At 40.3% G+C, this 225,997-nt stretch overlaps 5 protein-coding genes and 1 long non-coding RNA gene across 7 annotated transcripts; 2 read left to right on the forward strand and 4 right to left on the reverse strand.

Annotated features, from left to right (window-relative positions):
• Positions 1-8,754: 8,754 nt before the first annotated feature.
• On the reverse strand, positions 8,755-34,514 carry TMEM64 (transmembrane protein 64). The gene is made up of 4 exons (XM_054295528.1): positions 33,747-34,514; positions 28,016-28,171; positions 23,256-25,283; positions 8,755-8,770 (listed from the first exon to the last, which is right to left on the reverse strand). The coding sequence occupies exons 1-3, from the start codon at positions 34,512-34,514 to the stop codon at positions 25,089-25,091; spliced, it is 1,119 nt and encodes a 372-aa protein (XP_054151503.1). The 3' UTR covers positions 8,755-8,770; positions 23,256-25,088.
• Positions 34,515-39,014: 4,500 nt separating this feature from the next.
• Positions 39,015-66,016, reverse strand: LOC128945438 (uncharacterized). Of its 2 annotated transcripts, XR_008483876.1 has the most exons (4): positions 65,858-66,016; positions 65,270-65,330; positions 65,070-65,121; positions 39,015-40,852 (listed from the first exon to the last, which is right to left on the reverse strand). It is a non-coding gene; the product is annotated as an uncharacterized LOC128945438 (long non-coding RNA). The 2 variants fall into 2 exon arrangements; XR_008483875.1 differs by lacking the exon at positions 65,858-66,016 and having other exon boundaries at positions 65,270-65,415.
• Positions 66,017-79,975: 13,959 nt separating this feature from the next.
• On the forward strand, positions 79,976-130,441 carry NECAB1 (N-terminal EF-hand calcium binding protein 1). Its single transcript, XM_054295590.1, is given in 14 exon segments — positions 79,976-79,991; positions 88,861-88,918; positions 88,920-88,955; positions 102,656-102,681; positions 105,023-105,120; positions 115,185-115,275; positions 115,278-115,320; positions 116,553-116,665; positions 118,990-119,066; positions 122,835-122,888; positions 124,312-124,424; positions 126,386-126,463; positions 127,452-127,543; positions 130,413-130,441. Coding segments are annotated over 14 exon segments (924 nt in total).
• Positions 130,442-134,512: 4,071 nt separating this feature from the next.
• CUNH8orf88 (chromosome unknown C8orf88 homolog) lies at positions 134,513-142,250 on the reverse strand. Its single transcript, XM_054270069.1, has 5 exons — positions 142,163-142,250; positions 141,263-141,339; positions 139,810-139,894; positions 136,247-136,353; positions 134,513-134,586 (listed from the first exon to the last, which is right to left on the reverse strand). Exons 1-5 carry the CDS (start codon positions 142,248-142,250, stop codon positions 134,548-134,550), a joined length of 396 nt encoding a protein of 131 aa, XP_054126044.1. The 3' UTR covers positions 134,513-134,547.
• A 13,745-nt stretch (positions 142,251-155,995) lies between these two features.
• Positions 155,996-179,428, reverse strand: PIP4P2 (phosphatidylinositol-4,5-bisphosphate 4-phosphatase 2). Its single transcript, XM_054286547.1, has 7 exons — positions 179,290-179,428; positions 173,385-173,533; positions 172,262-172,368; positions 170,412-170,535; positions 164,683-164,735; positions 158,726-158,816; positions 155,996-157,591 (listed from the first exon to the last, which is right to left on the reverse strand). The coding sequence occupies exons 1-7, from the start codon at positions 179,393-179,395 to the stop codon at positions 157,448-157,450; spliced, it is 774 nt and encodes a 257-aa protein (XP_054142522.1). The 5' UTR covers positions 179,396-179,428; the 3' UTR covers positions 155,996-157,447.
• Positions 179,429-198,540: 19,112 nt separating this feature from the next.
• OTUD6B (OTU deubiquitinase 6B) lies at positions 198,541-208,615 on the forward strand. The gene is made up of 7 exons (XM_054285464.1): positions 198,541-198,669; positions 201,101-201,255; positions 202,338-202,433; positions 203,841-204,153; positions 205,623-205,684; positions 206,274-206,380; positions 206,883-208,615. The coding sequence occupies exons 1-7, from the start codon at positions 198,579-198,581 to the stop codon at positions 206,965-206,967; spliced, it is 909 nt and encodes a 302-aa protein (XP_054141439.1). The 5' UTR covers positions 198,541-198,578; the 3' UTR covers positions 206,968-208,615.
• The last annotated feature ends 17,382 nt before the right edge of the window (positions 208,616-225,997 follow it).

Here is a 225,997-nt window from a genome sequence, read left to right on the forward strand (position 1 = left end):
GGAACAAAAACCATTTGACCTTTGTGGAGGAAAACACCAAACTTTTTGATACTAGCATCACTCTCTGTTTCTCTGCAACGGCTTGAACAATGGTATTCCTACTCTCTGACCTGCTGTCTAAGTCTTACTTGGTTTTCTGCTGGCTCTGTTATTTTTCTGTTCTATGTTAATAGGAAGTTTAAGGTATTTGTTTCTGGAACCATATTTAAATGTGGTTTTGTTGGCACTCTTGCTTGAGGCTGATGTATGCTGACTGCTACTCTTTGTTGTTTCAATCCTCACAGTAGTTCATATTGCTTTAGTTTGTGGGGTGGTTTGACCCTTGCTGGATTGCTGGGTGCCCACCAAGCTATCCTATCACTGTCCTCCTCATGGGCAGGGAGGAGAATACACAACAAAAGGTTTGTGAGTTGAGAAAAGGGCAGGGAGAGATCACTCACCAGTTACTATCATGGGCAGAACACACCTGACTTAGGGAAATTGGTCTAATTTATTACTAATCAAAATCAGAATGCAGTAATGAGAAGTAAAACAGATCTTAAAAGACCTTCCCCATATCCCTTTGTCTTTCCTGGGCTAAACTTTATTCCCAATATTTTACTTGCTCCCTACCAACAGTGCAAGGAGAGAGGGAATGGGTGTTACAGTCAGTTCATCACATTTTGGTTTTGCCACTGGTTCCTCCTCAGGGAGAGGACTCCTTTGCCTGCTCCAGTATGAGGTTTCTCTAATGGGAGACAGGTTCTCTACAAACTTCTCCACTGTCAGTCCTTCCTACAGGCTACAGTTCTTCACAAACTGCCCCCATGTGGGTCCCTTTCCATGGTGTGTAGTCCTTTGAGAACAGCCTGCTCCAAGCATGGGTCCTGTGGGATCACAAGTCCTGCCAGCAAACCTGCTCCACATGGACTCTCTCTCAAGGGGTCCACAGACCCTGCCAGAAGCCTGTTCCAGCACAGGCTTCCCACAGGGTCACAGCCACCTTCAGGAATCCACCTGCTGTGGCGTGGGGTCCTCCACAGTCTGCATCTTTGCTCTGTTGCGGACCCCCTTGGTTTGAGTACAACCCACATTTGAGACCTAGCACACTGAAAGGCAGAGAGGGAGGGCAATATTTGCACAGTCTGAAATCTGGACAACCAAAGAGAGTTGTACCAGATGCCCACAAGCTGTAAAGCCAGAAGCCTTCTTGGTGACAGAGTGGTTACTCCCTGGAGCTACGTTCACTTGAAACTCAAGAAGAGAAGAGGCACATTTGAAGGAATACTGTGATATATGACTTTTTACTCATATTCACTGAAAGAAGATGAATCTAAAGGGAATTCAGAACTCTCTGTGGAGGCCACAAACCATTGGCAAACAATAAAAACTGCTGAAATCCTAGGCTTATGTATGTCAGGCAAAACTACATGATAAAACTGGCCTATCATTGCATATACGGATCTGCAAGAAATAAGAGAAACCAACTCTTCTGATTTATTCAGATAAATTTTTTTTGGCTGAAAGACTGAATAATGTACTACAAATAATTCAAAATCAAACCCAGTTAATGAGTCCACCACACTGCACACTTGAATACATTGAGCAAGACATGCACAGCAGTACTGAGGAACATGACCTGTGGCAGCATCAGTGTCCTACAAACTTTTATTACCATGGCATCTCTGGTACGCGGAGTATAGCACAGATAACGTGCAAAACTTCCACGCATATTAAGGAAATAAGGATAGAAATTATTGATTTTGTGAAAACACCATTTCCCAGACACTCTATAAGAATTACTGCAAGTGTAGCTTTTCTTGTTGCTGGGATCATTTCTGCCATAGTATTTGACATAAAGAATAATTTATGAGAGTTCTAATATGCATACATGAGTGCAGTTGTATAATAGCATTTGCTGAGCATTTTCCTTTGTTGTGCTAATGGAGTTTTTGGCTTTCTTCTATTTTCATTGTCAAGTCACTCAGCGAAGACAGTCACAGCAGTCATTCACAGGGACTAAGTTTACACAGCAGTATGTGTCATGATGCAAGGGATCCTATCTAGTGAGAGCTGCAAGGGGAATTTCTGCAAGCAGAATGCAATCAGTGAAGAGAAACATGCCCAGCAATTTGAGCAATGATGGTTATGGTTTCCCTGTGATTTACAGTGACCTATTTTATTTCTGATTATAGCTGCTTAGAGCAGCAGTTTCAATGATACAAGGCACTGATGCTGTCACCTGGTGCTTCTCGGCCTCAGGGTGCTCCTAGAGCACTCCTCACACCAGCACAGAACAGGTCTGCAGAACTCTGTGCGGGTTTGGGGCACATCTCTTGCTTTGTCCTTTGTGGCAAAAAAAGCCAGTTTCAACACTAATGCTTCCAGGATAAACTATGCAAAGATTTGGTGACCATCACAAGAGCAGTCTGTCTGTGCCTGTGTGAGAGGTGATGACCAGGACATGCTGTCCTGGATGACTGCTGATGCTCCTGGCTTCTCTCTCCAAAGTTACTTTGTGTAGACCTCCAGACTCTGCAGTCAGTGGTTCTGTTGTGCCAGTAGGAAAATTACTGCGCAGTACTTAGACTGCTGCACAGTCCAGCAGTGCCAAGGGCCCCACAGCCCTTCTGCCAGGCTGATGGATAATGACAATGCAAGTGAGAGGGAGCCTTGGCACTGCTCAGCTTCAGGTAACTCAGAACCTACTGCCTGCTCCAGGAGGCTGGTCTTCTCCTGATGTTAGTAAAGAGAGGGGCAAATCTTTACAAAAGGCAATCTGGAAGAGGAGCCAAAATGAAATACATGAATTGCTTATGTCCCTGCCAGCTGTTCACTTTGGAGAGAAGTCTACAGTATTTTACCTTCACCAGCACCTTTGTGTCTGAGGTAACACCGAGTCATTCTGAGGGAATGATGATGGCATTTTGGGGGATGAAATGAAGCCCTTGCTTTAGCAAGCCTTGTTATAACAACATGGTGCAATTGCATTTCCTTCCAAAACCAGCCTAATCTGCATCCAAATATCCAAGTCTCCAGATGTAATGCTTCCACTCATATTCTCCAGTACTCATAACTATATATATACATGTGGGATGAATATTCAACACTGTAATCTTGGCATTCCCCAGACTAGTTTAGGGATGACAAATATAACTTTTGATCACACTCTGTTCATGTGGAAAAGTTAGAACAGCTGCTGCTATTTCAGTTCTCACAGGCATGGGGTTAAATTACCTGCAAATAGACACAGCAAGTATGACCCAGAAGGCAGAGAGCCCTGGGAACTGTGCTGTGCCACCTGCCTCCCCACAGACACAAGGGCTTGCAAGGGAATACCTGGAAGACAAGCTACAAAGCTGCCCTCTGTGGTGCTCACATTAGGGAAAACACCTCCCTCTCACCCCTTTAGAGTTGGAACAAAGGCTTCTGGAGCTCCTTCATGCTTTTTGTTTGTTGTTTTGTTTTATGCATCTTTAAGGACTAAAGAAGTAGAGATGAAAATCTTATCCAAGAAAATTATTTGACCATATAAAGAACTCAAGGTCAAAATGGGGTGAAATAGATAAACCTTGCTGTGACAATTTTGAAATATTATTCATATGGGTTAAAGAATGGGAGAGCAAAACACATTCATCTTGGCATTTAGAGTTTTATTCTGTTCCCCACATTTCCTTGACAGATCTCCTGGTCCTACCTCATAAACTGTAAATATTCATCTGCATAACAATAGTAGCTAAACTCCAGCAGCTGGGCAAAGAAATAAAAATTCTTCCACAGAGTCAGTGAGCTCATTTTTAATGGTATGTGGAATATTTTATTTCTGAAAAAGTAATTTATTTTCTTAGCAAAAATATGAAGATAAGGTCCTAGAAATACCTGCACAAAGCTACCTTCTCACTTCTGCCCTTTTCCATTTTCCTACTGGCTTCTCTCCTGGCAGTCAGCAAAAATATCACAGTATTTATACAGCCAGCAGCACTATAGGCAATGCAAAATGAATTGCAATAGAGGAACAGAGAAAAACCTTAAAAAGGAACTATAGATGACCATTGGGAAAAAAATTAAAGCAGACAACAATTTTAGAAAAGAGCACATTATTAAATAAATAATACTATTCTGTAAGACAAAAAAGGACAAGACTTTTTGGAGAATTGAAAAAAATTATTCGCTCAACAATAATTTGTGTCTTGAAGAAATAATTAATCATTAATAGAGAGTTGGAAAATAAAGATGGAAGAAATTTAGGAGGTCATCTTGCTCAGTTTCTTTATTCCCTAGTATTTTGAACTGTCTGAGCTCTTTCAGCACAAGAATTGCCTTTGAGATGTACTTCTAAGATTTTCTCTGCCAGAGATATTCATGTAACACATCTGAACAGAATTAAAGAGATATGCAAAACTAAGCTGAAGATTTCATCCCTGGTGAGATTTAATTTAGAGTTGCATGTGCTCTATCAAGCAGGTCAGAATAAATATAACAATTAAGCCAAACAATATTTAGTCCAGTTTTACACCCCAACTGTAATATTATTGCTCTAATTACTGTCAATTTGTATCATCCTACATGGATTGCTAAAGAGTGACCTTCAGTTTGTCATTTTTTGCAGAAAGAGCTTGATTGCAAAGGTAAGAAGATGTGTTTCTCACTACACAGCTCCCATTTTCCCATATTTCTTTGAGATGACAGCAGGTAACTCAATCTGCAAAAATGAATAGGAATACAATTCATACAAATGTCAACCAGGTATTGCTTCAGCACATTTCTGCAGCATCAGTGTTAAAAGCCATTCATTGTAAATGTTCTGCAACTCACTGGACTGTGAAACTACTTGGAAAGCAAGTCTTGAAATTTTGCTTATGAAACATTTACACTGATAAATTTAATTTAGTATGTCTTTCAGGTAACAAGAAATGTACATTAAAGTTTTGAAACAATGGCGATTGCAGCAGAAATGACAAAATCAACAACATAAATCTTATTGATAGTTTCCTATCCATCCTAGTTTTCTGCTCATTTTAGGTCTATTTTTCCATTTTGTGGAGATTGATATTTAGAAAATAACTTCAAGTTTTAATTCCATAAAATATATAGACAGCACAAACTTTTCTCAGGGATGCAGTTATTCTGTCAGGGAAGATATCAGTGGTTGGTTTAAAGTGTTTCAACGCTGCCCATATTTATTCTTGCAGCAGAGAAGAAAATGCAGTAACATAAATACTTGCATAAACATAAATTAGTGGAGACATGATTTTTTTTAAAAAAGCAATCTTTAGAGGCAGGTAGTCTTTTGCTTTACCTGTTATTTTCCACTCTTTAATCAAAGAATGCATTCCAGAAATCTATATTAGATTCTGATCCTGCAAGTACGTGCAATATGTTTAAGGTCAAGCATCTTGTTGCACTGATTAGTCAATTTAGTTCTGTGCAGAATGAAATTGCACGATGGGAATCCTTCCCAGAGCTCATCTTGCTGTTCTCTCAGGCTTTGATACAGAGATGAGACACAACCAAGTGCAATACAGCTCTAAGTCAGCATGTTCCCCCTAGAGGTCAAGAAAGAAAAGAATTTTTGTTCTTATAAGTAAAAGCAAAATTACTCTAAAAGTACTCTTAAATCATACTACTATTTTAGACCTCCCAAAGACCAACTGCAGAAGATGAGAAAAGAAGCTTTTGGGTTTCCCCTTTATCTTGGCGTTCTAAATTAATCACTATCCCAAAAACCATGGAGAAAATTGATGAGAACCTAAAATGTTCTCTTATAGACTGGAAGTGCTCTTAAAAGTTGCATTCTGTAGTTTAAAGAAACTGGACCAGACTGATCAGATAAAAAAGACATCTATACTAACACCCTGATTCCCGAGGCACCAGAAGGCAATGAGCTGGAGCAACATTTTTGACTCTGTGACATCCAAGTACCATTCTAAAAATGCATGACCTTTAATTAAGAGAAGGCAAATGTGTTTAAACTTACTACATAATGATCCAGAAGTTCTCAGTCTGAAAATCAAAAAATTGAAAATCACTACTCTGAAAATGTCCAGGCAGAAATATATCAAACATATATTCCAAGTTTGACAGAAACACTGTCTCTGTGAATCACTACGTGAAAAACAGTTAATGTTTTGACTTAGACCTCACTCCAAAAGTCAATCCAGTGTCCAGATATGAAAACTTCTTTCTCCTAACTTGCCCAACTTACATAGGTACAAATATATTTGTCACTGCCTAATTCCCTGCCTGCTTAAATCTACCACAGTTTCCTCTTGAGCCTCCTTGGTTCAGACTTTCAAAGGATTATTCTAAGAGGTAATAAAAGAAGATGTCATAAAAAAGATGTCATACTCTCTATCCTTATTTGTTCCCTAGATGATGACCATTACATTATGGCATTGAGAAAACTGTGCAACACCAGAATGCCTTGATCCATAGGCAGAGCTAAAAACTCACTTGAACAATCTTTGCTCGGCATTACTGCTAAGGTATAGAATGCATCATGAGCGTTCATGCTATTACTTGTGCAGAATATTAAGAAATATTTTACTGGGTTTGGTTTCCCTAGGATGGAAAAGCAGCTGATCTTGGGGCTATGTTTTGGATTTGTGGTAACAGTGTTGACATCACGCCAGTGCTTTGGCTGTGGCTGTGTGGTGCTTATACAGTGCTGAGGTTTTTCTGCTTCTCATGCTGCCCTGACAGCAAGTAGGCTGGTGGTGGGCACAATTCTGAGAGAGGACACAGACAGTTCCACTGAGCCTGAGTGGCCAAAGGGATATCCCACACCATACGGGATGCTGTGTGTTTGTCTTCCCAAGTCACTGCTACACATGATGGAGCCCTGTGCTCCTGGGGATGGATGAACATCTGAGGGCCCATGGGAAGTGGGAAATGAATTCCTTGCTTTGCTTTGCTTTTGGGCATAACTTTAGCTTTACCTCTTATTCTGCCCTTATCTGAATTCACACTTTTATCTCATCTTGAATACTGTGTGTAGTTTTGGTCAACACAATATAAGAAGGACATTAAGTTACTAGAGAGTGTCCAAAGGAGGGAATAAAGATGGCCTTGAGGGGAGGCTGAATGAAGAGCAGCTGAGGGTCACTTGGTCTGTTCAGCCTGGAGAAGACAAGACTCAGGGGAGACCTCATTGCATTCTGCAGCTTCTGTGTGAGGGGAAAAGGAGGGACAGACACTGACCTTCTCTGGGATGACCAGTGACAGGACCCAGGAAAATGGCCTGAAGTTGTCTCAGAGGAGGTTTAGATTGGGTATTATGGGGTGGGTTGGGTGCTGGAACAGCTCCCCAGGGAAGTGGTGACAGCACCAAGCCCGGCAGAGTAAGAGAGGAATTTGGACAATGCTCTCAGGCACCTGGTGTGACTCTTGGGGTGGTCCTGTGCAGAACCAGAAGCTGGACTCAATGATCCTTGTGGTCCCTTCCAACTCAGCTTATACTGTGGGGGGAGCATATGAGCTCCTGGACGGGACTTGGCTGCCTGCTGGCATCAAACCATGACAAATATTCATGCTGCAGTGATGCTTGAGCTTTTTCTTCCTCATCCTGGTAAAGATCCATACACTCACAGATATTCCAGCTCCTGACTCACAGCACAGTTGAGTCATATATTGAAAACTAGACACCATTTAAAATCTGACCCTTGGGCTCTTACTATTTTATATAAAAACCAAGAAAATCTACTGTGGACATTAGATACTTTGTTAATTGCAATTTTGGTTTCAAAACTTTTAAACTTAATATGAGAAAGATGGAAACACTTGTTTTGATCTCCAGGTCAAGTAATTTTTAAAAACCTATTTTTTCTCCCAAGCATTTGGCATATCCATACTGTAAAATACTCACAGATATTCTGACTTTAAAAGCCGCCCAAAGACAGAAACAGTACTTTGTTTTGCTGCTCCCTGCAAGAAAATCTTTGACATTTATCCTAACAGGGCTGTAACAGCCTTGCTGAAATCATGCTGACTGGAGAATGCAAACAGTGAAGCTGTACTGGCAGGAGATTCACATGAGCTGAACAGAAAAAAGATAACTTTTGAGCTGTATCCTGAAGTAAAATACCAATGTTACATACTTAAAAACTAAACTTGAGAAAAAAGTAAAATTACTGACATGGAGAACATATGAAATGGACAAATCAGGCCACTGGATTCCTACAGTGTGTAAAATATTAATGGGTAAGGTTTTTCAGAGAGTAAGCATCATGAGTTTGAAATTAAGTTCTGATATGTTGTTTTAATCCACAGTGAAAGTTATCTTATGCTTTTCAAAGCCACAAACATAAGTCATATATGTAAAAAAGAAGATAATGAAGAGGCATGATATTGGTTTGACCTACATCACTTTGAATCAGAAGTGCTACAAGTGATCTAAAAAACCAACCAAACAAATAACAAAAAAATCAGACAACAAGTAAAACAAAAAAACCCAACAACTAACAAAACAAAAGCAAAAAATCCCCACCCAAACAAAAATCCAAAATAAACCAAACAAAAAAATCAAAACAAACAAGGAAACACCACAAAAAAAACCCAAAACCACCAAACAAAACCACAAAAACAAAACCAAGAAGAAACAAAAACAACCTAAAGCCAGAAATATTTCCAGATGAGAGCTGGGAAAGGCTCTCACAATACTATCCAAAACAGTATCGAATATATGGCTGAGTTTAAAAAAAAAAAACATAAAACAACAAAATCCAGCCCAAATCTAGATACCACCTTGCTAGTGGAAAAAAAGTGCTGTAGTTTGAGAAAAAACCCAACAAAACTCATAGTGATAAAAGTTATATGTCTACTGGCAATTATTAAACAGGATCAAGAAAAATTTCAATGTGAAGGAATTCAATTTTTTGAATGCTTAAACATTAGGAAAGTTGCAAGCATTATTTTGACTCGGACCAACTAGCACCTTCACAAACAATTTACAGGCACATCTCAGAAGTTAGCTCCTACCATGATTATTCCCTGCAGGCAGATTGCATGCAATCATCCCTTTTTTGGAGATTAAACTAGTGTAACAGTTGGACAAGGGCTATTCTGTTCTAGTTGGTCTCAGTGTTGGAGAACATTCCCAGACATGTTTATTTTATGAATACCAACATAGCCAAATATTGCAAGTTATGGGTAGCTGAAGCTGAAATTATTACAAGAATGTGACCTGCAGAGATTTAAAAGCAATTGATAAACAACAGGAGCATATGAGCTGATAAGCAGTCCAAGTGATGGAAGAGACCCAAGGGAATCTACAAAATGTTTTCTCCTGCAAGAGCAACTTCTTGGCAAACCATATATTTAGCTACAACATTGATTTTGTCACTGCAGCTAAAAGGCAACAGATTAGGCTGTATTTGTGAAAATAGAAGGGGAAAATTAAGTCTCCTAATGACCAAAAAACAAACTTCATATTTATCACATGGAAGGAAGGCATTACAATCTCTTGAAAATGCTTAGAAAAATACTTTTTTGTTGCTGTTGTTGTTAAATTTTTGTATTATTCCTACTCTCCTTTTTACATATGAGAGCTTTTTTTCCACATGTGCTTAATTCCTGGGTAATTTCTATCCAGAGGGACTAGGAAATCTGTGTCTATGAGATTGCACAAACTGCCAAGCAATATATCTGCTTAGTAAAGTTTCAGGACAGCTTGCTCGCTTAGAGACATTGGTTCTGTTTAGAGGGGACTAGTGAAACATAAACAGCACAACATATTTACTTAGAACATCAAAGAGTTCCTGCTTATGATGATGGCAGTCTAACCTTGTCTTTCAGATTGCTGAAAGCTATTGGCAGAAAAGACAGGGTTCAGGAATGTAGGTAGGAATTAGTCTGAATCAGTCAGATTAAAGTGGAGACAGGACTGGTTCCATTTCCAGTGGCACATTTACTCTGTGTTGTCAGCAGGTGAGCCCAGAAACAGGATCTCACATCTTTGATGTTGATTAAAAAGTTTACTCTACAGATCTCAAAGTTCCAGACAGCAAATGATGGGATTCACTGAATCAGGTGTGAGTTATGTCTAGCACACATCTGGGCCAAGTCACACAAGGATCCTTCCACAGTCTTGCAGAGAGCAGGGAGCTAGGCAGGAACAGCAAGAACAGGTCAGGGACTGCCTCATTACCTCCTCAAGGAAACCCCTTTCCTATGATCAGGTGAACTGTACTTGAATTTCCACTGCTGGGACTCTGCCGGGAACCAAAACAACCAGACAATTAAAGCTGGGTGAGCTCAACCACAGTGGTGTTTTGGAGGGTCCCTGCAGTGCCAGCTGAGCCCAGGGCAACAAGTCAGACCCTAGACCATGCTTCATGCTGCCCAGAAACAGCATAAGGGTTAGGCACACCTTTTCTTAGCACAGCTCAGTTTAACTAGGACTAACCTACAGCCCCTAACCTGCAGCCAGAAAAGCAGACAAATGGACTGATAATCCTGATCAGTGAGAGCAGTGGAAGTTTCAAGCACCTCAAGCAGTTTCAGACATTTGGAAAACAAAAATATTCCTGGCTTTATGAAGGGTATGTGTTTTACATAAGAAATTTCTCATCTATAAGCACAAAGAGACCCTGTTTCTTCAGGCACTGGAGTTTGCAGTGTCTGTACACAACATGCTCAGGTAATACTGTAACTGTGGATCTGACCTCCCAAAGTGGTTGCTTCACCTGCATTAAGTCTAGAGACATTTGACACCAACCAGCATCTTACAGGAACAATTAGTACCATGGCATGTGCAGAAAGGTCAGAACAGGGCTGGAGAGATAATACTGAACTAGGCCTGCAGAGAGTACCACAGAGCACACACCGTGAGCTTTGACAGCAGGAAATGCACCCTGTGCCACAGAGCACACACCGTGAGCTTTGACAGCAGGAAATGCACCCTGTGCCACAGAGCACACACCGTGAGCTTTGACAGCAGGAAATGCACCCTGTGCCACAGAGCACACACCGTGAGCTTTGACAGCAGGAAATGTACCCTGTGCCACAGAGCACACACCGTGAGCTTTGACAGCAGGAAATGCACCCTGTGCCACAGAGCACACACCGTGAGCTTTGACAGCAGGAAATGTACCCTGTGCCACAGAGCACACACCGTGAGCTTTGACAGCAGGAAATGTACCCTGTGCCACAGAGCACACACCGTGAGCTTTGACAGCAGGAAATGCACCCTGTGCCACAGAGCACACACCGTGAGCTTTGACAGCAGGAAATGCACCCTGTGCCACAGAGCACACACCGTGAGCTTTGACAGCAGGAAACCAGGCAGGCTGGGACAGCTGTTTGCATTTTCCCTTCATATTCCTGTGACTATTTAAAACAATGTGAGATGTGCTAGTACCATCGATGTGCATTCTGCTATACACATGGCTGACACTGTTCATTATGTGGTTTTTGTGTCACAGCCAAAACTCAAAATACTTTTGTTTGTAAAAAGTCAACAAAACGTGGAACTGTGAAGCTTCATCATCTGAATCACACAGCACTTATTAAATCTGTTTGTGGGTTGTCACACAGGAAGACTGCACAATACTGCAAGGAAAAACAAGCTAGAGAGAGCAGATGCCTTAACAGCTACTAATTAGAATCTAATTACTCTTTCAATTACCTTTACTCAGCGCTCTAGGTCCCCAAGCCAGTCCTGACAGACATCAGCTGTCCATGTGGCATCCTCATCTGGCACAAACCATATTGAGTGCAAAATCAAACGAGGCACTGTAACCCCAGCGTTAGCAGCGAGCCTTTCAAACTCCCTGCAGCAGCAAGGCATGCTGAATATTTCATAGCACACATTTAGAGCTGGTATCTCCTTCCTGAGGCAGTGCAAATACCATATTTCTGCAGGATTGCAGAGCTGCAGAGCTGTAAGCCAGTGATTATATTCTATGTACAGAGACCAAATCATAGTCGTGCTGGAATAAACGTGGATTCCCCCCTCCTTTCATGTGAATGTTGCAAGGGACAATGTCACACTTGCCCTCCCTGCTGTTACAATTGATTTTGTCACAGGTTAATATCTAGTATTAATCCCTTCCTTAAAAACAGAGAAGGTTCCTTGCACACTGAAGGAATGAAACATAAATACAATCCTTATTCTCCAGAGTTTTTTTTTCTATATATTCTAAGGAATAGAAAATCACCAAATCCCTGTCATCTAGAGGTCTCTGTGTACCTGTTATTATTTTTCATAATTCATACAGCGCCTGGAGTCCTCCCACAGCTACAGAATCCCTCCACAGTGGGGCTGTAGATGTTTATGCTGTGAACAAGACCACACTGCCACAAGCACACAGCACAAGGGCACAAGAGAACAGAAATAATCTCTATTTATAGATGAGGAACAAAAGCTGAGAGACACTTCTCCCCAAACACAAGAGACTCAACCTCAGATTTCCTCTTTTCAGCACAGCATTTATTGTGGGTCTACCGTTCTTTCCCCAAAAGGATGAGCCAGCCTCCTTTCTTGTAGATAACCCCATCTTAATTTTGTGAGAATGTGAATTTTTGAAGCCCCCTGAGCAGTAAGACCTTTTTAGACATAAAGAATTAGTCAGCATTAAAAAGAGTATCTGAGTGTGCTTTATCATGAGAATTATCATGGGAGTGTGTCAGAGGCTAAATGTTATAATTTAAACATCTTCATGAAGGATATTTGCTTATTATATCAAAGCTGTATAAAAGCTGCAGAGAAGACCACCACACCTGAATAGGCCCTGACTGAGGCCCTGAACTCTGAAGATAACAAAAAGCCTCAGGTCTGGGCGGGGGGAAGAAGAAAGCATTCTCAGAGGTATGGAGCTCAGCACCTTCGGGTGAGACCAGAGCCGCAGGGCTATGAGCTGCCAGGCTGGAACAGACCCTGGTGGGAGGAGGAGAGGTTTTGGGTGTGTGGTGAAAAAGCCTCTGCTCAGAGGCAGTGAACACCCACCCTCTGCTCTGTGCAGAGCTCAGCTGTGGGTCTCCTTCACCCTGGGACAAGCTGCCTCCACATCAAGGAGGGACAGAGGGACATCATGGCCCATCCAAGGCTCCCCCAAAGGGGTCCCCAGACCCTGCACCAGAACCCTGTGATGGATCCACAGTGTTGCAAGGGACAACGTCACACTTGCCCTCTCCAGGGAAGGCAGGTGGGCATTCCCACCTGGCCAAAACATTCATTAACCCCTGGGATTCTATATTTTTTGGTGTGGGACTCAGCACCAAGAAGACCAGATGGAGGGCAGCTGTGAGTTGTCATTAGGACCCCCGGAAAGGTGCTATGTTTCCACCTAACCCCTGTCACTCTCCCCCTGTGCCCCCACCCTGCCATTCACAATCCTTCCTTCCTTCCTTCCTTCCTTCCTTCCTTCCTTCCTTCCGCCCCTTCCTTCCTTCCTTCCTTCCTTCCGCCCCTTCCTTCCGCCCCTTCCTTCCTTCCGCCCCTTCCTTCCTACCTACCTACCTACCTACCTCAAGATCAAGAATTATTTATTTTCCTGCACAAATGCCTCTTTGGGAAGAGGCAGCCAGGGAGACTACAAACTGTGCACTCTAACTCTTCATTCTGACCACACTAATCAATCTCTCCTGTTAAGTAGCAAACTCAGTTATCAATATAAGGAAGCTCCTAACAAGACATAGAGTTTTCTTTTTAATTCTAAAGAGAAATGATTAGTGATGTGCACACAAATAGGTCAAGCTAATATAAAGAATACAGATGAAATATAAAGCAGTTTTCTATCCCAAAGCCACCCCTTTAATAAACCCCCACTGTCAGACTTGAATCAGGTTGTTTTCTTGTTACAGGCAAATGTGCATGTGGCAGCAAAACAGATCTTTGCCTTTTCTCCTGCTTCAAGTGAAAAGGTAGGCAAACAGCATTACAAAAGGAAAACAAACTGCCAGAGGAGAAGATCCACTGAAGAGATGGGAACAACTCCTTCTGTCATGGGAGTTTTTAAAGATTCCTAACCCTCAGAAATCACTATCCCTTAAAAAAAAAAAAAAAAAAAAAAAAAAAAAAAAAAAAAAAACCCCACACGTAAAACCAGATATTGACCTTGCCAATACAAAGAATCCATTTTGAGAATAGGAAAAGGGGAAAGAGAAAAATGTGCCAAAATAAGTGCTGTACAAAAAGCTGCCTGTCTGCTTCCATGCCACCTAAAAACTTCCTTATATTTTCAGTGAACATTTTTCTTTTATTTATTCTGATCTAGACTATAACATACTGTTCTTCAAGAGGTTGACAGAGGGATTCACTTTCTGTAACCTACAATGTAACACCATATGTTTTTATAATTTTGTAAAGAGTTTTCTCCAGTGAATATTATTCTAATAGTAAAAATGAGTAAAAATGTTTAATTTAATGTACCATTTAAGAAAAGACTTTTCTTAGGGGGATACTGCACTATTTTATTTAGCCACTGCTCTGTGACAATGCAGAAACTTACCTTGCTCTACAGACCTCTCTGCAGAGTTCAGACCCCAATTATTTTTAAGTGAGACTTTAAAATTTTCCAGAAATTACCAGGAATTTTCTCCATGTATTCAAAGGGAGGATAGATGAAGGAAGAGACAGAGGATTATTTTCTATTACTATTTTTTATTAATTATTAATATTGACTAAATATGTTTTAATTTTATTTGCCACCTATGAAGATGATTGTAAAGGGAAACTTTTAAGCAGTTTTTCTGCATTCTATTGGAATTTTGAGATCTAAAACCCTTAAAAATATGAATACACTTGGAAAATTAGGGGTTTTTTTTGGTTTACCAGAGCAAGGGGAGGATGTCAAATACAGTGGGGGAGTTCTCTCCCATCCCTCCAGTCTGAAATATTTAGCACACTGATTTTTTCATCTAAGTATATTCTTAAGCCTTTAAGAAAGTTGGAGATTACTTAAGTAAGAGCTAGAGATTTAATGCATATGATTATGCATATTTAATGCATATATATGAACATACTAATATAAAACCTTAAATTTATATAATATTAAATTATACTGAAATTATAAAATACAAGTAGTTTTGCTTTTATCTTCTCCAGTTCCAGTATCTTACAATGAGATAATCCATCTAGTTCCAGAGTGGGTGCCATCTGTATTTTAATTTATTATTAAATCCTGAAACTGTTAAGTATACGTAAGAGGATACACATCTAAATATAACACAGAGTTCTTGGAATCAATGAGAAGCTAATATTTTAATAATAATGACACAAGATAATAAACCTTCCTTATTGATACTAATTTGTTATTGCAAAATTTCAGCCTTTCCAAATGGCAGCAGAAGAATATTCATGCAAGCAGCAGACTTCTGAATTAGCAGCATGGCTTCTTGGTGTTCCTCCCTGCAACAAACTAGTGCAGCATCTCAGAGTTAGCTTCACAAAATGACTCTCTGAGACCAGACTTCAAGGCTGATTTGGCAAGAACAAGATTTTGAGAAGTGGTTTTTAACCTGCAAGCACACAGACACAGCGTCCCACAAAACCCTGTGTGCAAAATTGTTTTATAGATTGAAACAGCACTATTGCTGAGGTACTTTGTTCAGGTTACGAAGAAATGGACTCTGAAGTCCAGAATGTCTGTGTGCCTGAAATCACAAAGCTGTGAGCCTATTTAATCTGCAGTCATATATGTATTTATATGAATATATATATGAATATATATAGTCATATAGATGTGTGTGTATATATATTTGTATATATATATATATATATATATAGATATATATATATATGAGAGCAACCAGTTTCCTGACCTCTTTGTTCCACGCCTCCTCTCTCTTCCTGTATGTAGTACAAAGAGTACAAGCAAAATGTGTCAGCACTACTTTCTTCAGGATCATCTCAGACATATGCTGAGGGATCTCTAGAGCAAAGTGAAACCATATATAGCAAGCAGTGCTTTTGCTTTGAATTGCATTGCAGCTCCAGCTACCAACCTACACATGATTTAGGTTGAGGAATTTAAGGTGATGGTAGGGAGCAGGTCTGGTTCACTCTCCAATATTTCAATGCAGCCACAGCCTTCATTTGTGATTTATTTTAATGTACTTCTGAGCTTGTTCTGCAGTCTGCATTTATATGACAACATCTAGGTAGATTAGGGTTCAGCAAGATTTCAAGAAAAGTACATAAAATTCTAATTCCTTTGTTCCAAACCAGAGGGAAGCAAGCCTGAGGCAACTTAACAAGAGACTGTACCTCTCCAAGAGGCATGACACATTTATCACAGTATCTTGATTCATCACGAGTGAAGATCTCCTAAAGCTGACAAGTTCAGAAATCAGTGGGAATCAGGATCAGGGAATTGCTGCTTTGCAGAAGACACCACAGCACTCCCATTCTGATCTTCTTGTGCCTCTCCAAACTCTGGACTGAGTAATACAGATGCAGCAGGTCACAAAAGGCCCCTTAAAAGCACTGGAAAACATCAGAAGTGTTCAGTGGAATTGGTGCTGAAATGCTTTGGAGACCCTTAGCACATGGCTTCAGGCATCTTTTAGGCACAAAGCTACTTTAGAGAAACTGCTTTCTGGGTATCTAATACTTATATATAACAGGACTTCTTGGAGAAATTCAGACAAATTATTTCCTTCTCTTGTATTGACAGCATTACTGTTGCCCTGCTACTGTTAAATACCCACTACCAGTACAAAATAGGAAAAATAAAACAGTTGCCAAGACAGCATGAATCTGAAAATGACTCACAGTAATTTCACTGTACTTAAAACATTTATTTGCAAGTGTTTGGACATTTATCTTAATTGTCATTATTGTAGATACCTCTGGGAAGAAAAATACCCTGCTCTGAATAGCTGATATGATGGTATCATTTTTACCAATATTACTGTAAGCTGACACTTTGAAGAGTACACTTTAATAATTACCATGGTATTTAAGAGAAAAACTTGGAATTAAACCATGTACGATATAGATACTTAATTTAAGCACTTAAATGCAACAATTCAAAAAAATACAAGTTTTGAGGATGTGTCTAGGAAGCTATTGCATGAAATGGCAAAAATGCATATTCAGCAACAGAATAAAACAAAATTAGTCTGAGATGTCACTTGGGATTTCATATTCTCTTTGTTCTCTAGCCATAACTTAGCCAGGTCAGCATTTGGATATGCCTTTCTCCTCATCCGTGATCTTCATGCACAAATAACTCTTTTGCAACATAAATATTCAAGTGCATGCATGTCATTACAATCACAGAGAAACAACAAATCCAAGGAATTGTGCATTTCTTCGACCTGCAGGGCTGAATGTAAGAACATGACCTTTTGCACCTCTGCTCTTTCCACATTGCTGTACCCAAGCCCCCAGCACCAGCCCCCCACCAGCATCTCCTGCTCATTCCTGCTGGGCTCCTACATAGCAGAAGTGCCTCTGAGGGAGTTGTAGCCCCCAGCTTCCACTCAGCTGCTGTCCTTGACTACCTAATGGGCAGCAAGAGAAGACAGAGCCATAATCTTCCCAGAGGTGTTCAGTAACAGAAGCAATGGACACAAACTGCAACACAAGAAAGTCCAACCAAGCATGAGGGAAAATTCTTTCACCATAAGGTTGGTCAAAGATTGGACCAGGTCACCCAGGCCTCTGGATCCTCCACCCTTGGAGACATTTAAGCCTCAACCATATATTGCCATCAGGAGAGCAGATCTATCTCAGCAAGGGCTAGACTGGATATCCTTTCCAATCTTCATTACTTTAAAATGCTAAAACCTGGAAGCAAACTGCTCTTCTGGAGCTTCAGATGGTCAAAATGATCTCATTTGTTCAAGGCAGAAGTTCCCAGCTTGGTTATGTTAATTCTTAAATATAGGGGAAGATTAGAGGTAGTTCTGTTTTGTTTGGGTTTTGTTTCATTTTTTAGGAGAAAACTCATCTCTTATTTAGGTAAATGTAATCACACAGTACACCTGTAAAGGGCTTCCATCAGAGGTACCTCAGCCATTGGAAATATCATTATGGCCAATGATATCATTACCAGAAAGTGCAGGTGCATCTCCTTTATCAAGTTCTAAGCTGGTTAGACTTGCTGCTGAGGGGGAGGGATTATTTGCTCAGGCTTATGCCACATTATCACAGCTACACATTTGGCCAGTTCTGGGACACTGCAGTGGCTCACATACAATGTGGAGCATAGGAAGAGAACACCACCAGATACTTCTGCTCTGCAATAACTCCAAAGACTGAATAATCAAGGACTTCTCCCCAAGAGAATACAATCCATGTGATACAAATCTACCCATGCTTCACTACATGGTTACTTTTTAACCTCTGTTTATCAGAGCAGATATAATGTAGAAAAGTAGATTTGTACCAACATATTTGCCACTTAAAAAAGCAAATACCAGCCTTGTCTCAAGGTTAATATTCAGTAATCTGTACAAGTCAGTATTTTCTGCATTGTTAATACATTCTTCTGTGACTCCCTTTCCTTTTCCTATTCGGGTTTTAACAAGTAAAAAGGATTAAAAAATACATTTAATCCATTCTTTCTGGAATGACTCACTGAAAAGGAGAGAATAAAGTCCTCTAATTATAGCTGCCAGGGTTTTTACCTCTTGCTAAGTATACTAATATTCTTTTCATTAATTGCAACTTTCCCCTTCCTCCTCTAAATTTTAAATTCCCAAAATGCTTCTTTATGGAAACATTTTTGAAACTCATTACTACAAGACTTTTCTCCATTTCAAATGCCAGGGCTCTGAAGAGTCCAGAGTTATTTCTCCAGACCCTGCCATTTTCCCACCTCCAAGCTTGTTTGAAAGAACACTACCATGCCCAACTTAATTAAAGGAAGCATCCATTGCAAGACGAATGTCTGTCATTAGACTGAGTGAAGTAGGTGGAAAAAAGATGGATAGATTCCTCAGCTGAAAGGAGACAGCCACCAAAAAAAAAATCTGCTTAATGATGGACCAGCATGTATGCATAGCAGAGTCCTCTATTTGCCTGCAAACCAAATGATAACCATACAGCATCTGAGAAACTGCTGTGGCTGCCATGGGGGCAGGGGGAAAGAGGCATGCTGTAGTCAGAGAAATACATTTCAACTCACTGCACAAAAATCAACTGCGCTGTAGCTAAAACCTGGAAAGACACACATCGTGTTACAAGCACTGCAGCCTTCCCACAGAACACACCACAAATGCAACACAAAATGCTTGTAAAGCACCAATCTATATGAGCTTGGAGCTGCACATGTCCATAAGGCTATGGTTTCCACAGCTGTAAAACCCTGAAATTCAGCACCACAAGAGAATGGGTGGAAATCAGTGATTTTGTCCAATGTCAGCTGCAAGGAAATCCCCGCATAGCTACACAGCACTGGTCCCTCTAAGCTCACTGACTGCAGAACCTCACACAGGAGCTGCTGAAAGTTCAAGGGATTACTACAGCTTTCTGAACAAAAAAAGCATAATTTTGTACCTCAATTTACATCCATGGGAGAATATATAGAATATTAATTTACTGGTATGAATTTTACCAGTTCTGAAGCTTTCTTGAGTGGCAATGTTTGGGGTTTTTTTTTAATTATAATTTATTTTGGTTTGCTTTTGTAACCTCTTCCTTTTTTTTAAGATCACAGGGAAAGGAAGTTACTTGTAGTGGTTTGGGGATGAAAGACAGAGCAACCTCTGGCTTCAGCTCAGCAATCTCTGCCTCCCCAGCTGGTGGAAAAGCAAATGGCAAGTGCACAGCTCTTCCTCCCCCAGCCACCACCTGTGCCAGCCAAAGCAGAGCAAGGCGAAAAGGAAGCTTTTCAGGCAGGCAAACCATCTGCCATGTGCTGCTGCTGCTGCCGAAGACATCAAAAGGGCAGCAATAAATGTTCCACTTTTGATGAGATCTAGCCATTACTTCTGGTTTGCACCTCTCTAGCTCAAATTAGAAAAGCAGGTCCTGGAGGCAGAGGTGTGCATCCAGCAGCTCTCCAGAATCTGAGAAACTCTCTTTGAGTGTTTACCCCAGCTTCCTCTGAGGCTCTATCCCCCATAACTAAAAGACACCTGGAACAGTCAAAAAAGTCAAGGTTTAAAGCTTCATACTGGTGCCATTTCAGTGTTATTTACTTCCAGTAGTACCACCCCCATCCCTCTCCACCCCCAAAAAGTCCAACCAAAAACAACCCTCTATCATCTGGGTACTTCATAATATATTCAAGCAAATTCCTACTCCCTCACAAAAATCAGAGAATTCATTAGTCTATTCCCCTCACCACCTACCATTTCTCACATTAAATGGAGAATATTTGTGATCTTAAGCAATCAAGTTTCTAAAGCACAGTGAAAATTTGTTATTAGAACAGTTCATCACTGCAGGCCTTTCCGTCCTTCCTCCCACCCACCCACCCACAGACTTTAAGGGAAACAGTTGCAGCTTACAGGGAACAGAGAGAAACACCTCAAATTCAGCGAAGGGAGCTCACACACATGCAGGAACACCACTTGGTACACACAGATTTTTATCCCAGGTAATCTTACCCTGTTATTAGGACAAACTAAGCCTTTCTAATTTACAGAAAAGTCAGCAGAAGATTATTTCAGAAGTTAAGAGGTCTAAAAGTCAAAGCATGCCAAAATTCTCTAGAAGGGAAAATGTTGACCTGCCCCTAGGCCAGGCTACCCCAGCTGGTAAGAGGCAGAAGTTGCCGAAGGATGTGGCAATTACAAAACCAAGGCACTTAGGTGTATTCAAAGGTCTGGCAACATTATGGTTAATTTAACTCTTCAAACAGTGTCCACAGCATCCAGATGATAACTTCCCCTTCAGTTTGAACAACTTGCAGCTCTCTAAATTCCTCCTCCTGCAGAGGAGGGATGGGAAGCAATGCACTACACTCACCAATGCCAAACTGTGCTGGGCTGGAGATTGCATGATGTAAAAAGACTTGTCACACTAACTGAATACCCAAGTTTTACAGCCCTTTATTACCACGACTGACATAAGCTTATGGGGCTACATCTTGGAAACACTGTCTTCCAAAAAGGACGGCACCTAATATTCAAGTCTCAGAACCAGGCAGAACAAACCCTTCCACTACCTTGTTAATGACTTTTGTTCTAAAACAAAGCAAAACCTCCAGTACATTAAGCCTGTTCTGTCAATTTCTTTAGCAATGCATCTGAAGCTCTAAATAATTAGAAGGAAAATTAGAGGACTTTTCACCCTCACAACAGCAAATCGGGCCCAGCTAATTTCCCAAATGAATCAAGAATCCAGAGCCAACCAAATACATATTAGTCACTTGGCTAGCAAGGAGGACTTTACTTACACTAATGAACTTAGGACTTCATTAAAATGTAATTTTAAGTTTAGCAATACACCAGGATAATATATTGTAGTAGGAAAGGGACAGGATTGACACCGCAGACTCAGCTTCTTGCTACTTATCACTAATAAATGAATATAAATTAAAAATCAATACAGCAGGGTAGTGCAAGACAAACGCTAATGTCCATGAAGAGAGAATTTGTTAGACTGATTGCCCCTGTGCTGCCAGGCACATCACTAATTCTGCAGGACTGGAGAGGATTGAGACAAGCTGCTTTGCACAGCAGAGCCAGAATTTGCATCACCTCCCCTTCTGCAATCGATTCGTATCCCCTCATGCCCAAACCATCATCTTACACAGAGAGGACTAGTGCCAGCTTTGAATTATTGTGAGGAAGCCTGTCACAGAGCTACCCAAGTTCTTTACTTGCACCATTAAAAATGATCACAGTGTGAATGGGAACTCTTCCATATTTCATCTTAAGCATCCTATCCTAGATTATTTGCGAGACAACTGATTATCTCAGTCAGTCAAAATCCAAACTGTATCAGCCTCCGGTGGAAAGCTGAAAATGAACACAAAGGATCCGGTATGGGACAAAAGCCACACACAATGTAAGAGCAGTTTTCCATTCTTCAAACTTGGCCTCAGCAATGCTTGCCCAAGTTGTTGTGCAAAAATCAGTATGAGAATAGTATATAAAGCTCTGGAACTAAAAAAAGGATTTTCACACAGATGCTTAGTCTAAAGTTAAATTTTGACAAATTTACTGCACAATTGCACTTACCACAAGGCAGAAGAAAAAACGGTGCCATGCAGCTGAGAGTCTTTCTTTATGACCTGCTCTTTAGGTATCTTTCATATACAAAAAGCAGAAATGTCACCATCATGACAACCCAGAAAATATTCTTGAAGGTGACTTGCCACATACTGTTTAAACTAGATTCATACCTTTGTGGGTTTTAACTAGACTAGGTAGGGAGCCTATCTTAAAAAAATAATAATTACATCACTTTTACTACTATTATGTTCAGAAATATCAATCCTCTTGCAGTTTTGTAGCATGTTTCTCATAAGCACATATATGCTTATTCTTCTATTAAAAAGGCAGCTGCAAATACCAAACCTTTAAAGTACCTAATAGAATTAAGCATGTATTTATTTAAATGAAAGTAAAAATGGAGTCTATTTCCCTTGTCAATAACTCCCCACCCAAGGAGTTCATCCTTATGGTTTCTCCTTTGATGCAGACAATTATCTTTGTATGACTGCATGAAGATGAGATTCCACTGCACCTTCTTTTCAACTATGTCATAGCAATTTAAACATTTAATACATATTCCTTTAAAGAAATTTAAGTGAATTTATTGTATAAAATTATGATTGGCATGGTACAGAAAAGTTCCTTTTAATGCACATTTCCCATTAACTTGTACACAAATATTACAAGTATCAAGCAAAATGCAAAAGTCTTAAGAACTAATTCCATACTACAAAAGTGTTCACATAGTGAAGTTACTCTGGTTACAAAATGTCATGGAAATAAAAGCACTTCAAAATACATATTTGGGAAATGTTTCAAATAATCAACGCAACCTTAAGTTAGTTACAAAATGCAAAGAAAGAGCTACCCTCTTCAAAACACTATTGTTCATTTGGCAAGATAGAGCAAAGTTCAGATCAGTTCACTGAAGGACTGTTCTTCACAAGAAACAAACAAACAAAAAAAAACCCTTTAATTAAAAAAGGACTCAATTATACTATGATGACAAATAACGCCATCAAAAAGTTATCTGGCTCTCTTGTTTTCACACAGGAGCTGTCAGAGGCAGAGATGTGTAAATGAACACTTCCAGGTAGATACAGATTGCCTTTTCAAAAACCAACCAATCAAAACTAAATCCAAAACCAAATGAAACCAAAACAAAAAACAAACAAACCCACAAAAAAACCCAACAAAAACAAACAAAAAAACCAAAACAAAACCCAACCAAAAGAGAAACCAAAACCAAGCCCCTAAACAACAGAAAGGAGACAATCTGAACTTTGTTGCTTTCACTGGACTAGCTCAGTTCTTTAGGCCGCAGACCCAAGAACAGCAATCAGCAAAGGACTCGTATTTGAGGAACAAAATGGAACTCCCGCTATGAAGGAGCGCACAGGTGTTGGGTTGCACGAGTGCTGCACGTCCTCTCGGTAAGGCTGTCAGAGGCTCTCACATCTCTGCTTCCCAATGGCCCTGAAGACCCACTGTTCCTAAGACAAAAATGCTTGGACCCTACAACCAACCTTACAAAAAGGAGGCACAGTCATACAGTTAGGAAATAACACAAAATTGTGAAGACTGAAAGCATCCTTAAAAACTCACACAAAAGAACTACAAAAGAAGCCGTACTTTACATTATGGTTGTATCAGATGACTTGCGTGTGTTTGAGCCACTGAACATTGGTATGTATATCTACATGAAACTCACGCATACAGAACATTGTGTTCAGGCATTATTGTTGTTTTTCTTTTAGACACACAAACAAGTTACTGCCAGGTTATCCAGTCTATTTAATGCAGTGAAAAACAGTCCACAGCAGGCGTAAAAGGAGCAGTATCCAATATAGTTTTGTCTTGCAAAAATGGAGTCAGAATTCCTGAGTCTCAGAGACATTGCTGTCCTCTCCATTACTGGATTATTTCTTTTTTCCAAGGAGAACCTCTAGTTTTTGTTTCTTCACTCTAATGAAATTTGTAATAGATTGCATCTTTTAAAAAATGTAAAACTAGTACAAAAGATGTGCCAACCAAAGTGAATTTTTAAAGCTTTTTAAAGGGAGAGGGGATTCACTTACAAAATAAAGGCCACCTTCTTGTAAAGTTAGTACCACTAATATCCCACCATTCTGTTTAGAGCAGAGATTTAACTCCCTGTTCTAGAAGCCTTACAACATGCAGTCACGTGAGCTGAAAAACTTCATCCTTTAAACAATTAAAAATATCATATATAGGACTAATGTGGAACAGCCCTTTGTTACAATCACCAAGGTGGCAAAACCAATTAAGTGTCATTCAAATAGTCATTGCAATCTAACTTCTGTATTTTCCCTTGTACTTTGCATATTACACAGTGTAACTTAAAATGTAATTTAAGAGCACTTCAGTCCCACAATGTAGGATTTAAGCTTGTATGAATACATTTGCATGGCTCTGCAACATTTGTAATGACTTAGAAAAATACATTCAACCAAAACTTTATATAGGGTTCCATTTTTTTAAATAAAAAAATGAAGAAAAAGCCAAATGGTCCCATCATTAGCTAAATAATACACTCCAAGTTCTGGAAGCAATTCCTAAGCAAAAGCACATTCAAGAATAACATACATTGAATTGTATACTTTCTCATTCACCTTTATCAGTAATAAAATTCTACTGTATATAATTATTTAGCTTTATAAATAATGCTAAGCAGAAAAATATTTACCTCTGTGCTACTTTTTTGTTTATAGAAGCATTTCTCAGTTTATAGGAGCAAAGGAAAAAAAAACTACTTAAAGTGCAGATTACAGGCCATGACAGGCATAATAAATGACCAAAGGTGCAGCCAAATTTTCATTTACATCTTAAGTTACTTTGCCATCTTCCTTATGTTGCTAGAAGTCACCCCATGTGCAATTAAAGAGCTGGTCAGTTGGTTTGTGCCACAGTACAACCTGTAATCACTTGTAATTTTTTAAAAATCCATTTCAATTGTCCATAGATATTTCTAGGCAAGGTTCAAGATATTTCTAGCTCAGGTTCACAAAACCTTACTTAGTCATTAACACTTGAAATCACACAATATTGACACCCCCTCCAGAGAATGCTACTGTCCTCTTGTTGCAGTATGTGGTTGAGCCATTGATGCTTGGCTGAGTGTCTTTAACAAGCAATGTCTTCATTTCCATTTCACACGCTACAATCGCTGCATTGAGTTCCACTTGAGCCCGGTGAACGACATAAAACGAGAGTCCTATGCTTATGACAATCTGCAAATAAAACAAGAGTGTTGTAGGCTCCACAGGCTGTGGGAAACAAAGCAACTGATCTGAATGAAAAAAAAAGCTGTCAATGTAAAGATTCATGAAGGCATCTGTTGACTCAAAGCTTCACATGCAAGAGACCAGAAAGGAGATGAACTCAGCCCCTGAGTAGCTCTAAACCTGCATATGCCAACAATGTAACCAGCATGTCAGAACACAGACATCACACAGAGCTTAAACTATTCATATGTCAGAACACAGACATCACACAGAGCTTAAACTATTCATATACATTGAAAAGATAAGTTTCTTTCTTTCTGTTGAACTCCATATACATGTTATAAAGCAATCCTTACACCTTCTCTCTTCAATACAAGACCAGTCAAGTTTTTAGCTGAGATCCTCCTTAGAGAAAAAAACAAACATAAAATCTTCAACTAAAAAGCAAGGTGTCTCATAGTGAGAATCCCTTTGAAAGAAGCAAGTTCCTCTGCCTTTTTAAAAGAACATTAACTAGCTGGAATCTGCAGCTTCCTTTCAAAAAGGCAAAGAAGTTATATTACTTACAACAAAACCTAGAGTTCTGAGTCTAAAACCTGAACTTCATTACTAACTGTGGGGCTGCTTCCTTTAACACTGAGCACTATTGCTTAAAACACCTGTCAGCATGGCAGACAGTGCTGGAATATCACTAAGACAACTGACAAGTATGAGCACAGGACAACTGCAGCTGGAAGGAACCCTGGCAGTCTCTAACCAAACCAGCTGCTCAGAGCAGGGCTGGCTGTAAGATCAGAACAGAACTTTTGTCCAGTCAGGTCTTGAAAACTTTTGTAAAAGAATAGAGATTTCACCACTTCTTTGGGCACTCTGCTCCAGTGCTTGACTACCCTTGGGGTTTAAATGATGTTCCTCATCAATTTATGCTACACATTTCAAAAGCTGGCTAATGTAAGATTCACAATGATATTATACACACTGATTTTTGAATAGATAGGAAAATTTCTATTCTAGAAGCTTACCCAAATATTTAAATTTGCTTTGGTTTAGAAATATTGCTACCAGTAACCTAGTTCCCTAGATAAATAATTTAAAAATATATTTATATACATAGACAACCATGAAATGAAGGATTTTCAGAGCTATTTACTAAATCAAAGTCCCATCAAAGCTCACCCAGGCAAAGCACTTAGCAGAAGCCTGAGAGACAGAGGGAGAATGTAAATAATTTCTCCACTAAAGGCCTCCCCTTCAATTATTCAGTCATGTCCCAAGGACTGGTCTCAAGGAGGTCAGTAGTCCTTTTAAAACATTCAGGCTACCCAGCTACCACTTACCTGAGCACCATTTATGTTACAACCTATATAATCTGCAAAGGAGAGTCAATGTCAATTAAAAAAAATAAATATATATATGGGGGAAAAAAAAAAGGAAAAGGCCACTAAAAACTTCTACCCTGAAATAACATTTCATGACTAAAATAATACCTGACCAAGAAATCATTTCTTTTCTCTTTGATTTATCAAACTATCTATGCCACACTTACAAAGGCATTTTAACCATGTTTCATGAAAACCATAAATTATATAGCTTCTATTTCTATTCAGTAGAAATAGTTCTATTTAAGAGTGCACAAATTTCAGGGCAAGGGAGGAAGGTATGTCCTAGACTTAATTTTCTATGTTAGCATTGTTAAACATCAGCTTTATGACTGTAAAAACTGAGAAACTGAAATTACTGCAGTACCTACTGAAAGCCTGCAAACCATGGTAATTATTAGTCAAACACAGCCTGAAGTACTGTCACTGTCAGAGGAGGTTTTAATAGATAGTATAATTCAGAAATACCCATAACCTCTATACGCATAATGGTCTCACACTTAAGGCTTATACCCAAAATTTACTGATAAATTATTTCTAGAGCTAAGGTTATGTAAAGGTACTTAACATACTTCTCATTCATTTACTCACTGGTAAAATTAGGATATTCTAATTTAGGCATTAGGAAAATAGTACTCTACAGCATTTTTAATATCTTTAATATTTATGCAAAATGGGTATGCTGAGCGCTAACAGTGAACAGTGCACAAGTCCTGGGTCTACACACACATATACTTTTGTGTAGAGGTGGTTGACAAGTCTAAAATTCAGCAGGTTACCCTAGAAGGCAAGTGTTTTTCTGGATTTTCAGTCCAGAACAGGGCCAATCAGTTCCAAGAAAAAGAAAAGCCATAATCTGGGGAAGTTCTTTACTTAGCTAGCTAAAAAAAACCTAACTAAAAGCAAAGGAGAGCTCTTTCCTGCTGTCTGTGCTGCAAACAACACAGTCCATGAGAGGGAATTGCGGGGAGCAAGTGCAGTCTCTGAAAACAAACTGCGTGCTTCTTTCCCCCCCCCTCCCCCTTTGCTCTCAGAATCAGTCTTTAATGTGCAGAACTTAATATCCAGCATAAACAGAACAGAATACTGGGGATACAAGCATCATAAAGTCACCCTAGGACAGCAAGAGAAGAAAATTTACTGAAAACCTTACTGAAAAAAGAAAAAGAGAACACTAAGTTCTGCTTTGTGTTATGGTGAGGTGTGAGAGAATTACACTTTTCCCAGAGCATAAAACTAAACCTAAAGAAATCAGTACACTGGGAACTCATTTTTCTGGGTATCTAGCAATCAACAGAAATCACAGAGAGACAGACAGCACTGTTACCAAGGTCTATGAAAGCAGTTATTTTAACTGACCTGTAAACCAAATACAAAATAGCCACTAACACTTTGTTCTGCAATCACGTCCTCCATGGTGCGCAAGGTAGTGCCCAGGTACGAGTTCAGGAGCTGAGTAGGAAGCAGCCCAAGTGAAGAAGCCATCAGGTAGTTGGGTAGTGATAGATCTGTAATCTGAATTTAAAAAAAAAGATTAAGAAATCAAAAGCAGCTTCAACACAATCTATGTGGACAAACAACCAGACTACCACTTTCCACAACCATCCCTGCAAAAACATTAGAGAATATCCTACATTCCTTCACTGAAACTTTGATTCATGCAGAGGGGAAGATAACAGAATGATATAGTATGCATCTAGTTTTCATCTGGCCTTTTTAAAGTTACTAGGTTTGATTTCACCTTACATTATGCAACATCTCTGTGCAACAGTCAGTAACTAGGGGTGCAATTACCCTCTTCACTGAAGATACTTATTTCTACCTGGTGAACAGAGTCCTTGGACTTATGAGAATTGTGAGAAGAAATTATTTTATTGAATGTGAAAGTCTAACAAAAAAATCTATCGCTTTTGCATTTATGCATATGGCAAATAATACAAGAGGTAATTGCTCAAAATGTCACTTTTAAATAGGATCCAGGTGAACAGAATGGCAGATACAATTTGTCTATGCAGGGCAAGCTATGAGTTTATTAAGATACACATCTCTTTTAGTGATCCCTGAATGATGAGCAATACCCGTCTACATCTATATTGATATATAGGAGTATCATTAAGATTGTCTACCAAAGGTGTCTTGCATCTCACTTCAATTAGTGAACAAACAGTATGCATAGCTACAGGTTTTATTAATTATCTGGAGAAAACACTAAGAATACTTTGGTATCTTCTTCTCTTTGCTGTGAGGTTCCTGTTCTGTGTCAATAGGTGGACGTAGAAGCTTACACAGGAACAAAGTACACAGTATCAGCTAAATTAGCATCAGCAGCCATTGGGAAATATTAAAGGCAAGTGTCATGAGATCAAAAGATATTTACACAAGAAAAAAGAAAAGAGGAAACTGGATTAAAAATGAGTATGAAAACAATGATTTTGAAAACAAGCAGTCGAAAAAAATTTCCAGATTAATTCAGTTGATAATAACAGAGATCTAATTAAGAACAGCTCTAACACTGAGAGCCTACATGGAAATTATTGACCTTGCCAGTTTTGTACAATGTTGAAGACCAAAGAATAGCAGCAACGTTACTCATTTCATCATGCTATTCTTAAAATAAACTTCAGTTACTGTGAAAGTCACAGTGCTGAATTCTCAGAGCTCTAACTACCATCAGTGGAAAGTTTTTGGGAGGAAGGGCAATGGAGGAGCAGAATGCAATGAAGCATAAAGATTAAAAATAATTCACTGGAACAAGATCCAATAAGCCATTTCCAAACTTCACACTGCATATTATACTTCCCACAGACTGAAATATATACCAGCAACACAAATATTATATTTCCTTCTCTAGATAAGGTTAATTTGGATTTATAATGAAAAAGGATTACATAATTATGTCAGAACTTCACATTTGACCAATACTTTCAAAAGACTTTTTTAAGCATTGTTGTAATCTGGGCCATGTAATAAGAATGCATAGTCCAAAGCTCCCATATTGCCAAGGGAATGAAGGAACTGCTATTAAAAGTTTCTGAAATACAAACTCAGAGGCAAGCTTTGCTAAGTAGGACACTATCATTACATCTAATGGAGCTGGGAACGTTCCCAAAGATTGCTTTAACACTCTTGGTACCTCTCTCATTTCTGTAGAAGTATTAAGGACACTTCAGTTGCAGAGCAACATGGCTGCACACCTGGATGAGTCCCGAAACAACTGGACCTCCTGAGTCATGAGAGAGATTGTTTCCAAATGAAGGGGAGACTGCCCCAGTGGATACACTTAATTGCAGCTTGTGCTTTCCACTGCAATGAGAGCTAAGGAGAGGGTGGAAAAATTTTTGAGATGTCATTTTAACTGAACTGTACGTTTAGAGCTACAGTTGTATCCCTTTCCCCAGAATGCACAGGAAGTGGGCAGCATCCCTGCCTAAGAAACTTGAGAAATCATCAATAAAACTTACAGCTTTCCATACTTTTCTTTCTCGGAACTTTACTTGTTCTATGAACCTGCCAAATTGGTATCTGCATGGCCAGGCTGCCCAACAGAGCCTACCAGGGCTCTGTTTCTGGTGAAAGCTCAAGCCAGCAAAAATTAACCCTGCAATCCCAAACTAAGGACAGATGCACTTGTGTTATGGGCCATAACAGAAGCACATTTAAATTGTACTCAAATACAATTAAGAACTACCTAATTACACTGATAACAATAGTCAGAACCCCCCCACACACCCTCATGAAGCCTTGGATGGGCTTTGTCCCATGGAACACTTGTGCATTCTTTGCAGCTGACACCTTTAGTCAAGGAATATGCTTCTGTCAAGATTTTGCTGGAGGCTCCCATGCCTTTAAGGATTGCAGCACAATATTTCTTCCCTCACTTTACAAATTCCTGTGTTTCAGATCAGGTAGGCTTAGTGACCAGGGGCAAAGGATAACTGGTGCTTTTTTCCTCAAAAAAAAAGCCCAAAACAAAACCCCCCAGAAACACCTCTTCCTGCTCCAAAAAAAAAAAAAGCCAACACCACCCCCTAAAAAAAATCCCAGTAATACAAAAGAAAAAAACAGCTGCCAACTTTCCAACAAGCAGAGGAAGTAGTTTGTATGTTCTTGCAAAGCAGGTACCATTTCTTCAACTCTGACTTCATTGTGTGCATTTCTGAACCCAGAGGTGCACACTTGAACATTCAGATTTTTTAAGTCAGATTATTTCTTTCATGTAATATTCCCCTTAAAGAGGAGAGGGGAAGTATGAAATCCCATCTAACCTACATCTAGCACTGCAAATAACCAGGCTGCACAAATCTCACTCCAAGAACAAACTCGTGGGAAGGAGATGATAACCTGCATACCAGGCCTCCTTACAGACCTGCCTTCAAAACACTCCAGAGCTGGCAAGGTGAGAGAGCTGTGCATGGGCAAACACATCAGTAAGAGCTTTCAAACCCACCCCAGCAGCCCAGGCCACTCTGGCATCAGGAGTGACAATTAAGCAAAACTTAAAAGAGAAATACAAACATACTTTCAGTTAGCAAGTGCTATATTCCAGAGAGGCAAGCAAATGCATTGCCTCACTCCTCTACCAGCAGAACAATCTTTTAAGAAGCAAGATGCTCATGTTGGGCTGGTGAGACACTAAGAAATTTGCGTTAACTTTCTTTTTATGCTGTTTCAATTGATATTGATATTGATTCCCTCACTAATCAAATCCTAAGATGCTCTTCCATCTTTCTCTACACCCCCTACAAACCAACATCCCAAAAGCCCTCAGCAGATGGTACATGCCACCGAACAAGTGCTTGTAGAAATCATTTAATCCCAGCCCTGCAGATGACCCTGCTCACATCAAGGTTATGCCTTTCCCCAAACCTCATGTGTCACTTCCTTCCTTCTCTCTCATTTAAGTATTCTCGGTATCTCCAGTTTACTTTAAAATATCCACATAGAAAACATGCATAGACCACTGGAAAGTTAAAGATGTGTACTTTTTCTTAAGTTCACTGTTGTTTAAAAATTAATGCTTTTAAAATTCATTGCTGAAGTTGCTAGCATGGGGAAATGTATTTTAAACTTAAAACGAGTGTAAAGTTTTCAAATAAGTGAGATTTCAAGGGAATGACAGCTTGGTCTGTGTAGGCAGAAAACTGTACTTTTTACATAACTTAAATTTGACTCAAAATAAGAAAATTTCTTGAATTCTCAGATGTGTATGCATCACTTTTTGGTGATCTAGTGGCTCATATTAAATGTTCTGAGTGAAAAACTGAGTATACACTATGCATTATTTGACTATGCTATAAAGCAGTCAGGAGTAATAAACAGAACCAAACTAAAATTAGCCAAAAAAATCCAAGTTACTTAGCATAACTCAAGCATCTGGTTTCAACTCATTTCCTATCTATTATTTTAACACTGAAACCATCCACTTGGAAAGAAAATTATTTAGCCTGCAGAATATGGAGAATACCAACCACAATGATTTAAAGCATCATTTTAATATTGAACTGGCCTGAATACTCTGCTGAATCGTGTTTCCAACAGAAGGGTTATGCCAGAAAGAAAATAATTTTAACTTGGTAATTCTCTGGTCTGTTGTTTAGATCCAATACTACTCTATATCATCTGCTGACTACTGCAAGTGACTTCCCAAAGCTGTGAACAAGCAGAGCACAACAGCTCTCCCCACTTTAGGAGGGTCACAGCAGAGCAGAATCTTCATCTGCACCTGGACCTTGGGCTCCAGGAGGGACTCTGCTCTCCCTGCTGGACAGGTCTAAGCCCCTTCAGTAATACAGGTTAACAAATAAAATAGCAAAGTTCAGCTGTTCAGTTTCTCATTCTTAACAAGAAAATGGTTAAAGGATTTCTTAAAAAGAAATTACAAGTTGCTACAGTTCTTATGGATAGAGATTACAGCTCTGGAGATGAATGCTCCAGTTCACAGTTTTATATACAGCAATTTAATATATTTGGTGTGGATGTTACAGCCCAAAACTGAATGGATTAAATTTTACTTAATAAACAAACTTGGTATTTGGTGACCTACTAATTGCAGCCAGATGATTTTGTCAAAATTAAGCAAATGCTTTGGAAGGGTACAGGATCAGGACTGCAGACAGGGTGGGCTATAACAAAGTGTTAGACCCAAACATGTGCTTACATAGTCACTTGTATTAAAGAATATACAAAGAATATACAAATTACTGATAACATTTGAAGTATTTCACAATCCGGTTTGCTTTGTTTTGGCTTCGCTCAGTTAGCAGATACAACTGAGGCATAACACAGCCAAAACCAGATCCTTCAGACAAAGTACTCAGGAAGAAAGGAGGGTCTGAAATTGTCATCAGCAGCACAATACTCAAACAAACCACCATCCATGTTCTTTGCTTTTTTCCTTTAAGATGATCAGATACCAAATGAATGTACCAATCTGCACCTGAAAATAGAAAGTCTTGCTGACTAACCCTCTTCCAGACTCAAGCTTAAACTAACTTTCAGTGCCACTCCAGAATACAGTCCCTTTCCGGGTCTGAGGCTACATGCTGCTCTGCCCAAAACCTGCAACCTATCTTGTGTGCATGGACTTAACATCCTGTATGGATTTGCCAGATGCATGGTACAAACACCAACCACACCGAGAAAGAATTTTAATCTGTCTACTTCTTTTTTTTCCAATATGATTACTTATATTAAGTAGTTTAGGAAGACTTGGCAAGAGTTTTCCTCAACTCTTGCTATGTTTTAAAGTTGATCACTTTAAAAGCAGAAACACATCATGTCTGTTGAGTTCTCCACAGATTTTGCTATGCGGCACCTTGGTGATTCTAACACTAGGATACAGTTTTGAAGGACAAGAGAGCAACTCTTAACACAACGCCAGTGAGCAAGGCACCTCAAAAATCTGCCTGTGTCCCTCTGCATGCACAGAAGAGCAGGCAGAGAGGGTTGTTTTTACTGTTGTTAAAAGAGAGAGAAACCACGGCTTGTTCCCAGGGAAGGAGGCAACCTCTACCAGTAGGAGCAGCCACTGTGCCCAAAGACATCCTTCCAGCACCTGTCTTCCTTCCGCACAGCCCAGGCAGGGACTCACCGCGAAGACGGCGTTCTGCAGCCCGAAGGGGATCAGCGTCAGCCGCGACAGAAACACCACCTTGAGGCCGCTGCCGCCCTCCACGACACGGACGATGGCACTGAGCGTCCCGCTGCCCTGGATCCTGGCCCGTGCCCAGCGGGCCAACAGCCGCCTGCAGGCCACGTGGGCGACAAAGGTGCCGACGAGGACGCCGAACACCATCAGCCCCATGCCCAGCACGAAGCCGTAGAGGTAGCCGGCGGCCACGTTGAGCAGGATGTAGCCCCAGCCGCACGGGAAGGACACGACGATGAAGCCCACGGTGAAGAGCAGTACGCCGGCCAGGCTGTCCAGGCTCTCGGCCCAGAGCAGCAGGTCCCGCAGGTACTGGCGCACCAGGGCCAGCGAGGCGAAGCAGACGGCGGCCAGGACGCACAGGCTGAGGCAGCTCTTGCACCAGCAGGTGCCCAGCAGGCAGCAGGAGCAGCGCCAGCCCCGGGCCTCGGCCAGCCCATGCCCGCCGCCGCCCGGTTCGGGCAGCTGGCAGAGCAGCAGCTCCGCGGGCGGCAGCCCGTCCTGGTCTGCGCAGGGCCCCAGCAGCAGCCCGCCGGCCCCCGCCGCCTCCGCCGGGACGAAGCCGATGGTGTCTCCGCTGCCGCCGCCTCCCGCTGCCGTCCCGGCGGCTCGGGACAGCCAGCGGCCCAGGTCCTGCCGGGCGCCCTGCGCCGCCGCCTGCTTCACGGCCCGGGAGAGGAGCTGCAGCGCCGCGGCCCCCGCGCCCAGCATCCCCCCGCCCCGCCGCCCGGCTCCAGCGCCGCCGAGCCGCGCAGCCCCTTCGCTCCCCGCCTCCCAACGCAGCCTGCGGGCAGGGGCGGCCGTTCCCTCATCGCCCCGCCATGGCCCGGCTGCCGAGCCCGGCCAAGGGCCGGGCGGGGGCGGGGAAGCGGCGGCGGGGAGGGCGGGGAGGAGGGGGCCGCGCTTCACCGCCGCCCGGCGCGCGGAGGGGCCGGAGGGGCCGGAGAGGCCTCCGCGCCGCCTCCCGCCTCGGCCGCGCCGCCGGGGCTACGGCGTTAGACGGCGGCGGGGCCACTCTCTCCGTCCCGGCAGTGGCAGCAGCGGCCCTGGCGGAGCGCGAGTCCCGGGGGGCGGCGGCGGCGGCAGCACCGCGGCTCCATCTCCCCGCGCTGGGCTCCCGCTCCGCTCCGGGAAGCGCCTTCTCGGAACGGCGGTGCCGATGTGGCAAGCCCGGGAGGGAGGAGGCCAGGCGAAGCTCCGGCGGCGGCAGCGCCCGGCCCCGCTGCGGGGCTCGGCCGCGGCGCCAAGGCTCCGCCTCCGGCCCCGCCCCGGGAGCGCCCCGCCGGCCGGGTGTGCCCCAGCGGGGCCCCGCCGCCCGCCTCGCCCGAGCCGCCCCGGGCCGCACACCCCCTCGGCCCCGGTGCCAGCCGCCCGCATTCCCGGCACAGCCGTGACCTGCGGGGTTTGGAGGGAGCCGTGCTGGAAAGCGGGCTGTTTTCCGTCAGGGGAGCGCGGGGTTCAAGCATCGCTGACTGTACTGGTACTCTTGCGCTCCCTTGACACGTCTCCCTCTCTTACGTGAGGGCTTTGTACCGCAAACACCCCGGCTTGCCGTCTCTGTCAGGGGAACGAGCCTTCCCCGACCAGCACCGGGCTTTGAGCCGGGGGGCGGCAGCCGGTGCGCCCGGGCTCCGCGGCACCTCCGCGCCAGGTCAGCGTGGCTCGCACGCCTCAAGGCTCGGACCCACTTTGGCACGGTTTGGGGTTGAGTTTTGAGGCATTGCCAGAAAGAAAGAAACAGCCTGGACATGGAGTGAGGGCTCCATTTAGAGGGGTGTTTTCTCGGGAGCCTCGCTGAGGCTCGATGGCTTCGTAGGTCGCTTTTGCTCTGGTGTTACTAATGGCAAGGTGCAGAAAGGGTTTGTTTTCTCTACAACGCTTATATATATATACAACGTGTTCCAGGGGAGTTATACTCCCCTGCTGGGGAATTTGCAAGCGTGTATTAAACGAGAATACGTGTAGGTTGTAAGGTTAAAGGGGGATTGGAAACAAACAAACAGATATCAAAATTAAGAACATATCTTTAAGTACTGCGATTATGCACTTGCAAAATGCAATGGTAGAAACAATATAATCTGGGCAAACCAGCAAATCAGCCTAAGAAAATGACAGATGTCTTTGAGAGCCAACAGCAGAATAAAACCTCTGTACAGCAGGGAAATTGCAGGTAAATGTCTCCAGCATAACCTGCTTTCTTTGCTGTTACCTGTATCTGAGTGAGAGCATTTGATTTTGTCTTCACTCTTTCCTTGCATGCAAACACAGGCAAGGCATACATCCGGAATTGTAATAATAAAATAATGTCAACAAAACCCTGCACTAGAGCTTGTAAAGGATGATGGGCATGCTTGTACATTCAGTAAGGCATTTCAGCAAACGGGGCAGCTGGAAGGTCAGTAGAACAGGAAGACAAAATACTAATTTCTGGTTTTATACTAAGAGCACATATGTCTTTGATGTGGATTCAGCTTGTATATATTTTTGTTCAAGATATTATACTTTCATAAAACAGGAAAAAGTCTGTGTGGAAGTGTCTAACAGAGTTACAGCTTTTCACTGCCCCTCCCTTGCTGTATTTAAAGTGCCGAACCTTGTACTCTGAGCTGGAATGAATTTCTGGCTGTCACTCTAGAAGCTACAGGGTTCTGTATTTATAATTGCAGCAAATGTACTTGAAAAGTGACCACAAGAGAGTATGAAGAACATAATGGTCTATCTAAGTGACAGTTTTGATATTACACTCTAACCTATAAAAAAAAAGTTAACTGGTTAGTGGATATGCTTTTCCAGTCCCTAGGAATATACAGGCTGAATCTCCTTGACCTTATCCATCACCTGGGCTCCCAAAAATAGCTAATCCTGGCATCCTTCTGTTCCCTGGAGCAATAGCTCAGGAAGGAAAGGCAACAAACAGTCTGATTTTGAGTGACACAGACCATGGTCATGGAGCATCTTTGGATAAACATCCAAGTGAGGCCACAGGAATTCATCAAGACTTGGGTGGAGCTGGCAGCTGCTCCCTCATGCACAGAGGATACAGCTACAGAGATGAGAGGCAGTGTCAGCTGGCTCCTCTGAGCCTTCCCGGCACGCTCTTACCATCCGAAGGGAAAAGCAGCATCCTCACACACCCTTGAAAATGTGCCAAATTGGCACATTGCTAGACAAAATGCCGGACAAAATGGTCTGCCTTTCAGACTTACTAGCCAGTGAATCATAGGATATTCCTGTACCATGGATGATGCAGTTGCAATGATACAAGCAAGGCAAGATCTCTAGGGAAAAGCAGTTATCTTTCCAATCACTACACTTAAAAAACCAGGCAAACTCTTGAGCACACAGTTCCTGGACAAACACTTTGTTCTCCAAAAAAAGATAGGGCTTTTGTTTGTTTTTCCTTTTTCCCCAAGTAGATAGTTGATTTAGTGAATAATTTGCAGCAAATGCTGTCTAACCTGTTCTTCTAAAAAGCACAGTTGTTACTTTTGGAAATTATTTGAAGTAATCAGAATAAGAATTATAGGTTTAGTTCATATGGGTTTAAATTATTGCATTATGTCAACTAATACTGCTCCTATACTTCCTTAGATGGATCTAATTACTTAGATTTTCATTATCTCATCTATCATGTGAGCTGTTTTCTTACCTATCTTAATATTTAATTTTGGTCTTTCTCAATGAATACATGTAAAACATGAGAGGCACAGGGTAACAGCTGGAGTAGTGTTCTGCTTCAAGAAAAGGTGTTTCTGTAGAAAGATGCTCTCACAATTATATAGATGGTAGGGGATATTAAAGAATTTTTGCCATAGAAGAGTTTTTTCCAGGCCTGCAGTGTAGGCTGAGGATATTTCCTTGTCCTGGCACAAGCAACTGAGAAATGCTATTTTGTGTTTTGAAACTATGATTCTTCTGTCTCATTTTTTATTTGAAGGGTTATTATCATGCAAACACACCCAACTAAACATCTGAGTCAATTTGAAAGGAAAGGCATGACTCATTTAGGTCCATGCAACTGGTCCACAGTGAATAGGGATGCTGAAGATCGGAAGTAGGATACAGTAAACCACAAATCAGGACCTAAATTAATTCTGAAGTTCCTGAAAACTTGCCATAGTTATTTCTGAATTGCTCTTTGGGAGGGAGAAGCAGGACTTTTTTGAGAAAATGATATTAAGAACCGTAATGCCAGTGTACTCCTAAATGTCTGTTAGTCTGCCAGCATTATTGTGAAGATCCTTTGGTGGCAAGTGCAGCCTTGACTAATCTATGTTTATCTATCTATGTCAGGACTAATGTTTCTTAGGCCACAGCAGGCTCATTCATAGTGCCTCCATCTGGCCTGCAGTCTTCCTTGCTATGGATTCCTTTACATCCACTTGAAGGAAGGGGGATATAAACTCATGCAGGGAATACACTTTTTGCTGTTAAACAGAGGATAAGTTGCAAAGATATGAGGGACAGTATTAGCAAGGAGCAAGCGATGACCAGAGAAATTATTCTGGTAGACCAAGGTAGGTCTGCAAACCGTAGCTTGGGCCCCACTGATTTGGATTGTTATGTTTCAAATACATGTGCATTCACAGTTTTGTCAAAGTGAATGACAGTTGTGCTGAAGGAAAATAAGGTATCATGTAGCACTTTATGACTGCTTGAATTCCCTGTGAAAGGTGATAGCTCTGAAGTTACTGCATCAGAACAGGAGATGTAAGAAGAGAAAGGTCACTATTTGCAGCTTGGGATCATCTAATAGTATAATTTTTTGGACCAATATCTATCAAGATAGATAATAAATTTTGTGTTACTTTCACCAGGAGCTACCTAGTTTAGAAAAAATCTTTATATAAAATATACAAACATAAAAAATTAAAGAGCATAAACCTTATTTATCCCTGAAAGAGATTTCAAGTCCTGGGGTGAGAATCCAGATTGTGTTATTTTGCAGCTTGATTTATTAGGTGTCTACAGAAACTTTATTACTTGATATATAATCCCAATTTCCCACCTAAGTGTCATATAATCATGTTAAAAACACTGAAGGATTTGTTATACTATCATAAACTCATATAATTCAGAAAATGAATCTGTTTATTTTCAGACATGCTTCTACTTAAGAAATATGGTTTATACAATGATTTTACAAGAAACATTTCAAGCCCATTTGATTTCAACTCTGTGTAAGGCATGAATAAAAATTTACTGCTTTATTGCCCAAAAAATGCCTTAGTCAGGGGCTATTGGTGTAATGCAGAATAGCCTGAAGTTTGGAAGTTGCAAAATTCCTCTTGAGGATTAGACTAACATTGGTTGCCCTAGGAAATGGCATGCTATGGAAAAAGTCCAAGTATTAAATTAATTGTGTCCTCCTTAGTTGCATAGTGCAATCATTAGATGCACCTCAAAATGTTAGCCAAGTAGTTACGTACTTCTACCAGGACCACAAACTAGGAATCCTCATTTTCATGCAAGAGAATGCTTGAGGCAGTTCTTGAGAGCACTAAGATCTAGAAAGTGTATTTTCAAAAGGAATTTTGGGTATCATGAAACAAAATGCAGTGAGAAAAGCATATCTGAGAAACAGGAAATTCTCTTGGTGAAGTCGTTTTTTGAGGCTGTTTACACCCAGATTCTCCTCCACTTTGAAGTGACTGAAAGAGGAACTGTAGCTAAATATATACCATGCTCAGGGCACTTTTAATGGGAGGGCTGTAAGTAAATGGAAATGCTAGCACATCCTTAATGTCATGTTTTCATCAGTTCCCACACATCTGTGTCTTTTAATATAGTTTGATATTCAACAAGTTATCATATTCCCTTTGATACATCTGCAATCCCATATGTAAAAGATATATCTATCTCTTTCATATATTTGCTTTTAAGGTATATTTCAGTAAGTTGCAAAGCACAGAAAAGTAGCCTGCATTTTCACTTTTTCCTCAGCAAGGGTACAGTCCTAGCAGGTTATGGATTGGCGGTCAGTTTCACCTAATATTTTTGGTTCAATGATTTTGTAAAAGTATTTAGCATGAAAGGATAACTCAAGATGCAGAGACTGTTTTAATAACACAGTAACATTTGACTGAGTTTTATTACTAAGCTTTATTAAGCAGCTTTAAGGTTAGCTTCAAGTCAGCTCTGAAGCAGACAATCAAGTTTGTAGCTTGGATAAACAAATGTATATAAGTTTGAGGGTATAAATCAGGCCATCAGTTACAGCAGTCTTAGATCAGAAGAAATAAAAAGCTTATGGATTAATTTCTTTGTGTTTTCTTGGTTTACAATTGGTTTTTACTGAGCAAAGCTTCAGCAATCCTTCTTCATCTTTGTTGTTATTTCTTTATTTAAGAAACCACAGTATGGTACTGGCAGACATTGAACATAGCAGGGGTTTATGCCTTTGTAGAAGCATGAGCATTTAAAAAAATCTCAGCTTCCAAAATCAAAGGCAGAGCTCATCTGAGTGTTTCCCTTTATCAGACACTGTTAATATCACTTTGCATGTTTATAATCCTTGTTGTAGCATATCTACTAAATTATTTATCATTCATAGTTTCAAGCTAGGCTAACTGATGAGTTACAAACATCCTCTGAGAGAACATTCACATTTTTTATTAAACACTGGTGAAAACATGATTTTAAGCCTAATTTGCCTCCCATTCTGACTCTTATGACCCTAGCCCCAGGCAAAAGAGCATTTTAACTAGAAGCCCCCAAAATCAGAGTTCAGTAGACAGCCTGGCTCTTCTCTACAGTGTAGTTTAAAGGAGAATGACTGGGCTTGGCAAAGTCTCTTCTTAATGGTCTCACCTCCTGAACTGGAAACTCCACTTCTTGTCTGTTTTTTCTTGGCTTTGGTGTCTGCACCCCTACTCCAGCAGCTGAGATTGGAGACACAATGTAGTTGCAATAACAGCCATCCATTAAATTTGCAGCAAAGATTTTGCCCAAGGCTTGGAGTGTCCTATCTTTCTTTTGAAGCATTCAGTAGTCCTCAGCAGGCTTGGTGGGCACACAGGAACGTGTAAGAGGTGCTCAGTATCAAGCATCTGGGGAGAGAGACGTACAATACAAATAAATGATGAGATGGAGAGGGCTGAAAGTACTTAAAGGATGTTAGTCTTGATAGGGAATCACATGAAGAAGGGCTGTGTGTTCTTTTTAGTCCTGCTCCTCCTCTCCTCCAGTCACGAGAGATGCTGTAAACATAAAAATGCTTTCTAGTCATACTTGAGGGGAGTTATACAGAAGAAGGATGAGAAACAGGGTAGAGGAACTAGGTCTGTGCATGAAGGAGCCTGCTCCCTCTGACCCCAAACCTGTTCCATTCATGGCAACTTCTGTGCACCCTTTCCTGCACTCGAGGGCAGCTTTTCCATAACAGGAAGAAGGAACCTGTGATGCTGGAAGAGACAGCCTTGCACACAGTAATTAAGATTAGGGTGTTTGCTAAATATAAGGCCTGTGTAGAGAGCAGATCTCTATTATAGGGCACACAACTTAGGCAAGTAGGAGTCCAGGTGCATGGTATTTTGGACTTTTGAAAACAAATATTTCCAAATGGTACCTCTTAGCGGGTTCAACAGAGACAAAAATTGCTGTGTTGAAAATATTTAGATGTGTTGAAACTATTTATTGACTTTGAGACTGACTAAAAATGCTCATATATTGATACCCAAAAGCATGTGTTTAAACTGAAGTTATTTAGTAAACCTGGTTCAAATGATATCATTAGATAACATCAGAAGGAGGTTTCCAAACTTGATCTTTCAAAGACTTAGCAGCACACAGGTGTTAGTCATGTAAGTAGATATATTGGTCTGCCCTCTTTGATGGTACTGTCGTCATAAACTCCAAAGGAATGTTGTAAATAGTTGCATACAACATTATTAAACACAGAGGAAAGGTAGACATGTCACTGGTAGACATTTTCAGGCAAAGACATTCACAAAACCTGAAGGCATACAGAAATTTCCATGGATAAGCTCTATAGCTCATTCCTTCTTCAGTTCTTTACCTGGATTTAGAGTTTGTTTCTGAATGTGTTTGTTTGGAGGTTTGAGCCACCTATACCATTGCTTCTTAATCTTTATTATAACAATTTCAATTTTACCAGTTTTCACTGGGCACAATATTTTTTTTCAACTATCTGGCTCTTGTGTACTTTCCATTCTCAAAACACTGTATAAGCATTTTATGTTGGATATATTGCCTCCAGCTGTCCCTTGAAGCACTTAAAATTGCCTTTATAAAATATGTGTACTGTAAATCAAGCATATAGTCCCTTTGAATGAATCTGCTCTAGAGTGCTTTCCAAGTCATCAGGCAAAACAGACAGTCTGCAAACCCAGGTGTTGCTTTAGAAAATAAACACATCAGCAGCATATCAAAGCTCAGGAAGAAGTTCTTAGCCTCAAAATGGAGTCATTCCCCATTATTGCTCCCACAATAACAGAAATGTTGATGTGAACCATTGTGTTGTGCTCCTCATTCCCTGGTATGCAGCCCCAATTCACACACCAAGTTGAGGTATTTCAGTTTTTTATTCTGGTTTGCACAGTGTAGGGAGATAACCCAAAAAGGCTGGCTCCCTTATTATCAAGACTATGCATTTTAACAAACAAAGGCATCAGCACTCACTGGTTACAGAATACATATTTATTTTACTAATTAGTACTCAAATTCCTATTAGTTGTATCTCTTGCTCCTCATGCTAATTAGTCTGCATGTGCAGTTCTTCCCTCCAGTTGAGTCTGGGGTCTGCTTTAAGTAGGTGGTCAATGAGTCAATGGTCACAATCTGTCACAGCCAGAATTGCCTTTCCCCCAGTTACTGCTGAGTTCTGCTGACTTCACTCCTGGTGGCTCTCATCCAGACAGCCCATTCATCTTGGGATTGTCTTCCTTTTTTCTTAAAACAAAAGATTAGCCAAGCATACAACATTCGCAATGCAATTGCTTAATCATAACTGTCCAGCTAGAGCTACTGGGAAACAACCAAAAAACAAATTGCAAAGTTTGATTCAAATCTTGAGCCACTCAAATCTTGGGGGGCTTGATATCATTTGTAGAAGTCCTGACTTGATCAGAGAATTTCTTCTTCATTGAAAGAGCACAATAAAAGCTTTCTACAACATTGAATTAGTTTGTAAAACATCTGAACAATGTTTGCTTTCTTCACACTTCTTGTGATCACAAATAAAAGGGTTAAATACAGGAAACTAGTACCAAAACTGGGATAAAAAACAGATATTTCTTTTCCTATTATACATATTTCTACTTTTGTGGGTAGTTTTTTTTTTAATCTTAAAAGGTGTAAAGATGATTTTTTAAAGTAAGTTTGTGCAAAAGGAAGAGTTCCCAACATTTTCTTCCTATTTTTCACAATTTTATCAGCATATTCTGCAATCACTCTTTCAATGTTGTTTGTGTTCCTTCATGAAACATTTTTTAATATATAAACACCTTATACTGCTCCATGTGTAGAAAGCTGTTAGCTTTGTCATTCTGTATGGTCCCAGTGGTAACACTTATCATCCTTTATTCTGTTTCCAGTCAATAACAGTGGGAGGTTCAGCCCTGTTTCCCTTCCTCCTCTGCCTTCTTCCTGGCATTCTGCCTATGGCCATGGAGTAGCAGGTGTGTATTATCAAGCAGTTACACCAGTTGCTTCAGGCATGCACATCTCTTCAAATTACCTTCTTCATGCCTCTCATCAGCTGTTGCTGCTTTATCACTTTACTGTCAGATGGGCAGCAAGCACCAGTACTAATCCAGGACCAGCTGAGATGCCATTCTGTCCCTACAGCAGCACCACCTTATTATTCCTTACTGGAAACTGGATAACGGAATAAGATTTTTTTTAATGTAGTTTAATTCTTCATTATGTGTGTTACTGATATTTGTCAAATAATAGAGGAATCATTTAAGAGCGAAGGAAATATTGAAGAGCTATTATGCACAATTTTTAATGAATTTTGAATGAAACTCCACATCACTCCAGCAAAAAATTTGCCTTAATGTGAAGTATTCCTAATTTTCTTCTTTAGGCATCAAGATCTTCCAGATTAGTCTCACATCTATCAAGACATACAAAACTATTGAAAAGTTTTGCTATGAAATTCGTGCATTTTAAAGTGTAAATTCTACCTCACCCCCTATACAGTGCACAAAAATTTCCATAAAATAATCATTTGACTAGAAATAAAAAGACAAAAATCATTTGGAGTTGACTTTATGTGATACTTAATAACTTGGGCAAGTAGTTACAGTGCATGATGCTAATGTTATCCTTCACTACAGAAAGCAACCAAGTGCACCCAATATATGGACTTTGATGATAGTCTCTGACACCCTATATGCTCTGTAGGAATTAACATGGCTGGAGTAAGACTCTGGCATGACCATGGCACCTCTGTATGACCCTTTCCATTCCACAATGACTTTTTGCAATTGTAAGAAAAAGGATATAGTGCCTGTGAAGCTACAGACTTTTTCTGTATCACATATCTTGACCTAAGGTGCCAGAAGAGAGCTGCTGGATTCCAGGAGAAGCCTTTTTGGCCCCACAAAATCAGATGTTAGGGATTTCCTTCATCTAGATCTAGAAAGATCTCCTCAAAGGATAGACATGCACACCAGTAATGACAGAGGCATAAATTACCTCCAGTCTGAATCCATGGACAAACTGCCCCTGCTGTCCCTAAGGACCTGTGCTGCCCTGAGGAGCACTGACATGCAATGTGCAGAGATCCCAAACTGTGAAGACTTGGTTCAATATAGGTAACTGTCCTGATTTTAGCTGGGATAGAATTAATTTCTTTTCAGAAGCTGTTACAGTGCTGTGTTTTGGATTTGGAATGAGAATGGTGTCGATAACACAGTTTTGGTTCTTGCTAAATTATGTTTATCTAAATTGAGGACTTTGATTTAGTTAATGGGGTTGTTGTTTGGGATTTTGTGGTTTGTTTGTTGGGTGGGGTGTTTGTTTGTTTGTTTGGTGGTTTTTTTTGGGGGGAGGAGGCGTTTAGTGTTGGTTTGTGAGGGTTTTTTTTTTGGTTGGTTGGGTTGGGATTTTTTGGTTTTTGGGGTTTTTTTGTCCTATGCTCTGCCAGAGACAAGGTATGCAAAAGAAAATGGGAAGGAGCATAGCCAGGTGACTTGAACTGACCAAAGGGATATTCCACACCAGAGAACATCATGCCCAGTATATGAACTGGAGGAGTTACACAGAAGGGGGGACCAGTCAGGGTTCAGGAAGGGGGATCTGACATCACTGAATGGTGAGCAATTGTACTGTGCATCATTTGTTCTTCCCTTTTTATTGTCATGATTACTATAATTTACCACTATTACTGTGTTTTACTTTGGTTTTGATTATTAAACTGTTTTTATTGCAACCTGCAAGCTTTACTTTGATTCTCCTCCCCATTCCACTGGGCTGAGGGGAAAGAAGGGACTTCAAGTGAGCGGCTGCGTGGTGCCTAATTTCCAGATGGACTTAAACTATGAGCAATGTAATTTAATTGGCTAATTCCAGGGAAAACTGTGTTACAAATACTAACTACTTTCTCACTTACACATGGTTATTATGCTAACAGAGGTTGACAAGTGTAAAAAAGAATCACATCTTTCTTATTTGAATCCATAGCATTAAAAAGTTATTTGGGGTTTTCATGTTTTTGTGGTTGATTTGTTTTGCAGTAGCTATGTTCTTTCTTTCTTTCTTTCTTTCTTTCTCTCTCTCTCTCTCTCTCTCTCTCTCTCTCTCTCTCTCTCTCTTTCATCTCATGAAGAGTCTAATGAAGCAGTTCTTTAAAGAAATCAGAAAACTGGCAAGAAAACTGCATGTGAGGTGTTGAGTTTCTGTTGAGAGCAAAGATTGTGTATCTTGGGTCTCTGTAACACCTTTAGTCTTTATGATTTCACCCTATTGTTTCCTAGTTTCCCCTTTCTTTAAAAGTTGTCATGCACTTTAAGCTTTCAGCCCTTCAGATGCCTCATGTTACTTCATTGGTCACTACTCCTCCACTCCTCCATTTGCTGGGCAGAAGGCAGATTACACTTCTTAGGCAATACCTTTGAAGATTGCTTCAGAATTAAGACTGATGATAAACTTAGTTTGTTGTGATAAAGTCAATCCCAGTAGGGACTGACCTTAACCCAGGACACTTCTCAAGAGATATGAAGAAGCTTTTTGTAAACTTACCCTTTAGAGACACACCAAATTGAGGAACAATTAATTGCACTGACATTTGGAATCCACAAAGCATTTTTTTTTATTGTCTTGATTTTTTTAATACCGCTTTACTTATTTAAGTTTAAGTAGCCCTTTCCCATCTTTGTTGTTATTACTTTATTTCAGAAATTATAAATTGAGTCTATTCAAGGTAATGGAGTTGCTCAGGCAGGATTTTCCTTTGGCAAGTCCATGATGACTACTCCCATATATGTTCTTCATGTTCTCAGAAGACTTTAGTTGCAATGTGTATCTTTCAGATAGCATACAGAAAATATTTAATCAGAATATATTTTTAATTTGAATACATTTCTTCCTCATTTCTCTGCTACAAATTTCTCACAATATATTTTCTGACTCAGTACATATACCATGATCATCATGTTTGTGGACAGCAAACACAAACAGGGCTGGATCAACTCTTATCTAGATCTGGGGACTGTGTTGTGTGTGGGGCTTCACACACTGTGTCTGAATCCATGTGCTTGCTGGAGGAGCCTAAAGAAGGATGGACCAGGAGAAGGTTAAGGGCCATGTTACCTGTCTCCCCTCCCTGCCTCTTCTTCAGGTTATTGTCCCATCATTAGGAATTATTTCTCTAAACAGGTAACAAACTGGAGGAGGGAGATTAATAAAATTCTATACCACAAGTAGTTACATAGCTGAAAACTTGATCTGATTCAATAGGACATTACAGTAGCTGTAGAAGAAATTATCCTCTTTGGCATCAGAGATTTTGCATATGCAGAATAGGAGACAGAAGCAGTCAGGCTTGCTTAGCCTTCAGTGTAACAGAAGGCTGCTTCAACAGAGGTGATAAAGTAGTTGTAACTCTTCTGCATCCAATTACAAGGTTTCTAATTATGCAGAATTATTTAGGATTTCCTCAAGGAGTTCATTTTAGAGAGTACCAGACATTGTCTCTGAAGACCTCTTCTAACCTGTCGCACTTAAAAGCTTTCCAGCTTCTCAGATGTGCTGCTCAAGGGAGCTCTTTCTATTTTATTGGTATCCACTAGAGAAAAATAAGCAACAGCCAAGTCATAAAAAGGTTGGGGTTTATTACTTAACATTACAGCAATTTGCTGTTTCTAACCTCGTTGGGAAATTGCAAGGAGGTGAAGATGAGTGGATGAGCTGATTCACTGGGGAGTATGATTGATTGATGGTGGGAAATAATGACAAGTCCCAAGGAAGCACACAGGAGAGAGAAACTTCAGCAAAAGGGGAGCTTTAAAGAGAAGTGTTCTATTTTTTTTTTTTTTTTTAACAAAAGCACCCAGTATCTTTATGATATGCTTTGATGTGCAAAATTTTGATGAGGTTATTTTCAGAGCACAGGAAGCTCTCCTTTCTTTGGGAATGTGAAAAGGCTGTGCTTGCCACCCCTGGAAACAGCTGTGGGATTCACAGCTCACCCAGAACTCCTAAGAAAGTAGATTCACATATTTAGCCTGTATTTCCTTTTGTTAACATAAAACCAGCTGGTTTGAAGTAGTTTGTTACGATGAGTCTGGAGTAGGTCACCTGTGGCTGGTGGTGGATGTACAGCACATTTGAGTGGATGCTGAACTGGTCCTCTTCACCTCAGCACTTAGTTCAGAACAAAGTACATGTAAAAAGCCCCAGAATATTTCCCCATGTTTCCTGCCCTCCCACAGACTGTAACCATCTCTGTGGTTTGGAAACAAAGTTGAAGAGGGAAGCTGTGATTTCAAAGCAACACAACAGGAGGGAAATGATCAGTGTGGCCACAGGGTCTGCCGTGCCTGCTGTCCTGGGGAATAGTGATGGAATTGCTCTGCTGGTGGCAAATACTTGCAGATGCAGCACAGGGATCTGCAAGAGATCTCCACTGTGTCTGCAACAGCATCTCTGCCCTTAGCATGAGGGCAAAAGAAGAGAAAATTGGTCAGCTGGGGGGACAAACTACACAGCTAAGAGATTTCTTCTTTCTCAGAGCTCAAGCAAGAGGAAACCATAGAGAGAGGAGAGGAGAGGAGAGGAGAGGAGAGGAGAGGAGAGGAGAGGAGAGGAGAGGAGAGGAGAGGAGAGGAGAGGAGAGGACCACACTGAGGGAAGGCAAGCAGCCTGTCTCTAACACATCTTTGCTTTTAGGGGAACTCAGGACATGGGTAAATTTTTTGGCTCTTCCTCATTGTTGGCATATATGGCCACTACAGCATTAAGTCCTCTGCTTTAAGATACAGATTATCACATAAACATGATCCTCCATTTTCAGATTTTTTGGAATTAAACTTAGGCATACACTGTACTAGCACGGGTAATGTTGCTACCACAGTGGTTATTTTTTATTTCCTATATTTCTGCAGCAGCACAATTCAAAATTAAAAGAATGAACATGACTTTAAGACAGAAGAACCCCCTGTAAAGGAAATTAATCTCATCAGGCTTCTGAACTGAAGCAGTTCTGTTTCTGCAGAACTGAAACAGTCCTGTTCAAGTGCAGAGGAGGCCAAAACTAGTATGTGCAAGAGAGTCTGTACGGCTTATGCAGCTTCAGGAAAGGGGAACTGCCACAAAGGGATTACTCCTGGTGCTTACTTCAGACATCACTTTTCAACCTAGGTAACCAAAAAAATTATAAAAAAAAATTAAAGAAAATAAGGGACTGTATCATTATTAAGATTTTAATTAAGGAATGAGAAAGGTTAAAAATAAAACAGAAAAATCTTCTTTTTTTTTTACTTCCTGAGCATTTATTAGGCAGCCAACACAGGCCAGCTTCTGGAAAAACACTTGTTTAACAATTGGACAAAAATCAAAAGATATATTTGAAGGACATCTCTTTGGCAGCTCTCTTCAGCATGCAGTAAGGCTCCTTTAAAAATGTTACAAGCCAGTCAATCTAAAGATGCCACGTATCTTTTAAGAGAGATTCAAAGCGAAACTAATCTGCTTAGGGTCATCATGACCCCGTAATAATGTATATTGTCTGTCCTTGTCTCATGTTCAGAATACCAACATGACAATCAGATTTTCCTAGAGAGCATATTATTAATCGTTGCCCTTTATAATAAACTGTTGGTTTTATCTGTATGATATACAATATGAGCCCAGGATCCTGTCAAATACTCATCCTTTATGGAACTCTCACTGCCCAGCAACATGGGAGTGGGAGTCTCTTCTGAGACCACTGAAAATATGTCCATTGTGATTTCCCTTAGCTCAGGAAAAGGAAAATGCAAACAACTCCAGAGAAAGAAGTGCAAATTGCACAGACTACAGTACCCTGCATGGGCCCAGCTCTGTGCTGGTTTCAGGCAGGCAGTTGGATGGATGCACACACTGCAGCAGGTGAGACTCCCTCCCACTTGGCTCTGCGGGTGCAGCTCCATCAGTTCCTGAACTAGGCCAGGTTCCCTCTTGGGAAACCCTCAGGAATTAGCAACTCTAATTGCATTACCCAGAGAGATTTTGGCCAAGAGTGAGACCTTGATGAAAACTATCTATCTGTCTTTTGCCCATCTCCAGGTATTTCTTAGCAAGTTTACCCCCTTTAAGTGGATATAATTTAGCAAAATTATAGCTCTTTATAACCTGTATAGCTTTAAACAGCCAGCTTGAGGCCCAGGGACTCAAGGAAAAGGCAATAGGAATACTTAGAGCTAAAGAGCATAAGAGAAAGAGCAGTGCAAATGCAGCCATCCAATAAAAGAAGTGCTTGTGTTTTATCTAGATTCTCTTGCCATTTATACTTAAAATAATCTGATTAGTTCAGGTTATTCAGCACTTGGAATGTTCCCTTTGCTGCTTGCCAAAAATAAATTACTAAGGTTTATTCTTTCTGCTAGAGGGCATTGGAAAGGGAAGCCACGGAGAAAAATACAAGAGAGTGGGCTTTTCTCTATTGAGAAATACTCAGAATACTCAGCATGTATTTATAATGTGTTTATAATTTCTAAGTACACCTGAAGCCTACAAGAGATCAGAATTTTGAGACCACAAACAGGAGAGAATTCAGGAGCTGCTTAGTCAGAAATGATGGGAAGAACATGTCTCACAAGAGTGCCACAAGGTGAGGATTGTTGCACCCTGCTCATAACCTTAGCAAAGGAGAAAACGAATATTTCTGTAATTTTGCCCCTGATTAAGTATGAAGTCCTGAGGGAAACAGAGTGTCTTAATGCTGTTTCCCTGCTCACAGAGGATATTTCTATGCATAATTCTGTTCATATCCACTGCTATGCCAACAAATGTGCATCAAATTCCTTTCCACTGATGTTTTTTTTCAGAACCTCTGCCAAACCATCCAATCCATGGGGATTTTTTTCAGCGTTGATGTACAGTTTGAGAGACTATAAACTTTAGTTCCTGCAAGATACACACAAAAGGGAAGTAAAGAGAGAAATCAAAATCTCTTGCCTGCTTTGATGGCAAAATTGTCTGTACAACAAGGAAGCATAAATTCTTTTGTTCTTTTCTTTTAAGTTTGTACAGATGCCAAACTCATCCTCTGCTAAATTTCAGTATTTCAAAAATGCAGTGACTTAACTCCAAGGGGTTTTGCTGATGAATTGAAATCCCATCCCTCTAGTTTTGAAGCTAACTTTTCCAAAGCAGCACATGCAGCCATTTTTGTACCTGGGTGTAGAGGTTATCCCAGTTCCAACCTCAGACCCTTTCTTCTGTATGCAAAGATCTTTCTTCATACTCACTTCCTTACCCAATCAAGAACCACTTTCATCCTTCAAACTAAAGATGGAGCTGTTAATGAGTACTAGTTAGATTAATCTTCTTCTAGTATCTTCTAAGTAGACAAAGGACTTGTCAGTGGAACCTGGGGAAAGGAAGGGGGAAGCAAGAAGAGGAAAAGAGAAGAAAGAGTTTATTAGGGAAACCCACTTCATAATTACCAAGGATACCTCTGATTCCTATTTCTGAAGTACAAAACTAAAGCAAAAACTTGCATTTAGACCTATAAGTTTGAAACCACTACAGCTACCAAACAATTTGGCTAGCTTGGGACAATTTCATAGGCAGCACTCTCCATTATGCTGTTGTTGCCTCATGTGAGTTACATTCTCAGTAAAGTGAGCAGAAGGAAAGGATCACTGAGTTAAAGAGAGAGACAATCTCCAATAAGAACTCAGTTCCCATTATTACTGTTAATTGATATATAGTGAAAATGAATAAACAGTTACCATCTTTATAATTAAAAGGTAATTGTCTAAACCTGTGGCTGTAGTGTAAATGGAGATGTGCTAACACAACTGAAATTTGTGCAAGTATCATCAGCAACTAATCACACCCTTCTTCTCTATAGGCTTGCTTGAATTTGCTTATTTTGGAAACAAAGCAAAGCTTTAACCTCATTTGTTAAAACTGTATAGGCAGCAGAACTAGCCAATGTTTTACTCTGTCCCATGACCTGCTAATAAAGTTCCCAGAATCAGCAGATTTCCAGGTGCAGAAGGTTTGACTGGTGGCAATATACATGATGGCAGTGACTCATGGGTTGTAAGATTAATAATGAAGTACCTAGCTCTGATGTGTGTCCCAGTAATGTATTCCAGTGGTACATATTTAGCATTTTACACCAGCATTTCTGTGAGGTGGCCTGAAGGTCACCAGCATTAAACATGGTGACACAGTCAGGTTCAATCAGCATTTACAATAATATAGGTCTACACTGAAATCAGTATTAAGACATCAGCAAGGTAAGGGAGAGATCAAGAGCACTTAGCTTTTCTTCTGGAAAGACACAGAACAAAAAACATGGCACTACCTTTCCCACAAAATTTTACATGTGCAGAGGTGATGGGAGCACGTAGGTACTAACTCATAATTCTTGGAATTAATTTCTAAATTTTCCTATCATATCCACTCAGACTCTCAAATTACTTTTGTTATAACATCACTCCAGTTATAATATGTAGGGAAGTTCTGACTCCTTGAAAATTGTGCTCATTCTGAATGAGAAGAAAATCAACTTTTTATAGTTTCTTAAAAGACAGTTTCTAGAAGAGATGCTGTTTCAGGAAATTTGAAATGCATTACCCTAAGATAATTACCTAGCAAAGAGGTTTCAGTTTCAATCATGAAAAAATTTATTCTGAAAAGGATCCAAATTAATCACACTGACATTGTTAAAATGCTTTTCAATTCTTTTCATCATAGAAATTCATGAAAAGCAGTGCATTTTTCAGGTAGTTTAGTTTTTAATGAAGCTTCATTTCCCAAAGGAGAAATTAAAATAAATTTCTTACCTTTTTTAATTTCTTACCTTTTTAACTTTATCCTTTGTTTTCTATACTCTGTTCATCTGACACAATTGTACAAATGCTGGACAGACTCTTGCACCACTACCACTACCACTACCACTACCACTACCACTACCACTACCACAGTTTCTAGGCATGAGTCTCTTACTCCATCTGTCAGTACAAAAGTGTATTACAAGACAGGCATTACAGCTTAATGTATTTTACAGATGGAAAGTTGCCTAAGGGTTAAATATTGATATCAAACTATACTGATAAGTGCTATAAACCTACAGCACACCCCAGCTTTAATCTAGTTTTTCATATTGGATATGAGTGCTGGCTAAATGAGGCCCTTCTGCTTTTAAAGAGGTGATCAGAGTGAAATGGGTAGATTAAGAAAAGAAGCTTATCTAAAAAAATTAAGAGGGAGGAGTAAGGCCTGAAGTTGAAAAATACACAGACAGTATCTCAATTAACAAGAAAAAGCTTTCGAAAGAATGGATGTACTTGAAGCATGGTAAAAAAATTAATTGGTTCTCTTGAGGTTAAGAGGGAATTAGAGGGAGGATGGAGTCGCATTGCAGACCTGTTGTGTAATTTCCCTGCCTGCTTTTACAATTGAAGTGGATGGAGATTTGCTTTAGCTGGAAGCCCATTTTCACGAACACAAAGAAAAGAACTAAAAAATAATGCTCAGCTTGCAAGACAGGCAGGACACAGCAGGGCCAAAGGGAGCTGAAGCAAAAGATTTGTGGGTAGGAAACTGTCAGAGGTAACTACTGACAAATATTTGTCAGGCTGGTTTTGGTTGATTCTAAAAGCAACACACGTTCTGAAGGACGGAAAAAAAAATGTAAAACAAATACCAATACGAGAATCAAGGCTTATTTGCCAGAGATTAGCACGCTTTTATTACTGAGCACACATATGAAAATCTGACCTTTGGCAAGGAGGTGTAATTAGACAGTGTGCACACTGCAGGCAGTGTGGCTTTCCCCCAAAGGACAGCACGAGAAGCAGCAGGGGCTGAGGTGCTCCGGGGTTATAACGAGGAGACCTGCACATTCTGGGCAGATGTCCTCTGTGTAGCAAATACTGCCCATGTGGGAGGAGCAGAGGGTGCACACACTCTGTGCAGCTCAGGAACCTCACCAAGTCAGTGAGACAAGATCTGGCTACAGCCTCTCTAGGTCCTCGGTCTTCTGCAAATGTACTTTTGCCCCTTCTCCAGATAGTACAGAGTTGGCTGATGAGTTATTCCCAGGCTGCAGGGGTCTGTGGTAATGTTCCTTTACTAAGGGCTGCTTTAGTGTCTTTGACATGTCTTACACATAACTTGCTTCCTTTTCAAGTGAGATCCATCTGATAAATACTTCTGTTTACTGTTTAACTGCCTTGCGTTCCTCGTTGTTGGCAACACCAAGCAAGTAAGGCTGGTAAATCTTAGCTGTTAATTAAGGCTATGCTGAGTCAAGGACTCTGTCATAAATACCCACTTTATTGCCACATGCAAGAAGCTAGGAGAGCAGTGCAAACTGTTTGAGTGTGAGCTGCAAATCAGGGAGGGAGAATTTACATAACTCATCCACCAGCTATCCTTAAATTGAGCACTGATTTTCCTCTAGTGCATGCCACCTCCCAGGACAGGCAGACTCCTGTTCCCCATTTGTGTCTGCTGAGCAGGGAGGCAGGATAGCCAGGACCCGGACGGACCATCCAGTGCTTTGCAAGGTGCAAAGCAAGAAGGTTTGTGGGAAGGAAGCTGGCATGGGAATAACGTGACTGTAGAGGCAACTGCAGAGAAAGACTACTCTGGACCAAGACCCTGGGGCTATGAAGATCTTGTCTCTTAGAGATAAAAGAGACCTCAGCTGGGTTCCTGTGAATATTTACAAAAATAATAATAGAAGGGGAAAATTACATCTGCTACACATCTCCATAAATGTTATTCTCTCTGCAAAGGTTTCAGACTTTAAATCCTCGCTCAGTCAAGAAACTGGAATTGCCTAAGAATAATCATATTGACAAATCAAAGACAAATGGGGAATTTATGGAATCTGCTGTATTTTTAATTTTTTATGCATTGTATCCACCACAGGATTTCATCTCAAACTCATCAAAATTAAAGCTACCTCCTTGTAATCTCTTCTGAAAATAAATCACTTTCTACCTTAAGAAACAGAATCAAGAGCTAACAGCTTTGAGTTGTTAAAGATGCTGCAGTTAAACACAGAGTGCTATTCAGCAGACAGGAGTGTTCAACAGACCGTGCCAGCTTCTGCAAGTACTGCCCATGTCTCTCTCTCTCTCTCTAAGCACTTTCCCTGCTTTAATTTGTGGCTTGCAGGAATTGATAGCCCATTAGTAGGTATCTTTGGGCATCATCCTGTTAATAGCTTCCATGGTTTAATCAAATACACAACAAATGCTGCTAACCCTTGTTAATTCCCAAATTCTTATCCATGAGAAAGGCTTACTGTGGGCAATGCTCTTTGTGCAGATGGAGTTTGTACATGCATGCATTTTATTTCTGCTGCTCTCATTTAACCTGTTCACCCCCTCTGAATTTTAGGAATTGAAATACAAAATGGAGGGAAAGAAGAAAAGATGGGGGCCAGATGTGACTGGTAAACCTCTTTCCATGCACTGCAGCTTTCTAAATACTAGACAAAATTGCTGAATATCATGCAGAGGGAAATAGGAGACTAGCTTTGCACAGCTTTAAATCTCTAGTTTTAATGACTTGTTAGGCAAGATTCAGAATTTCTGAAGTGTTCCATGTCAGAAACTCACTGGCAATGACAATACAAATAAACCAAGGAAGGATGTTATTGAAGAATGTTATAAAAACCACCTTGATGCTGTTTCATCATATGACAATTTTGATTTTTATCTAAATGTGATAAGTTCAAAATGAGTTAAAATTAATATAAGCATCATGTTTATTCTCCAAAATATAAATAATATAAACTCTGTTTTCTAAAAAGAGTCACATATATTTTCTGTCCCTTTTACATGTTAAGGTAGAATATTTGTCAATGTCATTTTTATGTTTTAAAACTTCTGTCAAATCATTATTTACAAACATCTTTGATAATTTATTTTTTAGTTCTGAGCAAATACTTTAATGTGGAAAGTTGGAAAGATTATTCAAATATTATTACTCTATTCAGCTAATTCTGGTTTAGAGCCATCAGAAGGCATGTTTGCTGAAAATATACTGTTCTAGCACTTTAATTCAGAGAGACTGGAGAAAATTACCTAAAGCTTTTGGTTATATAGTATTAGGCTGTAGTGTAAAAAATAAAATCTAAAATGAAGGAGGAGTGTTTGTCTCCTGGCAGATCTGTGTTCAAAGGGGAAACCAGAGTGTGCCGGCAGCTTGGTTCATTTTGCTAAAACATTAAAACCTTTAGGATTTTGTGTGCTTTTTACAGCAAAATTGCACCAGATGAGAAGAGAAAAATAGCAGATCCATGAAACTTAAGACAAGAGTCAGGTACTGAAAATTAAAACCTTAGAGCCACATGCTGTTCTGACTCCATAGCAGGGCCCTCGGTGTGCAGAGCACATGTCCCCATGGCCAGAGGACAGCCCATGGCTGTGCCCAAGCCACCCAGCTGGGCAGGGGAGAGCTCTAGGTCTGGACCCTTTGCATGAGCTATTCCTGTCCTGACTTCTCCAGAGAAGCAGCATTTCTGAAGGCTGTAGCTTGTGCTGCACCTGATCTGTAGATTAATGGAGTTCAGCAATCTCAGCTGTTGATCTCCCACTTTTCAGGAACATGATATGTATATTTATTTACACTTGCATTGCTACTCATGAATGTATAAGCAACTGTGAAGGGAACAAAAATAAAAATAAAAAATGAGACTCATGGGAACTCTGAATTCTGATTAGAAACACTGCACATCTCTTATAATTTTGGCTCACAGAAGTTAATAGAAAATTACATCAAAGGCAGCTTGTGTTTACCAATGGTAGATCACGCCAGACCAAGCTTCTTTGATGTGCTGAGAGATATGAATAGGAAATGCAGATCTCATCTATCTGAACTCCAGGAAAACATTTAATGTGCTGTCACTTGGGACCATATCTGCTAGATAAATGGTAAAGGAGCTCACAAAAAAAAATGAAAAATGCATGAAGTTTGGAACAAGACAGATGACAAACTGATTCTGTTGAAAATCTTCTGTATGCTGGAAGGAGGTTAGTAGTAGAGACTCTTGTGGGTTTGGGGTGGGTTAGTCATTTTCTGTACCAGCACTTATGCTGTTACTTCCCCCTGAACCCGATATGTTCCCGAGGGATTTTCCTGCCAGGTGCTCCAGGGCTGCACAGCAAATGAACACAGTGCTGCCCTGGACCCTGAGCTGCATTACTCAGCCAGTGTTACAAGGCAGTTCCCTTCCTCCTTCCAGGGCAAATCCTCTCCTGGGCTGCAGATGTATGCCCCAGGGAGGGCTTCAGTACCAAGCAAGTGCGGGGAAGGGGATGCCTCCCACTTCCCTTCAGCACGGACACTTTCAGAAGAGTTTTCAGGGCTGCACAAACACCACAAAATCTTCTGGACTCAAGTCCAATTGACAGCACTGCCAAGTCATCTGCGAACTCATTAAGAAAGCAAGTTCCTGTGCTGAGCAGAAACAAACAATAAACACAGAAAGAGAGTTTTTATCTACTTTGTTACTTTTAATTGATATTGGCATGAGGTGACAAAGCAGAAGGCTGCAATATCATTCAGGAGGATCTAGGGAACCTTAGGGAATGGAGTCAAAATAGTGTGATGATCTTTCATCAAATATGTTGTAAGACCCTGCCCCTTGGACTTGCAATAAAATTTGTATTGCAAACTGCAAGTGGACCATTTGAAGAGATGATGAACCAGGGATTTATTTTCAAAGAAACAAAAATATTGTCTGAGCTCCTGGAGCAGGTCCAGCAGAGGGTGAAGATGATGAGGGGATGGGAGCACCTCACTTATGAGGAAAAGCTGAGAGAGTTGGGCTTGTTCAGCCTTGAGAAGAGAAAACTGAGAGGGGACCTCATCAATATCTGTCAGTATCTAAAGGGAGGGTGTCAAGAGGATGAAGCCAGGCTATTCTCAGTGGTGCCAAGCCAGGGCACAAGAAGCAACAGGCCAAAAACGATGCACAGGAAGTTCCACCTGAGTATGAAGAAGAAATTCTATACTGTGCAGGTGACCTTTCTGGAACAGATTGCCCAGAGATGTGGTGGAGTCTCCCTCACTGGAGATATCCAAGAACCATCTGGACACAATCCAGTGCCATGTGCTCTGGGATGGCCCTGCTTGAGCAGGGAGGTTGGACCAGGTGACCAGCTGTGGTCCTTTCCAACCTGACCCATTCTGTGATTCTGCACTAATTTCAGCAAAGAGGTCAGGACATATTAATGACATTTTCCTGGTGAGCCCTTTCTGGAAGGTGGCATAAAAGCCTTGTCACTTACTTTGAAAAAGAGAAGCAAATGAGTACCAGTGCACAGAAGCAGACATGATGCAGGAGCTAACTGCTTCTTTTAATGAGAGAAACATTAAAAAGTTTAACTTAATTAGCTCAGCAGAATCAAAGCTGAAAGAAGAAACAATTATTCTCTGTAAAGCTATCAAGACCAAACCTCAGGGAAGGAAAAGGACTTTTAGCTGACACAGCAAGACATGGAAATAAAGTGGCCATGAATATGTTTAGTCTGGAAAATAGAGAGGAGAACAACTAGCAGGAAGCAAGGTTGTCTCTCAGTAAAGGGGAAAAAAAGCATATGCAATTTTAGAACAGCAGCTACTAAAAATATGGAAGGGCCACCTGGAGCATCACCATCCTGCAGCAGGAAAAAGAAAACATGAGTAGTCAAAAGGCACTTCTTGTTTGCAGCTGGACATACAGAAGCCAAAGGGATACCAAATTTCATGGCAGTTAAATAGAACCACTTATCTCTCAATGGAAGAGACTGCTCTCAAAGCAGTATGCTAATGCTGGGATTAAAAGGCCAGTCCTACATCAGAGCAAGCAATTCCTCAGCTCTGGGGTCATAAGTGAAACTGTAATCATATCTATCTGGCCCTTTTTGGACCCTCCTGCTCCTAAAGCAAAGAAGGAAAAGACTGGCAAGAAGAGCAGCAAGCCCACAATAAGGAACTTCAGCCAACATTCAGATCCACAGCTGAAGCTGAATTGCAATGGCAGAGGGTTGGTTATAAATCCTCTGCGTTGGAAAATGAAGGATCATATAGAAAATCTTATATATACTTTTGCTATGAGTTACTGAAACTCCAGATAGGAAATAAACACAATTTGAAGATGAAAAGAGCTCTGGACATTACCACAGTGACATCCTGGCATGCCTTGCTCTGTGCCTGCCAACCAGCAGCCTGCAGACCTGAAACACAGTTTTGGTCATGTGTCTGTCTGTGAAGCATCCTGTCCTTAGCAGAGCAATTGGATCTCTGCTTAGAGGGGTGCCATTTGAGCCATCCCCCCTTGGCTGTGGCTGAGGACGAGCTGTTGCACTTCTGATTAATTCCCAAAGTAAAAATCATTACAAGCTTTGTGCAGACCACAAGATGGCACAGATGCGGTAGTAATATAGAACTGCACGAGACAGCCCGGCATGAACAGATTAGAAATAAAAATTAAGATAGAGTATAATATCAATTCAGAGATCGAGTGGAGTAAAAAAAAGTCCTAATTTGGTGAGAAAACTCTAATTTTTACATGAAGGACAGTGTTCTCTGAGCCAACAACAATGTTGAAATCTTTTAATTACAGTAAACAACTGCCTATATATTTAGACTGAAATAACTGAAAGCAGAATTTACTTTTGAACAAGATAATCAGTTTTGTTTGAGATCTAACAAAATCTCGTGATTTTAGATTCTTTTCAGTCAAATAGTACAATCATTATAGAATGGCTTTTGATTATCTGTTTTCTTAAGCTTAATTTTATTAAAATTCTTTAATACCAACAAAGCCTGTCTATCCTACAGACAATTCAATTTACAACCATTTTCAATTTTTGTATAGTAAAGGAGTTTGAGAACAATCCCTAATTAGATGTCACATACAGATGACCTTTTGAAAACAGCCTTTTTATGACACAACCACAAGGCAAGGAATGCACTCCATGATACAATAAAGTAAGTGACATGGATTTGTAGGTTTCAGATTCACTGCTCTGAAGGCGTGCCACCAGGGACTGGAGAGTATAGGAGTACTGTCTGCAGGATATTTGCTTTTATTGTCCCTTAACTACTGAGGACATTATTTGAGGTAAAGAGAAGCAGACGTGTATCAAAAACTATGCAGGGAGGAGGATTCATTACATCTCTGTAATGGGTCTTCTAAACAAAAATTATGTGATTGATATTATTCACCAGTGAGTTTTGCCATTTGTCTTGCAGCTGTTAAGCATCCAGCATAACAGACTGATATTCCCTGGTTAAGATTTCTAGAAACATCTGCAATAAAAATACTTACTTTCTGTCTATGTGCTGCCATGTTTGTCAATCATTTTCACAAATTTCAGTGATTTTGGGAGGTCCCTTTATGGCAGAATAATTGAAATGTTTTTGAAACATAAAGTCATCTAAATCCTGAAATGTGTGTGTATATACATATATATATATATATATATACACTCCAGAAATATCTAATTCTAGTCATCTAACCTATATCCAAAGAGAAGAAAAATAATAACTTTATTATTCAGCTCTGTAGTAAATCAGAATTCCTGATTAGCATTCAAATTAAAAACTGGTCTTTCAAAATTTGCTACATTAAACTGTTCTCTGATTTGGACAGTGAGGAGACTCACAGAAACCTGTGGGGTTTTTTTTAAGTAAGATCTGAAACTTTAATTGACTTTTTTTTATTTGGTTTGACGGCCTTCCTTATGTAAGTAACTAGGAAATGCCTATGACTCTTCTTGCTATGCCTGGAGTAATATTTATAAAGAATATCCTAGTAAGCAAGTGATTTGTACAATCAGTCTCTGAAAGTTAAAAAAAAAACCTCTCTCAGTGGAACACATAGAATGTCCCTGTCATTTATTGTATCCTTTTATGGTTGTGTTTTGGCTTTGGTAGAGAATACACATCCTAAAATCTTGTCTTTGAGTTGGGCTAGCACTGGGCCATTGAACCAGGCCCACAAATCTGGCACCAGAGTAATGGGAGTAGTGGGATATATCTGTCCAAATCACTTACTGTTATGCTCCATCTCAAATCCCATCTGTAAGTAGAAATTCTCTGGGAGTATTATAAGTAGAATTTGTCCAAATAAGCACAATGTTGAGAAGCAAGCCGAAACTTCAACATTCATACCCAGAAATTATTTCAGTTTCTCATGCAGAGTTGCATTTGGATAGAAATGTCTCCAAAGTTATGCTCTGTTTGGATTAAGGCTTTTGGTTCTGTAAAATAGCAGAAGGGATTCCTTATTTCAACTAGACAGTTAATAATTCTTATATTAAATATTTAACTATTAATTATTGTTAAAATCAAGAACAGATAAAATCACATCTCTCCCTCCTGCTTTTTTTACATTTATTTGCATTATTCTCCTTAGCCTAGGACTGAGCACAATAACAGCTGGAGAGCAGACAGTACTTGGCACTGAATTCTCTGGCAATATAAAATTGCTAGAGACTTTTTCTAAAATAGATGGTGATGTGTTTGCTCTTTCTGCAAGAATTCAGCTCCCCCCCAAAGATCCACTGAAAGCAAAACAGAGTCTCATCTACAGTTGTAGCAATATGATCAAAACATCAGTCCAAAAGGCCTTGAAGAGCCCTTTGCTTTCCCTGAGGTAGGAAGCAGCAGATGTTCCACTAGGCTGTGAGCACTGCCAGGCTGGGGAGAGGGGCTTGCCTGCATGTTCTGAGCTGTCAGCATGGCTGCAAAAGGTGAAATCACTGAATTGCTGTAAGCCAGGAGGTCATTTCAGAAAGCAGAATTTCAACAACTGACAAGGATTTTCAAACTGAAAAGCAAAGAAAAGAGCTGGAATCATCTCATGAGGTACTGTTTCATGGGAGATATATATCTGAGGATCGGCCTGGGAAAGGTAGGGAGGTAGGTAGGGAGAAAATTCTTCAGTTCAAAAAACTATTGGAATAATACAGTTTTTCTTTTAAAAAAATCTCAAATCCAGCTACAGAAATGAGTTTGAGATAATCTTATCAGATCCATGATCTTTTAATTGGATTCATGTAATTAAAGCCAGTTGAACAGGAAGGACAATGGCCAACACATAGTTAAATATTTGGGCACCTAAAGCAGAGCTCAGGCACAGAGGTTTTGCCAAAGTGAAAACCAGGACTCCATGTCACAGGTCTCAGACACTCTCCCAGATTGCTGTACTGTGTTATCAGTGTGTATGTGCTCATTTCTGACCCAGGAATGAGGCACAAGGCTTTTGGCATTTTTCTCAGTGACAGCCACAGTAACAAAATAAGTTACATATAGGTTGCCATTTGGCAGGAGGGCACATACACATGGAAGAAACTGTAGTTATTTACACACTCCAACCAGCCTCAAGACTTTGAATAAATTAACCAGATTCCTAAAAGTACTCTGTAGTCAATGGCTCCTTCTGAGCTCTTAAAGACCAGGACCCTGAAGACTGGAATTGGCTCTTTGTGGGAACCTCATTCCCCATCTTCAGCTGTGTGGGAAACTGTTCTTCCAGGCCTGATGAACAATGAGTGACTAAAGCTTTGCAATACAAATAACCTTATGATTCTCCCTCTTAGGGGGAACAGAGCAGGGATGGATGGACTGCTCAGGACTATTGCTTATACCTGAGCATGACAGGTACTGTGAACTGAACTTCTTTGGGTTTGGATTAATATCTGTCAGGTTTAGAAACAGTACTTCCAATTTACTGTCCCCTCCAAGGCTCTCCAAAACCACACACCCATTCCCCTTTGCCCTTCCTCCCTTCCCCTTCCCAATTCACTGGGTTGGCATTGAGAATTGGAAGCACAAAAGGCAAAGGTCATGGGTTAAGGTAAGAAGAATTTACTGGAAAGAGAGATGAGATAAGAAAATGAACAGTAACAGCAACAATTCTAATGACAGAGGTTATAAGAAAAGAAACTACTCACATGGGGGAAAAAAGCCCCAGTAATAGAAAATACTATGTTTTCTCAATATGAAGGAATCCCCTCTCCCTGAAAAAGTGTCACTTTCCCCAGCAATGGCATGAGGTGGTTCAGAATAACCGCAGTGCCCTAGCCATGCCTCCTCCCAGCTACTGCAAAAAATTAACCCTGTCCTGACCAGAACAAGGACATTATTAAATCATTTTAGCTGCAGACTAACAATAGCAGTTTTCTTCTACCTTTTTTTTTTGTGTGTGTGTGGGAATGTTGCAAATATAAAGAATAAAAGTACACTGTGCTTTCACATTGTTTTGCTTCTGACACTTATGCTTTGATCCTCTACTTAATTCTTTTTCTTAGATCTCATGAGTAAATATCTGCCTTATCTATCCAGTCTCACAGCAGGCTTTTTCTCAACATGAGCTACAGTTGCTGCTGCGTGCCCCTTTACCCTCCCTCCTCCCCTTGGCCAGGGGTGCAAACCCTGCCTCAGTAAAGCACACTGCTGCCTCCACAAGTGGCTGATTGTTTTGAGTCATTAACCTCTAACATATCAGTTTCTGACAATGGCTTTACATTATATTTATTCTCCTGGTGGTTTAGGAAAGAGCTCCAATCCATGCTGCATTCAAGCTCACCTGCTGGTGCTCATGCCTGTTGTCTGCACTGGCCTGCCATTGAACTGCCCTGTGGCTCCAGCACTGCCTGTGTCTGGTTTTCCTTTGCACCACCAAGTGGACATGGGGCCAGAGGGAAAGGAGGAGGACAGGAAAGCCATGGGAGCAGACTCAGGCCTTGTCCCAGGAGGGATCCTGATGAGGTTCCCAGAGCTGGGAACCCTGAGGTGATTTTCATCTGATGAGCTATACCTAGCCACACCCTCCTGTAGAGGTGGCTGACCTAATGGTTTTCCAGGCACACCAACATTCCTTCTGAGATTTTGTAGATCCACCCTTGCTTATCATATGTTATAGAAGAGGACTTACTTTTTCATCATCAGAGTCCTTCCTAGGAACACTGAGCTGCAGAAATACAGGATCCTCCCTTGGGTCAGATGAGTCCACGTGTGAGACACAAAGGGAAGGAAAAGAAAGGTGGCCTTTTGCTTCCTCTGTTTCTGCCCACAAGCCATGGCAACAAACATACTAAATCTGAATTTTCTCTATTTTTACTTTATGATGAAGAAAAGTTATGAGGGAGCAACGACAGGGGCAGCATTTGAGTACCCAAACCAGAGGCTGGTTTAGGGTTGGCCTACAGAGCACCAGACCAGATGGTCAAACCATGACAAAACAACAGGTTTCGAAAGCTGAGGGGGGACTCTGTATAATACTGACTCAGCCCTTTGGATACATACCAGTCAGCTCCTGCAGCAAAGAAAAAAGACCATAAAGCAGATCCATTCCCTTAGCCAAGTGCAAATAGTACTGTTCTTCTGCTGGAAAGGTTATATTTTGACATAAGCATTACAAAGTGTTTTTCCTGTCAGTTAGAGGCCACACACAGAGAGAGTGGAATCATGGAGTGGCTCAGTAACTCAATTAGACACTTGGACAGCTTGCATTTCCTCAGTAAAAAGGAAGTTTTGCTGTTTATCTATCTCAGCGCTGATGGCTCTTGCACATCACAGTCCACTGCACAGTAAGTGGAAGGTAGCTCTTGCTGCCAGCTTTAATTTGTTTGTTTTTCCCAGATTAAAGGGCAAAATCATTACACATTGGCTGACCAATTCATTTCACATGAGCAAAGATGCTAGTAAAGTACCTGGTTTCTAAATAAAAGTTTAATGATTTGACACACAGCAAGAAAAAAACAGGCTCTTTTAGGTTTTATCTTCAGACACACACGGAACAACTTTTATTTCTTGTAATAGGAGGTGAGCAGCACAGGCCAGGGGCTGCAGAGGGGAGCATGTCACTGAGTGCTGACCTTTGCTAACCTCACCTGGGCAGGTCACAAAGCCATTATCCTCCCAGTGAGGCAGTGCCTGTACTCTCACATCACAGGGCACCACAGCAGCATTCCCCACTCCTCATGGCTTCTTGATCAGAGACAGAGGGACATCATTGAATAAATATGAAACTGAGTAAAATCAGATCTCTGGTTCTGCTTGTGGTGTTAAAATTGAGGTATTGCTTCAGGTAATTTTAAAGCAGTACAAAAACTATCATCAGTAAGTTTCACACATACTCTACTCACAACTTTCTCATGTAATAAAAGTCCTGTGGAACATTTTTGATTCTTATGTTTTCATTTTTACCCTAAAAATATCAAGATGGCACAATATTTTTTCTTACAATTTTGAAGGAAGGTTCCTCTAGACAAACAAAATATTCTTGGTGAATGTTAAGGCTAATCAAAAAGGAAAGATACTGGGTCTTCATCAAAGGTCTTTTTATAGATAGAAATTAGTCAAAAAAAGTTAAATTTTTTTATAGATAGAATTTATTTTATATAGAGAATTTTTTTTAATATAGAATTTTTATAGATAGAATTTTTTTTATAGATAGATACTGGGTCTTCATCAAAGGTCTTTTTATAGATAGAAATTAGTCAAAAAATTAAATATGTAAATTATTAATGTTGTTGCTGTGAAAGTTAAAAAAACCAAGCCGCTCTATAGAAGTCTATAGAGCAAGACTCTATAGCAAGTCTAAAGAAACTTGCTCTTATTTCTACTCACCCCCACGGCTCTTGAGACTACCTTTGGAATTTCTTCTTCTTCTTTCCTCTCTCTGGAAAAAAATATATTCCCGTATTACCATCAAAAAATCAGATTAAATAAAAGCTTTTCAGTATTATTAAAAAGCAAAAATAGCCTGAGATGATCTTTCCATCTCTTTTTTAAAGCCATCTTTATGAATTGAGATAAAAATTGCTCACCCTGTGAAATGCCTTGTCTTTCCAATTGGACAGTTCTCTCTTCCATCTCTCAGGTTTTCCTCTGAAATGTTGAAAGGGAGGTGAGAGAAGCAGAAACTTTCAAGTCACACCACGGCCGAGGCTTTTCATCCATGAGAGTGTTTTAAAACAAAAACTTCACTTCACTTGTAACATATGATGTAAAATGGCAATGCCGTCTGCCCGTGGTGGGAGCACAGTCTCAGCCGCTGTTACAGGATTTCCATGCGAGAACTCCTCCTTGGCTCGGGTGTGCAGGAGCTCGGGGATCTCCCCTCAGAGCTGCCTTCCCCTCCCTGACCCCGGACCCTCCTGCTCCTCCCTGCCCTGACCCCGCCGGGCCCGCTCCTGCCCCATCCCCTGCTCCCCGCTTGCTTCCCCGCAGAGCACCGGCGCTACACGTCCCTGCAGCCCCTGACTTCTGGCTGAGACACTTTGAGGGATATGTTATATCCAAGCATCATCTTATTATCATGCCCGAGGCTTTTGGGGAGCGGAGCTGCTGGCGGTGCCCGCAGCGCGGTGTGGAACGCAGAGCCGCCCGTCACCCCTGCACTGCCGGGACCTCACCTTACACCTTATATCTTATAGCCGATCTTCGGAACGGGCTCTCGTGGCTTTCCTGGGAAACATTTCCCCAAAGTGACTGTGCTGAAGAGCGGGGAGGCAGCCAAGACGACGATGCAGACGTGTCCTGACAGACCGCAAGTTTCCTTCATGGAGACAACGCAAGTGTCGCCAGAGCCCGCCCTAAGGATGCAACAGGGAGCGTGTGCCCCTCACGGCACGGCCGGCCCTGCTCCTGCCCTCGCTGGGGCGGGCTCCCGGGGCCGGCCGGGCCGGGCGAGCGGCTCGGCCCCCGCAGGGACCCCGGCCCGGCCCCGCAGGGACCCCGGCCCGGCCCCGGGCGGGCGCTGAGGTGGCTGAGGCGGGCGGATGGCGGCGGAGCGGGGCTGCGCATCTTCCGCGATGTGAGTACGGGCACGGAACCCATCCTTCGCACCGGGCACCTGCGAGTGTTTGTGGAGGGGCACCTGGTTTGTTATGTATTGCCTTTTTCTCTTGTCTTTTTTCCTCTCCATACTTCCCCCCTCCCCGCTTTTATTTCTTCTTTTCCTTCTTTTTTTTTTTTTCCTTTTTTTTTTTTTTCTGACCTGTTATCTCCTCCCTCGGTGGAAGGGGGTGAAGCCCAGTGAGGCTGTGAATCTTCCCCCTTTCCCTTTCCCTTATCCTTTCCCCTTCCCCTTTTGTTTCTAATGGCTGCATGTGTGAGGAGAGCAGGTTAGTCTTTGGGGGTGGCTAGAAGAGGCTCTGTCACCATTCTAAACGGGTGAAAACAGTCTAAACAGTCACCTTTCTAAATAAGTTACTTCAAATTTTATTGTTTTTATTGGGGTGGGGGGGATGGGAGTGCTTTTCACTAAAGTTTCTCACCCTATAAAAGTTTTTGGGGTTTTTTCCCTAACCATGCAGGTTCTTCCCATCCCTTCAGACCCTGATGAATTTGAGGAGCCCAAGGTCAATGTGCAGAGAATCCTGAGCCCCTCAGCCCTTTGAGGGTGAGCCCAGGGAGGTGTCCTGATGAACATCTGGCCACGCAGCCCCGAGAGGTGCTGTGCTAGGCTGTCCCCAAGGGCATCTTGCAAGGTGCAGCTGTAAAGTTTTCTTGTCCAAATTTGTGCAGCACAGAGTATTTCTTTGTTCCAAGGCAAGCCGTGGAAAAAGGCAAACTCCCACCCAAAGATCTTCAAAGTATCCCCTGACCTTGGTGAGACTGCAAATCTTGAGACCAACTCAACCACCAACTCCGATCCGCTTCAGACCAGCTCTAGTATTGGCATTATTCCACAAATCAGCTGGAATGGCATAGCCTGTATTAAAGGACTCTTTATCTAGGTGTTTTCTCTAATATGCCCACTTCAACTTCCCCAACCTTTCTCCAGTTTCAAGTGAACCTCATCTGCTCGTCTCCTGATTTCTCTAGCCTCCACAGAAAATTGTTTAAATAAGACTTTTTATTGACTTTTCCATTCAGTTCAGTTTTCATTTTAATTCAAGTGTATATTGAAAATGCAGGTCTTTTTCTTTGGTTGGGTTTTTTGTGGTTTTTTTTTTTTTTTCTTTTGTCTCAGAGATACCACTTGTAAAAGAAATGGGAGAGTTAAGGTCATACGTCTCAAAAACAGAAGAGAAATCCAAGTTGTCAGGAAAGAGTTAAAAAACATTAAATGCAGCCAGCTCCCCAGTTTAACTTAGCACACTGGATTGGGAAATTGCACATGGTCAGATTACCTGATAAACTGAAAACTTTTGATTTCACTAAAGTAGAAAAGATAATTCAAAATAAAAATATTTTTTTAATTTTCAGCATTTTCTTAAACCCGTGTCACGTTCATATTTATAGGAAAGCAGATACCTTTCACAAACCCACCAATAGGAGGAGGCTGTTTCTGTGATTTTCCTCTTATATCTGGAGGAAAACCTTAAATCCAAGCCATGCCTGCTTCAAAGCAGGGACTGGACCCTGGGGGCCCTTCTGCTGTGAGAGCACATTCATGTCACAGATATTTTAGATATTGGGGGTGTGCAGGTGTGTGATTACTCCTCAGTGAAGTACCCCCACCTATATAAACACATTTAAATTAGATCAGGCAGCAAGAGGTTTGTTGTAAGGCTGCACAGAAAGGGCGGCACTGAGGTCCTGATCCCCCTGGGGAATAGAATTATAGAATGATAAAATGGCATGGTTGGAAGGGATCTTAAAAATCATCCAGTTCTAAAGCCCCACCATTGGCAGGGACACCTTCCACTAGACCAGGTTGCTCAGAGCTTCATCCAGCCTGGCCTCAAACTCTGCCATCCACAACCTCCCTGGGCCACCACTACCAGTGCCTCAGCACCCATACAGTAACAATTGTTTTCCTAACATCTAATCTAAACCTAATCTCTTTCAGTTTGAAATCCTTCCCCATTGTTCTGTCACTAAATGTTCTTATAAATAATCTCTCTCCAGAGAGAGACCTAATGAGAGTGATTTATGATTGCTAAAACAACCTCTTCTGTGGTCTTCTGTCAAACTCAAGTGTCTAAAAGATTTTAATACTTCCTTAAGGTCGGAGGCAGGGGGGTTAATTAATTAAAACAAATTAATATAAATTTTAAATAATAATTATAAAAATAATAAATACATAAAATAATTGATTAAAATCAATTTTTAAAATTACTTAAGCAGAAAATGTTGCTACTCTTGACCTATGGTTATGGGACATTTCTATTTTATTGAAACTACACTGCTACATCCCTTCAAAAGTCCAACCCTTGTACTGAAAATTGAGCGTATCATTTATTCGGATAAATAGGGACAGAAAGTTGTTATATTCCTGTTGCTATTATATTCCTAAAGAGTCCATACCGTCTCACTTATCTCTGTTCTCTGTAGTGCAGCTCCTCATGGTTTCACAGAGGCTCCTCCTGAGCTCTCGACCCACCCCTATTTATTCCAGTTACTCTCACGAGCTACAGCTGCTGCCCAACCAAGGACCCCACAGCTGTAGCTCGTTTGGAGCAACCCGGACCCACACAGATCCTACAGGGACTCTCCCCATAAGGACCCACTTATTTAATACATAGCTCTTAACAGGGACTTGCTCCATAGCAATACATATATTCAGGCCCCCACAGAAAATGTCATGTTACTAAGTATATTTCATATTTTATGTGCTATAAATTTGGTTCAATGCAAAGTTCACCATCAGTGAAGTCCTGGATGTGGGTCACAACTCTGTTGGTTTCCCTGCCAACCCCATCCTCCACAAAACAATCATGAAGGTGCTCCAAGAGAGCTGGGCACTTGGATCCATCTTGTCTGGTTTCACTTCTAGGAGCAGAACAGCCATGGCATGTGCTGGAGAAGCTGTTTAAATGCTACTAACATTTTAATAAACCAGAGAATGTTTCCATTGCTGTCAGTTCTCAAAAATATATGTGCAAAAACTTATTTTGAAACACTTCAGTGATATTTGCTGCAGCAATAGAAACTAGGTTTGGAAGATTTGCTTTATTGCTTTGTCTACACTTGTGGCAGCATTTCCTGGATGATTCTCCATTGCAGTGACACCGAGTCTGATCCCTTTGTGCCACCCTGATTTACCCTTTTCTTCCTCCACCCACACAAACCAGGAGTCTTTCTCACCACCTCAGATGCTCAGCACATCCTCCCAGCCATCATTCTTGCTCTGCTTCTTTAAGCCACTTCTCTCAAACCTGAATCCAGTATCATGGTAGCCATGTGGTACCAGGTTTTGTGCCTGAACATCATCCTTGTAATCCATAAACAAACTAGAAAATAAAGCTGGTTCTTGCTATGGTCTTGGTTGTCAGTGCACACAGCAACGAAGGAGTTAAAAAAAGCTCAGAGGGATGCATGAAGACATATTAATAACTTTAAAACTCTATGCAGCTTTGTGAAAATGTGATGTAGAGCCCAAACTATAAATCTGTACTAAGAACATTGTTTGTTATTAACCCATACAAAAGAAAAAATTGACTCTGTTCTTTCTGTCTCTCTTTTTTTAAGATATTAAGAAGAGCAGACAAGAATGGTAAGATTTCTTGCATGTCTTGCTTCTTTCCTTTGGAAAAAAAGAATCCATCATTAATTCAGCATTTTAAGTCATGTTTTAAACATCCTAACAGAAAAATCCCTCATGTCATTTTATGTTGCTTGCAGATTCAGTGCCATGTATTATGTTGTGTTGTGATCTGATCTTCCCTTCTTTAAGGACAGATCTTATGCTTTCACAGTTTGACATTTGTGTTTGATTTGCACTTTGGGTACATGTGAGTGTTTTCTAGTGACACTGACTCAAGAAGGTCTGAAATACTTGTAAGAAGTTCCATCTTATCTTTTTTTAACCATCATAGGCTACATCCAGAAATCAGCTTGTTTTTGTATTTTTTCAGTGTGTCAGTTGGAAGAATAAATCCTTGAATCCAATGCACATATTTATACTACGAAGTCATAAGTTTTTTATTAACAAGAGAAGCATTGAACAGTGTCAAGACCACAGATCAGATAGGTTTAACCCTGACAGGTAATTCCCAGTCCAGTCAATCCTCAGAAAACAGATACTGGGTGCATTCAATAAAGATAAAGCAAATGGATACCATTGAGAAAATCAGTGATAACTTACAAGGAAGAGCTCTTGGACAGCAAGTGGCTACTGTACAGTTTGGTGGTATAACTGAGCATGTGGAATAACTGTACTGTTGCTGAGAGAGAAATCTCACCTCCACAGCCCACTTCTGTTTGCTATTCCTGCCCCAGCTCAAGTGCAGCAACTGGCACTTCCCACAAGACCATGGTAGGCTCCTTCAGAGGGCTCAGGAGCCACAGAATCCATCACTGTGAGAGTTTTTTGGTAGTGTTTTCTTTGTTATCTCCCTCAGTCAGCTAGCTTGCCAGTGGTTTGCATGGGCAGTGATTGTGTAAGGTGAATTCCAAGGTGAGGGCTCGGGTGGGAAGAGGAGGAGGACTCCCTGCACCTGCAGTGTGCATCTCTAGCTTGGTTACCTGCCAACCACAGCACAGCTCTCTGGCATCCCCCTCAGACCTGCTCGTGGTGTTTGGAAAAATGAGTGTGCATCTGCCCTGAAGATTGATGAGGGTCAGAGCACGTGGTACAGAGCAGAACTCATCAACCCCCACCTGGAGACCAAAAGAGACCCTGGAGATTTGTGTCCCTGCCCTGGACTTTGGGCTCATGCTGTGCCAGCCCTGGTGGATCCACTTTGGTGCTTAGGAGCACTTCAGTCCTCATTTGGGTTTCCCCACAGCTCATTACCATACATTGCTGTGAAAACAGGGGGAACAGCTCCCAGTATTGTGGACAAACCAGAGCAATACAAAACCCAGAGATATTGGTCACTGGTATTCCTACCTGTATACGTTTTTTTACAACATATTATTGGCAGAAAAGTGGCTAAGTTCAGTCACTTCAGTTCTATTAATGTCCATGAACTTAAAATTATTTCAGCTTTTAGGCTTTAGTTGTGTTTGCTCAACCATCAATTGCCCATGGGACTTCCACTTTGTTTATCTAGCAATGCACAGGATTGTGCCACATTGATAGGGAGATTTATTTCAAGGCTGTGAAGTTAAGTTCATTTTCAGCAAGGTTATTGGATATGTGACCACTTACTGAAAATGCTTACACTGTTGTCACCATAAATTATTGGTTTTGGTTAATGACTGGTCTACTTACACTTTCAGTGTCTCCTTTCTGTGCTACAGGAAATCAACTATTGGCTTTCAGTAACAAATGCTACATTACTGTCCATGACACAGCCCTGTTAAATTCTCTTGTATACTTTTAATAGAACCTCCTCTGCTGTATTTATTCATTTTGTGAGATTAAAATACCCTCAGAGAAAATATCATCAAAAACTTTACTAGATTCTTGCTAGACAGCAAGGAAAAAAATATATTAAAAAAAAGTGGATGGAACTGATAAGTAGGAGTATTGTATAAGCATTTTTACTATGAATTCGTGGCCTGTGGGACTTCAGGTAAGCCTTCCACCACAAGGAAAGATAAATATTCTTGCAAAGGCAGTATAAAATGAAAGATCAAAAGAGCCAAGACATTCTACTGAACTGCTGGTACTCAAAATTGCTACAATAATTTATGGCATTTGTGGTCAATTAAGAAAGTCCTTTAGCAAACAGCCATGTGAATGAAGTCATACAAATGGCTTCTTTCTTTGCCAGCCCAGGTACATACACTCTCTTACTGTCCTATTTCTGGAAATATCAGCTATGCAGAGATTCCATGAGAGGATCAGCTTCATAAACTCTCTCTGTAGTTCTTATTTCATGGCTCTGCTTTTTGTGGAGCTGATCCATATATCTCCCATAAATGAAAAGGTCATATGATTTTTTTTGAAGGGAGAACAAGGCACAGGGAAGTATTTTAAAGAACTATATGGTTCATAATATTGACAGAAGCAACAGAAAATCCTGAGGGGGGAAAAAAGCAATTTCATAAAGGTGAGATGCTGCACATTGACCTTTTTGGAAAGGAGATGTTTCAGGTCTGTATGTCAAAATGAAATTTTGGTAAAGTTTACTTTATAGAACACCACATACTCAAAGGAAAGCATGTGGATTTCACACAGAACTAATTTGGGGAAAAAAAAATCCAGCTAAAAGGAAAAATCTTCATTTGTTTAATTTCTTTTGCTATTTAAAAACAAAATCAAATTCATTAAATTCCTCACGAAAAATAAAATTTTTTTGTCCCTAGCCTGCAATGGAGGGAGTGAAGAAAAAATGGGAAACTGGAACCGCCAAATGCAATCTTTTCTAATCCCCCCCAAAAAATTCACTTCCCTCATCTCTCAAGAAACAGCGGTTGCCTCACACACATGTGAATGCAGCACCTGCATGTGCTTGTCTGCATGACGTGTCTCTATTATCCCCTGATATGCCAGGAGGGATGTGGGGCACCCCATCCGCCTTGCAGTGAAATTATATCAGTTGTTGGTGAATGTTACCCAGGGGCCTCTTGTGACCATGCAGCTGTGACATGTGCCCAATTAGAATTGCCTCCTGCCAGAATTCCCTCCTCTTAGCACAGGAATGGAATTTCAAATACAGATTACATTGCAGAAATCCAATCACAAACAGTCTGACTGTCAAATAGATGGGGGGGGGAAAGGTAATATTGTACTGAGAATGCAACCCTTAATCTTGCAAGAGTAACAAGGGGAAGGCACCTTGACACTGATGGTTCAACACTGATGGTTCAACACAGACCAAAGCCAAGGAGCACCACAAAATAACTAGAGAAAAGTGCCCTGCCTTTGCTGGCATCATGGTGGGGGTCATTTCTCTTCCCATCCCACTGGGGAAGAGGACCTTTGCCTTTTACCAGAGTCTGTCTATCATCTCCAGCTCTGGATCTCCTCTCCTGCTCTGGAAACTTGGCATGCTCTGGCGTTTGAGACTTCTCTTGGCACTTTTCAGTGTCCATCCAGTCAAACCTGCAGGGAGTGACTCCTAGCCCTATCCCCCCCAGAGGGAGTAGCTCTCAGCTGTCTCTCTCCTCCACAAAATTCAAATTGATATTTGATTATATGGCCTTAACAAAGGCCATAACTTAACAGCTCCTGCCCCCAAGCTCTTGGATGCCTCTAGGCCCTAAGGAGGGCAACTCTAATATGACAGGTTTGGAAAAGGTGGTTTGTATATAGATGCTTTCATTGATTTGCAGATACAAGTCAGCTGTTAAGAAAAAGCACTGAGTAAAACTATACCTCAAACACTCTTAAAGCTCCTAAGAGGAAGATATTTAAAAACATCATTGGTAATATCTGCCACAGAAGCAGACATTTTCGTAAAAAGCCAAAAAGCCTGAACTGTAAGGAACACTGTAAAGAGCTTGCTTCAGGCATGACTGCAAAAAAATGAGGGAAAATTTTAAAAACTGACTAAACAAACGAAGACTAAAGCTCCATAGACTGACAAACCCGAATGTCAAACAACCAGCAGACTTGCAACAGCATCTTATTGATGTCGGAATCACTGCATTTATGTCTGGTTTCATTTTTTTTCTCTGACATTTCAAACAAGCACTCACTGAAAGATTTTTTCCCCCTAAAATATATATATATCTTTTTTAATGTATTTGAACTAGTATCTATAAAATGAAAAATAGTCAGATGAGATAATCTTTGAATTCTGTCATATTCAGTACCCCTGATGTTCATGATACAGAGCAGGTGCACCAGGCTTTTAGATGTAGAATTCTGAAACTGTATAAAATACTGTGATTATATATGCAGCATATGGATTACAATAATCTGAGGATTATTTGCGCGAGGGCGTACACGGCCCTAAGTCCGGCTAGCTGAAGGGGTGAAGCGGCCGATGCCCCTGCGCATCAGAAGCCAGTCCCCCTTGGCGTCCTGGCCTCAGGCTGGGCTGGATTGCGGACTTGGATTCGCGCTGGACGAGACGAGAGAGGAGGCGACCTCTTGCTGGGGGTAAAACGTCGGTTTATTGAAGAGCCCACATGCAGCACAGGGCAAACCAACAGGTGGAAAATCCCACAGCAAAATGGCCACGAACACGGGGGGGGGGGAGACAGAGTTTTACAGGGAAGGGGTGGAGACGGGAGGGGAAGCTCAGCTAACCAATAGGGGAACTTGTGGGGAGGTACATAAGAAAACTGACACCAGAACTTATCCAATAAACATAGAACAAAGGAGGGGCCCCGGGACGCCAGCCAACCACAACCCCCAGAGAGAAGAATGTTCTAGAAAGCAGGGAGGAGTGGGGGGTGATTGACTGGGCTCAGGGAGGAGGAAAACTTTACTTATATGGTGGGATAAGGGAGGAGCAGTTATGTAACTTGGGAGATTGACAATTAACAGGGGCAGGGGTAACCATAGTAACATAACTGCCAAAGGCTCTGTGGTGGGAAAACTGGAGGGGGAAGAACCATCTTACAAAGAACAGGGGGGGAATAATACATAAAATGGGGGAACAAAACAAGAAATTTAAAAACACACTACAACATCTCCCCGTTTCTTAACAAATAAAATAAAAAGAACGGGAAGTCCACAGAAACTTAAAATTCAGGATCTCGCGGCTGGTCCGGCCAGGCCTCGCCTTCTTCGAGCTGGAATCCGCCCGCCCCTGGGTGGTCGAAGGACGGTGCGGTCGCCCCTTCCTCATCTGTAGCTTCTTCAGCCTCCGAGGAGAGGTCTTCCAGCTCGATGGGCTTGTCCGACGGGACTGCGGCATGGTTGACAGATGCTGAGGTATCTCTGGCCATTAGTCTCTGGACCAAACCGCGGATCAAAATAATGAAAACTAAAAGTATTATTAAACTCAGAACAACCTTGCAAACAGATTCTATTATGGAACCAGCCCACCCGCTGAGGCCCCAACCCTTAAAAATGTCCCCCAGCCAGTCAGAGGTCTCTTGCTTGACCTGATGGACGAGGTCTTGCAGCCTCTTGATGGAATGTTTGGCATCCTCGGCTCGAGAGGACAGGTTCAGGCAGCAGAGGCCCTCAAACTCCTCACAGTGATGATGATGGAGCAGCAATAGAAAATCTATTGCTGCTCTGTTTTGGAGTGTCGCCTTCCTTGTTATTTCCTCGTCTGTGAGGAGGTCGTAGAGCGCGGCTGAAGTAAAATTTGCTTGTTTAGCCACCCAACACTCTAGGCAGCCTAATTCACCTAGAGCCTTCGCCACCGATACCCAAGGCAACAAGATGGTAAAGGCGACGGATTTTGAGTGTGACCAATGAGTAATTTCATCATCACAATCCTCAGTGAGATCCTTGAGATCTCTTTTAGGTCTAGCCAATTTGGATATGATGTTTGTCTTCTTCCAATTGATAATTTGAGTGACGGGGGTAAACAGCGTCAGCTGGCCAAAAGTGCACGGCCCTCCAACCAGGCCAGAGGGGATGCCTGCCCACGCCCGGTCGCCACAAATTAAAAACACGCCTCGGGGAAGGGAGTAAGGGGTCCGTCCGGTAGTGGTGGGGCCGAGGATCTTTAGGACAGCCTTACACCACTGCTTAGCTTGGTATTCTAACTTGGACTGTAGCACTACCTCACTACCCCTCTCGACGGGGGTGATTGTATAATCAAACTGAAAGCAAATTGATGCATTGGTCGAGCCGAGGAGTTGTAACTCTGTGGGCTCGGAGGGTGCAGGATCCAGCCTGCTCACTCCGTTGGAGGAATCAAAACTGAGGAGGATAGTAAGGCTCTGGGCTAGGATAGCGTTAAAGGCACTTTGGAAGGCAGGGGGAAACTCGCCTGGAGAGAAAGGGATCCCCACAAGGCAAGACAACATCGGGTCCTCTGCTGCGCCGGTGTCTAGGCATATACTGTCCTGTCATAACGATTGAGCCAAGGCACGCCAGACGTTGACTTTCGGCTGGGGGATGACCCACGGCTCCGAAGGTGGCAAAAGGAGTCCGCAGGTCGTCATGATCGCCATTAGCAGGCTAGGGTTGGGAGCCAGCGATGTTGAAACGGGGGCCATGGGGGAGATGTAACTGAAATGAGATCAGATAGTAAAAGCATGACGAATTCACAAAAATGGTTCTTCTCCAAACAACCAGTTTAAATAAAACATACGGGGGGTAAGAGCTGGAGCAGGGGGTGAATGGGAGGAGACGTGACATAGGAGGTCAAGGGGTGGAGGAGAAGCTGGAGGAGAGGGCTCTTCTGTAACTGGGGGGAGATCCAGAGAGAAAGACAAAGATTGATGGTGTGGTTTCCTCCGCCAACACCAACAAGCTTGTCGGACCTGTGGTACTGCCTCCCTCTTGGTCCTCTGTTTCGGGACGAAAGGCCTAACCCATTTGGATGGAATCCACCTGGGGCCTGAGGGAGTGGACACGCAGGCATATCCCCTCCCCCAGGTTACCAGGTCAAAGGGGCCCTCCGTCCGCCAGGTCTCCGGATCTTTTACAAGAACTGGTGGCCTGGCTTTAGGCTGCAGCTGCTGGTGACTGCCGAAGTGCCGGACCACTGGAGGATTTTGGCTGTCAAAAGAGCAATTCAGAAAGTTAAGCGTGTACAATGCTCTTGAGAGCCGGACGTGGGGGGTCTCCACCTTCATCGCCGGTTGTTGCTGGGATAAGATCTTCTTAAGGCTCTGGTGGGCCCTCTCCACCATGGCCTGGCCTGTTGGGGAATAGGGGATGCCGGTCTTATGGACTATTTCCCATTGCTGCAGGAAGCTCCGCAGCTCCTTGGAGGTATACGCAGGGCCGTTATCGGTTTTTAGGGCCCTAGGGATGCCCAAGACAGCGAATGCCTGAAGCAGATGCTTCTGGACATCCGCTGCCTTTTCGCCTGTGTGGGCAGAAGCATAGATAGCCCCGGAGAAGGTATCAACTGAGACATGGACGTAACACAATCGACCAAAAGATGGGATATGTGTCACGTCCATCTGCCACACCTTGCAGCTCGCCAAACCTCAGGGATTGGCCCCCGAGGCCACAGTAGGCATCTGATCCTTTTGGCATTGGGGACATGTGGCCACTATCGCCTTGGCCTGATCCTGCATCAGATTGAATTGCCGGACCAGACCAGGCGCATTCTGATGGAAAAGTTGGTGACTGATCTTAGCCTGGCCGAACACGTCTGGGAGAGGGGCCTGCGAAACAGCAGCCGCGGCCAAAGAGTCAGCACGACGGTTGCCTTCCACAATAAACCCGGGCAGATCAGTAAGTGATCTCACATGCATAACATAAAAAGGGTGCTTGCGGTGGGAGACTAGCTCGACGAGCCTGTTAAGCAAATCAAATAATCTTTTGTTGGTGACCTCTTGAAGAACCACAGACTCAGCTCGGGACACTACACCTGCGACATACGCAGAATCTGTAACCAAATTAAAAGGCCCAGGGAACCTCTGGAATGCCCTGACGACTGCGTCCAACTCAGCAACTTGTGGAGAGCCCTCCACAACAACAACATCGGTCTCCCACTGCTGAGTCTGAGGATCTTTCCAAGTCATTACTGACTTGTGGGATGCTCCAGACGCGTCTGTGAAAACTGTCAAGGCATCCAGCGGTTTCCTGCTCTGAACCTTTTTCAGTGATAATTTAAACTCCGAATTGAATAATTTGTGGGCGGGCTGATCTACTGCGATGCGCCCAGTGTAGCTATCTAGTGCAAACTGCAGGTATTCATTAGTTTGCAGCAGTTCTTCAAAGGTCTTTAATTTTAGTTGGCCCGATTCCAATTTAATTGGGATATGTATGCATGCAAAATCACACCCCGCCAACTCCCTGATCCTCGATCTTGCTTTGAGGATCAGTTCGGCTACCAACTCCTGTGGTCGTGTCATTCTTTTGGACTGATGGTGGCTGAGGAACACCCACTCTATAATTAAGAGGGGGTCACCCAGCCCCTGGTCCTTTACACTGGTGTCCCACTGGTGTATCATGCCATGGAGGTGTGGCAATTTTCCCAGTATAATAAATTTGAAGGGCAGGCCCGGATGGTAACGATGGGCCTGCCTGGCCGAAATAACTTTCTGTATCTTCTCCAAGGCCACCCCTGCCTCCGGGGTGAGAGCCCTAGGGGAACTCAGCCCCTCTCCCCCTTTCAACAAATTGAAAAGGGGGGCTAGGTCCTCAGTTGAAATGCCTAGCCAGGGTCTCACCCAATTTAAAGACCCACACAGCTGATGGACATCCGCTAGGGTCTGGGACTTTTGTCCTAATAGCCAGTTTCTGCGGAACAATGGTCCACTTTGTGATTTCGAGGCCCAAGTATTTCCAAGGTGGCATCCGCTGAATTTTGTCCTGCTGGAGCTCGAACCCTGCAGCAACCAATGCATTGGTTGTCAGGTCAAGCACACAGGCAAGCAGACTGTGGTCGGGCGCACACACGAGGATGTCGTCCATGTAATGGTGGATTATGACGGCATCCCCGAGGGCTGTACGTATGGGTGACAGCAGCGAAGCGACGTACCATTGGCAGATCACAGGGCTGTTCTTAAGGCCTTGCGGAAGTACCCGCCAATGATAGCGCTTGGCTGGGGACTCACGGATGATGGACGGAACCGTGAACGCAAAGCGCGGGGCATCGTCTGGGTGCAGGGGAATCTGGAAAAAACAATCTTTTATATCTGTAACTGCCAAATTCCAATTTTGGGGGAGCATTGCTGGGGAGGGCATCCCTGGCTGAAGAGGACCCATGTCCATTATTTGTTCGTTAATTTGGCGGAGGTCGGTCAGGAGCCGCCACTTGTCCTTATTAGGCTTCTTAATGACAAACACTGGGGAGTTCCAAGGTGACATTGTCTTCACCAGGTGGCCTTTCAGTAACTGCTCCTGAACGAGCTCATTGAGCGCTTTCAATTTTTGCTTGTTGAGTGGCCACTGCAAGACCTGTACTGGTTTATCTGACAGCCAATTCAGCTTCCAGGTCTGGCGCTCCTCAGTGGCCACTGCCCGAAAAACCTGGGGAGCCTTTGGGAGGTCAATTCTAGCTCCCCACTGGGCTAGTAGGTCCCTTCCCCAGAGAGGCTCGGTGTAATCTAAAACGAACGGGCGTATAGAGGCCAATTGCCCGTCGGGCCCCTTAATTTGCACAATGCTCTTAGATTGATTGGCCAATTGAAGGCCCCCAACACCTGAGATTGTGCCCGCAGCGCTTTGCAAGTCCCAATGTGACGGCCACTCCCGAGAGGGAATGATAGTCACATCCGCACCCGTGTCCAAAAGACCCCTCACGATCTTTTTGTTCCCGCCCAACGAGAGCTGACAAGTCAGGCGGGGCTTCTCCCTCCCCACCAGTTGTGCCCAGGCTACTGTCGGAGGTGATGTCTTCTCCACGGAGTTCTTCCAATGATCTTTATCTGGAACCGGAATAGCCTGGGCAATGATCTGTCCCTTAGGGAGGAAGAGTGGGGGTCGGACACAGTACAGCCCTACCGCGAAACGGTCCCGGTCGGTAGTTACTAGACCAGGGACGATGTGAATGTCTCGCGGTGTGTGCTTCGTGTCCCCGACGATGGTCCACCTGCAACGTCCAAGTTTCGTCCAGCGACCCGGGTGTTGCAGGTCGACAGACACCAGCTGGATATCACTACTAGGGAGATAAAAGTCCCTAGTTAGCTGCAGCCTGTAGGGGGAAACAGAGGACATGGTGTTAAGCGCAGGTACAGTACCACATATTGGTGTAGTCACATCAGATAAGTAAGTCAAGTCTGGCAAAGTAAATGTTGGCGGCTCTCTCTCGTCTCCTCCCTCCCCGCTTGTTGTTAAGTGGCCTGCCGCATTTTTGTCTTCGCGCAGGGAGGGGCTGCGCTCCGGGCCTAGTTTTTTGTGCCCTTACTCTCCTCCCTTTCCCGCTTCCTTCTATACTCTAAATAATCTAATCGCATCGGGCATTGGGGCATCCAATGCCTTGTCTTGCCACAGAGGTGGCAGGGGTGGGTGGCCGTTGATCTTCTGCCGGACCCGGGTGTTGGGGGTCCGGCAACGGGGGCAGCTTCTATATCAAAGAAGTCCGGTTCGGGGTCCTCCGCAAAAGCCACTGAGGCTCTTTTAGGCCGCGATGGTAGGGATACCTGGCCTACCACGGCCTCTATCATGGCCTCCACCGTGGGCCGGGGACTTCGAGGGAGCCTCCTGATGGCCTTCCGACACTCTAGGTTGGCGTTGCTATACGCCATCCTCCAGAGCATCTTCTCCCTGTCGTCGTCCCCGGTCGCCTGCGCCTCCACGTATCTGTAGAGGTGCTTGATGAAAACCATGTAAGGCTCTTGCGGCCCCTGCCGGACTTCATCGTCCTCCCATTGGGAGGTCACCACCTCTAGCTTATAAAAGGCCCTCTCAGCTGCTTTTGCGGTCTCTACAAGCTGAGGCGGGAACAAGGCCTTTGCTTGAGCTACTCCCTCTGCCCACTGTCCCTCGCCCAAAAGATGTTCTTGGGAAATTGCCAAACCGTCCGCATCATGAGACACTGAAGGATTCCCCCAAAGAATCGGGAGAACCTCCACTATCTCCCTCCTCCATTCCCCCACCCAGACCCTAAACTCCATGGGTCTTGTTAAACTGGAGAAGAGGGCCCTCAGGTCCACCGGCACCAGATCTCCCTGTGCAAGGGCATTCCGGAGCATACCCCGGAAGTATTCAGACCCGCGGGAGTAGTCCTTCTGCGCCTTGCACAGTTCCTTAATCCGGGCCTGTGCTAAAGGCACCCGCTGGGCCTGAGAGCTCCCCTCCCCGCTGAGGTGGTACGTAACCGGAGCGGCTTCCAATAAAGGCGCCTGCCCCGGCTTCCAGTCATCCATCTCCCCCCCACCCCGAACACAAGGCGTGAGAACCGGAAGGGGGAGTGTGGGAACCAGAGTTGGAGGAGGTTGAGGCGGGGTCTGGCAATGGGGCAGGGCGAGGGAGTGGGCGCGGCACACCGCCCCTCTCCGCCTCCTTGATGGAGTTCGGAGGCGGAGCAGAGTATGAAGGTGGAGCAGGGGAGGAGTTAACAGGGGGCTGAACCGGGGGAGGAACCTGGGGAGGAGCCGACGAAGGATCGGAGGGCGGAGAAATGGAATGAGCAGAGGGAAGAGATGGGGGAGGGACAACCGAAAAAGAGGTTGGGTCCAGGGGAAGGAAGGGGTTGGCATCAGGGAGGAAAGGGTTAGGAGGAGAAGAAAGAGCCCTGGCGGGAGCGGCCACATGGCCGCCACCATCTCAGGCACCAAGGGATCCCTTTTGAGGGTCTTCGCAAAACCGAACAACTTTGGGGTTTGAAACCAGGGACTTCGGGACCGGGGTAGAGGGTAAGGGAAGAGAAGGAGCCTGGCCAGGGCTCCTCGAAGGGGGAGGCCAAGCAGGTCGAGGGGGAGTAGGGGCAGGATGGACCCCCTGCCTCTGGTCGGCCCTCAAAATCCCCCTCGAGGGCTCTTGCCTACGGGACGAGGGAAAGGTTTGGGGGACAAGGGCAACTGAACGAGGAGAACGAGGGGACAAACCAGAACCCGCGGGACTTTCCTTAGGCTCCCCAGACGCGCGGAGTGTCGCATGTACTCTGCGCGCGCAATACGCCACGGTGGCCAGTTTTGTCTCCCCGGAGTTTATGGCCTCTTCTAATTTTGCTACAACGGCTGCCCAAAACCGCGGCTCTTTTACATGTTCCGGGATGACCTCGGGGAACCTAGAAAATACCCACTTAACTAAACATTTTAACTCCTGCTCGGGGGCTTTTTGACCACCCCCAAGCAACAAACCCTTCACAACATAATAAACCTCCTTCTGGGATTTTCCCAAGCCGGCACCCATGGCGCCTTTCTAGAGCAGGAACTGCTGCCGCTAGAAAGGGGGAAAATCCTCTGATGACGCAACCGCACGCCCGGGAAACAACGAGACCTTAAACAATGAGCCGCCCGCCGCCGGCCCCTGCCCCCTGCACTGCCCCAAAGTCTGGGTAAACAGCCGGAGGGAAAAAAGGAAATTGGGTGATGGGTCCGGCCCCACGTCTGGGGAAATCCGGCACCCAAAGGGAAGAGAAAACAAAAACGGCGTGGGGGCGAGGAAAAACCTCAAGGAGAGAAGGCAGGGGGTAGGTCCCCAACGCAGGGCATATACCCCTAGGGAAAGTTAAAAAGGCAGAGGGGAAGCCGGAGAGTCCCCAGGACGGGGCCCGAACTCACCAATCCTGCAGTGGCGACAAAGAAAAAACCAGGCGAGGGTCCCTCGTCTCGGGGAGTCGTCCTCTGAGGGTGCGAGAAGTCCCGACTCCCTTCCGCCAGGGAGCGCTGCTCCTAAAACGGAGCCTGCTACTAGCCGGGGTAGTCTGGCGTCCAAAGGGTAAGTAAATCCCAACTCTGCACGGTCCAGTCCGTGGTCAGAAGTCCACTTCGTCGGCCCCTACGTTGGTTGCCAAACTGCGCGAGGGCGTACACGGCCCTAAGTCTGGCTAGCTGAAGGGGTGAAGCGGCCGACGCCCCTGCGCATCAGAAGCCAGTCCCCCTTGGCGTCCTGGCCTCGGGCTGGGTTGGATTGCGGACTTGGATTCGCGCTGGACGAGACGAGAGAGGAGGCGACCACTTGCTGGGGGTAAAACGTCGGTTTATTGAAGAGCCCACATGCAGCACAGGGCAAACCAACAGGTGGAAAATCCCACAGCAAAATGGCCACGAACACGGGGGTGGAGACAGAGTTTTACAGGGAAGGGGTGGAGACGGGAGGGGAAGCCCAGCTAACCAATAGGGGAACTTGTGGGGAGGTACATAAGAAAACTGACACCAGAACTTATCCAATAAACATAGAACAAAGGAGGGGCCCCGGGATGCCAGCCAACCACAACCCCCAGAGAGAAGAATGTTCTAGAAAGCAGGGAGGAGTGGGGGGTGATTGACTGGGCTCAGGGAGGAGGAAAACTTTACTTATATGGTGGGATAAGGGAGGAGCAGTTATGTAACTTGGGAGATTGACAATTAACAGGGGCAGGGGTAACCATAGTAACATAACTGCCAAAGGCTCTGTGGCGGGAAAACTGGAGGGGGAAGAACCATCTTACAAAGAACAGGGGGGGAATAATACATAAAATGGGGGAACAAAACAAGAAATTTAAGAACACGCTACAACAATTATTGTATTTCTGCCCAGCTCTAAAACCATGCTAACATTGGCATAACAAAAACTGTGGGTCATAAATAAAGGATTCCTTAAAATAAGGCAAGTGCAGGAGTAGCGCCTCGTCCCTTTCACTGGTGTCAGTAACCGAAGGGTTTGATTCACAGATCATAGGCTTTTGAGTGACCAACAAGATTTCCAGAAAATAACCAGAACACCTCTGAAGTGCACCTGTATGATCATCAGGAGGAAATCTTGCAATGCCTACTCCAGAGTCAGCTTTGCAGAGACCAGAATAGATGTTTTCCTATTCATTATTTATTGACAGTGCCTTTTCAGAATAAACACTGACTTTTCAGGTGAGTCTTCTACCATCTGTGCTGGCTCACATGTTTGTAGGTGAGCTCTGGCAAGGTGAAAGCTGCCTCACTGCAGCAGTCCTCAGACTGGGATTTCTCAGCGGCTTTAGCTAGTTTACCAGAGTGCTGGTTCATACTGTGCCTGAGGATTAAGGGAATATGCCTCTGAGAGGCAGAGAAAGCACTTTGGGAAAGGGATCTCTGGAAGCTTCCCTAAAGTGAACCATCAGAGTTGGCCTGCAGTCTCTCAAGATTGCTAATTAGTGGGTTAAACTTTTTTCCTAAGAAAAATTTTGGAGTTATACCAAAGCAAAGAATGCAAAGTCCTTGATTTCAACATTTTTTATCTAGGCCAGTATCTCCTAACCTGTGGCTATAACACCCTGTCATCTCATGAGGTCTTCAGTTAGCCCAGAGACTGCCCCAGAAGCTCTGCTCAGTGGCAGCTGCATCAGTGCACAGGCTCTCCCCTCCATACGGTCTGGCCAGAGAGGTCACGGCATGACAGGGTGACACAACTCTTGTGTGACCTCCCTGGAGAAAAACAGCAATGTGCAGGAATCCCTTGGGGAAGCTCGATGCACCACGATACCCAGAAGAGCCAGAGCTGAGTGGCCCAAAGTGGCCATGTTTGAGCTAGAGATTTACTGAACGACTTTGCAGAGCACATTTTCTAAACAGAAGCCAGAGGACAGAAATTCTCTGAACTGTAGCATCCCTGTTTTAAGCTCCCAAGTTACTCAGTGAATGGATTAGTAAGACAAAACCCTTGCTGTACATCCCATGAACTGTCACCATGTTGCTGTTTGCTTCCTGACCGTCTGGATCCACTGCAGACGTGATCCTGCATCCTGTTCCAGAGCCCAGGCTCAGCCTGGGGTGGGATTCCCCATCCAACTGCTGCATCCTTCAAGTACTGCATGGCTGGAATCTGTGCTACAGATCCCCAGAAACATTTCTGTAGAAATAACCTAAACCCTCTCCCTGTTAGCCTTGGAATCACTTGGTTACTTGTGTGAAGCTTTTCTAGCATAAAAGATGGAATAATGGCTCAAAATGCTTATTTCTGATTTTATCAACATACAAAATAGATCAGAGTCAATAAAAGCTTAGTGCACTTGCCCAGACTCTTTAAATTTGCATCCATGTCTGTGCTTTTTCTGATGCAGCCCCCTTATGATTGGGACCTAGTGGATATTATTGGCATGCTCGCCTTGGCACACTGAGATTTGTTATTTTGGCAGATCTTTCTTGGTCTGATTCCAGCTTGTGTGCCATATGTTAATAAACCACGTGGGTTTCATCTTTTTGCATCTGGTTCAGTCCATCTATGCCTGCTGTGGTGTGCCCCCCAGCACTACTTTGTTTTCTCTGTGCATAGGGCAATAGCCCTCCAGTAATCTGTTCCAAACCTTTTACAGCAGGTGGGGACTGTCAGTGCCTTCCAAAGGACAGGTCCCACTGCAGGTCCCCAGGAGCAGGTGAGCTGGGAGGAGGACCCACGTTCACACTGCCTTCCCAGTGTGTTTGCTTCAGCCACACAGGCTCTGTGGCTCAAGTGAAACACTTGAAGGCTTTAGGTTCTAAAAAGGCAGATGGATTCAAAAATACATAAAGGGCTGTCACAACACCCACAAGAGAAACTGAGCTCCCATTGAGAATTGTGAGGGCCTGAATGGGTCTGTGTTTTGGCCCTTGGCTTTCCCATGGCAGAAGTGACTTTGAGTACTTTGAGTAATTTCCTAGTCCCTGTTGTACCTTCCTGGTGAATAAATCTGCCACAGGGAGTTTTTCCATTTATTAATATCATTTGTTGTTATCTCTTCTTCCTTTCCTAATTGTTGGCCGACAGGGACAGAGATCTGTTCTTATTGATCTGTGCTCATAAACAACCTCAATGCCCCGGTAGTGTGCATGCTGCCAGTCTGGAGGCAGGTTTGGTGTGGCCACAGCTCTTCACAGAAAGCAGCAGGCACAACTTCCCAAGGATTTTTCCTGGGAAGGCAGTGAGAAACACAGAACGAAGAAGAGAAAACAATTCTTATCTCTATTCACTGCTCCTGTTGTTGCACATGTGGAATGTGTTATGGAGATTGCTTACCCAAAGTGATTTGGTTATTGGACACTGGTGAACGTTGTTTTGATTCCTTGGCCAGTTGGGTCAAAGCTGTGTCCTGGCTGTCTCAGACAGTCACGGGTTTTTCTGTAGTATAGTACAGTATCTCTTTAGTATAGTTTTAATATAGTATTAGTGTAATATAGTATCATTTATTAAAGCAATTATTCAGCATTCTGAATCATGGAGTCAGAGCACATTATTCCCAGCTTCAGGGGCTCCCTACAATATTAGGTTTGGCACTGTCTGATTGGGCCAAGACAGCTATGAGGGCTCAGTTATCTAAATCACATCCTCTTAGGTGAACCCCTGGATGTGCTTCAGCCAAGAGTGGTTCTCTCCTATGATTGCCAAAACCTCCTACATGTGGCTCTTCCAAGTGCCATAAGTGCTAGGGCTGCCATTCAGCCATATGACCTCCATCTGATGTGGCTCCTGCTATGAAAAAGCTCTTTTTAAACTACTTAGAAAGGCTCAGAATCCTAACAGGATGCCCAAAATAGGGGAGAGTGGAAGTGGTTTAGTTGTCCTCCAGCATTTGCTGGCATCTCTGTGAGACATCCTTCTTCTCCACATCACTGTAACTTCCTTCACCAGCTATAGTCTCACCATTTGCCATTATCTTTGTGCACACAGTCTCCAAATACCTCTGTGCCCTTGTCCATCATTTGCTCGATACATTTTAGCTTGCTGAAATCACCTTTCAACTGAGACACTGTGTGTGATTTTCCTCTGTCAGATATGCTGTTCTCTACTGAAGGCATCAGCTATCTAAAGAATATCCTGGAGATTATATTAGCATTTCTGCAGCCAACTGGCTGGGGGATATTCCTTGGGCATATTTTACACAGAAAGACATCTACTCAATAGACAGGTGAATGTTACTGAAATAAATGTGAGAATGCAATTGTAACATGGACGAAGGCTCCTGTAAACCACTGTGTGAATCTGTTTCTAAATTTGCAAGTGCAATGTGGGGAAATTTATTTTATTGCTTATATTTTCATTTTATTTACTTGTCGGCCGGTTGAGAGACAAAGGAGAACGGGTGACTGTGCCTGCTTGTGAAGAAGCCCTTCTTTTGAAAGATGTCAGAGAAGTCAGACAAAAGCAAGCAGGTCTTGCAAAACAGCTTCTTAAATAACATTGCCAAGGCAAATACAGCTGAAGGTTGATTTCCCTGATGGATGCATAGCTTCAGAGAAGTTTATTTCATTACTCATCCTTCCCCTGTCACTTTGCCAGTGGCAAGGATTGAAGAATCTCTAATAGAGGTTTCTGCTCAGCACTTTAACCAGATACCATTTATCTGGGCGCTCCAAGGGCACTGAGGTGTGCCCAGGGCAGTGGTGCTGAGGGCACATGACACAGCCTTTAAAATAAAAGCTATTCTTGACAATAAAACCTATTTTTGACAGTTGAGGGGGAAAAGAGCTAAACTGCCTAGGCAAATGCATCTTCAGTTTAACAGCACAGGAAGCACTTGTTCAGCGTTGGGTCTGAGCTTCATGTGAGCACTGAAGAAGCACAAGGATGGCCACTGGCAATGAAACCTGCCCCAGCTGCTCTGGCAAAACAGTTACACAAAATCAGAGAAATGCCCTGGATAATCAGAGCTGGTTTTTGGTAAAAGTAACTCTATGAAGTCTGTAAGTACCAAATAGGTTCAAAAAGTCCTTGTGTTTTGCCAGAAATGCTCTCAGTGATTTGTCACTCAATGTGAATAACATTCAGAATGTTATTAAGAATAAACAGCAATGAACCAAAAGGCAATGTCTGCTCTTGGATGACAAAAAAATAAAGAAAATAGCTAAAGTACCCAGTTGTTGGTGGATCAGTGATTTTCTGTATTGAGATAAAGCCAATGATCCTGAAGGGCTGAAACAGACTTGTTTTGTATTTACCCCAGGCTGTTCTATGGGCAAACTCGTGTGTTTATCTCAGGAAAGTTGCCAGAAGTCACTGAGTATTCTCAGTCACAAGTATTCTTGAGTATGTGTATAACTTGCATGCAAATCAGTCTTCCCAGCAAAGGATAAAGCTGCAGAGGTAGTTTGATTAAGCAATTGATTGTATCTGTAAGAGCCAAAGGAAGCCTATCTGTGAGAACACTCAGCTCAACACACTCAATATTTGATATTCCTTTTCTGTAACCAGAGCCAAATAGCAAATGTATTTAGATTCTCAGCTAGGTAATCATTGCAGTTTTGTGCCATCTTGGTTTCTGGCTCTTAAAGATCTTGACATTTCATTTTGATTGTAATGATGATCATCTCCAGCTACACTCTATCTTTTCATATTAAACATTTCAAAATGGTTTTGTTGAAACAGACGTTTAATTTGTACAATTTGAAACCTCTTCACGATATCTGAAGCCATATATTCCAGACAAATTATGAAATAATAGCAAGTAAAAGAAGGAGGAAACTTGTCAGTTCTACTCTTCAAATCTGCCTGCTGTAGTACAGCATGTAGTCACAGGAATTAGATACTGCCTTTATAATAGATTCTTCACACTATAAAATGAAGTCACAATGCACTGTGGATTGGTCTGATGCTTAGAACATCTTAGTCTTATCCTCTACAGGTTTTTTTTGTGCCCTGTGAGGGATTCAGTATGTTATTGAGGGAAAGAAAGAAACATGTGAACTTACATTTAGTGCTACCCAAAAAAAGTTGTGAAGTGTTAGGCTATAAAAACATTCTTTATGCTTCATGCAAAGGCTCAATCAATTTCGATAAATCATTACTTAAGTACAATTTAATCTTTGAGATTTCTTCTAAATAACAGGAAAAGGTGTATCTTTATTTGACTTTTGTTTGCTGATTATCCTCCTTGCATTTAAAATATAAAGTTTCTACATTTAAGCTAAAGACCTAGAGGCTTTTATTACTTTCCTCTTTTACTGCATAAAATAAACAAGAAAAAACGTGAATGAAATCAGGTCAATTTCCATTTCTTCATCGTTTCAGATGATGGAAAACTGTCCTTTGATGAATTCAAAGCTTACTTTGCTGATGGAGTTCTGAGTGGAGCTTTTTCGCACCATTGATACACACAATACTGAGTAAGTGCCCCCTTCTTACAATTCCAGTGCCACTTTCTGCACCTGCAAATGGAAAACAGACCTCAGGCTGATTTTAGGAAACAAGTTTATGTGGAAAGTTGCTTGAAGGAAGCCAGGCTGTGTCATATGGCTATAAACTGTATAAGCGAAGAGTTTTGAAAACTCATTGAAATATTTGCATATTTCAATAGATGTGATTTGGGTACTAAGAACACAGGGTGGAAATTGGATGCTTTCTGCATTCCCCCACCATGGAAAGCAAAGGCCTCCTTCAGGCTTAACTGTGAATTCCTCAATTCTCAATTCCACTGAGTCATACTGAGATGAATACTTGGAGCAGATGTTGAGAAGGAAATAAAATAAATGAAGCAATTCTATATAGTAAAGAGTTGTGCTGGTGTGTCCTTGGGATATTCCCATTATGGTTGAGTTTAAAAAGGCCAAGGAGAAATAAGCTGACAGAAACTTCATGAAGTTCAGCAAGGAGAAGTGCAAAGTCCTGCTTCTGGGGAGAAACAAGCCCCAGATTTTGTGGGAAATGGAATCAAATTAAATGTAGCAGAGATCACAATATTTCAGACTTTTTACCAAAATAATGTCCTGAAGTAAGCAGAAGAAATGGTACTCGATCTGTTGGATTTGTGGGGAATAAAAAATACTACAGGATTTATGATGTGATTAAGGGATGGGGTGATGGAGACAAGGAGCAGGAGTCACCAACCTGGAGGTATTTGGGGGATTTGGCAGTGCTGGGTTAAAAGTTGGACTCGATGGTTTTAGAGGTCTGTTCTAACCCAAACAATTCTATGATTCTGTGGTTCTATGCACCAATAAGTGCTGGGGCCCACTCAGCTGCAAAACTGCTTGGCAGAAAAGGATATTGGGTGGACACCAAATTGAACATGAGCTAACAATGTGCCCTTATGGCCAAGAAGGTCAATGAATGACCCAGAGCCAAAAACTCATTTCAGAGCCAGACTCATTCCCACAGCTTTGGACTTCCTCATATGTACCACATATCTGTGTAAGTGGTTTTATTTTAACATAATTCCATTTGTCTGCAAGCATACTGATAATGGCAGAAATTCTTGATACTAAGCAAGATTTCTAAGAAAAAATACATTTAGTAAAGCTTTTTAAATTAATGTATTATTATTATTATTATTATTATTATACCATTTTCTCTTTAACAGAGAATATATAAATCTAAAAAATATGTAGAAAAATGAGAATAACATTATGCTTTTCCTCCTGGTAGATAGGCACACCTGAAGAATTGGTGCAATTGTTGAATGCTGCTGCTATTAATTGAAAATAGGTAATTAAACTGTCATGGCAGCCATCTGAGAGAGAGATAATTTTCACTGTCCAGAAAAAGCCTGGCAAAAATCTGGGCACAAAAGTTTCAGAGTAAATGCTGTGAAGAGTTCAGTTTTCATGTATTTCAGGGAATGGAGCCGGTGGAAGATTAAGACAAGCTACTAAATTACCTTTTTGAACCAGAAGAAAGGGTGCTCTGTATTGATGGATTAACATTTGTTACAGGAGGAGGAGGAGGAGAACCTAGATGTGGGTAAGAAAATGTACTTGAGACTTGGATTTAAAACAGCAACAAGAAGCTTTTTGAGTGGTTTTTTCATGGGGTCTTGAACTGATAAAAGGCTTTAGGGTGACTTTGCAGCTGAAAAGTATTATACCATGCTTGATATATAACAGAGGCAAATACATTTTAAAAGCTTTTCCCTACCCCTTTGTAAGCTTTTGAGAAACATGTCAGCAAGATGTCACAGGCCAAATATCAGATGGATATAGCAAAGAGAGACAGCTTGGCCAGTATAATATAATTTCCTTGTTAACATAACTTTCAAAAAGAAAAAAAAAAATCACATGGAGCAGATATGGTGAAGCAAAAACTTTTTCCTGAAAAGGGCAAGTTATGGTAAAATGTCTCAAATTAATGAGCTAGCTAAAAAAGTAGCAAAATGTTCATTGAACCTTGGGAAGTATTTTAATGTAAGCATTAGGAGAATCATGTACATATCAAACAATCCCCAAACCACCTATTTTAAGATAGTTTCACTTCCAAATTATCCGAGGGAATGAAATGAAAATGATGCAACTCAGAAGTATTTTAGGGGAGGGCAAAGAATTCTGCTCAATTTTGTACCTAGTGGGAGAAGATTTGCACAGATTGTTTTGTCTCTCTTATCCAGTTAAAATGCAGACACTGTCAAACTCTGGGCAAATCTTTTATCTTCTCTCTGCTTCACTTCACTATTTACAAATTGCAGACTGTAGCTCCCTATCCCAGGAATACTTCACAAGCATTGTGATTATGCAGTGATTTACACTACACATAAATGCCTAGGACAGATGTCTAGGGAAGCATGTCATGATCCCTTTGTTCATTTCTTGGAGTATCTCAGGATTTCATAACCATCTTGTCACAAGAGCAGACTTTGGGTTGTTTCCACCCGCGTTAAATCCTTTAGCTCTGCCAGCATTCAAAACCTCACTGTCTGTGTGCACAAGTCTTTGTGCTTTAAAGCCTCAAGATGAAAAAGATGTGGCCTTGGGGTGATAGCCATGGACCACAAACTCAGGCAATTTGAATCCCCTTCTCAGCTGTGCTGCAGCAATTTTCCAATAAAAGATTCCAAGCATGAATGACTTACACTGGCTTAACACTTCTAAGGAAACTAAATTAAGCAGGTATTAAACCCCACTATTACACGGGCCCTAATGTCGGTCTGGTAGAAGTGAGATTTAGATTATTAACTTTTATAAAGACCAATCCAAGCCAATGCAACATGCTTGTCACAAAGCAGGTAGACTGTGGAAGACTGCTGAAATGAGTAATTACCATTTCCAATGTGATAGCAGGGAAAATAACAGAGGGTTTAACTTCCCAATAATTCAGGTTGTGTCTGCCTGACTGACTAGGATCTCTGCACCTTGGTATTTGAAGCAGTCAGGTGTTCTCTTTTTACAGAGTAAAAGGAGTCAATTAGTGCCTAATCAGCAGGAAAAACACAGATGAGTAAGAATTAGTTACTGCTGCACCAAGTTTCCAAGACATAGGTTGAATAGGAGTCTATTATGACAGGATGAATTTAAATGTACTTTTTTTCCTAGACCCTAAAGTACAGGTTATTAATTCAGGGCAGATCATTGCTTGTACTAAAAATTTGCATTAGCTGAGGGTATTTCCTCGGTTTGGAATACATAATTTGGACATATATTTAGCAGTTTATGAAGCTACTTCCATGTATACTATTTTTCTTTCTATTTAAAAATATGTACCTTACCTTTTTATGACATTTGATATATTAAATAAATACTGTTAAAGACACAGTGTACAAATTGATTGCCTTAATTTTTTAGCTTCTTTTTTTCTTTGGATACAGCCAGAAACAAATGCATAAGACAACAAAATTAGGTGAAGTAGCGTATCGATGAAAAAAGGAAATATTTTTTTCCATCTTTTAGTACTGCTATGATATTTTACCTTTCTTGAAGGTAAGCTTTTATTAGGCAATACAGTGAGCATTGCTGACATGTAATTACAAGGTGACTGTTCTAGGGGGGTAGCAGTTAACCATTCTTCTGTAAGTGCTGTTTCCAGTATTGTCATTACTTCAGAGTGAAGCTGAAAGCCAATTAAGCATTTGACTGCCACTGAGAGTCACTGCTATTTGTTCTTTCCAGGATCTCATGAATCCTTTGGGCAATCATATACCATTAAATGGTATAAATCAGCAGCTGTGGAGGGTCCACACTTAGATGCCCTCACACTGCCAGTGGAAGGAAAGGCTTTGCATTGATGCAGAATTGATGCTTTGCATTGATGCAGAAGGGATCAGGTCGAGGCTGTTACAGCCACATCTCCAGGTTCTTGTTTCCTAGCAAGCATTTTCTTCTACTGCAGTGTCCTGTACTTAAAGACCTGTAAAAAAAACCCCAACTGAACAAATACAGGTAGGAAATCAAGAGTTTTGACTTAAGCTTCAGCCTGAAGTTTGTACAGTGATTCTCCTCCCCTTTTCATAATTCTGACGCCGTCCGTCTTGCCACTTCACCCCCAAGAACTGAATTTCTCGGGCAGGTCTCTTGACTTTGCTCTTCTTAATGGCAAATCCAGCTTTCAGGAGAATATGAAGTAGAGCTGGAGCCTGGGATGTTAGCTGCAGCCTGGGTCACTGGGATAGTAACTAACTTATCTCCCTGTTCCCTTTCTGCTATCTGCTGCTCCACAGTATCTAGCAGAGTACGGTAAACAAACGCCAAGGCCCAGCTCACTGCAGTAATCCTTTCCTCCTTAGTATTACCATGGCACTTCTCCCTCAAATACTTTGCCACCTCGACTGGGTTCTGAATTTGATCGGATGGAAAGTCCCAGTCTATAGGATCAGAGAATTCCTTTAAAGTCTGGCCCATATCCTCCCATTTCCCACTCCAGTCAAGATTTTTCCTGCTTTGTTTTACTCCTGAATCAGGAGTCTCTCTAACCCCTCTAGAAATCTCGGCTTTCATTTTATATACACTCCAGACAGTATAGAAAAGGCTTAATAAATTAAATGCCAGAAAGATGGTTTCTTTTAAACTCAGGGGAAATTCAATATTTCCTAATAGAGACGTCAACAATTTGGAGGAGAAGGAAGACAAAAGCTGAGAAGCCCCTTCGCCTTCTTCTCCCCAAACAAACTGAGTACACAGCCATGACAACAATCCATACATTCCTGAAACAAAGTCCAGCATTTTTATCCGACAAATCCACACACATAAGACCAGCCCAATGACTATTCTGGTTAGTGCCCCCCGCTTACAAAAGCTACTTATTAGGGACAACACAAGAGCTATTTTTGGGTAAGGAAATAACCCTAGGGACCACAAAGATATTAAAGCTTCAAAAACCCCTAGGGACCAGAAATACCGGCAAGCTTCCACCCCAAATGACATTCTGAATTACCAATATGCCCACCAAACAACCAAAACCAAAATATTATTGTTATAGGTTTGTTTTCCACTGTCTTTGGCCTCCTTTTCCCGGCCAATGCACCAAGAAGGATGTCCTGGTTTAGGACAAATTAGGGGAAATCTCCAAAAGGGAGTCCCCCCCCAAAAAAAAACAAACCTCCAACCACCCCTCCCCCCCCCAATACCGGGTTCGGGAAGGAATTCCTTGGAGGAGCAAAGTGGAAAACAAAACCTATTTATTGGCAAATAACAAAAGAACACTCCCCAACACAAGAAAAGAAAAGAAAACCAGTCAGTGTTGTGGAGGGTGCCGAGCGTCTCTCGCAGGCTCCGGAGGTCCCGCCGGACGTCCCAGGTCAGGTCCGGAGCCGGTCCAGTATCTTCAGGGGAGGGTAAGAAAGAGAGGACGAAAGAAAAGGGAAAAAAAAACAGCGCAGAAAGCAGCAAAGGGAAAAAAGGCAGCTATCAGCTAGGGCTAAGGCAGTAGCAAGCAAGCGAAGTAGCAAGCAGAAGCAAGCAGGCCAGCCAGCCAAGCAGCCAAAAGCCAAAAGCAAAAAGCCAAAGTACACCCAGTCCCCCTCCCTCCTCCCTCCCCGCCCCGCCGCGGCAAGACGGCCGGGGGGGGGGGGGGGGTGAAAAGAGAGAGAGAGAGAGAAAAAAAACACAGCTGCCAGACATAATACACGATATTGGGATAAAAGCGGTCATCCCATGACAGGTAGCCCCAATATAAACACACTCTAAGCATCTGGGCAGCATCTTAGGCTCTTCTTAAGTTATCAGGAAGCCAAGGTAGATCCCCACAGTTTCTTGAGTAGGAGCCAGGCCCCCAGAGTAAGAGTTGGACCAACATGAGTGCATAGCTGTGAGCAGGGAAGGGGCAAGAGGAAGAGTTTAACTTTCTGTCCTGATTTGACATATATTTGACATGCCATCCATGTTATACATCTGTAATGTCAGTTTGGACCTTGGTCAGTGCTTGTCCTAACACTTCAAAAAATCTCAATGCACTCTATTTGAAATCTGAGTTAACCTTTTTGGAGTTTGTGAGGGTGAAGGAAACGCAGTGTGGTTCCTCACCCCTCTCTCCTCCCCAGTCTGAGCTCCAAGCTTCACATGCTCAGTGAAGCTCTGCAGGGCTGGTGGGAGCAATGGGAAGGCTGTTGGAGCAAATGTGAGTGCTGCAAAAGCACCAGAAGATTTTCTTTGTGCTGACATGGAGGGTCATGCGGAACATGGTCTGCAGGTTGTAGTCATTTTGGAGCTGAAGTAATTGTGGAGCTGAAGACCCACATACTCTGCTATCTCAGAGCATTCTGGTTATTAACTGAATGAAAAACATCCTTCATGTGAAACAGCATTGAAGCACAGTTGAGGAAGCTCTGCAGAAATACTGCTGTTTTGTTTATATGTGTTATTGTATGAATAATTGTACTGAAAGTAGAGAAAGGTATCAGAAGCACAGGTCTTTTTGTACGTGGAGAGAGAAACATACAGGAAAAGTGTGAAATTAGTGGTTTAAGGGGTGAAGGCTGTTACCACTCATTTCCTTGGTAAATCATCTCCTACCTAATTTTAATGTGAACTCTGACAAGCTTGTGTTTCAGCAGAGCAAGAATCCTTGACATGGTTAATGGTTTAGAGAAAAAGTCTTCACAAAAATCATTGCAAATGCAACCTTCCTCTTACGCTAATCCTTTACCCTCCCCCCACTCATGACTTCCATGGAAATTGTTTTAGCATAATGGCATCCTCTGGGAAAAGGTGTCAGAAGATAATGACAATATTTGGCAAAGTTACAAACTAGGAGATATACAGAAGGTCTCAAGGGGATTTAGTCTGCAGCACTGCCAGAGAGATAGTGCAATAAATGCTTCACTGATTACTGACTCACAGGAGTCTATGGGGAATCAGACTTATTTTTCTCCCTTTACGCATTGGTAAAATGAAGTCCTTAGTCAGGACCGTAGTAACAAGGTGCTGGAGCTATTGAGGGCCTGGGGCACAGGCAGCCTCCCAAAGGTAGAGAGGCCCCATTAAACCTTTGTGTGTGGCCTAAGTTGAACTGTGCAACAAGCCACAGATGAGTTTGGTGAGGATCTGAGAGCCTTGGCCAGCTGCAGCACTGAGCTTAGGCTGGGCTTTTGGGGAGTGTGTCATGCTGCATGCACAGCAGATAGAGGGATGGGAATATGGGCACATCTACGCTTGCATGCCTGTGTGTCAGCAGGGTGTCTAAGGCTCCCTCATGCTCAGGGAAGTCACTGGCACCTAAGATGTGATACTGTTCTCATGGGCTTCAGCTCAGTTGCCCAGGCTTTAGGCATTTGAGATGTTCACACTTGAAAATTAGCCCAAGGTGGGAAGTGTAACACAGTAGAAGTAGTTGGGACATGGATGATGGGAGAAATGCTAGAGCATTTGAAGCAACACTAGATGCTTGTGTTATATCAAATTACTTCTGAGTCTCCTCCTAGCTGGTCTGTTAAACCCTCTCACTCCACTGAATTCTCTGGGGCTCCTTTGCCTGGCAGGGAAGGTTGGACAGCTGGCACCCATATGGGCATCTATATTTGGGACTAATTCCCAGAGTGAATAAACCTTCCTCCCACCTGCCCAGGTCTCCATTAGCAGAGCCCTAGTTCCTCCCTTGGGTCAAAAGAGAAATGCTGAGATCATCTGCCCTAGCAGCAAACTCCCAAAGACAGCAACTGGATGTTGAGAGGCTGGTTAGCAATCCTTGCAGCCCTGGGAGCCCGTGAGCCTGGAGCCCAGTGCTGGGCACTGGAACTAAAATAAAGAACATGTTTATATGGACCAGAATGCTTCCTTCAAGGTTCTGCTTGTAAACTCAATAATTACAAGTCCTCAGCAATTTAAGGGTATTCTAAGTGTACTAATTATCTCTGCCTTGGATGGTTTCCTTTTGTTTTAGTTGGAAAGCATATTTCAGTCTCATGCTGTTGCTGATCTTTCACAGTTCAATACAAGAAAAGAATAATTAACTTTTAAGTAAAACAAGAAAAATAAAAAATGTATTAAGAACAATATATATACAGACAGGATCTTTAATTAGGGGAATTGCAGGTGAGTAATTTTTTTAAAGGAATTTTTTAATGCAAATTTGCAAGAGGAAAATAATATATTAGGGTTTGACCATTTTTTAAAACCTGGTTCTTTTAGATTTAATTAGAATTTCAGGCACATGGTGCAGCATTGGCATCAGAAAGGTGTGTTTGTTAATATTTAAGACATGTAATTGCAGCTATTGGCTTTAACACAGTTTTCTCATTACCATAGCTATAGAAATCAGTTTGGAAATGAAGCACAGAGACAAAGGCAAGATACTGGTCAGAGTGAGCTGATTATACATTTTAGTATTTCACAACTGATCAAACAAGTTCACCAAGAATTATTTACAACATCCTGATGCTAACAGATCTTCTGGTCAGACAGACAAGCTGCAAATAGAATTTTGCTTGGAAATTTTCCATGTGAGTGGTTATTTTTAATGTGAAATTCAGCTTCCTGCAGAAACAACTGGCAGTCTCTCTCAGTGAAAAAATCAAACAGTAATGACTATTTTCAGTTGCCTATAACTAAATGGAGCTGACTTAAAGTGTTTCATTTCAGTTCTGCAGTAGATAACGTTGGCTTCCATGCAGTAAGCTGCCTGCTTAATGGTAGGTGTAGTTTGGAGGCCTGGTCCCTTCTATAACTGGGTTTCCCAGAGAACCACAAGATTTTTAATACCACTCAAAAATCACCTAGAGAGGTTTTGCAATGACATCAGATAGCTCTGGGGATTCTTACATGAGTCCCACCAGGCCCCATAGATTTGTAGGATTTGTAGCTGAAGCAGCAGATCTCACACAATTTCAGGGTCTACTGGGAGTCAAACATTCTCACAGCCATGGTCCTCCAGCTCAGGGCACTGAGACCCTCTTGGTCCATCATCTGTGTTGAAGGCAGAGGCAAAGAATGCATTAAACACCTCTGCTTTGTCCATGTCCTTTTTGTGAGGTGCCCATCCACATCCTGTAACAGGTGATGTTATTTCTATGCTACCTTTTGCCATTAATATATTCAAAATAATTTTTTCTTTTCTCACACATTTCTGGGCAGCTTCAGCTCCAGTTGATCTTTGGCTGTATGAATTTTCTCCTACACTGGCAAGCTGTGGTTCAGTATTCTTCCCATGTCACCTGACTTTGCTTACAGTGGGCACACACTTTCCTTTTCCAAAGGAAGATGCCTGTTCAGCAAAGCTGACCTTCTGCCTTGTTCGTTTGATTTCTGACATTTTGGAATTGCCTGCTTTCCATTTTGAAATTGTGCATTTCCAAGGAGTGTAAGAAACCAAAGTAAACATTTTGTTTTGTATAAGAATAAATAATTTAATCTCGGGGTTGTTTTCGTTTTTGGTTTTCTTTAAATCATTTTGTGACAAAACCAGAAATTGAAACATTATCCCCTCCTAGGGGGTGAAAATTCTGAAATTTGCTCTCTGTGGCAAAAGAGCCACCGTGGTGCTGCATTTCATTTCCTCATTTAGGTTTGTGTCATTCAGACTCTGCAAAAAAAAAAAAAAAAATCATAGCTCTGCAGCCCTGGTACAGTGTTCTACAAATTTTAGCACACACTACAAGTTTTAATAGCATTATTAAGCCTCTTTTAGCAACACAAAGGCTGTTACAGCTGGGATGATTAAGGTGACTTGTCAGTTGTGTAGTCATCGCATCCCTGTGAGTCACTGCTGAATGTAAAGGACTAGAGGGTTGTTTTTTCAGATGAGTTCTTAGTCAGGAAAAAAACCCTTTATTCTCTCCTTCAGTCCTGCCACAGGCAGAGCAGTAAGTGATGATTCTGAAGTAATCACTTAGCCTGGAGCTAAGCAAACTAGGCAATTATTTAGTGAAGCAAAATGTGGGATAGTAAAGGAGTTGAGCCCACTGCCCATGTCAGAGCCCAGAGAGCCAAACTGGCTGCTGCCTTTGGGAGCCCAGAGGGTGCACAGCCCAGGCAGATCTGGGACTGAAGAGCAGCAGTGTCCTCAGGGCAGCAGGAAATTTGTCTGCCCAGGGACAGAAGCTTTGTCCCACTTCTGCCCCCTTTTTCCTCTCCCTTTTCTGTGACCAGAGGCCAACACCTGAGCTGCTTATAGCATTGCATCCTACTGGAAGCAGTTTTGCCTCCACTGGTAAGATACCTTGAACAAACCTGGACAAAAGGTGTTTTTTGCTGTTGCGAAGGAGCTGTGAGGTAGAAAATCCTTAAAATGGAAGTGCACACATAAGACTCCTATGCAAAACACCCTCAGTAGTGTTGGAGCAGTTAACCTCATTTTGCTGACAAAGTGAGATGGTACACAGACTTTCTTGTTGCAAAGGCCCTACAGCTTTTTGGCTGAGGTTGTCCACGGATTCCTATTCAGTTACCCTTGCACAGTTTATGTAGCGCTGAATTCCTTTCACTCACCAATTATATGCTTCTACTTAACAATAGGCGATACTACCTTCAAACTTGCATCCCTAAAACCAAATTTAGCAAAAAGACATGCAAATGGGACTGAAAAAATAGTTAGCTCAAGCTTTTGAGATAAATCCTTCTCATATCTGAGAATGAAGAGAGATCTCAAAAGAAAGTGTCATCCTTCTCCAGCTGCAATACATGGCAATGATTTTCCTAAATTAAGTTAGTTCATAAAGTCTTTTATATAGTATTGGATTCTTCAACAAAATAACTGCTTTATATTTCAGACTCCATGCTCTGTAAGATATTGCCTTTTCTCATTGTCCAGGGAAAATACACAGATCTTCTACTGGTTCCCCTGCCTGGAGGTGCTTTTTGCACCATAGAACAGTGTGTGTCAGGTCAGTGGATCCATGGACCCACAGCAGTGGATGAGTGGAATAGCTTTAAACTTCTCTCCTCCCTGGCTGCCCCCAGTCCACAGCTAACATAAGTGGGCAGAACAAAAGCACAGCTGCTTTGCAATTCTGCATTTTGGACCACTTCCAGAGGTACCACAAATAAGCCCTTTTGCCATAGTTCAGTCAAGTGAATTTGCTTATTTTTTCTGTCACTGACCAATAGCTATGATCAACTTTTCAGTGATCAGGACTGCTCAGTATATTAGTCCTTTAAAAATAGATCATATTTTTTAGGTAGAGAATATTTTAGACATGGACAGGCAGAAGGACTGCCTCTAGTAGTCAGAAAGAAAATTGAGAATTATCATTCTGATGTGATGTGAATGCATTTGCCTCACCCTATGCTTTGGTTGCTTATCATGAGTGGAGGGCTGGTGCCTGGATGTGAGTCATCAGCAAATATTGTTAATAACATGTTCAGCATTGCCAGATTATGGGTCTAGGCAGAAGCATCCTTGGTATATGTACCCACTGAAATGAGGAACATGTGCTGCTGTAAACCTGAGTACTGAGTTACAGAAACAGCCCTCTGGTGTGCACCTCACTCACTCCTGTACTCTTAAATACATGCCAAACTTCTTTAATTATTTCTGTAACATCTTGCAGGGAGTTTAGAATTGTTTGTATGCAGCAAAAGAATTCTGACGTTTATTCACAACTGCTTTTGAAGCGTCATGTCATTATTTCAGAGAAAATGAAATAATGACTGACAAAATTACAGCTTCCCTGCCTAGAACAGCATCCCCTTCAAACAGGATGCTGAGAACAATGAAGTCTCCAAGGGTATTTATAAAAGAAGGAAATACTGAGTATGCTAGACAGAAATCCATGTTCTTTATGTCTTTTCTGTGCTTTTTCACATGCTTGCTGCACAAAATGCTTTGGGTAATATTTTCTGGCTATTCATGTGTCCAGTTCTAACTGAAAATGAATTCAGCACCTGAATACTTTTCTATTTTCACTGGTAGTCCATTTGCAGCTGTGTTACTGCTGTCAAAAGGACAAACAGCATGTTGAAAACAGGGATGCTGAAAGCCTCTGAGCCACTCCCCTTGTCACTGACAGGGGGCTGAGGATGTTGCAAAAGAACACGGACCAGAAGGGATTTAAATATAAAATTTGAAAAGAGTGCATGAATTTGACTGGCTGACAATGTGAAAGGCTGTTTTAAACACAGTTATCAAGCTGTGCATTAAGAAATTAAGAAGTCTTTTACATTAAATCATTAGGGCAGATGATGTGAAGGAGCAGAAAATGCAGGGATAATGAAAAAAGAGTAGGCATTATAACAGCAAACTCCTGTCTTTTGACCTCATCATATCCTGTCAAGGCTTTTTGGCTCAGGAAATTTTCCAGCTTTCAGGGTTTCAGTTTGCATTTAAGAGGTGAACATCTGCACTGTTCCAAAATCAACTGCTGAACTGCAGAAGAGTTGGCCAGACACATTTGGTCATAGATACATAGTGATCTGTGGTAAACAGCCTTTAGGGGTTGCAGACACTTCCCCATCACATGGTTTGTTTACCTAAGAATTGAGTTTCACAGCTTCAGCACCAGCTCTTGCAGACTGTGAATTCCTGTATACCTGCCACTAAGGTCATTGCAGAAATCAGGTGCAAGTCTCATTTGCAGCCATCTCACTTGGCCTGTTCGGATGCAGATAAGAATCACCTTCAATTAATAAATGTTGTGTGAAATGCTCATTTACATTATCAATTAAAAGTGTTCAGAAGTTTGTATAGCCCTGAGTATGCAAGTTTGTGATGATCCAGGATCCTGCAATTTCTATCAGTTTCTCTTCCTTGTGAAATAAAAGCCAGATGTATGGAAGTTAGCAATGGAGAAAGTGATTTTAAGATAGTTCTGTGTCATCATTTTATTAAAAGGTCAATTAAAAATTCTATTAAAAAGATAAGTGAAAAAATACTAAGTGCAATCAGCCGTTCAATATTCACCCCTCAGCAAGATTCAAAGAGGACATTCATGCTTTTAAGTTTCCTTAATAATCTGTTTCTTTTCATCCTTGGAAGAAAAGCAATATACTAACTTTCAGTAATGAGCTGTAAGTCAAATGTGTTTTTCTTTTAACTATTAAAGCCTTGCTTATAAGAGAAAATATCTCTTCAAAGTTGATCAAGATGAAATCTGCTTCCAGCAAACAGGTTTGAATTGAATAGAATACTTCCCTGCCTTTATGTATTTATATAACGATGGCATATGAGTATGGCAGTACATCTGTATTTTTCACATTATTAATTTTGCCAAAATTTCAGTAGCGGTGAAATGGTCTGGCATGGCCAGAAAGTCTTAGGAATTATGTGTGCTCTTGGGCTATGTCTGGTTTTACCCTCCTTCTGCAAGGCTCTCCCACAGAACACTATTGCACAGCAAGGATTGCAAACAAGAGAAAATTATTGGCTCTTTTCTCCTTTAGCATGGAAGGCCAATATCTATCTCTGAGCCTTGCTGTCCAGCATGACAGCCACAGAAGGGGAGTACAGGCAGAAAGGTGGAGGAAGAAACGCCAAACCAAAAATTTCTGGTGTTTAGATGTACTTCTGCAAGAACTGGGGCCAAATGGGTAAGGCCTGAGGAGCAGCAACTGCAGCATGGAGCATAAAGGCTGAACTTGAGAGAGCTTGCAGTGAGTAGGAAGGTGCCAGTGGGAATGGGCTCAGGAATGGAGGCCGAACCTGCAGCCAGCTTTAGTAAGGCTGCAGCCTTCTGCCCTAACAAAAAAACCCCAAACCATTACCAACCTCACTAACCTTCTATACTCTTATCTTTCAGCAATCTTGACACAGAAGGGCTCTGTGGTAAGTTCTTTTTTGGGAAAGAACATAATCTATGCCCGCAGCAGCCCTGTGCAAATAAACATGCCATGTGATTATTTTTTTCTGTTTAATCTTTGTAGCTCAAACACAAAATAATTTCCACTCAGAGAACTCCTGGGAAAATGCAGATGGCTTATAATCTTTTCAGACTCTATCATCCCCTTTGTGCAGAATTTACTTTGAAAATATTTTTCCTAATCAGTATTTCACACTCTCTGAGACTCAAGATCTGTTCTGACATAAGGATAGATAGATAGATAGATAGATAGATAGATAGATAGATAGATGACTTGTATTTTATTCCCCCTTAGTGTGAGATATCTTTTCTAGTTAGTTCCTCACTTTAAAACTTGTCATATACCCCCACTAAAAGAAAATTCACTCATATACCTCCACTAAAAGAAAATTCATTACTTTCCTCCTACTTGAGCCAGGGAGAACAGCAAGTTTGACAAGCTCTATCATCCTTTGTCACAATAAAACTCCTGCAAGGCCTAGATTTTGGCCCAATTACCCGTTTCTGTACCTCATTCTGAGCTGTGAGTCATTTCCCCAACACCCTGTTTGCTCTCCAGCTTATCTAACAGCACCTGATTTAGGAGTGCTTCTTGCAGCAGAAAACAATTTACAAATGTTTCTGCAGGTTCTCCCACAATATGTCAGGAAAAAAAAATCCTACTTGTCAACACCAGACAGTTTCTGAGGGAAACATGGCAGCCTGATAAGTTTTCCAGTGGTCAGCAATGTTGAAGAGCTTTAAGAGATGAACACATTGTCAAGTTGAATACCAGCTCATTTACTCACCCACAGGGTGACATGGCCAAGAACCCCCTAAAAACCACCTCACCCTGTGGTTTATAAATATGTGACAAGAGGCTTATCTGAAGTGAACTGGGCTGTGACAATTTCTGCTGGTTGAGCATCTGGCCAAAATTGTACAAACCTGGCTGAGGAAGAGACGTGGTTTTGTTCCACATGGGATTTACTGCAGCTGATGTCACACAGGCTTGCTGGCCTGGGGGGGTCAGTCCAGCACTGACTCTGTTTATTGTCTGTTTTGATTAAATACAGGCTGCTTCAAATGCCTTTTTGAATCCTTCAAATATTGCCACTAGGGTGTTTCTCATCTGTAAATCTGGCACTGAATTTACTCAATCCATATTTAAGCTTGTGATTATACAGCTCTTTCTGAGCTATATGAGTTCATCTCAGAAATGAAGCTAAAAAACATCCAGGGTACTAATCAACAATACATTTTAATTCTAAATAATTTCATTCAAACTCTCAGCAATATGAGGTCATATCACAGTGTTCCTGGTAACTTATGTTTTCATGATTCCCCTGAGAAGCTCATGCTGACCTCTTAAAAGCCCTGAAGGGTTGCTATTTATTCCAAAAAGCTCCTATCTAACCTTGTTCTTCCTGTCTGCCACTTAGATGTTGATTTTTGTGCTCTTCCAGGTGATCTGATGTCTAAATGCCTTGTCTAACACAGTCTCTAAGCTTTAACAAAATTTTATTTATTTATTTTTCACACTACTTCTTTCCTGTGCTTCCCTCTATTGTATTTCACCACATCAACCAAATGGGAACTCGGGTCATCATTTCCCAGGTTTGCTTCCTCCTCTTGCTGTAATCCCTCTGATTTTACATCAGCTCTTTCTGTTAAGAAGTCCTTTGCTTTGAGAAGCTACACAACTTGTTATTTCCATGATTTTCATTAAAATTAATTTTGCATGCATTGTATTTGTTTGAAAATGTCACAGCATCTGGGACTAGAAGCTTATCTGGCCAACTCATGGTCTCTTAATTTCTCAGAGAAACAGCTGCTCTCAACCAACTCTGCCTCACAACAGCCGCCCCTTGATATTATCTCCTCTAAGGGCTCTACCAGAATTACTCATTTTCATATCAATATAATCAAATTCACCACATACATATGAAAACTTCATTTGTTGCTAGTAATTGAAGACTATTAGACTGAAATTTCAATTTACAAAGAAGATGTAGATATTTTGAAAATAAGTTTGTTTCATCTGTCAAAATGATATTTACATTTTTTGTGATTTTGACAGATCATTTATTGAAAGAAAAAGTTTTGAAATACTGTTTTTGGTATTTTAAGTATGCCAAGAATGATTTTACAGAGAGAGAATACAAAATTTAAAAAGAAAATGATCCTTTTCATTGTAACTCCTTCTCATTTTGCATTTAGATATTCAATAATGCTGTAACTTAATTCAGATTTGATAAAGCTGATATTTAATGAGACACTGATTTTTGAGGACATTTGTAGGTGATGTGAGGTTTTTTCTTCTTTTAGATTATTTTTCAAAGCACTTAGGAGAGTATGAAAATGTTCTATCTGTCTTGGAAGACTTAAACATAACCATACTGAAGGCAATGGACAAAACAAAGAAAGTAAGTAAAGATTGTGAAATTTTCCTTACACTGTATGTTTTGTTTGTTTGGAGTATTTCTTGTACTTTTCTTATCAGAATTTACTAATTCATATTTAAGTTCTTCCAAATATGCATGTTTGTAGTAAAATCCAGTCAGAAAAGGCTTGCCAAAATGGTTGCATACAAAATCATTTAAGTCCTGTCTGCAAACTGTTGCAGTTTGGATATAGCCAAAATCTTTGTGAATGGTCTGAAGAATGGTCTTTGCATTGTTGTGTGAAGAGGTTCTATGTCCCCTGCGAAACATGGGTAAGTATCAACACCAACATTTGGAAATAGACCAAATTAGAAAAAATAACCTGGGGGTGGGTTGAGGGAAACCTCCTGGCCAAGAACAAGATTTCATTTCCATCTGAGGCCTTTTAAACAAAAGCAGTGGTCACAGAGCCTGCCAAGAGGAGGTGCTAGGGCTGTTGCCCACCAGCACAGCAAGGGAGCCTTCACCCTGGAGAGAGGAGATGTTTCCCAGGGGAAGAAGGTTGGTTTGTCCACCTGCACATCTCACCAGGGATGTGGCAGGGCTGCAGGACATGCCAGGCAGCCAATCCACATGGCACTCAGTTCATTGTGGCTGTACCTGCTCCTGTGTTCAGACCACATCCCAGCTGTGTGGCTGGCCAAAAGTGCATCAGTACATCGGATGATTCCCTCCTCTTCCCTAGCTGAACAGTTAAATGTCCTGTGCAAGGTGGAACAGCTTCAAAAGGTGAGGGAAGTGAACCCAGATCCTCCAAACCCAGCCACATATCCACACCAGGCTAGTTATCGAAACCAGAAATTTCAGCCAAAGTTATTCAGTGAGATCCCCTGGAGTCAAAAAACCCTGGGCTTTTTTTTCAGTCAATCAGTGGAGAGATGAATGTGGAGAAAGCTGTGCTTCTTCAGTGAAGCTGTTATCTTTGGTATTCAGGTGTTTGCAGGAATAAAGTACTCATACATTTTACATAACCTGCCAAAATAAAAACCCAAAAGTGTACCTTATTTATTTAGAGCTTGAGCCAGGAAGCTGAATGTCTGTTCATTCATGCTGTGCATCTTCCACTCATAATGAACGGGCACTGACTCACTGCCTTGTTGAGCTGGATATTAAAAAGCAACAGATTGGTTCATTTTAGCTATGCATAATTTTTAAAAAATAGCCATGTGTATCAAATACTGCGGCTAAAGGGCAGGATGTCATCTCATAGCGACTGGAAGTAAATAAAAGACTGCATTTAAGAATTACTTCAGAAAGTTAATTACGAGGAGAAGTCCCAGCAGAGTAATAAGATTATAAAAGATATGTACTGGCCTGACTAGAAATATGGATAAGTGTCACAGACATCTTTTCGTTAAAATTCTTTCGTTAGGATTTTTCCTGCTGAAGCTGAGAAGTCTCAGCAACAAATGTAAACAATGGTTATCTGCTGCTGTGGAATGCAACAGGTGGATCCATGATTGGTCTCCTGTGGATGTTTGGATTTACTGGCCACTCATGGCAGAGCTGTTCTCACTTTCTGCCAGGACACAGAACTTTGTTATTAATTCCTTTTCTAATCTTAGCTTAGCTAGCTTTCTGAGAACTTCCTCTTCTATTCTTTTTAGTGTAGTTATAATGTAATATATATCATAAAATAATAAATCAAGCTTTCTGAACATGAGGTCAACATTCTCGCCTCTCTCTTCATCCTGCAACCCTTGCAAGCCCTGTAAAAGATAAGAAAATCTGGAATATTAATAAGTGTTTCATATGTCTACTTGAAGAACCCATCTAAAATATAACCAAACAACAATTTCTTTGAATTTTATTTTCTTAACTGAGGATTCAAGCCTAATGGGTTTTCTGTCTTTCAGGAATACTTCAGTTATTTGTTAGAGGTGGCAGAAATAGAGCAAGGCTAAAATTGGAAAAGCACTTTTAATTCCATTTAGTAGAAACTCTGTGTGAACACAGTCAAACAAAAAAGGTGTTTTCAAATATGCTAAAATAGAGCTTTCTGCCAAGGATATGCTCCAACACTACATCTTTGATTGGAAATTAAATTTTCAATTCAAAGTTTGGATTGTTTTCAATAGGAACTCAGTTCTCAGGAAACAGATAGGTTATGTGACCTCATTGCCTGATAATTCATTGGAGTGCAAATATTAAAATTTCTGTCTTAAATAGTTCAAGTTTTACTTAAGTTCGTGGTCTAAAATCTGGACTTCAGCCATCTGAAATCAGAGCTGGATGTGCAGCAAAAGTTAGTTAGCACATTGAGATAGCATAATAAATGATGTTCATCACCAGTGACGCACAAGATGTGAGGCAGCTCATAGTTTGAGCTGACTCCCTGCTTTTAAATGGCCATGGACATGCATCCCAGGCAAGACTTGGGTTTTCTCTCCTAGTGCAGCATAAAACTTTGTCACCAGTCTGCCACTGCAGACACTGAGTCTCTTGAACAGTCACTGAGTACTAGCAGCATTGGAAAATTCATATATAGAAAAGAATTCTGGAATTGAAGGCCTGCACTGTGGGACCCACCTGCACACAGTGTATCTACAGTGGCTCAGTCAGTTTCCAATGACCCAGAGCAGCATGATTTCTGTGTACTTTATTGCCCTCTGTAGTCTGAAAGAGCTGTCAGTACAGCTTTTTTGAACTGAGTTTTCTCCAGTCTTCCAGTCCTCTGCTGTCTGAAAGTGAAACCATCATCATCTGTGGCAGAAAACATTCCAGTGTGTTAGCAGGTTCAAGAAGCTTTGACTTCCTTTCACTGTTCTGAGGCCAGATCCCTCCTGCCAAACCAAACTAAACTGCACCTGGGAAGCTCTCAGGAGTGTAGGAATTCATGCTCCATTGTTTGATGGGAGGTCTGAAGCTAAAAATGGAGAGGGTTTGATTTCTCCAGGAACATCTTTCAGCAGGGAAAAGACTGAGTTGCATTTGGAAGCAATATACTTCAATACAAACCCCATCTAGCCAGAAGATGACTTTCTGTTTCAGTACTGTTTCCTTGTGCTGTATCCTCACAGCAGGAAGGAAAGTGATGATCTCCGAGTGCACACCACTCCTGGAAATGCTGAGGTACAGCTCTTCTTTTGGAGACAAAAGCAAAGCGGGCTTGCATGGAAAGAAATGGCAGACAGCACAGGAAAAGAGGGATGGAACATTGCAAATTTTCCTTTTTTCAGACTCTGCAAAAGTCTGATTCTTTGCTTTGGAGGGACTTTTTTCCCTCCTTTGCAGCTCTTTTATGAAAGACACCTAACAATCTGTCTGTGATAACAAAGGACCAGACTAGCTAAATGCATTTGAGCAGTAGTGATCAAAACTGATTTATTTAAGACTGGTTTTAATGCAGTACTTACATACACAAAACATAAACATTAATTTTAAGGTGAAAACAAGACAATTCTTCAGTGGAGCTACAAAGTTCTCAAATAGCCCTCCAAGTCTTTTGGGGGGGAAGAAACCCTAACTGCTTTTTACATGTTGCTTGTAAAAACATAGAAAGGAGAGGTGTGTGGTGTGCAACAGCAAGGATTCAATGACAAACACAACATGTGTAATTATCTGCTTCTATGAAATCATTAATTTTTCTGCTTTGCTCAGAAAAACCCAAAGCTAAAAGTCAGTGCAGCTTTATCATTACTTGAAAATTTCTTGATTAGTCTAAAAATAGGAGCCAGTAAAGTAAAAGAGAAGATTATAGGAACTGAGAGAGTAACACAGGGCTTGAAATTTAGTTACTGATAGTGCATTTATGGTAATTATGTAAATCACTGCAATCTTGAGGGTTGATACCCATTATAAACCAGAATGCCTAGATTTTTTTTTACTTGCATATTTGACTAATAGTAACAGTAGCATTTATGTAAATTTTATCTCAAAACAAATTGTCTGGGAAGAAAGTTAGATAAGAGCTTGTTGACAATGGTCTTCCACAACTAACATTATTTTTGAGCAAAAATGAAATTTTAAATTGCTTTTTTGTTTTAATAAAAACCATGTTAAATTGGCTGGCACCCATTTTTGCATGAGGTTAGAATTTATTAACATTTTTCACAGAATAGAGTCTTGTTCTCTTTGAAATTACACTTTTTACAAATGCACCTTTCACAGAATTGATGCAATGAATATCTGCTGCACAAGAAAAACAGGTATTGCTCTGTTTATCCTGAGTATTAATTTTCATGCATTGACTTGGAAAACAGTTCATTTGTTCCTTTAGATTTCTAGCTTTTTTTTTTATGTCAATCAAAAATCATGGCATTATTAAGGTTTAGAATCATTCAAGGTGGAAAAAATCCTTAAATTCATCAAGTCCAGCCATTAACCTGACACTGCCAAATCCACCACTCAGCCATGTCCCCAAGTGCCACATCTGCACATCTTTTAAATACCTCCAAGGATGATGACTCCACCACTTCCCAGAGAAGCCTGTTCCAGCCAGTAACTGAACTGACTGTCTCCCAGCTGAAGAGAGAAATGCTGGTGATAGTGCTCAATATGTCACCAGGTCCACCCTGATACAAGGCAGAGAGTACCCTACAGATAAATGCTGTTTTTATCTGGGAACATTATTAAATTATGTTTTGGACTTTTTATTTTGTTTATTTTTAAGATTGTGACTGTTAGTGCAAGTCAAATCAAACTAAGATAAATGTAAAACGCAAGCAATTCTGAGGAGTCATGAAAGGATATTTCAGACTTCCATGCCTTTCCTCCTCTAGCTCCTTATCAGAGTAATGAAAACTCTTGGGAACTTCTTTGATCTTTTTTTGGGTAAGTTTTATACCTATTGGGTCAGAAAGAGACAATGCTCAAATTTTTGCCAGCAGCAGAGAAGATGTGTTTAGTCAAAAATAAAGATAAAAACAAAACAAAACCCCCTTTAATTTAATATTCATACCTGTAAATAGAAATTTTTTCACAGCAGAAAAAGAAACCTTTAACTAGCCATTCTCCTCTTGATACCTATCAAAACCACCAGAGGCTTTGATGTTTTATGTGTAGCAGTGCAACCTCTCCCTGGAGCAAGGGTGTTACCCATTTCCCTGCCACCTGCTAATATCAACCACAGCCAAAACAGTTTCTCATCTCTAAGCTACCTGATGCACCTAATAGCACTTAAATAGGAGTTACTTTTTATCCATGCATGGATTTTGTACCCCCTATTATTGCAACAACAGTGCATTACTCCTTCAGCAATCCCAGCAGAGTGATAGAGTGTTCTGAGAGGTGCTCTTACAAATGTGTGACAATCTTCTTTCTAATCAGCCATGGCTGCCTATTTAATTTCATTGCTACTATGTCAGCACTGCAGATGGTTGGTAGAAATAGTCACTGTTCCAAAGAATTTAAACACACAATTTATGCTAAATATAATATTTGAATAAACTTGTAAAACTTGTGTCATATTCAAAGTTGAATCTAATAATTGGGCACATCTTGCCTTTGATCACTTTTACAGTGAGGATGCTGTAAAAGTTACATTTGTGTGACATCAATACATTGAGCATCTCTCAATAATGACTTCTAGTGAAAATTATTATTTTATCCTGATGCTCTTTTGATTTCTTCCTGAAGAAATCAAGTCTGAAGAATGAGATCTTAGTGATTTCATTTTAGTGAAGTTATTCTGACTAATTTTATATCCTCAATTTAAAGTTGTAACCCAGGGCATTGCCCCTCTAATTTGGGATCTAAATATAGCAGGGCAGGAGACATTCCAAGATAAAGGGAAATTTAAATAGATTATTTCTTACTGAGTTCTACTCAGTGATAACTGCTTTTGAGTTGACTTGAGGGTATTTTCTGTAAAGATAAGCATAAATATTTTTGGAAATTATGTTTAATATGACATATAGATAGGAAACAGAAAATTGCTAAGCAATATATCAGTAAGAAATGTCCCACTCCATCTCAAGGAGATGCTCTTGCGATAATGGAGCAGCAGGGTCAAGGGGAGAGGGGTGAGGCTGGCACCAAAGACTGAGAGGATCAAGAGTTGCTGAACCTTGGTAACCCTGACATGGGAACTGCACTAGGAGATTCCTAAACCCTGCCTCCTCTGCCTTTGCAAAAGGAGAACCTCTTCTGCACTCTTCAAGATGGCCTTTAGACACTTTTAAAGATCACAGTCACCTTTTCCACAGTAAAATCACTAATTATGTGCATTTTCAGTTTCATTAAACAAATCTTTGCTGCTTGCAAAGGTCACAGTTGCCTCTTGATGAGGAAAATGTGGAAAATTACCCTCATTCATTCACACTCAGTAAAACTAACAAGCAGAACAATATGTTAACACAGACTTATTTCATCTGGACTGCCCAGACTGTGGTGCAGTGTAATGTGTATGCTAATGAACAGTAACTTACAGCTAATGAAATTCAAGAAATGGGACATTTTCCTGATTTATGTTCAGACACCAACCATGGTGTCCCATTACTGATTGGTGGCACGATGCACTGGCAGCAAAAATGCTGGGCATGCCAGTTGAGCTGATTTTACCTTAAGATAAACTTAATAAATTGATACAAAAATGTTGTACCAGTGTGCCTCTAGTAAAACACAAAATAAGGTAATTTTCAAAGGAAGTAGAGTGGTGAAATTATTCCAAAGCACAGCTACTAATTCTTCAGTGCTGAGAGCTGGACTTGAGGTTTAAATTGAATTGTAATGGACAATCTTTTACCCTCCATGACTTAAATTACAATTATTCAGATAATTTATATATCCTGAATACCTTCTTCTGTGATCTTTGAAGAACTTTAGAAAGACAGGTAGTAGCTATTTTTCACTGGGCAGGAGTTGAAGCTGCCCAACATTGCTGTGAGCTCAGAATTCTCAGAACTTCATGACTCATAAATACTTCAAAGAAAACAGTAAATAATTTGTAATTATTTGCTCAAATATGTGCATTAAGAGAGTTAAGTAATTCCACATAAAATAGTTGTAAGCACTAATATTTGGGTAAGGAGAGGGTCTTTGATAATTCTAGGCTGACAATGATGTTAGCATCCTGCCTACCTTTCCCATCTTCAAAAATAGCCCTGTAAATCTGATAAGACATATCTAAAGACCACAAGGACCTTTTTCATAGGGAAGCCTTAAATATAGAAGTTATGGGACAGGAATATAAAGAAAAAAAACTAAATCCTATAGTAGAAACAGGCAATCCCCCAGTTGGGGAATAATGTGCTCTGGCTCCATGAATCAGAAGGCTGAACAATTGCTTTATTAAGCGATACTAAATTACACTAATACTGTACTAAATTACATACACAGAGATACTATACTAAGGAATACTATACTAAAATACTGCAGATATTATACTAAAAAGATATTAAAGAAAAACCTGACTCTCTGCAGACAGCCAGGACACAGCTTTGACCCAATTGGCCAAGGAATCAAAACAGCCTTCAGCAGTGTCCAATAACCAAATCACTTTGGGTAAACAATCTCCATAACACATTCCACATGTGCAAAAAAACAGGAGCAGCAAGTAGAGATAATAATGGTTTTCTCTTCTTCTCTGAGCTTCTCACTGCCTTCTCTAGGAGAAATCCTATGGCAAAATTGTGCCTGCTGCTCTCTGTGAAGAGAGCTGCAGCCACAAAATCCCAGTGCACTGCACAAACTTGGAGTAGTTCTAATGAAAAAAAAAAAATCTTACTTACTTTAAGATGCAGGAAAACTTTTCTGGGTAATTTTTTTCTCAAGGAGTTAAAAAGCAGAAGCCTCAGACAGCAGCAAGTATTACACAGCTAATGTTTATATGATCCCCATATCTGTGAGAGCCCACCTGAACTGTTTGCAAAATGAAACAATACTGATGTTGCATTTAGGTTGTAATTCACATGCCTGTATCAGATTTACCATGAGTATCACCAGGAAGCAATATCGACATATTTGAAACATTTACTTTCTGAATGTCCAGAATTTTAAAACACAATTCAAAAACTTACAAGAAACAGTCAGTTCCAGGATGATTTCTTCACTTATTTCCAAAAGCAACGGCAAAAGCTGAAAAACAAATGAAAGTATACCTTGGATTTCCACTGAAAGGTTTCAGTTATCTGTCCATGCTGCACAGATTCACACATGTTGTTCTAACATGCCAGAAAATCAAAATTTTTGGAAATGAAATGATCTCTCAGGTTCACTGAAGTTTTAAATCAATTACAACGGACACAGTTTAGAAGAAGAATAAAATAACAGCTTTCCTATTGCACAAAAAGATTAATCATAGAAAGGTTGCCATAAACATATTTATAGACTGGTGTGAGTCCTTCAGGTAGACTGACAATCTCTCATGAGCATCTATTTTAAAATTGTATCAATGAAAAGTAATTTGTTGGAAAGTGACCCACGGCTGATTAGTCTGAAGACAGAATAAGTAAATGTAGAAGACTGTGAAGCTTCTGGCAACATAAGTAACTTCTGATAATTCATGGGTGGTTTAACACCTGAGATTTCTGCAGCAGAAGTATTCCAACAAGAACTAACTTACTAACAGATATTGTGGAAAGATTGCTCTCATTTGAGAGCAAAATGCTTTTAAAGCTATTATCTGACAATCTTTCATTTTACATTCAAATTTCTAAACATCTTCTATTTGTGTTCTGATTGCAAACACATACATGGAAAAATTTTAAGAGAAGCCTAAAAAACAGAAAGGCATTTCAGCTGTAATTCACATTGGAAAGAACACGGAATACCTTAAGAATATCAAAAATACTCAAATGGGTTCTCAGATAGTGCAGGAGGCCACACCATTGAAGTGACAGGTCTTCTTTAAAGCTTGGAGGTGGGGGACCAGCATCTCTCTTCAGATGTGGTGACTAAGGAAATTTCTCATATTTTATGAAACTGTTTTAGATGAAATTGTGCCCAAAGGTTTTCAAGATCAGCTGAGTGAGGAGCCAACAAATTCATTCAGAGCATAAGAGATGTAAATCTATTTCCTATCTCTGTTCCTGATGTGACCTCAACACAGTAAGTAGAGGCTCTAGGAGTCTCTTCTATCCTCTCTGTTACATTTATTAATGAGAAAAAAAATAAAGAGGGTGTTGATATTATTGTAAAGGTGGCCCCCTCACAAAGCATTACCTACATATTACTGCAGAACTGCCAAACCACAGAATCACATAATGGGCATGGTTGGAAGGGAACAGGATGTTTTTGCAGATTTGGGCTTGCCAGAAACATCAAATTTGACCCCAGCCATGGAAATATGATTTATTGAGCCAGGGAGACAACAGGCATAAAAACTGATTTCTGAAATGATCTGCAAAAAAAAAAAAAAGCATAAATATTTTTTTATACATACAATAAATTGGAAATGTCATTATTCAAAGAACCACTACAAATTGCTAAGCATAGGTGCAAACTTTTGTAATAACCAAACTCTAGTTTAAATTACATTTAGATACATTTTTTGAAATTGTGAAATATACAGATTTATGGTTTCAAAAGTAGTTAAACAAATGAAAGGAACAAAAATCAGTCAAAGAGTGTTAAATTGAGAAGGCAACCTCTCTCACACAGCCCTTCAGCCAACTGCTGGTGGGATTTTTCAGGGGAGTATCTTAAGCATGTGCTCTGCTCAAAGACTATTCCCATAATCAATGTCTGAGACAGGCCAGTGGGCTTGAGAAACATCTTTTCACAAGAATGGATCTAAATTAAAACTTTAAATTCAGTTCTGCAGCTGTCAGTCTTTGGCTTTTCCACATTTCAGAAGTAATGTGGTGCTGCCATCAACTGGAGTTAAGGATTTAAAGAAATGGGTCTTTTGAGTAGAAACTGTGTTGTGTCACTGTGTACTTGAGCCTCTCAGTTTGAGTGGGAGCTGTGCCTACACCTGGAAATTCAGAGGGCATTTTGTCCATCAGCAAAGGTTGTTTGTGTGGTTTACATTTATAAACATGGAAACATCCAACCCGCTTGCTTCCCTCCTGAATGAAGTCTGAACCTTCCCTCGTGTATTTCTAACTTAGCAAGCAAAGCCTGACTTTTTGTTGTTGTTTTTTTTTTTTTCATTTAATCCTTAGGACTATCAGGAGGCTTCCAGTTTGGAGCAGTTTGTGACTCGCTTTCCTTTGAAGGAGACCCTGACCCAGCTGCAGTCCCTGCAGAGCTGCCTGGGTGCGCCGTGGAGAGCGCGGAGGAGCAGAGCCGGCAGGAGAGGTGAGCAAAGCCCTCTGCAGCTGCAGGGAGGGGATCGGGAGAGAGGTCACAGCGAACCTCCACAGCTGCTGGACATTTCACCTGGAAATCTGACAGAGGGAATAACAGGAGAAAGAGGGATACACTTTTTACTCCCTATAGGAACCTGCTAACGAGAGTTTTCCTGAAATTGAATGCATCTGATGTGGGGCTGCCTGTAGGACAACAATTTAGGTACCTGCTAGGTTCTGCTGACTTATTTTTAAATCCCTGGACAGTTTAATATCAAATGTACAAATCAAACTACTGCAATACAAAGAGCTCTGAAATGACTAAGATGACTGACTGTTTTGTTTGTTTTTTCCGGCTTTATAATTTATCTTTTTTTGATACACAATGCAAAAATGTCAAAGGAAGAAAATAGCCAGGCTTTTGCTTGTCACAGCTTCTTCTTAGAATATATGGCCATATTCTTGGTTAACTTCTAGCTCTATGAACTCTCAATCACCTGGGTAGCCTTCATCCCTCCAAGGGTTTTAGCTTGATCTCGATAATGAGGGTTTGTAGAATCAAGGGTCAAAATATTTTTGAATAGTTACTTGGTTATATGGAATTTTTTCCTTAGTATGCTATTGTTAAAGACAATAGGGAAAGCAAAATACAAACTGTTGCATTTTATGGACAAAGAAGATCTTAAGACCTTTCTGTTGGAAATGTAATTTTTTTTTCTTGTTGGAAATGTAATTTTCTTGTTTGTTTTGCTGTTGGGTTTGAGATCCCCTGAAGTACAGGAGTAATACCTGATTTTGTGCCAACATCTTGACTGTAGGAATCAACCAGGTTTTGAAAGTCTGAGGGTACACCAAGCATGCACAGTGTCTGTACTCCTCTATTCATGCCAGTTCCTCTGCAGTGATGCTACAAAACTCCTGTGAATGAAGAAACTGTGAATGACTACTTAGGTCATCAGGTCAGAACCACAGCATGCACAGATACTGACCTTGAAATTTGTCTCCCTCAAAGATTTAGGTTTATGCCAGCTTAACCCTCTTCTTTTTTTTTCTTTTAACTTCTTTAATGACCTAATCAAAACTAATGAGTTATAGTGAAAATCCAGAAAATAATTCAGTCCTCTCAACAGGTATTTCTTTATATTTAATTCAAAAGGGAAGATAGAAGCACACTTTTTGAGAACAGAGAGAGAAGAGCTCTCCCTTATTTTTTCTTAAGAAGTCTCCTGTGTTTCTGTGCAGAAAAGATCCAAGAAAACCAGAAGTGCTCTCAGTCCAGTGGCCAGGAAAATGCTCAGCTCGAAGGCTTCAGAGAAACAACAGCCTGTCATCAAATAACTCTTATTCCAGCACAGGTATTTCACATTTTAAACACATAGACATATATACAGAAAAATACACACAAATCTTCCTCTCAAGAATTTAATTTAGATATGTAACTAAGATACTTTACTGACAGAAGACAATTTCAATTTAATACAGAAGATACTAAATGAAACCTGAGGAAAATTAATGCACATCCATAGATCTGAAATTATAAAAGATAAAAATTAAATTGTGGGCCAAAGTGTGTATTTTGGATTGATTCAACATTTTTTAGGTAATCTGTACTGCTTGCAGATATGAATGAAAATGTGAAGGCGTGACTTACATGCAACCAAGTTCTCTGCCATGACTCATATCTCAGCTGAGGGGAATAAATAATAAACAGAAAAGGAAAACACAAAACCAGAAAAGAATATTTCATTTAAGATAACGTAGACAAAAAAAAGTCTGCAGCAGCATTTCTGCTTTGGAGAATGATGGAGTAATTTGGTAAATGGAATTCTTTGGAAGCAGTGACATTAAGCATGAAGCTGCAGCGAAGACATCTTCATGCTTAGTTACATGTCCCAGAATCAAGGCATGAAGATGACTGAAACAACAAAATATCTAGTGGGTCTATCTCACTTCTTGACCATGTGCTGGCCTCTTCCTTTTAAAGCCTCTGCTGAGGACATTTCTGTCCCTCACATTCATGACACTCCCTGCCACTCACCAAATGATGCTGTTTTTTGAGAGCAGTGATGCAGGAAGATGTTTGGTCTCTTGTGAGTTGGTGTTCCTAACAGGGAAGGTCACAGAGCCTTGTAGCTGCACTCCTGACTCAGAAGGAGCCCAAACAAATGCAACTCTACCAAATCCACTTACTGTATTTGTGTAATCTTAAAGAGCTAACATTTTCCTCCACAGCTCTACTAATAGCTGACAGCTGTCTACTTTCCTACGCAAGGTTTGTGTTTGTCTTGGCACTTGGTCTTCCTGCTTACTGCCAGCTGCCCACAGTGACACTGTGGTGTGTGTATGCACCCAAGGCTCAGGCCAACATTCCTTCAGCCTATGTACCTGTTCAGGTAAAGCCATGCCCTGCCTCCTCTACAGACCACAGCTGTGGTATGTTCTCCGCATTAGGATTTCTTTCTTTGGTCAATATATAGGCAAGTGACACAAGACTCTCAGCTAGGAAATGAGAAGGTTGATGAATGTGGATAACAAGAACATTTATTGAAAAATCTTCCATTTCTGACAAATAACCTTCCTCTCTCCTTAAAGCAACCACTCATTTACACATTTACATGATGGGTGATGTCAGAAACTTCTTTAATAATGCAAATGTTTGTTTCCTTGAGTGTTGTCGTTTTCATTTGGAAGGCAATTTTCACGATACTTTAGCAAAGCAAAACTTTCCAGAGACATTAGAGGGACTCACAGAATCACAGAATATCCTGAATGGGAAGGCACTCATAAGGATCATCAAAGTCCAACTCTTGCCCTGTGTAGTGTCATCCCCAAGAATGCGAGCAATGTCCAAATGCTTCTTGAACTCTTGATGTTGTGACCACTTCCCTGTGGAGCCTGATCCAGTGCCCAGCCACCCTCTGGCTGAAGAACCTTTTCCTGATATCCAGCTTAATTCTCCCCTGACACAGCTGGATGGCATTCCCTGTCACTTGTCACTCTGAGAGAAGAGATGGGTACCTGTCTCTCCTCTTCCCCTCATAAGGAAGTTGCAAACTGTGATGAGGTCTCCCCTCAGCCTCCTCTTCTGCAAACTGAACTAGCCAGGTGACCTCAGCTGCTCCTTTTCTGCTTCCCCTCAAGGCCCTTCACCACCTTCATAGCCCAGATGCTTGTGCCTGTCTAGAACAGTATTGTCTTGATCTAGCCTCGCTATATGACATCAGATTGGGTTGGATGGGGCCCTGAGCAATCTGATCTAGTGGAAGGTTCCCTGCCTGTGGCAGGGGAGTTGAAATTTGATGACCTTTGTAGTCCCTTCCAACACAAACCATTCTATGATTCTATGATCAGGTCACTACACAGACAGGAATATACCTGCAATGGAGATGGAGAACTTTCTTCTGTTACCAGCTTTATTTCAAAAGCACTGGCATTCATCTATAATGTAGTTTTCATTCTGTCTTGGATTTCTATTGAATCTTAAAAAGAAAGAAAATAATCCATTGAGTCAAATCATGTTTTCCTTTAGTTCCACCTAAATGAACATTGAACTAGTTGCAGCACAATCTTTGAAAAGCCAAAAAATTTGCAGGGTAATTTTTTTTTTAAGACAGGAATACACTATCTACCAGCAACTTAGCAACATTTTATTAATGTTTATCTTTTCTCTTTTTCAAAGGTTGGATTGAGGAAGACAGCCAATGGGTGATCCAGATAAACAGACTCCAGAAGCTAATTGATAGACTGGAAAAGAAGGTGTGTGTGATTTGTCACCTTTTTCTTCTTTCACTTTCAGTAAATTAGTCCTTAAACCACAAATGTTTTCAATGCCCCAGTCACAACATTACCTAAGAGAGCTAACACTCATTAAATGCCTACATTTTTCTTCCACCTTCATCTTTCCTATTCATGACATTGTTTTCCCATGCTTCCCTTTCCCCCTCCCATCACCACAGATTGAACTTTTCATAAAGATGTGAAAAATTCTATTATTCTATGACTGGAGAATGTTAATGTATTCAGTAGTGCTTGTTTGGGGGAGCATGCTACAACTTTACAACTTTCCTCTATTTTCCTCTTCCTCTCCCTCTCTAAACTTTTCCATGAAAGCTTGATAGAAAGTTTTGTTTCCTCCTTTCCCATCAGAGAATCTTCATTTATAAAGATTAAACTGCTTTCCTTGTCAGTACAGTTCAACCAAAGTCTGATGCAAATCTTTTTGGGAGCTGGCTGCAGCTGCCCCCAGAGCCCAGAAACCACCGGTGGTTCCCACACCAAAGCAGAGCCCTCCAGGACTCTGACAAATCACCCATCTGATCAACAATGCCAGGGCTTCCCAGTGCTTGTAAAATCCTGAGCCACATCTGTCAGTACAGAAAATATCTATCCTTCATTGTTATTCTGACTTGATTGCTAATTGTTACTCTGGTGTTCAAAAGTTGTCTTAAAATTTGTGTGTGATGATTTCTTTCTTTCTTTTTTATTTTGAGAAGACAGAACAGCAGAGGAAAAAGGAAGGTTATAAATTCCTGAGTTTTCCCCTGCATTTAATTTCCCTATTGAAGGACAGACAGATAATTTCAGATGTGCCCTAGGGGAGTGGCTCAATTCGGTGGATTTTGGGACCCAGGGTGTTTCTTCCTCCTTGTCCACTAGAGGTGAGGTTTTGAGTTGTGCTCTCAGAGCCAGGAGTAGCTCCAGTCCCAGTGCAGCTGGTGCTGTTCCTCCCCACAGGTCAGTGCTCACCAGCAGTGAGACTGCCTGCACTCCAAAGACATTGGCTTGGGTCTCTTCACCAGCCCACACAGGCAGCACTCACAGGGACATAAACAGCTTGATCCTGTTCTTTCTTTCTAGCTGACTGGGGTATTCCCCTGTGAATATTGTCATCTAGTATTTGTGGCTGGACCCATGCCCCTTACCCAGGCACTGGCTCAGACCTTGGGTCAAGGCAGAAAAACATCTCCTGTTACTCAACCACCAGTCCAGCTTGAGTTCAGTAGCAAGTTACACACAGAAAATAGTTAAGTGAGGGTTTTAACAAAAAACCCCAATAAATGGTGGTGACTTGGCACAGGCCTCAGCAAGAGAAGCACACTGACCTTTCTCTGCCATTCCTCCCTCCCAAATTAATAAAATGCCCCTAATTACCTTTCCCCTTTGGTCCCAGTTTGGTGTTTCTGTTTTCCCAGCCTAATTACTGATCAGCTGCACGTGGCCACCCCCAGCACTGCTGGCCTTGCTCCAAAAGGAGCCCAGTATTCCCTTTGGTTATCCCTGCAGTCTGACAGTCTCTCGCATCACTTCTCCTCAACCAGCTGTGAAATGTGGCCATTCCTTGTGGCGCTGCCCATGACTTCTGTCAGCCTCTCCCTCTGCTCTTGCTGTGCTCTGCAGCTCCTCGTGGTGTGCTCAGTGCAGTCAGCATTCCCTGCTCTAGCCAGGGATACCCGCGAGCCTCTGCCCAAACCCTTCCTCCCGGAGGCCATTTCTGCATGGGAAAGGCAATTACACAGCAGCTGCCACATTAATGACATTTTAGTAGCAACTTGATCTTTTTCTGAATAGATATAAATTGGATTTTGAAATGTCAAAGTCCGCCATGAAAGGTAAGTCTGGCTTTACTCCCCACTCGGCTTTGGAAACAGCAGCTCACTGCCCTGCCACAATTGCCACCTGACATGGACTGATGCCAAAAAAAAACCATTTAAAAGAATGTTACTTTAAAAATAAATAAACGTGGCATTCAGCAATAAAGCAGTTCAAATGTTACAGAAAGCAGCCAAACATTTTGTGGTAAATAAATTTATAACAAGGGTGTTATAAAATGATCACATTTTCTACAGACAAATGACAGAGAACCTGAGTCTGAAAAGGAGCTTGGTGTCAAAGGAAAGCAGTGGCAGGGCATAAACCTCCCATAATTGCCTCCTCGTCAATATAAAACCTGATTAATAAATTACAGCAATGACATAAGTCTAATTTTTCCAGTAGACAACCTCTCTATATTCACCTTTGTCCAACTTTGCATCTACTGGAATTTGTATCTCACAGCCATGTCTGATTGGGAGAGGCATTAAATATCAGCTGCCTGTCAGACTAAAACCCCTCTTTTTGACTTTGCCCTGAAAAAGATAAGAAAGGATTGCACAATCATTCTAAAAGGCAATTTCAGAAGCCACTACTTCTCAGCTGAGGTGAGGTAGGATTGAAAAGGCATTTTAAAGCCTCTGAGCTACATCCATTTTTATTTCCAGGCTTTATTTACATATACCGGCAAAGAAAACAATTATTTTCTTGCTAAATTTAGAGAAACTTTGCAGTACTTCCTGGAGTCATTCCTTTCCTCTCTTTTTCCATATGTTTCCTGACAAAAAAAAAAAAAAAAAAGGCAGTGAAAGTGAACTTTCACTTCAGGAATACACATTTTTTCCCTCATTTTTTTTTATCCAAAGTGTCTGCACTGACAATAAAGCCAGCTGTCTTTCCCTTCCCACACACATTTCATGACTTAACTTCACAGCAGCTTCTGAACACTTCACTCCTGCCCTGCTCTGCCACCTGCTGCTGGTGGAGGTGCTCTGCTCATTTGGATTCTACCTGCACATCTCTTGCTGGCTTTCAGCGAGTACAGCATCGGTGCTGGCAGAACAGCTGCTACCTGAGGTTAATCAATCCTCACCCACGCTGGGAGTGGAAGGAGATTTTTCTCTTTGTTGCACAAGAACTGTGTTCAGTGAGACGTGAAGCATCACTAACAGAGCGTGTTTTGCTCCAGCTGCTTATTGCAAATCAATCTGCTTTCTTTTCTCAGGCACATGGGTATTTTTCAGAATGTCATAATGGCACTGGGTTAGGAGGTACTGCGTGTGCCTGGCAAGTAAAGAACGATTTTGTGTGTGTTACAGGTTGGTGTTTGTGTGAGTCTCTGATTCCTGAAGTGCACATCCAGTTTGGGTACCAGGTGCACTCACAGACACATCTCTTTGCTGCTGCCCAGCCCATTGTCACAGCAAGGGCTGAGCACAGGCTCAGAGACCTGGCTCGGACCATCATGCACATCTCTTCCAATGCTAGAAAACAGCCCCTTGCAACCACAGAGTCCCTGCAGGGAAGTTTCTTCTGTGTAAAGTTTTATGATTGCACAACAGTAGCTGATAGTTCATTTCAAATTGCCATTCTTGCTCATCTCCACAGTCCATGAACAATTTGAGAGGATGTCTATCTTTTCTCAATTAAGTCCAACACACATTTGGGAACAAGCAGATTTGTTCAAATGAAAAATCACCTGCTAAGCACTATAAATAAAACTTTACAATACAGCCTGGGCTGGAATTAACCACTGAGGCATGCAGGATCATGTAAAACTTGTGTTTGACTTAGAACTAATAAAGAAGGGATTTAACTTCTTGGCATAGAACAGAATCTAGTTATTGGAATTGTTTGTAAAAAATGTAAGAACAGAATACATCTATATTATTGACTCTTCTTACAATTTCTATTTTCTTTTCAATTGCCTCAAAGGACCTCAAGCTTGAGCCACTTGAAGAGGAAGTTTTGGAAGAAAATGCAAGATCTGTAAGTACTGTTCAAGATAATGATTTTGACATTTTATTTTAAGCACCAGGCATTGAGACCACACCAGGTCTCTTTTGTTAAAAATAATTTTAAAAATCTTTATCCTCGCTTTTTCCAGTGATAAGAATCCATTTTAGTTAGCAGAATACACTGTGCAAAAGGCAACAACAAAATTTAGAATATGTGAGTTAAACTTTTATATTAACTTTTTGCATTGTTTTTAAAGGACAGAGTGAGCCAAAACCTTAACACACATAAGGAGAAAAATTAATAAGATTTATCAAATTTAGCAGCAGTGTTTATGGGGTGGTAGCTTCTCTGCTCCAAATGCTGGATGCATGCTTTAACCATTGTTGTACAGCCTCCCTCCCTCCCAAAACTGCCATAGGAAATCTTATGAGGTAAAATGGAAGAGTATCTTGTGCTCATTACAATCTACAAAACCAAAATTGTGACCAGAAATAAACTTACTGTTAAACAAGCTTATGTCCCAAGATTGATATACTAGCATTCCTAAATTCATAAACCTAACATTCATTCACTTGAACCTAAGAAAATGCAAATCAAATATACATGAAAAAATCATTTAATCACAGGAGTTGCATTAGATTTTTTTTAAATGAGATTATGCAGTATTGCTACACAAACTGCTTATAATCCATGATTTAACAGTATTCATAATCAAGGCAGAAACAAGTCAAAAACCTGCATGTCGTGATTAAGAAGCACATAGTGTTGCTTTAAATGTTCCATTAGTAAAGTTGACAAGCTTCAATAGGTTAATCAGTAAATAAACAACTTGAAAGAGCTAAATGATGATTATTTTAATTCAGGATAGATAGGTCTTCTGCACTGCTGACTGCTTCCATAGTCCTGTTTATAAAGACTGTTCATTTTCCTGCTGGGTTATGGAGGGAAGACCCCCTCTCTCTTCATCACTTAATGTGGGCTATCTTAGGCCTCTCAGTCAGGTGAGGGGCAAGGCTCTAAAAGGTAAAAACTCTGAAAGCACCTTTACAAAAGCAACAATGCATCCAGTGCAGGTTGTGGGGATATTCTCTTACCCCAAACCTCACTGCTGGCATACAGCTTCATCCAAGGAAACACACTGACTTTATTACTGAGCATCTCAAAGTCCACCCTGTGCTTTGCCCTCTTCTGAAAAGACTCAGAAGAGGGCAAAGCACAGAGTTAGGACAACAGGCTAAAGGGGACACTCATGTCCAGGCACAAAAGCCATGCTTGAGCATTTCTACTTCTCCACTCCAGATCACTAAAACAGGGACTGCAAACTTCAAGGGAACTTTTGTGGGTTTTCTTCTATGATTGGGGTTTTATTGTTTCATGATGGACTTTTCTATGTTTAAAGTACAAGGAATTCAGAGGAAGCTGTGGCAGCAATATTGTCATGGTTTTGTATCAGCAGATAATGATTGTTCAGCACCAAATGTCTGTGAAAGAAGAAAAAGAGGAAGAATTCCATCGTGCCCTGAAGCAGTACCTGGAATCTGCTTCTGCTCAAGGAGGCTGCTTGCAGTAAGTACAGGGTTATTGTCCTTGGGCTGAAGGAAGAAATGTAGTCTTTTTTCTTTAGCAACTTGGAATATTCATGAAGAGAGAACCTCTGATACCTTTCTTGGTGGGTTATGTGTGTATGTACGACAAAGCTTCCTAAAGAACACCTAGAACTAGAAAGAGATATGAGAATGTGCAGATTTTAGGTACTGTCACAAAATGACTGTACATCCCAAAGATGCTAAACAGTCTTTTCAGGCTTGTTAGCTCTGCAGGTCATCAATTCATGACTTCTGGAAGCTTCTAGGCTGACATTCTTTATTGGAAAACTCATTTGCCATCCTTCACTTATGTTTACCTGGAGAAGGAGCAACTTATCAATTGTTCACCAGTTATTTGCTTGGAAGTTTTCAGAATCTTCCCTTTAGGCTGTCATTGTTAAATTTTAATTCATAATAAATAATTGGAAAAATTTAAAAGCAAAATTTTCAATGAAACTGTGTTTCTGCTTTGCTCCTTTTAGAATTAATAAAACATTAGAGCTGGATTAAGAATAAATTTTAGTGGCTTATCAGTGTACTTAATTTTTGAATTTAATGTACTAGAGAGATCTACTATCATACATTATGAAAAAGATATTTTGGTAGTGTGTACACGACACAGAATCTTCCCATCTAGTCAAGGGCTTCAAATACTGCCTAATTTATGAGTCTTGTTGCTATGAGGTTATCACAATTAGGATTTTATCAATAGTGTTCACATAGACCAGAAAAATTAAGCTGGAAGAGTGATCTTTCTGCAGTGGTTCACTTGTAAAGGCAGACTGATGAGGAAAATAAAATTCTCTAGTTGGCCAAGAGATGGAAAAAAAGCCCAATAAGAAGTTCTCCCAGCCTCCTCCCAGAAATGAACATCCACCAAACACTGTAGTGACTGCAGGCTTGTTGGGGAAGACAGGTGACATGACTTCAGAACGCAAGTTAGCAAATGGTGGCAGAAAGTTCCTTTCTTTCCCAACTGTACAGGCATTTGTTAAGTCTGTAATGCCACCTAATGGATGGGTTTTGCTGTAGCTCTAATTGACAGGGACTTGTTTTTTCCTACAGCTTTTGATATTTTGGCCATTTTACCATGCACTTTCACATGGAGCAGGAATAAACAATAAATCACAAAACACTGCTGACTACAATATGAAGCAAAAGCTGAGACCAGTTTTCAAGCACATCATTAGTGAGGTCAGCAATCTCACACTTGGGCACATGGAAAAATCTGTATATATATTTTCTCTGCTGTTTATCTAAACATCAGTTTGATTACCCAAGTGAATAAATACCCTACACACTATAAAGCTTTTATGCTCAGGACAATAAGCAGGATGATTTTGTGTAGAAGATCAACAGATATCCTGTGGGTCATTTTTCACTCCTGAGAAACTGTTACTTGAATAACTTAAGAACAAGTAACTAGAAGGCAAAATATTATTTTAAAAGTGTATCTGCAGCAGATGTCAGCCTATATGGCTTTTTACTCCATAATGTGTGCATTATTTTATTTACTCCATTTGCTTTCAAAGCACTTAAATTCTATGACACTTGGATGCATCTCTCATACAAAAGGATAACTTCTACTTATTAGATTATCTTCCCTGAGCAGCTGTTTGATTAATTTTCTGTTTAGCATTTGTTTAGATAAATTACACTATTGGAGCAATATGAAAAATTATTTTCATAAAAATATTACATAATAAAAATAAACATACAAGGGTTTTTATTTTTAAAAGCTCAGATAATTTGAAGTATGTGATCACTATGATCAATCATTTGTTAAGTTTATTAATTGGGTTGGTATTGGGTTTGATTTTCTGTGGGTTTTTTTTAAAAATCACTGCATTTGTTCCTACTGATAAGCAGTTAGGAATAAAATGTATATGTCCAATAATTTTGTTTTGTTTCAATAAATTAGTTCTATTGTGAAATTCTTAGTGTTTCCATACAGAAGATTCCGAGTAATTTCCACTTCATTTTTTATGAGTTCTGGGAAAACAGCAATGCCTGGAATAGGTAAGTGTCAGGACTTCGGTGGCTTTCATTTTTTTTTTTTTTTGGTAATACATAAATTTTGAAGGTTAGAAATCAATTGTGTGGAAAGACCGAGTACAAATTACTTTAAATACTGCTAACTGATCTTTTGCGAAATACATCACAATTAATATTTCAGAACAATACTTTGGTTGCTAAAGACTTGAATATACTGAAACATAAATAAAAATCCCAGAAAGACAACGGTGATTATTTATAGCAGAAAGAGTCTGAAAGTGAGTACATAAGTATATAGCATCAGGTGGATGGTAGTTCATCAGAGACAGAAAACCAGGAAGACTGCAATAGCACCAGTTTCATGATAAGGAAGAAGAAACAAAAAGACACAATTATTGAAACAGATGATGTGCCAGCCTGCAGCACACATCAGTAGTTATGGGGAACTCTCCCAAAACTTCCTAATCCACATCACAGGAACCCATCCAACAGACTTCCAGAGTGTCTCTTTTGGGCCCAAAATAGAAATTATTAAACATCCTACCAGCTGAATTCTAGCTTCTGGCAGGCAGATGACAAAAGGATTGTCCTTACTTAAGTTACAGCACTCAAATACACCAACCTTGTGATCCTAAATCTGTAGAGAGAGCCCGTTCTTAGGGAGATGGAGAAGTCTCTTGCAGCTTTGTTGCTTTCCTGTCAAACAAAACCCCAGTTTTACTGGGTTTCCTATCACAAAGACCCAGGAACACTGGTAACACATGTCAACACTGTACTGGGTCACAGTACAGGAGATGAGCATCAGACTGACAGCGAGCTGCACAGAAGAAAACCTGGGTTTCATATATCTGCAGGCCCTTCATAGCTTATCTGATCTCCTCTCCCACTATCACTGTAAGTTTTTAAGCACAGAATCTCTGTACAGCATTAATTGTGAAATTTCTTATGCTCATTTAAAAAATTGAGCCCCTTTAAAAAACATGTCACATTTTTATTTTTTACAATTATTTAGCCGCCTTCAAATGAATTACAGCAAGACATTCCAGAGAAGTAATGTGGATTTCTTGGAAAGTCCAGAGCTCATCACAACAATGCTAGTCCCTGGTAAATATCAACTTTTCACTTCTTCTTTTTTTTTTTTTTTTAATATGTGAATGGTTGTATTAGTGTGTTGCATCTGCAAGACCACTGCATAATATCACCCTTATTCAGATCTTCTTTGGTAAAGTGTAGAGGAGAAAAGGACTTCAAATATTTCTATTTTAACCACATAAACATAAAATGCATCAGCAAGGAGAAGACCCACAGTGCTTTATTTTACATAGTGTGAAGGTACACCAACATCCACTATTTAAGAAAATATTTAGAATAAACATTGCTATTTGTGAATGGTAAAATAGATCCCATTTAAGATTTTCAAGGAAAAAAATGCTTTCTGATTAGGACTTCAATTTATTCCTACTTACATTGACTGAAGGGAGCCTTATTTACCAGTAATTGATATTCACTAACCAACTTGTTGTACACACTTCCTGCTATGTTAAAAAAATAAAAAACAGGCTGGTAAAGATTCCAAATTTTTATTCTTCATACAAACCATTGAGCATGTAACATCTTTCTCCTAGAAATAAGAGTTAAAAGATACAGTGCAGGTGCAGGATGAAGCAAAGAAAGCATCAGAGAGAGGACATTAATTTATTTTTTTTATTTTAGGGAACACAGTCTATTACACTGAAGCCCTAATTTCCTATGTGTCTGAGTACAGACTAAATTTAAAATAATAAAACCCCACTTAGTACAAAAGTAAATGTAGTCTTGTACCTAGGGTTTGTTCTTAAAATAAACCAGCCAACACATCTTCAGATCTCATGAGCCTGATGTGGACACAAAATTATATGCCAGGGACTCCTGCAGAATTCAGAGATTTTAGTTAATGAACCAAGAATCTCTGTAAAATCTTGTATCTACTGGGATGCTGCTGGATTTAAGAGAAACTTGATTTGGAAACAATGGAGCCTTTTTCCAAAATTCTTTCTGTCCAAGAGACTGCACATGATCCAGCAGTGTTCCAGGGTAGTTTACATATGAGTAAAGTGCAATTTACATAAAATAAAATGTAAACATAATTTTTAAGTGCCTAAATATGGAAGTGTCTGAAATTGGATTCCAAGTAGTCATTACAGCATTTACTCTGCCTGCTAAGAAGGATTTCAGTCTGCAGCACTCTGTCCTGGCAGACAGTTACCATAGAAACAGCATTTCTCACTGTGCACTCCTTGCTGGGGCAGGGGCAATGGGAATTAATGCATTCACAGTTCTTTGTACAATATTAGACATTACCTGTAATTTAGAAATCTGTGCGATGATTTGAACTCTGTTTCATGGAAAGAGCTTCCTGCAATTTATCTATACAAATTGTATTTGTGTTTGAAAGACAGAAAATGATCTTGAAGTAAAAAAAATGATGGCTGCAATCCCACCAGTACACTTTACAAAAGAATTTTAGACATATTTTATCACATAAAGTGATTTCATTATAAAATCAGAAGGAAAAAAACCCTAAACCTGTCTGCAGTTAGAACACAGATAGGCTCTATTCTAAAACAAATTTACCCTAGCTGAGAAACTTCCAAACTTCTTTTACACATCTGGGTAGATAAGAACTGAATCAATTGCGAACTGTAACCTGAATCTGATTCATTCAAAGTTTACAACCTGTAAGACTTTACCAATTAACTAAAATTAGTAAGGATGCACTTATGGGGTCAAGAATGATTCAGGAAGACAAGTTTTCAAGACTGTTTGATCCAGTATTATCCCAAAGAAAATTAATTTATCATCAGTTAAGAGGAACCACAAGCTATTATAACCACTCATACACCTGTTAACTCACCCAGTTTTTCAGGCAATCTACCAAGGTGGCATGAATCATTCAGTTCATATTCAGTGAATGTCTCATTTTTATACAAGATCTGGACTTAAGGACTCTAGAGAACATTTGGGTGAAGAAAACAAGATAAAGGGAAACCACTGAACACTTATAACACTATAACCCATGAAATAAATCATTAAATTGGCATTTTTGGGGATTGAAACATCCATTGATGTTTCAAAGACTATTAGGCTCATAGCCTGAATTCAGGTGGGACTCTTGAGTATTTTCTCATCATGTTTCTTCATGAATAATAATTTTCATTAAAATACCATTAATGGAAGCATTTGTGGATACATACATAAGAAATAAGTTCTGCTAATGAATTCGTGTAGTGTGACCCCTACATAGCATAGTACACTCCTTTACTAAGGGCACTTGGCATCTCACATACAGTCCCCATTCCTTTCCTTCCTTCCCATCTCTCTCCATAAATCTTGTGGTTCCTTTCTGCATAAGGTTCCATTTCAAAAGGCCAAAGGCTAGAGATTGTGGGGAAGAAATACAAATTGGTTTCACCCCAGCACTGCCTATAATCTGGTGATTACAGAACTTTTTATGGGAATGACATTTTGCAAGCCCATCAATTCTCCTACTTTTGAGGACAGAAAATTATTAATTCCTAGAGTTGTATAAAAAACCCATCAGATTTGAATAATGTCACTAGGAAAGCATTAAAGCTAATGCAACCACCCAGGGAACACAGAGCTTGGGTTAAAAACTGACACACACAGCCGCACAAGACTGAGGATTTATTTGATTTGCTCTCAGGGTGCTCAATTCTATGCAGCTGCACCTATGACACATAAATGTTTCTTTGGATGTTATCAAAAAAGGATGCAATTATTGTGATAAAGCCTTCCCACCACTTAGACTCAGCTCTCCCAGTATCCTGCGTATTTTTTCTCACCAGTATTAGCTGCATATATAAACAACCATTTAAATATATATATTATGGGTATTTTATTTAGAATTTTTACCAGAGGTCAAAAAAGAAAGGCAATTTATGCTAAAAAATAAATAAACTCTGTTCTCTTTCAACATCGTGGTGTGTCCTCAATAACAACTAGAAGCTGTGGTTCCAAGTAATGTTAATGTTGTATTGCCTTTCATTACACTAACATTCATATTGCAGTGTGAAATTATGATGTGATAAAGTTTGTTATTATGGATGAGATCTTTCCCACTTTATCCATTCTAAGATCTGGAAAACTGTGCATTTACTATGCACAGTTTTCTTCTTGTGACTAGTTCAGTGAAATGATGCATTCTAAAAACTGAAATAAGACAACTATGATAAACTATTTATTTCTGTGACAGTCCAAACTGCCACAGAAAAGTGTGTCTTGAATGCATGACTAAATATTTGTGAAAAGTTTTACTACGGCATTAATAAACAGCCATTACTTAATGCTGCTGTGTTCTCCTTTTACAAAAGAAAGAAGTATGAACCTGAACACACATGTTCATACATGTCTGCAGAGAAGCTGTAAGTCATTAATGAAAAGAATAAACATAGGGAAAACTCTTTGTGCTAATAAAGAACTTCCCCCCAGGATATTTTCTGCTCACAGCAAGACAAGGCAGCACTACCTTCTCATAACTCTTAGCCCTTACCCTCCCAAGAGGAAACATCTGCCTATCTCTCATCACTGTAGGCCCCCAGACTGAACACTGCACAACCTCTATGTTCTGACCACTCAGGAAATATTTTCTTTGGATCTCTGGCAGGTCACTGCAAAATCATTAGAGAAACTGCAGTTACAACATAAATAGCCATAAACCTTGAGCTTGTTTGGAGGCTGGTTCTAGCAGGGGGCAGGGCTGCTGTATACCCTTGACCGATGAACAGCACCATCTCCATGGGGAAGATCACCCTCTTCAACCAGGGTGCAGCTTTGGTAGGGATCCACATGGAGCATTGAGGGGGAAGTGGACACCCCCTGGACCAGCTGGGTCAGCTCAATCAACCTGGTCATCAGTGGGTGACAGGGGTGGAGCCAGACTGCCCTCACATCCAGGGGTCTGGGGGTCCTGGTTGATTGAATGTGAGTCAGCAGTGCCCTGGCAGCCAGGAGGAACAACCCTGTCCTGGGGGGCATCAGGCACAGCATTGCCAGCAGGGCAAGGGAGGGGATTGTCCTGCTCTGCTCTGAGCTGGGGCAGCCTCACCTCGAGTGCTGGGGGCAGTTTTGGGCACAAAATATACAAGAGATATAAAGCTATTTAAGAATATCCAAAGGAGGGCCATGTAAAGCTATTTAAGAGTGCCCAAAGGAGGGCCATGAGGATCATGAAGGGCCTACAGGCGTAGCCATACAAGGAGTGGCTGAGGTCGCTTGGTTCAGCCTGGAGGAGACTGAGGGGAGACCTCATTGCAGTCTGCAACTCCCTCATGAGGGGAAGAGAAGCAGGCACTGATCCCTTCTCTCTGGTGACCTGTGACAGGACCCAAGGAAATGGCATCAAGTTGTATGAGGGGAAACTGAGGTTCAGCAGTAAGAAAAGGTCCTTTGTCCAGAGGGTGGAGGAACACTGGACCAGGGCAGCGGTCACAGCACCAAGCCTGACAGAGTTCAAGCAGCATTTGGACAATGCTCACAGGCACATGGTTTGAGTCTAAGTGTACTGAGTCTAAGGGCCAGGAGCTGGACTCAATGATCCTGTTGAGTCCCTTCTAGCTGAGGATATTCTGTGATGCTGTAAGACCTGGAAGTAGCAATACTTGATTCCCTAGCAAGTCATGGTGTTGTCTCCTGCATCTGAGGTGTGCACTCCAACCCAAGAATGGGCAAGCAACCACTGTAACCTCACACCTCCACAGCAGGCTGACAAACTCTCCATGCTACATGAGCACTCTCTCCATCCATTTAGCAGTCTAAGGTTACAAACAATACCTGAAAAGAAACTTAAATGCCATGTTCAATAAAATACCATCTTGTTTAGTTTTATTTCTTCTCAGCAAAAAGTTATCATATGTAACTGAAAAGGGGAACTCCAACTACAAACAGTCTTCATTGCAGTAAGGTCCTGTGTTCCAGAAATCACAAGGTCTAAGCTCAATAGATTCCTATTTTATCAGTAGAGTTCTGAGGTGAGTTATTTGTCTGAACAAAGGCAAACGTAGTGCACGTGAGTTACAGTAGAGGAGCCCAGCTGGTCTCCAGCTCCCAGCTGAGGATGACACGTGTTACCCATAGTTTGTCTGTCATTCATGCCAGGCCCATGCAGCATGTGGGCTGGAATTCCAGGTGACTCTCAGATGACACCAGATGCCTACCTTTAAGCAACTGAATCAAGCCCTTTGCCAATAAAGTTCATGAGGTCTTGGTTCTCCACACCAATGTAGATGTCAGAGAGGGATACATGCACATCTGAATTTATGTGCCCATATTTCAGAAAAATTTCACCGTTATGTCTCTCACAGTAACTCAGTGAAAGTGAATGCTTTTAACACCAAAGTCCAAGGCTTTCCTTTATTGACATGATCCAGATCCTACAGATCTGTCCATTTGTAAAAGGGCACTGAAATTATCCTCACAAATGACATCAGTATAAGTTTAAAGGTTTGTTGTCTTAATCAAAGTAAATCTACACATACTTCTGAACAACTGGCTGCTATTTTTACTATGCCAAGATATTAAGCTACTGTATAGCATGGCGTTTTTTTATCACTACTGACCTACCAACAAAGGAAATAGTGACATATGACACGGAATCAGGGAAAAATCCTAAAAATTACATACTACACTAAGGTTTGTGACATTTTTTCTTTTCACTGTGAAAAATGTATTAAAATCATTCTTACAATCACCTGCTTTAGAACTTCATGTCAATTAGGTGCTGGAAGGGTGAAAAAAGTTGTAGCAGGTCCTATATCCTCATAAGAGTTACTCACCTTTGTATATATACTAGTAAAAAAACACTTTGATGAATCATACACAAGAAGGTTGAGAAGTTTCACTTAGGAGTTTTGAGAGCTACACACAGAAACTGTCTGAAAATATGTTTCCCCAACATATTGGGAAAATAGGTCCATATGACTCACTCTAAGAAACTCCCAGTGATTAAAAACTAACCAACAAACAGATTTATTTGCATCATTCAGGAAAAGAAAGCCAGTGCCAATCCAGTGCAACTTGACAGTTTTTGCATTACTGCAATTGCCATTTAACACACCCTCATTTAGCTTTCGTTATCATTTGTGACAGAGGGTAAAAAATTGCCTGCAGTACCCGAATGATATTATTATGGGTCTAAATAGACATTTATAAATTAATTATATTCATACAAAATATTTGTTATTGATGCCTGTCAACTGATGGATGTTTTCAGGAAGTACTTGAACTCCTGCTTTCCACTTCAGTATTGGATACCAGATTCATTGAAGGGAAAAAGAGAGAATTAACTCTACATTGGTACACCCATTTGCCCATATAAGACATAGGATTAAAATCTGTCTTGTTCCTCAGTTTTTCCTTGACTTTCACTTTTCAAAGTCAAGGACACTGGATAATTATTTACAAAGAACTTTAAGAAATACAATGCATATGCAGGTCTCCTGTTCTGATGCAGGATGAGAGAAAATGTCCCTTGTTAGTGAAATTACTACTAATAAGAGACTTCATACCTTGAAAAAAGGTATGGGTATCCACAAGATATTAAAGAATATCTTGTGTCAAGATGAAGATTTCAAATTAAGAAGAAACAAGTCAAGTTTTGTCAAAAAAAAAAAAGCCTAAAAAAACCCCTCTCTACTACTAGAGGAGTAGATACCCTAAGACATCTGAGAATTGACACAGCCACTACTTGTTCCATCTTTACTTGAGGAAGGGAGTTAGGAGCAATCAAAAAGTCCAAGTCAAGTATTTATTTAGAATTTATGGTCAGGTAGCATATCTGGCTACATAACACAAACAATTCAATGACAAAATTCTGCCACACCAATATGCAAAATTATTTATTTTCACTTTAATCATATTGCCATTTCAGGCATTACAAATTAAAGGTTTGTCTCTTAAAGCATTCAGGCAATTACAGGAAGAAACAGGCATTTTCATAGGTTTCACAGGGTCGTACTTCCATCTGCAGGCACCCAAGTACCTTCAAAAATCTTGAAGACCTACATCAAATGTAGCTCCCTCAGTGACGGACTCTGGATCTTCCAAACAACATGTCACTTCTTGCAGATGTCAATGAAAGGTTTGTTCTTCACCTGTGAGACAAACCAACCCTCAAATTACTTCCGTTATAAGAGATCACTTAGAGTTTTCATTTCAGTCTGCTTGTAACTCTTTTTTACTCCACATCCATTTCACAATTTGGAACTTTTTTATTATAGCAAACAGTTCTATTTTCATTAATCATAGGGACTTCATCTAAAAGTTTCCTATTGTGTGTCAAGCACTAGCAGTACCAACATCTGTTTGAATGCTGAGTTATGTATTGGTAGCCCTGATCCCCACATCTGAAAAAACCTCCAGTGTCCTTTGGGACAAATGCAGTCCACAGACCACCAACCGTAACTGTATCTTCCTTCTAACAAGTCATTCTAGGAAGTTTTCTTCATCTGAAAATACAACTTTTACTCATAAATGGGCACACACTTCAGCAGTGGCTTCAAAAATTCAGAACTAGTAAAGCCTTAGATAGGCATGAACTGTCTGAATACTCAGTTCAGCAGCAAACTGTTGAAAAGCCCCTGCTCCAAAATACAAGCTCACTGACACTGTAGGATTTCTGTCATAAGAAATTTATTTGTAGGCCACCTTCTGCCACTTTTAAGCATCAATTATTTGATTTACACATGATCTCATCAATTCCTCTGGTTTCTGTGCAGAAAAACAGATGACACGATCAATCAATAGCCCAGAATTTTGGCTGAACTAGGTGATCTCAGTGATTTCTGTATAGGGACCCTCCTTTTTCCTAGGAATTTAAACATCTGAAAGCACACAGATTATCAAAATTTGCCAATTTTAGAAACCCAGGTGGTGGGAGAGGGGAGAAAGTTAGGAAATTAAAGAGCTGAGACTTTCCAATCTGAAAGCAGATTTTCAAACAAACAAAGCTTTCATCTTGAGGGCAAATAGAAAGATATAAAAAAATCAGGGAAAGGTGATTATGATCATATATTAGTTAATTTTTGTTTTTTCAAAGGACAGAAATTTTTAAAGTTTAAAAACGCCTCCAAATGTGGCCAACAAAGTAACCATGTGGACATACTTTTCCATAATAGGAATCCTATTTCTAGCAGAACTACATCCCAAAGGTCTCAAAAGCAACCCAGTTATGTAGCCTAATTTGATATGATGTTTACACAGAAGCTTTTCCCACACTTGGGGTCCAGAATGTGATCCAGTAGATGTTTTTTCCTAGCATATGAAGTTTTTGAGGATTATTTCATCACAAACATTAAGGTAGCACACATGGATATCCTTCACATTCATTTCTATTAATTTCTCCCCAAAACCAAAGACCAAAGATAATGATGATACAAACTGCATTGAGCTCATTAATGGTTTTGTGGTGGACACTGATGCATGAACACCTCAAACAGTGGATTAAGATTTTTACCAAGCCAGAAATGTATCAAGATTGTTCTTTTCTATTTTGAAAACATGAAAACATATCTGATTTTTTCCCAAAAACAAATTTAAAACTCTTTCCCTTTATAGGGTAATACTCAGGGTAAGATGTCAAATATCAACTGGAGAAGTTACATACAAAAGTTGTGTTGAATTGCTCAATCTGTCCTTTGTAGGTTTTACCAATTTGACAGGCCATTTTGAAGGTAAATGTTTCCTGTCAAATGGTTTATCAAAACATCCATGAATGATTTTGTAACTTAATTTACCACAAAAGAATGCACTTACTGGCTTTTCAAGTACAATTGGATGATCAGGAAGAAACTCTGGTTTCTTCTGAGAGAGAGAAACATTTGAAAGCTTCAGAAGGAAATCTCTGCTGTATTGGATCCTTTCTGTGAATACAGAAAATCGCTAAGTTTAACATTCTTGTTTAAGGAATTAAGATTGGAAATTCAGAAAAATTATTTTGTAACTTATAGAAGAAATGCTACACATGGAATATAAAAATCAATTTTAAAAACAGAAGTAATTTAGGTCATATCTTGCATCAGGAAATTCTGAAGTAAATTACAGAGCATTTCACTTTAACTGTATCAAACTAACACAGTAAATCAACACAAAAGATGAAAAAAGCTGAATCCAACCTTACAACAGACACACTCCCCGTATCTTGTTCTAATTAGCAGAAACACCATAAACTGGTCTTGAAACCCACAAGAAAATCTGTTTATAACTCACTCCAAAGTGGCACCTATTTCTAAGTGACAGATAACAAAAACAGGGTGTCTCTTTTCTTGGAGCTAATAAGTTAAATGTCTTTCAACACCTAAAAGCAATGACAAGATCTGCTGTATGCAAAATGGCAAACAGATTAATAGCAGTAAAATACTTTTGAGGGATTATGTTGGATCAACAAGTGTCAGAGCCTTTGCTCAGAACATGTAGGTTTCTCATTCAAGTTGATAGCACTATGTCTACTATGGCACAGCTTTGGATACAGCATATCTAGCAATGTCTGGTTTTAAGCTGATATCCTCAAGCAAGAAACAAGAGGAAAGGAATTATGCAAACAAAGAACAAACCTTATCTCTGGTCCTTGATGACAAAGAAGCATATTGCTTTAGCAATAATGGGCTTCCTGCAAGATTGTTACACTGTCACCTGATGGACAACAGTTTTTGCTTCTCAGACTGTGGGATGTTGAAAAGAGAGAAGCTGATATCAATGATGACACAAATTTTTTCCTGCCTTTGAACACAAATGATGCAGTAACTGGTGAACCTAAGGGAGGGCATGTGGGTAAGTTTGAAAAAGAAACAGTTTAAAGAATACAAGCATACTTGAAAACTTATGTCTTCTTTTTACCTCCCTTTGATTAAAAACCTATGAAGATGATTTTTGTAAGGCCTTTAACACAATCCCCCACAACATCCTTCTCTCTAAATTGGGGAGATGTGGATTAGATTGGGGGATTCTTCACTGGATGAGGAACTGGTTGGACAGCTGCATCTGATCTCATGTTGGAACAAGTGCAGAGTGTCCCTAAGCTGATCACAGGGTTGGAACACCCCCCCTAAGAAGACAGGCTTAGATAGTTGGAGATGTTCATCTTGGAGAAGTCTCTTGGGATACTTTTGGACAGCCTTCCAGTACCTCCTGGGGGCCTACAAGAAGATACAGAGGGACTTTTCAGAGGCATGTAGTGATAGGAAAAGGGGGAACGGCCTTAAGCTGAGGGACAGTAGGTTTAGGCTAGACAGGAGAACAAAATTCATTACTCTGAGGATGGTGAGGCACTGGAAAAGGCTGTACAGAGAAGTTATGGATGCCTCATCCCTGGAAGTGTTCATCATCAGGCTGGATGGGGCTTTGAGTAACATGGTCTCCTGACAGGTGCCCCCACTCATAGCAGGGGGTTAGAAGTTGATGAATTTTTAGTCCCCTACAACCCAAACCATCCTATGATCCAAAGAGTAGTGGTCATGTCTGGATGCAGATCAGTGAATGATGAATGGGATCCCTCAGGGGTCCATATCTGGACCGATTCTATTGAGTATCTTCAGCAATGACAGACAGTGGGATCAACGGCACCCTCAGCAAATCAGCAGGTAACACCAAACTGAGTGGTGCAGTTGGCACACCTGAGGGACAGGATACCATCCAGAGAGACCTGGAAAAGCTCAAGAAGTGGGCCCATGAAAACCCCATGCTGCACTTAAGAACTGCTGAGACAGATAATTGAAAGCACAGTACTGCTGAAGAGATATTAAATAGAAATTATTATCTGGAACTTAAAGTACAGCTGAATATAAACAGAGCTCTAGAAGAAATGTTACTGTGCAAGGAAAAAAAAGAAGAAAACAAAAGACTTATTTATAAGAAGTAGCTGAATAGCAGGACCTCTAAAGTTGTGCAACTCGGAAGGAAAAGATTACAACTATCAGCAAACAAACAAAAGCCCTTTGAAAATAAGTGTGAGAAAAAGTTTGACAATGGGGAGAATTGTGGAGCAGACTCAGAGAGGCATCACAGAGCAAGTAACCACTGAAAATGATCCAAAGGGTTGGATTATACAAGAGACCAGGATCTGATGAGAAGCTGTTTAAGATCTTGTAGAACAAAACAATCTCTACTCACCACAAGCAGAATCGATGACAAAGAGCAGAAAGAAACCACTAAATGGACAGAACTTGACAAGTCTGTCATCTCACTAGATCAAAAAGCAGAACTCTCTTCTATTTATCAAGATCAAAAATAGAAGAAATGAGCCTGAGCTTTAAAGAAGATACATGGAAGACTTATTTTTAAGTCAGTAACACACAACAGAACCAAACTAATGCCCAAGAACCTGTGAGATGGTAACCTCAGACTGACAAAAATATGAAAGCCTCATTAAAACCTAACAGAATTCTTTCAAATTTTGAGTACAAATAGCAAAAGGACAAACTACATCTTCAGAGATTACTTAAGGATTGGAAATTACAGATGGATGCCTGATTACAGGCAGACACAGACAAATGAAATTGTCTCAATAAACTGGTGACCTAACCTGGGTAACTGAGGCAGTTTCTGTGACATGTTTAAAAATGAAGAATTAGGTAGGAAGCAGGGCAGGGAAGTATTGTGAGAATGCATTTGAACTCTGAGATTATCCCTTAATGAAAAAAAGGAGCAAAATTTTGTTGGTTAAACTACCATTTCTCTATGAGTATAGTGGCAGGCAGTACAGAGAGAAAAGCATAAGGAGCAAACCTTAAGGACAGTACTGACACAGAAACAAATAGTGCAGGATTAATCATAAAAAAAGTTAATTCATATCTAACCACCCAAATACTATTATTTCAGAACCACCGTAGTAAGAGCAGGACAAGGAAGCCAAAATGCTGAGTTCTTAACTTGTTTACATTCAATAGTCTGTGTGCCACAACTGAGCCCTGCAGCAGGCTAAAGGATGCAACTCAAATGTGTACTTCTACACACACAAGCAATCCATACAAACCCAGGATTTAGCGTGAAGAATTTTTTTTAATGTCTGGGGTCTGTTTTTTCAGGGAGTTGGCTGCAGTTTTTTGTTTGTTTGTTTTGTTGGGTTTGTTTGGGTCTTTTTTAAGTTATATCCCTATATGCAAGCAGCTCTACCAGTGGAAGTTTTCTACCTCAGTTATGGTGAATTTTTACACTTTCTCTAGAGTGTTATGTGAAAAGCAGGAAAGTTTCATACTGCTCTCCAAACTATCAATGCACTGGCTGATCAGAAAAAATAAAGTGCAGCCCATATCACTTCAAAGTTCAGTTGTCCTTCATCCAGAAAATAAAATCCTGACACAGCTCCACATGCAGTATTTTACCTTTTTTTTCTCCTGATTCATGTTGCTTTGGTTGACAGAGCATCATAGTTTGAGTTAAGATCTTCACTTCAGTCATTTCAGATGACTAAGATAGGAAGGAAAGTTATGAAGCTTATTTCCTTTAAGCATATTAAAACAAGGATACATGTTTCTTAGGTAAAAGTAACAGTTGTAGTACAGTTTAATTTGAACCTGTAGAATGTTACTGCTGATTACATACAATAAAGGAATAAGACAATACAGATGAACATATTTGAGAGATATTTTTATACAGAACTTTACAGTTCTACTGTAAGTCTTTAAAAATAACAGAATTATCCCTTTCTTTTCTATTATCCCACCTAAAACACAGCCACAAGCTGCTACATTTGGGAATCATAACAGCAGGAAGGACTTTTCTTAAAGACAAAAGGATGGACTTGGATTCTTTCATTTAGCAGAAAGGAGATGGTCAAAAGTCTTATTGAAAAGTCTTTTCCATATGCTACATTAAAGAAAAAGTTTAAAAAATATAAAAAAACCCAGCTATACCTATATCAAACAAAGGCAAAGTGCAGCTACATGTAGCTAAATACTGATGAAACTGAATATTACAGCACTGATGACCAGAGGCTTATTTAAAAGTGAGTAGTTTGTTCTCTTCCGTAATTACTGCTCAAGAGACAAGGGTGTTAATTTCCTTGTGTTGGATCAAAGATAGGCTCCCAAGACCTTAACTTTTTTTTTTTTAAAATGTTAAAGTCAAAGGCAGCTTGCAGAAGCTTAATACAATAAAGAACGCTTACTGGATTACTGAAACTCTTCTAAAATAATAAAAAAATAAAGTAAAAATTAAGGAACAGGTATTTGTTCTCAAAAAAAAACCCCATTTATCAACACTCTGAAAAAACATTCAACTCAGAATCAACAGAAAGTCAAATTCAGGCTATGAAACATGAAGCATTCCATTTGGAAGACTTCAAACTTCATTTTCCAGCAAACAGCTACAACCAATTTCAAGTCTGAAGAACATATTTGTACCATGTCCAAAGTCAAGCACTCCTAGCAATAAAGCATAAAGTTTTATGATGTTTGCTGTCTCAAATGAATTTGTACATGTGCTAACAACAAAAAAAAATTCTAATTTTATTATTTACACATAATAAGTGAAGACAGAATACATGTACTCTAAGTTTAAAAGAGCTGACTTAACTTCAGGAAGACTAAAGAAATGCCACACAGATTTTTTGTAAGAATCTTAAATTCCTAAGCTGCATTTTTCAGCTATTAGTGCATGCAAATACCAGGGAAAGGCATTCCTGAAACTCATAATTCTTTTCAACAGTTCTGACACTGCTGGTTTAAAACATTCAGAGTCAAGGACACTCCGAGCTGGAAACAGTTTTCATTTAGTTACTCAAGAGATCTGCTGACCTCCAATTTATAAATAATTATATATTTCCTCAATACTCACCCAGTTAACCTTACTCTGCAAACATACTTCAGTGCTGCTGGGTAATTCAGTCCGAATGTTTAATGCAATGGGTGATGCTGGTGAGCATAAAACGTTAAGAAAAAATAATTTCAATAGACACCACAGTATTATTTTGTGATACTTGCCCCAAGAACATTCCTTGCTGCACAGAGATTTTACAGGCATTTATTCACAACTTAAAAGCTCCACATCACCACAGGACCCCTTTTCTGTTTCTTCCATAAATTTCATACAAAGTAAAAGTTTATGATGTCACTTAGCTTCAGTCCACATCAGCACAGCTGATGACTTTCTCCTGGACCAAAAATTTCTAACTTAACAATAAGAACTGTAGTACTGCAATAGCTATGCTTTAATCTATAGAAATCTAAAATTTAAACCAAAATATTCACACCTAACATAAATACTGCATTATTTTTTTTTCTTGAAGTTTTTTGAGTTTTTTGTTTTGAATTTGTGTGAAAGCTAGATAAGAACAATGCAGTGCAGTGTACTCTACCTGAGGCATCAGTACTTGCAATAAAACCCAAATAATCTGTTAAATTATGTGTATTTTATGTTTTCAATAGTAGGATCAGTCACCCCAAGAAATCCAAATTTAACAGAGAAGCCTGATCCAGCTTTCTGAAGCTACATTTCAGATGCCAAGCTGGAAGAGCAGCACCAAAGAGCTCTGCATAAATCTAATACAGTTTAAATTCAGATTTTATCACAGAAATGATGTGCTAAGACCAACACACAGCAAGCTATTTTCTCACTGTAATTTAATGAAGTAATTTAAAAACAAAACAAAACCAGACACCTCACACATCCTTGTTACTTCCCAAAACATAACCCAAACTTTGGTAAAGTGAACTGCACCTTAGCCATGCTACTCACCTTGTTTAGAAGACAGTTGATGCACAGGTCGTGCTGGCTGAAGGGATTTACCAATAAACTTTTTTGCTTCTGTAACATTTTGAAACATCGCACTTCAAAAAAGCAGCTGAAATCATTAGCATTCAGTTTCACATATGGATGTTAAACAAGAAGAGCAATCTACCTACTCCCTGTTAGCTGCATTTGACAAGGCACTATTATATCTGGGCAGGAAAAAGCAGAAAGGTCTGATTCATCAGTTTTTTTAGATGATTGAACATGCTGGATAAAATTTGCATGAAGAGAGAATCAGACACTCCTCTCATTTTTCCTTCCAACTGAGCTACCCTAGCTTCTTCCTAAGAAGATTCTTTCCCTGTATGTCTATGCACACATTTGGAGAAAGGAGATGGGGACATGATGGAAATAAGGGAGTTTCTAACATAGTTCAACAGGTTTTTAATTAATTAGCATCAGCATACCCCTTATCAACCTGTTGTCTGCACAGGAGTTCCTTACATATCTATATAAACTTAGAGGACTGTTTTTTAATAGCTACTTTAGCTAAATTAATACAGTTTTGTATCTTCCCACTCAGTTTAGCTACTATAGAAGCATCAAAAACTGTGAAAGTGGTGCTGGGCTGAAAAATCTCACACTTTAAGTAAGCAATCAGTTGGAAAATGTTCATTTGTACTACCTGTATCTTAATGTATCTCCATCTCATACCCATCTCTTTTTTCAACAGGGAGATTTTATGATTTGAAGGAATTTCAGCATTTTTAGAGAAAAAGAATACCAGAAAGAAAAACTGCCACAATATAAATGATACTGACTTTTTTTCTCTAAGAAAGTTTACAAGACAAGGGAATAACTGTTATAACAAAAAAATTTCAAGGGTTACAACTACATTGTCCATTTCCTGTACAAAATAGGAAAAGAGAAGCTAGGCTGTCAGACCCAGCATCATACACAACTTTAGTTGGTCTTTGTGTTGTAGGAAGATGTAGGGATGACATATTTCATTTAACCCAAATTATGAATGCTTGTATAAAACACATTTATCCTAGATAGTGAATTTCCACAGAAAGCAATGCAGTAATTATACACATTTGCATCAGAAGAGTGAAAAAATCCCAACAAACAGGCAAGTTTTCCTTCATGCCTTGATGACAAATTATATGCACGCCTTTTAAAAACAGGAAAACCTGTTAAAGAGACTGCCTAGCTTCTAGAATGCAGCATACTTCTATTTTATCATAGTGTTCTGACAATAAAAACAAGTTGTGTGGTGACAGCAAAACACATTTTGCCGCTCTTCCCTCACCCTCCTCCAGGAAACCTCCAGAAAATACCAAGTTATCTAGCCCAACCTCAATTAATAGTGTTCTTTCTGACCAGTGTCAAGGAAAGTGGAGAAGGAGTTGTTTTAATAGCAGAGGAATAAACTGCTTCCATGAGAGACTATTGCAGTAGGGGCGGCACCCCAAGAATTGTCCCTTCCAAGGCCACACTGCTTCTCTGGGGACATTCCCATGGGAGACCTGCCCAGCAGAGGGGAAGCCCTGTGGCACCAGCAAGCGGGCCTAGAAGCAGTTCTGTAGAACCCAGTAATTATTTTTTTTTAGTATATTAATAAGCTGGACATTGACAGCAGCCATTTCCCAAGTGCCCGTCTCAAGTGTTTGGAAGGCTCTTTCCTAAATGTGTGAAGGGGATTTGACGCTATTTTCGTGAAAAATCCCCACGAGTGACCGGAAACTGACCATCCCGAAATGGCACCGCACTGGGAGCCCCACAAAGAAACAAAACCCCCCACGGCCGCCCGGCGCCTCGCCCGCAGCCCAGCCCCCGTGCCCTGCCGTGGGCCGGGGGGTGCCCAGCCCACCTCCAGCCGCCGGCAGCGCCCCTGCCCCGCGATGCCGCTGGCCGTGGTCCCGCTGAGCCCGCTCCGTCCCTCAGCGCGGCCGGGCGGGGCGGCCTTCGCGCGGCGCCTCGGCCGCGGCCGCGTGCCGGGCGGGGCCGTTCAACGTCGCGCCGCGGGCCGGGCACGGCCGGGGCTCCGCGGGGCTGCGGCGCCGCTTCCCGCCGCTTCCCGCCGCCCCCGGGGATTCAGGGCAGCGGGGCACATCTGAGAGCCGCCCTACGAGGCCCTGCCAAAGAGCAGGAGAGGCGAGCTGAGGTGCTGCTGGCCAGCTCCCTCTGGGGTTAGAGCTGAGAGGAACTGGATATGGATAAAGGTGTCTCCACCTCTGTCCCACAGACGGAGTCATGTCCCGTCAGGGCCTTACAGTGGAAATTGAGAAAAATAAGTGGCTTTTGAACACAACTGTGGGGTCTCTACAGCTAACTCCATCGAGAAAGAAAAGGGCAATTTGCAGGCCTTGGGAAGCTGCCCTCATGGCATGGGGCAGGAGGGACGAGAGAACGGCCGCTGGCTTCTCAGTTACAGAAGTGATGGCATGCTGTATGGTTTGGAAATTCAGAGTTTTTCTCATTTTTTGCTTACAACATGTAATCGACAGTAGCAATGAACACACCTTGCTAACTCCCAGAGAAGCACATTAAAGTTCCTTGATGTTAGTTTGCCAGACTTCACCTTACTTAAGTTTGCAATATTAATTAAAAGTTCTTAAGTTTTTGCTGATTTTTTTTCTAACATATGTATTTCATATCACCTACTAAGAACTCCAGAAGTACAGAATAGGAAGGTAACGCCCAGTACATAATCACACAAATAACAAGCAACTAATTATTAATATCCAATGTTAAGATTTACCTGGCTAGTTTATGAAGACTGTTTTGTTGTTTCCGTCAACCATATTGGCTCTGCTTTGCTGCAGTCTCTGAATTTTATTAACTTAGAGATTAAACTGTCCTCGAAATAGTGGCTATTATATACAGGTGTCACACTCCTACAGTCTTCTCTCCTAACACATCGTCTTCCAGTTGGTTTCCTGAGCTGTTCATGCATGATGTGCTATCAACCTTCTCTTTACAGACACTGGTGCAGCAATCTGCATACTCACTAACCCATTTGCTGCTGTTTAAGGTCTGATTTAAAGTAATTTCTCCCAAGTGAATTAGTTTATACTCAGACATGTCCTGTTTCTTCTGACCCACCATCCATTCTCACAAGATCATCATGTAAAACAGTTGCTCTCCTATTCTTATCAACCATTCCCTTAGCTACATAAGAACTAATTATAAATTATTAATATGTAAGTGCCCATAAATATTAAATGTGTCTGGCTGTTACTCCAGAACTGTTACTGATGGGAAAGTCAATGGGGCAACTAAAATAAAGATATGGTTTTTCATGGGGTTGTTGTGCTTTTTGAAAGAAGCGTGTCAGGTGCTGCAAACCAGATTTACACAAGAGCGACGTTACCCTTCTTGACATACTGAAATGGTATCACCTACAGATGTAGCAATAGGAATTCTTCCAGTGTTTTTGCATTTTTAAATATGCTAAGGATGAACTAAACAGTAAAAAACCTCACATGTGTTTTTCATAGGGGCTGTAAACTGAGTTGCTGCTGGGTTGTAAGGCAAGGAGAAGGGGCAGGAACAAAAATACGGGGGGAAAAAAGGAGTGTGCCAGGTATTTTGAAAGCTTGCTGGGAAGATGGGAATATTGGGGCTGGCAATGGCTGTTTGTGAGGCTGCCCATGCCAGCAGGAGCAGTTATCACCCTGCACGCTGCAATGAGAGCTGGCACTGCCCGCATGGGCTGCAGCCATCGCCAGACCCCAGCAACCTGCTCTGCCCAGCAGCCTCACCTGTGCCCGGAGAGAATCCTGACCCCCACTGCGGGAAGGGGAAAATACAGGAGCTTATCACTTGTCTCCCTGGTGCTGGCAATTGCACTGCTGAAAATTTCTATTTCCTTTGGTTGGTATTGTTTATGTTCTTAAATGATGATAATCTAGTGTCCTCTCAAACACCTGATATATACAGAAATTAATTTGAAGGGCTAATGGCAGGTCTAGCCAAGAGAGACTTACTATATGTTGCAAAATATAAATGTTAAAGGTTTTTGTAGCTGTGTGAACAAAATGCTTATATGTAAGGAAAAAAAAAAACAGCCCAAAACCACCTGTTTTTTCTATTTGATGAACTAATAATAATAATTATCAGTTTTAATAATTACTTTTCTATTTGATTAAGAAATAATAATAATAATAATAGTAATAGTAGTAATAATAATAATAATAATAATATTTCCCAGAATAATTAAGGAAATAATTTTTTTAACATACTGATTGTGCTCCTAAAGGCTGTAGATTGCAGGAAGTGACACAGTCATTCTTGTTCCCTGTACTAGATATGATTCAGGAAAGCAGAAAACATTTATTAAAGACAGTATCAATATTGCACATGTAAAAATGAGCAATTGCACATCTAAATGAGCGTGTAATTGTAATTGTATGTGATCTTAGGTTTGTAATGGATGGCACTTAGCAGCAAAATAATGGCTTTGTGCTGAAATGAAAGGACTCTTGGGTCAGCCTGAGGGCACGCTTGTTGCAAGTTTAAAAAGCCATTTTCAGTGTAATTGGATACTCAGTCCTGCAGCCAAATGTAATCATATTTGCATATGTATTGTAATTTATTTAGCAGTACTTTTTTGGGAGATTTTTTTTTCTTAAAACCACTTTCAAAATAATTTCATTGCAAAGCAAAAAAGAAAAAAGAAACCAAACCAACCCTCACCCCAAGCCATTATTTCCAACACTGTATGCTTCATTAAGTCAGTCAACAGAACAAACACTAAGAGACAAGAATGTGTATGTAAATATATATATGCACACACACAATGTTTTGGTTGTAGTTTTGTGAAGTGGCTACTTTCAGCTAAACTAGCAATTTGCCCTGTAGAGGTAGCCCAGGGAAAGAACACAAAAACTCTTCTACCCCTGACTGGTCCTAAAATTGAGCTACTTAATATATTGATGTTCATCTTTCCATAGAGTTGAGAATTCAGAATATTAATCACAAGTATTAATCTTGTTCTTTTTGACTACAGAAACTGTTGAATTAAAAGTGGGGAAGCTATTGCTGTATTTAGTGCTCTACTATGTGCAACTAGAGGAATGTTTATGATCAGCACATAGTACTATATAAAATTATATATCAAATATATTTTCTTCATATACAAAAATTCTGTCAAGTCTGTGAACTGTCACACTTCTCAAATTAGGATTCTGTATCTTCCTTTAAAATTAATTTTCTGGTAACATTAATTGTAACAGATTCTCAATATTTTTCTTTAAATTTCTGATTCCTTTAAATGTGGAGAAAAAAAATCTCAACAATGTGGGTCAAAAGCACTGTGTAAGTAGTAAAGAATCCCTACATGACAGACAAAATTATTTTGTAAATAAAATACGTATCAAAACTAAACATTCATTATTTTGGGGGAGGTCTGCCTTGTTCGTCCCTATCGCTAAGGAACATTGCAGAGGTAAATTCCTGCACCTGAACTGAAGGTGCATTCAGGATGCACTGAATATTCTCAGTAACTGCAGTTCAGGATGCACTGAATATTCTCAGTACTGCAGACACTCAACATCAGCGTTTCAACTGACCGTACTTTGTAGGCTCTGAAACACCAGCTGCATGTCCTGCTTCTTGACAGGGATCCCAGAGGCCACAGGCAGGAGGATTCAAGGGCAGAAAGGCCCATGTAGGCTCTGCTGTGTCACAGAGGAGCCGGGCAGCAGGCTGTGTGCTTACTGCCTGGACCAGCGCTGGCACCGCACCTTTATCAGAGTCGCCCTTTTGGTTTGATACACAGAATGATGTCTCTGTTGAAGAATTAGCCTGTGGAGAGCAAAACTCAGATGCAGAGCTTGAGTTTGCTATGTGATTGCATTGGTCAGTGGAAAAAGATGCCATGGGGCAGTTGATGCGGAGAGAAGGAAAACTGATAGACTGCAGCTAATAGCTTGACAAACTTACTTTGTATACAAAGGAGTTTATTAGCAAGTATCAAGGTATCTGCTGTTTACTTTTTTTTTTTTGCCTTTTTTTTCTTTCTTTTTTTTTTCCCCAGTAACAACATAATAAGGTAAAGAAGTTAGGAAAGATTTGTCGTTCTGCTTAGGATCAATCAATAAAAATTAATCTATCATTATTTATGACAAAGTTTTACCATCTATGTCTGTAAGTCTACAACATATGCTAACATTATGCTAACATAATCTACTACTTATGCTTAGTAGTAGATAGATGAAACAAATAAAACAAAAGACAAAAAAATCCCCTACACATACAGTTCTCTTGTGGAGTTTTAGATATCCACAGGGAAAGAGACTCACACCTTTAATAACTAATAATATTATTATCAGAGTTCATTTTGCTTTGGGAGAACTGAAATTCTGAAATCACATCTTAATAAATTTAGTGAAAGTTTTGCACATTTTTCCTGGGCTAGAATTTCACCTGTTATGTGTATAGATTCCTTTACTCTGAATTCTTACACCTGATGTATCTGTCATAGCTGAATTACAAGACCTTTATATATGTTGGAATTAGTCTCTGAATCTGAAAAAAAAATCTTCAAGAGAAATCGGCTCATGCTTCCATGCAATGAAGAATTCTGCTTTCCAGTATTTCAGTCGTGGGAGTTGGGTTTAGTTTTTAGGCTGATTGAGATTGTTGTCATAGCTTTTAATACCATGAGTATATATATATAGAGTTTTATTACTAACACATTGCTACCTTTAGGTTCAGACTCAATCAGCATGATTCAGCAAATGGCACCAAAACCTGTACTGATAAATAAAGATGCAGTAGAACGTGGGCAGAATAGTCAGGACCAAGAGCATAACAGGAAAAAAATAAGAAGATCAAAGTTTGGAATGTGACATAAGGAAACGTATTAACTGTTCAAAAGAGTAGTGATTATAAAAAATACACACATTAAAACTATGCATTCATGCTTCTTTTGATTGAGATAATTGTTTGTGTCATAGCTGTGACATGGTCATCAAAATCATTGACAATTTTAGTTTACATGCAAAATAGGAAATATCATTTCAAGTTAATACAACTGTTGTGTGTTCAGATGTATGTATATACATGAGATTAAGAATGACCTAATTGAAAATCAATCCTTTGTAAATTAATCCACTTTTAAACACTTTTATGCTCAATCTGAGAAATAAGATTTGCTTTTCCACCTTGAAATACAGTGTAAAATGGCTAAATGCATATTGGTAACTATTGGAGTGGAATAATTATGACCTCATTTATCTTTTGCTAGATGTGAGGTATGGCTGATTTACAAGGAATCAGAATAAAGTTACTTTCTTATATTATTATTTAAATTATTTATTTACATGAGAAAGATTAATATTTCTATCGCTTTTAAGTTAGTACCTGCCTTACATCAGTTCCCTGTTCTTCTGTGCAGTGAATATCTTGTAGCCTCCAAAGATGAACTGACCAGACAGCAGTCAGTGTAACTTCAGTGCGTATTTGATCTTTCTGCATTATGAAATACATTGTCTCCATTTCAGAAGAGCCAGGGGATGAGCATTAGTCTTGTCCTAAAACAGAGTTTGGAGCTTACACCTACCCCCTGCACAGAGATAATCTGGCTGCTGCATGTGCTGTCGAAGACTGAGAATGCAAGAAAGAACAAAATGTTGTGCTTCACTGTGTGGAACTGTGATCTCTGCCATGAGAACCTGCATGAGAGAACCAAGACAGTGCACAGAAGCAATCTGAGAACTAGCAGTTCAGAGGAGTGCAGAACAAAGTCTAGCAAGTTTTGTCTGTCTGCTTAGCAGCTGCTCTTTCTCTGCCAGAAATAGCAGTTACATAGACTGGGGGAAATAACTCCTGCCTGTGCAGGGACTCCTTGTGATCAAAACTAATTGCCAGAAGCGGGAGAGCTCTGGCAAGAGAGCACTTGCACTGGTGTGCACTAAGGGAAAATGAGTGCATTGTGTGCCTTGGCTTGGCATTGCCTGCTGCAGATCATCCTGCTAAAAGAGGCCAGAAACTGCACACTTCATGCTCCAATGCACGCATCCTTTACTTGCTCTCAGCTATCTAAGCTTGCCACTTCATTGTGGCAGTGGACCCTTCAAATTCTGGCTGTTTGGCGTCTCAGGACAGCAGGGTGTTCTGGCCAAGAAGGAACTTTTTCTCACCCAAATGCTCTTGATTGTTTACTGTGTGTCTCTTAAACATAAAGGCAGGGACAAAGCAGAGGTCACCAAAGAGCAAATGAGAAGAAGCAACAACATCAAGTCAGAAACAAAAGAATTGTTGCTGTCAGTAACCAAACAGAAATAATTAGAAAAACCCAAGCACCCAAACAAAAACACACACAAAAAAGCAAAATTACTACCTAAAAATTCTATTTTGAAACTGAAGCCCTGTAACTACCCCAGGAATTAAATTAATGTGATTTTCAGAATATGCAAAAGTTTCTTTTTCTGTATAAGAACTGAAAAAAAAAAATTCGCTGCTTGTAAAATGAACAGTTGAAGTCTTTGATGTTTGTGAGAATAAGCACACATATTAGCCCCCAGCTGGCAAAAACTAAAGGATTTTAACTTCATCTTACTGAAAATTAAAAAGAAATGTCAAAAAAATCAGATCAAGTTCTCATTTTTGTGTAGGACATACTGTTTGTTGATTAGTCTGTGAGCACAAGCTTGCAGAGACATTTGGCCCCATAAGGCAGCTACAGGTGTTCCTTTGTTTTAATTAATAAGTCTTACTTTCTAGGGCTTTAGAAGTATTACATTAATAATATGTCTTGGTCTGAAACAAATTCATACCAGAACACCATATCTATCTATTTTTTATTATTCTACCACAGTTTGTAATAGAACTTTTTTTAAAATACATTTTTATGTAGCTTTAATCTGGACTTGGTGCTTATCATATGAGCATAGTGAAAGAAATGTGCAAAAAAATTGTCTGCTTATATAAACTGTGTAAACAAAAATACATTTTCCCTCCAAATTTGTAAATGTAAAAAACTATTTTTAAACAACTACTTCAATTTTCATGCTTTTAACTGCCACTACCAATCAAACCCAGCCTTTATGAAAAATATTGTACATTTCTGGAGTAATCTTTCAAATAACATTTGCAATTTAATCAACAAATTTACCCCAAATTTAATTAACAAATTTAATCAACAAATTTAACCCAATTTATTAAGTCGTTAATCCAAAGGTTTTAATTAAGCACAAGAGCATTTAGGAAGTTGAGATTTTGAAGGAGTCTTCTCAGCCATTCTTCAGAGAAGTCTTTTTTTCTGCTTTCTTTAAAACTTTAAAATAAAGATGAATAAAAAAGGTTTGTTCTCACACACAGGTGAAATTTTTCTTGAGTCTTAGAACCTAGGCATATTTCAGATCACTTTGCAGGACAGTTAAAATCACCAACAGGTCCTCCCAAACTGCTCCAAAGCAGGGTGCAAGGGTAGCTGGAGTTGTATAGAGCTATGTGGTTTTATTTAAGCATAAACAGCTTTTCCCTGTTCTCATTCATGGCAAAACAGTACTATTTGAACTGAAACTGCATAGAAAATATACATGAAACTTTTGGGATGGAAATTTTTTTATCTAAAAGATTAACATTTGACATTATAAACATCAAAGCAAAATAAGAGAAAGCTATAGCTCAGGTTTTAAAGCATGCTTCGTAGTTCATTGACCTGTCCATCAAAATAAGAATAGTGTGCATTTATGCTAAAAATAATGCAAAGTATTTTTTTCTTACTCCTAAATAAGAAAGGTGCACTACAAATAAAACTACAGACTTTTTTAGCCCTCTTCCACACTGATTAGAGTGAGCTCAGTAATTTTTGATGGGGGGAAAAGCCTAAAAACCAAAGAATGCCAGTTTGTCAGACTCAGATTTCTGAAAGGAAGACTCTTTGGGTGCTTGCATTTTCAACGAAATACAGCCAGAGAACTCCTGTGAAAATCTCTTCTTTCTGCTGGTTCATGTGGTTGGTGGCTGTTTGGGGCTCATTGCCATACAGCCTGCTCAGGGCATAGGGCTCCAAGCTTGCAGAGCTTCTTGGAAGTTGTGTTATACCTTTCAAATTATTGTTGAACAGAAATTCTGTATTAAAGATCCATGTCTTCAAGGTACTCTATGTTTTACTTCTCTGATATAGTTGGAAATTATATTCAGTAAGTTGTTAAAGCATTCTTTAAACAGGCAAGAATTTGGTACTCCATATAAACTCCGTAAGTTTAACTTGAGAAACTGGCAGATAAAACACACAGTGGTATCAGTTACAGATAGAAAATTTTAAAATATGCAAAGAAAAATATCATCATCCCATTTACAAAATTAAAAAAGACCCAATATACTCCAGTAACACTACACAAATAATATAAAATTCTCTACATATTTCCTATCTTGTCAGCTTTTCTAATTTTCTTAACAAATTGAAAGCATGGCAAGAAAGATATTATGCATGGGTAAGAGACTTCATTAATAGACAATGAAAATTTAAAGATTGCTTTGGAAATACTAAAAATTGACACTTGATCTTTCTGTGAGCATAATATGCTGTATGTCATTTTGCCTGTCAGCAAATTCTTTCTCATACAATTTAACACAAATCTGTCTTGAAATTCCATCAGCCAAATAATTTTTCTTAGGAAATATTGCAAAAAAACAACAACAACAAAAAAGCAGCATGCCCTCAGAAGTGTTTTCTAACCTCAGTCACAGACTCTAATTCCCTTCTCCAATTGTTTGGGGTGGTTTTAGACACTAAGCAATGCATGTAAATCTAAGGAAGCTGGAACTTATTATAACCATGTCATTAGAAATTTATATAAATTCATGCAAAAGAGCTCCTATTAAATTTACTTTGAAATAAATGGTGGTTTCTCCGTTGCACAATATGCTGTTACTGGATAAAATGCTAATATGCAGCTGTCTTTATGACCCTACGCACCTCATCCAGCTTTATCTTTTTGCCATAAGTGTTCCCTGACCACTTGATAATCATTTTACTAAGTCACTGCAATGACACACAGCTTTTCATCTGGATTAATTTCCAATCCATAGTCATACCTACTGCTTTTGCTCACAAGATTTAGCTGAACACACTTCTTTCAAATGAACTGTTAAAAAGAACCATAAAATCCACTACACAGGTCCAGATCCAAAGTCTGTTACTGTCATGTCCTTTTTTTCCCCAAAAGCAGCCAACATGAACGCCTACAAATGAATACTAAAGCAGGGGAGGTGATACAGGGATACCTCCCTGGTAGACTCCCCCAGATTCCACTGAAGTGTAACATAAAAAGTTGCTGGCTAATCAAGCTAACAAGCAGCTTTATTGTTCTAAAATAAAACCCCTTTTGTGGCTAAAGCTGTAGGAAACTGAGCCTAGATATTGTTTTCTTGTTGGCTCAAATATCCATAACAAAAATCTTGCAAATAACTTTAATCTGATTAAGTTCCTCTCTCCCCTCTCCTTCAAGACCTCCACCCAGCCTTTTGCTCCTTCCCCTTCATGCAATGTGCTGCAGGTCGACAGCATCAGCGAAATCACAGAAGGAAATCTGAATTAAGGAGGCACTTTCAGTTATTTTCAAGCAGGATATTGTCCTACACCTATGATGTGTGTATAGTGCAGTTGCTCATACTCCTCCAGCACAACTCTGCTGCTAAATCCTGGCATTGGGATGGGCACAGCTGGAAGGTTGAGGAATAGGGACAATTTAATCTGGCAACTGAGACAAGCATTGTAACTCCCCTGTAAAGAGACTAATTTTAGGTATGAAGGGGGATTTAATACAATGAGAGTCCAGCTTTCAAATACTATACATTCCATTAAATATTATGGTTAGAATTTTTTATTTCAAGTCATTTAGTGATACTCATTTCTCCAACCCTGCTCTATTTTCCCACAACAGATTTTTTGAAAGGGGAAGTTCAGTCCCTGGCACTGTTAATCCAAATCACACAAGAAATTAAGTAGGAAACCAGGATGAATTAATATAATGAAGTCACTCAACTTGCTCTCAGTTTCTAACAGCTGGAATTATAAGAGATAGACAGCATACAAACTTGACTAAGTATTAAGTATTTCCAAAAAGCTGGCATGCATGGCTTGCCATATCTTCACAGCTTGATAATCACTATATTTGAATAATTTTACTGATGGGTTTCTCAAGCTTGCTTAGAAGAACATTTCCAAGATATTTTTAGAGTGCATACTTCATTCAGTGTGGAATTTCTGCTGGTGGAAAAAGCAGTGAGATAGATTTAACATGACAAATCATCTTGCTGCTACTCACCTATTTATTATTCAAGGCCTTAAAGTTAGTTGCAAAGATTTTCTAGAACTTCATATGAAGCTGCGGCCCTGGCATTCCCTCTGTTTATAAAGGCATACACTGAAAGACAATATCCATTTCTCAGCAATAACCACTCATGACTCCACAGCTGCTCCAGCATCTTCTCTAAGCACTTCATGCTGAATTTCTTATCAGACTAGTCTGAAAGATTTAGCTTTTTTCAACATGCTACTTGTGACAAAGGTCTCCTAATTTTCAGAAACACTACCCTCTTGGTAGTGTTTCTGTAAGACAACATATTAACATGTATGGTGAGTATAAATAAAATCAGTCAAAGACTTATAAATCAGTAGGTTTATCACTTAAAAATTAAACACATTTTAAGATCTGAAGTGCTTTCTAACCAAGGACATACAGTTTGTATAAAAGCTCTGGTGGAAAGGAGTGGAAGGAGAACAGGGAAGGGAGGGAACTAAAACCTCAAAGACATAAGTCCTTAATCTTGAATTTGAGTAAGACATTCCCATGCCTAACACAAAAATAATACCTTCAGGAAAAGACTATTGAAAATGAACAAAAACAATGAGTGATTATAAAACATGAAAGTTGTTCTAGTGGTCTGTTTGCACAGGACAGGATGTTAATTTTTTTTTTTTGAAGTTCAGAGAAGTTTCTTGGATTGATGTGTAGTTCAGCACAGAACATCACAACTGTCTGCAAACAAGTCTGCTTCCCTAAGAGATAAGCCACATCCATTGGAGTCCCTCAAAGTCCCATCAGATTCTATCATTACACTTCTTAGCTGGTAAAAATATCACAATTCTATGTACATTCTATCTTGACATGTAATGACACTTGATAGGAATAACTACCATGTTGTACTTTGCAAAAGGAAGTAGCAGCAAACATTGTGCTAGTACCCTGATCCTGACAGAAGTAAGTTGCTCTGTCCATCCCTTCTGCTGAAAAAGGTTGAGAAGAAAAAGAAGAAACACATGACAGGAAATAAAGTATAGCTTAACACAGGGGAGAAAAGTACAAATTCCTTTGATTCATTAAAATAAGATCATACCCAGCCCCCTCCCACTCCCAATGCCACCCTCACTGAAGTTACAAAAGCAGTGGATGATTTTCTGTACAGCCCTAACCTACTTTATGTCACACTGTGGAGTGCAGGCAGTATTTTGAAACACCAAGTACCAGGAAAGAGTATTCAGAGATTCAAAGGCAAGTGAATACAGCAAATCTCAACAGTGAAGGGATGTAAAAAGCACTAGGAAAAGAAGGGAGTATATTAGTCCATCAATAAGCCATTGACTCAAGAAAGTAGAATCCCAACACTGGTTTCATCCATTATTTACATCCTCATTCTTCCTAAAACATCAAGATAATTGCAATTTATTATTGTTATCTTATATTCCTGAGGATGCCATTTGGCAAAAATGCAGAGGTCACCTTTGGTGTGCCATACCTTTGTGGTTCCTGTATCATATCAGCAAATTCGTCCACTTACACATTCTTATATACATATAAATAAAAAAATACATTTAAGTTGGAATAATAATCTTTATTTCTTTATTAGTTTATTTGTAAAAGGTACATTGTAATCCTGAGCTACTGCTTTTATACATTTAGCATCATACAAAGACAGATCATTTACAGTTCGATCATTTACATTTATTGTGCTCCAAAATCCTTATCCGAGTATCATTTTGACTTAGCAGGAACATAGATAATTTAAATTACATGTATCCCTGAAACATCCATATTAATTTACCCATCTGACCCCATTAGCTAAATTACTAGTTGTCTAAATCACTCAGGACATTCCTTCTGAATTTAGCAAAAACTTTTTAAAATTATAAAGATGGGCAGTGCAAGAACTGGTCCCTCAATCCTTTGTGAATACATCATTAGAAAAACCTTTCTGTTTCCGTATTCTCTTGGCAAGTCAGTGTTAAATTGATTAGATGTACTTTGATGGAATGGTCCAAGAAATAGTTTACTAATTTCCTTATTACAGCAGTTAATGAGAATTTACAGTGTCTCCCTTTGCAGTGACCAGTGTCATAACTCTCCCAAGCAGGGAAAATCTGATGTGATCAGAGGAAAGTAAGAGGCAACCCATCACCGTCTTATTGTCATCTACATGACACTGAAGTATTACAAACCAAGTCATATGAAATGCTTCCCTTAGACCCTGTAAAGGAACTTGTACGAATAACCAGAGTTAAGTTCCATAATCCGAGCATGGCTTTTAGGATTTGCCAGTTAAAAAAAAAAAAAAAAAAAAAAAAAAAACAACCAGAACAAACCAAAAACCAAGACCTCAGTCCCAGGATCCTTGAGGAAAAAGCATTTATCCTAACTGAAATCCAACCCTGGATAAATGGAAATTTAATTGGGCTACCAAAATAGCATCCCTCTACCTGAAAAATCTCCAAGCATACAGTGTTTACAAATGTCTCTCTAGCAACAGTGTCAGTCTTAAACACTCACAAGTTTCATTTCCTGAATAAGGTCACTATGATCTTAGGCAAAAGATGCAGTAAAGCAGTTCAAGCAAAATGCTTATTGCTTAGGTTTTAAAGCAAGCCACTTGAATATAATTTTAGTTAAAATGTTAAGTACAAATGTGAAGCTACTGTAGAAACACTTATAAACACTCTTGCTTTTGAATTCTTACTGATAATCTAGAAAAATGGCAGACGGATTTGAACATAACAAAGGAAATGTAAAACTTAATACTGTTCAAAATACAATTCAACGCCTATAAAGACAGAGTTATGAACATGTAAACATAGCTTTAGTATTCAGAGCTAGGGAATCTAGCAGCAAAACAAACTATTTGCATATTATGTAGTGCAATGAACATTTGTTCTTAGAGACCCCCAGTCTTTAAACTACTTTGAACAGAATGGAATCCTTACAGGAAAGGTTTTAAAAGTGTCCAAAATGTAATATCCAGAACTACTAGATGTTCACCTATAACCTAACAATTTCTCTATGCAAAACTGTGCTCTGGATAGCTGACTTTAATGGCCCCCCAGTAGCAGGCTCGAATGAGGCAGATTAAACCTAAGAGATAAGCAACAGCCCAAGAAACATATGTTGCGTGAAATCGCCTGGCGAAATCTTGTGTTCCAACCTAAAAAGAGAAAACAGTAGTGTCAAACATACAGCACTGTCTGTTCTTCAGAGAAGAGCAAGTTAGATTAAGGAGAAGCATTTCAGCACCTTTTCAACTCTGGTAAGGGTAAATTAGGTGTTTTATTAGCTTGATTTTACATAATCATAGGATAATTGAGCGTGAAAGGGAGATCAGGAGACCTCTAGGGCCAACTCCCCAATCAAAGTAGGGTCAACCCCAAGGTCACACCAAGTTGTTCATGGTTTTAACCCAGCTAGGTCCCAAATAAATCCAAGGATGGAGGCTACACAAGCCTCTAGACAAACTTCATAGAAAAATGTTTTCACATAATTTTCCAATTCAGTAAGGTCATGAAAAAAAGGAAAATAAATTTGTCTCTCACCGTTTTTATTTCTGGCTTTGTTTCTATTAGGGAACCTGGAAAATCCTTCATAACTCATTTAAGATCACACATAATTAATTATTCAAGTTAAAACACAAGTTAGAGGCATAATGAGAATTACACATATGAATTCACTGGAGGTATTTCCTCACATGAAATTTTCAGGGATTCCCAGGTATAAAGTTGGCTCTAGTAACCTGTATGAGACACTGGTAAGCCAGCTACCACTGGTTCCACTTCACAGAATAACAACAGACTGAGCCTTCTCATTTGTGAATAGCTTATGAGCTGGTTTTACACTTTACAGCTTTTATAAATTACAAAGACTCATACATATTTCTAGTGCTTGGAATCCCATTCACCTCTACTGCAGTGGAACTTATACAGCAATACGTATTTCTGGAAACATGGAAGTTTTGAAAGCTCTAGCAAGAGCAAGATGTTCCAGTATTTCTACAGTGAAGTGAGCCATTTTTCATAAAACTCAAGTTTTTAGAGATGAAGAGTCAAATTTAACATCAGAAAAAAAGAGACTATCAAAGTGCCAGAATATCTTTTTTAAAAAAATTCCTTTTTTTGGCCTACTCAGATGATTAAGTTCACAATTTGAATGGAGATGACAAAAACCACACCAATTTAAGAAGTTTTACTCAAATGCTGGGAAAAGAAGAGCTGGTCAACTAAGAGAACTCCTTTGAACACACACACCCCTGCACACAGCTGCAAATTTATCATGGGACATCACTCACAGTTAATCCAACACCAATGAAGATGCATATCATCCCAATTGTGATATATGCACAGCAGCGCCTCCGTGGCAGTGCACTTCCAACAGAAGAACTGTTAGAAAATAAATGAAATTGTAAATTAAAAGCAAACAAAAAATCCCAAACCCAACCAACCAAATAACAACCATCACAAAAACCACCCCTATCATCAACAGTAACTGTTCAGTCTCAATGGGGAATGGAAAGAGAATGGCAATACACCATCTTCAGTTTATAGAGCTGCAAGCAAAGTCTACAGTTATACTACAAAGTACAGGACAGAGTCCTCATTTTTATTTGAAAGAACTACCTAAAAATCTAGGTGCTTACAAGACAGGAAATGGTGCCACACCCACAGTTTGAGTGTGTCTACCTTCTGCACCCACAGTACATCCCAGTAATTGCCTTGGATAGCAAAACTCAAGTTTGCTTTTCAGCTTCCATGCAAGACACCCTTCAGACTTTTAGTACGTCAGCACATGGCTTCAATACTTCACCACATCTAAATAAGTGAAAATAACTTCTACCACCCCTACATGTCTTTAATAGAATAACAACCTTCAGTATCCATTTCTTGGATACTCAATACCATTCAGTGACTAAACTGCTCTGAAGATAAATACAAATCATTTTAGTCACAGACATGTAATTTTTTTCCATGTTCAACATCTCCAAATACTGAAATTCTTTAAGCTATTAAGTGAACTTGAAGAACATGACAAGTTCTTCTTACTTTGCAATTTATTTCAGAGTTCTATCACAATTTATATGAGCTGCACAAATAACTTCTGACAACCAAGGTAAATAAATCCCCTGGAAGTTCTGTCACTCATCTTCAAGACTATGAACTCCAGGACAGACAGCTCTGTCTCTACCTGCTGCATCAAGACAGTGCTTCACTCTAACAGACTATAAATGCAAATAAACCATAACATTATCTACCAAAAGTTAGAAAAATTATTCTAGAAGCTCAGCGTTGTTTAGCAAATACACCTTGAGTCACACATTTGCAATCACATACAGCTTAGTAACGAGGAAAATAGGAATATGATTTAAGTCCACTGAAACACAGTTAAAAGGCCTAGAGAGGCAGAAGTGGTTTTATAAAGCATGCATTATCTATCTTAGAGGTGTTTTGAAGCATTCTGAAGCATGCTATCATTAGTTAAGTACTTCATCCCATTCTGGGAGATCAACACACCTTAGGAAATGTGTAATGCTTTTGCACATCTCATGATAGCTCAATTTATTCAAGATAAATGCGTAACAGAAAAAAGCCCTGCTGAACAATTGAAGCAGTACATGCATCATATGACTGACCAAATTTCTGGCTCCAGTTAATTAACCACATAGCAAGGCCTCATATGCTTAGCATGTGACTAAATTTTTTTAAGTATTTGTCTTATAAAGCCTTCAAATAGATTGCTTTAAGCAGCTTTACTTCAATGTTATTTCTTTACAAGGAATTTCTGAAATGCTCCAAGAGAAAAAACAAACAAACAAACACCACCACAGTCCTCAAGCTAACACAATGAGCTTCGTCTTTCAAGGCAAGATTTGAATAAAGTGACTACTCACAAGCCATTTTCAGAAGAGCTAGAAAGTCCCTAAACAGTACTGCTCATTAGCTTCCATGGGGAAATTACTTCCTTAGCAAAACCTCACAACACATAGTGAAATAGGACACTGGAGGGTGCCTGGGGTAGGATTAGGGTAAGAGAATTCCCAGTTGGGCAAATAATGGTATCTTACCCTCTCACACACACACCTCCACACACTCCCCCAAAAGCCACTCTACAGCCATTCTAGAAAAGGGATATGTTGTTCAATTCAAAGTTACATGAGTTAAAAATAATAAAACCAAATTGTAGTTCTATAAAAGGGAACTAGGGAAGAGACTGAGCTTGCCAAACTGACCTTAGGTTCTCTCCTTTACAGGATTTTGTGGCTATGTATTCAGAGTTAATGCTATTATAGAGCTGGATACCATAGGATAAGCTGGTAAAAATGTCATGTTCAATACAGCTAAAACATACATGATACTTATTGTACCGTGTATTGCACGCAGAGTCAAAGTTCATTCTGGAAAAGAGACTTTCACTTTCAGAGCTGACTTACAGTCTTATTTTTGTAATCATAATATTGCAGGTGCTGTGTGTATTTTCCATCCATATTTCTCATGTGTTTCCTCCTATCCAGTAAGAAAGGCTGGGGGAGAAATCATTAACTCAAATACAACAAAATGGAAATGCAAAGAATGTCTCAATTTAGCTGCTTTTCTCTTTCCACAGAAAGCAATGATTAAATAAAGATATTAAAGTTTCTACAGTCGTGTAACAGACCTAAGAGTCCAAATAAATCATTATTCATTTGTCACCTCCCAACAGTGATGTTAGCCACTGGCCTCCTCTAGATAGTGAGGCTTCCTCTACCCACCCCAAATTACACATAAACCCCCCAAATTAACTTAGAATAAAGAAAGTTGAAACTCTGTCCCAAAAACCTACCAACTGTAAAAACTCTGACAAGCACATCTGGCAATATTAAAATGGGATCAAAAGAACTTTCTTCCTATCACAGAAGCACCCAATTAGTTCCATTGTGGGAATATGAGGGAACTCTCTAGAAAGCAGCAGTTCCTTCTTTCTGAGCTGCTGCTGAGGAAGCAAAGGCACCTGCCAGAACTCTGGGCAGCAGCAGCAGATACAGAAGATGCCAAATCCAATACTGCATCATGGAGTAATTAGAAGAGGGGAAAACTGCCACATGGGACAAAGGCCATAAAAGAAGTACCACAGGAAGGAATGTTGGGCCTCTTGTGCTCCAAGTAATAGGAATTATGACCAGGATTTCAAACATGCTTTTAAGAGGAAAATTAAAATGCCAGTATTTTGAAGGTGAATAGCACTGCTGAAATTAGCCTTCACAGCAGTGATGGGGTTCCAACATCTCTCTCTTTACTAAAAGTCCTTTATGGGGCAAAGGCGCTATAAATTCATTAGGGTTTATAGTTTTGGCAGACCTTAAAAAGTAAAAGAGATAGATTCTAAAGGAAAAAAAATAGTTTTGACATTCTGTAATAATAACCTGTACCATTCAATTCCCCTTCTAGTAACTGCATTAATGAACTCAATTTTCTAAATGATTTAATATACATCTTGAGAAAGAGAACAGCAAACAAAAAACCAGCTCCTGCTTCTTCATCATTAAACAAGAAAAATACCAGAAGCCTTCCCTGAATCTCTCACTTTTGGAAAACAAGCTGATAAACATCTGGTATTTAAAAATGCAGAAGAACACTAAATCAGCAAAAAGAAACCATTTCTCCCCCACTCCCAGGTGTCACTATAAAATACAACTATATAATGATCATTTCCTCATTAGCTACATTTATTTTCCCTATGCAAGTAAGGGCCTGTGTCAGGCAGCCAGTACACATCAGTAAGACTTCTGCAAACACTTCACCTAGACTAACATGACAGGTTTACAGTCCACTTCCAAAGAGATTTGGTCATTTACCAAATAAGATTTTATTCTCTACAGCACAATTAATTTCCTACATTTCCCAAGTTATTTTTCAAGACAAAACAAGTGCATCACAAAACAAAGTTGTATCACAATGGTAGCACATAGATGGGATTAAAAACAGACAAGAAGATCCTATTTGCCTCTACACTCAGATATGAGAGGTTCTTTTGTTTAGGTACTATGAGGCATGATGGCCTTATTTCTCCCTGAACACTGTTTAATTTTTAACTTTTTCAAGTCATAACTACTGATCTTCCCTTGCAGTTTTAGAAGACATTCGTAATATAAAGTTCTAATATCCATCAACCAAATGGAAGGTCACAAACAAACTACCTGCAGAGATTCATTGCACTTCTAAAAACATTTGAAACAAAATTATTAATCTAAAAAGTGTCAGCTGATGTCTCCTTGGAAAACTTACTGTTGCAGTGATTCAAGATTCCTTTTGCCTTAGTCTACACTATCCTTTTCTCAGTGACAATTATCAACTTAATCAACAGAAGGAATGAACAGTTCTACATCTGACTACTCAGCTACTAATGAAAGAAGTTTTGCATTAATAAGATGAAACCCTACATTCCCCTTTAACTCCTTGGCTATGCTGACCTCTGACAAAGACCTGATAGAAAGCAGGTCACTGCAGTTATTTATTCCATCATCATGACTCAAAGCTGTGTCTCACCTATGCTGTGCCCTAAATCCATGTATCAGAAATGTTTATGCTGCTGGAAGTGCACAACTCCCAACCATCACATCCCAAATGCGGGAAAACACCGAGCAACTCATTCAAAGTTAAATTACAATATTCCACAGTTTGCATCCTCAGCCCAAGGACAGATGAGCCCACTTGTTAAAATTTGTTTTGCATTCTGCAATACAGTTGCCATGCAAGCTGTAATTATCACAAATTGCACTGCAGAGAGGCTCCCACTTTCCTACATATGGATGGCATGCTTTGCACTTTATGGAGGAGAACACTACAAAAAACTTTGAGTTTGGCTGGAATTTTAAACAGAAGCAACATTAATCAACAGAGGACAGACCAAAAGATCACATGCTGTGACTTCTGACTGCTGTTTGGAGCATAGTTTAATTTGCTGCTGCTATTGTTACGGTTTTTTGTTTGGTAGTTTTCTGTCTTTAAGGTTAAACAACAAATAACACTGACCTAAGGAGAGTCAAGAAAAAAGCCAAGGTCAGCTAACAAGGGCAACATAAAACATAATTGCAATTAGTTTTAAAACAAACCAAACAGCAAAACTCTAACGCCTGCTCAAGGACTGAACAGACCTAATGTGTCAGTACACACACCCCTGCAAAGCAGCATCTCATTAAGACTGAGTTTATTTAATCTAAGCAAATTAGAACATGTCCACAACTCCACACTGGGTTAGCTACACTCCTGAGGTTAAACACAGCACTAGACTAACTTCTCTAACAAATACTCCAAAATAAGACTTCAGTCAGTGTTGAAGGCCAGGCCATGCCCACACCTACAGTGCATTTATCCTACACTTTCTCCTTCCTAAGGGACCTGTTAGTTTTTCTACAACATGTAACACAGCTGAGGTTCTCCATTCCCAGTGGAAAACATGTTTGTTCCTTTAACTGGAAGTCCCACTTGCCTGTCAAAGGAAGACAAATATTTAAATAAATCAGCAGGACATGAAGGTCTCTGAAGTAATATTTGTGTCTTATTTCACACCATGGGGCTGAAAGTATTAAAGTATGTTACTAGTGCAGCAATTCAAATTAAGAATTCCTGAGCTCAGATAAGAAAGGCCAAACAAATACTCAAAAAGAGAGGCCCAAAAAAAACCCAAACCAAAACAAAAAGCTTACAGCTCTTGTATTCTAATTTTTCTTGTTCTTCTTTAAGTAATAGCAAATGAGTACCCAAGTTATTCCACACAAGTTATACCCAAGTCATTCATAACCGTTAACCAAGATAATGCATTAAGATGCTTAACACAAGTTGGGTGTTGAGTTTATAGTATCAGTAAACCTTCTTTCAAATTAAGACAAGATTATTTCCTTTCCTCCCCTTACAATAAAGTGATTCAAGTTCTACCTTTAAAGATGATATCTGATTACTACTATGAAGAGGTAAAATTTCAAGGACATAAAATGTTAATTTTAGCAACCTATTCCTGTCTATTGTTAGCAGCTTATTTTTGCCTCTATCAATTCAATCAGAGCATTTTCATAAATGCAGGTGGATATGCCAAAGCTACTGATTTCTGCATAAAGAATGGAGAATTCACATGCACACAATATCTGCTTTAGCCTTGAAGTTCAGGTGAGCACAGCAAAATAACCAGCACAGCCAACACATTTAACTTCAAAGACTTACAGAAGAAACACTGGCAACTTCGCAGTAATTTACATAACCTTGCTTTCAGAGAACTTACATTTTTTTGCAGTGTGGGCATTTTGCTAGTGTGTTAAACCTCAGTTCCATCCACTGTAAAGAGAAAAAAAATAAAAAGGTTGAAAAGCAGACCTGGGAAAATGGTTGTTGCACTTAATGTTAAATGTCACTAGGAAAACATTTTGCTTCTCAGACTCTTTGATTTGTTTTTTGTTTTCTTCTATAAATGGAATGCCCTTTTGTCAGTGGCAACATCGGATTGGGATTTCCATGTGAACATTTCCCATGGCTTGTCTTAGTATTACAAAATTTGCTTGACATAATGTGGTTGCATCAACAGGCGTAGTATGCGCAACATTATAATATTAATAGGTTTTCTTCTCTTACTTAAAGACTATGAATATACCCTGAATCAAAATAAGTGTGTTTTCTTTGGCACAATTACAGCCAGAATTATTTTCCAATATTTTCCCAACCTTTGCATCATTTATGAAAACTAAGTTTTGGTTATACAAAAAAATGTGGTCAAGAATATTTTAGAAAGTAGATGTCAGGTTTTACATCAATGAAATAGAGAACACTTCTGACTACTTTACATGACTTAAAAAGATGATATGTAAAACTGTACATGTCACCACCTTCCATGCTCAGACTGAAACCTATGTGGGAAACAGCCTTAGTGAAAGCAATGCCTAGAACTAACTCAACCAGGGGATACACCGTGATATACTCACTTAAAAACAGCAGGTTCTGTTCTATTTCACTCTGTGATAACAGTATTAAGCAAACATTTTAAACATGTTTGCCTTGATCAAGGGAATAAGGCTCTTTTTCTTCTCCCTGTAAGCAGTTATTTTGTAACTGCAGCTCTCTCTCTCTTCCCCTGCCTTTCTCAAGGAGGGTAGTTGGAAGTTTTCTGGGCCATGCAAAAAGTCACACTGCAAGTTAAAAGCAGGAGACGAAGCCACAGTGCAGATCCCCAGTGCCTCCACGAGGCCCTTCCTTATCTCCATGAGAAATCTGAAGCTGTCCTACTGAAGTGAAAGTAACTCCTAGAGCCACAAATCAAAATCAGAGCCCATCCTCATATGGAAAACACCACCAACCTACAGCAAACACCATATAAATGCTGAGAAGAAATTTATGATTTTTATGAGCAAAGAAAGATGTGTTTTCTCATGCCTTGCCAGTATGAAGAGATTTTGCTGTGAGCAAAGTTTTGAACTGGGGTATTTATTGAGCATTTTCCTACCTCTTGACTATCTCCCTCAGTTTTTTTCCTCAGGGATAAATCTCCTCTAAAAAGAAATCCATCTTTTATTTTCTTGTTCCAAAGTATCCATTTACACATTTACAGGACAACTGTGTAACTGGTATTACTTGTTTACAAAACTTGACCAAACTGATTTAGCAAGTTTACAAAACTTGACCAAATTGATATAGTTTTATTTTAGTCCTTAATAAAACTTCTGTAATGCTCCCCACCCAAGCAAAGCTTTTTAAGAGCATTAATTCTACTTCCACATTCCTGGCAGAGGAGCAAGTTAAGTATTTTTCTGCATCCCTTTCAAAAACCTACTCAATTTCCCTTAACTCTACACAACGAAAGTGGGATAAAATGCAATTGTCAGTATTGGGGATGGAGAGAGGCCTCACCAGAGCAGTTATTTCAGCTTTTTTAACTGCAATTCCAGAAATAAAGGGAAGTCTAATTCCAGGATTTATATTTTATCTAACAGTAATTCAACTTCACTTCTATAGACCAGTTTCAATTCTATATCACAGTGTAGGCAACTCCATTTCCTTGGTTACTCATTAATGATCTTTCCAGAGTTTTAAAACTTCTAATTATTAGCCCAAATTATTAATGGCTACAAACTCAAGTGCATTTGGGCTCCAATTATTGATGGAAAAAGGAGTCAGCAATAATCTGTTTTCATTGAGAGTTACCTGGAAATAACAGAAGCAGTAGCTGCTATGATGACTTTTACCAGACCAGAAGTATTTGTAGAAAAAGAGCAAAATTGTGACAAGACTTTCAAAGTACAAGAACTCAAATCATATTAGCACAGTGGGGAAAGGTTATGTTTGTGTACATTCTAAATCATGCTTAAGCTAGCATTTTTTACTCATACTCCAGAGTGCTTTAAAGTACCTAATATTGATTCATGTTGTTAAGAAGTTACACTTACATGAAATTTAGCTCTCTGCTGAGAATACAATGATGTTTTTTTAATTGGAGCAATCCAATATACAGCCCAAATCCCTTGTTAGAACTACTGAAACACAGATGAAGAGATGAGGAATAGAGAACTCGTCAATATGTCAACTGTGGACAAAGCCAGACATCCATCAAAGGAATCACTAGAATAGTCAAACATTTTCCTTCTAAGCCTATAATAGTTCTCAGCGCATTCAACACAAGATAGTGGAAAAAAAGGCCCAAAACAAAACAAAAAGACATAGATACATAAATACATACACAGTCCTACATACAGCTGCTGCTGCAAAAGAAGCTTCCTCTCCATTCCCCTCTGGTCCTTTGGGAAAGGAAAGTACTTTTACAAACTAAAACGTATCTTATTTTTCTGAAAAGTTTAATGGGTTTTCTATTCAATTATTTCAGAAGCAAGTATTTTCATATTTGATTACTTTAAGAAAACAAAATTGACAAAGCACAGCTGACAAAGCAGAGTGCTTAGCCTGCAGCCTGTGGCTTCCATAGCTTGCTCCTGGCTTCTTGTCCCTGAGGTCCCTCCAAAACCAGGACAGTAGCAGGAAGATGGCAGAGAGGGAGAGGGCATAGGGACAGCCCTCCCTTGTCCCCCATTTCCAAAGGCAACTCAGCCTCTGACAGCCACAGAGCACTGCAGGCAGAGGTCCCTCAGAGGAGTAGCAGGGAATGATTTACTGCTGGCAGAAACAACGACTGCACAGTCCAAGTCCGAAAGCTCCCAAAACAGCCCAAACAGATCAAACTGATATTTAGCAACACAGTTAAACCCTCGTCCTGTCCTCCTTTTCTATTTTATCCCTTTTTCCATTTGTCAAGTCCCAAACCTGCCAGAAACAGTAGAAACCTTAACACACAAAGAACTTATATCAGTTTACCACGTGAAAAAAAAAACCTGATTAACAAGATGTGAAGTATCAATAGTTTGGCTACAATTTCACTTCAGTACTAAGACATTCTTCCAGCTAAGACAGAGAAACTTTAAGGCACACCACAGCAAGCAGTGTGGTTTTCCTAATTTGTAAAAAACACCCCCTCCACGTGCAGAGGCAGGCAAAACACAGTCATGTTTTCAAATGGAAAATAAAATTTTGGAAATGTGGTGAACAAGCTGATACTCTTAAAAGAACACAGAACATGACAATTTGACTTTTCCATCCCAGGGATTCTAGCTTTGCTTGTCTATTTTATTTATTTTTTAACTGTCAAGTAAAGTAAAAGGGATAGCCTAGTGAGCTGCTGAGAGATGCCTCTAGCACTACATATTATCTTCACAACATGGAGATATCAAAAGGCAGAAATATTAACTCAGAAACTGAGCTTCCAGACTGGCTAAAATACTTTTTTGTTGCTTCTCTGCTCATTCTGAAATCCAAACAATTTCCTGATTTTTCTTAACTAGAAATTTTATTTTCAGAATCTCAAACTTAATTACAGAAAAAATGGAAGCAAAAGACTGATGGGAAAGCTGTGTAACACGAGGCAAAAAAGGGTTTATTTCTTGATAACTCAGCATAAAAAAATAGCAAGCTTCCAATTTCTAATGGTTCAGAGAGTTTCTTTTCAACATATCATGAAGTGACAAACTGGTCTTATCCTGGCACACAGGACTATGAAGTTCAAAACGCTGCAGTTCCCAAACGCAGCCAGATGATAGCATGCACAAATCCCAAACTAGAAAACTTAACCTTGTAAGGCATAATCCAGTAGTTATGGGCAAAACTAGACTTAATGGATTTGTTTTTTTCCCCTTATGTTCACCTGAATAGCTCATAGTGTAAACTGCAAAGTTAATCTGGAATGTACTTGTATAAAGTAAGCAGGAGATCAAGACAGGTAAAATTCCTATGCCTGTGAAAGTCCCTAAATATAGGCTGAAAAAAAAAGGCAAACAGAAAACCCACTTCAGCTATCTTCAGTTTCACACTACTGTTCTTTAGTAAGGGTTATAAGAAATTATGTATTTTTAGTACATAGGCTGAATTAGTAGACAGAATATTTCTAGCACATCTCTCTAATTGCTTCCCAGTTAGCAGATTACTTGTAAACTCCTCATCATATTCCTATTTCTTTTCAGAAAAAAAAAAAAAAAAAAAAGAAAGAAGCATAAGGGCCATCTCCAGCTCCCTGTACTCATCACTTACTGTAATAGTTAAAACATTACAGCACACCTGTCCTGGATTCAGCTGGGACTATTAATTTACTTCTTAATATCCGGTACAGTGCTGTCTTTTGGATTCAGCAACAATGTTGGTAACAAGCTAAGGTTTTAGCTGTTGCTAAGTAGTGTTTACCCTAAGTCAAGGACTTTTCAGTTTCCCATGCTCTGTCAGCAAAGAGGTGCACAAGAAGCTGAGAGAGAGCACTACCAAGACAGCTGAGCTGAGCTGGCCAAAGGGATATTCCATAGCACAGAACATCACGTTTGGAGCACAAGCTGGGGGAAGTTGGCTGGGAGATGCTGATCACTGCTGGGGCACTGGCTGGGTCAGCAAGTGGTGAGGAATTGTATTAAGCATCACTTATTTCCCTTGAGTTTTAATCCTCTCTCTCTTTTCATTACTATTATTATTGTTATTATTATCATTAGTAGTATTCTTTTTCCATTTCAATCATTAAATTGTTTTTATCTCAACCCTCAAGTTTTACCTTTTTTCCCAGTTCTCCCCAGCACCAGGGCAGGAGGCTGGGTGGTGTTAAGCCACAAAAGCACCTCACTGATCCAAAAACCTGAAGTGAAGACTTAAAGGCATAAGCCATTATAGAGCCTGCCACAAAAGCCAGCCCTTCTCTCTCTGCTGGTACAAGCTGACATGGAGTGGCATCCCCTAAGCTGCCTTTTTCCTTGCACAAGGAAATGCACTTGAGTATTCTCTGATCTTTATGTATCTTACAATCCTTTGTTTCAGAAATGTACCACCTCCCTCATGACTGTTTTCTTTAACTGTACCCCTAATCTAGCCATTTCCTACAACCCCTGAAAGAGATTCAGTCACTGCTGGATGATGAAGCCAAAGCTAGCTTGCTTGTGTATGGCAATCAAAATTCAAATGTAGCAGCACCTTGTCCATTTAGAAGGCTACAGAGAGTTCAACTGGCACTCACATATAAACCAAAACCTCCAGTTCTCCAACAACCTACAGATATGCCAATGGCAAGTGCCATAACCAACAGCTTTCCAGGGCTCATACAGCAATGACAGAACTGCTCCCTTGGCCACTGCAGAACACAGCCACCACTGCAAGCCCCAACAGAACCTGGAAAACCAATTTCCTCTTCCAGTACTGCCTACTCTCACATCATAAAACAGTAAGACATGGGCTTTATCTATCCATGCACAGAAAGACTGTTAAAAGTTTTCTTGAAACACATAAAAATAACCAAATACAGACTATACTCTCATATTAATGAGTAAAGAAGTTTTAGTTCCTCAATGATGGCAGAGAGTGAGGCAATATGCTCTAAAAACTGCTTACAACAAACAGCTTGAGGGATAGCATGGTGAGGCAAGAAGGAGAATGTGATGCTTTACTTACAAGGAATGTATTTCCACAGTGCCCACACACCACTCTAGTTCCATCTGGTTGAACTGGCAAGGCAGGTTGAGCTGGCTGCTCCTCTGGAATCAGCATCACTGGACCAAGAGTAATGATGCGCCTACTGCATTAAGAATATTAGATACACGTGTAACTAAGCTAGCAAAAGAGAAGGATGATGTGTTCAAGCAATTAACTCAGTCACTACCAAATGTTTTTACACATTTAAACTATAATCTACTTGTTAAACAGCTGATGCACCCAGTTTTGGCCACTCTAAAGTATTTTCAGTTTTAAAAATATTCTCTTTCCCTGTAAGATCAGCCATACAAGCCTAAACCCTGTATCAGACTTGCAAGCATATGACAGACGTGTTCCCCAGAAAAATGAAAACTTAATACCCCGGCTGAGCAAGCCTGAGAATTGAAGTGTACATACCCATGTGAAACATGTAGAAAGAGTAGGGATCTTCCATAATCTAGCTCTCCTTCCCGCACTACTGACAACCATGTCAATATAAGAAGCATATCCATATTTGCACAGTAAAAATTCCATTCACATTGAGTAAACTAAAAATGAAAACCACCCTAGGTTGACTAAATGAAATCAATTTACTTTAAACTAATTATTTACTTTTATGTTGAACGTGTTTCCAGTTTAGCTACACAATTTATCAGTCCAAAATGACAGTATCCAAATTAACCAACTCAGAATGAGGAGGAGATTTCTTAGAATGAAAAAAGTGAAGGGGAAAATTATAGCAATATTTAATTTGCATTGCATCTCTTCCATCTACAACCAAAATTGTATTCTGAATGCCTTTCCTTCAATCTGGAGTCTTCCATTTAGGTCACACTCCCAACTCCCTCCTTCAAAGTACACTACACCAATTTTGCTCAGTTTCTAGCAAGACAAATACATAGGCTTTCTTACTGCTTACATATATGCTTTTGAGATTGTTTTAATAAAATTAAGGAATTTCTAATTTAGTTTAGTTACCAACCATGTGATATATTATAACTGAACTATCCCATGAACATTTTTCACTCTGAGAAAATGTTTGGAATGTTCTGAAGTCCTACCCAACCAAGCGTTAGTAAAAGGAGTCAATTCCCACAAGTCCCAAACTATGTTTGAAAACCAGAACAGCCAATAGACTGGTGACTAACTAGGGCACTTGGTGGGGTAGAACTCCCCTCCACACATCTGCAGACTCAGCCTTCCCCTCCCTTTCTCCTGTTAGAGCTGCACCACTTCCAATCAAACTCCTCCTACCTCGGTGGAATCTTTAACACCTTAAGCCCAACAGTAAGAGCAATCACTATGGCAATCACAATTGCTTCTTTTACAGCAAGTGTGTACATTTAAGTTGAGAGCTGAGAGGAGAATGAAAACTCAGCATAACTAAGGAAACTGAAGTCAAGCTACTACTCCATCTCCCATCTCACTCCCAATCCCTACTCTGAGCTTAGCAAAGTGAGCATTCTGTGTGGTTACAATAACTACGTCTCCAAGAAATTATGAATGTTAAGTCCCAGAAGTGAGAAGTGGATTTTCTTCTATTGCTCTTTACATCATTTTTGACTTACAAAGTAGTTATATAACAGGACACACACATCTGAGACTTAAAGAAAAGGAAGAAACTTTTTTTCTTCTTTAATTAAAAAAAAAAAAATATACAAAATGGACACTAGCACTACCTGGGTCTGCAGCAATTCAGTAATGCTCTGTAAGTGTCCATGTAAAGAGACCAAGGCTTTGAACCTCTTTTAGTTTTAAATACTCAACACAAAGACGACAGTTGCTTTAAAGAAAACCATCTCAAGGCACTGGAAGTGTTTTATTCTTACCAGTTCGGTCTTGGGCAGCCTATTTTCCGAGATGTATCCTTACAGATAAGGAGACAGTTACATTGACATCTAACATACTTCTTCCCTGAAGGAGGGTTTTTGATCGGCTAAAAAAAAACCCACAACCACCAGAGAACACACATCAGAAGTCATAGCAATTCACTTTTTTCCACATAACAGGAACACAAAGCAGAACAACTCCAGTGAAAAGTTCTTGTTAACAGAAATGCACTTCCTCTTACAGAGGAAACTTCAGAGTCAACACAAAATTAAAAATTTTTTCTTTCTTAAGAAATGAAAATTTCCTTACTAGAACAAGCAAATTCTGCTCACTCATGGAAAAAAACATTCATACTTTAGCAACGACAATTCAAGACTTCAGTGCAGTTTTTTTTTTTTTATGTGAGTTTAAACAGTGATGCATTAATAAAAAGCAATCACTCAAAACCAGTCAAAACATCAAGCAACCCTTCTTGCCTGGTACAATGGCTTTATTCAACAGTGAAAAGACCATAGTCTGTTTCTTGGTCACTAAGAGACTATGAAGACATCACCAAACTGTAATCTTATTTTAAACTGTACTGAAATTATCTTTCTCCAACCTGGGAGTCAAGTTTCAATGTCCCTTTCATGCAGCAAATCAAAAGGTGCACAATACTTTGTTTGGCTTGAAACATTATATATTGGACAGGAAAGTGACTATCAGCAGCAGGTTCTCTACTATCTCTTCCAAGTGGAAAAAAAAAATCCTGCAGTTTTAAGGCTTCCTGTTTTCAGGACATACTTTAATGCTCTTTTTATATAACATATATATAATAAATCCATGTAATAAATCTAATCCAGTGTTTTTCACAAAAATGCTTGCAGAAGCTGTGAAGCACTGCAATATCACATCCCAAAACTAAAACTGGCAGGAGGAAAAAAATAAAAGCGGGAGGAAAAATAAAAGCAAGAGGCCAAATAGTGAAGACTTGAATTAAGAGGAGAAGAAATAAATATGTTTGGACAAGCTGGGCTGGCTCGTCCTCTTCCTCAGGGGTGGCAGGAAGGGACCCACCTGTCCAGGGGAGGGCATGAGTGCTACTCCCAGTGCCCCCCAAAAAACACCAAAAATCCATTTTACCGTGGCTTCATTGCAGACTGTGCATTTAACCACGTGTTGGTGCAGCTTGCCATCCAAATTGATTAGTGACTGGCACACACGGCAGTTTATCACAGGAACTCCGCTGGCATCTGGGCTGGCGATGGCAGTGTATGGAGGGGGAAGCTCTGCTGCAAGAGACAAGGAAATCTCAGCTGAAAAAACAGAGCATCCTAAAACGCTTCCAGCAAGTACCGTTTCCAGCAGGCACAGGCTCAAAAAAGAAAAAACCCCTTACACCTCAAACTCAGTGTTTAGTATAAACACAGAACAAAACTAAGTTTGTTTTCCCCTTCTCCACAACTTCTGTGTACACAAACACCATGCTTAGTTGTAGGTAAAGCAAACCAGCAAAACAAACACACAGTAAATCACCCCAGAAATCTGGATCCAACAGAACTCGTCTATGTAACTTTATTTCAAATCAACTTTTTGTAGTCCATAGAAAACACATGGAGAAAAAAAACACTAAAAAACCCCAAACCCACTAGAGATTAGTAGAGACTGGCTTCTGAAGAAAAAGACCCAGAAAATAAAACACAGGTAGGAAGAGTCATAAACAGCATTCACAAATATCTAAAAAGACAGAAATATAGACAAGTGTTTATCATATATTAAAAGATATTACAGGTAAAAACACAAAAAAGTCCTGTGAAGAAAACAGGTCTTAGGATAGGAAGTAGCATGGAATGCTTCTTTTTTGAGTACAACAGCAAATGTATTCTGTCTTGAGAAAAAAACCCTGAAGTCTCAGAGTTTCTGCTTTCAAGGGTTCCAGATACTTTTCTTGTCCAGGAGCCAGTGCCAAAGCACAAGAAGGTCTTCAGTCACTCCGGAGAGGCTGACACTAGGAAGGCCCTAATGGCCTCAGGCCTCCGGGGAAGAGCAGACCTCAAACTCCAGCTTTGTCAGTCTTGAGCCCACAACAAAACAGGGAGGAAACACTGAAGATTATCTGAGGCTTAAGAATCCATGGAATGAAAATAATTCAACACAGTGATCTCTCACAAGCTTATCATCACCACTCTTTGGCATTTATTAGCACTGACTTTTATTTCATCAAGAAGTTTCAGGTAAGCAAATTCAGAACAGGCATATTCAGTAGTCCATATTTAGCTTTCTTAAATGCTAGTAGTTCAAAATGCTCTGCAGCCTTGGGCTTCAATAAGTTTTTCAAAAATTACATCCAAGCAGCTAACAAAATCTTCAGAAAAGCAATGAGAGATCAGCCTACTTCCCATTTACCAACAGCATTGAACAGAGCAGTATCTGCTGGAGGGTGGTGAGTGAAATCACAGGCTGCTATCAAAGCTGACAAGCCTGAGTATTAAATTTAAGCCTGTGAGAATGCACTCATCACTCCTTTGCTGTCTTGGAGTGAATGCCGTAAGCTGGAGGGATATAGGAAACCCTGTCTGCCCTTCAGATCCAAAAGTCACCACACATCTTTGAAGTGCATGCTGAACAGCCATGTTGCTATCTCTCTTTGCTACTTGGTCTATATATGACCCAGACCTGTGCTTGATTTTAACTCACAGAGGCAGCAGGAAAAAGATGGATACCTTTAGAGTCTTAGAATTACATCCAATATATGTGAATTATTTCAGATGAGAAACAAAATTAACTTATATGCAGCAATACAACTCTGAATTCATGACACTAACTGATGTTGTATTTCTTGAGGAAGTGAACGTCACACATTCAGCTCTGATACACTGGTTACAGAAAACAACATCCTTAAGAACATCAGGTAACAGTACTGTTATTTCTTCTGTTTGTGAGGAAATACATTCTGAAAAAATGCAGCATACAGAAAAAAAATATTAAATACCAATATTTTGCAATACTGTGATACCCTATTTTAAGCAAGGCTGCCACACGTAGGACATGAGACATTACAAGACATTAAAAAACAAACACACACAAGACAAAACCCCAACCCACACACTTTGGCAAGTAGAGACAAGCTCAAGTCTACCAGAGCACTCCAGAAATCAGGTTAGAGTAACCACCGTGGCAAAGTCAAGGCTGCTCCAGTGGGTTCTGGCAGTCAGCAGACTGCTTAACTGCTCCTGCAGTGAGCAGCTGACACTTTCTGGCTAGGGGAACAGGCAGCCAGAAAACAAAGGGCATGTTCCAAAGACTAAACACCAGACTCTCTGTCAAGACACCTTTACAGCTCACTCCCAGCTTTAAGGTTGCTTTTTTGAAAAGCAACAGTTGTTTTACAAAAGTTCTTGACTTTGTCCTCTCCATTTTGAGTGTGGCAGCTCAATTCTGTCAGCTGGGAACAGGGTGGCTGTACTAAGGTAAGCAGGATCTTTAAGGGTACCAGAAACTGAAGAGACACACAGCCACCAGCATTTCAGCTTTCAACATTTCAGCTTTCCACAATCCTGGAATACTTGAAAAATTGACAACCATACCTAATTTTCTATACCCATTTCCAAGTGATAACTCTTGTGAAGCTGGTAAACTGAGGTGTGTGAGCCCCTACACACAGCACCAGCCACTTCTTCAGCCTCAGACTGGAGCTGCCTGGCTTCCAGGTAAGCAGCCTCACTGCTCCTGTCCTGCTGCCTCAGCAAATATCAGATAGCAAGCGAATAATGGCTGCTTTTCAGAGCCCTGCTGCAGCAAATAACATTTGCTATGGAGCAGAAAGCATGAGCTATCTTGGCACTGCAACCTTCATGCTCAAAGAAAACGTGCATTTTGAAGAGGTCCAAAAAACAAGCCAGCAGAAGCCACCAAAAAAATTAAATATAAAGAGTATATTTGGGGAGGTTAAGGGGGTGGGGGATGGTGAAAAGGAAAATAAAGACATTGTCTCAGAGTTAGCTGCTCCTTACCCCTTAATAAAAAGGCTTGAAAGCACATCACCTTACTTCAGTATGACCTTTTTTTTTTTCCTTGACATCTTGAATTTCAGGCTAACTAGAATATCTAAAACCAGTTTATAAAGGTCTGTCAGTCTGTCATACTGGAAGGTAGGCAAGCTTCACATACACACCAGGAGAATTAGATAGTGAATTCCCTGCTGCTGACACACCAGTTTACAGCTATATTATCTATTTCTCTTAAAAAAAAAAATGAACACAAACAAAAAAAACACACACACAAAAAAAAAACCAAACAAAAAATCCCCCAAAAAACAAATCAAAAAAAAAAAAAGCCCAACAGTAATTAGTTCAGGAAGATTAGCAAAGTGTCCTACCACGCAGTACCTCTGACTCCCTCTTCACCCTACAGAACAGCAATGCAATGGAAGATATCCCATTTGCAACCTGAGAAACTCCTTGTGGACCTTGTGTACTTTCCTCCCCTGGTAGTTGAAGGGTGGAAACAACAGAGAACCACTAGAAGCCTACCAGGGTCAAACATAAATTAATTTTATTTGACTTAAAAAAATAAAATAGTTCTTTATCATGACCTGTGAGGGGGTGGGTAAGGGAAAAAGTTTAATGATTGATGTCAGAGATACGTTGTTAAAAACTAAGAAATCCTGGACAAGGCCCAAAAACCCTAAACAAAAAAACACTGACTAACCATCCTACTCGAGGGAAAAGAACTGATAGTTTCACCCTTTGTCAATGTTGTGAAAATTTGCTTAAATACTGTGGTCTGCATCCACACTGAAAAGATTTTTCTTGCTTGCATCATTAAGAACACTGAGCCATTACCAGGATTCAACCATTTTACACAGGGAAGGGTCAGCTGGGTCTCAGCTGCAGCTCAGCAAGGGAAGAGAAGGCTACCTTCAAAACAGGGTCTCTCTAATTTAAAGTTGAGGATGATATATTTGGCACAGTAGATAATTATAGGGATAAGCCTATTAATGTACATTCAGGTGGCAGTTTTGATACAAAGGGCTTCTTCCTCCTTCCTCTGCCACCCCACACTATCCAGATGATGCTAATCAAGGAAGCTCAGCAGAAGGAGTTTGCTTTGGAAGCAAAGCCAATTCTTCCACAGGAATGATTCTTCCCTCTAAGCCTAGCCTTGTGCTAGGGAGAGAGATGAAGTCTGCCAGTCAGCTGGAAAGGCAGCTCAGCTTGCAGGGATCCTTTCACCAAGGAAAGCCGACAGAGAAGGGAAGTAGAGCCACGGGCCTGAGCCACAGCCCTGTTCCACAGCTGTCCGAGGGCTCTGCAGAGCAGCTCTCGAGTGCTGCCTAGTTGCTCATGGACTGATCAAACAAGAGATATTCGACATTCAAGAAAGCTCTGTGTTGGTTCCTCCTCATTTTTGGGAAGAAACCACTTATCTCAAGCACCACATCCCACCACAGGTGCCCAGCCAGATATCTCAAGTAACAGATGCCACTGAAGGCACAGGAGGATATGGCTACCAACTGAAACTAGCATTTCGAATCCAGCTCATTTCCAGGTCATGAGTTTTACCCTGGGGTCAAACAAGAGTCACTAATCTAATACATTTTCATTACTTTTTAAATTTATAAAGACTTAAAAAAAAAACCCCAAAAAACAAAAAACAGATTGAAATGTATGCAAAAATGGTTACAGGATAAGGAACACTAAGAATAAAAATATCAAACCCCAGAATGTAAACTAAGGTAGATAAATGGATTTTTTTTGTTTGTTTACTTGGGGGATTCTGCCAACACTAAAAAATTGATGGCAAATAAACCCCAACTAAAAAGCCAAAGCATCCAACCTCTGCTGTTTTTTAAGCCAATACTCCTTTGTCCACTTCAAATCAAAGTAAACACTCAACACCAGCTACAGCCCTAACTGAAATACATTTCTGTATCAAGACAAGAGGACTAGCTTTCCACGAGATTAAATATAATTCAAAAGAGACAGATGCTCACTCATTCTAGTTGCATGCATGTCATGAACCTATACAGTTAATAAAAATCATTAAGAAAGGGCCAACACACTGGACCTACTGAGATGAGAATTGTAGTCTTACATATAAAAGGGTACTGCTAGCAAAGCTACTCCAATGTTATTTCATCTTTATTCCTTCAGCTTTCTCCACACCTCAATTTCTGCTCCAAAACGTTTAACTGAAAAAAAAATCCTACTAATGTATTTTGATAACATCCTGATTCACATTTTCTAAGTGATTTTTTCCACCTACTAATTAAATAGTCAGTATTGATCAACAAGACGATTTTTCCTAAGTCCAGGCAAGAGAGATAATACCATATAATTATGCCACGGCTACAGATCTGTAACCGCAGTATCGGACTTGCTTTAAAAATAAAGCCATAACCAGCTATGGCCTTGAAACGTGTTTGCAAGGGCATCCTGGCGGTTTTGGACTCCAGCTGCCACACTGCACCGAGTCCCCTCGTTATTCCGATGGGATTGCCAGGACGGGGACGGGCTGGCCACACCTGGGCAGGGCTGAGGCCGCGGTGCTGCCCGGCCATGGCGACCTGCGCGCTCGGCCCCGCGCTGCGCCCCTCCCGCAGCCGCTATGCCCAGCCGAGCTGCTCAGCTCCGGATCTTCCACCTAATCCTGCTCCTAATTAATGGGGAAACCCAAGTCCAACAATTACCACGCAAGCTGCGGCATGAGAGCGAGTTATAATAAGCAGACCGGTTCGGGCTTGTTCTGCCCCTGCAAACAATTATTTTAATTTCTTTTATTTTTCCTGCTGAGCCGCCCAGGCCGGAGCGCGGCGGGGAGCAGGGCCTGTGCCGGGCACGGAGCGGCGTTACCTGTTGTTCCCCACCGGCCAGGGCGGGGCGGGGGCTCCCCCGCCGGCCGCCCCCGGCCCGGCCCCGCCGCCGCGGCCAGGGCGGGAGAGCCCCTCACCGCCGCACCCGGGCGGAGGCGCCGCGTCCCCCGCTACACACAGCCACAGACACAGCCACAGCGCCAGGGCCGCCCCCCGCCCCGCACAGCGCCTTACCTCGGGGACTGCTGTCCGGCAGATAGGGCGGCGCGGTCGGGGTGACATTGCCGGAGCCGGGCGCGGAGAGCAGCGGGGAGCGCTCGTCCACCCCCTCGGCGGCCATGGCTGCGGCGCGGAGGGCCCTGCCCGCTGCCGGGCGCGGGGCGGGGAGGCGGCCGGGCCGGCGGCGCCGGGGAAGGGGAAGGAGCGCAGAGGAAGGGGCTGGGAATGAATGAGAGCGGGGCGGGGAGGAGGGACGGGGGGGCGGGGAGGAGGGACGGCCGGCCCCCGGCACGGGGTAATGAGCGGGGCAGGCCAGGGGCGGTGTCTAGACAGACATAACTACCTTCGGTCGTAAATAAATTTTTCCCGAAAAAGAGTGCATTTGTTGAGATGTGTGGGTTTTTTCTAGTTTTATTTGTTTGTTAATTGTTTGTTTTGTTAAGGTTGTTTTAAGCTCTGTGTTTGGATGTTGACATGACTACCAGGGAAGTGCTATAGTCGATTTAGCTGGGAGCAGTCGCCTTTTCCAGGGCTCTGGGGATGCAGACGGATGGAGGAGGAACTCTCCGAGGTGACAGCGGTGGGAACAGCTCTAAATGTGAGGAGATAAATCGACGCGTTATCAAATCTGCTGCTCAGCGGGGATATACCAGTCTGTCCCCTGGTGCCATTGGGCTCTCAGAACGGAAGGACTAAATTTCCTTCTGCCGCTCGGGCACCATCTGGAAGTCTCTGGCAAAGAGGGAAAATAGCCCCCCCCGATTAATTTTTCAGACCATACTGAGATAAAGCTGCTGTTTGTCCCCCCTTGTGCCCTGTCGTGCTGTCCGTCGGTCAGGCTGCCAGGCGGCCCCGGCACCCGTGCGGTGCCATCAGAACCAAAGCGCTCCCCGAACGACTCGCATGGAAGGCAGATGTTTTTGGGTAAAGGTGAGATCGTGGCCTGGGAGTTCACAAGCTGGCCATATTCCTTCTATAATAATACAATTTATAAAATAAAATAGGATTTCTTGCATGGTGTATAAAATTTTGTACAGGACCTTTTTTCATATTTGAATCTAGAAAATGAAACTGTTGTACAAAAACAGATTAATGTATATGAGAGTCTATGAGAAATAATCAAAACATTAAATTAAATGAGGGCTGATATGGTTTATTTTTCGAAGATTTCAATCATTATTACTTTAAGAACTGTAATAAAGTATTAATTAACTAATCATTCGGTGCAAAATTGTGGTTTTGAACATTTTTTATCCTGCAGAGATAAACTCTGAATATGAGTAAGCTCTGATGTAAGGGACAACATGCTACGAGGCAGCTGGTTGTGTTATTCCAGCTGTCTTCATCATGCATGAAATGCAGTAATGCTATGGCAAACCACTTTTCTATCAGAAAATGTGGTAACTAACTTGCAAGATGCCTTTTGTAGTATTAATTATATTGAACTTTCAGTGGTCAGTCAGCTCCAAAATAACTCACAAGCTCAAATCAATGCTTAACAGCTTTTTTGTGAGCATTTCTAAGACTGAAAGTGTTTTGTGCCCCAAACTCTTTCTTGATCAGGTACCATGAGACCAACCTTGGCAGGTCAAATGTAGGTCATAAAAATCACCAGTCAGGTTGTGTCTTTAGCACATGATTTTGCTATCACATGCCCAGTTTTCAACAAGAACAGAGATGAAGGCTTTCTTTTGGAGTCCGATTGCAGGAACTGGCAGTAGCAACCAGATTCTTTACTCTTTTTCTTTGTATGGGAAAAGACAGAAAAGATTTCATACACTGTTAAAGCTGCCAACTAGGCTGCACTGAGTTCCACCAGTGCCTGGTCCATCCTGCAGCAATTACAGCAAATTGCCTGTGTGGGACCTTCTCCTCCTCTGAACTGCTCTTCTGACTTATAAACTTCAAATTCCCTCCCAGGGACCTGCAGGGAAAGCTATGCCACAACTCACTCTGACTGCTCAAGCCTGCACATACAGCTGAGAATTATTGTTATTAAGCATCCCAGCATGCTGACCTATTCTTGGAAATATGACTGTCATCTAAATAAGGACCCATTTAGGATTTTAAAAAAAGCAAAACCAGCATTCCTATAGCTCCTTGACTTGACTTTTCAAAGTTCTTAAAACCATAGTCACCTGAGCTGCTGTAGTCTTAATAGCAGAAATTAGGTAATAGTTCAGTCACCTGCCTCTGCTGTTCAGTATTTCATGTCCATGTAGTTAAAGGTCTACAGGACCAACTCCAACTCAAATGTTGCAGCCTGATGTGTAGACCTGCTAGCATTGCCTGCTCTATTATCCATGGGAAGCTAGATGGTGCCTAAATGTGTACCAGGAAACTAGGGGATGCACTTGGCTGGTAACAAGCCTTCCCTGGATGCTAGTCAGGCTCTAAAGGAAGAATTCAAGCATCAGACAATGCCAGGCTGCAGACAGCTTAGGCAGTGAGAACTTGCTGCTTTCTTCCTGCGCTTCTTCCTCTGGACACAACTGCCATGTTTACATGTTTAATTAAACTGCTGTGCAGTTTTCCTTCTATGAAAATCCTGCCGTCTCTGGTGGGTGGGAAGCTCTGCTCTGAGAAGCTCTGCTTGTCCCTGAGCCACCCAGAAGACACATCATGACTCGAGTTCAGTGTTGTAGCACAAGCACAGGTGCTTTTCTGCACTACTTGCCCCTGAGTTTCTTCGACTGGCGAGTCCCAGCACAGCCTGCACATGCCCCAGCCTTCTCTGTGGGACCTGGTTGTGCTGCCAAGGCATCTCGTGGGTTGCCAGCACTGAAGGCTGAATGATACAGACTGCAAACCCAAGCATGTGCCTCCATGGGAAATGCCTCCTACTGAAAACACACTACTATTATACAGCTTTGAATGTGACCCAGGCAAATGAGCCAACTGCACCTCTGAAAGCAGCCCTACGGAAGGTTCCTCAAGGTGTCTTCACCTGTGTCACAGAACAGAATCACACATGTGCCTCTGTCCTGCCCCAGTCCTGTTGTTTCATATACACGTTTGTACCCAATAAATGAGGGCTGAGCAAGGCAGCACATTGGTTACTGACAAGGCTTACATTTAGCAGAGATAAAATGAAAAGGGTAAAACATATTTTCTTCCTCTATTCTTATTAATGTCCCATGCTTAGAGAGACATTTTGAGAAGCTTGGTAATGCTCAAGTTTAATTTTTCTTCATTCTAAAATCATCATTCTCATAGATTTTTTTAAATTTTCCCTAGATAAAAGAATCTTAACTTTTGCATGGGACCAACCACTGAAAATGTCAAAGCTCATTGTTGAGTGCAGAAGTATTTGTGTATCAATATTATAAACAACTACAACTCTTTGTTAATCTTGTCTCTTTACTAAGCAGTAAGTGTGAAAATATATCTCAGGGAATCTGTATTGTGCAGACTTTTTCAGGTACCATTGTAATTTTCTGTGTTACATTTAAGAACAAATAAATTCCAATAATAATTTTTTATCTGTTATTTTTAGTTTCATAATAATGCTTTGAATCTGCAAGCCTAAACCCACTGTGATAGGAGCTGTTCAAAGACACAGAGAAATACCCTGATCGCTTAAAAGACAAAAAAGATAAAAATAAAAATTCAGACATAATACAGGTTATGCAAATTCCCATAACTTCTCACTCACAGTGTAAGAACTGGAATATGGTCAAGGGACTGTGTTGCTATACCATGTTTCTTCCTCATGGCAAGTATATGGAATAAAAATAGCAGGAAAATAGCTTATTTTACATTTTCCCAGATTCATTACATTGGGAGAGGCACAGTAAGCTAACACAAGACCTGGCTTATTTTTCTTTTTTAAAGCTGTAATATTATTATATTTAATTATTATTGAAGTATAATAATATTACAGTTTTTTAAAACTGTAGTATTATTTTTAAAACTGTAATACAGAGAGGTGCAGAGGAGAAGCATATACAATGCACACAAAATTCTTTCAAGATTTCCATTTGCAAAGGTATCCTATGCTGCAGGATCAAGTCTATGACAAGATAAAATTTCATACTATGCATAGTCTGAGAAATATAATTACATTTCTGTGTACAGCATGAGATGCAGGATATAATAATCCTGTACCAGTTATAAAAATAAATAACTATAGATTTGAATATGTGGTTTCAGGCAAGGTAATGCAATGTAAACCAAAATAATAACTGTGATACAGCATCCAGAATAGTATTTCAGAGCATATTTTGAAAGATAGGCAAGGCTTTTGAAAATACTTCTTAGTTCTGTCCTTTGTACCATGCTACAACCTAGTGAAGGCTTCCAACTCCAGATAGGGTTGGGACATGGCATTGATATGCACAACAATGTGATAATCTCTGGAACAGTTAGTATGCTGAAATGTTTAATTTTCTTTTCTTTATTTTCTTTTAATGTACGTGTCTGTAATTTATTCACATGAAAGAGTGTACAAGCACCATGAAAATGGGAACATCGTACAATTCCATATATATTTTTACTTGGAAAAGGGCTTTTTTCTCTGCAGAAATTAGACAGCAGATCTACAGAGCACAGGAATTAATTATGAACCTCTTATCTGCAGAAGAATTTTACCTTTATTCCCATCAACACTGCTCATCCCGTTGCAGTTGTGTGATAAGTCACCCTCCCACTGGCGACACACAGACAAGGAACATTGTGTTATTCAGGCATGACTTGGGAGGCTGACAGCACCTAATGTTGCAGAAAGTGATTGTTCCTCCAACTCACTCCTTCCCACCTGCAGGGCTGTGGAGACAGGAGAGCAGCACACCAGAGCTGTGGAAGGGTCAGGCTGGCTGCACTGACAGCCTCTCCTGTCGACACCCTCTGTTCCCAAAAGCCATGGGGAGCGCTTGGCCAGTGACTAGACAAGTCTATTTTTAGTAACTTTTCATGCCATATATTCTATTCCTGTCACTACAGAGTACTCATGCAAATGTATGTAGGGCTGCTGCTGTTACAAAGCTGCAATTTCCTGGACTGCATTAATTTTACTACAGTAGATTATGACAGACAGAAATTATAATGGTAAAGAAGTCTTCATTTACACAAAGAGAGGCGTCTTCTCTTATTTGTAACTGGAATTGCAGTTCTTGTAAAGCTTATTCATGTTATCATCTTTTCCTGATTGCACATCTGTCATTTCTTTTACAGTATTGGTGCTATTTCCAGTTAACCTTATTTTTAGAATAATGGAAGAATTTTCAGTCTCAATTAAGAAGCTGTTCACACTGGAAAATATAATCCCTATTGGCAGGAAAATTGTTTATGGGTTTTAAATTCCTTTACATTCCAGCTCCATCTCGATGTGTTACCATAACCGTTAAGCACTTTCTTGGTTGGCTTGAAGACACCAGCTGCTTTCAAAGATCTTTATTTAATATATTAATCTCCTCTTAATCACATTACATATACTCAAGATTCTTGCCTTTGTTATTTGTCAGAGATTGCTACCCAATAAGTATTATATTATTATTAAATATCTATTTCATATCTAAATATGTAGATCTCTTTCTTCTGTAAAATCATTCCATTTATTTATTAATGTCAGTCAAATGGTATTTGAATAAACTTTTAATTACTTTCTTTTTACTTTATTTTCTATTATTGAATGCATTAATATTACAGAGATAATTATGTAGTTTTAAATTTGTTTGACAATTCTAAATGTTGGCATCATATACATTTTTAATTTGATCTCTGATTTTTAGTTCTGAGGGGCAGTTTGAGGGGAATGAGGAAAATATTGTCCTACACTTTGAGGGGGTTTTTTCAGTTTCCAGTGGACTTACTTTTTAGCCAGAAGCTTCTCTGAGTCTTGGTCATGAAACCAAGCAATATCCGGCTCAGTCCATACCTGGATAAGATACATTGAAGAAAAGCAGGTAAAGATCTGAAGTAACTTGTGGTGCTTCACTAGACAGCACCTTTTGCTTTGGGGAAGAACAGAGCTGCTGTACCCTCCTGGCACCTGGTGGACACGAAGTATAAAGAAGGAAGCTCCAAATTCAAGTGAAGGTTACAGCAGCTTTTGATCACGAGCTATCCCATGACACATATCACAAGAATAGCAGAATCTTGGTCAAACTCCAGTTCGGATAATTAAGCATCTGACTTGAATTCCCTTTGCCATTTCAGTCTCAATGAGCAGCCTTCTTCAGTTTCAACTGGAACTCGTTTCATGCAACATGCTCAATAAAGTGTTACTCCATTTCAGGAATAGATGAAGTGATAAACATACAGTTCATGATTTTTCCAGGATAATAAGAAAGAATAACAAGGCCTGCCACTCTAGTTATTTTATGTGGGCACCAATCTCTACTTCAGCTAAGTAGCATCCTTGATGACAATGCTTAGTAGATCTATGGCGACACTGTAAGTGGTGTAAGTGCAAAGACTGTTCCACACAGATATGGATGGTGTGGATTGAAGTGGCACAGTGCTCCTTTTTAAATGTAGCTGCATTTGTTAGCATAGTACATAGAGTGTTTGGAGGAGGGACACAAAGAGGGTGAGGGGCAAGAGGAGAAGCTGCATAAGAAGTAGATGAGGTCCCTTGGTCTGTTCAGCCTGGAGAAGAGGAGACTGAGGGGAGACCTCACTGCAGTCTGCAACTTCCTCACGAGGGGAAGAGGAGGGCAGGCACTGATCTGTTCTCTCTGGTGACCAGTGACAGAAGCCAAGGGAACAGCATCAACATGTCTCATGGAACATTTAGATTACATATTAGGAAAAAGTTCTTCACCCAGAGGGTGGTCAGTCCCTGGAACAGGCTCCCCATGGAAGTGGTCATAGCACCAAGCCCGATGCAGTTCAAGGAGCATTTAGACACTGCTCTCAGGCACATGGTGTGACTCTTGGTGCTGTCCTGTTCAGGTCCAGGAGCTGGACTTCAATGATTCTTGTGGATCTCTTCTAACTCAGCATATTCTGTGATTCTATGATTCTATTAAATGTGATCCAGAGCAGCCATGCTGAACTGAGATCTTTGAATCACCAGCACTTTGGAAGAAAATATTTGAGATCAGACTAGGGGAGTGAAAATGCTGGTGATGGCCTGTCTCCAAGGTAAGCTTTTCTACTGGGAGCTGCTAAGACAGATGCTGCTTTGGAAAGAATGTGCAGATGTCAGAAGTCTGAATGAAATTCTTAAAGTTCATTGAGCTCATCTCTGCTATGGCTTGGAGTTTTGCAAGGCTTCTGTGAGTAAGAAAAGCTCCACATAACCAGAAGGGAAAGAAAAGAGTTTGAGGCAGAATGAGATTACTCTAAATACCTAGAAATTAAACTGTTTGCATGTTTGCATCTAAATACTGCTGTACCTGCAGAATCTCTTCAATGGATGCTTTTCATAAAGAAATAATTTCGTTTTACAGATATGGAGTGTTATTGTGTGCTTCTCAGCATGGAATGCAAGGGTGGCAACAGCTAGTCTAATCACAGCCACCAATAAAGAAGAATTTGTAATTAACCACAAAACATTGTAGCAATGAGAAACCAGACAAATTAGAGGGCTGGAGGGTATTCAGCTAGTGGAAAGCTGAATTTTTTGCTATAAGAATAGAAATAACAGAACTAATTTTTTTTTTTTTGCCTGTATCTTGACTTAAACTAGATTTTACTAGTGCATAGATTGTAAAGGGAAAAGCAGAAACAAATATTATTCTCCTGTTGATGGAAAAGATGTGGGAATCATACCAGTAGTTATTGTGAGCTTCATCAGAAGAGTATTACAGCTTCTTGATACAAAGCCCAATATCCTTCTGGGAAAGGTTAAACCCATGATTTTTGATTAGACCCATGATTTTCTTATCCTTATCAACTGATCAATCTTAATACTGTCAGGAAAACATGCAGGTCCTGTAACAAGGAGAAAGAATGCAAAATAGTGCAATTAACGTAGCAAATTAATAGAAAAAAATGCCTTTACCAGTACTACAAACAAGTTTCAAGACCCATGGAGTTGAAAAAGGTGCAATGAAATTAGTGTATTTTGTGTCATTGCAGTATCTTTGTAAGTAGATCTCCTAATGAAGAGCAAATAAATATGGATTCTGCACACTGTTTGCACATAATGCTTGAAATAGGATTCCTGTGATCTTTTTATCTGGGAAAAAGAAATGAGTCTTAGTTGCTCCACTGTATCTCTGCAAATTCTATTTTGATGTGCACCAGCTTTGTGAGCCAGTGACAAATTATTTTTTCTGATTTTGCTATCAGGTTACTCACTTAAGTTATAATATTTTGCTCTCTCCTTGTAGAGCTGGAAGACCTTTCACCATGCTCATAATTCAATGTGCCTATAGCAGTTTAGATAGATTCCACTTCCCTTGTTTCCTGCAGGCAGCTGTTACAATTCCAGCTCTGCCTTCCTTCCACAGCCCCTCCCAGATGACCTGCTGTGCCATTTGAGGTCCCTGCTATGATCACAAAAATGATCCCTAGTATGGTCCCCATTATAGATCCCAAAAAACCCAATAGCTTCTGTAAGAAATGCATCACTTTTATGTTCTTTGATATGCCCTTGTCATTTAACAGCAACCTAAATCTCTGGGCACATTACTGTAACAAATGACAAAGCAAGAATTAATACAATTCTCCAACATATTTTTGAGGAATATATATTGGAAATTGAAGAATTGGGAGTACAAAGGCACTGGTTTAGGATTTCTTAGGAAATGGAAAATTCAGTTCTGCCACATAGTCAAGCTCTAAAGGCAGCTTTCTTTCCTCCTGAAAAAAGAAAAAAAATAAAGCCAAACAACAACTGAAAAAATTGACTCAGAAGGAATAACACCATTTGTTTCTTTAGGCATCACTTGCTGGTAAGTATGGAAAATTATTTTTGTGAACTGCTTAATAAGGTGAATGGAAATACACATCAGCTTTGGGGTTTTGTTGCTTTGGATTTGAAGAAAGTGTTGGATTTTCTCTTTTCTTCTAGATGATATACTGCAAAGGTATAGAAAGTCCTGGCTGGTTGCTTATTAATAGGTTCTATCAATCTGGAGATAAAAAGGCATGAAGCATTTTGGGGAAAGGATGGAATGATGGCTGATGTTAAGTACCAATGCTGGTTTGAAATGTCAGAAGTAGTGCTTTTGTACCTACAGCCTGTAATCATAATGTACAGCTTATTCTTTCTTCATTTACCAAGGGCTGTATCCGTTACATCTGTTCTGCACCTTTTCAAATAATTTAGTTTTCTCATTTCAAATTCATTGTGTCTTACTCCATCTCATCCTTCTTCATAATTCATTTGTAGATCACTCCATGTGAGGAAAGTCTGTTGTAAAACTCAACTACTTAATCTGCTCTGTGTTTGTAAAGGTTGGAGCTGGTGTAATAATTTTCTCTGGAGTGTATGCAGCAATGTCTCTGTCAATCAGAATATTTGTGGGCCCCACTCACTTTGGGATTGCACTGCAGAATTTTGGAGCTTGTCCCCCTGTTTTGTTAATCACTTTTAACCATTCCATTGCCCCCGTACTCAAATTTACAACTCCAGGTCCTTACCCTGGTTTACCTCTTGCTTTGTCCTCCTCTCTGGTTTCCCACTCAGCTTACCCCAGTTTTCTCTTGAAGCCTTGTTTCTTGCCAGAGATATCTCCTAACTTCACCTATCTATGATAGGGATCAATGATTCTTTGTCTCCTTCTCTGACTTCTCCTAGTTCCATTGTTCATCCTCCAATTTTAGAATTCATAGGGATCATAGAATAGTTTGTGTTGGAAAGGACCTTTGAAAGTCATTTAGTCCAACCCCCTGCAATGAGCAGGGACATGGTCCACTCAAACAGGTTGCTCAGGGCCTTGTCCAACCTGACCTTGAATGTTTCCAGGGATGGGCCATCTACCACCTCTCTGGCCAACTTGTTTCAGTGTTTTGCCACCCTCAAATTTCTCTCCCTTTGTCAAACACTCTTTCTCCAATTACCTCTACAAATTTCTCTGGGTCCAGACGTCCCTTCCTCTTGTCAAAGCCATGGTATCTCTCACCAGCAATCACCTCTACAGTTCATTTCAGAACTCTCAGTCAGTTTTCCCTTTCCTTTCCCCGTGCCAGGTCACCAGTCTCCTTTTCTGAATCTTCTGCTTGTCTTTTCCTTGTCCTCAGGGCACTCAGGCAGATTCCTTTCTTCCCCTGCCCCAGGGTATCTGGAGATGGGAGCACTAGAGGTGGGGTCCAGTACCCAGCCCTACGGACAGTACTGGCAGTCCAGGGTTGGGATTAGAGGATAGGCCTGGGTTGGTACTTCATCCCTGGCCAGAAGGTTATCTGACACAGACAAATACTTTTGGTTGAGCTGTGACAGCAATTATGTATCCTAGAAATTATGGTGAGACTTCTGTATGCTGAAAAATTATACAAAGGTATAACTGTATTTTATTGCCATAAGAATTTATAGTGCACTAATCACAGTGCAAATACTTAGTCATGTATTTGTCTTGAAGACTATGTACAAGTAAAATGCAGTTTTCGCTGGACTGCTTACTATTGAATGCTACTTTGAGAGTCTCAGAGATAGCAGTAACTGACCCATTACTCATTTTAGCAGTTTAAGGAGTACCTAGGGTTCCTCTTGTCTTTTCTTTCATTATCATGAGATATGGGAAGATTATCTGGCAAAAAAAAAGTCTGCTTAACATGTGACACTCTCTTTCCTTGTTTTACAACAATAAGATGAGCTATAGTTGGCAATTCCACAGTGTAGAAAGTAAGTAAACAGCATGGTGAAAATAAAAGAGTATAGTGAAAATGACAGCAGCTTCAAGGGGTTATGAATTATTGGCCTGAATTATTGGCCAAGATTCTACACCAGCAAAATGTGATGATATCCAGTGCTAACCCTGTGAAACGCAACTGAAAGTGTCTGCTGAATGCATTAAGGAACGGTACTTACATACTGAAAATCCCAAATGTCCAATTTTAAATATTTTTCCTCATGAAAAGCAGTGTGAAGAGCTGCAGCTGAGCTTTTTCTCTTTGCTTATTGTTTCTGAGCATCTAGAATGCATTCAAGTCACCTCTTGTCAAGCAAAATCACATTTCAGTCATATAGCCAAGAAAACTGCTTAAAAATCCAGACTCATGGGTTTTTATGAAATGTCACCATTCTACCTTGCTAAAATTTAAAAAAGCAAAACACTGCAAATTTCTCAGTACATCTGCTGAGGTTGGCAAAAAGGTGCTAGCACTAACAGACACATTTCTCAAAAGCAATCTTCACAAAAACCAAGGACATCTCCAGGTAACAGCCTGGAGAAAAACAACAGTTTTTCTGTATCCCAGCACTAGTAAGACAACTGTGAGTGAGTGACACTGAATCTATTTGCATTAACAGAAACCTAAGTTTTCTTACAACTTCTGATTTTACAAATAAAAAAGATAAATATATTGGTCTTTGTAAGCTCAAAAATATCAAATCCAGAAATAAGCCCCACTATTTTGTTTAACTGATAAATTACTCATTACAGATTTTGTTAAGTGATTTTCTATACATTAGGTCCTGACTCTTGTCAGATTTGTGTTGAAAAATTACTAGAAGAGTTTAACAGATGAGGGATCTCAGCTGCAGATGTCTTGCTGTGAAAACCTGATAGCACTGTTTCCAGCAAAAATAAACAAACAATAGGAAAATCTCACCTAGTTCATTTGCTGATCTAAGTGAACTTTCAGAAAGTACATATACCATGCTGGGAGATTTTAGGAGTCTAACAGCACTTGCCATATTGAGCTTTATGTTCTGTGGAGGCTTCATTGCAAGGTCATGTATAGTTCTTCTTCATTTAGACTAATTGCAAAACCTTACTGCCAGCCAATTTTAGGGCATAAAGAAAAGGAGAATTTAACTATTTTTCCTTCAGTATCTGGGCTCAGGTGACTCAGATTAACTGATTATTTAGCACATAAATCAGAAAACTCTCAACAAAACCTTAGCAAAACAACAAAGCCATTTTAACAGTTTCATGTATAGCTGTAACCAGCCTATAATTCACTTTAATGCTCTGCAAGAAACATCTTGTAGATAATAGGGGGGAATGAGATACACACTGATGTAAAAGCAGTAAGATGGCTTCTTTGCTTGACCAATGTTTTATATCATTTAGCTGAGTAAGACTTGGGTAGTCGTTACTACTGTCATGAAAACTGTCTGCCAACAGCTTATTGGCTTTGCAATTGAAGAAATAAAATCAAGATTTTTGGAGAGTAACAGAAGTAGTGGGGGTCCCACCCCAGCTCATTTATGAATGAACAACCAACCTTCCTGAAGTTCAGATGTTACTAAATACTGTGACAGCACTGGGAGAACGATACTAGAAAGGATATCAAAGTGCAGTACTTTAAATAGCCATTCATGCTTTCCTCCCCAGAAAACAAATATGAAAGAGAGTGAACACAGCAGCTGGTTAATTCACTGTCCAAATCAGCTGATATCACAGGTATGGAGTTATTGACTTCAGTGACTAACTTGACAATATTCAGTGGCATTGCAAAAGCACCCGTTAATTCTGAAAGTTTCAATTTTGTCAGTGTATAAGACAGACAGTGCTTAGTACAGAGCCTCTTAAGCTATCATTGATTTCAATGGGAGGTTCAAATTCCTACAGAATGGATTAATGAAGTCATAAATTTTAATACCAAAAAGGGCCATTATGGCAATCCACTCAGACTGCTTTGAATTCAGAAAGTTAGTAAATGCTGCTTGCATGAAGACTGTTAACTTAGATCTGAGCTAACACATAGGAACTATTCCACATAGGAACTTGATTTAAAGACCTGTGTGACAGCAAACCTATCGGATCCTAGATAAAGTGCTTCACAGTTGGTTACCTCAGATTTCAGTTGTCTTTTTTTTTCCCTCCTTTCAACTTCTAACCATTATGTTTCATTATGACTCTATCTGTTAAGCCACCCTTTCTACTAAGGAGCTAGATAAGCTGAGTTTATATGCAGGAAGGCTCAAGCTAGGTGCTGTAAGACTATCAGAGAGGAAAGCCAGAATATGTGGAGGGGAAAATGCTGTTGAGGTGGCAGATCAAGAGACCCTGAGGAACGAGGAACCCTGGTGCAAGCAGGCAAGGAGTAGGCAGGAACAGGGAAGGCCCCTGGAGCAGGGGCAGGCACAGGCATAGAGAGAAGGTGGCACACAGGCTGCCCTGACAGTCTCACAGAGACATCTTGACTGCAGGTCCCTGTGATGGCAGTTTCCCCAAATTCAGATGTTTTTTTCCTTTTATAAGAGGATTTCTGATCAGCCAGCTGCCTTTGGTCTCCACCCCACAGGCCATACTCACACTTGGCGATACCGGAGAGTGTCATTTTCTCAGGCCTCAGCAAATGCCTCCTCCTGCTGCTTGGCTGATCCTCTCTAGCTCAGCTGCTGCTTCCTTTGATGGGCTCAAAGCATTACTGACTTGTGATGTGGTTTTCTTCAAGCAGTAATTTGGTATCAGTTAGTTTATAATGCTGGCTCCTCTGTTTGCAGTATTTCCAAGGCCTTTGCTGTTATCCCACATTAAACTGCAGTTCATAACAGCCGTCTTGGCACAAAGCTCCAGTTCCCAGGACAGGCTCTCACCACAGGCTGATAACAAGCACTGCAGGCCAGAACTGGGGCATTGAGCCTGTGGCCTGCTGCTAACGATGGAAGTGCTCTTCTTAATAGCTTTCATTTATTCCAGGTTTCATGGCAGCAGAGGACACTCATCATTAGCTGGCTGTGCAGCGTGACCTGCCCAGCATTCGTGGTACCGCTGTTCTCAAACATGTACTGCCTCATACTTAGTGTGCACTAAAATCTCCATTCCTGTGTCAGTTTGAGTTCAGTTATATTAAATGTTGCTCAAATGAGGCTAGCTTTTATCAACTCTGTCCATTTGGTGACTTGAGGTATTTATTTGGTTGTTGGTATTTATTGCATATTCTTTTGAGTTACTCCTAAAGACATGGCAGAAGCCTGGGCTAAAACCAGTGGTCACTGCAGAGACTCCACTGGATCCCTGTAGTGACTACCCTTAGACTGGGGATAGTTCTGCTGGAGGGAAGGAACCTCAGCTACCTTTTTTTCTGAAAGATTAAAGGCTGTAGTCTCCTAAAACACAGGAGAGCTCAGCCTGCTTGAATGGCAGACAGAGTGTGTCATATGTCTGAACATCTAATTATAGTCTTGTATGGTAAAATTAGGATTTTTTTTAAAACTTTGCTGTAATTTCTAACATTCTGAAAAAAGAACTGGAAATGTAGAGTTAAAGAAACTCTCCCATCTGACGATTCTGATGGCAATCTGGGAGTCCCACTTGCACCACTCCAAATTTTAATGCTGGGACAGGAGCCCCTTTGCAGCAAGTAAATCCAGTGATGTAACATGTTTGACTCCCACACTCAGACCTAAGCTCCCCACATCAGCTTGACCCCAGGTTTCCCATAGCAGAGGCCCAGATGTCCTGTACCTTTTAAGTAATTTAATTGTGATGCAGCAACTTAGGGGAAGTTGCCTCTGGGGAAGAAACCCCAGTGAAAAGATGACTGGGTTTTTATACCCTCACAGTCTGTGCACTTGTGCTTCAAGCACCTCTTGATCCAAAGGTGGTTTGGGTCTGGGGTCTTCCTGTTGTTCACTGGGTCCTGCAGAGTGTCTGTGTGACTGACCATCCCTGCCTGGCTGGTGTGGCAGGTCCCTGTGGCCTTTGCAGGCAGAAGGTCAGTGCTCCTTCATGGCTCCTTGCTTGTGGTTCCAGCCATGCAGGGCACACTGAGCTCATCACACACCAAGCAATCTGAACTGGGTGTATTGCTCAACAGTCCTCCTGCTCATGTACTGAAAAGGAAAAAGAAAAAACTCTCGAGGCATTTAATCACTGCCTTTGCATACAGGATTATTGAGAGTAACAAACACAACAAAATTAAGGCTACCAAGATTACCATAGGGCAGAATACAAATTCATAAATTCTTGTGCATAAATACTCAAATGATTACAAATACAAAATCACCAAGGATTCTGAGAAATCTTTTACTTATCAACTGATTGATCACTTACTCTTCATTTGATGTGAGAATCATGTATCCAGTTTTCCTTACCTAAAACTTAAACAGCAAAACTTGAAACAGCAAAATAAGGACATAGTAGGAAAGTATATGGCCTTCTCATTTTGGTGCTAACTTGGATTTTCTAAAGAATACCTTAATTAAAACTTCATCTCCAGGCTATATATTATATACCTGTACTTCAGATGGCATGTGCTGATACAATTGAGCAGCACAATTTTCTTTTCTGCTCTTACATGCTCTTTTTGCATCTACAAAATATACTGTGTTAACAGTACAGTTTGAAGGCAAACAAAGGTTGACTTCCTTCATCTATTGGGATGCTGAAAAAAACAGCTGCTAAATTATTTACAATAAAATAGCCATTTTAAACTGGTGTTTTTGCAAAAGCATAGTCAAGGGGCCTGGCATCACTGGGTGAGGGGTCACTGCATGTTGGTTAATCACCCACAAATCCTGCATAAGTACTCAGGGTCTCCATCTAACCTATTCTGGTTTACAGGCAATATAGGAATGTTATATGCAGACACACATGCTTTAAAATTCCTTGGTCCAAGTATTGGTCTGTCTGGTTTTGGATACTTTTCCCAGCTTCCAGAGGAATAGGATACTGTCTCACAGAGGGTGGCATGTCTGCCTTAGTTTTAATGCACATGGCTGGTTCCCCACCTGTATGGATCTTACTCCAGAACCCTGATAATACAGCTTTCAATATTTCTAGTATCTTCTGCTCATTTTTGAAGCTCTCAGTAATCACACCCAGTGCCATTATTGAATACATTCCCTCTGGTGACACATGCAATTCTGCATCTAAGGCCTGTAGAAGGTCAGCAAGCACACTGAGGAATCTTCTACTAATACAACCTTATGTCCTATCATTGCTAATACAGGTTTACTTAAATTTTTCCCTGCCCAGTGGCTCCATGTATGCATACTTTGTCTGTTAAACTTTGTCTGACCCTCTTGGGGCAAAGTTTAAGAGGGATAATGTGGCTCCTGTATCTATAAGAAATTTAACAATGACACCCAATCCCCACATACTATTACTATATGTCCCTGTTGTTCTGGGTGTTCTCCACAAATTTTATATTTCCAAATTGTATGGCTTCCTCAAATTCAGTAGAATTGCTGGCCTCTAGTCATTGTGACAATCTATCCTTGCATAATTACTCCCCCACTTGGTTGGAAAGGCCATTCTCTTTGCCTATGTTCTAAATTGCTACAGTAGTAATGCTTCATTTCCACATTCCTTTTCTGTCTCTTTCTGCTTTCTGCTTTAGGTCCACTAATTGTATTTGGTCTTCCTCTCTTTCATTTTCTCTCCTGGAGATTTCCTGTCATGGCAACAGCCATCAGATTTTCCACTTTCTCCAATTTCCCTTTTCTCCTCTACTTGCTTTGCCCTCTGTTTTTTCTTTCTCCCATCACACATGAATACTGCAACAGGTGAATTTTCTGTAGTGTTACTCCCTGCCACCCTGGCATATGCTCCTTAAATTACTTTTGGCTGTCTGGTGCTGCCTGACCTACAAAGACACTAATTGCAAGTGTACCATTAAGGTTTTGTGAAGCCATTGCCCCATATTCTAGCAAAACCTGTTGGAGGCAGCCCCAAAAATCTCTAGGATTGTTGTCCTTTCTCTGTCTGCATACCATTATTTTGGTCCAGTAAACCTTTCATTCCCCATGATCATATTGCTTCAACCAGGTTTTGAACTCTTGTCTGATATGCAGGCCTGTCCTCTGTGGTATTATCATTCCAGTTTGGGTCATTCACTGGCCAGGGGCTCCTGTTTCCTTCTTTTTGCAGTGCCAGTTCTGCTTTGCTATTAATTACTTTTTCCCTTTCACCAGGCCAGAACAGTTCTTTCAAAAGCACCTGCATGCCCTCCCAGCTTGGGTCATGTCCAGTACATATACTACAGCTGAGCACATTTCTTGCTACCCTCCCTCAGCCTTGGCATCTCACTTCCCTATAAAACCAAATCGCTCGGACTCCACGGGTGTTTGATAAACACGGAGTAGCCCCACAGGAGAAAAGTGAGATGGTGTTGAAGGAGTATTTAAGGGACAGGACGGTGCCGAGGCAGAAAGAGCGCCGGCATTCCTGCTTTGGAGCGGAACCCCGCGATCAGCAGGGCGGTGCCGATGCAGGCAGAGCGCCAGGGTTCCTGCTTTGAGGCTCCGCCAGTGTCACCGCCGGTTCGGCTTCCCTCTGCTGGCTTCTCATCCGTGCACTGCTGCTCCAAACACAACAATAATCCATGTGATCTGGGAATCCATTTTCCAGACTGCCGCAGGAAAGTTAATTTGTGTAGATCACAAAGTGCCTTACGATGGCCATTGTTCTGCCGAACTACTACTACAGGTTACAGCCGGCCAATGCTCCTGGCACAGTGTCACTGCCTGCTCTTGGAATAACAGCAATGCCAGACGCGCTGTTAACCTGAGAGTGATTTAATCGAGGAGCACCTGGGGGCCTCTGGGGAAGGACCCTCCCAAAAGAGATCACTGGAGTTTTATTCCCTCTCAGTCTGTGCACCCGCATTTCTCACAGCTCTTGGTCCAGCGGTGAGTTTCGGTCTGGGCTCTCCTCACTGGTCATCCGGTCCCTCGGAGCCTTGCGGTGACCGGCCACCCCCTGGCTGGTGCTGCCGCTCCCCAAAGCGCCCTTGCCCATTCACAGCTCGTTGTCTGGGTCCCCAGCCAAGCCACACCGAGATTATCTGCAAGGGGGCTTTTTCAAACAGTATAAACCAGTATCCTATTTTTAAATATACAGTATATTCAAGAATATGTACTAAATGTATATATAGATACATATGTAGACACGTATAGGCCATATACAAATTGATACAGAGCACATATGTTAGTTAAACCAAATCCAACAAGGATTTGTCCCTATTTTGGATTAGCAGAATATTTACAAGGCTGCCCTAGTACTTTCCAGCGCTACACTGTTTTCCTAGCTAAAAGCCAACTTCCTCCCTTCCCTTTTCCTAGCAGATCTGTGACATCTTTTATTCTATCAAGATGTGAATAGCAGGTGGAAGTAAAAGAATATTATACTTTCAGATATGGACATATGAATCTGAAAATCCATTACATTTCAACCTAATTCTACAAGGGATCTAAAAAATAAGCGGTTCTATATAGCAAGAGAGATTGATATATCATGTTATGGTTCTGTTTTAGACTTGTGTCCTTTCTTTACACTTGACACTGTACTTCATAGAATTTCAGGACTGTCTTTCTTGGGAAGGATGTGTACGATGTCCAACTCTTAACACAGCACTGCCAAGTCCAGCACCAAATCGTATCTCTATGAAACATATTTACTGTTTTTAAAATATCTCTAGGGAGGTATTCTTGTAGACATTCTGTTCATAAAAATGTAAAAGGAGTAATGTAACAGCAGTGACATTAAGAGTCAAGGACAGATGCAGTTCCATTACCAGTTTTGGATCAGTTTGAGTAATTTTAAGCACCATTAAAATATTAACTTTTATAGGCTATATTTTGTCAATATCAACCGAATGTTCCAGTGTTGGTGCCTGCACCGGACACAAAAGCATCTCACTACACAACAATATGTAGTTCTCAATTTGAGGCACTGATTTGACCCCAAACACGAAGTCTGGCTTTTTACTGTAACAAAAATGTTTCACTTTCTGAGGAGTAATTCACAATGATGAGGACACACAAGCACCGCAACTTGAAAATCGTGAGCCTTTCTAGTGTTTTTGAGCTTCATGAGAAAAACTAGCACACGCAGCACACCGTGTACTTTGCACGGAAACGAACAGGTTAAATAATTTGTTTTTCCTTAATGTGATAAACTACGTACAACCCCTAATTGATTCCCTTCGCACCTCCCTGTAAAACAGGATCTACCTCTAGTTTGAACTAAACCCATGGCTTTTTCCTAGCGCACGGGAGTCCTTTACGGGGACATTACGGCAGCAGCGAGTATGCCGCAGAGATCAGCGGACAGAAACGCTCACAGCCCCTGAGCAAACCAAGGGCCACCTTTCCCTTCCAGGAGCCGAACCTAGGACGCCGAACCTAGCACCCCTAGCACCACGGGCTCCGGCGCGGAGGGCGGGCCGCTCCAGCCCCTCACGCCGCGGCGGAGGCGGCGCCGGGCAGGGCGGCGCTGGCGGAAGCGCGGCGAGCTCCCGCCTCCCGCCGGGGTCGGGGGTCAGGCGCGCCTGCCGGCTGCGGGCGCCCATGGAGGATGGAGGGCTCGGAGGACGAGGAGCCGGGGCCCGAGGGGCCGCTGCAGCAGCTGCTGAAGCGGCAGCGCAAGGAGAAGCGGGAGCTCCAGGGTGAGGAGCGCTATGCCTGGCGCAGGGCGGGCGGGGAGCAGGCTGGGGAGCGGCGGCGGGAACACGCGGGGCCGGCTGGGCTCGGCGTCCCCTCTCCGCCTTCACTCGCGGGAAGCCCCGCTCGGCAGCGCGCGTAGCTCGGAGAGGCGGAGGGACGGCGGCGGCTGTGGAGAAGGAGGGAGCAGCCCTGGCAGTGCTCTGGCAGGTGGACGAACACGGCAGGAGCAAATGGTGCGTGCGGCAGCGGTGCGGCAGCCGGGCTGCACTGCCGGGAGCAGCGCTGGGCGGGCGGGCGGCCTGCGGAGCTCGCCTTGCCCTGGCCTCGGGAGCCGTGACTTGATGCTGGGCCATTGGCGTGATGTTCGCGGTTTGGTACTTTGATTTCAAGTTGAAAAGGGTGTGGTCGTTTAAGGCATTTTAGATTGAATAGCCTGCGCAGAGGCTTTTCCTGCCCAGCCTGATATGTTTCTTGATTCCAAGTTGACCTGAACTGAATTTTCATGTCCTGTCCATCCATAATGAATGGTTTTACAGTGCTTCAACATCAACTTGTAACACTTTGCGTCATTTGACCTACCCTATTACAATATATTCGTATAATTAAGCAGGTCTGATAGACGGATTCTGTTGAGTTTCATAGTTGTTATATCATTTTTGTTAAGCCTTTCTCGTTTCTAGTATATTGATACGGTCTTTTCCGTGTTTGGTTTTTTGGTATGTAATGAAATAGGCCCATCTGCAGCCTCTTATCAGAGGGTTAAAGAGGAAAGGACTCAGGTTGCATACTGTCACTAAATCTGTAGGAACTTACTGTTTTGAGAGGCCTGTTCCTCCCTCAGGTTTGATTGAAATTGAAGAGGCGTAGGAATCAGGCATTGTCAGAGGTGGCTGGGGCGCTTGGCACCTTCACTGGGAGTGGCTGAGGAGCAGAGGGGTTTTACACCTAGAGAAGGTGATAATGGCAGTTCTCCGCTACCGAATGGTGGGAGGGGTATCTGCAAGGCAGAGTCCCTTTCTTCCCAGTTGGGAGCGGCAGATGGCTTACAGGTGGGTATGTTTGCCTGCTAGTAAAATACATTCCTGGTATGTGCCTTGATAAGTGTTTACCAGAGAACAAAGCTGTTTGTGAGAACTAACGCAAGGTGTATCTCAACATCTGAAAATCCAACACCTTCTCTGGTTGATGGTAGTTGTCTCCACAATCCCCTCCTCCCTTTTCACCACCCATACTCTCTCCTATGTATTTGTGTGTGCCTTTTATGTTCTGGATTCCTTTCTCCTCTATTATGTTAATTTTAATGAACAAAGCTGCTTTTCTGTCATACTCAGCTTATTCATCTGTGGGGCTGAATGCTTAACATAAATCAGTATAAGCCTCTTCCTGCCTCCCTTTGAAAAGTTTCATTATCATTGCCATCATCTTCAGCTCAATTGGGTCAGTCAAGGATGAAGGACAAGAAAACGTACAGGTGATGAATAGCAAGCAGGGTGTTAAATAATTGCTGATGTAACTCTAAAACAGTGAATACAGAAGTGACAGAGGTAGGGGGAGTGTTCATTTAGGAACACACGAGAAGAGAAAACTATGCGGGAATGTGGTTCTAGTTTCTACTGTGTAATGGATGGAGCCAGACTCATCAAAGTATAGAGGATGGACTAGACACACGGGCTGAAGGGCAACAAGAAAAATCTTCATGAGAAAAATAAGGGAAAATATTTTCTTAGCAAGAATCATTAAATTTTGGGAAAAAAGTTTCCCAGAAGGGTTGCAGAATGCTCATCCCTGCACAGTTACCTGAATTAATTTCAGGTGCATTTGAATTGGCGTAATCTGATGCAGCTTTGAATTCAGCCCCACTTTGAGAAGGAGGTAGAACTAGGTATCCATTCAACACCATTTCTAACCAAAGTATTCTGTGATTTTATAAATGAAGCATTGACTTACAGCCTAGAAATACTTAGGGGCTTTAATCAAGTTAAGATTTTTTTTTTCGATACCCATTTTGCTTTTAGAAACTTTGTCTTAAGGATGGGTAAACTCAGTTTTTAATTTTAGTCTGCTGAGTAATTAAAAAATTACGCATTTTCCTGTGTGATTTGATATTTTGATGCCCACATAATCTTTCTCAAGGCAGCAGGCCAAAGTCTGCTGCATTAGTGAAGTTCATATGTATTTTTATTAATAATCTGGCATGAGTTTTTCTCTTCTTCGGAGAAAGAAAGAAAAGAAAAGGCAGTTTATATATTTTAAGAAAAAATATAGCCATTTGGAAAATGTGGAGATTAGAACCAGCATTCTCACAGCTAAGCTATTATACTAATTTGTTGATGCTTGTAAATTAGTTTTTCTGTATGAACTGCAGTCATTTTCTGCAATGATCATAGAGTATATATTAAGAAATAATGTTTTATTACACTGCTTCTCTAACAGCAAAAATTCAAGGCATGAAAAATGCTGTTCCCAAGAATGATAAGAAGAGACGAAAACAGCTGGCAGATGAAGTTGCCAAACTAGAGGCAGAACTTGAACAGAAGCACAAGGAGGAATTGAAGCAGCTGAAGGAAGCTTCACCTGAACAGAATAAGGTAGGTGCCCTAACTTCACCTGAAGTTGTACAGGTACAATTTGTGTTAGGGCTTTTTTAACTTTTAAAAATTCTAGTGAAATAATACTTACAGTTATCCTATTCTTCACACTATTAGTAACTCTTTGCAGCTTAGGAAAGCTTTAGCTGTTACAGTAAATGGGCAGTGCTAGAAGGGGCATGTAACAGTGAGGGATTTTTGTCGTTGAGCTCTTTTGAGAGTGGCTTGGTTACTTAAAGAATCCCTGTAAAAGATATTTCCAAACAGGTTTAATATAAATTTGCAAAAGCATGACAAGCATGACAAATCTTTGGTGGCAAGATTTACTCTGGTACTGAATCCATGGATGAGGCATACAAGGAAAATCATTATACAAATGCCAAGCTGTAACAGAAATTAAACGTAGAATAAGGGGAAAGGTGCACCACCACAAGTAGTATTTTGTGTTGCTTTTAAGGCTACATGGGTAAGTCAGTTATGTTAGAGAATTATGTTTTTAAGGTAGTGTTGTATTGCCTCTCTGGTTATCTTATGTGGACTACTCAAGTATTGGAACCTTCAGCAGGTGTTTGACTCATCCAGTATGTTTTGTCTTGCAATTTTATCAACAGTGTGGCTGATCTTTTTGTATAGCTCATACATTCACTGAGTTAGGTTTGTCATTTTTTTGAGAAGTTTCAACTCTCTTTTTCAACTCCTGGTAATGCTTTGATAGAGAGGATGGACCCTTCTGCTTTAATTTTCACAGAACTTGCTAATGGCTGTTTAGATACCTCATAGGCTGGTGTGGTGAGGAAAGCTTTTCCTTTCAGCCAGTAAGCAGTGTTCACCAGTGTGTTAGAGAATATACAGCTTAAATTTGAGATGCCCATAACTCTGTTGGGACTGCAGAAAAGTAACAAAATGCAAGACAGTAGTTTGGGATGTGAAATACTTTGATGGCTTCTATTCTATACATGGATCTTTGTGGTTAAACTTCATAAAAATACCTTGGAAGAAAACTTAAAATTGTTTCAGAAGATGCATATCTTTGTTATTGTTTATACTAATAAGAACATTTAACTGTTTTTTTTTCCTTTTAGACAGATTCCATAGCTGATGGGGTTGCAAATATAGAGCTTGAAGGAGTAGAGCAGCAGACTCAGCATCATCGAATATCAAAAGCACAGAAGAGACGGGTATGACTTCATGTTAAACATTTGCAAATAACTGATTGATTATCTTCTGCTAAACTTAACTGTAATAGCCAAAGGTAAACGTTTTTACTGGGGACATTACCTGGGTAATTCTGTATTGATGCTGTACCTACTGGATGCCTTGAGAATCTGTTAAACTGCTGCCTAGAGATATGTAAGGATTTTGTAAATAGTTGTACTTTTCTACCCTGAGCCATGAGCCAGGTATCAGAATAGGTCAGGAAATGGGAGCCATAAGAAAAAAAGTTATGTAAGGCAAATTATTTTTAAAAGACTTTCACTAAAAGTATTATTAAAGAAGTAAAGTAATTGAATTAAAATACTGTGTGGAAATTATGCAACTAGTGGTACTTTGCACATTTAATGAAAGAACATCAATACTGCAGAAATTCTGTAAAATATCAAGTTGTTAAGAAACACTGCCTAGTGTCCTGTTCTGTTAGGCTTAGATCTGGTTAAACATCACATGTTGTGATGGATTAACATTCTTGTTGTACCTGCCTGAATATTGGGTCATGGCCAGGGGAATGCTGCTGTATTGCATATTTCATCCCCTGTTAAATGATCACTATGAACATGTTAAAAGGATCTTTATAATTCATGGTACCATGTCTAGGCAAACCAGGAACTCTGGTCTAGTTTTCCCATATTCTTATTGCCTAAACCTGTCTGGTCCTGATTTGTGGTGAATTTTAAGCATGAAAATGGACAGATCATTCTTCGTTCTGCTTCCTTGTTTATTTGCTTATTTATTTTGGTTCTTGTTCCCATGTTACATCAGCGTGAACTTAGGAAACATTCTAGGAAAGTAATTTTTTTTTGTATTATTACATCTCTACTAATATTCTCTACATGCATTCTTATCCATCCTTAGGTTAGGAGCAGTATTTTATGATGTAGAGTACCTGTCCTGAGGGAGTTTCAGCTTCATGGCATGAGCTCCGTGCAGTCGTATACTTAACTGGTAGATCTCACACTTCTTATGAAAGAGCAATATTTTCTGATGTTTAATTAAGAGTTCTCATACTTGAGTGTTGAAATAGTTGATCCTGAAGAAAGCACTATGATTAATAGACTTTATGTAAGTGTTGTAATGTGTTATTTTGCATGTTGATTTAATTAAGATTTCTCTTGTCATATAATTTTCGGTGTGGTTAACTGTGGAGGCAGTTGGGATATATTGGTCACTTAGCATTTGGTGAAGTTTGGGTTTAGGAGGTCTCCAAGATCGGTCTGAATCAGGTGGTACTGATTCAGACAAATATTTTATAGATAGGAATGTACTGAGAAAGCATTGGAAGAGCTAGAAGCAAGCACTAAGCCAAGAACTGTACGGGCATATTCTAAATTTTAACATTTGATGTAATTTTTGTGTGTTTTTAATCTAAGGAGAAAAAAGCTGCTTTGGAGAAAGAAAGAGAAGAAAGAATAGCTGAAGCTGAGATACAAAATTTAACTGGTGCTAGACATCTTGAAAGTCAGAAACTTGCCTGCCTGTTGGCAGCAAGGCACTTAGAGATTAAACAAATCCCTTCAGATGGCCATTGCATGTACAGAGCTATTGAAGATCAGCTCAAGGATCACCAAAATTCCTGGACTGTTGCAACTCTGAGGAGCCAAACAGCAAAGTATATGCAAAGTCACTGTGATGACTTCTTGCCTTTTCTTACAAACCCTAATACTGGAGATATGTATAGCAGAGGTAAGATTTTGAAAACAATTATAACTGTTGCTGATAAATCTCAGTCTCAGTTACAGCTTAGTTGGGACTTTTATGATTTTTGTAACTTTCTTACTTTATTGTGTTCCATGAAACACAGAATTATGATCTGCTATGAAACTTGGTACACCTGGATCTCTAATTAAATATATATTTTTAAATTAATCTAGGAAATATTATTCCCCATTGGAAAAAAAACCAGAACAAAACAGAACTTGCTGGTTTGGTTACTAGATGATCTGAACTCATTCTGGGATGTGATTTTGTTGTTATAAACAGCTTGTCTAGCAGGTTGGAATTATTCTCTTGTCAAGTTTTGTATTGGTATTTTCAGTGTACACAGGAAAGCTGTTAAAAATGGGTGTGAAATTCAATAAAATCTATTTTGTAGTAGTTTGAATAGATGCATTTTCTTATTCTTTTTTTTTTGGCTGCAGAGTAGTTTGGGACCATTTTTTACAATTAGACTAAATTAAAAAATATAAAGAGCTTTAGTGTGAAGTAACAGTGTAGGCTGAGTCAAAACAGAGTTTATGTACCTCTTATTTGAGCAATATATGATTTATTCATTATGCCTTGAACACCACAGAAATGACTGCATAAATTTCATTAACTTAATGCTACATTTGTTTAATAGGCATTGCTGTGGATTTCATGTGGTCACTGGGTGCTGTCTTTCCCATGTTGACAGAGATTAATGTCACAGGTTAAATGTGTCGCAGGAGAATACTGAAGGAAAGTCTGCACAGCAACAAGGAATTGTGCTTTTCTGTTATAAAGGAAATGAATGAAAAGTCATTCTGAGCAGTCTTCAGAAAATCTGAAGATTCTTCTTTCTTAAACTATGTAAGGTTCAAAAGCTTGAGGGTTTGTAATTTACAAACTTTAAACTTGGTATCTGTAGAACATGATCTGAAAAGATTAGCTATTTACAGAGGAACTATTAAGAATAAATACTTCAGAGGTTGAAAACAAGGCAGCTAATCTGGGAATTTAAATAAACCCTAGCCAACTGTTTTCCTACATGCAGTTGCAAGATTTTTAAAACATACCTGACACCTGGCTAATTTAAGAACTAGATATGCTACTCGCTGTCACATTCTTTTCTGAAGTTTCTAAACATCCTCTGAAACTTAACATGAAGGAAACTGTATGCAATTTCATGTGTGTTGTTACCTGTTGTTCTCTGAATAAAAAAATTAAAGTATTAGCTGTACTTCTTTTTTTACTCTTTTTTATCCCTCTCTTCAGTCTGAAATTTTCTTTTCAAAACAGAATGAGTCTGGGGGTTTTTTTTGACAACTGTTTTTCTCTGCTTTTCTTCAGTGAACATATGTATTTTCCTTTATAATGGGTTTGTACTTTTCTGCCTCTAGTTTGCACAATCAGTGTTTTTCCACAGTTGCTTGTTCTTAACCTAGACAAGTACTAAATGTTGTCTTTTCCTGCAGAGGAATTTGAGAAATACTGTGACGATATAGCAAATACAGCTGCATGGGGAGGTCAGCTGGAAGTAAGTATTGTATTGATAATTTTTATTTGTGAAATTCTGAAGTGGGTGAATACACCTTAAAAAAGGGCTTCTTTAGAAAGAATACCTGAAGGCATAAGGAAACATAGTCATAAATAGCTTATCAAGAACTTTTTCTTGTGGTTATAGGTTGTTTTCCCACCATCTTTCTGATGGTGCACCGCTGTTCTCATGTATTTGGCAACATGCAAGTTAGTGAATTCATTTGGTATAAATATCATTAGAAAGACTGACACAATGAGTGGCATGTATTGTTAGGTTGCTGTCATGTAAACGAGAACTTGAGCTTCAAAAAATATATATTTATTTTAGTTTGTCTTATTTTTTATGAGAGAAAATTTAGCAAATTAATGAAACTAGCCCAGTGTATCCTCTAAACAATGATTGAGGCAATCTGTTTCCAGTTAAAGTTTTAAAAGTTAAAAAAAATTTGCTTATTTTATTAAAGCATAATTTTTGAAAATATTTCTAATGTTATGCTTGAACTGCCTGCTAAAATGAAATGCCTAGTCTTCCTGTCTCCTACCTACATTGTCTTTAATCCTATTACTAAATTGTTTTTGCCTTAAAGCTAAGAGCTTTGTCACACATTTTACAAACACCTATTGAAGTAGTGCAGATGGATTCTCCTCCCATTGTTGTTGGTGAAGAGTATTCAGGCAAACCAATAACACTTGTGTAAGTATGCAATTTTATCACTTAAATTTAGTGCACTTATTTCTGTAACAGGGCTCAGCTTTGATTCTCATCTGCTCTTTTGTTTTCTGTTACACATCTGATGTTGAAACACTGCTTGAGTAATGGTTGTGCAGATCAGAAATTGCTTGTGATTGACACACTTACTTTGGAGAAATTGTAATTAGACAGTGTCTGATGTGTATCAGTCACTGATTTAGAGAATGCTGCAAGGTCATTTTACCTGGTAAATACTTACAAAATAATAATGACATTGATACAAGATGGAGAAAACTTTTTTCCTTCTTCAGGGTATTTGTCAAACTGTGCCTAAAAGTCACCAGAATTAAAACTTGTCTTTATTAATACTCTTCTGTGTAATGATCCTATATATTTTTGTTGCTAAAACTTGGCTTTATTTCATTTGTCTTCCAGTGCTGTTACTGTTTGGCATGATGTATACTTTTTGTTGAACTGAACACTATTTCTGTAACTTTTTTTTTAGGTATATGAGGCATGCCTATGGATTAGGAGAACATTACAATTCTGTGAAAGTTCTAACAGACACTGCTACAGAGAACAGCAGCTAGCATACAGAAGTTGTATGTTCACATGGAAAACAGTTGCATCGTGATGTGTTGGGCTCCAGGAAATTCCCAGTAAGACTGGAAAGTAAATGGCATGGATTAGAAATTAAAAAAAAAAAAAGTACAAAATACAAGACCCTGCAAGGTTTGACTATAAATCAGATATGGCTCCTGATTTGTAACAAAACCAAACCAAAACCACACAACAATATTTTGAACTTGTTGGTATTAATTATGTTTAGAAGACCTTCTGTGAAATGGTGGCTGTGTAGATCAGGTTTTTTTCAATAGAGCTTCCTCCCAATACTGCAGAGAAAATATCAAGTGGTAAAAATTCGTTTTGGTTAATCTGCATTTCTGCTGAAAATTTTAGGTTACCTGAAGGTCCCTGTTCCATTATTTCTGTCAGGTCTTCATGCTAATGGAAGAGTTCAGGCATTTGAAAGAACTGATTGTATTTTGCTTATGGAATATTATCTGCAGTGTTTCTGTAGTCCTATTAGGATCTAATTTCAACACTGTAGTATTGATTCCCTTCTTTATTTGGGCAGAGAAGATGAGGAGGTAAATCCAGCAGCAGAATATCTTGGCTTGGCTGAAGGAATTGCACGATCTTTTTAAAGACTTCCATGTTAGATTTTTACCAAGGGTCTGTGTAGGGGTTTTTTGAGTTGGCAGTAGGAATCCAACTCTTGTGCATTGTTATTTATGACAGTACATGACTGCACTGTCAGTGCAAGTTAACTGCACTGTTCATTCTCCATAGTCTTTCAGCTGTGCATTTCGGTGAATCCGAAATCTTACAGAGCTCCTCAGTGTCCTCACTTGGGGTACTGAAACTCATCTGAACTTAGAATTTCTGGATCTGCTGATCTAAGCACTTTGTCATCTAAAGTGTGATGTTTTATAATGCTTAAAACAGCTGGTTGCACACAAGCTGTAGAAATAATCACCTTGGGTTTTATCAGTAACCAAAGGTGATCTGGAAAAGAGTTAAGTTTATTTTAATTGCTTCTTATGATGCACAGAGACTTGAAAGGTTTTAATATGGCTTGACTTTTTACATTAGAAATGTAGATTGTTGTCTGTAAATGTGACTTCAAAATGAGGAGCATACTGAAACCAAAATTTTAATGCAAATGTTTTTTAACAAGTGATTTTGTTAATTTTTTAAAAGCCTTAGTCAATAAAAGTATTGTATTTTCCTGCTGCTGAGTTGGTTTGGAGAAAAGTGGTTCATGAAAAGATTAAACACCTTTGCCCTGGTTTGAGGATTATGACCTAACAGTGTGTATCTTGTAGTTCTTCAGTAAAGCTAGCCTGCAGACTTACATTCCTGGAACTTAGAAAAGTCTGCTCTTACTTAAGAGGGAGATAAGTGATCACTTTATGGGTCAGATTATGTCTGGATTAAAGCACTTTGAGAGAGAGGGAGTAAAAAAATACCAGATAATTACAGCAGGAGTTTTTGGACAGCAGTTCTTTAGGCTGGTGCCTGCCAGGAAAACAAAGTATTAACCAGATCAGGAGTTTTTACATTCTTATTTATCTGTTATAGTGTAATAAATATAGCTGGTTTATGTACCAAACCAGCTGGCTTACTGTAAAATTTAGTTTACTACCTTGATTGTATAAAATGATGGTTTTAATTTCAAAGCAAAAATAGGATACAACAGCATGGAAAAAAATGTTTCTATTCATAATGCCATTAAAAATTTCACTAAAAATAATAAAAAGTACTCTTCTCTGCATTGCTTAGAATTGATGTGATATAAAATGTACATGCTGCATTTTATAGGTACACAGTTTTTTGGTTTATTTGGGTTTCAGTTTTGTTTGATTAATTCAGAGAGAAAAGATGCCAGAATTGGGGAACACCTGTACCAAGAGTTTGTCATGTTGAAGATGTTTACAGTTTGTATAAAGTCAAATAATTTAATATAGTGAGTGAAAGATCCTTGCTTATGCTGTATGGGACTTGCCAAAAAGTAATAAATTGGTTTATTTGTGGCAAATCTTGTTGGGGTCAGTTTTATTTTATACTCAAATGTTCACTTATTTCCTAGCATAAGCTTACCCGTTTAAATTTTAGGATCCTATTGTAATATGAATTCTAAAACAACTGATTGTATTCAGGCAGACAGTGCTTCACTCCATATGAAATTAAGTTTTTTGTGAACTGAATTTATCCTTTGCATTTTAGCAGTTAAACTTGTGCTCTTCTGAAAAACTGTATTTGAAAATCCTGTTGAACTTCGGGGGTCTTCTCACAATTTAGCTTCTAACTTTTGTCAGATTACATTTTTCTCTGCAGAATAACACTATTTACTTCGAGTGTGTTTCAGTAGCTTTCTTGCTTTTATCTGTAATTCAGTTTCTTCAACTGCTATTTCTTTTAAGGAAAAGGGTATTTTTTGGGGTATTTTTTTGCAAGATTAATTAAGATTAGTTGCCAGCAGGAATACTCACATGAACAGGGGGGAAGCTGTCTAGCGGTCTGCAGTAAATTCTGTACAATATTCTGAAAGGGAGGAACATATTTGTTGTTGAAAACAGTGGTTACATGTGGCTCTTAGTGCTTGTCCTTGTCCCCTTCACTAACTCTGCACCAGTCTCTGCTCTCCTGTCCAGTTGTGTGGGCTGCAGGCAGCCCCAGAAAGGGGTTGGAGGTGGGTGGCAGCCAGAAGGAGTGCAGACCTGTCATAATTTATTTAAGCAGCGAATTGATTAATCTAATAATTTATTATTTAGATAGTAAATTAGTTCAAGGATTTTTTTTTTAAGAAAGAAATTATATAAAATGCAATGAAGCAGTGATGTCCCTTGTGCACTTTTGTATAGTTCTCATAACTTCTTGTGTTTACGTATATTAAAATATTGCACAAAGCTACAATGGAGCTTTTTTTATGTTGAGGGTGGCAGTGGAGTGGGACAGGCTGCCCAGAGAGGTTGTGGAGTCTCCCTCTCTGGAGACATTCAAAACCCACCTGGTTCCTGTGTGACCTGCTCTGGGTGACCCTGCCTTGGTGGGGTGGTTGGACTGGATGATCGCCAGGAGTCCCTTCCAACCCTAGTGATTCTGTAAGACACAGTGAAGAGGGAATTTGTTCCACAACCACTTGCTTTGAGGCAAAATTGTCAGTAGGAACACTCTTTGCCTCTTCTCCGTGCTCTGTTCTTTGTAACAGGCAATTGAACAGGGGCTGTGATGGGCTCCAGGAAAAAAAAAAAAATACCAAAAAAAACAGTGCTGAAATGTTGGGTGTATGCAGAACACATGCCCTCTGCTCCTGTGACTCAAGGAGTAAGATGTGCTGGCAGCAGTGTGACTGGGGACATCTGCAGCTTGTGGGATGGTGGCTGCCCCTCGGCTGGGTTATGCTTGAGTGTAACGTGCATTACAAGGGTGGGAATTCCTGGAGCTAAATGCACGGGTGGCAGTAGAGTCGATGGGGTCGGGAGGGGCCCTCCCTGTGGCAATTTGGGCTGCGGGTTTTGCCCAGTTCCGGCCCCAGCAGCACTGATTGCCTTGCAGCTTGCAGACAGCGGCAGGGTGGGCGCAGGCAGCGTCCCTTTCCCTGTGTGGTGGCAGTGCGCACACGGAGCTGGGCTCAGGGCAGTCCTGCTCTGGCCCTGCAGAGCTGTGCTGCATTAGTGCCATCTGCAGGGCTGCAGCCACATTCCTGCCACAGGAGCCAGTGATCAATGGCCCAGAGATGGCCTGAAAGCTTCGGTGAGAGTGGGCATCAGAATGTCCCTTCTGCATCATGGGGGTGCTTTGGGCTGTCATCTGTCCTAGGCCACGGAATTGTTGCAAGTACAGCTTTCTATTTTTAGCCCTTGAAACACAGCCTGCCTCCCTCTGTCTGCCTGTGGATCTCCTGGGATGTATTTATTTATGCCTGTGTTTATTACTTAATCTATAAGAAGTTAAGCAGACTTAAAAATAGGATCTGAAACACAGAAGGCATTTTCTCTACTTTCCTTGGCTTCAGTGAGAATGCTAACCCACCAATTCCTTTGTTTTGAGCAACTAATAAAAGCAACAGATGGTTGCTTTTATTGATTGAGCACTAGAGGCATATGATAGATTTACTTTTGAATACAACTAAAATCCAATTGCCTCTGTATGTTAGAAACAGTTATATCATAAAAAGAATGATTCATGCACAAAAATATTTGGTAAAATTCAGAATAAACTGATGTAGTCTGTCTGTTGAAGATTAAATAAATACATCAAGGTGTTATTTGAAAAGCTTTTTTCTATTTACAAGTTAGAAAAATTGGAGTGCATAAATTTATATAGTAAGCAGATTAAAAAAATATTCCCAGGAGCTGTATTTTCTGCAAAGGCTTCCTGAACTTTCAGTTCTGCAAATGTTTTGTCATGATGTATGAAGGAGTTAGATTAAGAATCTGACATGCTGTGTTTGTCCAGAAATGAAAAACTTCCAGATGTGAGTAATGCTGTTTTATTTTTATTGCTAATTTTTTTCTTTTCTTTTGAAGAATAGTATTATGAAAACTTATCTTTTAAGGATCTCTTATTTGAAATTATTATGTAAATCATGAAGATGCACATTGTCAATTGCATCCAGGAAGGTATATGAATATTCTTTTGAGAAAGCTAAGGATGTGGAGATTTTAAACAATTCTTGAACACACACATATATATACACACACACATATATCCTCTAAAATCAAAATATGAATAAAACTTCAATAGTATAAATATGCAATAGTTTGTCATTAATTCCTTATAAGGCTCCATTGAGTGGGGAGTGAGGGACATCTAATGAGGAACCATTTTTCTTTTATCTGTTTGCAGAATATTGGAGCACAAAACAAAAAGAAACAAAACAGGGAAAGTAGTTGTGAGCTGGGGATGCCTGCATAAGATGCACAGAATTATTCATTGTTGAGGAATATTCCAGGTGCTGGTGGCTGGGTGTGCTGCTGGTGTGCCCTGGCTGGGGGGAAGCAGCTGGAGCGCCAGGCACGCAGCTGTGAGTGTCCTTTTGCACTTCCGTGCTTTTCAGCAGTTACACCACATTAATCAGAGTTTGGTGAGCTCCTCGTGAGAGTGTTCCGTAGGTTCACTGGCAGCTGCATCGCATCTCCTTCACTGGCTGGTGGAACTGCAGATTGCATCAATGGATTTTAAAAACTTTATTTTGATCTCTGGTATGTTTGTTGGTATTAGACAAACACAGTCGCTGATTCCACTGTAGTGCTTGCTGTCTGATCTGCTGCTTGCATGTGTTATCCATCTGCTTCTGAACATTTTATCACTACTTTTGCAAACAACTGAAGAATTAGAGGCAACTTGGAGATTTCGGAGAAAAAATACAGGGGGCAAGGGGCTGGAGAATGTAATGCAAGAGTGCTTTAAATCCAAGTTGAAAAACTGCTGTTCTCCTGATCTTCCAAACCTTTACATTTTAGATTGTACATTTTAGTTGCGACAATCGAGTGAAAATTTTGTTTGTTTTAAATAGAGAAGAAGGTGGATGTCACACCTCTGGTAGAATCTGCAAAACTTGAGTACGTGCTGTCACTTATCTCTAAAAGAACTTTAACTTTCCTTGTCTTAACAAGTGATATTCCCCCTCTTGTGGAAGGACACATTACAAAAACCATGATAAGGGTCTTTTTCTAGTTAGACCATTTGGGAGTTCTGTTATTTTTCATGAAACATTTTTGATGCTGTCATAATTATCCACATAATTGCTGTGTCCTACTTGTGCCTGCCTGAGAGCCTTCTGTCAACTTACTCTTGCCATGGATATCACTGGAAATAAAAATAAATGTGAAATAGTTTGTGTGGATACAGACTCCTCAGAAAGGACAGGCTGGGATGCTGAGGAGGAGAGGGATTGCTTGGTGCTCCTCTGTGGGACTGGTGATGGGGTCTGTTCATAGCTCATGGGTCAGGAGCAGAGAGGGGTGGCTTAAGTGGGCTTGTTACACACCAACAAACCTACTTCATATTTTTGTTAAGTTTTCTGATAGTGTGGGCATTTTGCACAGTTTGCAAACTTTTAATCTAAAAATAAGGTAAAGCAGACTAAATTTGAACATTTTTGCTTTGTAAATACAATTGAATATATGGAATCTCATATTCAAAATCCCGTGTCTGAAATTCTGTATCTTCTTCCTGCAAGACTTCTTTATGCATTTGGAGAAGAGCACACAAGACAGGTTATTTGTACAACATCAGAAAGTAAGTCTCAGTAGAGGTTTTCTGCTAGTCTCACTTCATGCGATGTAAGGTACACATCACAATGATGCATGTACCATCAAAGTTTGTCTGATGCACAAACTAAGCTATTATTACTTTCACAGAGTGGCCTTTCCAAAACTCATTAAAAATGTTACATGAGTATTCAAATAGTCTTTATAAATTTCAAATGCAACTGCAACAGTTTGCAGTCAAAAAACATAAAAATACAATTTTACTTAGCCCCATCCCTGTGTTCAAGACCAGGTTGGATAGAGCTCTGAGCGACCTGGTCTGGTGCAACATGTTGGAACAAAGTAAACTTTAAGATCCCTTCCAACCCAAACCATTCTATGATTCCATGATCATTTCAAGTACTGAAATCTAATACACATTTTAATAAGGGGTGAAAAAAATCCAATCCTGTACTGCACACTGTAAAACTAGATGAGAACTACTGACTATTATATTGAATCTAAGTAAACAGGCCAAGAAGAGAATCAAATGCTAAAGGTATAAAGCTTAATTTTTGTTTATTAAAGCACTGTACATGTTAACTATATATTGTTCAGTGTAAACTCTCAGTAAATTTTAATTGAAGAGCCTTAAAAATTATAAAAGTACTTCACTTCTAAATTTTGCACATGGTATATCTCACAAGCATTTCTTTTTGAAGTATTAAAGTGAGGGAATAGATAATCCATAACTATACCAAGTAACTCAAATTGTATTTTAAATTTTGGAACTAAGATTCTGCATGTTGTTCATGTGCACATGGACATACAAAAAATACATGGACAGAAAACATATGTTCTCCATATTTGGTACTTCAGTTAATTTTCTAAAGTAATGACATAGTTAAATTTCTGGTGTCAGGGCTGAATGTATCACTGGCACACAACGCTCATGACATTCTGTTCATTCAGTTAATGGCTTCAAGGATAGTTTAACCAAGTATTACTGGCACACAATGCACATGACATTCTGTTTGTTCAATTAATGGCTTCAAGGATGGTTTAGCCAAGTATTTGAAGAACTATACACTAAGATTAAAGATATGTATTGAATAACTTTTTATCTCTTAAATGTAGTCACTTGTTTTCATAATAGCATAAATCAAAAAGCAAGGCAGTGGATGTGGTGTGGGAATATGGGTCTCAAAGCTGGGAAAAAAAATAGTTGAGGAAGTTATTAGTGGCCTCAATAACACATTTTAAAACTGGGCAAGTACCTTCCAACAGTTTACGAAATACCAAAATTTGATAGCATTTTTCTAAGTGCAGTGTAAAACAAATGAGTAAACATGAAGCATGATTTTCAAAGAATATTTTAGTTTTAAAGGGATCTCTGGTGGTCCTCCAGACTGACATCCAGCTCACAGCAGCACTAGTTTCAGATAGAGCAAATTATTCTTTCATTTTATGAGCATCATCTTGTATGTGGAAAAGGGGGAGGGAAGGCAACTCAGAACTCCGTAGACACAATCAGAGGAGAAATGCATGTTCTCTGTGTTTGCTTCAGGCTGCAGCTCCCTTGTTTCTGTGTCCATGCCAGTCAGAGGGGTCACCTCAGAAATTTTTTATCTGAAGGTTTCCCCAGTTTGAGCTGAGTTTTCCAGTTTCTTCAGGCTCAGTCTCCTAGGTCATAGTGAGGGAGAGGTTTGCTTGGGGTTTTCTGATCACTTGGATTGATAGAGCCAGCTGACAGACTAGAACAGCTTTGAGGGTATTTCTGCCCACTCAGCCTATTTATAATACTGGTGTGTTGTATTCAGTGGAATTAACTCACCTTATTCCTTTAGACAAGTCTTTCATTCCATCCTTATTGTTGACTCTGCCTTTCTTATACGAGCTATCATGCTTAGTGCTTTTCAGACAAATAATTTTATTGGAAAATAGCTAAAGAGTTACAGAGACTGTAATCTTGTTCTGCTAGGGATTGAGTTACTGAAGCATTGGTTATCAGTTGTTTCTTGAGACTCCCAGAGCTCTCAGTTGTGTACCCTGCTGGTTGTGAGCACATTCCTTGGCAAAGAAATCTGCTTACCATGTTTGGGCAGATGGGGAGCAACTCACCCTTCATTTTCTGCTTGAATTTCAGTTTGTCATGTTTTGTTTGCAATTTTCTATTTCCAAGGATCTTTTTTTCATGATCACACCTCCCTCTAGTTTAGCAGCATCTCCACATCTCACTAAAGCAGTTTCTATTTCTTGCACCTCTTTTATAACAGTGTTCCAAGACTGAGCTGGACATTACTAATGAACTTTGTCACACAGCATTGGCTATCCCTCTCAGCAGATGCCTTGAACTTTTACAATTCTCCCCGAGTCTTTCTACATCATGGAACCAGTCCCAATGAGCATGGAGTGTTTCTGACACACTTTGTTATGTGGCACCAAATACTTTGCTAGTTGGATGTAAACTACACAAGTTATTACACAGAAATTGCTCATTTCATAGGCCTTTCACCTCTTTCAAAAAGACTTCTCCATCTCAGAGTAGGTAATAATTTCTTTGCATGTGCAATTCTTGCTGTGACTGCCAGGAAGAGTTCCACCCATACAATGATTTTTTTCAAAATCTGGATTTCATCCATGAGTATCTGGTCTCAGGCCAGGGAGTTAATATCAAATAGTTTGCAGCAGAAACACTCTGTTATAACTCATAGAGTACGTAATGAAAAGAGTGACTTGGAAATGGAATGTCCTAAATTCTTTGGCCATCTCCCTCAGCCATCCAGTCCTCAGAACACATTTGGATTTTTATTTACTTTCTGAAGTGCTGATAGCCCTAATTTTTCCCGAGATCCTCTTAAAGTTATAGAGTTTTGGGAGTAAAAGATTTGTGTGTTGGATGATGAACTTTCAACCCCATATGAAATGACATAATGCTCTTGAAAGAGACTGAGGTGGATATGCCTCATTCCAAATGTGGGTGACTTAAAGGGTCCCATTATGGAAAAATAAATGGAGCTTCATCCTCATAATTACTTTAGCTGACATGTTTAGCTGAGCAGCAATAAAACATACATCATCTTAATATATATTGTTAATCTTGCCAATGATTTATACCATGCAAGCTGAAATTACCTCACCCAGTTAGAGAGAATGAAGTCAGTGAAAAGCAGCCAAGGATAATTAAGCTAGAGAAAGTGGCAAGTAGGTTTTTCACTGCTTAATATATTATGAATTATTGAAATACTAAAAGACAACATGAAATTCCTTTCTTTTAACCATAAATGATCCTGCTGTGGATGTGTTCAAACAAAAAAGATATTTCAGATATTTCATAACAGTAAATAAACATGGTTTTATTTCATTTTGACAACTATATTAGAATGTGCAGATTTTAAACTAAGATCTCCAGCCTTGACATTCTTCTGATAAATCATGGATGCAAAGCAACAAACAAGAGAACTTTGCAGTTTGGGGGGTGAGTCTGAATACACTTCTGCTTGGGAGAGAAAATTTTTCTTTAGGTGTGTTTCTTGCAGTCTTTTCTAATCTGAGAGAAGTCAGCCTGGTGATGACAGAAATTGGGAATCTTTGTAATAATAGAAAATAAAATTGTGTACTCCTCTACCTTTTCTCCTTTTCTGTTTAAGATGATTATTCTCTAGATAAAACATGCAGAATTTATACTTCTTGGTATATTTTCAAGCACTTTAGCATAAAAGGAGGTAATTATATTTTATTTTCTAACAATATCCTTCTTTTCAATTTGGCCCTCAAGGCACTTTTTGTAGCATCATTGTGCAAGATGGGCTGGTAAGGTTCATGTACTTTTTAAGTATTCCATAATGAAAATCAGACGAGCAATTTCGCATACACAAAAAAAAAAAAAAAAAAAGACACAAAAAAAAAAAAAAAAGTAGTAGTTCAAACCTGAGATTTAGAGAAGAAGAAAATCCATATGTTTTTAAATCTTTTGTCATTGTTGTTTGTCATTTTGTAACAGCTTGGAGCAATACTTAGTCCAAGATTTCAAACAGAACATGGTTAGCTCTTTAGTCATGGTTAGGCAGTCACTTAAGGCCACCATCACTTATGTTCTGTATGCCAGTGAACACAGGAAAACACACATTTCTTCAAGGAAAAGGCCTGATTTAATAAGCTGGTTTCTTAAACCAGCTGCTTTCTTAAAGTTTCTAGTTACTCCTAGCTTTTATTTATGACTGAGTTCTAAAGTTCTAAAAAATGCTCCTATGCAAGCCTAATTTTATGACGTGTTGTGAATTAAATTTCTTTGCGGTCAGTGGAACACAGGTGCATCTTTGTGCTTCTTATACAGGCCACTGATTTGCTGTGGTAGATAAGGCCTTAGAGGTTAAATGTTTTGTCTGCAATATGATGAGTTGTACAACAGGAAAGGGAATAGCATTATAAAAGGATGTGGGATGAGAAAATGAGATGGCTAGGAAGCATTTGGATGCACAGTTTCCAGAGAAACAGGAAATCCTGTTCAGCATGAACATAAATATCTATGGAAGTAAATTAATTTTAAAGTGGTCAAAGTATTTGGATTTTAAAACTGTTATTTTTCTGGTTCTGGATGATCTTAGAGAAGAACATTTAGAGTACAATTCATTGAATGAATATTTGATTGATTTCTTATACAGCTGCTTAACTAAAGGCTTTATTCTGGTTTATAATTTATAGTTTTATAAAGCATTTTAAAGACATCAAATATGAATGCATTTTGGGTCCCAGTGTAGGTGATGGAAAGGAAGATTGAGGATGGTCAACACCTCGGAAACCCAAATCTCTTAAGAGCCATTTGAATGTGGAGCTGCTCCCAGCCAACAGTAACATCTGGATTCCACTACAGCTTAAATAACTTTCCAGATGGATGTTGCTTATGTTCCCATTTCCGTAGACAGGGCTGACATTGTGAAAAAAGAGTGAAAAGCTTGAGGATCTGTTTACAGCATCTGTATAGTGCTTAACTTGTTCTTACTAGCAAGTCATCCATTTCATGGAGTCTGAGAGTCATGGAATTGTCATAGTTGGAAGGGATCTCCTGAGATCATCCAGCATAACCCCCTGCCCAGGCAGTTCCAATCTCTTGGCACGTGTCCTGGTTCTGGCCCAGAGCAGCGGGAGTGGAATGGCCAAGACTGTAATGTTACTCGATACCAACTTATGTCATTGCCAGGGATGGGGGAAAGGGATTCTCTCTGTTTCCAAGATGAAGGACAGTCTTTTCTAGTGGGAAAAAGCATGGTGTGGTGGGGAAGAGTCAGATGGTATTTGTTGTGTTTTTCTGTGTAAATAGTTTCTTTCGCTTATACTTTTTGTTGCTGTTATTGTTCGTTTTCTTATCTCATTGCTGTTTCCACTAAATTGTTCTTATCTTAACCCACAATTTTCACCTTTTATGCCTCCAATTCCCAGAGCAGAAAAGGGGAGGGGAAGGAGGGAAGGGTGAGCAATCAAGCAGGATCTGGTTTGGGAGAGCCCTGGTGGGGGCACTGAAGTGGGGAGTACCATTCCTGAACCACAAGAGTATGTTAGCTGTGGAAAGGAATCACATTTGGTTTCTGAAGATCTTACACTGAATGTTGAATAGAGAGTCATATGAAGAGTGTCTTGAATTCTGAAGGAGACATTACGGATCTGCTGGGTGCATCACACAGTGGGGCAAGCAGGGGAAAGAAGGCTGCTGCAGCCCCTGCCAGGCTCTCTGCTGGACCCTTCATCCCTCATGTGCTCCTCTCATTTTAAAGTTTCTGAAGCAAGCTGAGGGCAGTTTGTCCTGCTCAGGAGGGCTGTACGTTTGTACAGAATGGAAGTGAAGGTATGTATAAGTGTTTAAGAGTGCAGCATGAGGATTTTTAGGGGTTTGTGGGGATGGAAAAACTTCTGGGACAGCACTGAAGGCCTGAGTATGCAGAAAAAGGCAGAACTGATGTAACCTTATCCATACTGACTTTTGGCTCTGGTTTTTGAACTGAAATCTCCTCCAAACTTTGCTCATTTTGCAGCCCAAATGATGCAAGGAGTAAGGGAAAAATGAAGTGTGGACACTGAAGGGTCTAATTAATTTTCTGGTCCTCAGTTACTTATCAGCGTGGATGTTTTCTATGAAGTTCAATCCTAGTTATAATATTATTTATACTGCAGTATAAATAATAAATAAATTAATTTCTTCTTCCTAAATTAAAAATAAGCTAGGATAGCTTTTTGATTCAGAAAACTTATGTTTTCTTCATCAACATTACTGTCCACTCCCTACTCAGGGTTGCATATGACATGACAGATAACAATGACCCTGTCCTAAAGGTCTCTACATTTAAATATTTTGTCTTGAAGACAAAATTTGAGTGTAAATTGTGTCCTTGGAAGTCTTCGGGCCTTCAAAGCCATTTAGAAAGAACCAGCACCATACAGAACATCTGACAGAAAAAGAATTCAGCAGCATAGATTTGTGGAAAGTAATTTTGAAATGTTGGCGTTGCACTGGTGTTTCCTCAGAAAAAATGTGCGACACCTCTTATTTTCAGAAGAAAAAGAAAGTAAGCTGAAGTGTACACCTGCTAGAATAGAGACAGTGCTGTGCTCCTACCCAGGGTAGTCATGGCTTGGACGCTGCTGCTGTGCTGCAGAGCAAGCAGGGAATGCACTCACTAGATCAATCAGATTGCTCTCTTTGGTATTGTTTACAATAATTGTTAATTAGTTTCCTAGGATAGTGCCTCATTTGCGGTCAAAATAAAATGTACACCAGATGGAGAGAAAATGAATTCCAAAGGAGTAATCTATTCATATACATAATTATTCCTTGGAACTCTAATGGTGGTGGTTTTGGCTGTTTAAACTCCAGCAACAGACAGATCAAGCAGATGACATTGCTTAAACATTATTCAGGATTTTATTGGATAAACCATAAACAATTGATATATGATCGCTTTTTGACTGGCTTCTTTCATGTGTTTTAATTTGATACTGTGATTAACATTTTTTCATTTAGAGACTTTGAGTTCAAATTTTAAAGTTGCAGAAAATATTTGATAATATAAAATAAATATAATATAAAATATCTGATAATTCATGTAATTTCTCTCTCCTCTAAAATTAGAGGTGTTTTTATTTCTCACCCTTTTGAAAGAATCATGTTGTTACAAAGACAAAACTGATTCAGGAAACATATTCCTATGTAATTAGTAAGTAATTTCAGTGGGAATCTCAATGTCCTTGAATTTAAGGATGTGCTTAGTAAGCTTCTTCAACTGATCCAAATTTACTTACTTTGGAATAATTCTAGTATGTCTATTACTTCTATAGTAAGTAACTTTTAGGATAAGTCAGTCAAAGTTCCATGAAGTGGTGGGGATTTTTTTTTTCTTATGCAGATATTTTTCTGTTCTTAGAATAAAGGATTTGCTGGAATGCAAACATTTCTGGAGACTTTTGGCTCTGTGGTGGAGCCTATGGGGACTTTGGGCTGGATCTTTTTGCTTTGTTCAATGAAACTGGCTGAGAGATGAACTTTTATACCACTGTACACACTGTGAGGGATATCTTGGCTATACTCTAAATTTCTGTCACCTTCCTGAATCTGAACATTTCAGTAAGAGGGTGTTTAAAGAACACTTAATTCAATTTTGTTTTTTATGTAGTATAAAAATGTAAAATTGACAAATTAAATTTGTATCTTTGTCCCATTAAGATGACGTTAAGAAGGCTGTAGTAGGTGCCCAAATATATGGAGGTGACAAAACCAACAAAACCAGAGCTGGTCAGGGGACTTTATTTGTGCTTTGCTTTTAAAGGTCTTTAGAAATCAACATTTTATGTGCAATCAGATTGTACTCCCAAATAAAGAAGATCAGACTATTTTCATAACTGTCTAAAAATTTAACATTAAACATTATATAAAAGAAAATTATTTAAAATATGTAAAGAGATCCTATGAAGGTTTTCTTTTTGACATTCACATAATTTATGTAATGTATATGATGCTTTTCTGTTGGGTATGGGATAAATCAAAATCCATCTCTGACAAGGAGAAAAGCATATTACTGAAGTTTATACAGTACTGTCACAGAGCAAATATTCACAGGGCTCTGGCACAATGTCTTGGCTGTGTAGGAAGACATCCACACATACAGGTTAAACATTTAGAAACCTCGGAAAATAAATGTACATAGATAATTCTGTAGAACACTAAAAATTATATGTAATTTATGTATAAAAATTGTTCTGTACAGGTTTTATTGTTAAATATACACATTCTAATTTATGCTGAAATATCTGAAATATTTGTTTTGTTTGCTTTTTCAAAAGAAGTTTCATTACATCATGAAGTTTGACAGTGTTTCCTGTGTGATATTGTATGGGTATTGGTTTAAGTTGTTGACTTTTTAAATAACACAATTTACAAATACATGTAGAAATGAATAAGGCAACATCAAAGTGGTAGATATTAATTATACTGGCAAATGGAAGAAGTCTTTGGTGGCAGACAGGGAGACAGGAGCCTCATTTAAGAGCCACTGGGATCTAGCATGGCTTGAGGCAGCAGAAGGTCAAAGAGGAGTTGGAAAATAGAATCCTGGTGCAGCCAAGTGGTGCTGTCTCTAACAGCTGCCCAAACCTTTGGGCTCCAGTGTAGGCTCTCTTCACTCCTTTGTAGTTCTTTCCAGTGGTGTAAAGGATGGTCATGAGACATCTCACTGCTTTAGCTTCTCATGAGCTGCTGAGTAAAATTTGTTTCTTCCATTTATGGATGGACAGAGAGTGTCTGTCCATGTAAGAAATGAAATGTAATGAATGTCCATGAAATATAAGAGATGATCGTGCTCAGAGCTCCCATGGACACCAAAATGATAGTTGTACGTGACAAGGTTGTGTCAGCACAGAGAGGTGAAATTAGTCTTGTTTCTCATTCAAAATGCCTAAATGAGCATGCCAAGTTTCTCCCTCTCATTCTGGTAACTAAATTTTCTGTAGAAATAGTCCTGAGGTGTGTTTTGAAGCAAGTTGGGTTTTTTTAAATTACTGTATCTTGAAGGAAGATTCCCCTCTCACCAGTGAAATCCTACTACAATTTCAGCTGTGGCAAAATTAACTCAAAGTAATTATAGTTTGAAACAACAAATCTATGCTGTATATGCCTTATTTTATGCAGTGTTCTGCCCAATGTCTAACTTACAAATACTGCACATTTCTGAATCAATGATTCATTTGAGGGAAGTAATTCTAAACTGGGAAAGTGTGCAGCTGATCAGTCATTAAGAAACCCCCAGTGAGTAATTACATCAATGCATTTGAGCGCATGGGGACAGGTTTTAACAGGGTGGAAGGGAAATGCTTGTATGGAATATGGGAGTCAGAACAAAGAAATCTTGCAAAAAAGGAGGAAAATTATTTGTCAACCAGTGTAAGAGAAGACAAAGGCAACACAAGAGCTAAAAAGTCTAAATTTTAGAAGTAGAAATGGAAAAGGAAATATGAGGGGGAAGTGAAAAAAAAAGAGGTTTGTCATTTGCAAAGATCAGGAACTAAACTAAAGCAAGTGCTAAGCACCTGACTCAGCAAACTATCCAGCCATATGCTCAAGTGCATTTTTACTTAACAAAGCACTCCACAGTCAATTAAGCAATCACTGGGGTCAGGAGGAACTTTTCCATAACAGCTATGAGAATGTAATCTCTTAGATTTTATTCCTTTTTAATTTAGCAACATGTAGGTTTTGTGCTCCCATTGTTTATGAGATTAGACAAAATGAGGATGAGACAACAAAGATTTTTATAGTTTCTATATAAAATTCTAAATGCATGCATGATGAAAAGCACTCTCTGTTTACTTTACAAAAAGTATTTGAAAAAGTTGCATCAATCGCTGGGTTTCTGCTTTGGAAATATGTCTTAAAAATACAGAGTTTGAAGTATGTAGGAGACAAAATTGGCATGAAATTATCTCAGTTGTCTGTATTCCTTCTCTGTAACAAGGAAGAGTGGTAACTTTGTAAGGTTTGGAGCTAGCTAGGACAAATATTGATTATTTGGGAAAGCGTAGAGTTCTGCACCAGTTGTTCCACAGCAGTGGTGCATTTCTCTTGCACTGATGAGCATCCCTGCTCCCTCAGAGAGCCCAGAATGGTCTGTGCCAGCCCTCTGTATCAGCTGCCCTCCACCCTCTAGTTGGTGCCATGTTCATATTCCTAAGAAAAGCAAATACTATGTTGTGTGATGTAGATAATTGCCTTAGAGGCCCAGGAAAGGGATCATGTTCAAAACTTTGAGATATTTACTGAGACTACCTAATTTAATATTATCTATTGGTAAATTGTCTAAACTAAGTACAAGCTGATAATTAAAAAAGCACATTACTACTGTCTTTTCTTCATCAAGGAGGTCATTAGCAATCACATCAGAAGAGGAAAAAAATATATCCTAATTAGTGTGAGGCAGAAATATACAGACAGGATGCATTGTTCAAGGTCATCTAGAAGAGATTTTTTTTGCTGTAAATGTAATTAGGACAAATTGTCCAACACATGGAGTTGAGTACACGCAAGCATGATCATACATGGAATTAGTTTTTAAAATAATCAGTTGTTTAAAATAGCACCCAGTTGCATAAAATGAACAAGTAGCAGTATTTGGTTGGCTTTTCTTCTCAATTCTGTAATATTGTACAAATTAATATGGACTGTGGTTTGGGATTTGGGGACTTTGGAGCTGAGTAATGGGCATTTTGAATAAAATATATGGACTCATCTATAGGGCCTATATGATTGAGCAATCTTTTTTTTTTTTTTTTTTTTTCTTTAGTTGATTTTAATGGATTCTTAAGCACCTGGCATGTGAGTCATGGTGCTCTCAGCTATTCAGCACCAGTGCACCAGTGGGTTGTTTTTGTTCCTACACTTTGGAAGAACTTGCTAAAGGGGCAGCAATCTTCCTGATTTCAGGGCACTTGGCAAGTATACTGGGAGATTTAGTTTGAATTATTTGTATACTACTGAAATTTGGAATTATTATATTTTTATAATCTATGGATGCATGTATGGGAAAGTTTAAAATACATTCTTTCAAACTGAAGTATTTTGTGTGTGTCTAGTCACTAAGTTCCAGGCAAGGATGAGAATTTTTATTAAAGTAAGCAAGATAGTTCAGTGCAGCTGGTTGTTGTGTGACTTTTCTGAGGTTACTGTCTTGTAATAGTGAAATCATTTAGAGAACTAATGTTCTTATGTCTCTGTATATCTTTCCTGCTTATTTCTAGAACTAGTAAAAGCTGATGTTACAATTCAGATTATTAGTAGTACAAACCTTTTTGTCTACTCTTTAATTCGGCAGCAATTGATTTCCTGTATACTCACTCATTATTATGAAGTCAGTGTGGCAAACAACAATTTTGGGGAGAAAAATCATTAAAATCACAAATTTAAGAGTAACCTCTTTTTTTATTCAGTATCTAATATGCATTCTTCATGTGAAAATTTCTGTTAAGTGTGCAGACTACTAGATAGTGGTCTCATAAAAAATCTTTTCAGGTATTTTAAATTGCAATGAGGTAAGAAAACACTGTGTGGATATGTTAATGCTTTTGGATTATTTCTCCTCAAGAACTGTTTTAGCTTTCTCACAGGCTGCATGGAATTTGCTCAGCTGTGATCCTGGAATTCTGTCAGTTTGCTGTCTCTTGGGGCAGGAAGATATTAGCTACTTAAATACTAAATTTTAATTATTACACTTCATAGGCCTTCCTTTCTGAATGGCTGTACTTTCTGTCATATGTTGTAAAATCTATTACCACTGTGATTTATATTATGACAGCCTACAGTTCTGGATTAATATGCTGATTTATAAATACACTGTTAACTTAGTTTTCTCAGTGAGATAATTAGGTATCTGTTTCAGCTGGATGAAATTAATTTAACGAGTGAAGTATATGGACACTCCAAAACTGCAGCTTTTTCTGATTAATGCTTTCACTGACTGATGTGTCACTCTAAAATACTTAACAACACCACACTTTGTTGTAAGAGAGGATAGAAATGAGGCACTTAGATGTTTTTGCACAGGGAGAGAAGAGTGTGATAAGGTATTTTATCACATGATGCAAAAGAAAAGATTTCATCTGCTGAAGAGTCTGGAAGCAAGGTATTTCTGATTAACCAGATAGTGATATCCTCTGTTTTCAGATTGCCAGAAGAAAAAACTTAGTATTGAAGAAAGGTTATGTATTTTGGGATAATCTGTGATTTAGTATTCATTCCACTGCCATAAGATGATGCAACACTCAGAGAGGAATGCAGTGAGGGCATAAAGCACGAGAACAGTTTGTCCCTCCTGAGCAAGGTCCTGAGCACCTTGATCTGGCTTTGAAGTTATCCATTCTTTGAGGAAGTGTTTGGATGAGATGGCCTTCAGGTGTTCCCTCCCCTCTTAAATTATTCTATGCTTCTCAGGTTATCTGGAGATAAAGTCCTTCAGGAATGCTTGTTTCATGATTCTACTTCCCAAATCGTTCTCTCATGAGACAATCCATAATAAGTGAGCACCTAAATGTTCTGTGGTTGATGACATTTTGTTCATTCAGGTAAATGGTAACTTGAGGGGTTGCACTTCTTGAACATAAGTACATTTTAGACCTATCTGCTGTTTGTCTAACTCGTAAGACTGTTGCACCTGAATTCCAGGGAAAACAGAACCCTGTCATGGGAGGTGTTATGGAAACTCCTGTCTGACCACCCAGAAGTGACTCAGTCACAGTCCCATCACCTGAGCTGAGACCAAGGCTGCTTCACAGAAGGAGCCCAACAACCCCATGAGTGCCCTGCACAGTGTGGGATTCCCTACAC

The sequence above is a fragment of the Melozone crissalis genome, unplaced genomic scaffold, assembly GCF_028551555.1.
Source record: "Melozone crissalis strain CALT ecotype California unplaced genomic scaffold, PUWL_Pcris_2 ptg000002l_1, whole genome shotgun sequence".
Lineage (NCBI taxonomy): Eukaryota > Metazoa > Chordata > Aves > Passeriformes > Passerellidae > Melozone > Melozone crissalis.

What these genes read in the sequence shown, in the direction of transcription:
- TMEM64 (XM_054295528.1), bottom strand. Translation starts at nt 34,514, where the DNA reads ATGCTGGGCGCGGGGGCCGCGGCGCTGCAGCTCCTCTCCCGGGCCGTG. An exon ending in TGCAGAACGCCGTCTTCGCG is followed by an intron (nt 28,172 to 33,746) that starts GTGAGTCCCTGC and finishes TTTTAAATTCAG; the next exon opens with ATTACAGATCTATCACTACC. An exon ending in ATTTTGTATTTGGTTTACAG is followed by an intron (nt 25,284 to 28,015) that starts GTCAGTTAAAAT and finishes TTTTATTTGCAG; the next exon opens with ATTGTCATAAGCATAGGACT.
- CUNH8orf88 (XM_054270069.1), bottom strand. Translation starts at nt 142,250, where the DNA reads ATGTTTCAAAATGTTACAGAAGCAAAAAAGTTTATTGGTAAATCCCTT. An exon ending in TGAATCAGGAGAAAAAAAAG is followed by an intron (nt 136,354 to 139,809) that starts GTAAAATACTGC and finishes CTGTATTCACAG; the next exon opens with AAAGGATCCAATACAGCAGA. An exon ending in CAATTGTACTTGAAAAGCCA is followed by an intron (nt 134,587 to 136,246) that starts GTAAGTGCATTC and finishes TTTGTCTCACAG; the next exon opens with GTGAAGAACAAACCTTTCAT.
- PIP4P2 (XM_054286547.1), bottom strand. Translation starts at nt 179,395, where the DNA reads ATGGCCGCCGAGGGGGTGGACGAGCGCTCCCCGCTGCTCTCCGCGCCC. An exon ending in GGCTGCCCAAGACCGAACTG is followed by an intron (nt 170,536 to 172,261) that starts GTAAGAATAAAA and finishes TTCTTAATGCAG; the next exon opens with TAGGCGCATCATTACTCTTG. An exon ending in TGCCCACACTGCAAAAAAAT is followed by an intron (nt 158,817 to 164,682) that starts GTAAGTTCTCTG and finishes ATTTTCTAACAG; the next exon opens with TTCTTCTGTTGGAAGTGCAC.
- OTUD6B (XM_054285464.1), top strand. Translation starts at nt 198,579, where the DNA reads ATGGAGGGCTCGGAGGACGAGGAGCCGGGGCCCGAGGGGCCGCTGCAG. An exon ending in CTTCACCTGAACAGAATAAG is followed by an intron (nt 201,256 to 202,337) that starts GTAGGTGCCCTA and finishes TTTTCCTTTTAG; the next exon opens with ACAGATTCCATAGCTGATGG. An exon ending in GGCAAACCAATAACACTTGT is followed by an intron (nt 206,381 to 206,882) that starts GTAAGTATGCAA and finishes CTTTTTTTTTAG; the next exon opens with GTATATGAGGCATGCCTATG.